General features: G+C 44.1%; 2 protein-coding genes across 2 annotated transcripts; one reads left to right on the top strand and one right to left on the bottom strand.

Moving 5' to 3' along the window:
- Window positions 1–14,541: 14,541 nt before the first annotated feature.
- Window positions 14,542–15,060, bottom strand: CETN1 (centrin 1). The gene has a single exon (XM_068993973.1). The coding sequence runs from the start codon at window positions 15,058–15,060 to the stop codon at window positions 14,542–14,544; it is 519 nt and encodes a 172-aa protein (XP_068850074.1).
- Window positions 15,061–83,323: 68,263 nt separating this feature from the next.
- Window positions 83,324–260,597, top strand: COLEC12 (collectin subfamily member 12). Its single transcript, XM_068993921.1, has 10 exons — window positions 83,324–83,441; window positions 99,901–99,951; window positions 223,621–223,743; window positions 233,101–233,199; window positions 234,336–235,382; window positions 246,940–247,428; window positions 248,285–248,421; window positions 249,608–249,717; window positions 257,982–258,127; window positions 259,699–260,597. The coding sequence occupies exons 1-10, from the start codon at window positions 83,435–83,437 to the stop codon at window positions 259,716–259,718; spliced, it is 2,229 nt and encodes a 742-aa protein (XP_068850022.1). The 5' UTR covers window positions 83,324–83,434; the 3' UTR covers window positions 259,719–260,597.
- The last annotated feature ends 24,764 nt before the right edge of the window (window positions 260,598–285,361 follow it).

Genomic DNA, 285,361 nt, shown 5'->3' with positions numbered 1-285,361 from the left:
CCTACCTGCAGCCTACCTCCTACCCCTGCAGGAGACAGGGGTTTGATCCCTGGGTTGGGAATATCCCCTGGAGAAGGAAATGGCAACCCACTCCAGTATTCTTGCCTGGAAAATTCCATGGACAGAGGAGCCTGGCGGGCTACAGTCCACGGGGTCATAGAGTTGGACATGACTGAGTAACTGGGCACACACACACATTACATACCTAGTACTTCTTTATTTTATAATTGGAAGTTTCTGCCTTTTGATGGTCTTCATCCAATTCCTCCACCCTCAACTTCACCTCTAGTACCCACAAATCTGATCTCTTTTTCTTTGAGCTTGTTTTTAAAGTATATTTGACCTACAATGCTATGTTAGTTTGCAAATCACTGCATAGCGATTTGATATTTCTATATATTACAAAATGATCATCACCACATCATTTAAATTACTTGAAAAAAATCAACTATTTCTAAAGTTTAAAAAAATTGTTTAGGCAACTTAAGTCACTATCACTTGAAAAAACTACAAATAACGAGTTACCTTTTCTTTTCTTTTTTTTTTTTTGCTGTGCTGCATGTGGGATCTTAGTTCCCTGATAGGGGATCAAACTCGCATCCCTTGCTTTAGAAGCATGAAGTCTTAATCAATCCACTACCAGGGAAGTCCCAAGAGTTATCTTTTTTTAAAAAAAATTTTAATTGTTAACTGTGCTGGGCCCTTGTTGCTGCATGCGGGCCTTCTCCGATTTCAGTGAGTGGGGGCTAGTCTCTAGTCGTGGTGCTTGGGCTTCTCGTGGTGGTGACTTCTCTTGCTGAGGAGCACAGGCTCTAGAGCGTGGGCTCAGTGGTTGTGGCCTAGGAACTTAGCTGCTCCACAGCATATGGAATCTTCCTGCAGCAGGGATCGAACCCATGTCCCTGAGAGTCACCTTAACTGAGCATCTTCCACTGCGTCAGCCACCCTATTAGACATTTTACATAGAATTTCATTTAATTCTTTCAGCACTATGATATGAGTATTACCAACTCCACTTTGTAGTTAAATAAAAAGGGTGATTTGCCCAATATCACAGAACGGTGAAGGTAGAGAACGAAAATTCTGTATTATCCAGTTCTTTTTGTTCTTTCCACTATCATCCAGCAATCCCGCTCCTGGGCATGCATGCCCAGTCGTGCCCAGCTCTTTGCAACCCCATGGACTGTAGCTTGCCAGGCTCCTCTGTCCATGGAATTTTTCAGGCAAGAATACTGGAGTGCACTGCCATTTCCTTCTCCAGGGGTTCTTTCCAACCCAGGAATCGAACCTGCATCTCCTGCGTTCCTTGCATTGGCAGGCAGATTATTTACCACTAGCGCCACTACATCACACAATTCCTTTAAAAACAAAACCAAAATAACTGAAAGATGTGTAAAAATACTATTCCAGTGACTTTATTATTTTCCATCTCTCTATATAATTTCATGGGATTTTGCTAATTAAGAATGAAGTTAGGTAAGAAACCTTATACAGCCTTATAAGATCTATGGTGATGCTTTTTTTGTATTGTAGACGTATTTGTACCCTGAGTGCTTGCTAAATGGTACTTGCTAATTCTATTCATTTGCTAATTTGCTCGTACAGCTCCATTTCTGAAAATGTTGCCAAGAGCTCTTAAAAGGGAACAATGGGCATATTTTTAAAGTTTAGTAAAATCAAAACAAGATGGGCACATGCTAAAGATTCACTGGGGATCATTTACATATATGGCATTCTAGAAAAAAAAGAGGAGGTGCTTTTTTAAGTGCAGGAAAAGGAATGCAACCTATTTCTTGTAAGGGCATAGGAGCGGGTCTCATATTCTCACACATGGCTTTGTTTTCAAATTCTTGAAAGTGCAGAAATTCTTTTAATTTAAAGGTGAGCCCATGGAAAATCTGGACCAGCTGTAGAAAGCTGTAGAGGCGTGCAGTGCCATAGTCACTTTTTCTATTCGTGACACCACCCCAGGAGATCTGACCCTCCCACTCAGCACTGTTCTAAATTATCAAAGAGGCACAGCCCTCCCCATTGCGACAAGGGAGATGCTTCCACGGAACTGATAGTCTCATTAACTGCTCCTGCCTAATGGTTGTAAAGTGCAGGGAGGAACTCAGACAGCCCTTGAGATGCGAGGGAGACTCCGGGCTGTCCAAGGAGGAAGGCTCAGAGCGAGTGTGTCTAAACTCAGCCGACTAGATAGTAAGGAAACAGTTGTATCTCAACCCAGTGTCCCGGGGGCCTGGGAGAACATCGCCGTGACTTTCTTCAAGGTCACACAAAGTTTAAGTGATTTTTACTATCCCACATTCCAACGTGTCCTTCTCTAGCGAGTCATTTCTCATGGTGGCTCATCATTCTTTACTTATGGCATCTTTATTAGGTATAAACATCTCAGCTCTCCTAGTAATTGTGCGGCTGACTATTTTTGGAAGTTTCCCACCTCCCTGCCAGGGACTAAGGGAGTTTCATCAGTGTTGAGGGGGGAGTTTGAAAATCCTGTTCTCAAATGAGGCAGGTAAAAAATGGCCTTATTAGGATTCCTGTTTTCAATGTCCAGGGAAAAGTCCCAGGGAGAGAAAAACAGGTAACAGAGACTTGCGTCCTCCCCTGGTGAGATCTGCACATTGAAAGTAGGCTAAGCTAGGGTAATCGGCTTAATCTGGCCATAAATAGTGTGTGCAGCTCTTCATTTCATTACCATCATTAACCAGGGCCCAGCAGGAACATGGATTGAAATCACTGGGCCCCTTCCTCCAATGCTGAATTTACCCAGTTGTGCATAACCCATTTACCCATAAGCTGCCCCAACACTGATACAAGCGTGTCAGAGTGACTCTTTGGCTGCCTGTTTTTTTCCCCAACCATTTTTGCAGGGGAGGCTTGTCTCCTGCCACCTACCTCCGCCTCCTGGCTGTTTTGATAAAGAGAAGAAACATACTGGAATAGCCCAGAAGGTGGCCTGAGTTTTGCTGGCAGCTTCTGAAGCAGCTACCATTGTCTCCATGTCCCTGGGTAAGAACAGAGGGTGGCTTTATTCTGCCCACGCCACAGAGACCATGTGTCTGCGGGGTTTGCCTGACCAGAGAGTGGGTTTCTCTGGATCTCCATTCAGACTCAGACGAATGTCTGCATCGTAAAGGATGCTGTCCCTCACCTGTCACTCACGTGCGTGCACGTGCTGCCCCCTGGAGGCATCTATGCCACTAGCTGGAAATCAGACCTGTTGGCACAGAACTTTACCCTCCCCACCACCACCCTCCCGCCCTCTTCCCGGCCCCAGGCGTGGGAAACCTAACAGGCTCGGGGGGAGGGTGGGGGGAGGGCAGTGGAAAACCACCCGCCTAGGTCTGCAGTGAGCAGAGCCCATCTGGCTCCAGCTAAAGTGTTGTCAGGAAGGAATATGGGCCTACTGTGGTGGAAAGAACATCCCATTTTCCAAAAGAAGCTAGAAATGCAGATTCTTGCATGAAATCTCTGACTTTTCAAACTTGCCCACATAACTCAGTTTAGAAAAGAAAAACAAACAAAAAACTATTCTGGTGGTAGGCCCATGAGTGACATATTCAATGCATTGTGCAAATTAAGAAAAAGAAAAAGGGTAGATAAAGCCGATTGGGGAGAAAAGAAAAAAAGCAGTCAGTCTCATGTGCCAAGTTAAAGGTACTGTGGGCAGCTGCTCCCTGTGCCAGGCGCTGGGTTTAACGAGCAGGTCTTGGCTGGTGTTCAGCCCCCACTCGCCCGCTGGCTGCACTGGCTGAAGGTACACCCTGCACACCTGCAGGCGGCTCCCAGTAGCCAGATTCTGCTGCTGGGCCTGGGGGTGGGGGCCCAGGTTCACACACTCCTGGTGATGCAGGAGGGAGTGATAGAACAGGGAAGCCAACAGACATGGCAAGCCTACCTGAGCTAAGGAGCCAAGAAATTGGAAAATATTTCCCCTACACTGGGTCCCAAACTTCCTCTCAGTGGTGCTGGGGGGTGAATCAAGAAGCAATAGGTGAGGTTTTTTTTTTTTTTTAAATTTTAAAAATTTTATTTGATCTTCCCAAGTGGCACTAGTGGTAAAGAACCTGCTTGCCAATGCACAGGATGTAAGAGACACAGGTTTGATCCTTGAGTCAGGAAGATATTCCCTGGAGAAGGGCATGACAACCCACTCCAATATTCTTGCCTGGAGAATCCCATGGACAGAGGAGCACAGGCGGGCTACACTCCATGATGGAGGGATCGAGAGAGGGGGGAAGCCAACAGAAATGTCAAGCCTGCCCACACTAAGGAGCCATAAAATTAAAAAATATTTCCCTACACTGGGTCCCAAACTTCCTATCAGTGGTCCTAGGAAGGTGAACCAAGAATCAACAGGTGAGTTGATCTTTTTAAATTAAAATGTTTTTATTAATTAGTTTATTTATTGGCCACACAGCACAGCATGTGGGATCTTAGTTTCCCAACCAGGGATCAAACCTGCACCCTCTGTGTTGGAAGTCGGAAGTTTTAGCTGCTGGGCCACCAAGGAAGCCCTGTGTTTATTTCTAACAGCGTCTTTTAGAGGTTATTCCGCTCTATATCTGAGGAAGATGTTCTCATTCATCTACTTTGTCTTTTTGAGTACACTTGATTTATTATTTTTTTTAACATGTTTCCTTTATTGGGTCAGATCCCTTTATAGAAATTTTTCTAACTCTAACAACATCCCGATAAGATGTTGTTTCACAGATTAAGATACTAAGGCTCAGAGAACGAATCCCCCTCTGCCCCCCAACCTCCTCCTGCCAAACCAGCTAGGAATTGGCTCTATGCTGGACTTCAGACTTGATCTGTCTCATTAGGAAGCTATTGCTTCCTAAGACTCTGTACTTCACTGGAGATGCCAAGGGTGTTGCCCTTCCTCCCTAATGGCACCTAATCAAGTTCTGCTGTTATTCAAGCGCATGATGCGTCGGAATCTCCTTCTTGGTGCCTTCTCCCTCCTCCTTTTTATTTCTTAACAAATGCAAGAACAGTTCTTTGACAAAGCAAAGGATACATCTGTGTAGTGTATAACTTTGAAAATAACAACATCACCAGATGTACATATCCCAGTGAGTGTTGTTCTTTCAAAACAGTGGGTTGCCAAGGCGACTAGAGACCTATTCCAGCGATGTTATCCATCAGTCACCACCTTGTCTGTGCTTCTCTTTTGGAAGGACTTTCGAAGCCAGTTTACAAACCATTCAGAGAAATTAGGCTCATCATTTCAGTGGCATTGACAGTTTTAAACGTCAAATGATAATATCCAGCTTTTCAACCACTCTGTCTATCAGATAACTTGAGTTTATTTCCAAAGCTTAAGCCCAGTCTCAGAGGAGTTAGATTTGCCACCTGAGAATCTTCAGAAGAATATGCTGGGAGGAGACACGTACATTGGACTGGACAGGTCCTAACAAGCTGATTAAATTAAGAAATTAGGGTGGTGGGCAGGGTATAAATTTTAAGTCTAGACTTAGGAGTCATAGAGATTGGATTCAAATCTTTGGTTTACTACTAGCTGAGTAACCTTGTGGAGATTACTTAATCTCTTCCTGTCTCTATTTTTGCTTTTGTAAACTGGAGATAATAATTGAACACGTGGAAGCCCCTAGAACAGTGGGTGGTACAGTGTAAGTGCTATTTAAGTGTTGGCTGCTGTTAAAATCAAACCTATCACTTTTTAGCATCAACTTGAATTATAAATGTATCAAGCAAGATCCTAACAGGGCAAACATTTTCTATAAGTATCATCATCTACTGAAGTCACAAAATATTCTTATGTAGGATACATAAATTTGTTCAGTTATTAAAATAAAGATAGACTCTGCCAAGTGTAAAGAGATCAAATTGCCAACATCCACTGGATCATGGAAAAAGCAAAAGAATTCCAGGAAAACATCTATTTCTGCTTTATTGACTATGCCAAAGCCTTTGACTGTGTGGATCACAATAAACTGTGGAAAATTCTGAAAGAGATGGGAATACCAGACCACCTCACCTGCCTCTTGAGAAATCTGTATGCAGGTCAGGAAGCAACAGTTAGAACTGGACATGGAACAACAGACTGGTTCCAAATAGGAAAAGGAGTAGGTCAAGGCTGTATATTGTCACCCTGCTTATTTAAATTCTATGCAGAGTACATCATGAGAAATGCTGGGCTGGAAGAAACACAAGCTGGAATCAAGATTGCCGAGAGAAATCTCAATAACCTCAGATATGCAGATGACACCACCCTTGTGGCAGAAAGTGAAGAGGAACTAAAAAGCCTCTTGATGAAAGTGAAAGGAGAGTGAAAAAGTTGGCTTAAAGCTCAGCATTCAGAAAACGAAGATCATGGCATCTGGTCCCATCACTTCATGGCAAATACATGGGGAAACAGTAGAAACAGTGTCAGACTTTATTTTTGGGGGCTCCAAAATCACTGCAGATGGTGATTGCAGCCATGAAATTAAAAGATGCTTACTCCTTGGAAGGAAAGTTATGACCAACCTAGATAGCATATTCAAAAGCAGAGATATTACTTTGCCAACAAAGATCCATCTAGTGAAGGCTATGGTTTTTCCAGTGGTCATGTATAGATGTAAGAGTTGGACTGTGAAGAAAGCTGAGCACCAAAGAATTGATGCTTTTGAACTGTGGTGCTGGAGAAGACTCTTGAGAGTCGCTTGGACTGCAAGGAGATCCAACCAGTCCATCCTAAAGGAGACCAGTCCTGGGTGTTCATTGGAAGGAATGATGCTAAGGCTGAAACTCCAATACTTTGGCCACCTCATGCAAAGAGTTGACTCATTGGAAAAGACCCTGATGCTGGGAGGGATTGGGGGCAGGAGGAGCAGGGGTCGACAGAGGATGAGATGGCTGGATGGCATCCTCGACTCGATGGACATGAGTTTGGGTGAACTCCGGGAATTGGTGATGGACAGGGAGGCCTGGCATGCTGTGATTCATGGGGTCGCAAAGAGTTGGACACGACTGAGCGACTGAACTGAACTGACCTGAAAGTTTCTCTATCTGAAAACATTCCATTTCAGATGTAATCTGGAAAAAAACCCTGAACACTATGCTGTACTCTTGAAACTAACACAATATCGTAAATCAACTCTACTTCAATAAAAATGAATAGATACCTTCCATTTCATTTTACATCCAAGAAACCCATATGAAAATGGAGATGCCTGGGAAGGCATTGCAACATCAATAGCTTGAAATACATGTGGCATCCTAGCAAAACATCCTGGTAAATATTCCTCCAACCCTAAGCTCTGCACCTTTGCAACAGGAACATAATCTTTGTGCAGTGCAGTCCATTTTGTGCAGCTCTAGTTGTCAAAAAGTCTTCCTGGTACTAAATTTAAATCTCTCTCCCTTACCATTCACTCTCTCTGAAACCCCTCAGAGCCCAGGGGAACAAGTCCTATTTTCTTTGGAGGTCCTACTCTTTGAGAGTATTTTCTTTTCAGGAGCAACAGCCTTAGTTCTTTTATGCCATTTCTCTTAGGATGTGGTTTTGTATCCCCTTACCATATTTATCCCACTGATATCAATAGGCCTTGATTTCTTCAATTCTTTTTTTTTTTAATGTAGTTGTTTGTCTATGCATATATTATCTCTTCTAAGAAAACTTTATTTGGCTATACCACTTAGTTGCAGCATGAGGTAACTTCTATGTGGATCTAGTTCCCTGACCAGGGATTGAACTCAGGCCCCCTGCATTGGGAGCTCGGAGTCTCAACCAATGGACCACCAGGAAAGACCTCTCTTCAGTTCCTTTTAAGATGTAATTCCCAGAAGTGAGCATAATCCTCCAGACCATAGAGATGTCTCCCTCCTCATTAGGTGAATCAGTTTTATGAATGTAACCTGGGAACACATTCATTTTTATCTTAGTTTAGTCCTTATTTTGATAGCATGGTGCCAAAAGAAAAGAACTGATGACCCAGAATCCTATATCCAGTGAAGATATCCTTCAGGATGAAGGATATTCTCAGAGAGGGAAAAAAAGAGAGAATTTGTCATTAGCAGATCTACACTAAAAGTATGGACCTAAATAAACTGATTAAAAGATAGACATTGATAGAGTAGATTGAAAACCAGATGTAGTCTATAAGAAATTCAATCCAAATATAATGGTGTAGGCAAGTTGAAAGTAAAAGGATAGAAAATGATATATATTGCAAACATTAACCAAAGGAAGCAGTAGTGCTAAATTTATATCAGATAAAATAGACTTCAGAGCTCATAAAACTATCAGAGCCTGGGAGAAAGATTATATGATAGTAAAAGAGTCAATCCACTGAGAAGTCACAGCAATCATACATGTCTATGCACCAAACAACAGAGCAGTGAAATATATGAGGCAAAAACTAACAGAGCTGAAAGGAGAAATAGACAGACCCACAATTATAATAGGAGACTTCACTGTCCCTCTCTAAACAAACTGTCAGAATAACTGGACAGAAAATCATCAGGGTTGTAGAAAAACTCAATATCACCAACAACCAAATTAATTATCATTTAAATAATATGCTAAGGGCACTAATGGAAAAAGTGGACATTATGAAAGAACAGATGTGTATGTGAGCAGGGAAATAGAAACCCTAGGAAAGAGTCAAAAGGAAATTCTAGAAATAAGAAACACTGATACAGAAATGAAGAATGCCTTTTTTGGGGGCTCGTTAATACACTTACAGAGCCACAGGAAGAATCAATAAGCTTGAAGATATTCAATAGAAACATCTAAAACTGAAATGTAAAAGGGAGAAAGAATGAAAAAGATCAGAATGTGTAAGAACTGTGGGACAATTACGAAGGGAATAATGTATGTACATATAAAGGGAATACCAAAAGGAAAAGAGAGAGAAAGGAAAGGAAGAAATACTGAAAGTAATAATGACTGAGAACTTCCCAAAATCAATGACAGAAACTACAGGTTCAGGAATCTCAAGCAACACCAAAAATCTGCATATGATTATCAAGCTGTAGAAGTGGTGATCCTTTTGTAATAATATAGAACTATCGAGTCACTATGCGGTACACCTGGAAAAAACAGTGTTGGGCTTCCCTGGTGGCTCAGTGGTAAAGAATCCACCTGTCAAAGCAGGAGACATGGGATCAGTCCCTGAGTTGGGAAGATCCCACATGCTGTGGAGCAACTAAGCCCCTGCCGCACAACTACTGAGCCTGTGCTCTGGAACCTTAGAGGCACAACTACTAAAGCGTGTGTGCCCTAGAGCCCGTGCTGCACAAGAAAAGTCACTACAATGAGAAGCCCGCATGTCACAACCAGAGAGTAGCCCCGACTCCACACAACTAGAGAAAAGACCACACAGCAATGGAGACCCAGCACAGCCCAAAGTAAATAAATGAATAATTTTTTTAAAATGTCATGTTGTAGGTCAACATACTTTAACAAATAAATATACAAATGAATGAATAAATACACAAGTGAATGAATGAAGTACCATACTATGTTACTATAAATGGTAAAATAGGATGCATTTGCATAGACTCTATTTTTGAAACATGCTTTCATTTTTATGAATCTCCTTTACACTTTTAAATATATATATCAGCTGAATACCATGGTATTTTAAATGCTTGCTATTTAGTCTAAAAATGTCCAAGTATTTGTTCATATCTAGTAAACTTAAGTTATGAACCTGGAAAGAAATGGCATGTACCAATGACATTACAATTAAAGTCTTTCATTATCAAATAAAAAAAAAAAAAACTGCAGAAAATCACCAACAAATTCCCCAAATAGGCCAGAGGTGGGTGGGCAAAAGACTTTACTTGTAGGAAAACATGGATGAGAATTACACAGACTTCTCTTTAGAAACCATGCAAGCAAGAAGAAAGTGGAATGAAATATTTAAAGTGCTGAAAGTTAAAAAACAAGCAAACAAACCAAAAACCATCACTAACTTGGAATGGTGGTTTTAGTAAAGTAATCCTTCAGAAAGTGAAAGTGTTAGTCAGTCTTATCCAACTCTTGAGACCCCATGGACTGTAGCCCACCAGGCTCCTCTGTACATGGAATTCTCCAGGCAAGAATACTGGAGTGGGTTGCTATTCCCTTCTCCAGGGGATCTTCCCAACCCAGGGATGGAACCTGGGTCTCCTGCATTACAGACAGATTTTTTACTAACCTAGCCATCAGGCAAGCTCTCAGTCCTTCAGAAGTGGAGGAGAAATGAAGATTTTTCTCAGATAGGCAAAAACTGAAGTTAGTAGACATACCACCAATAGGCCGGCTTTGTAGGAAAGAAGTTCTCCAAGAAAGAACAAAAATGATTTAAGTTATGCCAAAAGGGCAGCGGTCTAGGGGAGGTGTCACCACCATGAGTGACACAGGAAGGTGCAGAGGGGTGGGCAGAACATGGGGACAGTATGCTTGGCACCCAGGTGACACACTTGAATGTCTTTTGGGGCTCCTGTGTTCAATTTTGAGGGCAAGGAGATGTGTGCAGCAGCTAGACCCTAAGACTGGGGGCTCAGACTCCTCAGGGATGAGGAACTGGTTCCTCCCATCAGGCAACTCACCAGGCCACAGAGGTGCTGAGGGTGAGGGGAGTCGAGACTGGGTCATCAGGGAGAGTGATGACCACTGCTTGTGGCCTCGAGACCAGCCACTGTGATAGGGGCTGTAGTTCCTCCCTCCAGATTTCCTTTTGTAAGTTTCCCTCAGGAAGAAAGATCTAAGCGGTGGGAGGCATGAGGCCCTGCCCACACCTCCCTCAGGCCTGTCCCTCAGAACCGAAGTCATCCCCAAGGAGCTGGGAGTCTTGACAGCTAAGAGTTTGCAACTGACTTCTCTTTCCCAGGGACTGACTGCCCTTGACTGAGGACAGCCACCTTGCTCGAGGTCATACTCCCTTTCCTAGGGACAGCTCAGGTCCAGTGACTGTCAATCAGTGACAAATTTTCAAGGCTCAACTTCCTTGTTGCAATTTGGATCATCTGCAGGGTCATCTTTGCTCCAGAGTTCCTCAGGAGATCAGCTGAGACCATTGCTATAACCACATCATAGCTCAATTTCTCCCTCTGCCGGGTCTTAGTTTCTTTTCCCCTCACCCAAGTGATCCAGAGAACACACTAAAATAAACTCTACCTTGGTGGCTCAGATGGTAAAGAATCTGCCTGCAGTGCGGGAGATGTAGGTTCGATCCCTGGGTCGGGAAGACCCCCTCAAGGAGAACATGGCAGCCCACTCCAGTATTCTTGCCTGGAGAATCCCCATAGACAGAGGAGCCTGGCAGACTACAGTCCATTGGGTAGCAAAGAGTCGGAGATGACTGGGCAGCTAAGCACACACAAACCTCAGAGTCGGCTTCCTGTGGAAACCAAACTGCAACAATTTAAAGAGTTGGACCAATCCCATCCTTAATCTTCTCGTCTTAAACACAACTAGGATGCCTTTCGGAAAAAAATCCCTTTACTGTCCTCTGCCCATCTGGGGGGCATTAGCTTTCATGACAGCAATACAAACTTGATACTCTCATATTGTCATCCTTGGCCCAAATGGTCTGTTTTCACCTGTCACATTTAACTTTTGAAAGCAAAGGCTTATCAATGAGCTCCCTGCATAATTTCTTTAAAAAAATATATTTTATTTGGTATGTAGCCAAAGTCTTAGTTCCAGCTCATGGGATCTTTAGATGGGGCATGTGGGATCTAGTTCCCTGACCAGGGATTGAACCCCTGCCCCCTGCATTGGGAGCACAGTCTTAGCCACTGGACCACAGGGAAGTCCCACTCATAGTGTTTAAACAAATATCAGGGCACCCTGAGACTTAAGCCAGTTAATATGTAAAATTATCTATTATAAAGGATAAGGGTACTTTTACCACCAAGGAAGTCCCCCTACACAGTCTCTTTGGTATACTTCCTGCTTCTTTCCTGGGATCATTTGTAGTAACCCAGTGAAAACTACTTTCTTAGTTCTTCCAAACATGTATAGCTGTGTTTACTCATCTGCAAAAAGGTGTTTATAAATTTTCGTTGAATTGGGTTGTTTGTATAAAGACTGACCCAGCCAGACATGTATGACTTACTTCTCTTAAAATTCAAATGTTGGGATTTCCTTGGTGATCCCGTGGGTAAGACTCCACTCCCAATGCAGGGGGCCTGGGTTCCATCCTTGGTCAGGGAACTAGATCTCACATGCTGCAACTAAGACTCAGTGCAGCCAAAATAAGTAAATATTTAAAAAATTCAAATGTCAATGTAGTTGTCTCCCTATCTCCATTTTACCCTCCATCCCCCAGAATATGAGCCTATTGAGAAGCAAGACTAATAATAGTCCATTGAAAGGTTCTTCCTTAGCAGTGAATGGGGCTCAGAAATATTCAGAAATAAGGACCCCCCTTCCTGTGTGTGCTTCCCTCATGGCTCAGATGGTAAAGAATCTGGCTGCAACAACAGAAGACCTGGGTTCGATTCCTGAGTTGGGAGGATCCCCTGAAGATGGGAATGGCTACCCACTCCAGTATTCTTGCCTGGAGAATTCCATGGACAGAGAAGCTTGGTGGGCTACAGTCCATGAGGAGTAGACATGACAAAGAGTCAGACACGACACAGTGACTATGACTACTACTATTCCTACTTCCTGTGTGTGGGATGGACTGTGTCCTTAAGCCGACCCTTGAAGTCCTAGGCTACAGCCTCCACAGTTGACCCCACGGTGTTCGAGCAGCCTGATTACTGGGCTTCGGCCCCAGTTCCTGGTTTTCACTTCTATCCTCTGCTGGGCCGGGAGCCAAGACTGAACCCAGTCCAGCTGGCTGAGACTCTGACCCTTTCTCCTAGTTTCTGCCAACTTTGTTTCTGGTTTTTCTACCTTGATCCATATGTACTTCTTTGGGCCAAGACTCTGGTCAGCAGGATGCCAGGAACTCTTATTTCCCAGAATGCCACACTCCTCCCCTTACCCTCAGACCAGGCCCCACCCACTGATGCTTGACCCAAGCTGAACCTGAATGCCCTCCAACTGCACCTGAATCCACACTAAGACCTTGAACCTGAACTGTTAGCATCTGCAGTCTGGGTGAGTTTCCCTGCCCTGTGCCAGCTACCTCAGCAAAATCCTTTCTCACAGTAAATGCCCACATACCCATCACTTCAGCCAGTCCTGCTGCTCTGACAAATTAGTCCCTGTTAATGAGAATTAAACCCAGAGTAGTAGTTTTCCTGATTACATTAACAGCCCTCTGAAGGGTAAAATTGCTGGCAAAGCAAGTGAAAAATTTTCCTGAATTTCAGCATTTATTTTAATGGGACTTTGTATGAAGGTTTAATTTAGGTTAAGTTGTCACCAAAATATCCTGCTTGTTTTGGTAGTTTCATTGCCTATTATCAAAACATTTGTCCTCCTTCTCAGCAGATTATAGTGTTTTCCCACAATTATTTAACTTCTCTCTAACTTCATATTTGCAGATGTACAAAAGGGTAGGTATCTTATTTCAAAACAAGAAAGGTTTAATTTATAACAGAGGACAAGTAGTATTAACGCAAACACAAGTCACAATGAATAGTTTCTTGGTATTATAACATAAATACTTATATGCCAGACTTTAGGGAATCAGCTATATACCATAGAAGAGATTAAGTACCAAGAAACAAGATGTTCTAAGAATTAAAACGTAGGCAGTGGCTTCTAATAAAGCGGTAATGAAATGACTAAGGTTATAGTATAGTTGGTCTAATAACTGAAACACTATTTATCTTTTCAAAGACAGATAAGTAGTTCAATGTGTATTATACTTTTTTTAACTACTTCCTAAGCTCAGATCTTACATTTGTAAATATTTACACAAAGTCATTAGTTAGCTTAATCTCTTAAAGCAATCATACTTTGCTTGGGCCAATAGTAAATTTTCTTTTTATTCTGTAGCCCAAGAATACATTGTGGCCGCGGATAATCCACAGTAGGTAAGGTACACGCAAACCTGCCTGTGATGAAGCCAGAGGATAATTTAATTTGCACCATTTACCACCAGCCAAAGACAAGTGTATCTTTTGGAGCAATACCTTTTCTGAGCCCATAAGTGTGCACTGTTTTCCTTCAAACCAGTAATTCAGTTAAGTGAGAATCAATGGCTGGATGGCCTGTTGGTGACTTCACCTCATCCTGTGAGAACGACTTGAATATAAGCAATAATACAGGAAGCAAGATAATTTAAGAATACCAAAGAAACAACAAGGGAACCACAATGCTAATTGTCTCAAGAAGCCACCTCGCCTTCAGTTTAAAGGGTGTCCACCAATGCAAGGCAAATGGTGCCTGGAGAGAAGTTTCAGGACCCTTGATTCAACCTAGGTCCGCTCTTGGGAATGAAAACTAAAACTCAACGTTAAAAGCATTTGAAAATTCTATAATTGAGCTAGAGATTTGGAAATAGAACTATCTAGACAAACTGGGGGTAAGAGGAGAGATGGCTCTGGCCTCTCACTCCAGGTTTCACAAATCGAGAAGCAGGGAAGCCAGCCAGTTACTCAATTTCCCTACACGTGCTTGTGGGAGAAGTGGACTCAATAGAGGTTGGTCTTTTTCATGATGCGAAGAAACTCATCCTCGTTCACTTCGCCGTCTCCATCTCGGTCGGCTTCGTCAATCATTTCCTGGAGCTCTTCATCCGTGAGGTTTTCTCCCAACTCTTTGGCCACACGCTTTAGGTTTTTGAAAGAGATCTTCCCGGTCTCGTCGTCATCAAAGAGCCTGAACGCCTTCAGGATTTCTTCCTTGGTGTCTTTCTCAGCCATCTTCTGAGTCATCACAGCCAAGAAGTCGTTGAAGCTGATCTTCCCCGTGCCTTCTTTGTCCACGTCGGCAATCATCCTCTTCATCTCCTCCTTCCTGGGTTCAAAGCCCAGCGCCCTCATGGCCACCTTGAGCTCCTTCACGTCGATGGTGCCGCTGCCGTCGGCATCGAAGAGGTCGAACGCTTCGCGAACTTCTTGCTTTTGCTCTTCAGTGAGTTCGGGCTTAGGCCCCACCTTTCTTTTCTGGCTGGTGGAGGCCACGGCGGGCTTCTTGAAGCCGGAAGCCATCCTGCGGCGACGAAGGCAGTTATTCCTTAACGCTTGTGTTCACCGCGCTGGCGCTCGGGCGCCCCCGCCAGGAACGCGGCCTCGGGGCCTCGGCTCAAGCATTCCCAACTGCGTCCCTTGTGGTACCCAGGGTACCCTGCTCGCTAAGCCCGCCCCATCTGCCAGAGCTGACATACGTTACCGTCACAGTTCCCTCGGTTATTACCCACTTTCCTCGAGCTGAGACCTGAGCCGGCAAGAACTGCCTGTAACCACGTGGTCTCCTCAAACGTGCTGGCACTTGCTCTTTCCAGGCCATTTGTCAGCATTCATAGGACTAGGTTTGTAGGTTTATTTGTAGGTTTTCCCTCTCTCCTTTTCCATACAAATTAAAAAACAAACAAACAAAATACACCAAAAAAAAAAAAAAAAACCGCAAACAAACAAAAAACCACCCACTTGGTCTGAGGGTACATTTAGGATACTCAGGACTGAGTTTGATCCCTTGGCATAAAATGTGCGGGAAGAAAGAGAATGTTAAAAGTCACACCGCAAATTCAAGGCGATGTAAATGGAAAACAGATAACATGGAAAACGTTATGTAGAAAATTTGTAGGGCTTTGTCTCCTGACATTACACTCAACAATAATAAAAACATCACTAGCTTATTTGGCATACGCTGAAATATGAAACGCAATATCTGAATAGAAGACTTACTTTCAGTGTTTCAATTCTAAGCGCTCGGTATAATTGCGCTTGAATAACAGCCATTATTCTATTCAGGAGGCTTTGATTTGGATAGAGGGGAGCAACAAGCCTGCGTTCTGGTATTCTGGTTTTTTTGTTTTTTTTTTTTTTTTTAAGAAACTCTGGCAGCATATTACTCTCACTGTTTGTCATCCAGTCGAGGCTGTGCTGAAACCCACACTCTGCTCAGGCACTGGACACAGGAGGAGGTCATGCAGAGTGTGGTGGGCCTCGAAATTGCCTCCTGAGAACAAAGGGTGAGAGGAAAATGGATGCTTTGCAGGTGAAAAGAAAGCAAATTCATCAAGTAAGCCCGTAAGGGAACTGTGTTTAAAACTGTTCTGTAGGCCTAGGACTCAGTTATTTTTGTCTGATCCAAGTCTGGACATCTTCAGGGTTTCTCAATCACATGAATTTAAAAATGAGTGTTTCTTTCTAAATAATTAGAAACAATTCAAATAAACTATTATTGCTTTTGGTGGTTAAAAAAAGAATTGCTCTGTATTTCTTTAAATGGTTAAAAAAAAAACAGAAAACTGACAATTTTAGCACTTTCTGTTTTAAAAAATCCCTCAGTTTATCACTATTTGATCAGTGATAAGAAAGGGCACTTTCAAGAGTTTTAATTGAAGACTCTTTGTATCTCCAACATCTAGAACAGTGCTTGGCATATAGTAAGTAGAGTAATAAATATTTGCTGAGTTAAATGAATAACATCAATGTTGGGCTTAAAATATTTCTTTAAAAAAAATACTTCTGAATTGTCAAAATGAAACAAACAAAAAACTGCAAAGATTAAATTATGCTAACAGAGTTTTACAAATTGTTTTTTAAATTACTGATCAGATATTGTTTTACATGACATGTTTAGCCAGATCTCACTACCTGCCCCAGTAGATATGTGACACAATGGACAGAGGGCCTGGGTACAGGGTTTCTAAAGGTCAAGGCAAAATACCTGGGGTGTTCCTCCCAATATCCCCACCTCCAGCAGATGTTGTCGCAGGTGGCATCAATTCAAAATAGACTTTGGCAGGAGTAGACACTGCCACTGCTCATCTTCCAACCCTGCAAATCCTCCTACTTTCTTTACCAGGTCCAAAAGCCTGGGATCTTATCCCAAACTTTATTATTTCTGTGACCTTGAGAAAGCCACTTAACCTCCCAGCCTCAGCTGAGACATCCACAAAATAGGCATAATTATAGAGCTTCCTACTAGGTGCCTGTGAGTGTTGAATGAACTACTCCATGGAGAGTTACTATAGGGAGCTACTCCAGGGGCCATCCCAGGCTGGGTGACTATTAGTTGAATGTGAATTCCTCCAAGACCTTGTGCATTTCTTTTGACACCCACTCTTCTGCCCAAATTCAAGCCAAGCTATGATGTGTTGGAAAAAACTGAGGGATAGAAGCTGCTTTATATAGAGCTACATTTGGGCCAAGCTGAGCTCAAAGCAAAACAGTTGTCATAGTTTCCAGATGTGTGGGATCAGCGGTCACAACCAAGGGCCACCAAGAGTTCCCTTCGCAGAAAACAGTGTGCTTGGCCAAAGTCAGCTCTTGGTGGGGAGTTACTTCATGTTCATAGTCAGCAATCTGGTTTTAAAAAAGAAGGGAATCTTTCACTGAGTGTGTGCCTAGCACTGGGCTTCCTTGTCTCATCTGTTGTCTTATTAAATCCTTGAAATCATTTCTCATTTTGCAGAGGAAAAAAAAAGAGGCCTGGGAGGACTTGTCACATATCCAGTAGTGCAATGATGGCTGTGGGATTTAAACCTTGGCTGGTCTGAGTCTGATGCTTAGGCTTCGTTCACCACACCATGCTGCTTCCTCCAAAACTTGAGGTCATTACCAAAATGCAGGATCACTGGGAAGTTATATGATACTGAGTTTCTGCCCTAAGTCAAACAATGATTTAGCATCTTGCCTAGAAAGGTTAACAGGAGTTTGTGGGATATCAGACAGGGTCCCTTTCTGGAGTTTACCTCTGTTCTTCAATTCTGCTTCACCTCGTCCCCTTTGGGTACAAGTTAGTGGGAAGCAGTTTGGGCAAAGTGGTTTTACTTGGCATTGGTCAGAGTCTATATAATGCTTGCGAAAATCAGCTTCAATGTTTTAAAGTCACTTTTCAAAGTCAAAGAAGACCAACCTAGGTGAATGAGATATTCTGGAAAATCAATGGTTAGGAGTGGTTGTGTTCTCTGCTCTCAACATTTTTTGTACCACAGTGTCCTGGATATTATGCTCAGTTGTTGATTATTTAAGATGGGGAGAGGAGGCAAGGTGGTTGTTTAGATCTGGTCACGGAAGATTAGCAGCTAGAAGGTGGGGGGAAAGAGCTGCTGGAATTCCACAGCAGGGTCTGGAGTCAGTTGACAGCAAGAGAAAGGACCCACGCAGCTTGCTTATTCTAATTATTTGGTTTTCCATCTGACTTGCATGGCATGAATAAGGTGAGGCACAAGAGCCTTTTAAAATTTAAGTTGCGCTCAGCAAAGTCAGCAAATTCCAGGTGCCACCCAAGGCAGAAAATATGCATAATAAAATTGCTTTATTGCTGCCTATTTACTTTCCAACAAATGCAGAACAGAAAGAATGCCAATGCTTGATGAGTCTACATAAGCAGGATAACTGTGTGTGTGTAGCGGGGTGGCCCCCAAACCAACAATAACAGAACGAAACTATTTATTCGTGACTACATGGGGCTATTTACGAGAAAGACTCAGCAGCAACTTTTACAATCCCGGTGGTCTCAGAGTGGGAATACAAAGTCCAGTCCAGTGACTCAACCCAGGCCTTTTTGGCAAGCCCAGGAACAGACTTAAAGTGTCCAGCCAAGGGCTACATAATTTCTCATTCCATGAACCCCAGAAATAAAGAACTACTCCTCTCAGATACAAAAGCAGACTGTGTTTCAGAAAAGAATTTACCAGAATCTCATACTGCTTCTCAAACTTTCACCCGGATACTCCTAATAGCAAAGGAAATCTAAAACACTCCCATGAGATCTAGGGGAACATTTGAGAGAAGCCTACATCAAGAATGAAATATCTTTATAATCCTGTGTTTGGTCTTTTTAAAAAGTAAATTTTGCTTTCTGTTTCATTGCACACTTGCTGGTTTTAGTATAGTTTTAAATGACTGATCGTTGAGCAAATTTGATTCCTTTCAAGAAAAAATGCTCTATGCTTATTTGGTGACTTTAAGCATACCCCCAGGGACTAGAATATGGGCTTCTCAGGTGGCTCAGTGGTAAAGAATCCACCTGCCAATGCAGGAGATGCAAGAGACTCAGGTTCAATCCCTATGTTGGAAAGATCCCTTGGAGAAGGAAATGGCTACCCATTCCAGTAGTCTTGTTAGGGGAAGCACACTGATTGAAACCGCCCACCCTGGCCAGGCACCATAGTAACCATTTGCATGAGTTGTCTTATGATAGGAGATCCTGATAAGGAATATGGAACTAATAAGCCACCACCAACTGGAAGAGTTTGGGAAAAGTAAAAAGGAGGCACCGCGTGTCCGTCCACTTCCCAGAATCCCTCTCGCTAGCATCCATCTTGGCTGAGCGATGCGTGTGCCACCAGGAAGGATTCTGAATTAGAATGATTGGCCAAAGACCACCCAGAAACTAATCCCATCACCATAAAACCTGAGACTGTGAGCCACGGGGCAGAGCAGTTCTCCTGGGTTCCCTTACCCTACTGCTCTCCACCCGGGTGCCCTTTCCCAATAAAATCTCTTCCTTTGCCAGCAGATTTGTCTCCTCAGACAACTCATTTCCGAGTGTTAGACAAGAGCCCAGTTTCAGTCCCTGGAAGGGGTCCCCCTTCCTGCAACAGTCTTACCTGGGAAATCCAATGGACAGAGGAGCCTGGTGGGCTACAATTCATGGGTCACAAAGAGCTGGACATGACTAGCAGCCACAGACAGCATAGGGACTAGAATAACCTTGTATGTTTCAGCAAATTCAGATCTATTGTGGAGTTTGAGGTGAAAAACAAAGATGGCCAATGTTCCCTACTCTTCCCCAGCCAAGACCTGCTCTACTTATGCATCATTTGGATTTGGGTGTTGAAGAAGGAAGGAAAAATGAAGGAAAAATGTGAGGAGGAGAAGAAGGAAGATCAATGAATCTCCAGAGCATGTGGAACTTGTGGGCTAAAATGAATTGCATCCATTGAAAGAATGGCTGCCTTCTCTTCCCAGAGGCCACATCAGCCCTACTCAGACACTGTTCTGATGGTAACAAGCTGAGAAAGACACAATCTGTGTTGACATAAACAAAGCAGAACCTCAAAGTGTTTATGATCCAGCAGTTGACCACCCTGTAAGGAGTCTCTGGAGGGCTCCCCCAAGTCCAAGCACACAACAGAAAATGCAGAACCAAGAGGAATGAGAGTGGCTTAGCCAGATTTTTAAAATATCTCATAGACTAAGCTATTAGTTTCTTCTTTGATCCACCTTCTTTCATTATCCAAAGCCCCTGAGACTTCAGCGTCAAAAGCTGACTCTTGTGTTAACTAAGAATTTTCTGCTTACCAGACAGGGAAAGGTCAAAAGCCCACGGGGGTGTTAGTGACACAGAATGAGCCAAGTGGCCTGCATGATTAAGGATGTATTTAGGGATTAGCAGTGACCTGGGGAGTTCATACCCTTTTAAAAAGACCTTGAAATTAAAACAACAACAACAACAAAAAAAAAAACACCCAAAACAAAATAACTGTGCAGGCCCAAGGAAACAGGTCTTGTGAAAAGCAAGTCAGGCAGAACCTGGTGTTTGTCCAGTCCTTGTATCGATCAACTAGTAAGGACACTTCTCAGAGAAAAGGACAGACAGAGGGAAATTTGAAATCTGGCCTCAAGCCTGTTCATGCCTAGCTGCTTTAGCACAGTATCAATATCTTTTTTTTTTAATTGGAGGATAATTACAATGTTGTGTTGGTTTCTGCTGTACAACAATGCAAATCAGCCACAAGTATACACATATCCCCTCTCTCTTAAGCCCCCATCCCACCCACCCCCCTTCCCACCCTTCCAGGTCATCACACAGCACTGGGCTGAGTTCCCTATGCTATACAGCTGCTTCCTGCTAGCTAGCTACTTCACACACAGCATATCAGCGCTGCTCTCTCAACTCGCCCCACCCTCTGCTTCCCCTGCTGTGTCCAGAGTCCGTTCTCTAGTCTCTGTCTCTATCTCTGCCCTGCAAATAGGTTCGCATCACTATCTTTATCCAAGGATGGACCCTGCTATGGGGCCCGCCCACAGGGACAGTGAACTGCAGATAGAGCGATCATCTGGGTGATTCTCTTCCCCTGAGCCCGTGTGGAAGGAGACGCGCCCAGTCTGCCTGTCACATCCCTGTGGCCTTTTCCACCAGCACCCCCTTGGGAATAGAGGACTCACCCCTGTGACTGGCAATAAGGCCGATCCAGGTAGGGTCCTAGAGGCTATTCCTGGGCCCCAAGCTTGGACCCTGAGGAAGCGGAACAGCGGGGACTGTGCCCCTCCTCCACATAGGACACAACTGCCCTGTTACCAGTTCCCCAGAGCTCTGTTCCCCGACTTACTGAGAACTGGAGAAACCAAATGAAAGTGCCAGGAGATGGTACAGAAAGTGTATGCCTTTTAGGAAGAAGGATTTGCATTAACAAAAAAATGTGAGAAGTGGATTTTGACCAAAAGTCACTTTCATGCCTGCAATATAGTGTTATTTATAGTTATTGCTTTATTGGCAAATTTATATTGCCAATAAAACAATATTGGCAACATAGATTATAGTATAGTATTATATATTATGTTATATTGTATTGTATTATATTCAGGCATCGTGCTGAATATACTGCATCTTCTCCCTTATTTATTTATTTATTTTTGGCCTCACCATGCAGCATTTGGGATCCTAACATCCCCACCAGTGACTGAATCCATGGCCCCCTGCAGTAGAAGCAGAGCCTTAACCGCTGAACACACAGGGAGTTTCCTGCAATATACATTTAAAAAGAAGCTTATGAACTGAGTTACAGCGCCACTGTATCTCAAAGTTTAGCAGCTGTGTCAGCAAACAAAACGTTCAAGGAAACCAATAGGTTATGTGAGTCTCTTCTGAAGCAGCCACTAGAAATCCCTTCACCAACAAGTAATCATATTCCCTCTCTCGCCTCTAAATAGGAAAAGGGTGCAGTCAGGACAGAAGGAGATGATGTCCCGTCATCCTTTCTCCAGTTGGCAACTGACCATCCCCATGGAGGTTTCTCATTTAGATGTTGGCAAAAATGTCTACTGAAACTCAGTAAGCTCATCACCCGGAATGCTGGTCCCCCTCCTTTCCTTCAATTTCTATATTTGCATCCACCCAGTCCTTTCCAAATTCCTTTGGTTTCTGGATCATTCTTATCTGAAATCCATGTTCTCTCTCTTTTTTTTCCTTTGGCATAGGTCAGGGTTTCTTTTTCCCTGAGTGTGGTGCATGGGACAAAGCTTAGAATGGAAACACAGTGGTTTACTCATGGTATTGTTTTCACTTACATCTCATAAAAATGTTGGTCTGCCAGGGTGATTTCAAGCTTCAGTGCATAGTGGGAGCCCATAGTTAGTTAATTTGAAAGCTTCACATCCTCTAAGAATCTCATAGAGGCATTTTCAGTAAGATTTTAAGGATAACAGATGGGCATCAGGCAAGGGGAAAAAGTTGGCTCTCATATGTAAACTTCCACTTCAAAGTCATCGATTGAGTCAGGTTGAAAAAGGTGAGGAAGATACATATTTCACTGCAGACCTGTTTTTGTGACCTTATCAAGATTGTGAATATTTAGCTAATCTTAAGAAAGTGATAGACATTATTTAGCTGTCTTTATCATTTAAAACTGTGAACATCCCAAATTCACAACATAGTCAAGATTTAGAGACTAAGACATAAACTCTTTTATGCTTACACATTGTTCAATATAAAGGAAAGAACGCCTTAGAAACCCCGTTCATCAGGATTAATTCAGAATGCACAAAAACAAATACATTTAGCGTGGGGGAACTCCCGGCATTTACAAGGCTGGGGTTAATGGCTAGATAAATGGAATAGGATTAAGAACATATTCTGAAACTATTCTTTATCTTAGTGAACAGAGATGTCTTTCCTCTGTTGTCACTGTACTTCGGCGGGCGCAGCCAAAACAGAAACCCAGGGGTGCAGCTCTAGGGTACATTATAATCTGAAACAAGTTGTCTCAATTATGTCATCGGTCTGTATATACCGGGCGATCCTGCGGCCCAGGTGCGTCTGTGCGATGAGGGGCTTGAGCATAGCCCAGGACCCTGGGTACCGCCTTCCAACGCAAGCCCCGCCCACGATTAGTCACATGACTGCAGGCCTGTTACGTTTCAAGTTCCTATAACACAGGATGGCTAACCTCACAGGGTTGCAGTGGTGATTACATGAGATAATGTGTGTCAAGTGTTTAACACAATGGTCCGCCTAAATGCTCAGGAAATGTCACGCATTATGGTTTACAAAACAGTTTTACGTATACATATACTACCTCGGTTCACTTCTCAAAAAGCCGACGAGGTATGTTTTATTGTTGCCATTTTCTCAGTGAATCACCTGAGGTTAGAGATTCTCAGCCATTTTCCGATTCACACAGAATACTCAGCCCGTCTGCTCAGATAGTCTCTTAACATTTCTCCACCTCCATCCCCCCAACCCACCCCTCTACCCCACCTCATCCTACCCCATCCCCCACCATCCTCATCCCATCTCAGGCCCCACCCTTGTCTTTTGACCACAAGGCAGTTGAGCTACTTATTTTAGAACTTCTAAAAGTCCTGCTGCTGCTGCTGCTGCTGCTGCTAAGTCTCTTCAGTCGTGTCCAACTCTGTGTGACCCCATAGACGGCAGCCCACCAGGCTCCCCTGCCCCTGGGATTCTCCAGGCAAGAACACTGGAGTGGGTTGCCATTTCCTTCTCCAATGCGTGAAAGTGAAAAGTGAAAGTGAAGTCGCTCAGTTGTGTCCAACTCTTCGTGACCCCATGGACTGCAGCCTTCCAGGCTCCTCCACCCATGGGAGTTTCCAGGCAAGAGTACTAGAGTGGGTTGCAATTGCCTTCTCCGTCTAAAAGACCTAAACAACATCAAAGCTTACACTTTCCCTCAATCAAATCTAGCATAATGTGTAAAGCAAGGGCCAAAAAAAAACAAAAACAAAAAACCAAACCCTGGGTTCTAATCCCAGCTCTGCCACTTCCAGGTTGTGCTCCTCTGGTCAAGCTGCCCAGCCCACTATCCTTCTCTCCTTCCTGGTGTGGCACCAACTTCCTCTCATATAGGCCCTTGGAAGGAACCACCGAGTCTTAGTCACTTAATATTCATTAGCTACAAAGTTTAATTATTCAGCCACTGGTAAAGAACCCGCCAGCCCAGGAAGGAGACACCAAAGATGAGGTGTTCGATCCCTGGGTCAGGAAGATCCCTTGGAGGAGGGAAGGGCAACCCACTCCATTATTCTTATCTGGAGAATTCCATGGACAGAGGAGCCTGGTGGGCTATAGTCCATGTGGTCACAAAAAGACCGACTCAACTGAGCGACTAACACAATGCTTTAAATGTAAACAATAACCTAGTTGCTGAATGTCCTGCTCTGTTCAGTCACTAGATTACCAGACAGGTAGGTCCCCCTACAGCCGTAGGACCCAATTCACCCCAGGGGTGGGGGAGCTAGCCCCATCCACTGTCCTGAGAAACAGCAATAGGCATTAGGTAAATAGTCGTTGCTTAGAAGGTTGTCCTGAAGTGGGTTTTTGCAGATAATCTCTTTGTTTCATCAGCACGGCCTGTCTCTTCCAAAAGGTTATCTGCCTCTGGAATTTATCCTTTAAAAATAATCACAAAGAGAAGAAATTGGAAAAAAGTTATTCATGATATTTTTTATCTGAGCCTTAGGGGTGAAACTCTTTCCCCATCAATAACCTACACTTTCAAACATTAAGGATTCCCTCTGGACTATTTTAAGGAGCGGATTTATTAGTTCTATAGCATCTTGTAATCCTGAGGTATTTAAGAAAACTACATTCTTTGGATTCTGAAACTCTGGCTCTTTCCCTGAGCTACTTCAAACAATGCAACTTTCGCTGACGGGGCACTTCGTGGGCCAGCAATGTTGTTGAATTGTAAGTAAATAATCTTGAAACAAATCCGTAGTTGACACACTGTCATAGTATGTTTACTGCTCCAGAGGAGGGATTTATTCTGAGGATATTGAAAAATTCCATTGCTGGTTGGGGGAAGTGACAATTGGGATCACTCATAAATTAAAGTGACTGCCCTCTGTAGCATAGATATGGTCCAAAACATTGAACACACACTAAAATGTCATATGCGAAATAGAACAGCGCTGGATAGAAACAGGTAACGTCGCTAAATAAAAACAGATACTGTAGAAATGACAGATGTTTAACTTGCCAAGTTTGGCTAGAGCTAATGCTGTTCTTCTCCCAGGATTAATAAACATGGGACTTCTAAAGTGAAGCAGAAAAATGAACTTCAAGTGCATCCTGCTTTGGTTTAGCATAGATTTCATGATGTAATAGAGGTTGCTTTTTTTTTTTCCCCCTAAATGGCTTAATATTTAACACGCCTGCTATCTGTTTTCTTGTAAGAAGGGCATTAGTACTGTAACTTTCTAGAAACCAGGACCTGCTCTGCTGTTTCTCCCAGGCCTGGTTCTCTTAGGGGCTGGCCTGGTTTTGCAGATACGGGTGTTGGTGAGAGAAGGCCATTTAATGGGGTGTAGGGACAAAGAGATCAGGATTGCCAAGAGAAATATCAATAACATCAGACTTACAGTTGACACCATACTTATGGCAGAAAGCGAAGAAGAGCTAAAGAGCCTCTTGATGAAAATGAAAGAGGAGAGTGAAAAAGTTTGACTTAAAATTCAACATTCAGAAAACTAAGATCATGGCATCTGGTCCCATCACTTCATGGCAAATAGATGGGGAAACAGTGGAAACAGTGTCAGACTTTATTTTGGGGGCCTCCAAAATCACTGCAGATGATGACTGCAGCCACGAAATTAAAAGACACTTACTCCTTGGAAGAAAAGTTACGACCAACCTACATAGCATATTGAAAACCAGAGACATTACTTTGTCAGCATGGTCTGTCTAGTCAAGGCTATGGTTTTTCCAGTAGTCACGTATGGATGTGAGAGTTGGACTGTAAAGAAAGCTGAGAGCCGAAGAATTGAGGTTTTTTAACTGTGGTGTTGAAAAAGACTCTTGAGAGTCCCTTGGACTGCAAGGAGATCCAACCAGTCCATCCTAAAGGAAATCAGTCCTAAATATTCATCGAAAGGACTGATGTTGAAGCTGAAACTCCAATACTTTGGCCACCTGATGCTAAGAGCTGACTCATTTGAAAAGACCCTGATGCTGGGAAAGATTGAAGGCAGCAGAAGGGAACGACAGAGGATGAGATTGTTGGATGGCATCACTGACTCAATGGACATGAGTTTGAGTAAGCTCTGGGAGTTGGTGATGGACAGGGAAGCCTGGCGTGCTGCAGTCCATTGGGTCGCAAAGAGTCAGACACAACTGAGTGACTGAACTGAACTGAACTGAAATGAGGGACAAAGGCTGAGGAAGGAAGGGTCCTTTATGTCAACAGCAACTTCTCTGGGCTCTTGTTTTTGTTGTTCAGTCACTAAGTCATGGCCCACTCTGCAATCCCATGGGCTGCAGCACGCCAGGCTTCCCTGTCCTTAGCTATCTCCCAGTTCAGTTCAGTTCAGTCACTCAGTCATGTCCAACTCTTTGTGACCCCATGAACCACAGCATGCCAGGCCTCCCTGTCCATCACCAACTCCCTGAGTCCACCCAAACTCATGTCCGTTGAGTCAGTGATGCCATCCAACCATCTCATCCTCTGTCATCCCCTTCTCCTCCTGCCCACAATCTTTCCCAGCATCAGGGTCTTTTCCAATGAGTCAGCTCTTCGCATCAGGTAGCCAAAGTATTGGAGTTTCAGCTTCAACATCTGTCCTTCCAATGAGCACCCAGGACTGATTTCCTTTAGGATGGACTGGTTGGATCTCCTTGCAGTCCAAGCGACTTTCAAGAGTCTTCTCCAACACCACAGTTCAAAAGCATCAATTCTTTGGCACTCAGCTTTTTTTATAGTCCAGCTCACAGCCAGAGTTAGATCAAATTCATGTCTGTTGAGTCAGTGATGCCATCCAACCATCTCATCCTTTGTCTTCCCCTTCTCCTCTTGCCCTCAGTCTTTCCCAACATCAAAGTCTTTTCCAATGAGTCAGCTCTTTGCATCAGGTGATCAAAGTACTGGAGCTTCACTTTCAACATCAGTCCTTCCAGGGAGTATTCAGGGTTGATTTCCTTTAGGATTGACTAGTTTGATCTTCTTCCAGTCCAAGGGACCCTCGAGAGTATTCTCCAGCACCACAGTTCAAAAGCATCAATTCTTTGGTGCTCAGCTTTCTTTATGGCCCAGTTCTCATATCTGTACATGACTCCTGGAAAAACCATAGCTTTGACTATACCGACCTTTGTCAGCAAAATGATGTCTTTGCTTTTTAATATGCTGTCTAAATCTGTTATAGTTTTTCTTCCAAGGAGCAAATGTCTTTTAATTTCATGGCTGCAGTCAGTGTCTGCAGTGATTTTGGAGCCCAAGAGAAAAAAATGTGTCACTGTTTCCACTTTTCCCTTCAGTTCTCTAGGCTAACTCCATCTAAATCCCAGCCACTTGCAATTACAGAAAGTCAAGAACAAAACAAGGATTAAACTACAACATTCCCTTGTGCATATAATAAACTTCCTCTGATACATTTTACAGTCTTTTAAATAGAATATGTGCTTTTTTTTTTTTTTTTTTTGACCAGGCTATGTGGCATCTTAGTTTCCTAGTGAGGGATGGAAGCTCACCCTGCATTGGGACTGTGGAGTCTTTATCATTGGACCACCAGGAAAGTCCCCAGTATGTGCTTTTTGGAGATGATCACTTTACATTTTAATGTAATAATGGCCATAGAGATAGGAGAAAACAATACTTCATTGCTCAACCTTCTGGTCCAAGTCTCACATCTGTACACGACCACTGGAAAAACCATCACTTTGACCGTATGGACCTAGATGTGCATTGTGCGCTATGCTTAGGCACTCAGTCTTGTCCAACTCTTTGCAACCCCATGGACTGTAGCCCACCAGGCTCCTCTGTCCATGGGATTCTCCAGGCAAGAATCCTGGAGTGGGTTGCCATGCCCTCCTCCAGGGGATCTTCCCAAGCCAGTGATTGAAGCCAGGTCTCCCACACTACAGGCAGATTCTTTACCATCTGAGCCACAAGGGAAACCTAAGAATACTGGAGTGGGTACCCATCTCCAGGGGATCTTCCCAACCCACGAATCAAGACATGCATTACCATGGATGAATATTAGAAGCATAATGTTGAAGTAGAAATTCAGAGAAGACTACTTTAGTGTGATTGTATTTAAATGAAAAGTTCACTAAAAGGCAAAACTCACCAATTTATTGTTTAGAGGTTGAAACTTACATATAGTAAATATACATACCCTCACATAGCTAATTAGCCCAAATTTCAGGGTAGAGGGTAACTAGAAGAGACAGTGAGGAAGAGGAAACAATATACTCAAAAACACTTGTAATGAGGAATTCCCTGGTGGCCCAGTGGTTAAGACTCCAAGCTTCCAAAGCTGGGGTGCCCTGGGTTTGAACCCTGGGAGCTACCCCACATCCGAGGTCAGGGGCGGCAGCTGAGAGGAGCGGGTCCACGTCCAAGGAGTGGTGGCTGCGTGGGCACAGGAGGTCCAAGAGGAGCTACTCCACGTTCAAGGTCAGGAGGGGCGGCCGTGAGGAGATACCCCTCATCCAAGATAAGGAGAAGCGGCTGCACTTTGCTGGAGCAGCCGTGAAGAGATACCGTATGTCCAAGGTAAGAGAAACCCAAGCAAGACGGTAGGTGTTGGGAGAGGGCATCAGAGGGCAGACACACTGAAACCATAATCACAGAAAACGAGCCAAGGTGATCACATGGACCACAGCCTTGTCTAACTCAATGAAACTAAGCCATGCCCAAGGGGCAACCCAAGATGGGAGGGTCATGGTGGAGAGGTCTGACAGAATGTGGTCCACTGGAGAAGGAAATGGCAAACCACTTTAATATTCTTGCCTTGAGAACCCCATGAACAGTATGATAAGGTAAAATGATAGGATACTGAAAGGGGAACTCCCCAGGTCAGTAGGTGCCCAACATGCTACTGGAGATCAGCAGAGAAATAATTCTAGAAAGAATGAAGGGATGGAGCCAAAGCAAAAACAATACCCAGTTGTGGATGTGACTGGTGATAGAAGCAAGGTCTGATGCTGTAAAGAGCAATATTGCATAGGAACCTGGAATGTCAGGTCCATGAATCAAGGCAAATTGGAAGTGGTCAAACAGGAGATGGCAAGAGTGAACGTCAACATTCTAGGAATCAGCGAACCAAAATGGACTGGAATGGGTGAATTTAACTCAGATGACCATTATATCTACTACTGCGGGCATGAATCCCTCAGAAGAAATAAAGTAGCCATCATGGTCAACAAAAGAGTCTGAAATACAGTACTGGGATGCAGTCTCAAAAACGACAGAATGATCTCTGTTCGTTTCCAAGGCAAACCATTCAATATCAGAGTAATCCAAGCTTATGCCCCAACCAGTAATGCTGAAGAAGCTGAAGTTGAACGGTTCTATGAAGACCTACAAGACCTTTGAGAACTAACACCCAAAAACGATGTCCTTTTCATTAGAGGGGACTGGAATGCAAAAGTAGGAACTCAAGAAACACTTGGAGTAACAGGCAAATTTGGCCTTGGAATGCGGAATGAAGCAGGGCAATGACTAATAGAGTTTTGCCAAGAAAATGCACTGGTCATAGCAAACACCCTCATCCAACAACACAAGAGAAGACTCTACACATGGACATCCCCAGATGATCAACACCAAAATCAGATTGATTATATTCTTTGCAGCCAAAGATGGAGAAGCTCTATACAGTCAACAAAAACAAGACCAGGAGCTGACTGAGGCTCAGATCATGAACTCCTTATTGCCAAATTCAGACTTAAATTGAAGAAAGTAGGGAAAACCACTAGACCATTCAGGTATGACCTAAATCAAATCCCTTGTGATTATACAGTGGAAGTGAGAAATAGATTTAAGGGACTAGATCTGATAGACAGAGTGCCTGATGAACTATGGAATGAGGTTCATGACATTGTACAGGAGATAGGGATCAAGACCATCCCCATGGAAAAGAAACTCAAACAAGCAAAATGGCTGTCTGGGGAGGCCTTACAAATAGCTGTGAAAAGAAGAGAGGCGAAAAGCAAAGGAGAAAAGGAAAGATATAAGCATCTGAATGCAGAGTTCCAAAGAATAGCGAGAAGAGATAAGAAACCCTTCTTCAGCGATCAATGCAAAGAAATAGAGGAAGACAGCAGAATGGGAAAGACTAGAGATCTCTTCAAGAAAATTAGAGATACCAAGGGAACATTTCATGCAAAGATGGGCTCAATAAAGGACAGAAATGGTATGAACCTAACAGAAGCAGAAGATATTAAGAAGAGGTGGCAAGAATACACAGAAGAACTGTACAGAAAAGATCTACATGACCCAGATAATCATGATGGTGTGATCAGTCACCTAGAGCCAGACATCCTGGAATGTGAAGTCAAGTGGGCTTTAGAAAGCATCACTACAAACAAAGCTAGTGGAGGTGATGGAATCCCAGTTGAGCTGTTTCAAATCCTGAAAGATGATGCTGTGAAAGTGCTGCACACAATATGCCAGCAAGTTTGGAAAACTCAGCAGTGGCCACAGGACTGGAAAAGGTCAGTTTTCATTCCAGTCCCAAAGAAAGGCAATGCCAAAGAGTGCTCAAAGTACCGCACAATTGCACTCATCTCACACGCTAGTAAAGTAATGCTCAAAATTCTCCAAGCCAGGCTTCAGCAATATGTGAACCATGAACTCCCTGATGTTCAAGCTGGTTTTAGAAAAGGCAGAGGAACCAGAGATCAAATTGCCAACATCCGCTGGATCATCAAAAGAGCAAGAGAGTTCCAGAAAAACATCTATTTCTGCTTTATTGTCTATGCCAAAGCCTTTGACTGTGTGGATCACAAGAAACTGTGGAAAATTATTCAAGAGATGGGAATACCAGACCACCTGACTTGCCTCTTGAGAAACCTATATGCAGTTCAGGAAGCAACAGTTAGAACTGGACATGGAACAACAGACTGGTTTCAAATAGGAAAAGGAGTAGGTCAAGGCTGTATATTATCACCCTGCTTATTTAACTTCTATGCAGAGTACATCATGAGAAACGCTGGGCTGGAAGAAGCACAAGCTGGAATCAAGATTGCCAGGAGAAATATCAATAACCTCAGATATGCAGGTGACACCACCCTTATGGCAGAAAGTGAAGAGGAACTAAAAAGCCTCTTGATGAAAGTGAAAGAGGAGAGTGGAAAAGTTAGCTTAAAGTTCAGCATTCAGAAAACGAAGATCATGGCATCTGGTCCCATCACTTCATGGGAAATCGATGGGGAAACAGTGGAAACAGTGTCAGACTTTATTTTTCTGGGCTCCAAAATCACTGCAGATCGCGACTGCAGGCATGAAATTAAAAGACGCTTACTCCTTGAAAAGAAAGTTATGACCAACCTAGGTAGTATATTGAAAAGCAGAGATATTACTTTGCCAACAAAGGTCCATCTAGTCAAGGCTGTGTTTTTTCAGATGGTTATGTATGGATGTGAGAGTTGGACTGTGAAGAAAGCTGAGCACCAAAGAATTGATGCTTTTGAACTGTGGTGTTGGAGAAGACTCTTGAGAGTCGCTTGGACTGCAAGGAGATCCAACCAGTCCATCCTAAAGGAGATCAGTCCTGGGTGCTCATTGGAAGGACAGATGTTGAAGCTGAAACTCCAATACTTTGGCCACCTCATGCGAAGAGCTGACTCATTGGAAAAGACCCTGATGCTGGGAGGGATTGGGGGCAGGAGGAGGAGGGGACGACAGAGGATGAGATGGCTGGATGGCATCACCAACTCGATGGACATGAGTTTGGGTGGACTCAGGGAGTTGGTGATGGACAGGGAGGCCTGGCATGCTGTGATTCATGGGGTCGCAGAGTCGGACACGACTGAGTGACTGAACTGGGGAACTAGGATCTTACATGCCATGCAAACAAATAAATAAATAACATTTTTAATTTTAAAAAAAGGGAGAGGAAAGAGAATTCCTTTGTGGTCCAGTGGCTAGGACTCACTGCTATGGCAGGGAGCACGGATTTGATCCCTGGTTAGGGAACTAAGATCCATGTGCCTGGCCCTGAAAAAAAAACAAAAAGGAATAAATTACAGGGAAACTTGCCAGCTTTTTATTCATGAGCAAGAGTCTAGTTGGCTAGAACACGCACAACCTGGAGGCAGGAAGATCCAGTCATGCAGAGGGGTTGTGAGCAGATGTGAGGCTTTGAAGGGGGCAATGGAGGCTCCTTTGAGCTGCGCAAGAGACTGTTCCCTCTCCTGCTGTTGATGACCTTCAGTCTTGCGGTGGACTTGAGCCAGGAAAAAGTACACGAGCAGATGCAGGGCTGTAGTCACCCTGGTTAGCCGTACCCAGCAGCCATGACCTGCCTGGGGCACATCAGGGAAACGTATTTTGTATATAGTATCAATAGTGTACGTGTGTCAGTATCAATCTCCCAATTATTTTATCCGTTCTATTGTTGATTGACATTAGGGCTGTTCCTAGTGTTTTTCCTCCAAAAAAATGCTCCTAAGAATATAACTGTTCTGGTCTTCAGGGCATATGTTCAAGAATTTCTCCTGAGTGGAATTGCTTATGCATGCATATTCATCCTCACTAGGTAATGCAAAATTGTTTTCTAAAGTAGTGTATCATTTTACATTCCTCCTCTCTTTAAATATTTCCCACCAACACTTGGCCTTGCCTGACTTTTAAATTTTTGTTCTGTGGTCCACTTAATCTTTTTCCTCTGTTAGTAATGAGAGCAAGCTTCTTTTTATATGTTTCCAGGCCATTCGCATTTTCTTGTTTGTAAATGTCTGCCTTCACTTCCTCGGGGTCTCTTTCTTGATGAACGCCAGGAGTTCTTTACCTATTTTGGATACTAAAACTTTATTGGTGCATAGAATGTCTGCCAGGAAGGCTAACAGAATTTCTCCCATCCTTGTAGGCACCTGCCCCCTTCCTTCATCAGGAGTCAGGGTCTCTATCTCCTGCTCTGTGGTCTGAGCTGACTCTGTGTCTTGCTTTGATCAACAGAGAGGGAGAGCAGGGAGGCTGTGTGACCCCTGGGCCTCAGCCTCGAGGCCTTACAGCTTCTGTTTCACCCTCTTGGAAGCCAGATGCCTTGTGAAAAGTCCCAGCTCTCCTGCTGGCGAGAGAGGCCTTGTGGAGAGAGAGGCTCCCGAGGGTGAGAGTCCATGTGGGGAGAGCAGAAGGCCCAGCACCCCCGCCCTCCCGTAGTCTTTCCAGCCGCCTCGGCTCATATGCTGTACATCTGTGTGAGGCTGTCTTGGAGGTTCCAGCCCCCACCAAGCTCCCAGCTGGGTGCCCATGTGACCTCAGCTGATGCCTCTAGAAGCAGAAGAACTGGCCATCTGAGCTCAGCCTGGATTCCTGACCCACAGAATCACGGGCAATAAAATAATTGCTTCCAGCCAGCAAGTTTTGGGATAGTTTGTTATATCACAGATGATAGAAACAATTTACCATACATGTTTCTAAAAGTCTTCTCCCAGCTTCTGGCTTTTTTTTTTGTTTACTCTTTCTCTGTTATCTTTTCACTATCAAAAGTTTTAACTTATAGTAGAGTTGAATTTTCTGAGATTTTATTTTATGGTTAGTGCTTTTAATGTGTTCTTTGAGAGATCTGTTTCTACTTTAGTTATTTTCTACTAAAAGTTTCAAAGTTATATCTTTCACAGTTAAGTTTCTCTTTCTCTCTTCCTCCCTTCCTCCTTCCCTCTTTCTTTCTTGGCTGCCACACGCAGCACGTGGGATCTTAGTTCCACCTCCAGGAATCAAACCCGTACTTCCTGCATCAGAAGCATGGAGTCTTAAAAAAAAAAAAAAAAAGAAGCATGGAGTCTTCACCACTGGATCCCCAGGGAAACTCGTCATGTTTAAGTTTCTTAATCTGTCCTGAATGGGGTAAAACAGGGGTCCATTTGCCTTTTTGTCCGTTTCACCATCATACATGGAATGGTCGTATCAGTTTCCCATGCATGCTGACTCTATAGCTGGACCCTTAATTCTGTTTGGCTGTTGCTATACCTGTATCTCACACAGATGGCACTAGTGGTAAAGAACCTGCCTGTCAGTGCAGGAGACCTAACAGATGCAAGTTCGATCCCTGGGTTGAGAAGATCTCCTGGAGGAGGATATGGCAACCCACTCCAGTATTCTTGCCTGGAGAATCCCATGGAAGGAGGAGCCTGGCTGGCTGCAGTCTGTAGGGTTGCACAGAGTCAGATACGACTGAAATAACTTAGCACGCATGCACAAACTGTATCTCGCTGACTAAATTACTACAGTTTTAGGTAAGTCTTGATCTCTGGTAGGACAAAACCCTTTTATTTTTCATGACTGTCTTGGCCATATTCTTGACTGTTTGGACTTCCTTATAAATTCTAGTTATCGTCTTATTGAATTCCATAATGAATTCTCTTTGAGATTTTGATTCAATTTGCATTGACTCCATAAACTATTTGGGAGGGGGATTTATGTCCTAAATAATCGAGTGTTTAAATCTATAAGCGTCTCTCTCTTTAGTTTTAAGAAAATATTATTTAATGTCTTTTTTTTAAGCTGTATGATTTTCTACATATAAGTCTTGCACATCTCTTGTTGGACTTATTCCAGTATATTTTATTCTTTGTTGCTAGTTTTAATGATATTTTTTCATTTATTTGAATATTCTAACTGGCTGATGAACAGAAATCCAGTTGGCTTGGTGTATTGATTTAATATTTGGGAATCTTAATAACTTATTTTAATTCTAATCATGTGTAAATTTCTTCGGGTCTTCTGTGTACAACTAAATCATCTCTGAATAGCAGTTTTGTTTTCCCCTTTCCAATCCTTATCATTAAAAAAAATCTAATCTGTTGGCAAGGAACTTCAAGTGTTACATGAGATATTTATCTTTTTCATGATTCTAAAAGGTTTACTTTTAATGTTTCATGATTGATTGTACTGTTTCGTGTGTGTGTGTGTACTGTAATCAGATTAAAGATTGGTTAGACATATGCTTTATAATTCTGCATGGTAACTGAATTTTATTCTTTTCCTGCATGTTCGAAGAATGTTTTCCTCTTTTAAACTGTTTAATTACTTGACTTTTAAATATTGAGCCCACTTTAAATTCTTAGAATAAATCTAACCTGATCATAGTATATTGCATTTTTCATATATTACTGGTCACAGTTTGCTATTACCTTGTTTAGGATTTTTGCATCTATGTTCCTAAGTGAGATTACCCAATACTTTTTTTTCATCTTTTGCCCTGGTCAAGTTTGAATGTTAAGGTTAAGCTCTCATCGTAGTATAAGTTTGGGATTAATCTCTCTTTTTCTGTAATCTGAAAATATAAAACTTAGAACTTTAAAATTCTTGAATGTTTGGTAGAACTCAACAGTAAAACAATGTACTTGGTATTTTCTTTGAGGAAAGATTTGGAATTACTTCATTTCCTTGTATGAATTCAATTTCTTTAATGATTCCTTTTATTGCTCAGTTTCTTCAGTGTGTATAGAAATATGATTTTCTATTTCTTCTTGAACCAATTTTGATCTTTTAAGTTTTTGTAGTAACTTTTGCAGCAACACTACAATATTGAAATTTATTGGCGTGAAGTTTATGTAGTATTATTACATAGTATTTCAAATCTCTTCTGCTACTATTGTTATTTCTCCTTTTCTATTCCTAACATTATTTATGAATACCTTACCTTTCTTCTTGGCCAGGATTGCCAGAGATTTGGCAATTTTATTAGCCTTTTCACGTAACCAAGGTTTGGCTTTGTTGATCCTCTTTAGTATCATGCTTCCCCCATGAATTTCTTCTTTCTCTTTTCTGTTTTTCCCCTGCTACTCTCTTTCTTTTTTTTTTTTTTTCTTTTTGATTTCTTAAGCAGCATGCTTAGTTCACAAATTTTCAGCCTTCATTCTGTACTACCGTAAGCATTTAAGGCTATAACATTTTTATATTCCCCTTTAGAATATTTTAATGTTTGATAAGTAGAAATAATTGCTAATATTAGATATTTAAAACTTTTGTTAATGATAAGCAGTCTTTTTTGAGATAGTCAATATCCTTCATCATATTTTAAATTTTTGGCTTAATAGCTTATGCTACAACTACTTGCAAGTCTGGTTCTAAGTTCAGTTTATTTCTATACTTGATGTTAAAGACTATCTTAGCTGAAAATATACCTCACTATATATATACACATACATACACACACAAGAATGAAAAATGTGCATTGTTGGGTTCACTTATACATGATGGCATCCATTCTTTAAGTTCCAGGCACAAATTATGCAAACTCTTTCTTAATATGTGGTTAGGAAATTTCCATCTTCGCTGATCGGCTGATCTGAGGATGTTGCTTTATCTATATTTGACAAATGGTTCAAAAACCACTAACATTCTTCATCTGGAAGAGTTAAAAATAATAATCTTTCCCTAAGTCTAAGCAGGGAGATAAAAGAGTTCTAAGAGCCAAAACACATCTTTTCAGCAAGAAAGTTACATAACCATAGAAAGATTTCTAAACACACTGTGCAGAAGCTATCTTTTCTGTAGGCTTTTATCTTGGACATAAAACATTTTCCTAAGTTTTAGTTCAGCAGAAGCCTCCTACTGCCTTATGGATATTTCATTACATTTCATCTTAATTATAGTTTTTTTTAGTGTCAAAAATCTAGATAGTGAATTATTTTAAAAAGCTTATCTTAATTTATTATCATTATTTATATCTCTTACAGGCAGGTAGAAGAATGCAGAATATGACCATCCACTTTGTTTTCGACCCAGGTGACCTCAGCATTCACTTACATCTCCAGAAAACTGAGGGTTTCATGGTCATTGCCAAGCAGCGAATATGTGGTAGGTTCTCAGTAGGTAATGGTTGGGTGCGTGTATGAATGAATGACCTCTTGTTTGGCTTCCTCTGTAGGCTGTGATTTGAAAGAAGGGACCACTTATTCATTTCTGTTTCCTAAGCATCTAGCACAGTGCCTGCACATCATGAGTGTTAAATATTTTGGGGAAGAAAGGGAAAAAAAAAAAAACAGAAAGGAGAAAAGGAGAGAGAGAGAGAGAGACAATAATTGCATATGTTCTTATCTGGATGTTTCAGTTAAAAGGAATGCTTGATAGATTTGGCCAGTTCAACTTTGACCTAATTTAAAGCCTTTCCATGCTTATTTTTAATGAGAGCAGTCTAAAGAGAGTCTCAGGATGGTGATAACCTCTCTCTATGTGAAAATGTTTTCCCAAGGGCTAGAGGAACGAGTGAATTCTATTTTCATAGGGTCTCAAGGGTACCCCTCATTGCCTCTGGACTGGAAAATATTCTGTTGTCTTTGATATTACTGTTTCGAAGTCTTTTAAAAGATAACAGGCTGGATGACGCTTCTCCTTCCTGTGCCCTGGAAGTCCCTAGAGGGCTTAGATATTGTAATACTCAGAGTTACTCAGAAGGGAAAGTGAATAAAGCCTAGTGCAAAATGCCTGGAAATCTTCAGCTCAGCGTGTTCGCACATAGGATGCACACTCTCCCAAAGACACTTCACCGCATGCCAGGCTGTTTAATCAATGCCTGTGACCAAGTTACATGGTTACCTGCGGTGAGATTTTTAGAAACCAACCCACCATGAGCTCTCACTGTGAAGGTATTTGAATAATTAAAAACATTCCTCTATCAAAGGAGTCTCCTTCTGACAATGGAATCCATAACTTCTGTGGCTTTTCTTTTCAAAACACTTAGATGAAAGAGGTGGTTGTGTTTTGTGCGGCCCCCAACAATGGTTTTAAAATGAGGCCCAGCTTTTTTCAAAACTGTGTGTGATGAGAACCTTAATCGTCAAAGATCAGGGCACTCAGCTTCTTATTGGGATAAGATGTCAAGTCCTCCTTGAGGAGGAATGGATGGCATAACTGGCCTACAGGGGATGTTTGTGTTTTGTTGTTGCTGTTGTTGTAATCTCGATGAGCTGTTTCTGTTTACACAGGAAGTCACCGGACAGGAAATCTCGCAGTAGGCTCCAGGCTTAAATCTCTGAAGATCAGTGAAACAGGAAACAGTGCCCGCACATGCAAGCATCGCATCCTACTCATCGTGGAGGAAGAACAAACAACCTCAAGAAAGGCCCTGAGGTTTAAGACAGGACACATCTGGAGGAGAAGTTCAGGAGTAGGATGTGGTGAAGTCCCAGGGAGGAAAATAACACCCTCTGAGCAATTAAAAAAAAAAAAAAAAAGACAACCCTTACAACAGCAATAGTTTCCAAGATTGAAGCTACTGAAATTCACCCAGACAAATCCAAATGGTCTGAAGCCATGTCAGGATGAAAGGGCCCTGCCGTGGGGTTTAGAGACATTACGGATGAGATTAACAATCCTCTGGTGCCGTCAGAAGAAGCAGGCACCATCTCCATCATGTTTTGTCCCTGAATTGTTACCCACGGTGAAAACTGGATGGTACAGGGAAGAAGGCGTGTTGTCATGGTAACAGAAGGAGATGGTCCTTAGAGAATCTGGAAATGGAAGCGTCCAGCACAACGAGGAATTCTGACGTGTGTAACAGGTGGCTCCGACCACAGAGCAGACTTAGATCCCGCCAGATGAAGAGCTCAGTTTTTGACTGGAATCCTCCACCCTCCAGGCAGACTTACAAGAAAAGGCGGGCCTGGGGCCTGCAGGCCAACTATGACACTCTCTATGGCAAACACATCAGCTATTGTAATTGAGAGATATGTTCCTCGTTCATAAATCAATTTTCTCAAGTTTGGTTCATGTAGACAGTCATTTCCCAGACTCACACACTCCAAATAAACTGATTAGAACAAGGTTTTTAACCAAAAGGAAAATCTGAGGCCCGGCTTCCAGGCCTCCTTGGCCTCATGCCCTCAGCTGCTGCAAAGGCCACAACTGACTGGAAGGGGTTCCGGGCACAGCTATAACTTCAGCCACCTCGAGTGCCCAGGGTGAGACCAAGGGGGCGTATCTTATCTATTTTTATTTTTTTAAAGATTTTTTTGATATGGACAATTTTGAAAGTCTTTATTAAATTTGTTACAATATTAACCCTGTTTTTTTTTTTTTTTTTTTTTTTTTTTTGACTAGGAGGCATGTGGGATCTCAGCTCATGTGGGATCAGGGATTGAACTCACGCCTCTTGCGGTGGAAGGTTAAGTCTTAACCACTGGACCGCCAGGGAAAACTCAAGGGGCATATTTTAAGTCAGTTAGGTTGAGACCCGGTTGATCCCTGGGTTGGAAAGATCCCCTGGAGGAGGAAATGGCAACTCACTCCAGTGTTCTTGCCTGGAGAATCCCTTAAACACAGGAGCCTGGTGGGTTGCCATCCGTGGGATTGGAAAGAATTGGGCGTGACTGAGCATGTTTGCAGCAAGTTTCTTCAGTTTCTACTATATTTTCCACTCTGCCTTTTCTGAGCTTTGCTTTTGGCTTTCGGTTTTAGTACCATGGATGTTCCACCTTCCTTCAGTCAGATTTTCTGCTCACCTTTATGGAGCACTTCCTGTTTATGAAGCCTTTCACATTCATCTCATTTGGCCAACATAACCACCTTGGGATGTAGGTATGGTCATTATTCCCATTTCATGGATGAGAAAAATGAGGCTCAGGGAAGTAAAGTCACCTGCACATGCTTTCCCAGCTCGTAGGCATTGGAACCAGAACCTGAATCCAGACTTTCTGGTCTGTTTTTTGTTGTGATGTGTTAGTTATATCCTTAAATCACTGATAGACACACTTTTTAAAGAAAGTCTTATATTCTTGTGAAAATATCTGAGTTCATAGATGGGTTGTATCTACATACACCGTGTGGGATTCTTCTGTGAGGAAGATATGTCTTTCTCATCCCATTTGTTCATTTATTCAATCATTTATATCAGCATTGACTCATGGTCAATTCTTCATTTGCTGGTACTACGTGAAGCTCCAGGTTCATCTTGTATATTCCCTGCCCAGCCCTGAAACTAGTCTCTCAGGATTCTTGCACCTGTTATTGGAGAATGGTATTTAGAAACCATTGTGTGTTCATTGTTGTTGGGGTGTCATTCTGGGTTCATTCAGCAGACAGAACTAGAGCACACACACAGAGGCAGGTATACTAACTCGCATTTCCATACATGACAATGGGTTATTTGAATATTTTATTTTTTATTTATTTGGCTGCACTGGGCCTGTGGGATCTAGGGATCCGATCTGAGACCCCTGCATTGGGAACATGGAGTCTTAGCCACTGACCCACCAGGAAAGTCCTGATAATTGATTTTTAACAGATAATACACTAAAAATAAAAATACACCAAAAATAAATAGCCCTAAAGAAGAATAATTGGATCATTGGACTGAATTTTCTAAAACATGATACCTAATGTTTCAATTATAGCCACCATTATACACAGTTTTTGTTTAAATCCATCTAGCACACCTAAATATTTCTTGATGTTAAATCAGTAGGTTCCTGTAATTTAAAAAGTGTTGCATTTCTGTATGTGCATTCAAAAAGGGATTAATAACCCATTGAAACTCTTAAAAAGAAGCTACAAATTCTCTTTCCAAGTTTTTAAAAAGTGCAACTATCAGAATTTTTATAGGTGACACACATATTACACTATTTTTGGCAACAGAGGTCTATAATCATGGAAATAGTTTCATACATTCAATTTCACAATGCTTTTTTTCATAGCACAAACTGTATTTAGACAATATTTTCTTTCTCATTCATTGTGTACATATCACCTTTATCATGAAGTGACAGAGTGAAAGTGTTTATTTTTATTTATTTACCTATTTCTTGTTTCTATCGTGGTAAAACATATATAGCATAAAAATTACCATTTTAATCATTTTAGAGTGTATAGGTCAGTGGTAACATTCACACTATCATGCACTCATCACTAGTTTCCATCTCTAGAACATTTCATCTTGCAAACCTGGAAATCTGAACTAACTGAACAACACCCCATTTCCTTCTCCCTCCAGCCCCTAGCCACTACCATTCTACTTCCTGTCGCTATGAATTTGGTTACTTTAAGTAACTCCTATAAATGAAATCATACAGTATTTATCCTTTTTTAACTGACTTAGTTGATTTAGCATAATGTCCTCAAGGTTCATCCATGTTGTATCATGTGTCAGAATTTCCTTCCTTTTTTAAGGCTAAATAATATCCCATTGTGTGTATGTATCACATTTTTTTAACCATTCTTCTGTCTGTGGACATTTGGGTTGTTTCCATTGTTTGGGTTTGGGGAGTAATGTTGCTATGAACACGGGTGTACAGATATCTATTCAAATCCTTGCTTTCCCTTCTTTTAGTGGAATTGCTGAGTCATAAGCTACCGACTAAGTAACTTAGTCGGTAAAGAATCTTCTTGCAATGCAAGGAGGCCAAGGTTCAATCCCTGGGTCTGTAAGATCCCCTGGAGAAGGAAATGGCAACCCACTCTGGTATTCTTGTCCATGGAGACGCCCATGGACAGGGGAGCCTGACAAGCTATAGTCCCTGGGGTCACAAGCATTGGAAACGACTCAGCGACTAAACCACCACCACCATGGTAACTCTGGACTTCCCAGGTGGCACTAGTGCTAAAAAACCCTCCTGCCAATGCAGGAGATGCAAGAGACTCGGGTTCAATACCTGATTAGAAAGATTCCTTGGAGGAGGGAATGGCAACCCACTCGCCTGGAGAATCCCATAGACAGAGGAGCTTGGTGGGCTATAGTCCATGGGATCACAAAGAGTTGGACATAACTAAAGCAACTTAGCATGCAGGCATGGTAACTTGAATGCAGTTTTGTTTTTTTTTTTTAGATTTTCTTGGTCACTTTCCATCTCTCTGCAATCTCATTTTTATAAAATCATCTCAACAAAGACATCTTTAAAACCCTGAAATACACTGCAAGTGAACACAAAAATTCTTTTTGAATGAACAGTGTGTGTGAACTTAAACTGTTGCAATATTCCAAAGGCAGTTTGTTAAGCATTAGGAAATCTTGATTTTTCTTATCTTTGAAATAGAATTTTAATAAAGGCAGAAATCTTATTTTTTTTTTCCTTCTCACACATCAAAGGACCACAGCTCTAGATGGCAAAGGAGGGAGAGGATGGGTGATGGCCCAAGTTCAGTTTTTTGTTTGTCTGTCCTGCCCTCTCTCCACCTTGGAAAGTTGTCACTAACTACAGTGGGGGGGTTGGCAGACGAGTCCCAGGCCTCCCTCCCCTGAGTGCTCTGCTAACCTCCCAGTTGTCATGACCACCAATCCCATGAATCTCTCGGGTCCCATTAACCCCTTGGCATCCCAGACCCTCAGCCCCAAACAACTTGCTAAGGGTTCATCCGTTTTCTAGTTTTCTCATAAGAAAATAGAGCAGACACCTAAGTCCTTGGGGCACCAGTGTCAGGACTTACAGTGGGAATTTGCTCAGTGAATTTGCCCCTGGGATCAGTCCCCTCCAGTTGGCGCTGATAACCTATTCAATGACTGCTAGTAGCTGTGGATTAATTGATATAAGTAGAAAAGCTCCTGCTGGGACCTACATACAGGACTTTGGCTGGCTCTATGTGTGACAAGACAGTGACAAGCCATTCTCACAGGCTTCTTATGGAACTCATTAGCAGTGGCCCGTGCAGAAGACTGCACAGTCAGAAAGACTCCCCCTGTGGCTGCTGCTCTGGATATGTGTTCAGCTCAAACTCGGAACTGGAGCAGGCTTAGAATTACTCTACTGTCATGCATGTAGGCCTGCTCACACTTCATTTGGAAGGACAGCCATTGTTAGATAGTTTACTATAAGCACACTTATGGGCTTCCCAGGAGGTGCTAGCTGTAAAGAATCTGCCTCTCAATGCAGGAGACGAAGGAGATGCAGGCTCTTATCCCTGGGTGGGGAAGACCCCTTGGAGGAGGAAATGGCAACCCACTTCAGTATTCTTGCCTAGAAAATTCCATGGGCAGAAAATGACATCACTGATTCAATAGACATAAACTTGAGCAAACTCTGGGAGATGGTGAGGGACAGGGAAGCCTGGTGTGTTGCAGTCCATGGGGTACAAAGAGTCGGAAAGGACTTGGCAACTGAAAAAAAAAAAAAACACACTTATTCAACTGTCAGACAATCCATGGACTCATGCTGGATTTCCCTCAAACCCCCTTGGGGCTTTTCCTGTGACAGGTTCCACCAGGACACCTACCGGCACCTTTACCCCCCAAATCAATGCTGACACTCTCCTGGTTGAAAAGAAAAGAATGAATTTTCTCATTTCAACTTACTCATCTGGTGGAACCACCATGCTTACATGCCAATTCAAATATCAAAGAGAAAAAATGGGCCTATGAAAAAGGGGAAGAGAACTGCTTTGTAATTAATTGAGATTAATTAATATTTAATTAATATCAGCACTTCAGTTTTGACCACTAAAATAACACTTGGCCCCACCAGCTGATACTTGGAGCTTTAGCTGAGAATGTAAGCCTTTTTAAAGCAGGAAAGAAAAAGATATTGATGCCAAAAAAAAGTACAAAATAAGTGGAGATCTTAATGTTGCTTTCTGCCATGAATGCTTATCTATGGATTAAATACTGCACTGACTCACAAAAATCTATTTTCAAAACTGCTGTTACCCATGTGGAGATAATTTCCCCAGATGTTTATCTTTTTATTTTTTTAGTTTCTTTTTAATTGAAGGATAACTGCTTTACAGTATTGTGTTCAGTTCAGTTCAGTTGCTCAGTCGGGTCCGACTGTTTGTGACCCCATGAATCACAGCACGCCAGGCCTCCCTGTTCATCACCATCTCCCAGAGTTCACTCAGACTCACGTCCATCGAGTTCGTGATGCCATCCAGCCATCTCATCCTCGGTCATCCCCTTTTCCTCCTGCCCCCAATCCCTCCCAGCATCAGAGTCTTTTCCAATGAGTCAACTCTTCGCATGAGGTGGCCAAAGTATTGGAGTTTCAGCTTTAGTATCATTTCTTCCAAAGAAATCCCAGGGTTGATCTCCTTCAGAATGGACTGGTTGGATCTCCTTGCAACCAAGCATCTCTCAAGAGTCTTCTCCAACACCACAGTTCAAACGCATCAATTCTTCGGCGCTCAGCCTTCTTCACAGTCCAACTCTCACATCCACACATGATCACAGGAAAAACCATAGCCTTGACTAGACGGACCTTAGTCAGCAAAGTAATGTCTCTGCTTTTGAATATGCTACCTAGGTTGGTCATAACTTTTCTTCCAAGGAGTAAGCGTCTTTTAATTTCATGGCTGCAATCACCATTTGCAGTGATTTTGGAGCCCCAAAAAATAAAGTCTGACACTGTTTCCACTGTTTCCCCATCTATTTCCCATGAAGTTATGGGACCGGATGTCATAATCTTCGTTTTCTGAATGCTGAGCTTTAAGCTAACTTTTCCACTCTCCTCTTTCACTTTCATCAAGAGGCTTTTCAGCTCCTCTTCACTTTCTGCCATAAGGGTGATGTCATCTGCATATCTGAGCTTATTGATATTTCTCCCGGCAATCTTGATTCCAGCTTGTGTTTCTTCCAGTCCAGTGTTTCTCATGATGTACTCTGCATAGAAGTTAAATAAGCAGGGTGATAATATATAGCCTTGACATACTCCTTTTCCGATTTGGGACCAGTCTTTTATTCCATGTCCAGTTCTAACTGTTGCTTCCTGACCTACATACAGATTTCTCAAGAGGCAGGTTAGGTGGTCTGGTATTCCCATCTCTTTCAGAATTTTCCTCAGTTTCTTGTGATCCACACAGTCAAAGGCTTTGGCATAGTCAATAAAGCAGAAATAGATCTTTTTCTGGAACTCTCTTGCTCTTTTGATGATCCAGCGGATGTTGGCAATTTGATCTCTGGTTCCTCTGCCTTTTCTAAAACCAGCTCGAACATCAGGGAGTTCATGGTTCACGTATTGCTGAAGCCTGGCTTGGAGAATTTTGAGCATTACTTTACTAGCATGTGAGATGAGTGCAATTGTGTGGTACTTTGAGCATTCTTTGGCATTGCCTTTCTTTGGAATTGGAATGAAAACTGACCTTTTCCAGTCCTGTGGCCACTGCTGAGTTTTCCAAATTGGCTGGCACATTGAGTGCAGCACTTTCACAGCATCATCTTTTAGGATTTGAAATAGCTCAACTAGAATTCCATCACCTCCACTAGCTTTGTTTGTAGTGATGCTTTCTAAGGCCCACTTGACTTCACATTCCAAGATGTCTGGCTCTAGATTAGTGATCACATCATCATGATTATCTGTGTTGCAAAGATCTTTTTTGTACAGTTCTTCCGTGTATTCTTGCCACCTCTTCTTAATATCTTCTGCTTTTGTTAGGTTCATACCATTTCTGTCCTTTATTGAGCCCATCTTTGCATGAAATGTTCCCTTGGTATCTCTAATTTTCTTGAAGAGATCTCTAGTCTTTCCCATTCTGTTGTTTTCCTCTATTTCTTTGCATTGATCACTGAAGAAGGCTTTCTTATCTCTTCTCGCTATTCTTTGGAACTCTGCATTCAGATGCTTATATCTTTCCTTTTCTCCTTTGCTTTTCACCTCTCTTCTTTTCACAGCTATTTGTAAGGCCTCCTCAGACAGCCATTTTATTTTTTACATTTCTTTTCCATGGGGGTGGTCTTGATCCCTGTCTCCTGTACAATGCCACGAACCTCATTCCATAGTTCCTCAGGCACTCTTTCTATCAGATCTAGGCCCTTAAATCTATTTCTCACTTCCACTGTATAATCATAAGGGATTTGATTTAGGTCATACCTGAATGGTCTAGTGGTTTTCCCTACTTTCTTCAATTTCAGTCTGAATTTGGCAATAAGGGGTTCATGATCTGAGCCTCAGTCAGCTCCTGGTCTTGTTTTTGTTGACTGTATAGAGCTTCTCCAATTTTGGCTGCATAGAATATAATCAATCTGATTTTGGTGTTGACCATCGGGTGATGTTCATGTGTAGAGTCTTCTCTTGTGTTGTTGGTAGAGGGTGTTTGCTATGACCAGTGCATTTTCTTGGCAAAACTCTATTAGTCTTTGCCCTGCTTCATTCCGCATTTCAAGGCCAAATTTGCCTGTTACTCCAGGTGTTTCTTGACTTCCTACTTTTGCATTCCAGTCCCCTAGAATGAAAAGGACATCTTTTTTGGGTGTTAGTTCTCAAAGGTCTTGTAGGTCTTCATAGAACCGTTCAACTTCAGCTTCTTCAGTGTTACTGGTTGGGGCATAGACTTGGATAACTGTCATATTGAATGGTTTGCCTTGGAGACGAACAGAGATCATTCAGTCGTTTTTGAGATTGCGTCCAAGTACTGCATTTCAGACTCTTTTGTTGACCAGGATGGCTACTCCATTTCTTCTGAGGGATTCCTGCCTGCAGTAGTAGATATAATGGTCATCTGAGTTAAATTCACCCATTCCAGTCCATTTTGGTTCGCTGATTCCTAGAATGTCAATGTTCACCCTTGCCATTTCTTGTTTGACCACTTCCAATTTGCCTTGATTCATGGACCTGACATTCCAGGTTCCTATGCAATATTGCTCTTTACAGCATCAGACCTTGCTTCTATCACCAGTCACATTCACAACTGGGTATTGTTTTTGCTTTGGCTCCATCCCTTCATTCTTTCTGGAGTTATTTCTCCACCGATCTCCAGTAGCATATTGGGCACCTAATGACCTGGGGAGTTCCTCTTTTGGTATCCTATCATTTTACCTTTTCATACTGTTCATGGGGTTCTCAAGGCAAGAATACTGAAGTGGCTTGCCATTCCCTTCTCCAGTGGACCACACTCTGTCAGACCTCTCCACCATGACCCACCCGTCTTGGGTTGCCCCGCAGGCACAGCTTGGTTTCATTGAGTTAGACAAGGCTGTGGTCCTAGTGTGATTAGATTGACTAGTTTTCTGTGAGTATGGTTTCAGTGTGTCTGCCCTCTGATGCCCTCTTGCAACACCTACCATCTTACTTGGGTTTCTCTTACCTTGCGCGTGGGGTATCTCTTCACGGCTGCTCCAGCTAAGCACAGCCACTGCTCCTTACCTTGGATGAGGGGTATCTCCTTACCACCGCCGTTCCTGACCTCGGACGTGGGGTAGCTCCTCTCGGCTGCCGCCCCTGACCTCGGACCTGGGGTAGCTCCTCTCAGCCTCACTTAGTGCGCCGGCTCTCGCAGCCACCTGCCTTTAGTGCTCCAGCTCTCACAGCCACCTGCGCTTTCTTAGTAAACATTAACGTGAATCAGCCATAGGTTCTGAGATGTGCAACCTTGCATAATACAAGGGAAATATTATAGTCACAAACTGACCTTTGGTTCATATATTGGGCCCCGGACACGTGATACATACAAGTAAAAAGCTAGAAGACAGATCATTCTAGGCTGGGGGATAAAGAACAGTTCTGGGGAGGTGTGAAATGGCAACCCACTCCAGTATTCTTGCCTGGACAATCCCAGGGATGGGGGAGCCTGATGGGCTGCCATCTATGGGGTTGCACAGACTCGGACACAACTGAAGCGACTTAGCAGTAGCAGCAGTGACTTGAAAAGTTGGTGAAAGGAGGGTACTGAAGGCTGCAGAGATGGTTTGAGATGTCATGGTACAGAGGATTGAGAGCAGCATCCATGTCTCTCCAGGCTGCCTGGAGTGTTGGGTGTGCAAAAAATTCTGATAAGGGCTGTTGGAACCAAAATGCAGCTGCCCTTGAGTGTGAGGCGAAAGGAGGGTGGGAGCCTGCTGCAGATTTTGAGCAGGGGAGTGAACATGTATTTCTACTTTTTTCTAGGACAAAGGGCCCTGGTTTTATGGTTCCTCTGAAGTTGAGGAAGGAAAGCCAGTCCGACAAGAAGAATCCCAGAAACTTTATACTGGTTTCATGGAGTCAGGCAGAGGCTAGGCAGTGTTCCATGTTGAATTCTAAGAGTGCATTTTGACAAAGTATCATAGATAACATTATCTGCATTTTCTCAATCTACATTTGGAAATCTGCTCTCAGTTCATCTTCCCATCATCATGAAAAGTCAAAGGAACATTGTCAGGTGGGACAGGAGGAGCCAGCCTGTCGCTGTGACCTCCCCCCACATAGGAGATGCTTGTCTTACTGGGTATTATCCACTGATGCTCATTCCTGGGGACACTTGGCTTCCCACTTTCACTACCTGAACACGGCTGAATCTAGTTTGGAACCAAGTGCTCCCAACATCTTGGCACTTAGGCCATTTTAGGGCCCACACATATTTCCCCCAGTTTCAGCTTCAGTAGATCAGAACTCAACCAAAGTTACACAAATGCGTCAAATCATACAGGGAACCATGAAAGCAACACCATTCTCAGACAAAATCGAATGTGTGTCATCACCAACTAGCTTTACCCTTTGATACTCTGGATATAGCAGCTGTCTTCCCAACATCCATTCCCCTTTTTCCTGATATCCACTCCAATTTTAATTTAAATATGTGTGGGTGCTAAGTCGCCTCAATTGTGACTGACTTTCTGTGATCCTATGGACCGTAGCCTGCCAAGCTCCTTGGTCCATGGGATTCTCCAGATAAGAATACTGAAGTGGGTTGCCATGCCCTCCACCAGGAGATCTTCCCAACCCAGGAATCAAACTTGTGTCTCTTACATCTCCTGCTGTGGCAGGCAGGTTCTTTACTGCTAGCGCCACCTGGATATCCACCCACCCATCCCTTAGGGGAAAAGATGAAAGAGCATGAAAGAGCTGGATGTATGGCTTAGCCAATTGCATAATCTCAGCCTCTGGTCAGCATTCCTGGTCGGAGAGTATCACCTAGACCTATCTGGGGTCACAGGAAGTGATGAAAGCTTTGCTGAAGTCTTTGGAGAAGTACTCCTGGAAGAATTGACTGGTGACAACCAAAATGGGAAAGCCAGGAAGAAACTGAACTTTATGGGGAAAAGGTAGTTTTAGGGATGATGACTTTGGCTCAATAAATATCGCGTGCCCACCATGTCCTGGGAACCAAGTTACTGCCCTCAGGACACACAGGCCAGTGGGGAAGCCTGACACATACATAGGTCATGCAATATAAAAAGGTGAGGAAATTCATCACCATGAGCCCAGCGTACTGGAAGAAGATCCATAATTGAAGGGATCAGAGAGGCTTCTGCCTGAGTTACCTGCTGGAATAAGCCTGAAGGTGAGGTTGGGTGGACACTGCAGGCACATGGGGCTGAAGGAGCCAATGCACAAGGTCCTCGGAGAACCCAAAATAGAAGTAAAGATGTTTACAAGGAGAGGCTGGTCCCCAAGCCTTCCTCTGCATGACTGAAGTGAACAGGGAAAGTAGTCATCCTTGGTACTGTGATCAGTATCATCGCCTGGACTATAATAACTCAGATCTTCAAAATGACAGCCTTCTATGTAAGAATCAAATCGCCAGTCTATGTCCGATGCAGGATACAGCATGCTTGGGGCTGGTGCACGGGAATGACCCAGAGAGATGTTATGGGGAGGGAGGTGGGAGGGAGGTTCATGTTTGGGAACGCATGTACACCCGTGGTGGATTCATGTCAATGTATGGCAAAACCAATACAGTATTGTAAAGTAAAATAAAGTAAAAATTGAAGTATAAAAAATAAATGACAGGCTTCTCCTCTAGAGCAGAGTAAGTGGGGGCAGAGGAATCGTTCCTGTTTATTGAGTTCCTGTTATGTGTCAAGTACTGTGTTAGATGTTATATGTATCTTGCCTACTGGATTTGAAAATCATAACAATCTACATTATAAGAAAGATGCATTTGAGATTCTGATAGGTTAAATCAGAGGGCCCTAACCCCCGAGCCCCAGACCAGCACTGGTCCATTGCACAGCGGTGGGAGAGCGAGTGAAGCTTGATCCGTATTCACAGCAGCTCTCCACCTGAGAACCCTACTGTGAACTGCGCATGCCAGGGATCTAGGGGATGTCTCCTTCTGAGATCATCCCAAGACAGTCCCCCCCACCCCCACCATGGAAAAACTGTCTTCCATGAAACCAGTCCCTCATGCCCAAAATGTTGGGGATGGCTGGGTTAAATCATTTTCCTCAGGTCACACAGCTAGTAAGTGGTGGGGCAGGTTTGGGAATCTAGGTCATTCTGGCTCCAAAGAGCAGCTCTACACTTAGTTCTGAAGCTTATGTAGAATCAGCTTGAAACGTCAGTTTGAATGAACCCACTTGGTATTAATTAGAAGAAGAAATTGGCAAATGCAGTTTTAAACGCTTTGAACAATTCTCTGGGGAGCACATTAAATATCTCAAAGCAAAGCAAAAATGTATATTAATAAGAACACAGCCATTCAAAAGGCAATTGTTCGCCATCAGTTCCAAACAGAATAAAAGGAGGGGAATTCAATTTCCCCACTTTTTCATGCCAAGGGCTCAGGCTCCAAGTTTCCCTCACTGCTCTCTCTTCACCTCTTCTCCTTACACGTTATAGCTTCATTCCTTAAGATGTAAGCGGTATTTATAGGAAATGCTGATCACTGCCAACAAGTGAATACTCCCATTAAACACGGTTTAAAACAACCTTCTCTCCAGTTGTTTATAATAACCTCTTGGAAGTTTGAAATTAAAATCTGTCTCCCATCCAGCCTTTTTCCCGCCTCTTATATGACGCCAAACCAAGAACTTGCCCTTGAACATACTTCAATTCCCTGGCCCACCACCCTGACATGCTCTGTAGCTCATTATCTCAATCCCTAAATATTAGTCTTTTCTCTTGTCTTCTCTGGTTTCCTGGACATGATTCAGTCTCCCTGGGTATTTCATTGTTTATGTCAACGAACAAACTCTGTCCCTTCAAGAGACCCCTTCCCCTTGCCTGGCCCCATCATCCCTCAACACCTTCACAACAAAATGTGTGTTGAACTTCTCTTCTTTCACAGGGGGAGACCCTGAAGTTGAGAGAATCCAATCTTTTCATTAAAAAGATAAGGTCCTTGACCATAAATGGGAAGCAAATCCAAAAAGAGGGAATATATGAACATATAGAGGGCTGGTAAAGAATCTGCCTGCCAATGCAGGAGACGTGGGTTCAGTACCTGGGTAGGGAATATCTCCTGGAGGAGAACATGACAACCCACTCCAGTATTCTTGCCTGGAGAATCCCCATGGACAGAGGGGCCTGGCAGGGGTCGTAGAGTCAGACACAACTGAAACAACTTAGCACGCCTGCACATGTATACATAGAGCTGATTCAGTTTCTGTACAGCAGAAACTAACACACTATCGTAAAGCAACTATGCTCCGATTTTTTTTTAATTACCTGAAAAGTAATAAAATAAGAAATCTTCTACTTAAAAAACAAAACAAGACAGAAAGAAGTCTTTGAGACCCAGAGAGTCTACATGATTTACTGAAACTCACACACTTGGGAAGAGGCTGTGTCAAAGCAGGAAGGTAGGACCCTTGGGTTCTAGTTCAAAGCCCTTTTCACTACCCTGCACCTCCCCTCTCCCCCTTCACACCCATCCCAACACCCTGTCAATTTGGGCAGATTTTGTCTGCCCAAAGCTGAGGGCATGTCCATTTTCACTGTTCAAGTGATCAAAGCACAGTGGAGGTCCAGGGGCAGTTGCCAAAGGGGGTTTGTCTCATGGTCCAGATGCCATATGTGTGCTTTTCATCCTGTAACAAGGGCTCCTAAACCCGGGTATCTTCCCGAAGTCCTCCCACTCCAGAGCTGTTCATGGGTGTGTGCCATCCCTCTTCCAAGGATGTTTTAAGGTTTAAGCCAAAACATTTGAGAGAGAGAATTGTAAAGGCAAAGTTGGTGAGGGTGGGTGGGCTGGGCAGGACTTCTAAGGCAGGGCTGGGAATTGCTAAGCTCTGCAGGATCTGGGAGGGATGTGATCAGAAAAGGCTTTGCTTGTTTCCCATTGCCTTCATCGCTCGTCAAATGAACATAGCAGAGCACTGAGGGAAAGGAACCCTAAACGGTAGACATCTCTTAAGCAGAGAGGAGTAGGTCCCACACAAAGCTGCCCTCCTTAGGATCACTCCTATCCTGACCCTTGCCCGGTGTGGGTGTAGTCCTTTATGGGTTTCTATGGCCGGAAATACTAGTAAGTATGCTTTTGAACTGTGGTGTTGGAGAAGACTCTTGAGAGTCCCTTGGATTGCAAAGAGATTCAACCAGTCCATTCTGAAGGAGGTCAGCCCTGGGGTTTCTTTGGAAGGAATGATACTAAAGCTGAAACTCCAGTACTTTGGCCACCTCATGCGAAGAGTTGACTCACTGGAAAAGACTCTGATGCTGGGAGGGATTGGGGACAGGAGGAAAAGGGGATGACAGAGGATGAGATGGCTGGATGGCATCACCGACTCGATGGATGTGGGTTTGGGTGAACTCCGGGAGTTGGTGATGAACAGGGAGGCCTGGCGTGCTGCAATTCATGGGGTCGAAAAGAGTCGGACACAACTGAGCGACTGAACTAAACTGAACTGAACTGGAAAACAGAAGGTGACCTTCTTGACATCCAGAGAGGTGACCTTGGTAAGAGAGGAACAGCCCTAGCACCTGTATTTGGTGCAACAGGGCTGTGGTTACCGTGAGCCAATGCTGGCTGGCTTCAACAGCACGGAGGGTGTGCTTGATTTAATGCTCTGCTGTCACTGCCTTGAAACTCTTACTAATGTTTGAAATGAGTCTCAGTTTATTTTGCATTGGGCCCCATAAATCCTGAAGCTAGCCCAGCTGCTTGCCCTTCCTTCACCCCACTAACTTTCACATGCAATTTCTTCTCTAGACTGGACTGAAGAGATTATCTTCTATTCATTCTTGTTTCCCATCTGTGCTAAGACATGGAAGCAACCTAAATGTCCATCAACAGATGAATGGATAAAGAAGAGGTGACGTGTGTGTGCATGTTGTGTGTGTACGCTCAGTCATGTCCGACTTGCAATCCCATGATCTGTAGCCCACCAGGCTCCTCTGTCCATGGAATTTTCCAGGCAAGAATGCTGGAGTAGGTTGCCGTTCCTTTCTCCAGGGATCTTCTTGACCCAGTGACTGAAACTGCATCTCTCAGTTCTTCTGCATTGGCAGGCAGATATTTTACCACTGCACCTACAAAGCCCCAAAGAAGATGCGGTACATATATACAATGGAATATGGGCTTCCCTGGTGGTGCAGCGGTAGAGAATCTGCCTGCTCCAGAAAGCAGGGTTCGAGCTCTGCTCCAGGAAGATCCCATATGCTGCAGGGCAGCTAATCCTATGTACAATGACTATGGAGCCCACGTGCCACAACCACTGAAGCCTGTGTGTGCCTAAAGCCTATGCTCTGCAACAAGAGAAGCCACCACAATGAGAAGCCTGCACACCACAACTAGAGGGTAGCGCCTGCTTGCCACAACTAGAGAAAGCCCTCATGCAGCAACAAAGACCCAACACAGCCAAAAATGAAAAATAAATAAATCTTTAAAAAAAAACACAATGGAATACTACTCAGCCATAAAAAAGAATGAAATGATGCCATTTGCAGCAACATGGATGGACCTAGAGACTGTCATATACTGAGTGAAGTAAGACAGAGAAAGATAAATATCATGTAATATATAATCACATATGCAGAATCTAAACTACAACACAAGCAAACATATGCACAAAACAGAAACGGACTCACAGACATAGAGAACACACTTATGGTTGCCAAGGGGGAGGGGGGGTGGGGGAGGGTAGGATTGGGAGTTTGGGATTAGCAGATGCAAACTAGTATACCTAGAATGGATAAACAAGGTTTTACTATATAGCACAAGGAACCATATTCTATATCCCATGGTAAATCATAATGGAGAAGAATGTGAAAAAGACTATATACACACACATATACTTGTACAACTGAACCACTTTGCTATGCAGCAGAAATTAACACAACACTGTAAATCAACCATATTTTAATAATTTTTTTAATCTGCTCCTCTATACTTTTTTGTAGTGCTTTCAAACAGGAAATGAGTCATGACAAATGATTTAGATGTAGCTGATGTTTTCAGTGAATAATATGAAAAAGCAAAGGCAACCTTGATTCAACAGCCCAGGATTGGTTAGACAAGATGCAGGCCAAACACACAGTAGACTTCTGTGCAGCTATTAACAAATCCTATTACAGAAATGTATTGGGGGATGTGGAAAACATTCATGATATAGCACTAAGTGGAACAAAAACCAAACAGGGAACGCATAGGCCCCCACACAGCCTCTGGGTTACTTTTGAGTGTCACCAAAACTGTGAATCTCCAGGAAGGGGCCTGTGCCAGGGGCTAGGGGGCAGGGTCTGAACCCAGCAGCTGCTGTCTCTGACTTGTATTTTTCCTTATTTATTGTTGTTTCTGCCCTAGAATGTACCTGTGCTCTTCCTATCCTGAATTCCAGCACAGGATCAAGGATGAAACAGATGAGACCGTAAATCCAGAGCATTACATTAAGAGACTTCGGGCAGGTGTGTCCGATTGGCTCTGGTGCTTACAGGCTAAGTTGGCAAGTGCTGTCTGAGCAAACAGCCCCTTCCCCAGTCATTTTATAGTGCTCATCTCACACGTAAGAGCTTATCACTCAAACCAGATAATTTCTGTTAACATAGATACATTTGCGAGGGCCCAGGAAAACAGTGTGCAAAGCATTTGGTCTAAGACGCCAGAGTTCCAGCCTGGCCTCAATAGCAGATAATCCCAAGGAGGCTGCTCTTCTAGCCTCATCATTTGTATAAATAATAATAGCCACCTGGTCTAATTCTTGGGTCGAGTCCCACAGGAGAAAGTGCTTTGTAAAGTGCAGAACTTTCTAAACATGTAAGGTGTAGCTATCATCAGACAATGGTGAGGAACACCTGGAAGGAAGGAAACTTGGGTTTCTCCTTTCTCTAGCTGTGTCTTAACTGGAGACAACCACTTAAGTTCCTCAGGTTGGTTGACTCAAGGTCAAAGGCAGAGTCTGTCTGGTGGTGGTGGTTTAGTCGCTAAGTCGTGTCCTATTCTTGCTACCCCATGGACTGTAGCCCACCAGGCTCCTCTGTCCATGGGATTTCCCGGGCAAGAATACTGGAGTGAGTTGCCATTTCCTTCACCAAGGGACCTTCCCCACCCAGGGATCAAACTCACGTTTCTGCCTAGATTCTCTCTAAAGATACCGCCAACGTGAAAATTCCATTGTTATGAAAACCACCTTTATGTTTCATTATTGTTTTTAGTTTCTTTTCTATAATGGAAGACTGAGTCCTGAATTTGACTTTGTGAGGCTGTTCTGTGTGAGAGTATCTGTGGGGGTGGGGGGCTGGGGACCCTGAGGGGAGAGGAGAGGAGAGGAGAGGAGGGTGGGAAGGAAGCAGGGCAGGAAAATGGAAAGGGGTCAAGTGATAAGATACTGCCACAGGCACTGCAGGTTGGAAAACAGAAGACCGAGGACTGGAGGCCTCTGTTTATGCTCCCCGAGGAGACAGGAAGCCCAGCACAGGGTGGGTGTCGATGCCCCCATCCCCAGAAGCCCTTCTCTCCTCCCCACCCCACAAGCTGTTCTCTGACTGCTAGTGAACCCACCAGACTTGCCCCACTCCACCCTCAGCTCCACCGAGCTCTGCCTCTGCCACACTAAATGTTCCTCAGACCTGATTTTGGTGTGGTCCTCTGCTTTTTCAATTTCTTCCTCTAAGGGGGAAAACAACGATTCATGTATTTTAGATACAGTGGCTTTGATGAGTGAAGAACCTCTTGGGAATAATTACAGACACATCCACTTGGAATGAGGGACAATTCTCTACCGAAATAGATTTCTTTCTACTGTTCCCAATTAAGATGCTGTCTTCTGGGATCCAGCTTCAAAGCCTGCGTTTTCTCCGCATGGAGGCCAATGGCATCCTGTTATGATTAGTATCTGGACAGTGAAAGACCTGACCCTGTCTAGCCAGGTCCTCCCAGGCAAAGGACAGCAGGGACCAGAGACTGTGCGGTCTGGTCCGGGAGGTCAGACAAACGAGTGCATTTGGCAAAGGCCAACAGTGATGTTATAGCACTCTTTTTCGGCCTGAATTATTCTGGATGGTTAACTTAGCACTTAGCACTCTGCCTTTCCAGGCACATGTTCAGAGAAAGAAAATAAAGTTCCCCAATTAAATTCACAAAATATGTCACTGTTTAAGGGCCCTTTCAAGATTTAAGATGGAGTGAGCTGAACAGCCTAGAACAGCCTCCAGGATCACAGGATGTAAGTGCTGCAGAGACTGTTATTTCGAAAACAAGGATTTGGAGGTCAGAAGGACTGGGTGACTTGCCAAAATCCCTCAAGACCATGGACATAAGTTTGCACAAACTCCAGGAAATAGTTAAGGATAGGGAGGTCTAGCATGTTGCAGTCCATGGGGTCACAAAGAGTGAGACACAACTGAGCAACTGAACAACACAACTCAAGACCAGGCCAGCGAGATGGGACTCTTAGCCCTCCCCGTTTTTTTTTTAACCACATCACAAAGTCTGTTGAGTTAAAAGGAATGTAGAGCCTGAAACATGTCAGAGGTAATGTTATAAAAAGACCTCACCAGATCAACTTGACTGGAGCTTAAATAAAACCTTCAGACACAGACCCTGATTTCCACCCAGATTAGAACAGAGGATGAGATGATTATGTTGCAGGAAGGGTGACCCCTTCCAGGGCCCGAAACTGGCTCTTGTCTAACACTCGGAGATGAATTGTCTTAGGAGCACATGTGCTGACAAAGCAAGAGATATTATTGGGAAAGGGCACCCGAGTGAAGAGAAGTAGGGTAAGGGAAGCCAGGAGAACTGCTCTGCCCCGTGGCTCACAGTCTCGGGTTTTATGATGATGGGATTAGTTTCTGGGTGGTCTTTGGCCAATCATTCTAATTCAGAATCCTTCCTGGTGGCACACACATCGCTCAGCCAAGATGGATGCTAGCGAGAGGGATTCTGGGAAGTGGACGGACACGAGGTGTCTCCTTTTGACCTTTCCCGAACTATTCTGGCTGGTGGTAGCTTATTAGTTCCGTATTCCTTATCAGGATCTCCTGTCATAAAACAGCTCATGCAAATGGTTACTATGGTGCCTGGCCAGGGTGGGCAGTTTCAATCAGTGTGCTTCCCCCAACAACTCCCCCCTGAGAGATTTCATACTCAAGATACTTCTTGGGAATTGGGGCAGAGGTCTCTTTCTTCTGTAACTTCTTCCTGTTGTGCATGGGCGTAGGCCTGCCTAGCAGAGCAGAAGTCTATCTCTACCAGATCTAACTCAAGGTATTTTTTGCCTGAAACCAGCATTCACCCTTGTAATAACAGCAATTTAGTTGGAAACTATTGGCCCCTCTCAGAGATGAGATAGACAAGGGCCAAACAGGAGACCTAACAGGATGGTCATCTCTGGTCCCCGGAAACAGAAAGCAACGTTCGGGGTGAGGGTTGCAGGGTTTGTGACCCTTTTTGATTGGTTGGTTGTGAGGCAACAGAGCTGTGCTCTGGGAATCTTGTGTTCAGTTTGAAGTTACCATCCTCCACCTGGGTGGGGGCTCAAAGACATTGTTGTGCATATTTCTTTGAGTAGGAACCAGGACTCTGTCTGGAGGCTGTACCAACCTTTGATTGTTTCTCCTGTTTCTCTATCCCCTCCCTTCCCTGATTAGTAATTGTTTGAATCCACCCTTTGGAACTCAGGGAAGGTCAAGGAGGCTGAATGAAGCCTGTATCCTACAGACAAGAAATGGAGAGCACAGAACAGATCTCTACCCCAGAGCCCCACAGAATTCTACTCAGTTTTAATTTAGGGAACTAGGCAACTATGACTGTGATAACTTCCTGTCAAAATGGAGCATAGGACTGCCTCAGCTTGGAGTATAGACACTGAATTGGAAGTATTTCTGAGTTCCAAGTTCTAGATCTGAGTCTTGTATAATTAAAATCTCAATCCCTTGGTCTGTCATTTTGGTATAACATACCCAGTTAGAAGTAGTTGGAGGAGTGATAACTGGAATTTTGTAGGCAAAATAAATCTCATTTCTTTTTAGAAGAATAGGCCTGAAACCCAGTCTGGATCTGGCACTTCAGGGAGACTTGTAGCCAGTTGCCTAGTTTTATAAAAAGTAAGGTCGCAGTTACTAGCTTCCAGCAGACATTGTTTTGAGAATGGTGGCATCCAAGCCTGACACGACTCAGAAAACTAAAGTGTTTAGCAACACAAGATCTAATCTGAAAGTACACCCATAGCTTAGTTATTTCCCAGGATATCTGAACCATAGCTACTCTATTTTGACTTTTAATTGTAAACTTTTCCTTAATAGCCAAAGCAGATTTCACCATTAATGATGTTAGTGTTTCTCTAGGTATGAGAAGATGCAAGAATTGGGACTCATAAAATCTTCTCCTGAAAAAATATAACCATCTGAAGGCCTGTTTTGCCAGTTTTTCCCAGAGCAAAGAGTGCCTCATTCCTGGTTTTCACCCTGAACTCCTTTCAGGGGCATTGAGAGTCAGCAGTTGCAGCAGCCATGATTTAATCTTTGTAGATGCAGATGGCGAGTGTCAGTCTTCAGTTGGCAGAGCCCCTTTTTACTCATAAACTTGAGCATGATTTTGAGGGGGGCATTTCATGACCATTTTATCCCATGGTGCTGAGAATGTCCATTCTCAGGCTTGGCAAAGATTTTGTTGACAGGCCACTCAATGTACTGTTACTGGACTAGGCCATAAAACAGTATCCAAAATTCTCTGGACCACCTGTCTTACTAGCTTCTTGGTCCAGGACAATATTCCCTCTTGTTGCTTCTTCCCATATCTAGAGTTACACTGTTTCCATCATCTATCTCATATGGGACTATATACTATTCTATTAGAGGCCTCAGACACACATTTGACAGTGTAAGAAACAGCAATTTGTAAAACAGGTGAAATACAAATAACACAGCCAGCAGTATTAGTAAAGTCACAAGTAAGACTTAAGAGCTTCCATTAGATTTAGCCCAGTATATCTCAGGTCATCCGACTTGGTCTGCTCTGTAGAATCTTTATCTTCCAGGGAAATTATATATTGGTATCGTCTATAAGGCACATAGCCCAGTTTTCTAGTGTTACTAGACTGATTGTCCTTAGTATGATTTAATTGTTTCCAACACAGAGGAGACTTTAAGCCTAAATTACCATAGCCTGGTGTTATCTATATAAATCCATCCCATAATTGTGGGAGATTTTTTCCTCCTTTGCTGAAACTTCTCTTGTTGCTCTGATTGAGCTTGAGTAATAGAAAAAAGCTCAAATTTATGGCCAGAGTCAGAGCAGGCACTATTAATTGGCCTGGTGTGGGGATCCCATCTAGTAATGTCACAGTGACCTGAATATGACTATAACTTTTTTTCTTTAAGTAAAATTTCTCAGGGCCAAACAGTTAGAGTCTTGTAGTAGAGAAATTTACCAAGGTAACCCAGAACTAGACACTGGTAATTGGCCACAAGCCCAACAATTGAATTGATTTCTAAAACCAGCACAGAATCAGGCCTATGATAAAAAAAGCATTTGATTTATATACAAAGGTCTAAGAAGTCAAGAAAACATAAATGATCATACGAATCAGGTCCAGCATCTTGGGCAAGCTGTCTACCTTGGATGTCGTCATCTTCTCATCCTGGTGTAGTGTAGTTTCTCCTGCTTGAGCATCATTTTAAGGTGAGATCAGATCAGCTGTCTTCTCTATAGACCAATCCAGTGTAGGGGCCTTTGGAATTGGGAATTAATCTAAGAGTTAATTTCCCTTCAGTTTCATTGTGCATGAGCTAGTTAAGAGTACCTGATAAAAAAAAGTCCTTCCACCCAGGTTGGAGAAATTATGTCTTTTTCCAGTCCTGGTTGCAGGTCATGAGGCATCTGATCTTCATTCAAAGATAGATTACTGAGATAAGCTTCAGAAACAAACTTAGGGTGTTCTTTAAGAATTCAATTAAATTTTACATTAATATCACATAGCAGCAAAGAACTATCTAAGAGATGAGTCTTATTAGAGGCAGACCTCCATTAACAAACTGGGATTTGACATTTTTTTAAAATATCTTTTTCTTTCTTCATTCTTTTTTTTCCTAAAGTTACCCTCATTTTACCAGGGAAGTCCTTGGTGGCTCAGACGGTAAAGCGTCTGCCTACAATGCGAGAGACCTGGGTTCGATCCCTGGGTCGGGAAGATTCTCTGGAGAAGGAAATGGCAATCCACTTCAGTACTCTTGCCTGGAAACTCCCATGGACAGAGGAGCCTGGTAGGCTACCGTCTATGGGGTCACAAAGAGTCGGACATGACTGAGCAACTTCACTTTCACTTTCACCCTCATTTTTATCAAATAACCAAATTAAGGCTAGTTTGTTTGCAAAATAGGTTTGTTCTCGCTAATTTTGGTCTGATGATTATCACCATAATTGATTATAGACTTTATTTTGCTGAAACATTTATAGAGTCTCAGACTGAACTTTTAAAATAAAACAGGGCTGGGAAACTCACACCAAAGGCTTATCACAGATTTTGCCTAACAAATCTAGGTGAAGTCTTCCCTTTTTAAGGTCTCAAAAATTTCTTGAGATTTTTGTACCCATGAGATAACCTTCCTAACTCATTTGATAAACTTACTGGAAACCTAAGAATTTTCAATTTTTGGAGGAGTCAAATAGAGAGAAAATATAACTGTTTTGTTTATAACGTTTAATTTTACCAAAGTATTGTCATAATTAATTTGAGAGAAAGGTTTTCCCTACTCCCTGAAAACCTAAGAGTCAAACCCGTAATTTTTCAGATAGAAACCATAAAAGTTATAAGTGTATTCGCTGGTTCATTCAGTCCTTTTGTTAACTTCTGTGAAGTCATCAGGTTTTCCATTAGAATACCAGGACATATCAGAATGTTAAGAACTCCATATAATTTCTAGGATATCTGTATTAGTAATTTTACCATACATTATAACATGAGTGGATTTATTACTCATTTGATAATCTTTTTCATGTAATTTAACCAACCAAATAAACACAGTTTAATATCTGTCTTTGGGATGTTTCAAGGGCCCTCTGAAGCACCCCAAAATTAGCTAGAGGTCAAAAGAACTTCAAAAGAATTCAATTTAGGAAGCTTTATCGAAAAAATCAATCAAAAGGGTTTAGAACATCTGGTCAGATTTAGTTGATGGGAGTATCATTTGGCTTATTGATATGTCACAATGGGAGTAAATACCAAGGCTCAAGGTCTAGTGAAAGTCAGCTCCGCCATCTTGGACTTAATTGACTCTAATCAGTTTTCCTTCTGCTGTGTCATTCCTGACACAATCCATTTATCTAACTAATTGTAACCCAATTTTAGATAATCCTGATCATGCATAACTCTTTTTAGTATTTTTCATATTTTTTTTTTTACTGAAAACACACTTCCTACTTTCCTTTAGCAACCAAGAACTAACTTTTATATTAGCATTTTATAGATTGGTGAGCATAAATACCAGTGATAATTTCTAAAACCCTTGCTTTCTTATAACATTTTAGGATGGCACCAAACATTATTCATTTATAGTCCCAAATCTCTTTAGTTTCTCTGTAAAAGGAAATTAGTGTTTAGTAGTAAATGTTTCAAAATCTTATTTTATTTGGAAATGACCTAACTATTCAGTAGACTTCCAACACTTAGCACACTTGGCACAACCCTTAGAAATTTAAGTTATGCCAATCTGGAGAGACTATTTTAGACAGATATTTCTGAAGAATAATTATTCTTAATAGAGCTTATATAAAAGCTCATATCTCATTTACATTTTTTTAAGAAGTTTCTTCACTTGAGGTAATTTCCTTATTGATAAACTTGTAACAGATATAATATTTAACTTATATTAAACCTAGGTACAATGAAAACATTCTACTTAATGTTAACTACTCTAAGACATGTCTATATTAGATAGGTCAACAAACAAACCTTAATATCAGGTATTTAATACTGAATGTTTCCCAGTTCACATGAACCTGGAATTTATTGTTTAATTTATAATTATTTGATTTGTAAGTGCTTACCTTTCTTTAAGCCAAATGAATAGAGCTCATTTACAAATTAATCTCAAAAATATTACCCAGAGGCAAAGACATACCAAGACATATTTAGACAAACACAGTGCAAGATCTAGCTTCATTTTCTAAGATCTAGCTTCATTTTCTGTTTAGTCATGAATTAGATATTACAATATAAAATTTACTAGTTTATAAAAAAAAGTTGAAATAAAAATTTTAAAGTCTTTTCCCCCTTTTCCCTCAGTCTCAGGAGTTAGAGATGGTCTAGATAAGTGTTCCTGAGAGCCCTGGTCTCAAGGCACAGGGAAAGAAAATCAAGTTCTAACAAAATGGCGGCAGGTCTAAACCACATGGTGGCCAGACAAAGCAAAATGGCCATCAAAAATCACAACACAGAACACAGAGTTAAAACACATATAAACCTGGCAGTCCTCATCAGTTCAGTTCAGTTCAGTTGCTCAGTCCTGTCCAACTCTTTGCGACCTCATGAACTGCAGCACGCCAGGCCTCCCTGTCCATCACCAACTCCCAGAGTTCACCCAAACTAACATCCATCGAATCAGTGATGCCATCTAGCCATCTCATCCTATGTCGTTCCCTTTTCCTCCTGCCTCCAATCCCTCCCAGCATCAGAGTCTTTTCCAATGAGTCAACTCATTTCGCATGAGGTGGCCAAAGTACTGGAGTTTCAGCTTTAGCATCAGCCCTTCCAATGAACACCAAGGGGTGATCTCCTTCAGAATGGACTGGTTGGATCTCCTTGCAATCCAAGGGACACTACAGTTCAAACGCATCAATTCTTTGGTGCTTAGCTTTCTTCACAGTCCAACTCTCACATCCATACATGACCACTGGAAAAACCATAGTCTTGACTAGACGGACCTTTGTTGGCAAAGTAATGTCTCTGCTTTTTAATATGCTATCTAGATTGGTCATAACTTTCCTTCCAAGGAGTAAGCATCTTTTAAGTGTCCTCCTCAGACACTCCCTTAAATACAAGAATACAGTCTCTCAGAAAACCTCCTATAGAGACACAGAACTTCAGATCCAAGTACTAACAGCTTCAAAGATTTCAAAGGGAGGAAAGGAAGCCAGGTTGAAAGAAGGAGGAGGAGGCGGGAGAGGCGGGGCGAAAGGGGTGGCCTTACAGACGTCTCCTGCCACCTGTAGATACCCAGGCATTATGGGACTTTACCCTGGGCCTCCAGAGAAGGGAGGACTGGAACTCGGCCCTACCAGAAATCAGACCAGACCAGAACCACAATTTGAGTTCTCTGCCAAAAGGAGGTGATCAGTCTCCAATCCTCAGCTCAGGCTGAGGCCCTTCAACCAGATTCCTGCATCCAGGACTGGGGGACTAGAAAAATGGGGAAGGATAGGAAGGGTTAAGGAGAGGAAAGAGAGAGGGAAGGGGAGAGAGGTCAATAAAGTCTCTTGTTCCTTACCCGGCCGGGGCACCCTGGCTGGTTGTCCACGTCAGGAGACCAGGGACAAAAGGGTTCCAGTGGCAGCAGCTGGGTCTGGTCCATTGGCAGGCAAGCTGGCCCCTGAGTACCCTGAGTGGTCAGGATGTCAGTCTCAGCAAAGAAGAGTCCCCGCCAGTGTCACCATTTGTTGCAGGAAGAGGGACCCCTTCCAGGGCCCGAAACTGGGATCTTGTCTAACACTCAGAGATGAATTATCTGAGAAGACACATGTGCTGACAAAGCAAGAGATTTTACTGGGAAAGGGCACCCAGGTGGAGAGCAGTAGGGTAAGGGAACCCAGGAGAACAGCTCTGCCGCTTGGCTCAGTCTCGGGTTTTATGGTGATGGGATTAGTTTCTGGGTGGTCTTTGGCCAATCATTCTAATTCAGAGTCTTTCCTGGTGGCACACATATCGCTCAGCCAAGATGGATGCTAGCGAGAGGGATTCTGGGAAGTGGACGGACACGCAGTGCCTCCTTTTGACCTTTCCCAAACACTTCCGGTTGGTGGTGGCTTTTAAGTTGCTTATCAGGATCTCCTGTCATAAGACAACTCATGCAAATGGTTACTATGGTGCCTGGCCATGGTGACTGGTTTCAATCAGTGTGCATCCCCTAACAATTAGATAGCGTCACTAACTCAATGGACATGAGTTTGAGCAAATTCCGGGAGATGGTGAAGAACAGGGAAGCCTGGTGTGCTTCAGTCCACGGGGTTTCAAAGAGTTGGATATGACTTAGAGAATGAACAAAAATAAAAGAAACCCATCTTAGGCCTTAGTCTGCTCTGGGCCTTCAGGAATCAAAGAAGGGGTAACTCCTGAGTAAGATAGAAGTGTGGGTGGCTAGGAACAGACCTAGTCATTCTGGATAATCATGGGGGTCACACCTCCTGAGTCAGACAAGTGAGGACTCTATTGCTGCTGTGCTCAATTATGTCCGACTCTTGGTGACCCCAAGGACTGTAGCCCACCAGGCTCCTCTGTCCATGGGATTTCCCAGGCAAGAATACTGGAGTGAGTGGCCATTTCCTCCTCCAGGGGAACTTCCCCACCCAGGGATCAAACCCATGTCTCTTCTGTGTCCTGTATTGGTAGGCGGACTCTTTACCACTGAGCCACCAGGGAACCCGTGGACTCTGCAGAGAGCGATACTGTCAATAATCGTCAACAATCAGAGACTACACATGGTCAGGGCACTCTGTTGGACACACTGGGATAATTCAGCACAGAGAAGGTCATTGAATCAATCAGCTGCTATTCTGGACACAGGCCGTTCAACTGATTACAGAGATGTTCAATTCAGTTCAGTTCAGTTGCTCAGTCGTGTCTGACTCTTTGTGACCCCATGAACTGCAGCACGCCAGGCCTCCCTGTCCATCACCATCTCCCGGAGTTCACTTAGACTCACGTCCATTGAGTCTGTGATGCCATACAGCCATCTCATCCTCTGTCGTCCCCTTCTCCTCCTGCCCCCAATCCCTCCCAGCATCAGAGTTTTTTCCAATGAGTCAACTCTTTGCATGAGGTGGTCAGAGTACTGGAGTTTCAGCTTTAGCATCATTTCTTCCAAAGAAATCCCAGGGCTGATATCCTTCAGAATGGACTGGTTGGATCTCCTTGCAGTCCAAGGGACTCTCAAGAGTCTTCTCCAACACCACAGTTCAAAAGCATCAATTCTTTGGTGCTCAGGTTTCTTCACAGTCCAACTCTCACATCCATACATGACCACTGGAAAAACCATAGCCTTGACTAGACGGACCTTTTTTGGCAAAGTAATGTCTCTGCTTTTCAATATGCTATGTAGATTGTTCATAACTTTTCTTCCAAGGAGATGAGGGGCTTTCAAAAGCATCAGAAAGCCTGATCATCATCAGCAGCTGTCACTTATGGAAAGCTCACTCACTATATTCTCAACACTTCACATGTATCGTCTCATGTCATCCTCACACCAGTTCATATTATTGCCCAGATTTTACACTTGAGGAATATGAGATTAAGAGATGTCGAGCAGCTTGCCTGATGTCACAAGCTGACCAATGGCATGACCAGGATGCGAATCTTGGCTTGCACGACTCCACAGCACAGGCTCTCACCCTGCACAGCTGTGCTGTGTCACAGCTGTGGCACCATCCCCTTTGACCCATGTTTCTACTCATTATGACCTACAGCTGAGGGTCCACAGTGTGCTAAAAGCAGCGTGTCTTGTAGGTACAGCTTGCTGTAGAGTAAGATGCACATTTTACTGCCAACCCAGCTCTAAAGAAACAGATGCTTATAGGTGGGGGATTGCTTTCTGACCATATGGGAAGGAAAGATCTGGTCAATAAATAGTTGTATTTAAAGTAGCAATTTTAACTGCATGCTGCCCACAAGCACGTAGACCCCAGACTGGTTGGAACCAAAGGGTTCAAGATGCTGACTCCCAAATACCTCACCACCAACCAATCAGAAAATAGTCCACAAGCTGATCATGCCCTCTTAATTGCTACAAAACTCCTCACAACCCCCTCCAGGTTGGGACGCACAGTTTTGAGGGCCCTAGCTTGCCGTGGCCCCCTTTGCCTGGCAAAGCACTAATGCTGTTCTTTCCTGCTTCATCCTCCCTAAAAATAAAATAAAATAGCAACGTTATTGAGTTTCTATCTTTATTGAAAGATAGTCAACAGCATAACAAGATGGTAGTTGCATTAATACCTGTGCTTTACTTATTTTGAACGTACCACCTAAAAACCTGTATTCATAGTGCTCAGCAAACAAGATTGCAACCTGCCTCTGTGTGCTCATAGCAAAAAGTCACCAAAATTCAACCAATGGAAAGTCAAATCAATCAATCAAAAATCAAATTTAAAAAATCTAATCAATCAATGGAAGATTCAGAAACCAAATAGATGGTTGCCAGAGGAGATTTCAACTAAATGTACCTCTATTCTTTAAAAGAGGTGAGGAAATAAGATTAAGAATATTTACACATTCCTGAGATAGTCCTTGCTTGGCATGTTTTCCTAAGACCTAGTGCAATTTTGCTTTATCATGAAGATAAATACTGTTGAAGTCGCTCAAAAGTTTTTCAAGTGATTTTTAGCAACAATATATTTTACTACTTTAAAACAATATGAATAAGGAAGCAGAGTGAGAAAGAACTGTTTCTGGGCTTGAAAAATTCAGAAAAATTTCAGACAAAAACATTCCAATGAAAAAGTCTCTCTCCCTCTCCCCACAAACCCCATACAAACACACAAAGATTCTTTTAAATATTTTCAATTTTTTTTTTTTAAGAAATAATGCACATTCAATCAGTGAAATTTATATGACCATCCTCTGGTAAGCTTGTAGTTTTGTAGCTAACATAGAACTAAAATTGCATTCATGGCTAATGATAAAACCAACAAGAATTAAAACTGTATATTTAGAAAAAAAAACTCAGTGCATACATAAAGACCAATAAAGAGCTTTCAATGAATGCCACGATTTTCAGTATCATTTTTGGGAAAAGAACATCTGAGTATTCACTGTGAAGAATCAGACAAGGATCTCAACCATCTTTGAAACCAGTGAAGGGAAAACCATCCAAATAATCCATCATTTGAAGTTCTCCAGTTCTCATCTCTCCCCTTCCTGGCAAGACACCAGGGCACAGTTGCCTGTGGACACTCTACTGGCTTCCCAAGAACCCCAAGGTGAGTCCTGCTGCCCAGACAACTCAGACAGGCTTCATAATGAGCTCTCTGAGGTCGGACGGTCACGAGGTTGAGTTCTGATTCTGACTCTGATCTGCTGTGGGCCCTTAAACTAATAAGTAACAAGTGCGCTCTCAAAGCAGTCAGCAGTGTGGGCTCTTGGTAGGTAAGTCATATTTCCTCTAGGTAGGAGCCTAGAAGGGTGAGTGTTTGATACCTCTTTAAAATCTCCATACAAAACGAAGCACCTTGCTTGGACTGAAAGAACTCTGGCTGCCCTCTGGGCTTGCTGGTGGTAACTATGGACACGGTGTGGGTTGGAACCTGAGTATGGCAAGGAATAGGGCTGGTGAAGGCCATTTTGTCTTAACTGGCCTAAATTACCCGGGGGGTTGTGTTTGCTTTTCCCCTGGAAGACGCTTCATTTCTCTTTCACCCGTTCCCTTTGTAGCTGCTCAGACTTCCCTGACATACCGTTACTAAAGTACAGATTCCCCAACCTGAGTCTTATGTGTGTTTTGTGCCAAACTCTCAGTAGCCTCAATGGTCTGTGAAGAATTAACACTGAGCGGCACCTACCCTCTCCAACCCTTTCTAACCTACTTTTGCTACAAATCTACTGAACATACCTTGATGGGTCCCCTTAAAATCTAAAGAGCTTTCTCATTTACACATGAAGTGAAAGTGTTAGTCGCTCAGTTTGTGACCCCAGGGACTGTAGCCCGCCAGGCTTCTCTGTCCATGGCATTCGCCAGGCAAAGAATACTGGAGTGGGTAGCCATGCCCTCCTCCAGGGGATCTTCTCGACCCAGGGATCAAACCCAGGTCCCCCGCACTGCAGACGGGAGACCTTCTACTGTCTGAACCACCAGGGAAGCCCCATTTACACGTATTTAAAGAAAAAGGCCAAACTCCAGAATAATTTGCACAAACTAATTTTTATTTCCCAATGTCCTTTATATTGAGCTCCATTTTCAAACTATTTCCCTCCTCTAAAGGTAGTTTTTTCTGATCATTCCAGAAGTTATATTTCTGGTAAAATCATTCCATGTTTCGCTTAGATAATGAGACACAAGAAACCCTTGCTTTTGAAGCAGCACAAGATGATTTACGGCCAAAAACGTCCTCCCTTTCCCTGAGATGACTCTTCTCTGTCCTTTAGGTGTGTGGCCCTGCTCAATTGGGTCTGACTCTTTACAACCCCATGGACTGTAGCCCACCAGGTTCCTCTGTCCATGGGATTTCCCAGACAAGAATACTTGAGTGGGTTGCCATTTCCTACTCCAGGAGATCTTCTTGATCCCAGGATCGAACCCATGTCTCCTGCATCTTCTGCATTGTAGGTGGATTCTTTACCCATTGCGCCATCAGGGAAGCCCTGAAAAGCACGTGGAGATACGCAGAGAGTATGAGCTCACTGCAAAAGAAGAGCATTGATGGAATTTGTGAGGAAGCAATATTCAAAAGGGAAGGACTTTTCCATCATTCCAGTGGTTGAGACTCTGCCTTCCAATGCAGGGGATGCAAGTTTGATCCCTGGTTGGGGAACTAAGATCCCACAGGCCATGCAGCCAAAAAAGCCAAAACATAAAACAGAAGCAATACTGTCAAATTCAATACAGACTTTTAAAAAGTCCACATCAAAAAAAAAAAAACTTTAAAAATGAATTAATAAATAAAGGAACCAAGGATGGAGCTAAGTGACCATTGGATCTGGTGGCTTGAGTGGCTCCAGTGGCCTTGGTTATGGCAGGGCCGGCACCACCGTGTGGCAGCAGAGGTGTGACCACATCTGAAGACGGAACACGTTCCAGATGTGGACACCGCAAGTGTAGACGACTTCAAGAGCTCGGCTGTAACGGAAAGAAAATAAATAATTTTCTTTATTTATAGGAAATAGGAAATAAAACAAGTCTAGGAGTATAGGAAAGTAGGAGTACAGAAGTATAGGAAATAAAAGAATAGAATACAAAAACACAGTCCTAACAGATGGGGATGGGAGAGGCGGGGTTTCAGGTGGAAGGGGCCCTGCAGGACAGATAAGATGTCTTTTCCTGCGAGGATGAGGGAAGCGGTGAGGCCAGGTGCTGAGAGAGATAAGTTCCAGAGGACTCTGGGGAAGGAAGGGGAATTGAGGGGCTTCCTGCCAGAGAGCCTCTGATTTTTTGCACAAGAGGAGATGAGCTTATCTGTTCAGAGTGAGAGGGTGGGCATCAAGCAGGGTCCTTGAAAAGATCAGGAGTAGGTGCTGGGAAAAGGGGGAGTATGCTGCCCAGGGTACACACAGGGACACGGGGAGGTCTGTCAGCCACCAGCAGAGCCGGCTGGACGGGGACCCTGGCTTCTGACTTTAGGCATTTTCCTTCCAGCACATTAGGATCTAGGATTCTAATATTTTACAATGATTTCATTAGCCATGTTTTCTTCATGTACTCAGTCAGTTGTGTTCAACCCTTTGCAACTCTTTGGACTGTATCCCGCCAGGCTCCTCTCAAATTCAACAAAAAAAAATCCTGTGAAAAGAAAATATCTTATTTGATAAATTATTTGCACATCTGAGGCTCTTTATTTTTAGGTAAATCTTTTAGAATATTGATGTGCACTATTAAGTGCTGCTGCTGCTGCTAAGTCACTTCAGTCGTGTCCGACTCTGTGCGACCCCAGAGACGGCAGCCCACCAGGCTCCCCCGTCCCTGGGATTCTCCAGGCAAGAACACTGGAGTGGGTTGCCATTTCCTTCTCCAATGCATGAAAGTCAAAAGTGAAAGTGAAGTCGCTCAGTCGTGTCCAACTGCTAGCAACCCCATGGACTGCAACCCACCAGGCTCCTCTGTCCATGGGATTTTCCAGGCAAGAGTACTGGAGTGGGGTGCCATTGCCTTCTCCGATTAAGTGCTAAGAAAGCACATTCAAGGTAGAGAAACATTTAAGTTCACGTATAATGTATTGTTTCAATGAAAAATATAAACAAAGTGGAAATAATTACTGGATTTGACCTTGAATAAAAAATGTAGTGCAAATTATTTATAGCAGTCAAAAACTCCAGTGAAAATAGCTAGCTATTTATGAGAAGTAAAGAGTAAAATAAAATTCTGCCAATCTTGAAATAATATAATATCAACAGACAATATCACATAGGAATAAAGCGATACTGTGAAGCCTCACCAATCATGATATACTTATTTGGAATTTGTAACAATTCTGACAAAAGCTTAGCAGAAGTTTACCTTTTCACCGCTATTAATCAAATTATAGTATAAACAAAATTCATAAAGTTAATGTTTAAATTACTTTAGAGAACAATTTACGTTCAAATATCTTGCGCACACCATACTTAGTAACAATGTGCATGTGAATTGTAAACATTTTAATCTGTCTCTTAAGGTAGTTCTCTTTAGGATCTCTATTTCTGTATGTGTTTGCTCTTAAAAATAAAATTGTGTCTTTAAAGCTACTCCGTCATTCAGATTTTAAATGAATTTTACTAGGCTCCCTACCCAGCCAAATTTTATTTCATATAAAATAATCAACGGAAATTATTTTGCCTTTGTTCAATTTGATCTTCTGTTTTACCTTAAAAAGCAAACTAGAAGATAGCTAATTAATTATGAGAAACAATAACCACAATTTACCGAGCTTCCCCTAAGTGACAAGCTGTGTGTGAGGGATTTTAAAACTTTACCTCTAATCCTTCCCCCTAATATTGCAAGGTAGGTATTATTGTTCATTCTTAAAGTTAAGAGGCTTCCCTAAGGCCCCAAGTATTTCCTGAATCTGGTAAAGAAGATACTGTATACCAAGGGCGAAGCATGGAATCTAGAAAATAGAAAGAACTGCAGTGCATGTCAACTACAGCTCCTGTTATTATCAGAAAGAAGAGACTCCTTGTACAGGTCGGTGAGAATTGATGGACAGATGAAACAGCTTCTCTATTTCAGTTGTATTTGCATATTCATTCATTTAGTCATTTCAACAAACATTTACTGAATGTTTACTAGGTACTGGGAACACCAGTGTGAATATATGGACAAAGGTGTACATTTGAGCTAGTCCAACACTTTAAAAAGTGATCAACTACATATATATGTGTGTGTGTGTATATATACATGTATGAATGTACACGCATATATATATGTACACACACATATATATATAAATCAGTGATCAGCTACAGATATATATATATGTGTTGTTGTTTAGTTGCTAGGTTTGTGTCCGACCTTTTACAACCCCATGGACTATAGCCTGCCAGGTTCCCCTGTCCATGGGATTTCCCAAGCAAGAATACTGGAGTGGGTTGCCATTCCTTTCTCCAGGAGATCTTCCTGACCCAGAGATCGCTGGACCCACATCTCCTGCACTGCAGGCAGATCGTTTACTGCTGAGCCACCAGGGAAGCATATATATATATAAAAACATATATACAAATAGTGATGAGTTACAAGTATTTGTGGACTTCCCAGGTGGCTCAGTGGTAAAGAATCCCCCTGCCAGTGCAGGAGACGCAAGAGACATGACTTCAATCCCTGGGTCGGGAAAGTCTCCTGGAGAAGGGAATGGCAGCCTACTCCAGCATTCTTGCCTGGAAAGTTCCATAGACAGGGGAGCCTGATGGGCTACAGTCCATGGGATAAAGAGCCAGATATGACTGATCATGCACGCACAAGTATATGTATATACAAATATACACAGTGTATACATATATGTATCATGTGTATATATAAACATATATGGACAAACATATATATATATTTGTAGTTGATCACAGTGGGAGTTGGACGTTCAGCCATACATAACCAAAATACATCTGAATGTCCAACTTCCACACTTTCTACATGTTTATTCTATATTCAAATGACACTTACATATATTTATAAGTTTCTTGAGCCAAAAAGATCTTGGAAATTAGTTTAAAACCTTTCATTTTACAGTGAGAATACATAGGCCTCGAGATGTGTTTTTCCCTGTGACGTCCCTGAGTCTCCAAGCTGAGGTTTAGGGTCACATTCCTGTTTTTCTTAGTCTTTTACCTTTCCACTGAAATTAAAAAGATGCTCCAGAACCATCAGTGACCTTGCAGTGAATTAGAAGAACAATTCCAGACTGACTCCTGAACTGTAAAACATGACATGGAATCAAATATTGGCTTTTTTGGTCAAACAGGGGAAGCAGCTCTCAGTCAGAACCTCTTTTCAAAAACCTGAAGTTTATTTAAAAACTAAAGAAATAGAAACACTGACAAAACCCATAAACTTTTAAAGATCAGGATGTTATTACTTTATCCAAAAAAGAAAAAACACCCTTCATGCAAATCTCAAGCATAATCACATTGCAGAGGACGGAGAAAAAACACCTGGTGTTTATTAAGACACCATTAGTCTCTTTATGGGGTCATAACATTTAAGTGGACTAGCTAAGAGCAGCAATGCTTCCTCTGACAAACAAGGTCTATTCTTTGTCAAGCATGGAAAAGAATGTGAAGTGACTCAGATGACCAAGCTGTGGAAGCCAACATCCTTCTCAAAAATCCAGTTCATCCCCCTGCCATCCTCAAAGGCTTGACTCAGAGCATGGGTATCATCCATCCATTGACAGCTAATCTAAGGGGTGTGCCATGCATTTTGCTTTTCCTACTCTGCAGTTCCCTTCATTGTTAATCCCTTTTCCATTTATTCAGTCTTTCATTGAATGCTAATTGCTAGAAGCTGTTGTTCCAAAGATGAATAAGAGAGGGTCCTTCTCTTGAGAAGTTCGTAGTCTGCTGCAATGATTCTCTGAGTTTAGTGAGCACAAAAACCAGTCAAGAGGTGGCAGAGAACAGAAGCAACCAAGCCAGCTTCTCTCTGAAAGTCAGAGTTGGAGGCCTGAGCTGAAGCCCAACCTTCTGCACTTTATGAAAAAGAGGTCGCAGTTGGATCAGGGCGGAGTTGAGAGGATGTGACTTGTGAAACTGCAGGAAAGGGAGAAGCTTCAGGATGACATCCGTATTCTAGCTTAGACAATCAGGCTGTGGGTCGTAGGGAACATAGAAAGGCATGTGCCTTTGTAGAGGTGATTTGGTTTTAGAAAAACTGAGTAGGGACGCTTGTAGGATTTGCAGAAAGAATAAGTAAGAAGGTAGGCAGGTGGAAAGATTAAAACCTTTCATTTTACAGTGAAAATACTTAAGCCTCAAGATGTGGTTTTCCCTGCGACGGCCCCGAGTCTCCAAGCTGAGGCTCAGGGATCATATACCTGTTTTACGCAGTCTTTTAACTTTTCACTGAAATTAAAAAGAGACTCCCAAATCAGTCTCAAGAACCATCAGTGATCTTGCAGTGAATTAGAAAAAATTTCAGACTGATTGTGGAAGAGTTCAGTAGAAATGTCTAACAGGAGAGAGATATGGGTGTCCTCAGCATATAGGTGAATGAAACATATCAATCTCTCCCCTGACATATCTGCGTTAATAAAACTAACTCCTGTGAGCAGAAGTGCCTTGGTTACTCTTTCTCTTTTGTTTTTTGGGCACGCCAGGTGGAGATCTTAATATTCCAACCAGAGATTAAACCCTCTAGTACCTGCTGTGGAAGCGTTTAAGCATAGTGCCCAGAGAGGAGTGTGGACCGAATCCAGAGAGACTAGTGTGGGTCCAGTCACAGTGATCCTTGTAAGCTGAGTTTGAGAACTGGAACATTGGCCTGAGGACAATGTCAAACCACTAAACTGAAATTTGAAGTAGGAGAGTGACAAGATCAGGCTTGCATTTTAGGAGTATTTAGGCTTGTAGGTAGATTCAAGGCAGCAAGATTGGAGTCAGTGAGACCAGGTAGAAGGAGTGAGATCAAATGTTTAGCAGATTAATTTTGGAGGTGGGTGAGGAGATGGTAAATGTGTCTGTGCTTAGTCTCTCGGTCATGTCCGACTCTTTTCGACCTAATGGACTGTAGCCCACCAGGCTCCTTGTTCCATGGGATTCAATTCTCCAGGCAAGAATACTGGAGTGGGTTACCATTTCCTCTTCCAGTAGGCCATTAGGAGAGAGGAATATGGGGAGAATGGAAACAAGTAATGCTTTCTCCAAAATCATCTGAAATAACCATGGAGTCCTCTTGGCTCCAGCTTAAGACTCTTCTGGTGGAAGGGGTGTGAGATTCAGATTTAGCTCTTATCTTCAAATGTTTAAGTAGATTAATTTTGAAGGTGGGAGAGGAGATAGTAAAGGTGTTTAGCAAACATTAGGTGTGTATGGAGAGGGAAGTTGAAAGCATTGGCATCTGATAAGGCAGGTGGTGAGAGGGCAACACTTGGAGGGGGATCACAGAATTCCAGACGGGCTCTTGTGTTCTCCACCTGGGGAATTTGGACCATAAAGAAAGCTGAGTACCAAAGAATGGATGCTTTTGAACTGTGGTGCTGGAGAAGACTCTTGAGAGTCCCTTGGACTGCAAGGAGATCTAACCAGTCCATCCTAAAGGAGATCAGTCCTGGGTGTTCATTGGAAGGACTGATGTTGAAGCTGGAACTCCAATACTTTGGACACCTGCTGTGAAGAACTAACACATTGGAAAAGACCCTGATGCTGGGAAAGATTGAAGGTGGGAGGAGAAGGGACAACAGAGGATGAGATGGTTGGATGGCATCACCAACTCAATGGACAGAAGTTTGAGTAAACTCCAGGAGTTGGCGAAGGACAGGGAGGCCTGGCACAACCTTCGGTCTGTGGGGTTGCAGAGTCGGACACAACTGAGCGTCTGAATTGAACTGAACTGAATCTGGGGAATGTGGGGGAGATAGAGAGAAGCGGACTTTGTGAGATATATTTTGAAGGAAGAAGCAGTGCTTGGTAAGGATGAAAAGTTAAGGGAAAGGGAGGGGAAAGAGTAATGGCTTTTTCATCAGTAAAATGGCAATACTAATTTACATTCCCTCGAACAGTGCAAAAGAGTTCCCTTTTCTCCATACCCTCTCCAGCATTTATTGCTTGTAGATTTTTTGATGATGGCCATTCTGATCAGTGTGAGGTGATATCTCATGGTAGTCTTGATTTACATTTCTCTAGTATGCAATCTCAAAAATGACAGAATGATCTCTGTTCGTTTCCAAGGCAAACCATTCAATATCACAGTAATCCAAACCTATGCCTCAACTAGTAATGCTGAAGAAGCTGAAGTTGAACAGTTTTATGAAGACCTACAAGACCTTTTAGAACTAACACCCAAAAAAGATGTCCTTTTCATTAGAGGGGACTGGAATGCAAAAGTAGAAAGTCAAAAAACACCTGGAGTAATAGGTAAATTTGGCCTTGGAATACCGAATGAAGCAGGGCAAAGACTAATAGAGTTTTGCCAAGAAAATGCACTGGTCATAGCAAACACTCTCTTCCAACAACACAAGAGAAGACTCTACACATGGACATCACCCGATGGTCAACATCGAAATCAGATTGATTATATTCTTTGCAGCCAAAGATGGAGAAGCTCTATACAGTCAGCAAAAACAAGACTGGGAGCTGACTGTGGCTCAGACCATGAACTCCTTATTGCCAAATTCAGAGTTAAATTGAAGAAAGTAGGGAAAACCACTAGACCATTCAGGTATGACCTAAATCAAATCCCTTATGATCATACAGTGGAAATGAGAAATAGATTTAAGGGCCTAGATCTGATAGATAGAGTGCCTGATGAACTATGGATGGAGGTTCATGACATTATACAGGAGACAGGGATCAAGACCATCCCCATGGAAAAGAAATGCAAACAAGCAAAATGGCTGTCTGAGGAGGCCTTACAAATAGCTGTGAAAAGAAGAGAAGTGAAAAGCAAAGGAGAAAAGGAAAGATATAAGCATCTGAATGCAGATTTCCAAAGAATAGCAAGGAGAGATAAAAAAGTCTTCCTTGGCGATCAATGCAAAGAAATAGAAGAAAACAACTGAATGGGAAAGACTAGAGATCTCTTCAAGAAAATTAGAGATGCCAAGGGAACATTTCATGCAAAGATGAGCTCAATAAAGGACAGAAATGGTATGGACCTAACAGAAGCAGAAGATATTAAGAAGAGGTGGCAAGAATACACAGAAGAACTGTACAGAAAAGATCTATGACCCAGATAATGACGATGGTGTGATCACTCACCTAGAGCCAGACATCCTGGAATGTGAAGTCAAGTGGGCCTTAGAAAGCATCACTACGAACAAAGCTAGTGGAGGTGATGGAATTCCAGTTGAGCTGTTTCAAATCCTAAAAGATGATGCTGTGAAAGTGCTGCACTCAATGTGCCAGCCAATTTGGAAAACTCAGCAGTGGCCACAGGACTGGAAAAGGTCAGTTTTCATTCCAACCCCAAAGAAAGGCAATGCCAAAGAATGCTTAAACTACCGCACAATTGCACTCATCTCACATACTAGTAAAGTAATGCTCAAAATTCTCCAAGCCAGGCTTCAGCAATACGTGAATCGTGAACTTCCAGATGTTCAAGCTGGTTTTAGAAAAGGCAGAGGAACCAGAGATTAAGTTGCCAACATCCTCTGGATCATTGAAAAAGCAAGAGAGTTCCAGAAAAACATCTATTTCTGCTTTATTGACTATGCCAAAGCCTTTGACTGTGTGGATCACAAGAAACTGTGGAAAATTCTGAAAGAGATGGGAATACCAGACCACCTGACCTGCCTCTTGAGAAACCTATATGCAGTTCAGGAAGCAACAGTTAGAACTGGACATGGAACAACAGACTGGTCCCAAATAGGAAAAGGAGTACGTCAAGGCTGTATATTGTCACCCTGCTTATTTAACTTCTAGGCAGAGTACATCATGAGAAACGCTGGGCTGGAAGAACACAAGCTGGAATCAAGATTGCTGGGAGAAATATCAATCACCTCAGATATGCAGATGACACCACCCTTATGGCAGAAAGTGAAGAGGAGCTAAAAAGCCTGTTGATGAAAGTGAAAGAGGAGAGTGAAAAAGTTGGCTTAAAGCTCAACATTCAGAAAACGAAGATCATGGCATCTGGTCACATCACTTCATGGGAAATAGATGGGGAAACAGTGGCTGACTTTTTTTTTGTGGGGGCTCCAAAATCACTGCAGATGGTGATTGCAGCCATGAAATTAAAAGACACTTACTCCTTGGAAGGAAAGTTATAACCAAACTAGACAGCATATTCAAAAGCAGAGGCATTAATTTTCCAACAAAGGTCCATCTAGTCAAGGCTCTGGTTTTTCCAGTGATCATGTATGGATGTGAGAGTTGGGCTATAAATAAAGCTGAGCACCGAAGAATTGATGCTTTTGAACTGTGGTGTTGGAGAAGACTCTTGAGAGTCCCTTGGACTGCAAGGAGATCCAACTAGTCCATTCTAAAGGAGATCAGTCCTGGGTGTTCACTGGAAGGACTGATGCTGAAGCTGAAACTCCAATACTTTGGCCACCTGATGCGAAGAGTTGAGTCATTGGAAAAACCCTGATGCTGGGAGGGATTGGGCGCAGGAGGAGAAGGGGAGGACACAGGATGAGATGGCTGGATGGCATCCCCGACTCGATGGACATGAGTTTGAGTGAACTCCAGGAGTTGGTGTTGGCAGGGAGGCCTGGCACGCTGCGATTCATGGAGTCGCAAAGAGTCGGACACGACTGAGGGACTGAACTGAACTGAACTGAGTAATGATGGTGGGAAGGAGATTCAGGAGGGAGGAGACATATGTATACCTATGGCTGAAAAAAATAAACAAGTGAAAACAAAAAGGCAATACTAGCACAAGGCTAGGGTGAGGATGAAGTGGGATGATTCCTGTTCTATGTTAATACAGGTCATGTGACCGCAGGACAGGGCTGCTGCCGCTGGAGCATGGAGGCTGGAGTTCGAGCGTCAACCCTGCAGCCCATTTCCGCTGAGGAATGCAAGGCACCTTCACCAATGTCCTTTCTTACGACAACATCCTTCTCTTCTGGGTTTATCTCTTCTCTCCTGAGCCCCTCCTCAACTCCTCCCAGAGCTCTTGAACACAGAAATCTTTGTCAGTGAATAATCTGCATGTGACCACAACGCTCAGCCCCTGTATCCTCCAGAGTGGGGCTCAGAGGAGGTGCCAGGCTGGGGACCCACCTTTGGGAGTCACCTTCAGTGGCCCAATCAGCTGTTGATGCTGAAGGAGGCAAGAGGCCATCCTGTAGGAGCGTTTCTTAGAACTGTCTCCTAAAGTGTTGCTGAGCTTGCTTTCTCATCAACAGGTCTGTGAGTCCAGTCCACTGTAGCTAACAGGTTTGGATTTTTTTTTTTCCCCAGCCTCATAATTCTTCTGTTAGGGTGTGTGTGTGTGTGTGTGTGTGTGTGTGTGTGGTAAGATACACATAATATGTGTGTGCTTAGTCACTCAGTCCTGTCCAACTTTTTGCGACCACATGGATGGTAGCCCGCCCATGTGATTCTCCAGACAAGAATACTGGAGTGATTAACCATTCCACAACCCAGGGATGGCACCTGGGTCTCCTGCATTGCTGACAGATTCTTAACCATCTGAGCCACCAGGGAAGCCCAAACATAATATAAACTTTACCATTCTAACCCTTTCTAGGTGTTCAGTTCAGTGGCATTAAGTATATCCATGTTATTGCACAACCATCACCACCATCCATCTCCAGAACGGTTAACATCTTCAAAGCTGAAATTCTTTCCCCACTAAACAGTTACTCCCCATTCCCTCCCACAAGCTCCTTCTGGAAACCACCATTCTATCAATCATTCCACCACCACCAATCATATCTCCATGATTCTACTCCTGTGGGCACCTCATACAGGTGGAATCATACAGTATTTGTCCTTTTGTGACTAGCTTATTTCACTTAGAATAATGCCCTCAAGGGCTTCCCTGGTGGCTCAGACAGTAAAGAATCCCTGCAATGTGGGAGACCTGAGTTTGATCCCTGGGTCATGAAGATCCCCTACAGGAGGGCATGGCAACCCACTCCAGTATTCATGCCTGGAGAATCCACATGGATAGAGGAGTCTGGCGGGCTACAGTCCATGGAATCACAAAGAGCTGGACATGACTGAGCAATTAAGCACAAATGCCCTCAAGGTTTATCCATGTGTCAGAATTTCCTTCCTTTTGGGGACTTCTCTGGTGCTCCAGTGGCTAAGACTCCATGCTCCCAATGCAGGGGGCCTAGGTTCAGCCTCTGGTTAGGGATCTAAGATTTCACGCACCACAACTAAACATTCTGCATTGCAAAACTAAGACATGGTGCAGCCAAATAAATAAATATTTTTAAAAAGAATTTCCTTCCTTTTTAAATCTGTAAAATATTTCATTGTCCTTTTATATAGTTCGTGAGGTTCTCCAGCAAGTTTACTGGGGTGGTTTGCCATTCCCTCCTCCAGCGGATCACATTTTGTCTGAACTCTCTGCTATGACCTGTCTTGGGTGACCCTACACAGCATGGTTCATAGTTTCATTGAGTTACGCAAGCTCCTTCACCATGACAAGGCAGTGATCCGTGGTGTTAGAGAAGACTCCTGAGAGTCCCTTGGACAGCAAGGAGATCAAACCATTCAGTCTTAAGGGACATCAACACTGAATACTCGTCAGAAGGACTGATGCTGAAACTGAAATTTTGGTCATCTGATGCGAACAACTGACTCATTGGAAAACTCCCTGATGCTGGGAAAGATTGAGGGCAGAAGGAGAAGAGGGTGTCAGAGGATGAGACGGCTGGATGGCATCACCAATGCAATGGACCTGAACTTGGGCAAACTTTGAGAGATGTTGAGGGACAGGGAGGCCTACCATGCTGCAGTCCATGGGGTCGCAAAGTGTTGGACATAACTGGGCAACTGAACAACAACAATATTCCATTGCTAGCCTGTGTCATATTTATTTTATCCATTCATCCTTTGATGGACACTTTTGTTGCTTCTACATTTTGGCTATTGTGAATAATTCTGCAAGGAACACAGGTGTACAAATATATCCGAGTCGCTGCTTTCAACCCTTTTGGGCATCTATCCAGTTATTGCTGGATCATATGGTAATTCCATGTTTAATTTTTTGAGAAACCACCATGCCATTTTCCACAGTGGCTGTATCACTTTACATTCCTACCACCAATGCACAAGGATTCTAATTTCTCCACATCTTTGCCAATCCTTTTTTCCTGTATTTTGAAAATTTTTAATTTTTTGTAAGTCATCCTAATCTCTTGAGAATTCTGTATGCAGGTCAGGAAGAACTGGACATGGAACAACAGACTGGTTCCAAATAGGAAAAGGAGTACATCAAGGCTACATATTGTCACTCTGCTTATTTAACTTTTTTGTAGAGTACATCATGAGAAATGCTGGGCTGGATGAAGCACAAGCTGGAATCAAGATTGTCGAGAGATCCTCAGATATGTAGATGACACCACCCTTATGGCAGAAAGTGAAGAAGAACTAAAGAGCCTCTTGATGATAGTGAAAGAGCAGAGTGAAAAAGTTGGCTTAAAGCTCAACATTCAGAAAACAAAGATCATGGCATCTGGTCCCATCACTTCATGGGAAATAGATGGGGAAACAGTGGAAACAATGGCAAACTTTATTTTTCTGGGCTCCAAAATCACTGCAGATGGTGATTGCAGCCATGAAATGAAAAGACACTTACTCCTTAGAAGAAAAGTTATGACCAACCTAGACAGCATATACAAAAGCAGAGACATTACTTTTCCAACAAAGGTCCATCTAGTCAAGGCTATAGTTTTTCCAGGAGTCATGTATAAATGTGAGAGTTGGACTATAAAGAAAGCCGAGTGCCAAAGAACTGATGCTTTTGAACTGTGGTGTTGGAGAAGACTCTTGAGAGTCCCTTAGACAGCAAGGAGATCCAACCAGTCCATCCTAAAGAAATCAGTCCTGCATATTCATTGGAAGGACTGATGCTGATGTTGAAACTCCAATACTTTGGCCACCTAATGGGAAGAACTGACTCATTGGAAAAGACCCTGATGCTGGGAAAGATTGAAGGCAGGAGGAGAAGGGGACAACAGAGGATGAGATGGTTGGATGGCATCACTGACTCAATGGACATGAGTTTGAGTAAGCTCTAGGAGTTGGTGATGAACAGGGAGGCCTGGCACGTTGCAGTCCATGGGGTAGCAAAGAGGTGGAGACAACTGAGCTACTGAACTGAACTGAGTGAGTGTGAAGTGGTATCTCACTATAGTTTCAATTTGCATTTCTGTAATGATTAGTGATTGTTGAGCATCATTCCATATGCTTATTGACCATTTGTATATCATCTTTGAAGAAACAGCTACTTGAGTTCTTTGCCCATTTTTTAATTGGTTGTTTGTTTTCTGGTTGTTGACTTGTTGGATTTCTTTACATATTCTGTATACTAACCCCTTTTCAGATACACGGTTGACAAGCATTTTCTCCTATTCTCTGGATTGCCTTTTCACTCTGTAGATAGTATCTGGGATGCACAAAAATTTCAATTTTGATGAAATCCAATTTATCTATTTTTTCTTCTCTTGACTGTGGTTTTGGTAGTGTAGCTATAATTTAGGTTTTTTAAAGGATTTTTCTTTTCATTTCAAATATTGTGGCCAAAAAGAAACTATGATTCAAAGAAAGTGATGGGCTTATTCCATCCGATCATTAGTTATTAATAGTAAGCTCTGGGCTGAGAATCCATATTCTTGGCTCTTCAGGGACTCTCATTGGAAGTACAAAACAAAGCAGGTACCTTGGTGAGAGCTGAAGCAAATCTCTAAAGTAATCTTCAGTTACCCTACAGTTGCATCGACCCCAAATATGAAAAATAAATCTCCAGTTTTGTCTCTTCGTCGGTCGCGTGCAAGTTTTAATCTAATGTTCAAAATAGAAAGCTTCTGGAATGGAGAGTCTGGAATGTGTTCATTTCTGGGCACTGCCTTTTACTAGAGCAGAGATCCCTGTCCAGAATGAATCAATGGGCGGCTTACACCATGTTATCAAGTCCTCAGTTGAGGAAGTCTGCGAAGCTGCAACCACTGTCCGGCCAGAACTGCCTTGCTTTTGGTGAGCTAGCAAGGGAGCGAGTCATCTTTCATTTCATCGTGCTTGAAGACAGTTCCTCTGCTCCCACCCCCGCTGCCCAGCCCCCTCCAACTCCACTCACCACTTAGTTAGGCAGTAAAGCAATAAAGCAATGGGTCTGCTTTGGAGGGTTTCTAAAAGGAAAGATAAACACAGGGGGGCAACTTGATGGGCCACAATGAAAGGAACTCATTATGAAGCCACTCAACAGCTCAGCCTCCTTTCCTAGTAAAACTGGAGTCAACCTGATCATTTCAGGGGCGGTGGGTGGGAGGGGGGCTTCTCCAACCACCGGGAGTGTGGTGGGCTTTTCAGTCTCTCTCTTCTTGAAGGTCTAAGAGCTGTAATCCTGCTCCGAGCTCTGCAGGGAGAGCATCTAATGCTGACTTCGAACTTAGCGTCAGCTCTCCGCAAGTGACAGTGAGCACCGACCCGTGGGCCCCTTCGGGGAATCAATGAGCGGACTTCGAAACTTTGGGCCTCGGGCGTTCTCGCCCCTGTGCGATCCTCTAACGCTCCGCGCCCAGAGCCCTTTGGGGAAGGGACAAGCAAGCCACGCCGTCCCCGTGACGCCGCTGCTCTCAGGCCGCTCGCCCCACACTCTGGGGAGCCCGAGGTCTAAAAACCAGCCCAGCGGCAGCACGTTCTGTGCACCCCGAGGCTGAGCACTTGATCACCCCGGGAGCCGCTTTCCTCGGTCTTCGGCCCGCTTCCAAGCCAACGCGAAAAAGAGGGAACACGGAGAGCGCGGGCGGGGAAGCGGCGGAGCTCGGGGCCGGGGCCGGCCCGCGGGCGGGGCGGGCGCGGGAAGGCGCAAGGGGGGCGTGGGCGCGGCGGCCCGCGCGCCCCGGCGGCCGGGCCAGGGGGAGGGGCGCTGGCGGCGGCGGCGCCTCCCGCCCGGGGTGAGCGGCGCGCGAGGCGGCCCCGCGGCACAGAGCGCCAAGCGGGGAGGCAGGGCTGGAGCACAGACGGCCGACGCGCGGCGCGGCTGCCATGGGCGCGCACTGACCCGCTGCTCAGCGCGGACTTCCTCGGCGGCGCGGAGCTCCCCGGCTGGCGGTGCGTCTCCTCGGTCACCATGAAAGGTAGGGCGGGCTTCGGGGCGCGCGGGAGGGGGCGAGGTGCCAAGTTTCTCTGCGCGGAGACCCGGGGGAGACCCGGTGCTGGATTTGGTGCGCGCATCCTGGGGGGCGCCCCCGGGTCTCGGGAGTCGGATACCGCCGGAGATCTCGGGGTTGGGCATTTGAAGCCAGCAAGTACTGCCCTCCCCACCGTGTCTCAACAAAGTAGTTTGAAGCCCCAAGTCGTTGTTTACGGATTCCAGTTCCCAACTTTTTAATTGAAAAAATACGCCCAGGAGAGTGGAGGCACCATCACTCCCCACCCTCGGGCCCCCTAGTTCGTTCTGCGCCCTGGCGCACGCCCCACTCTCTCCAAGGTCCTTTATCGCTCCCTGCCGTTGCCGCTTCCCCGTCTGAGAAGTCGACGGGTGTTTTCTCCCGGACTCGGGGATGTTCTCGGTGCGCCCTCCCCACATCTGGCAATGATTAGGTGCCCGCGAAGTTCAGCTGGCTCGGGAAGTGCGTTTGGCATCTTTCTCCATTAGCCCCACTGGCTGGAAAATCACCGCCCTCTGTTTCGCGTCCCTTCCATGTGCCCGCCTGCGGAGCTGTGCCCAAGTGTGATCAGGGGCGACACAGTCCCCCGGGAGGTGTCCACCGCAGGCGGGTTTGGGGAAGTGTCAGATGCTATCGCATCTTTTAGCGAGAAGTGCTTCTCAGGGAAGCCGTCTGTTGAGTAGAAAACGAAGATCTGTCAACAGAATCTCGATCTGTATGTGAGATAAATAATCACAGCAGAGGTATCGTTTGGAGATGGGCCGGCGTGGTGTTTACACAAGACTGGAATCCTGGATTTGTGCTAGGATAGGGCTGCCGTCTATGGGGTCACACAGAGTCGGACACGACTGAAGTGACTTAGCAGCAGCAGCAACACGTCCCGGTCCCCGCGCGGGCCGGACCCGAGTGAGGGGACTCGGTTCAAGATGCCATCTGACCGCTAGGACCGAGCTTCCAGCAGCCCGAAAACGCGCAATGCGACCTCTTTGACTTGCAAGCGTTGCTGATCCAGGCGCGCGCCTCGGGAGCCCCACAGACTTGGAAAGTAACTTCTGGCTCTACCTCTGCAAGGCAGATCACGCTAAACAGTTCGGAGAGATAATGTCCTACCAATTAGCTCTCTTTCCAGGGGAGTTCTGTGTCCTTCTCTGGAGACCCTGGGAAGGAAGGGGACAAAACGCCAGGTGGAAAGGGTCCCGCCCCCGGGCCAGAGACACAGAAGACAGGATGCAACGCAAGAGACACACAACTCAAGAGACACAAAAGACAGGATTTCAAAACGCAGCATGTGTGCGTTCCTTCTCTCTACATCTCAGTTTCTCTTCTCTCATTTACATTCTAGGAAAGGCGCACTTTCCTTAGCCAGCACTGATTAAGGGATCTTCCCAGAATGGCAAGAGTTCACCCGGCTAAGTTTTGCTCTGGCGCTCAGTTACCATCATTTTAGCCAGAAGTTAATCTTCTCATTGCTGGTCACTGAGGCCAGGAGGTTTTGAACTTTTGGAAAGATAAGCCAGCTCCTCATTTCATCAGCTCCCATGTGGCTTCCTAAACCCTGAAAATCTAGTTATGCTTTTGACTGGGTCAATGGCTGTTACTGCAGTTTGGGTATTTTTTTCAATGTTAATTCAAATCTGTAATGGAATACATACCTACAGGTTATATGTATGTATGCTGTGTGCTGAGTCACTTTAGTTGTTGTGTCCGACTCTTTTCGACCTCATGGACTATAGCCCACCAGGCTCCTCTGCCCATGGGATTCTCCAGGCAAAAATACTGGAGTAAGGAACCATTCCCTTCTCCAGGGTTTTTTCCTGTCCCAGGGATCGAACTGAGTCTCCTTTGTTATAGGCAGATTCTTTATGGTCAGAATCACCAGGGAAGTGTATATATTATATGTATATATTATGTATATATATATACATTATATGTATATATTATGTGTATATATATATATATATATATATATATATATATATATATATGACTTATACTACATTCTAGACCAGCTAGCACACTGCTTGGAGAAGGCTCATTGCTTATCCTCTGTGGTCTGGGCACTGTCTCAACACCCCACTTACCTTCTGCCCCCATAGGTGAAGGGGACTGAGGGGCTGAATTCCTGGGGAGGCTAGTCACTTTGAAGGCCTCTTTTAAAACGAAATGTTCTGTGAGAGACTTCCTTACCAACAATTGCCATAGAATCTGTGCTTGTCTGGTTTGTGAGGTGGGGAAGGTAGCAGACAGTAATGTTTTTTCAGTACCTACTAAGTGCGCCAGTATGCTCCACCCTCTACAAACACTTCATCAGTGAACCCTCTCAAACACCCTGTAAGATAGGCATTTTAACCCCTACACCATAGATATGGAAACAGTCCAGAAGAAATAGAAACCAGCAACAAGGGGGGTAGTAGGCATCTAAAAACAAGCTTGGCCAGGTTCCCTGTGAGTCTTGGAGAGACCTAGGACACCAGATAGAACCCTTGGACTGGAAGAAAAGTGATTCTCAGATGATTAAGTAGCCAAGGAACTCGAAGCTGGTGCAGCAGCCAGGAAGGGATGGAGCCAAGAAATCAGACACAAGCCTTCTGAAGCCAAGCAGAGTATGTTTTTAGCCAAAAAAAGAAAGTTGCCTTTACCAAGTAGAATTATTTGGACAATTTGTCATAGGTAACCAACACAGAATTTTCCTTGGGTTCGTAATTATGTCATAAAGCAATGAACTCATTATGTTTAAGCCAATGTTGCATTAGTATTTGATTTCTCTAAGTGATAGAAGTCTGTGACAGACCTTGCAAATGCTTAAAATTGAAGTGTTAAACCAAAACATTCTTTAGCCAAATAGAAAATTAGTGGACATCTTAGAAACTACAGAAGTTTATTTGTCAAGGCAAAAATTCAGCTACTATGCAAGTCAGATGCCTTTTCAAGGCACTTATTTGACTTTCTAATTCTGATTTTTAAACTTGGGATATAGCCTTTGTAAAAACCCAGGCCTTTGGAGTCTAATTCCAAGGCTTTGGTGAGCCACAGCACCACCTATCTGTTGCGTTCAGCAAATGTCTGTCTCTTATTTCTTCCTTCTCTAGAGTCCCAAGTAGAAAAATAATGACATCATTATACATTTTCCGAAAGAAAATTACTTGCCCTGTTGCTGGAATACTTTAAGTGTTCCACAGTGATTAAAACATGAAGTTGGTTTTAATTTATTTCTAATTACATTTTCAATTAGCTGTACTGCACCATAAATTTCATGGTTTTTAATATTCACACTCTTTATGAAGGAATCAGACTCCTCTAGAGTTAGGTGTGTCATTAAGAAATCACATTTCTAGTTCTGGAAGTTGGGAGTATTGGTGAATTTTAATGCAGTAGCACTTGTTACTTAAGAGATGGCCTGCTTGCAAATAGAACTACCTTATGACCCAACAATCCCACTGCTGGGCATACACACCGAGGAAACCAGAATTGAAAGAGACACATGTACCCCAATGTTCATCGCAGCACTGTTTATAATAGCCAGGACATGGAAACAACCTAGATGTCCATCAGCAGATGAATGGATAAGAAAGCTGTGCTACATATACACGATGGAGTATTACTCAGCCATTAAAAAGAATACATTTGAATCAGTTCTGATGAGATGGGTGAAACTGGAGCCAATTATACAGAGTGAAGTAAGCCAGAAAGAAAAACACCAATACAGTATACTAACACATATATATGGAATTTAGAAAGAGGGCAATGACGACCCTGTATGCAAGACAGCAAAAAAGACACAGATGTGTATAACAGACTTTTGGACTCAGAGGGAGAGGGAGAGGGTGGGATGATTTGGGAGAATGGCATTGTAACATGTATACTCTCATGTAAGAATCGAATTGCCAGTCTATGTCCGACGCAGGATACATCATGCTTGGGGCTGGTGCACGGTGATGATCCAGAGAGATGTTATGGGGAGGGAGGTGGGAGGGGGGTTCATATTTGGGAATGCATGTACACCCGTGGTGGATTCAAAAAAATAAAAATAAAATAATAATAATAATAAAAAAGAGATGGCCTGCAACAACCACCAGCTCACAGGACCACATTGGTTCAAACCACTGCTCTAATTTAATGCAGGGAGGATGTCAGTGCCATTAAAACATAGTGTCCAACTGCTTATATTTATGCTTTTGTGTGTAAACATTTCTGAAATGGCAATGATACTTTTAAAAGGTGCTAGTAAGCAGTGTATTTCTACTCCCTGTTTTCCCAGACCGGCAGTCTCTTGGCTTTCCAGGTGCCTAAGATGTCTTGTCCTTAACTGGGATAAGCAAACACTTGTGTAGGTTCTGACTGCTTTTAACATTGAAAGAATCATGTTTTCTGCAGGAAAATGGAAACAAAGTGAGGTCTTTTTCCTTTCACTGTTTGGGAATTGAGGCTTGTTTTCCTCTGGAAGACGAATTTGCAACCCAGTTACACTTTTGACTTTTCATTAGTTTGAAGATGCTTGACATTCCTAATCTGAGGTTTAATTATTGCTAAGTATATATCTTCCCAGTGGTCTCCTATGCAATTTTCCCAGATTGTTCCCATCCCCTGACCCTCACCCCCACCGCAACCATGTGGCTTATTCAACAATCATGGTGTGAAAGAGAAAAGCTGGCAGATGATAACTTCTAAGCTTATAGCATAATTCTAATTTTCTGAATTCATGCTTATTTTTATTGAAGCATTATTTCAAAACCGTTGATGCAGCTGCTGCCTAAAGTAAGTTAAATGGCCTTCAAAGTGTTTGTTTTCAAATGAGAAAATAGACATTTAAAATTTAGTGATAGAAAAATGTTATTCCTCGAGCGAACCTATCATGTGAGTGATCTCTTAGGAGGAAGTCTGATTCATGTCTTCCCACTAAGGGAAATAGTGGTTAGGTGCTGGGAGGGCTTTCCAGATGGCACTAGTGGTAAAGAACCTGTCTGCCAATGCAGAAGGCATAAAAGACGCAGGTTCGATCACTGGGTTGGGAAGATTCCCTGGAGAAGGAAATCCATTCCAGTTTTCTTTCCTGAAGACCCCCACGGACAGAGGAGCCTGGCGGGCTATAGTCCACAGGGTCACAAATAGTCGGACACAACTGAAGCAACTTAGCACACACGCACGCACAAGGAGCCCAGAATGGTGGCAGAGTGTAGCCTTTCTCCTTTTGAGGGGCAAATCAGAGTGAAAAGAATCGGGCAGTTGGGGGTCAGGGGACAGTGTTCAAGGGCACTTAGGTGATCATCTGTGAGAAGCGTCTACCCTCACCACGAGTCAGCTGTAACCAGTCTGGTCCTGCCTTTCCGTCTTTTACTCTTATGCCACTCTGAAGGCACAGACTCTCTCAGATTCTGGAATTCCTGCCTATGCCCTGGAGGCAGGGAACTGGGTTGTGAGTGGGAAGATAAATGCTGGGGACTTATTAAAACATTTGTTAAGTCCCTACCATGTGCCACAGTTCATAGATGCTGAGTGAGCAGAGTAGAAGAGGTCCCCTCCTGTCTGGCCTTAGGCCTTAATAACGTGGCATCAAAGGTCTGAAGAAACTGCTGTGCTCTTCAGCCAGTCACTGGAGGAACCTCTCTAGGCTGGAGCTCCTGCAGAGATAAGGCACATTCCAGGGTTGCTGCCCTTTGTAGAATTTATCTGCTGGGAGGTTTTCTTGTGACTGATTGAATGAGTGTGAATGGCTTGCGGAAGTCATTGACTCTGCAAACAGCCCCTGTGCTGTCTTGCTGACAGGTTTGCCTTCAGACAGTGTAGCATTGTCAGAATTGCTTTTCAGGAACAGACTTAACCACCAATGATCAGCAATAATGATGATGATGATAATAACAATAAATAAACACCTTAACAAAGGATAGAAAGGTATTGACATTCCTCATAGAACCTTCACTCTTTACTACTGATAGCGTGGTTTCTAATCACACCAGTCATCCAAAGCTTGGGGAAGGCAACTATTCAATCAAGCAGTAATTTGATTTCTATTTAAGTGAATGATGTTTGAAGGGCCCAAACCAAAATAGTACCCTGAACAGGTCCTGCTGATTGCTTAAGGGACCTTTGTAATTATATAGCAGTGAAAGCAGAAATGAGTAATCCCAAATTAAAATTCCAAAGAGAGTCCAGGAGCTTTCTTAACCCTTGAATTTATCACAGTCCATTGATACTCTTAAAAATTATTAAGGAAAGATGTTTTTCAACATAGGAGATTAAAAATTAATTTATTTATTGGAATTGGACATATTAAATATGACTTATGCTTCCTGAGTCATTTGGGATGAAAATTCTTTGTTTTGTGAAGTCATAAACACTTGCCTAAGAGGTTGGACATTTGACATTCTGCGTGCAAAAACTAACTTGTCATTGGTTTGTGAAAATATCTGCACTTTTGAGGCCTAAGTCACTTAGTTATGACATAGAAATGTTTGGAAAGTAGCTGATATATATATATATATATATATATATATGACATTATTTGAAGGCAAAATATCCAAATTTATATTCTAAATTTATAATCCAAAGTATTAATATATATTGATACTTTAAAATATGCCTATCTCAAAAAATGTAATTATACGTAGTGTTCCCAGGAGTGGAACCTGACGATATCAGTGTGGTGAGGAGTGTGGGCTCTGAAACCAGAGGGCCTGCTGACCACATACATATTCGTTAGCCTCCTGGGCCCCTCAGTTTCCTCATCTGTCAAATGGGGGGATAATAATGACATATACTGGATGCTGTTTTTTTCTATCTTTTGAGGATTATATAGGTTAGTTTAGCTCAGTTGTTTAGAGTGGTGTCTTGCACTTAAGGAGAACTCAAGATATTTTAGGTTTTGGAACACTGTATAATTGTGACTTACTGTTTATTCCAGGCAGGAATGTAATTGCCAATTATGAACCATTTATGTTAAGTTAATCAAGTGATATGGGCTTCCTTGGTGGCTCAGCGGTAAAGAATCTGCCTGCCAATATCCAAGGGGATACCCAAAATATTTAGCAACCCAGGTGACACTCTATTGAGGCTATGGTTCTCACAGATGCCTGCATGAAAGCCACTCCCCTAGAGCAGCGGCCAGTGGAGGGTGGCTGTGGACTCCAGGGGCCAGTGGGCACTGGGTATTTGGTCCCAGGGGTGCCCTCCTCTCCTTCTCCCCCACTGGGCCAGCCATAGTAGGTGGGTAGTGGGACACACAAGACCAACTTGCAGGAATGGTGCTTGCCGACTGGTTTGGAAGCAGTTAAAGATCTTGAGAGCCCGGGGGACCACTCTGTTCTGTTCTAGTGGTGATGACGCTACTAAAGAAGCCAGGGCTCCTTTCTCAGGGTGGAGACAGGACAGGGTGAACGGCAGCGCTGAGCCCAGCTTGTTAAGTTTGCATTCAGCCTTGCCTCTGTCCACGGTCCTTCAACCTGGCTCCCGAAAGTTCCTGAACTTGTTCTGATCAACATGGCATTTGCCAGAAGCTACCCAGTGCAGCCATGAAGGCTGCAAGCCCAGATCTTCTGTGCGGTCGCTCCAGGGTGAACTCTGCGTGCCGGCTCTTTGGACCCGGGGACCTTTTCCGGTCGTCAGTGTCTGTTGGACTGGTGGGCTTTTTTTTTTAGTCTACCTGACTTTTATCTTCCCTACATGTTTCCTGGTTTTGTTTGTTTGATTTTTGTTCTTTCTTTCTTTCTTTTTTTTTGTTTATCAAAGTTAGAGATGCACATAGTTCAGAGAGTCAAAGAACATCTTATTTATTATGAAAAACAGCAATTTCCTGCCCAGCCCACTTCATTTTATCATTTTCCAGTCGCCAGAGGCAACCTCCTGAGAACATTTTTTGCATTTGATTTTGGCATCGGCTTTTCTTTCAGTTCTCTACCGATGCCTAGAAGACAGAATCCCCAAGCTCTGTCGCTTCAAATAACAGCTGTTTATTTGCTCACAACTCTACGATTCAGGCTGGTCTCTGCCTCCTGAGGTGTTGATTGGGCTAGAGCATCCTGGGGAGGCTGGACGGGCCAAGGCCTGGCCGGGCTCTCCCCTCCCCATCAGAGTCTCTCATTCCCCAGGGATCCCCTCTCACCAGGTCACCTCTGGTCCAGCAGGGTGCCTGGATATTTCCCAAGGCAGCCAGCTGCGTAGGGGGTGAGAACAGAAGCTGAAGAGCATGCAGAGGTCTTGGAGAAGACCTAGACCCCAAGGTCACCCACTGCTACTTCTGGCGAATTCCATCGGCCACAGCGAGTCACAAGATCCTCCCAAATTCAAGAGAATGGACGTGAACTTTCATGTGGAGGGATGGAAAGAGATGTTGGCAGTTCTTAATGTGGACAAGCTCCTATAGCCCCATGTCCTTAAGTGACCTGTTTATGGCAGTCTTCATTTTCACTGGGCTTCCCAGGCAGTAAAGACTCCTCTTGCAATGCAGGAGACACAGGTTTGATCCCTGGGTCAGGAAGATCCCGGAGAAGGAAATGACAACCCACTCCAGTATTCTTGCCTGGGAAATCCCATGGACAGAGGAGCCTGGCAGGCTACAGCCCATGGGGTCTCAAAGAGTCATTTTTATTATTTTAATTATTATTGTTATTATTTTGGTTTGGGGCGTTGTATATTGACTTCCGTTTGTAGCAGATGAGGATTTAGTTCTCCTGCCCTTCACCTCCACCTGACTACTGTCACAGATACCTCCTGATGCCCCTCATCATCCCAATATAGTTGTATTACAGTCTGGACTAGATCAATATTTGGGGTTTATATTAATAAGATGTGTGTCTGTGTGTGCTGAGTCGCTTAGTCATGTCCGACTCTTTGCAACGCTACGGACTGTAGCCTGCCAGGCTCCTCTGTCCATGGGATTCTCCAGGCAAGAATACTGGAGTGGTTTGCCATGCCCTCCTCCAGGGGATCTTCCCAACCCAAGGATCGAACACGCGTCTCTTACGTCTCCTACATCTCCTATACGGGCAAGCGAATTCTTCACCACTAACACCACCTGAGTTTCTGTAATATGCCACAGATGTGCTAGCTGCTGAGGGGACAACGTGATAAATGTCCCGTTTTGAGAAGGCTTTCCATCTGCGGGAAGTCAAAACCAGAACAGGAATGTAAGACAGATGGAGATAATTGCTGTCACACTGATACAGAGGGGCTGCAGGGCAAGGAGAGGTAAATTCTAACCACGGGGATATTGCACAACTTGGTCCACAGATTGATTGGAACATATTAATATGGATGACTCAGTTCTCCAAGCCAACTAAACTAAACTTCGCTTGAACTCATGGTACTCTGAAATCAGTGATGCTCAAAGAATGTCAGGAAGAATTCTGTTCTGTTTCAGTGTTCTCCGTCACGAAACCTCTGGCCAGCGTGGCTCTGTGCCAATTACCAAAAAGAGTAAATAAATAAAAATCATATTTTGAAATAGACAAGCAAAAGTCATGTGGCCCGTAGGTATTGCAATAAAAATGCTGTAGTACATCTGTGTCAGCTGAGAAAGTACATGCTTGTAGATATAAATCTTCAATTAAACACATTTTGTTATTTAGGATGTTAAGGTTTCTTCTTCCCTGCAGGCTAACTGCTGTCAGAAGCAGGGATTGAGTTCTGGCCATTGCAGAACTGAGAGGCCTTAAATCTTAACAAAATCCTTGCTCATGTCAAAGTGTAGCAATTGCATGACATAGATTATGTCACAGACAGATTTTGAGAAGTGGCAGGTTGCAAAGGTGACTAGATCCTTGAGAGGGAATATCCTTATTTGAACCCATCACCTCTGCAGGCCCCTGAGACTGCAAAGAAAATCTGGGGGGCTTCCCTGGCCACCCAGAGGTTAAGACTCCAAGTTTCCAATGCAGGCAGTGAGGGTTTGATCCCTGGTTAGGGAACTAAGATCTCACATGCCACAATTGTTGTTCAGTCCCTAAGCTGTGTCTGACTCTTTGTGACCTCATGGACTGCAGCCCACCAGGCTTCCCTGTCCTCTGCTATCTTCCTTAGTTTGCTCAAATTCATGTGCATTGAGTCGGTGATGCCATCCAACTATCTCATCCTCTGCTGCCCCTTCTCCTTGTGCCTTCAGTCTTTCCCAGCATCAAGGTCTTTCCCAATGTGTCACATCAGGTGGCTGAAGTATTGGAGCTTCAGCTTCAGTATCAGTCCTTCCAGTGAATATTTAGGGTTGATTTCCTTTAGGATTGACTAGTTTGATCTCTTTGCCGTCCAAGGGACTCTCAAGAGTCTTCTCCGGCACCACAATTTGAAAGCCATCAATTCACATGTGGCGAGGCATGGCCTAAATAAATAAATAAGATGACTTTTATAAAAGAAAAGAAAATCTGGGCTGCACTTAGCCTGGGTCCACTGAGTCTGAGGAAAGGGTTTTGAGAACAAAATATAACCTTGCACATGAGATCAGGCTGTTTGTCTTCCTCAAACCCATCTGCCAGCCATGTGGGTCCTGTGGTAGCCTTTTGCCCTCTCAGATGCTCAGGCACTGGGGACAGCTGACCTTGCCTCCTCTCTCCTATGGCTTTCATAGTTTGATGTGGGCCATCCACATAGCCACAGGCCCTGGCAGCTCCTGCTTCTTCCTCTTTTTCAATTCCTAAAATGAATCACTCCATCACCAGCCTGAGTCATCTGTTTGGTAGGGACACAGCTGGGGACTCTGACAGGGGCTGTGCACCACCCCCACCATAATGGAATGTCTACCTGCCCAATGTGACCCAGCTTTTAAGGATATGAAAAGTCAACTCTTGTAAATACATCGAATGAAACAGAGTTGAACCATTTCTCTCTCTTTTAGGCATGTCCCAGAGTCTAATAGTTCCAAAACCACAATGAATTTTCAAGAAGGGATATGGTGTACTGTGTTTCCCCCAAACTCTCTTTTTCCTTCCAAAGAACAAATGTTAAGAAAGATTAAGATGTTTCTCCAAGATACCTTCCCTGATAATCCGAATAATTTGTTCTCTGGGTACTTTGTACCCTGAGTATCTCAGATGATTTAGTACCTTTTTGTAGAGTTGAATGAGATAGAGATTTATATTCTTTTAGTGGCTGCTATGGGGCTTCCCAGGTGGCGCTAGTAGTAAAGAACCCTCCTGCCAATGCAGGAGACATGAGACGTGTGGTTTCAATCTCTGGGGTGGGAAGATCCTCTGGAATAGGAAATGGCAACCCACTCCAGTGTGCTTGCCTGGAGAATCCCATGGACAGAGGAGCTTGGCGGGCTACAGTTCATGGGGTCGCAAAAAGTCAGACATGACTGAGTGACTGAGCACATAAGAGTTTCTCATCCTTTACATTGCTGTATGTAAAACAGATAACCAGTGGGAATTTGCTGAGTGATGCAGGGAGCTCAAACCTGGTGCTCTGTGACAACTTAGAATGGTGGGATGGGCTGGGAGGTGGGAAGGAGGTTCAGGAGGGAGGGGCCATATGTATGGCTGATTCATGTTGATGTATGGCAGAAACCAACATGATATTGTAAAGCAATTATTCTCCAATTAAAAATTAAAAGAAATTTAAAAATTTTTAATCAAAAAAAAAAAAAAAGTTTCTCATCCTCTTGGGATGCAGGTTAAGTCGAGCAACAGGACATCCTCTTTAAGTCCTATTAGGGGTCGCCCGTAAAGCCTTTGTTTCCTTGAAATGTTAATGGGTTGTCTTAGGTTAATTTGGAGGCCAGCACTGAATTGCTTTAATAATAGAAGTCTGAGACGTTTGAAGTTCCCAGGGAAATTTCAGGAAGGAGAGAGGAGTCAGGCAGACTAAAAATGCTGCATGGGAAAAAGACCAGAGAGGAAAAAGAAAACAAACAAACAAACTAAATGGTTCAGTTCAGTTCAGTTCAGTCGCTCAGTCGGGTCCGACTCTTTGCGACCCCATGAACTGCAGCACTCCAGGCCTCCCTGTCCATCACCATCTCCCGGAGTTCACTCAGACTCATGTCCATCAAGTCCATGATGCCATCCAGCCATCTCATCCTCGGTCGTCCCTTTCTCCTACTGCCCCCAATCCCTCCCAGCGTCAGAGTCTTTTCCAATGAGTCAGCTCTTCGCATGAGGTGGCCAAAGTACTGGAGTTTCAGCTTCAGCATCATTCCCTCTAAAGAAATCCCAGGGTTGATCTCCTTCAGAATGGACTGGTTGGATCTCCTTGCAGTCCAAGGGACTCTCAAGAGTCTTCTCCAGCACCACAGTTCAAAAGCATCAATTCTTCAGTGCTCAGCCTTCTTCACAGTCCAACTCTCACATCCATACATGACCACAGGAAAAACCACAGCCTTGACTAGATGGACCTTAGTTGGCAAAGTAATGTCCCTGCTTTTGAATATACTATCTAGGTTGGTCATAACTTTTCTTCCAAGGAGTAAGCGTCTTTTAATTTCATGGCTGCAGTCACCATCTGTGGTGATTTTGGAGCCCCCAAAAATAAAGTCTGACACTGTTTCCACTGTTTCCCCGTCTATTTCCCATGAAGTGATGGGACCGGATGCCATGATCTTCGTTTCTGCTGAAAAGATGCTTTGGGGAGAACACTAATTTTTAAGCTGTTTGCTACTGAGAGCACAGCACAAGCTGCTTTTTTGTCTCCGCAGTGAGATTGTCACTGGTGGATCTTTGGCCCACAACCTGTGCATGTGAGTGGATTCTTGTGTGGTCGTGGCTCCACGGTAGAGGGGCTGGAGCTGGCAGGGGAGACTGACGCCTGGGTGGCATTGTTACCTATACTAATGTCCCATCAACTCCACTGGTCTATAAGCACCTATTTAGTGATGGAGTGAATAAGTGTGTGGATTTCTAAGCTGAAGCAGCAGATAATGGTTTCTCTCTCCCTCATTTTTTTTGGCTGTGCCACACGGCATGTGCGATCTTAGTTCCCTGATGAGGGATGGCACCTGCGCCCTCTGCATTGGAAATGTGGAGTCTTAACCTTTGGACTTCCAAGGAAGTCTCCCAAGGGTTTCCCTTTAAGTGACACTAGATCAGACCTCACAGATATCAGTGAGAGAATTACTTAGAAAAGTGGGCACAGGCTAGGGGCTTAATATGTCTTTGGTGAACTAACCAATCACCAAGTCAGTGAGAAAAAGGCTCTCTTCTTCTGGTTGTAAGCACATTCTTCCATCTAGAAAGAACGAAAGCTTTAATCCTTGACAGAAGAAGATGACTTGAATTATGAAACCCAGGATTTCTAGATTCCAAGCAAGTCTCTTCCTTGTTCACTAAATAAGGAAACATGGTAAAACACAGAGATTTCTGACTTCGCCATGGTCTTAGGAGTAGTTCTTCTCTTACACTTTTCATAACAGTGTTTTCATAACACTTCATGACAGATTAGTGTGCTGATGTTCAGCATGTTGTGTGGGATATCTCACACACCTTGGTTTTTCCACAGCATTTCAAGGTTCAGTTATAACTAGGTCCTGCATTCCACTGTTGGCTGAAAAAGATAATCACAGAGGCTTTATTTCCCCACTATGTTTCTTTTTTCTTTGAAAGCCTATCAGCTTCTTGAGGGAAGGGACTACGTCTCACTCATTTCTGTAGCCCCACTGCCTGACAGTTACGGGTCCATAGTGAGCGCTGAGTCAGCACTTTTGAACTGAACTGTATGTGGGTGGAGGGAAGCTAATTGCTGGAGCAGTGGTGGTGACCAGCTCAAGAATAATTAGTTACACAATAGCCAAGACGCAGAAGCAACCTAAATGTCCATTGACAGAAGAATGGATAAAGATGTGGTGTGTGTGTATATGTATTTATATAATGGAATATCACGAAGCCATTAAAAAGAAGGAGATAATGCCATCTGGAACAACATGGATGGACCTAGAGAGTGTCATACTAGGTGAAGTAAGTCAGACAGAAAAGGAAAAATGTCATATGTCATCTCTTATATGTGGAATTTAAAAAGAAATTATACAAATTAACTTAACTTGCAAAACAGAAACGGATTCACAGACTTAGAGAACAAACATGTTTACCGTGGGGAAGGATGGGGGGATGGGATAGTTAGGGAATTGGGGGATTGACATGGACATTCTGCTATAACGGATAACCAATAAGGACCTACCTTATAGCACAAGGAGCTCTGCTTAATGTTATATGGCAACCTGGAAGGGAGGGGAGTTTGGGAGAGAATGGATATATGTATATATATGGCTGAGTCCCTTCGCTTTTCACTTGAAACTATCACAACATTGTTTGTTAATTGGCTATACCCCAACACAAAAAAATTTAAAAGAAGGAAGAGAAGAAAAAGAAGTATTGCTTTAGAGACTTTCCTTGTGGTCCCATGATTAAGACTTCACCTTCCAATGCAGGGGATGTGGGTTTGATCCCTGATCAGGGAGCTAAGATCCCACATATCTTGGGACCAAAATACCAAAACATAAAATAGAAACAGTATTGTGGCAAGTTCAATATAGACTTTAAAAAATTGGAGTGTTTTTATCCTATTGTTCATTGCAGCACTATTGACAATAGCTAGAACATGGAAGCAACCTAGATGTCCATTGACAGATGAATGGATAAAGAAGCTGTGGTACCTATATACAATGGAATATTACTCAGCCATAAAAAGGAATGCGTTCGAGTCAGTTCTGATAAGGTGGATGAACCTAGAACCTATTATACAGAGTGAAGTGAGTCAGAAAGAGAAATATAAATATCATATTCTAACGCACGTATACAGAATCTAGAAAAAATGGTACTGAGGAATTTATTTACAGGGCAGCAGTGGAGAAACAGAAATAGAGAATAGACTTATAGACATGGGGAGAGGGCAGAAGAGGGTGAGATGTATGGAAAGAGTGACATGGAAACTTACATTACCATATGTAAAATAGATAGCCAACAAGAATTTGCTTTATGGCTCAGGAAACTCAAACAGGGGCTCTGTATCAACCTCGAGGGGTGGGATGAGGAGGGAAGTTCAGGAGGGAGGGGATATATGCATACCTGGAGAAGACAATGGCACCCCACTCCACTACTCTTGCCTGGCAAATCCCATGGGCGGGGGAGCCTGGTGGGCTGCAGTCCATGGGGTCGCTAATAGTCGGATACGGCTGAGCAACTTCACTTTCACTTTTCACTTTCATGCATTGGAGAAGGAAGTGGCAACCCACTCCAGTGTTCTTGCCTGGAGAATCCCAGGGACAGCGGAGCCTGGTGGGCTGCCGTCTGTGGGGTCGCACAGAGTCGGACACAACTGAAGCGACTTAGCAGCAGCAGCATGGCTGATTCATGTTGAGGTTTGACAGAAAACAACAAAATTCTGTAAAGCAATTATCCTACAATAAAAAAATAAATTTCAAAAAAAATGGAGTTTTTTTTTTTTAAGTATCCTATAATCAGGTACACCCATACCCGACAGAAGTGTGAAATAAGTTCATTATTAGTGTGATAAGGAATTGCATCATGACCACGTGAGGAGGAGTATTTAGGCTTTTGGTAGAAAGCATGGCTGACACAATAACACCCTTGTTTCCACAGTGGCCCCACCTTTAGGAATCCCCACAGCAAGGAAATCCACTTGCTGGGAAACCATCCATCAGTCCCAGTTATCCATTGGAAGAAGAGTGGGGAAAGATTTGGCTATCCTTGCAGGAATCATGCTGGGCTCCTGAGATGCCACAGTAGGTAGAAGAGGTGACTTCACAGCCTGGCATCTGCACAGGAAGGCCCTAGGCTCAGTTATATGATGATAACTTGACCCTTTTGTCAGTTGATTATTCAGTCATTTATTCACCAAAATCTATTAAGCCCATGCTGTGACAGGGTTTTTCCTAGTAGTTCAAATGATAAAGAATCTGCCTGCAATGTGGGAGACCTGAGTTCGATCCTTGGGTCGGGAAGATCCCTGGAGAAGGGAGTGGGCAACCCACTCCAGTATTCTCATCTGGAGAATTCCACGGGCAGAGGAGCCTGGTGGGCTACCGTCCTTGGGGTTGCAAAGAGTTGGACATGACTGAGTGACTAACACTTCTGTGACAGGCACCATTCTAGATACATGGAATTCATTGATGAAGTCAGTAAAAAAATTTTTGCTCATGGGATGTGTGATAACACACACAGATAAATGAGAATGACATCAGAGAGTGATATTAAAGTAGGACGATTTGACACAGAGTGGCTGAGTGGTAGTCCAGAAAGGCATCTCAGAGGTACCATACCTCCGCTGAGACCGGAATTAGGAGGAGTTGCCTAAAGAGCCGGAGGAACAGCATTCCAGGCTGAGGGGACAGCCAGTGAAGGGACCCTTTGGTCTTTCTCCTGGTGTGCTCCAGGAGTGGGGAGCAGGGTGGGCGAGGGGAGGGTGGAGCAGGTGGAAACGGAAGTTGAGTCCAGCATTTCCGGTCTTACCAGGGTTAACGCTCTGTCTTCTCTTCCCCGTCTCCCCCCCGCAGACGATTTTGCAGAGGAGGAGGAGGTACATTCCTTCGGTTACAAGCGGTTTGGTAAGTTCTAGCAAAGCTTCGTTCCTTCTCTGTGCTCGATCTGGGAAATGGTAATGTGACTGTGGCCGGACCTTTGATGCACAAGAATATGCGTGGCTCTAAGGCCCAGTTCTGGTTGCATGTTGAGTTTCTGTATTAACAAGTAGGTGGTTTGTCACGAAATCGGAGGGTTGTGGGACAGGAGTTGCACCCAGGCGTGGTTGGGGAAGGGATGGGATGCTTAGGCAGCTCGCCGAATACAAACCAGATGGCCTAACAGGCACAACATGGTGGGGACGGTCAATCTGTGACAAGACGGGCGTTTATCTATTTTGAGATTTAGGAGACATCTTTTCCCTTTTTCCTCAAGGCCCATGCTCTTAACTTAGTCGTTGGTAAGGGAGAAGTGAGAGTAAGACTTTCTCCAGAAACCCATCCAAACACCAGTGTGCTATGGTAGGCTGAACAAAGATACCCTCATTCTAAGCCCCAGAGCATGAATGTGACCTTCTGTGGCAGAAAGCATTTTGCAGATGTGATTAAGTCAAGAGATTGAGAAGGGGATGTTATTCTGTATTATCTGGGTGGGCTCTAAATGTAGTCATAGGTATCCTTGTGAAAGGGAGGGAGAGGAAGATTTGACTGTGGAGAGAAGATGGGATGATGGGAACAGAGAGTGGTATGATGAGCACTGCAGAACGAGGAAGGGGCCACAATCCAAGGGATGCACGTGGCCACTAGCTGCTAAAAAAAGGCAAGGAAATAGGTTTTCCATTCAGAGAACTTTGGTGGGAGTGCAGCCCCGCCACCGTCTTGACTTTGGCTGACTGAAGCTCATCTCAGACTTTTGGCCTTTCAAACTAGAAGAGAAGACATCGGTGTTGTTTTAAGTCACCAGGTCTGCGGTGATCTGTCATGGCAGCCTCAGGAAACACATGCTAGCTCCTGGGTTCCTCGGCTGCTGTTCACGGATGGTCTTCTCTCTTTGACCACACTTTTCGGGTTCTGCAGTTTGGCATCGAACTGCCGATGAAAACATGACCAAAGTTCCAGAGACAGTTCAAAGGAACTGAGGTTTTTATATCCAGCGTGTTTCTATGCCTTGGTTGGAGGAAATGAAGAAGAGTAGGGTAAAAAGGAATGAGAGAGAGTGTGTGTCTGTGAGAGAGAGAGAGAGAGAGAGAGAGAGAGAGAATATGAAAGAGAATAAATCTACTTCCTGTTGCTTAAAAACAAAAAATCCTGGCCGGACTTTGATTAACGTTAACATCCTCCAGCTGCTCTGGCTTTCTCACCACTTTAGCATTTTTCCTTCTGGATATGCACTTATGTATTTCTTTCTGGGAATAAAATAGGGTTTAATGTGGGAATGCAGTGGCATGGAGCCCATGGCCCCTCCATTCATGTGCTGACAGAGAGGCTCTGCCCACCATGCGCTCCCCTTCCCCCCACTACTGTTCTTTATCTGCACAATTACATGTTTCAGGATTAGTACCATGTGTCGGGCTGCTTTCCCATCGTGGGTTCATTGGAGGTCATCATAGGAGTGAAGAGGAAACAAGACATGATAAAGGAGAGGAAAAGCAAAACAAAAATTAAAAGTTAGAAATAAGGAGGAAAATAAAACTTATAGAAATAAGGCAGAATAAATATTGACATGCCCGTATATTTTAGAAATCAGTAGATTGCAGATCTCTATGTGGAAATCAGTAGAAACATGAAGAGCCAAGAGAAAAGAGCGACCTGAAGAGAAATTTTATTTAAAATTTAGTGACTCTGTAACTAGCTAGATGGGCAGGGGTTTGATGGATGACGCAAAAGCATTGTAAGTTGCTGAAGGGATTTAATTTACGGTGGTTAAGTGATGTGTGGAAACTGCAAACTGATGACTCAGAGGGGAGACGTGATAACAATGTACAAACACTGGAGAACGAGGGAGACATGGAGAGACTGATACCAAATGGCACTAGTAGAAGAACAGAGGGATGGAATGAAAATGAGAAACTTTGGAATGGACTGCCAGAGAGACATACAGAGTTTGACAGTTCTTGGGTTCAGTCGTTAGGCACAGTGCTGGATATCCAGCATTGGAGTCAAGTAGAATTTGGAAGAGATTTTGCAGTGATTTGTTCAGTTCAGTTCAGTCGCTCAGTCGTGTCCGACTCTTTGTGACCCCATGAATCGCAGCACGCCAGGCCTCCCTGTCCATCACCAACTCCCGGAGTTCACTCAGACTCACATCCATCGAGTCAGTGATGCCATCCAGCCATCTCATCCTCTGTCGTCCCCTTCTCCTCCTGCCCCCAATCCCTCCCAGCATTAGAGTCTTTTCCAATGAGTCAACTCTTTGCATGAGGTGGCCAAAGTACTGGAGCTTCAGCTTTAGCATCATTCCTTCCAAAGAAATCCCAGGGCTGATCTCCTTCAGAATGGACTGGTTGGATCTCCTTGCAGTCCAAGCGACTCTCAAGAGTCTTCTCCAACACCACAGTTCAAAAGCATTTGCATTGGCCTTTAATTTTATAGATAAGGAAGGTGAGGCCCAGGTAGATTAAGTCCTTGCTCAGGCAGGTTAACTGGAGCTGAGTTGGATGCTGGGTCTTTGAACTCTCAGGCTAGCGTAGTTTTGCGGAAGGGCCAACAGTGAAGTTGAGGTTGACCTCTCAACTCCTGTGTTCTGGAAGCATCCCTGCTGTTCTGGAACCCTTAAGTGAGCGAAATACCCAATCTGGCCCCACCAGGGAGACCTTATCACTTTCACAGTGCCTGAAACTCTGCTGCTCCTGCTAAGTCACTTCAGTCGTGTCCGACTCTATGCGACCCCATAGACGGCAGCCCGCCAGGCTCCCCCATCCCTGGGATTCGTCAGGCAAGAACACTGGAGTGGGTTGCCATTTCCTTCTCCAATGCATGAAAGTGAAAAGTGAAAGTGAAGTCGCTCGGTCATGTCTGACTCTTCACGACCCCATGGACTGCAGCCTACCAGGCTCCTCCGTCCATGGGATTCTCCAGGCAGGAGTACTGGAGTGGGGTGCCACTGCTTTCTCCGGCCTGAAACTCTAGACCCGGTTTTATAGACAGTAAATGGGTTTTTGGGCTTCCCAGGTGGCTCAGTGGTAAAGAGCCAGCCTGCTAATGCAGGAAAGGCGGGTTCCATCTGGGGGTCAGGAAGATCCCCTGAAAAAGGCAATGGCAACCTTCTTTAGTATGCTTGCCTAAAAAAATCCAGAGGATAGAGGAGCCTAGCAGGCTACAGTCCATGGGGTAGTTGTTGGACAAAGAGTTGGACACAACTGAGCAGCTAAGCATGCATGGAAATGGGTTTTTAGTTCCTAAGTGGCTGTGGCTGGTCATTGAAAGCAGCAGAACCCAAGAACCCATGCCTTCAGATATGATTCAATTTTAACCATGAAAGGAAGACAAAGTTGGTGAAAGATGGTGAGTGGGAGGTGTCCAGAGACCAGGCGGTCCTGTTGGCCCTGCCCCTACTTACTGTTGTGACTTGGGACCAGACACTTCCACTCTGTGGGTCTCAGATGCTGCATCTGCCCGCTGGGTGGAGTGACACCTGCCACAGTGGTAAATCCACCTCCCAAACCTTTGGTGAGACTAAGAAGGATACTAGATGGACAAGTGCTTTGAACCTGCAGTGCTATGTAATCAAAGATGGTGGTACCACGTGCCTGGGATTTGGGGCTGTCATCACTTTCTGGACGTTTTAATCCAGCTGCTGCAGAATATGGGCTTCCCTGGTGGCTCAGACGGTAAAGAATTTGCCTGCAATGTGGGAGACCTGAGTTCGATCCTTGGGTTGAGAAGATCCTCTGGAAAAGGAAATGACAACCCACTCCAGTATTCTTGCCTGGAGAATCCCATGGCCAGAGGAGCCTGGTAGGCTACAGTCCATGGGGTCACAAAGAGTCAGACACCACTGAGCAACTAAGCACACGCTGCATAATGTGGAAATGTAACAGGTTTGAAATCTCATTCCTGTAAAGACATGTGAAGATGAGCACGGTAGTATCGTTGGCTTTTATTTTTGCAAAAGAGACTGATAACCTAAGCGTGCATGTGTGCTAAGTCACTTCAGTTGTATTTGACTCTGTGCATAAGGGTTAGTTATTGTCTAATTTTGGAGAAGGAAATTGCAACCCACTCCAGTATTCTTGCTTGGAGAATTCCATGGAAAGAGGAGCCTGGAGAGCTACAGTCCATGGGGTCACAAAGAGTCGGATACGACTAAACCACTAACAAACATTGTCTAATTTTAGGTAAGTCTTGTTTGTGTAAATACAGTGGTTAAAACCTGACTTTAGACTGTAGATGAACCAGGGATTAATTATTTGCAGGATGTAGGGGCTACTGTTTTAGCAAATTGTTATCTGGTAGCTTGCTTCCAAAATTATTTATGTATATTTATTCAGAAACATTTGCTACATAAAGATAAGGCTTGTTTACATAATAATATCATACTTTTTCAAATTCAGTACAGAATTATAATAGCAAAATGGGTGATCATCTCCAATAATCTCATATGTGATGGTATTATTTTGGAATGGTCATCCCTTGTCTATTCAAGGATTCATTGTCACATTTTGGTTTCAACCCTGCTTCTGTTTTTCTTCCATATGTCTTCATGTCCTGGTTTGTTAGCCCCTTCCCCAAAGTTCTGGGCAGGTGTCTAGAGAAGAGATTGATTTAAGTCTGATGGGTTTGCCACTTATCTGCTCCTCTGATGAAAGCTCCAATGAGGGGAAACTTTGAAAGGTTAATGAAGTGAGCATTTTCAAATTTTCATCAGGTTCTGTGGGGCAGTGTTTCTTGGCCTCAGTGTGCAGAGCTAATTAATTTGGGATGTAACTATAGTTACAGCTTGGCAGGATTCATTCTCTGGAACATTAGGTACCAGTATATCAGGTTTTATTTTCTATGGCTAGAACATGATATATATTACAATGATATCTTTCTACTTATTTCCCAGTTACTGTTTTCTTCAAAAATATCACATGGAGGCTCTAAAATCTTTAATTAATATAGTTCGCAGAAAAGGAAAGAGAATTTGCTCCTACTCTACAGGAAAAATATGAATTCATAAAATTTGGAATTTTCAGCACGTTGGTCCAAAAATAGCTTCTGAAACCTTCTGATTAGTCATGTGATTAACGCGAGTGCATTCAAGTTTAAAAGTTTTTTTTTCCCATTAAAATGATAGAGTAGGAGGGAAGAAGAATGTCGTTTCAGCTCCAAGGAATAAGTGAATCCCAGTTCCATAGAAATAGAGACGTGGGAAAAGGGGTGAGTTCCTGATCCTGCTTTAACCCACATTAGAAATGATCGTAACAAATCCAGCTCACATTTGTGTATCACTTTCATCTTTTCAAAGAGCGTACTGATGTAGTTTTCCTTCACCAGGACTCCCTGAGGCTAACAGGCCAGGCATCATCTTTCCTATTTAATGGCTGTTTGTCCTCGTCTCTGGAGGCAGCCGGGTGCAATGGTTGGGTGTGTGGATGCTGGAACCAGGTGGGTGGTTCTGGATCTGAGTTTCAACACTCACCAACTGTGTGACCTTGGGCAGATGCTTGTCCAAAGCTGTAAAGTCTGATTCATCACCTGTAAAATTTGGGTTATCACAGGCCAACTCCATCAGGCTGATGTGGAGTTAAATATGCCTCTGGATACAATGGAATAGTACTTAGCCATAAAAAGGCATGAAATTGTGCCATTTGCAGAGATGTGGGTAGGCTAGAGACTGTCTTATAGACCTCAAGAGTGTCATATGGACTGTCATACAAAGTGGAAAAACTTTTCTTTTAAGTTTTTGAAAGAGAAAAACATATTGTATGATATTGCTTATATGTGGAATCTAGAAAAATTGTACAGATGAGCTTATTTGCAAAGCAGAAATAGAGACACAGATGTAGAGAACACTTATGGATACCAAGGGGGAAGTGGCGGATGTGGGATGGATTGGGAGATTGGGACTGACATACATACATTACTGTGTTTAAAATGGGCTTCCTAGGTGTGCTAGTGGTAAGGAAACTGCCTGCCAGTGCAGGGTTGGGAAGATCCCCTGGAGGAGGAAATGGCAACCCACTCCAGTATTCTTGCCTAGAGAATCCCATGGACAGAGGAACCTGGTGGGCCACAGTCCATGGACTCACAGAGTCAGACACGACTGAGCAACTAACACTTTCACTTTTGCCCCTTTTCTGAGCTGGGCATAAGTGGGGCGCCAAGACTGACTTTGTTCCATTGGTTGCATCAGGTTTTCTCCTGTTATCTCTGGAATAGGACCTGGTATAATAATAGGGTTTCAGAAGTTATACTGATAGAGAAGTCAGAGCTGTGTGGTTCCTTCTGCCTTGAATGTCATGACTATGAGCATCTGGGGACAGCTGGAAATATTTGTTGTTTGAAATATTTGTTGTTTGTGTTTGACAAACAAAGCTTTGGCCAAGATGCTTCCTTGGGGCTCAGTTATAGGGAGCATTAATAGATGTGAGAGAAAAGATTGCAAAAATGGCAAACTGAGAAATAGCAATAAGTACAAGGAAGCATATGCTATGGAGAGGAACTCAAGTCTTTCCTAAAAACTAAGTGGAAAAATTCTCAGAGAACTACTGAAAAATTACAGAGGGGTAACAGTCCAAAATGGGTTTGCTGATGGCCCAGTGGCTAAGACTCTGTACTCACAATGCAGGGGCCCCAGGTTTGATCCCTGGTCAGGGAACTAGATCCCATATGTTGTAACTCAGAGTTCACATGCAGCACAGCCAAATAAATCAATTAAAGACAACACCCCCCCCCGCAACCAAACAAAAAGGGGTACCAGTTGCCTTTCCCTAAGTATATTTACCAGACTCTGTTCTTGAATTTTTTCAAGAAGAAGTGAGTTTTGTTTACCCGCAACTTCACAGACCTCCCTCTACCTGTAGTTTCACACAGGCTGGTCTTCCTCTTTTCCTTTCTTTCCTAGGACAATAATTCCAGATGAGCAAGAATATTTTTAACAGTTTAATCTGCACAGGGCAGGCATGTGAGAGCAGCCTGAGAGATCTGTGTAGAATAGAAGAACCCAGGCCCAAGGAAATGGCAACCCACTCCAATACTCTCGCCTGAAGAACCCCACGGACAGAGGAGCCCAGCGGGCCGTAGTCCATGGGGTTGCAAAGAGATGGACACGACTGAAGGGACTTAGCATGCATGCACTGCCCCAGAATGCTTCCCTTACTCTGCTGCTTTTTTTCATCATCACCCCACCCCAACCCACCCTTCAACAAGGTAACAGATGAAACTTCCAATCAGCAGCTCTTGTTAAATCATGGAGCTGTCTTTGCAAGAGGGCTTGAGGCACTGAATGTCTAAAAGGACAGAGGGCCACTTTGGTCTTCTGAAAAATAGCAGCACAGATATACTTAGCCAGCTAGCCAGAAAGAAGTTTGCTTTCTGAAGCACGTGGCGAGTTTCTGCTTTTGGTGGAGAGAAGAAGGTTGCAAGAGTTTACCAAGAAGATGCTGAATTATCTCAGGGAAGCTGCTCAAGATAAACACTTGGCTGCCTCCACTTCTGGTTGTTTGGGCTCGGGGACCAGGCTGCCTGTCTCTGCTCTCCCGGGACTGTTCCCAGAAGCCTGGCTGCATCTTTAGATCTGAAGAAGGCACTGCTTTGAAGTCGTCCACCTCCAGTAAAAAGAAGGGATCTAGCATTCCTCTCAGCACAGACCAGCGGAGTTCACCCCTTTCCCTGATAAGAATGCCAGGAATTTCCATCATTTCCTGTAGGGAATGGCTAAAGGAGCCCAGCATGAGGCTATCCTTTCAACGGCACCTTTTCCAAACATCTCTAAATGGAAAGGGTACAACTGCAGGCAAAGCTCTGACCCTGGCCAGAGATAAGTGATGATCGATGGGAGATGAGCATGGTGTCCCTGCAGGGTTCCTCTTCAAAGCAGTTTGCCTCCCTGAGTGGCAGAGTCTTCTTTATGTGGCTTTGCAAGTCCTGATGGAGTTGATATTTCTGATTTTATAAGAATTTGGAGTCAAATGGCATGTGGAGAAGTGGACACAGCAAAGAGATTCAGAATAATTCACCTGGCCCCTCTCTCCCCCGCCCCTCACTTCCAGGAAATCATCAGGGTTCCTGAGACCTGAGAAAAGTTTTTCTGGCTGTCATTTCTTTTCAATAATCTGAGGTTTCCTAATTTAAAAAAAAAAATTATTTATTTTTTAATTGAAGGATAATTACTTTACCAAATTTTGTTGTTTTCTGTCATACTTCAACATGAATCAGCCATAGGTATGCATATATCCACTCCCTTTTGAACCTCCCTCCCCTGCACCCCCAGGTTGATACAGAGCCCCTGTTTGAGTTTCCTGAGCCATGCAGCAAATTCCCGTTGGCTATCTATTTTACATATGGTAATACTCTCTCCATGCATCTCACCTTCTCCTCCCCTCTCCCCTATTTTTAGGGTTAGAGACGATACTCACAATCTCCCCTGCCAACAATGTTCGCTCAAGTTTCACCTCTTTCCTTCCCATCGAGAACTCCTTGGCGCGTGACTCAGATTTTCTCTGCCTCATCTTTCGTTTTCTGTTTTTAAGTTTATTTCACTTGTTTATTTAGCTGTGTTGGGTCTTAGTTGTGTCATGCGGGATCTTTCGTTGCGGCATGCGGACTCTCCAATTCCAGTGTGCAGGCTCAGTAGCTGCTGCGTGCAGGCTTCATTGCCCCAAAGCATGGGGGAATCTTAATAGTTCCCTGACCAGGATTTGAACCTGCGTCCCTGCGTTGCCAGGCAGATTTTTAACCGCTAGACCGCTAAAGATGTCCCCCTGCTTCATCTGTCTTGCTCATCAGTAAAAATTCATTCAACTTCATATTCCTGCATGCTTATGACTTTTTTTTTCTGTGTTCATGTGAGAGAAATCATCAAGCATCTTTTCTTGCATATGCTTTCTTGAATATGTGTCAGTGGGTTTCCACTCATTAGTTCTTTTAATTCTCCCAGAAATCCTTTGAGAATTACCTGCCAATAAGGAAACTGAGGCTGAGGGGCATTGCCCATGTTCGAGTTCAACTTGACTTCAATCCCACTGTTCTTGCTCACAAGTATGTCCCTTCTCAGAGGATCCCAAGATTTTGGTGGGAAAATACCTGATTGAATCTGCCTGCCAATGCAAGAGATGTGGGTTCGATCCCTGGGTAGAGAAGATTCCTTGGAGGAAGAAATCGCAACACATTCCAGTACTTGCCTGGAGAATCCCATGGACAGAGGAGCCTGGTGGCCTCCAGTCTACGGAGTCACAAAGAGTCAGACAGGACTTACCAACTGAGCACACACATGTCACAATTTTATAAGATGCAGAACTTGAATATTTGAGTGCTGAAATTGTCAACCATTTTAAGTGTAATTCTTTTCTCCCTTTTCTGGTTTTCATTCACTTGTGAATCCTGGTAAGAGGGTGGGAAAAGAGAGGAGAGGGAATCATTTGTTTTTCCTACCACTGGTTGGAAGCTGAAAATAGTTTGCTTTTATTTTTTGGAAAAGTTAAAAAAAAAAATCTGCTCAACCATTTTTCTAAGACAGCATGAAGACATTAGGTTGATTCCAGTGTTTAGTGGCTGGGGGTTGGGTGGGAAAGAGTTACTCCTTTTGGTAGCGACTCCAAGCAACTTAAAACAGATGAACGTTGCAACTTTCCTTGAAAGTTTCAAGTTGTTAATTTGGGAGGTGCCCTGGGAAAGGGAAAGATGCCCTAGAGATTTTGATGGAAGACTGCGATCCTCAGCAAAGTTGTGGATTAGTGTGACTTTTTTCTCTCTCACCTTCCTTCCTGGTATCCTTGGTGTTCAGGACAGTGGCCAGTTAGGAAGCAAGGCTTTGTGCCTTCCCAACAAGTGGAAACCTCACTTTGCTCATCTGTGAAATGGGAATGACAAGAATACCTTCTGGATTGCAAAACCTATAAATCACATACACGTGGGGTCAGGTGAGTGGCAGGTCTGCCGTTACTGCTGAGCACCCTCAGGCCTCTTGCTCTTTTCTCCCTCTCCAGCTTCCATGGTCTTGCATAGCCTCCGCTCCCCTTTGTGTGCCGTCTGCCTAGTCGCTCAGTCATGTCCCACTCTTTGCGACCCCATTGACTATAACCCTCGCAGCTCCTCTCTCCGTGGGGATTCTCCGGGCAGGAATGCTGGAGTCCGTTGCCATGCCTTTCTCCAGAGAATCTTCCCAACCCAGGGATTGAATCCAGGTCTCCCACATTGCAGGCAAATTCTTTACCATCCATCTGAGGAAGCCCAAGAATCCTGGAACAGGTAGCCTATCCCTTCTCCAGGATTAGCAATCCCTTCTCCAGGGGTTCTTCCCGACCCAGGAATCAAACCGGGGTCTCCTGCACTGCAGGCGGATTCTTTACCAGCTGAGCTACCAGGGAAGGTCTCCATTTTCTGATCGTCCCATCGACCCTCCCTCTATTGAAATCTGATAGTTACCAAGGGGAAAAGACTGGGGGAGGGATAAATTGGAGGATTGGAATTGACATATACACACTACTGTATATGAAATAGATAATAAACTGCTGTGTAGCACAGGGAACACTGCTCAATATAATGACCTATGTGGGAATAGAATCTTAAAAAGTGGATATATGTGTGTATATATATATAACTGGATCACTTTGCTGTATGGTAAAAACTCATATAGCATTGTAAACAAACTCTACGCCAATAAAAACTAACTTTAAAAATTAAAATACAGAGCCTGTCCGAGGGGAAACAAAGAAAAGAAATCTTGCTACCCTTACTTCTGCATTCTCTGTCCTGCATGGGGGCCATCTTTTGTTGAGAATATCAAAAGAGTCTGTTTTCTTGCAGGGCTTTTCTTTTCTTTTTTAAATTGAAAGGCTTGGTGGCCGCCAGCAAAGAATATATTTGAAGGAAGGTGGGGCACATAGCGGAGTAGGGTAGGGTGGGGTGGTTAATAGCAACTTTCATGGAAGTAGTGTAGCAGCTTCCTGGCTGAGGGACTGTACCCCAAAGCCAGTGGCCTGGCTCAGCTTCCAGCTTTGCCACTTACCCACTCATGAGACAGCCTCGGGCCAGTTAACCTCCCAAGGCTTCTGTGTGCTTGTCTAAAAGATGGGGGTAATTATCGTATCTGCCTGTCGGGCTATCCTGAGAACTCAAGGAGTTAGAGCAGAACCTTGCTCATGGAAAGATACAAATGGTGCGTCATGAATGGTTATAATGAATGGGACATAAATGGTTACAAGGTGGCTGTGGCCATTCCAGATGAGTGACAGTCTTGGGTTCTTGTGTCTTTTTGGAATCAGGGAAGCTTTCCCAGAAGCCCTTCATAGACCTTCCCTTGTGTGTCACTGGCCAACACTGAGTCAGTCTTTTCATAAATCAGTTACAGACAAAGGGACCGACTGGCTCTGGGTGGCTTGGGCTCATCAGTTGGGTGCAATGTATGATGAGGAATTAAGGAATTAACACTCTGGTCACTGTTATTATGTAGAAATTAATATCCATAATATAGACCATTATAAATACATAATATGTATATTATATTGTAACATGTAATATTGTTATATTTGGGCATCCCTGGTGGCTCAGCGGTTAAGAACCCACCTGCCAATGTAGGAGTCACAAGAGACGAGGGTTAGCTCCTTGGGTTGGGAAGATCCCCTGGAGAAGGAAATGGCAACCCACTCCAGTATTCTTGCCTGGAGAATCCCATGGACAGAGGAACCTGACAGACGTCACAAAAGAATCAGATCAGGACTTTGTGACTAAAAAATAACAAGCTGTTATGTTTGGAATTTAATATTAAATTATTCAATGAATGCTTAATTATTAAATAATATAAGTTTAACCTGATCCATCCTTATTTATAATTTGTTCCACTTATAAAATTATTATGTTTTATGTAACACATTGAAAATTCAGTTTATTCACAAAATAGCCGTAAGTTTCCTTTAATGATTTGGAATTTTGTTATAAATGGAGTTGCCAGGTGCTGAACTCTCAAGTACCAAGAGTTCTTAGTTTTTGACCGTTTATAAAAAAGAGAAAGTTTCAAAAGACAGGAGATCAGTATGATAGAGAAGGAAATGAATAAATGAGTGAACAAAAGTTACTTTGCTTTCTGGGAACTTAACCTTCTCAGTAGTGTTCAGCAGATTTGGAAGAAACTTTTTTTTTTTTTTTTTTGAAGAGGAACTTGAAAAAAGAAAAAAAAAAAAAAGGAGAAAGTCCCAAATCTCAGTGAGTACAACTCTTACCACAGGAAGCATTGTGAAATTGGTCTTCTGTTCTGAGTCATAACTATAAACATTTTCTGCTTCTTCTGATATTTCATTTTTATCCTTTTATAAGTTTTAGAAAACTGACATTTGGCCCTGATTGAAACAGTCTCCTCTTTTATAACTGGGCTGGTTTTTCTTCATTGGTATAAATATTTCCATACACAGATCAATTTCTTTCACATACTGCAAAAGATAAAGGATTTTAGACTTGTCAGGAAAACAGGAGAATGGAACTAGAGCTCTCCAAAAGTTCTGGCAAATATCCAGGCTACATTCTTATTCCAGATGCCTAAAGATGCCCTCTCTTTGCTAATATTTGAAATAATCTTTCTAACATGTCCTTTTTGTTCCATGAAGCAGGGAAATGCTTTGGTAAAATCATTGCTGACATTTTCAATTTTGAATCTTCAATCGAAGCTCAAGCATTCAAAGCCGTATAAATGAGAGAGAGCCATATTCTTTCCCTTTAGGTTTTATTTTGTACATGTAAAAGGACGTCCTTGTGGTATCTCACATTTAATACTTGATGGGAGCCACTTGACAAGGAGCTTCAAGGTATATTGATTGCTCCGCCTCACGTTTTACATAAAGTCTGCTGTTGACTCACTTTTGGAAACAATTGAGAAGAAACTGAAATGCTTCACAGAGTGAGAAGCACTCACTGGTGCCACCTGTGTGCCATGAACTGGGGCGCAAAGATAAATAAACAAGGTCTCTGCTCTTGAACCTTTCTGTTCTTTATCACCAACATTTATAATTCATTAAAAAAAAAATTCTGGAAAACAATAGATATGAAAGTCACTATGTAAACAAATTTTTCTCCTAAAAATGTTTATACTAGGAATGGCCCAGTTGCTAAGCCTCATCAAAGGCTCCTCCAAAAAGCATCATAAAGTAGTTATAGAACAGAGGGCTGCTACTTTATGATGGAATTGATGTAAAATGGGGTGTCACCGATTTACCTATAAACGCTGCAGGGGACATGGAAAAAGAGAGTAAAACAGGTGGGGAACAGGGCTGGGAGGGGGAAAGCCACTAGCCCAGGGAAAAGGTGAGTGACGCATGGATGGAATCTAGGGAAGAGATTCAAGCAGGGAATGCTGGCCTTAAGCAGTGCCCCCTTTCTGGGAAATGTTTGCAGTTTGGGAGATTTGCTAAGAAACTTAAGTGAGCAAGACTCCTTGGAAAACATCATTCTCAGTCAAAGGGGAATGAAAGTGATGTGACATTTATTAACCACCCATACTGTGCTGGGCATCACGCACAGTAAAGAAGGAAGACGTGACCTTTTCCCTTTGGGAATTTTCAAGTGTAATGAAAAGCAGACAGTTTTCAACAAGAGTGTTGGCATAAAAGAAAAGTATCAGCCATCCCTAGGCATTGCTTCCTCTCCTACCCATGGAATTTCCAAAGCACAATAGAGGATACCACGTGCCAGATGGAGTGCCAGCCGCCTTGGCTTTCTGCTGATCTAAGTTCAGTAATTGGCAAGACTTCAGTGGTTTCCGGATGAGCTTGGGGGTACTCCTTCATACCCGCCCCTCCCATCCGTACACAGGAAGAAGGCGTACATGGATGGAGTCCCTGTCCTCTGCCCCCCAGAAAAGGTTCACGACGAGGTGTGAGAACCTGTTTGGTATAAGCCTGTGAGAGTAGGTTGGAAAGTAATTTCCCTCTCCAGATGGTGTTCATGCCATGGACCCAGTTGTTACCAGACTGCGGCCATGTGAATCTGCTCTGCGTATTAACTGCAGCTCTATGTGTTTAAAACATAATTCAGAAAGTGTGGAGTAAAATAACTTGGTTTAGCTTCTTTCACTATTTGTTCCACTTTTTGGGGGGGGAGGCTGCACTGCGTTTCATGTGGCGATCTTGGTTCCCCAACCAGGAGTGGAACCCACCCTGCCCCTACAGTGGAAGCACTGAGTCTTAACCACTGGATTGCCAGACAAGTCCCATATGTGTTCCCCTTTTGATGGACCAAAATGTACCTCCTATAAACAGTGACTAAGGATCAGAGAGCCTGAGTGACCTTCAACATGTAAATTTCTGCCACTAAATCTTCATTTGCTTGATACGGGAAGAAGGATAACAAAAATACGCAAGTGAGAGGGCACCTTGAAGATTAATTAATGGAAGTGAAATGCTTAGCACAATGCCTGACCCTTAGAAGCTGTTCCATAAGTGCATATCAGTGAAAGAGAGCCAGATTTTTTTGAAAAGTGAGTTCAGTACTTCTCTTGAACTCCTTTTGCTCTCTGTTTACACACACACATGGACACACATCTGTATATGCTCTGTGTGTGTGCTCGTGTGTATCCATCACTGGGTATTTGATGAGTTCTGAACTCGAAGCATGGACATCAGTACTGCAGTCTTTCCTGCAGTTAACTAACTGTGAATTTTGCAAAATGATGTAAACTTTCTGGCTCTCAAATAAGCTCTTTTAAAAGGAAGAAGGTTTTGAAGTAGGTGATTTCAAAGACTTCTTTAGGCCTTATCGTGTTATGGGTTTGCATCTGTAATGGGATCCAAGACTCTTTTCTGCTACTACATGTGATTTTTAAAAAAAATATATATATATATTATTTTTCACCGTTCCTTTTACGTACTCCAACAGTTCAGGATAAGTATCTTGATGTCCTCATTTCAGGGGCTTTCCTGGTTGTTGAGCAGTAAAGAATCTCCCTGCCAGTGCAGGAGACCTAAGAGATAGGGGTTCGATCCCTAGGTCGGGAAGATCAACCCGAGTGGCACAGCAACCCACTCCAGTGTTCTTGCCTGGAGAATCCCATGGACAGAGGAGCCCGGCAGGCTGCAGTCCATGGGGTCACAAAGAGACGGATGCAACTTAGTGACTAAACAACGAAAACAACAGCCCTCATTTCAGATATATTTCCCCCAGGTATCTGATACAAAATTTAGCAAAATTGGCAGATGGAAAACTATCTTCTCTTCTCATTAGTTTTGTTCCTTATAACAGTGATCTCATGATTATTGGGGTTGCCATTTGGTTGTATGTTCCTTTCATGTAGCTTTAGATGTATTGAAGCATTTTCTAGGCTTGAGTGTTTTGAACTCAGTTTATTCTAGATTTCTACACTCAAAAAGGGAAGATTCTATTCCCTCCAAGCTTCATAAAATCAGTGGGTAATTATTCAAATACATGTGTCTGCAAATTTAATAAGGAGCATAATGTTTCCATTAATAATCCCCAAGAAAAATTGGCAGTTTCTCCCAATTCAGTGATCTGTTTATACTTATCATAGTATGAAATTTTTCATTGTGCTTCTTATATTAATGAAAGACATATTGAATGGGAACATAAATCTACTAGGTATCAACAAATGAAAAGCATCTCTTTAGCCATGTCCCTTATTGGGAAGAAGGCCTACCAGGAGCTGTGACTTTCTCACTTTTTTGGGTTACTGATGAAGTATTAGAATATACCACCCCCAAAAAAAGAAAAAAAAAAAGAGCAAGAGAGAGAGTACCAGGTGGTCTTGTGTGTCTTGGGGCTTTTTTCCTTCTTCTAAGATAATGTTTATATGAAGTGGGAGCATGTATATTTAAAAAGCCTGTGAGCTAGACTTTTTCCCCTGCTGGGAAATTATTAGGTCGGTTCTGTATTTTACAGGTTCTCTGCCTGTAAAATAGTTAACCTCTCTTTGAAAATTCAAATGAAGTTAAAAGACACTTGCTCCTTGGAAAGAAAGCTATGACAAACCCAAACAGCATATTAAAAAGCAAAGACATCACTTTGCTGACAAAGGTCTGCATAGTCAAAGCTATGGTTTTTCCAGTAGTCACATATGGATGTGAGAGTTGGACCACAAAGAAGGCTGAGTGCCAAAAAATTAATGCCTTTGAATTGTGGTGCTGAAGACTCTTGAGAGTCCCTTGGACAGCAAGGAAATCAAACCAGTCAATCTTAAAGGAAATCAATCCTGAATATTCGTTGGAAGGACTGAAGCTGAAGCTCCAATACTTTGGCCACCTGATGTGAAGAGCCAGCTCAGTGGAAAAGATCCTGATGCTGGGAAAGATTGAAGGCAGGAGGAGAAGAAGATGGCAGAAGATGAGACTGTTAGATAGCATCACTGACTTAGTGGACATGAATTGGAACAAACTCTGGGAGATAGTGAAGGACAGGGAAGCCTGGCATGCTACAGTTCATGGAATTGCAAGAAATTGGACACTACTTAATGACTTAGCAAAAACAACAGCATTTAAATAAAGGAAAGAAGAAAGGAAGGAAGAATATTGCATTTTTTTTCCTGTTTATGATTGCAAACAACTAGAAATGGTAGATTTAGATAAATTTAGTCTTTTTTTTTTTTCCACCTGCTAGGCACGTGTGTGGATTTAGGTACATAGCTGGTGACTTGAAAGATTTGGGGTTCCTGGGGCTGAAAGAAGGAAAAACCACAGGGCGAGAGAGAGAGAAAGCTGGCTGGAGATGGGGGTTCAGGCAATTGGATTTAGTTCTCAAAAACTGAATCACAAGAAGGGAGTGAGCAAATCCTTGCATCCCTATCGTTTCTTACCTTTCAAAGATGTCTTTTTTCCTTATCATGGTGTAAGTTCAGCAGAGAAAAAGATAGTGTCTGTTTTGTTCATCACTGACTTAGGACGGGCCTCAGCTCCACAAGTATTTGAGAAAGGAAGAGTAATATGCTTTGGTGCTTAGACCGTGTGTTTTACTCAGCGGTTTTTCTTAAATCTTACAGAAGCTCATGACCTGGTGGGTTATGTCCCTGATGGTGCCTGTGTGTGCACCAAGAACATTTTCCAGAGTTGAATTCTGGGGAGGCAGAGGTGTGGACCCCACATCCAGCAGCCAGTCATGCAGAGACTGAAAGCCAGGACAGGTGCATGGAGGGGATTAGGGCTGAGAGGAGGAAGACCAACTAGAGCTGACACTGGGTGGTGGTCGGGGGGGGGTCTCATAGGAGGAGACACTGACCTGAGTCTACCTGAGGGGCCCACATCCTTGTTTGCTTCTTCAGAAAGGCCCTGGGAAAGTTCTTTGGCTTCATCTGAATTTCTTCTGTGCTTACATCGAGTTAAGATCACAGAGCTCTTGTGAAGTACAGATACGTACACTTGGCCGTTGTAGAGAGGAAGATGGTAGACTCACAGTACGATGGGTCACAAGATGATTTTTGGTTTTGCAGAACATATAAAAGTAATGTTTACCCTACACTGTAGTCTGTTCAGTGTGTGATAGCATTATGTCTAAAAAGAAAAACCATGATACATACCTTAACTTAGAAATATTGCTAAAAAATGCTAACCATCATCTGACAATGCAGGATGCCACAATTACCAATTGGGGAGCGTGCACAGACACACACACACGCGCAAAAGCAAGGTACGCCTGGCAGGAGATGCAGGTTTGATCCCTGGGTTGGCAAGATCCCCTGGAGAAGGAAATGGCAACCCACTCTAGTATTCTTGCTTGCAAAATTCCATGCATAGAGGGGCCTGGCAGGCTACAGTCCATGGGGTTGCAAAGAGTCAGACATGACTGAGCAACTCAGCATGCCTGAAGGATTCAGAATAGTAAGTCATGGTCTCTGCTGTCAGGATGACACGGTCAAGTGAAGAGGACAAGAAGTTGCACTCACATGAAACAATAGTGAACAGTCCCAGCTGGTATATCCTAGAGGTTTGTGCCAAAGATGAGTCCAGACCAGGCGAAATCAGGAAAGGAAAATGAAAATCATTGCTGTGGTCTGGGGTTCTGGGTGAAGAGAGGCAGAAATTAGCTCAGGGATGTGCCTGTGGGGATGGGCAGAAAAGGTCTCCAGGCAGGGAAAGAGGAAACCTTCCTGCCCAGAGCTGGGGTGGCTTGTTGGAGGGTGGGGTGGAAGATGGGCCAGACTGAAAACTAGGGAGAAGAATTTAAATTTGATCCGATTAAAAGTAATTGGTCTTGGACTTCCCTGGTGGCTGGCTGGTAAAGAATCCTGCCAACACAGAAGACACGGGTTCAATTCCTGGTCCATGAAGATCCCGCATGTCACGGAGCCACTAAGCCTGTGTTCCTCAACTATCGGGCCTGTGCCCTAGAGACTGAGAGCCACAACTACTGAAGCCCACGCACCACAGAGCCAGTGCTCTGCTACAAGAGAAGCCGCCACAATGAGAAGCCTGCGCACCGCAACTGGACAGTTAGCCCTTGTTTGTCATAACTAGAGAAAAGCCTGGGGAGCAACAAATAAAAAATTGTAAAAAATAGTAAAAACAAATAAAGTGATCCGTCTCAAAGTGTTTTAACAGAACCATCTGAGTAAGAGAAGAAGTATGGAGTGCGACCGACGTGCTGTTATTACCTAGTTTTACACAAAAAGAGGAAAAAGTGGAATTTACGAGGGAGGGGGAGTGAGCTAATACTGTGCTCCTGACGTGGGAATGAAGTGAGAGAGTTGCTGTGATCTGTGACTCTGGGACGTCTCTGACTCTTACCTGGTCACTGATAGCCTCTGCCACTGAGTTCAAAGGTTAGCAAGGGAGGAAGCAGCCACAGCTCAGGCGAGTTCCGGCCCCGCTGGGCACTCACCGTGTTTATGACACGGGCCACCGCCACCTTTCATTGCCTTGAGACTATTAGGCAACCAGTTATTTTTCTTGGTGCATGTGTGGTTTGTTCCTTTTCCGATTTTATTAGGTCTTTGGATTTGGCTGGCCATTGCTAGACATCTTGAATGCAACCGTGTATCAGCAGGCATAGTTCATAGGCACTTTTTCACAAAGCAGCTGCTGCCAGTGTGTTGTTAGGGATCTTTGATTTGGGGGGAAATTTAACAACAACAAACCAAGTCTGAAAGCAGACGTTGTGAAAGAAGTATGAGATGAAAAGTCGGTGAGGATTGTCCTCTGCCAAGGATAAGCAAATCCCTTTTTGGAAGAGATGATGCTGAAAGCCGGCCCTGAGGTTGGAAGCTCATTTGGGGAAGCAAGTCCGGGAAAGGGAAGTGGTGAGTGAGGGGAGCCGACCCCAGGCCCTGGGAAGACTGTGGGGTTTCAAGGCTAAGGGCGGGGGGCTCTCAGTTGGAGCCAGTGCTTCAGAATGTGCCAACCTTGCTCCACATCCCACCTCTTCACCTCATCCTCCCCAAAGTGCAGAGATGGAAAGAACTGGCTTTTCCATTGTTGCTGGGAGGGCTTAAATCTGAGACATTACACTTGACTCCTTTTAACACACTTTAAGTAGCTCAGTCATGTCTGACTCTTTGTGACCCCATGAACTATACAGTCCATGGAATTTTCCAGGCCAGAATACTGGAGTGAGTAGCCATTTCCTTCTGCAGGGGAATCTTCCCAACCCAGCGATCAAACCCAGGTCTCTCGCATTGAAGGCAGATTCTTTACCGTCTGAGCCACCAGGGAATCCCTTCCTTCCCAGGTGGCCCAAGTGGTAAAGAACTGGCCTGCTAATGCAGGAGACATAAGAGATGGGGGTCAATCCCTGAATCAGGAAGATCCCCTGGAGGAGGGCATGGCAGCCCACTCCAGTGTTCTTGCCTGGAGAATCCCATGGACAGAGGAGCCAGGTGGGCTACAGTCCATGAGGTTGCAAAGAGTCTGATGTGACTGAAGTGATTTAGCATGCCTCTTAACAAAGTCTGACTGAGGAGAAATTAACTTGAGGCTGTTAATAAAAGAAACAGACTGGCTTCCACATCCCAACCATTGCTTCTGTTGGGAGAATGCTTCTCTATCCATAGTCCCGTGGTCACGTGCTCCGTCTCATCTGGGAACTTGCTGATAAGTTGCATGTGGTTTGGAGGGGCCACAGCCACCAGGCAGCAGTGCTTATTCGATGCTTTCTTTGAACAACAGCTTTACTGAGACAGAGTGCACATATTGTACATCCACTGGTTTGAAGTCTACAGTTCTGTCATCTTTAGCATATTCACAGCTGTACAGTCGTTGTCACAATTTTGGAACATTTTCATCCCTCCACAGCGAAACCTTGTACCCATTAGCTGTCAATCTCCGTTTCTTCCAAACCCTCCTCCCCAAAATCCCTCAGCAACCACTAAGCTTCTTTCTGACTCTGTGGATTTTCCTGCTCTGGACAGTTCATATCAATGGAATCAAAAATATAGGGTCTTCTGCAGGCGGCCTGCTTCACTCAGCACAGCGTCTTCGGGGTTCATCCATGGCATAGCATGAGTCACTTACCCGTTCCTTCTTATATTCTACGCACCTTTCGTTTATCTATTCATCAGCGAGTAGGCGTTGTTGGGTTGTTTCGACTTTCTGGCTATTATGACTCAGGCAGCAATGCTTCTTTGATATTTCCTTTTGCTAGTAGTTTTATTGAGACAAGAGTGTACCTATCATATAATCCACTGGTACAGTCTGGCTACTGTGAATCATAGTGAACTGTCATGTACTGGTTTTTGTGTGGACATACGTGTTCACTTCTCTTGGGTGCTGCCTAGGAGAAGAATTGCCAAGTCACGTGTCTCCCTATGTTTACCTTTTGGGGTTCTGCTAGACTACTTTCCAAAGTGGCTGCATCACTCCATTACTGAGTATTTCCATTTTTTGTCCCCAAAGAGAAAAAATTAGCTCGAGTTATTTTGCCATCCTAGAGGGATGATATGTAGTAAAAAGGAATAGAATTGAAATGACTTTGGGAGTGGTTTTAGATGTGGTATCATTTACATCTCAACATTTGTACATTTTAATACACTTCAGTTTTCTTCTATGTGGAAAAGATGGTCTGGTTTACATTTCTCTTCCCCCCCCCCCTTTTTTTTTCTTTTTTAAAGAAATACATTTATTTCCTTGGTCGCCATGGGTCTTAGTTGTGATACGTGGGATCATCCTTGTGTTCATGTGAAGTCTTTCCTTGCAGCACGTGAACTCTCTAGTTGTGGTTCAAGGGCTTAGTTGCTCCACAGGATGTGGGCTCCTCGTTCCGTGACCAGGCTTGAACCCGCATCCCCTGCGTTGGAAGGTGCATACTTAACCACTGGACCACCAGAAGTGCACTCCCCCTTTTCCTAAGTCCCTGTTTAAGTGAGTGAGGGGCAAGCATCGCTGTGCGCAGGTGGCCAGCATAGCAGCCCAGAGCTGTATGTGGCTACTGAACTCTTGAAAATGTGGCTGATTCAAACTGAGATACACTGTCACCCTGAACTCCTCCCAGTCTTGGAAGATGTAATATGAAAGAAAGAATGTAAAATATCTCACAATAATTTTTGTTATATTATATATAGGTATCAAGATGATAGTATTTGGGGTCTATTGGGTTAAATAAAATTTAAAAATAAATTTTTTTAAAAAACCTCACCTGTTTCTTTTTACTTTTTTTGAAATCGGAGGATAATTGCTTTACAATGTTGCGTTGGTTTCTGCTGTACAACAACGTGAATCAGCCACAAGTATACACATGTCCCCTCCCTCTTAAGCCTCCATCCCACCCCCCATCCCACCTTCCAGGTCGTCACAGAGCACTGAGCTGAGCTCCCTGTGTCGTACAGCAGCTTCCCACGAGCTGTCTGTTTCACACACAGTAGAGTATATATGAGTACTACTCTGCCAGTTCGTCCCATCCTCTTCTTCCCCTGCTGTGTCCACAAATTCTTTCTCTATGTCTGAGTCCCTGTTCCTGCCCTGCAAATAGGTTCATCAGTACCATTTTTCTAGATTCCATATATATGTGTTAATATACATTTGTTTTTCTTTTTACGTTTTTAATGAGGCTATTAGAAATTTTTTAATGACTCATGTGACTTGCATTTCTGTTGGACAGTGCTGTTATATACTATTTTCAAGGCTTGTTTTTGAACTACTGGAAAAGAAAAACAGGTCATCTAAATATCCTTTGGATAAACTCAGATGATTATTAGCAAATCTTCCTATCACTTTTTTATCACCAAGAATCTGTTCTTTGAGTTAGAACAGCAAATCAAATGAGCGCCAGTCAGCTTTTAGCGATAGGGCTTTAACTGACCAACCAGCCAGCCTTCCTTAAAAGTGAATCCATCCCTACCCAACAAAATAAGACAAAACCCTGATGAACGTCATGGCCATGATAATTGAATACAGCTCCTTGCCTGACCCTCCCACTCCTGATCTGGCCTGAGTTGCTGCCCCTCTCTGTTATGTAACCTGGTGGATGTTCCAGACTGAAAAAGAGAAGGAGATGGGACACACGGTGACAAGCGATGGGGAAGATGCTGGGTAGGTCGATCACAAGTCGTCCTTCAGCTAACGTGTGAACATCACTTAACCCTAAATAGAGAGGGTCAGATGGGGGCTTCTCACCTGCCTCTTGTCGGAAGATCAATATTCAGATTACCAGGAAAGTTATGTGAAAAGTATAACCTCCTTGGCAACCCTCTTATGTAAAACACACATATGTGCTGGTGTTTCTAATCTCAAGTATCTGGACATAAGGTTACCCCTAGTGGTTTCATGATTCGAAACAGAACAGACCTGTGTTTTGGCAGCTTCCCCAGGTAACATAATTTAGCTGGACTCCAGACCTCAAGACAGATAAATTCCTGAATTCCACTCCAATAGGAAGAAAATTCCTTCCCCTTTGGCTGAAACTTTCGCTGATGCATAAAATGAAACTTGGGGTGGGAGCGGATTCAGAAGGTGAGACAAAGTCCATAAAACCTTAGGGCATAGAGTGAATGAGACAAAGTCCATAAAACCTTAGGACATAGAGTGAATGAAGAAATATGATCTCTCTTGTGGCCCATCCCAAGTGATGGTGGAAGAAGAAGAAGAATAAAAAGAGGTCGGACCAGCCAGGACTTTATTTCTGGATGACAGCAGAGGGACTCCACGTGTGTTTAAATGATGTCTCTTGTCAAAAACATTCTTTATTGATGTTGCTTACTTGAGCTCACGGCCAGATCAGAATAACTGAGTTCATTTTCTTCTTCTTTCTCTTGACGAGTTCTTAAGGGAAGGAATCAGCAGGCTAATCAGTTATCACTCAGCACTTGCTCGTTTTAAAGGAAGAACCTCAGGGCAGTCCCCCTGGGAAGTACTGAGAGGTCATTATGGTTTATTGAAAAACAAGATCAGTAAGAGAGAGATAAAATCGTATAAATGAATTCGTGTGTCAGACACATGTGTTGTGTAGGGTTCCCAGGTTGATTTCGGGGCCAACCTTATGAGCAATGATCCTCTTTTGAGAAGGCCCTGAGCATCCTGTTTTTCTCCTGTGCTCTCCTACCTTATAGTTGAGACGCATGGGCAAATCGGGAAATTCTATCCAGCCTGACTTCATGTCCACCATGAAGCTTCTGGAAGGTGGAGAAAGGAGTAGAGAAAAGCATTCTGGCATATGCACAATACTTGCCACCCTGGGTGTGCAGAGAGAGCTGATCTGGGGCCTCCTCACATGGACCTGGCTTTAGCCGAGTTTTTTTGTTCTTCAGTCACTAAGTCATGTCCGGCTCTCTGCAACCCCATGGGCTGCAGCACACCAGGCTTCCTTGTCCTTCACTATCTCCCTGAGTTTGCCCAAACTCATGTCCATTGAGTCAGTGATGCCATCCAACCATCTCATCCTCTGTTGCCCCCTTCTCCTGCCCTCAATCTTTTCTAGCATCAAGGTCTTTACCAGTGAGTCAGTTCTTAGAATCAGGCGGCCAGAGTATTGGAGCTTCCGTTTCAGCATCAGTCTTTCCAATGAATATTCAAGGTTGATTTCCTTTAGGATTGACTGGTTTGATCTCCTTGCAGTCCAAGGGACTCTCAAGAGTCTTCTGCAGCACCACTGCTTGCAGTTTTAGATAGATAGAACTATCTAAATGCCCCTAATGTCTCCTCTACTCAGGTTTTACATACATATCTCTTCAGTCCTGCAAGCTCTCCCAGTGAGAAAAGCTGTCTGATTTAGGATTTCACTCATAATCTTGCTTAGCACATATGCACCAGACACTGTGCATGCTCAGTCTTTGAAGTGATCATTCGTTCAAAAGTAGACCTTTGGGACTTCCCTGGTGGTCCATGCTCCCAAGGCAGGGGGCCTGAGCTGGATCCCTGGTTGGGCAACACCACATGCCACAACTAAAAAGCCCATTTGCTGCAACAAGATCCAGCAAGCCTCAACTAAGACCCAGAGCAGCACCCCGCCCCCCGCCCCAAAAGGAGACCTTTGTCATAGAGCCCTGCCTAACCCAAAGGAAGGACACACAGCACACGACTTATGAGACTTAGGACAGCTCGGTGGGACAGAGGCTGTTTCTTTGGCGTATCCTAGAGGGAATTCTCGAAGAACCATCCTGTCTCAAACCAGTCCAAGCTCCTCACAGAGTCTGGGTGATCCAGCTCTGTCCACTAGCTAATTAGATGGCAGGTAAGAAGGCGTCGAGGACCCAGTGTGCGAAGTGGGAATTCCATCCGGTGCAGTGATGGAGCAGAGAGGAAATTGGGAGCAAAGGCTTCACCCAGGAAAGGGAAACCTCAGGAACCTGTCTGGGATCATAAATTCTGCTGGTCGAGAGCTTACACAGAAAAAGTCTAAAAATAAGTAGGGTGTTTTTAACAGGTGGGACTGGCCAGCAATGGTCCAGGCCACGTTGTTGGTCATCCTCAGCTCCTAGGCCAGGACTGCCACCTGTTCACTGAAGCTGAGACTGGCCTTTGGAAAGAGGGGCTGTGTGGTCAGGAGCCTGATGCCCAGGGCGAGGGCAGAGGGCCGACCTGGGTCATTCAGGCAGCCTCTCCTTCTCTCCCCTTCCCTGCCCATCCTCATGTCCCCCCAGTTGTTTGGATAAACCTGGAAACTCAGATGGAGAAAGGCGAATTGCCCTAAATTACCAGAGATCTCTCTGTGTGCTCAAACACGGGGCTGAATTCAGTAGAGTTGAAATGATCGTTGGTTTCTTAGCATGAGAAACAAAAATACATCCTCAGGGGGATGTTTCAAGGATAGCTAGGAAATTAGTGATGGAGTTTTTGGTCCTGACATAGTCCTCCCTGAGAGCATTCTTAAAAATGACTGATTGAACAGATAAGAAAACTTTATTGTTGCTTAGTTGCTCAGTCGTGGCCGACTCTCTGAGACCCCATCGACTGTAGCCTGCCAGGCTCCTCTGTCCATGGGATTTCCCAGATAAGAATACTGCAGTGAGTTGCCATTTCCTTCTCCAGGGGATCTTCCCAACCCAGGGATCAAACCTGCATCTCCTGCGTGGCAGGCAGGTTCTTTACAGCTGAGCCACCAGGGAAGTCCTAAGAAAACTTAGAACAGTAAGATAGGCGCAAATGGACACCCCTCCCCAGAAGATCACCAATAAGCTGAACCTTGTTCCCTTTTCCCAACTCTTGGGCTTGAGATTTATCTCAGCCACAGTCTCCCCTGGTCTGAACTCGTTTCTGGCAGGTCCAGCCTGGTTCCTTTTGCCCCAAAGAAGATGCAGTGCCTCTGGCTGACCACCTCTTTATGCAGTCTTCGATGTATTTATGTAGCTTGGAAGAATTTTAAGAGATAAATTTACTGTAACTTTTGAAAAACGACCCATATCCTGCCAGTAAGACATGCCATCCCCTTAATCATATGCTCGAAACGGTCAAGGATCCCGTTTCTGTTGGCAGTGATGTTTCCAGATGCCGAGTGAAGAAAGCTTTTTTTCTCCTCTCCTGGTGTAGAGTGCTGAGAGGAGCAAAAGGAGGAAGCAGCTGAGAAGGCCGGGGATTGGAGGGACTAAGAGTTCTTGAGAGTCCCTTGGACAGCAAGCAGATCAAATCAGTCAATCCTAAAGAAAATCAGTCCTGAGTATTCATTAGAAGGACTGGTGCTGAAGCTGAAGCTCCAATACTCTGGCCACCTGATTCAAAGAACTGACTCATTGGAAAAGACCCTGATGGTGGGAAAGATTGAAGGCAGGAGGAGAAGGGGGCGACAGAGGATGAGATGGTTGGATGGCATCCCTAACTCAATGGGCATGAGTTTGAGCAAACTCTGGGAGATAGTGAAGCACAGGGAAGCCTGGCATGCTGAAGTCCTTGGGGTCGCAAAGAGTTGGACAAGACAGCGACTAAACAACAACAACACCTTACATTAAGTAAATAAATCATGCACTTGGCAGGCGTCCATTTCTGGACAGCTCAGCAAACTTCATCGAAGGATTCGCAGATAGGAACAGCTGCCCCACCTTTATTCCAGAGGTGAGGAACTCAGATGGACAGAACTCGGTCCACTTGCTGACCATATACGCTTTGCTTAAATACTGTGCTTGCCTCCATTGGCCAGAGCATGTGACATAGCCATTCTTCAAGGCAGGGTTTAAAAACATCTGCAGCCTAGAAATCAGCAGAGTTCCCCAGGGAGGGTGTTAAATCCAGAGTGTGCTGATCTGTTTCCTGTCTTTGTTATGATTTCTTCACTGTAACTGAATATCCCCAGGCGCTCCAGTGACGGGTACCCGGGTGCAGCTGTGTCAGCAGGCCAAGGACTGTTGGCTCTCGGGGCTCCGAGCGTGTATACCCAGCCAGCTTCCCTAATCCCAGGCAGACCTATTAATTTACAGGGTAAGCCGCTCCTGGTCTGCAGATCAGCGGGTCTCGCTGTGCAGTCCCTGCTGTTAAATATAATCTAATTAAGGCTCATTAGGAGGAAGAGCCGTCACCGAGCGGGACTGATCCTTACCAAGAGAAAACTCGCACAGACACCAGCAAACCACCATCCTCACAAAATGCCGGTGGGTATGCAACCAGAAGGGGCTTCCCTGGTGGCTTAGCTGTAAAGAATCTGCCTGCCAATGCAGGAGGCGCGGGTTCGATCCCTGGCTTGGGAAGATCCCCTGGAGAAGGAAATGGCAACCCACTCCAGTATCCTTGTCTGGAAAATCCCATGGACAGAGGAGCCTGGCAGGCTACAGTCCATGCAGTTGCAGAGAGGTGGACACAACTGAGCAACTGAACAACAACGACATACTACCAGGCGCAGTGAAATATCTCAGAACCCGAGGGCCTTTCCAAGCTCATCCCTGGAGAAGCAGTAGGCGGGCCCTCTCAGGGTTGTGCCTTATGTGGGCATGGTGTTTGCTAACCACCTGTACTTTATTTTTACTTTCTGCCTAGGAAATTGATCTTGCCCCCTCCCAATAGCCTTTGATCCTCAGGTGCAATCCCTCCAGACTCAAAAGGGTGAATTACCGAGGGATGACCACTGCCCACAGCCCATAACCCGGTCAGAAGCTGCTCTCTGTTAGACGAGAAAATGTGCCTCTTTGGAAATCTTGAAGATTATACAGTTTATTCTCAAAACACGGCTTTGGCTGCCAGCGGGTTTCCAGTAAGCCGTGAGAGCGTTTAGCCCAGAATGGGTTTGTGGCCGTCTTGAGCAGAGGTGTGTGGAGGCCCCCATTCCCTAGTAACTCAGAAGTCACGCTGCTGTTTCCGGCGCTGAGGGGTGAGCCCGGCCAACTCTGAGTAGCTCTCCAGAGGAGGTTTCTGGGCAGCGCGTCTCCGTGTGCAGAAGGTTTCCGCTGTGTGGGCCTGACTCAGAGAGCAAGTTGCTCACGGAATATGATTGGTCCAAACCCCTGGTGCTTCCTAATCAGTGAGGGGTGAGCGTTTTCTAGGAAGGGTGGATGGAGAACTCAGCTGTGTGCAGGATGGAAGCCATGTAGCACAACGCCAGCCATGTAGTTCTGCACTGGAAATTCAGACCACGCGCAGCTACGGAGAGTTCTGATGGGTGTGAGTGCAGTCATACCCACCTCTATGAGATGGGGTAAATGTGGGCTTCCCAGGTGGCTCAGTGGTAAAGAATCCGTCTGCCAATGCAGGAGAAACAGGTTTGATACCTAGGTTGGGACAATGCCCTGGAAAAGGAAATGGCAACCCACTCCAGTATTCTTGCCTGGAAAATTCCAGGGACAGAGGAGCCTGGCAGGCTTCAGTACATGAGCTCGAAAAGAGTTGGACATGACTGAGTGACTGAGCGCACACACACACGAATGTGGGAGTCAGATGGTTTTTCTCAGTTCTGCAGCTACATTCAACTCAGAGAAACAGTAAAATGCTCTGTAGAATGCATTGCAAGGCCCTCTGAAACCAGCCAGGTTTCAGCCACGTGCTCTGTAATCCCACCTGAGGGCTAACACACACTCTGATTTCACACCCTGCTCGGCTGTGCCTGATACACTTAAGTCTTGAGTCACTTAAAAAACATCGTGCTATTTTTATAACATTATCCCATCACCGTGCCTTTCATTTCTGTTTATCTTCCAGCAGGGCTTTCCACTTTAGCTGTCACGCCATTGTGGGATGGGACATAGTGATTTTTCACACCATTTCTGTCTGGCTCACAGGCGTGGTCTGAACAGTGATATGTGTGCTCTGCGATCATAAAAGGGTCCCCTGCTGGTGTGGGGAGAGGGGTGCTTGGACATCAGTGTGACCAGGAACATCAGCCACTTGGTGGCTCAGTGGTAAAGAATCTGCCTGCCAATGTAGGAGACCCAGGATTGATCCCCAGTCTGGGGAGATCCCACATGTTGCAGAGCAACTAAGCCCGTGCACCACAACCACTGAGTCTGTGCTCTAGAGCCCCGGAGCCACAAATACTGAGCCCACGTGCTGCAGTTACTAAAACCCACACGCTCTAGAGCCCGTGCTTTGCAACAAGAGAAACCACCGCAGTGAGAAGCCCTCGCGCTGCAACTAGAGAAAAGTCCCTCACAGCCATGAAAACCCAGCATGGCCAAAAATAAATAAACAAAAGTATATTTAAAAAAAAGAATATCAGGGATCATCAAGGATGATTCCAACCGATGTGTAGCCTTCATTCTCTTTGAAAATCAAACTCAAAATTCTGATTCTGGGAAGTCCTTTCTGGCCAGTCTCAATGACTCAACATTTATTTATTCAGGCATTGAATGAATTTAGGTGTTTATTAAATGTCTGTCATACGCCAGACTCTGCTGTAGACTCTGGGACTCCAGTGCAGAGCAAGATAGAGAGTGCCTGTCATCAGGCAGCCAGGGGAGCTAGATAATTAGCTAATAAAAATAATTTAACTAGCAATAGGTGCGGTGGAGAAACACCAGGATGGAGGACTAGTATGTGGTGGCGATATATGGTATTCTGGATAGGGTAATTAAGGAAGGCTTCTCGGAGGAAGTGACACTGGAACAACAGAGTGATGGAGGTTGTGGTTTGTGGAAAGCCTTATAGCCAGAAGTGGAAACACCTGGAGTGTACAAGGAACAGTTCCTTAGCATAAGGAGCAGAACTAAACCAGATGTTTAGGGGAGATGGAGGAAGTGAGCTTAAGCAACGGGGTCATGGCTAGAATATATTAAGACCTGGGGTCCATGGGGAGGGCTTTGGGGTCCATGGAAAGCCTCTGGGTTCAAGTAGAGAAGATGCTGTGACTTACATCTCATTGTGTAAGCCACTCTGACTCCTCCATGGGAAGGTGAGTGTGGGGCACAGAGGATGGAGAGGCAGGTATGAAGGCAGGAGGCTTGGAGGGGGTCATGTCAGTAGACTGGATTGGGGTGGGTGTTTTGGCCTGGAATGGAGAGAGATGGTGGAGGTGGTGGGAAGTGATGGGATTAGAGGTGTGTTTTAGAGACTTGCTGATGTGGGTGGAAGGGGAAGGGCGAGGTTGAGGATGTTTAGGTGTTTGGCTCAGCATCTTGGTGAACAGTAGTGTGTTTATTGGCATTGGAGCCTAAGGAAAGGAGCAGGTTTGGAATTTTGTCCTAAATTTGTCAATTTTGAGATGCTTGTCATACTTCCAGGGAGATATATAGTTGCATGAGTCTGGAGCTCAGTGGAGAAGTTGTGGCTGTGGATAGAAATTGAGATCTTCAGCATTAAGTCAGGGGATGAGGGGCAATTGTGTAAGAAGAGTGTAGATAGGGAAGATGGGTGCTAAGGAATGGTCCTCGGTATTAAAGGTTGAGAAGAGGAGGAAGAACTAAGTGTTCTGTTTTTCGAAGTTCAGTGAAAGAAAGTGAAAGTGTTAGTCACTCAGTTGTGTCCGTCTCTCTGCAGCCCCATGAACGGGAGCCCGCCAGGCTCCTCTGTCCATGAAATTCTCCAGGCAAGAATACTGAAGTGGGTTGCCATTTCCTTCTCCAGGGAATCTTCCCAATCCAGGAATCGAACTGAGTCTCCCACATTGCAGGCAGATCCTTTACCTTCTGAACCATACCCAAAGTGCTGACACCTAAACTGCCCACACCAGTTTCTCACTCCCAGACTCTCACTCCGTGCTCTTCCTGTGTGTTGGGGGCTGCTGCTGCTGCTGAGTCACTTTAGTCTATCCAACTCTGTGCGACCCCATAGGCGGCAGCCCACCAGGCTCCCCCGTCCCTGGGATTCTCCAGGCAAGAGTACTGGAGTGAGGTGCCGTTGCCTTCTCCCTGTGTTGGGGGCAGGTCCTAACTTCCTTCTCCTCCTTCTTCCTCATTTGCCTTTATTTTTTTTAACCATGCCACTGCAGGTGGGATTTTAGTTCCCTAACCAGGGATTGAACCCATACCCCGTGCAGTAGTAGCATGGAGTCCTAACCACTGGACTGTCAGGGAAGTCCCCTCATCTTTCTGCTTTTCCTCTTTCTCCTCACTCTCTCCCCGCTCCCTCTCTATCCTCCTTCCCCTCTTGATTGATTCCCAAATGCTAGTGTTCCTCCGTCTGGCCAGGAGCAGACCTTGCTCTGGCCTCTCCTGCACTTTCCAGTCCTTGCTGATCCCCAGAGCAAGCCCAGTGATGCTGATCATGTGTCAGTAATTCAGAATTCTTGCTGGCTAAATCCACTTGCCTCCCCTAAGTAGGGGGAATTGGACTTGTGGCCGAGGAAGAACAAAAACAAACCAGCAGTCCCCAGAGACCTTTTTTGTTGTCCAGAAGTTTTTCTGTGTATCAGGGGATGGATTTGGCAGTGTGCAACAAAGAATAACCCCAGTTTCCTGCTGGGTTTTAGGATGATGTCTTTTGGTTACATTCTTTCCACTTGTCGAATGTTAGCTTCAAATTCTCATGGGTTAGGACTTCTGACGACTGGTCCCCAAGTGACACTGTTTCGTGGCGCAAAGACAGCGTTCTCCCCTCCCTCCCCCGAAGCCAGGCACTCCCATTGGAAGCCCTGAGGTGTTTGTGGGGTAACAGGAACAGATGTGAAGTTCCACAAAGACACATGAGGCAGAACAAGGTATTGGCAGGACACAGAATTAAAGAAATAAACTTGCAAGTCAGTCCTGGAGATCCAATCTTTGGTTCTCACTGTGGGTTGGGGCAAGTTTTGGTTTTGTTAGAGGTGATATCAGCTGATCTTCACTCCCACAGAACCCTGCCAGAGCCAACACCTGGAAACGTAAGATTTATTCCAAGATTCGCAAGAAATGTTTTTTTAGGATGGTAACAGGAGGAGGAGGGGGGTTCTGTAGAGGCAGTTCCTGGAAGTAGCAAACAGAGCCTTAAGCCAATAAACAGTGATTCTTGAGAGTCTCTTGGCTGCAAGGAGATCAAACCCGTCAATCCTAAAGGAAGTCAACGCTGAATATTCATTGAAAGGATTGATGCTGAAACTGAAGCTCCAGCGCTTTGGCCACCTGATGCAAAGCGCCGACTCACTGTGAAAGAGCCTGATGCGAGGAAAAATTGAAGGCAAAAGGAGAAGGGGGCAACAGAGGATGAGATGGTTGGATGGCATCAACGACTCAAGGGACATGAGTTTGAGCAAACTCAGGGAGATAGTGAAGGACAGGGAAGCCTGGTGTGCTGTAGTCCATGGGGTCCCAAAGAGTCAGACATGGCTTAGCAACTGAACAACAACAACCTCCATCTTCTCTTTGAACTCCACAGAATTTTGGACAATAATTATGAAGTTCCTGCCAGAGGGGTGGGGATTGGGCTGCCCATATTTTATGAAAAATATAGAGAGAAGAGAAAATTTATATTTCAAGTTAATTTGATTTTGCATAGCAGAGTCTGGGCCTAAGCACTCATTCACCACTTACCCATTGAGGGAAGTCAGTCTGTTTACACTGTGTCTTAAGTCAAGGGTCCTTTACACAAAGTTTGCCAAACCAAGTTCCACTACAGCAGTGTTCTGCCAACACAAAGATGATTGGATCAAGCTCTTTGTGAGCATTTATTTGCTGAATGGAATCAGTCATGTTTTATCTAGACAACCCCAGTCTCCCCGATTCATCTTGGAAGCTCTGTTGTGTTTATCCTGTGATGATGACAAAGTGGTTAAAAAGAAGATTACTCCACAAAGTAATATATTCAAGAGAAACAAAAGGTATGTATACAGACAGGCTTCAGAGAAAGTCAAACTTTGTGACCACCGTTTGGATATTTGAAAGCAGCATAAATATTATTTTCCAGTCACAGTAGTGCTGCATTCCACCCTGAGCTTTTTTTTTTTAAGTTTATTTTTTAAATTGAAGGATAATTGCTTTACAGAATCGTGTTGGTTTCTGCCAAACATCAACATGAATCAGCCATAGGTATACATTTGTACCCTCCCTCTTGAACATACTTCCTGCCTTCCTCCCCATCCCACCCCCTAGGTTGTCACAGAGCCCCAGTTTGAGTTCCCTGAGTCATACAACAAATTTCCATTGGCTGTCTATTTTACATATGGTAATGTAAGTTTCCGTGTTACTCTGTCCATACATCCCACCCTTTCCTTCCTCCTCCGCCCTTTGTCCATAAGTCTGTTGTCTATGTCTGGATAGATGAATGGATAAAGAAGCTGTGGTTACATATATACAGTGGAATGTTGAAAGTGGAAGTGAAGTCACTCAGTCGTGTACGATTCTTTGAGACCCCGTGGACTGTAGCCCACCAGGCTCCTCCATCCATGGAATTTTCTAGGCAAGAGTACTGGAGTGGGTTGCCATTTCCTTCTCCAACAATGGAATATTACCCAGCTATAAAAAAGGAATGCATTTGAATTGGTTCTAATGAGCTAAAATGAACCTAGAGCCTATTACACTGAGTGAAGTAAGTCAGAAAGAGAAAAACAAATACTGTTTACTAACGCATATATATGGAACCTAGAGAGATGGTACTGATGGAGTTATTTGCAAGGCAGCAATGGAGACACCCTGACCTTTTAAGATACATATTTTCATGCACAATATCCCCCAAAGTCAGATTCCCCACCCCCACCCCATCACAGTGTACCTAGACTGCTGACTATTTTCGAAAAGAGTTCTAGAAATATTTGATAATGATCAGAAATGAAGGTTGGAGTTTTTTCTCTCTGTGTGATTACACTAGTGATGTATTTTGCTAGAGGAAAAAAACTGCGATCCGGAGCTTTATACTTAGTGAAATCAGAGACAAGGGAACCTGGGTTTGGTGTTACTTGTCTGTTTCCTACATATTAGTAAGAAATTGCTTCTAGTTTGTCCAGCATATGTGTTGGGGTGAATTTTGCAACAGGAGAAACTGGAGTTACTCTCCTCCCACTTTTGACATTTCCTCAGAAGGTTAAACATGGATTTTCATATGACCCATCTATTCCACTTCTAGGTATGAAATGAAAACACGTGTCCATATGAAATTTGCCCATGAATGTCCGAAGCAGCATTATTCATAATAGCCAAAAACCTAGAAACAACTCAAATGTTATCAACTGAGGAATGGATCAGTAACATATAAAATGGGATATTATTCAGCTATAAAAAGGAAGTACTGGTACCTGCTTCAACATGGATGAATGCACCTTGAGTGTATTTTGCTAAATCAAAGACACAAAAGAGTTATTCTGATAGGAAACATCAGAATAGGCAAGTCTATAGAGAGGGAAAGTAGATTAATGGTTGCTAGGCAGTTAACAGGAGCAAGAGAACTGCTGTCGGGTTGTTGATTCTTTTTGGGATAATGAAGACATTCCCAAATTTATTCTGGTGATAGTCACACAATTCTGTGAATATACTGAAAGTCATTAAATTGAACACTTTAAATGAATGAATCATGTGGTATGTGAATATATCTCAATAAAGCTGTTGTGTTTAAAAAAAGATACATATCAGTCCATCACTATCAGAATTTCCATAAACAAGAATACTTAGCAGGACTTCCCTGGTGGTCCAGTTGTTAAGATTTTGCTTTCCAGTGCTGGGGTTGCGGGTTCGATCCCTGATCAGGGAGGTAAGTTCCTGCATGCCTCTCAGTCAAAAAAAAAAAAAAAAAAAAACACCCAAAACAAAAGCATAAAATAGAAGCAGTATTGTAACAAATTCAATAAAGACTTCAACAACAACAAAAAAGAACAATTGGCGCTCAGGTGAATAAGATCTCACAGTATAATGAGAACAACATCTGCACGTTAAGAGGAGCAAGGTTGAGGAACGGTAGCTCTATTGTGAGAGACTGATAATGGTTTTTCCAGGGTGCTCTGAAATGTGCACTGAATGGAATTTGCTGACATGGACTTGGTCACAATGAAAAAGTATTGCCCCGGTCAGGTTTGATTACTTTATTATATGTTCACCTCAGAGTGCAAACATCCTGTGAGAAGACCATTTTCAAGTGGAAGAAACAAACTGTAAATGTCATACAAGGAGGGCAGTGTCTCAGATTTGACCTCTGTTGTAAAATAAAACTTAAGGAAAAGTATCTTAACAAATAAAAATAGCTTAAACTGATCAAGTAGAAACAAAACAGGACGAATCAAGAGGGAGGATTTTCCTGGATCTGGCAGAACTTTGTCAAATCTCACACACCGCTCAAGAGAACTGTGGTCGCCGTGGGTTTGGGGCCCAGTGAGATGATTTCAGTATGGTTTCTTTCTTTCTTCTTCTTTTTTTAAAATTAATAACATTTTAGCTGTGCTGCACCATGTGGGATGTTAGTTCCCCAACCAGGGATCGAACTCTCACCCCCTATGGTGGAAGTGCAAAGTCTTAACCTCTGGACCACCAGGGAAGTCCCAGGATATGGTTTCTGACAACTCTAAATTTCTTGCTTTAAGACAGTATGGAAATATCATGTGTCTATCTTGTTTGCATATAAATACATATTTTTCAAATAAAGGTTGTTTTCACATTGAGCAGAAGTTTTCTTGTCTTTCATAGCTATGCTTACATTTTAACCTTTTCTTTGCCCTCTCTCTTTCATCTTCTGACCCCAAACCCTGCCCTATGCCCTAAAGGAACAAAGGAATATCCTTCTAAAAATTGTTGAGTGTTGGGACTAGAAGCCACTTCTGGAAATACCATGTCTCAAAAATAAATTAATTTCATATCAAAACTGCTTATTATGTTTTACACTGAAATGTACATATGAGCTTATTATAGTTTCTGTCCGCATGACTGTATTAACTGTACAGATGGTATGTTATTTTCAGGTGTGGCTTCAATGATGTCAGCTTTTGCCACAGACTTTCCATGGAACTAGTCCTTAGCTAGGGATTCTTCTAGATTCTGCCTCATTGATCTCCAAAGTGATAGATGTGAGAATAGTCTTCAGAGGTGATCCTTGGAAAATTGCCCCTTGATCATGTCAGCACAGGAAAAGTCTCCTATTGTAGCATTCTGTGAGAATGTGCCAGGTGCCTAGCACTTCAGAGTGAAGCCCCACTGTAAGGACCCTGATTAATTTGATCTAATTCAGCATTTCCCAGAATCGTCTGTAATTGTGAATCATGTACCTGATATGTACAACGGAGATAGTAAAATCTGTGGTATGTAGCTCAAATACCTTCTGTAGCTCAAAAAAATTCTGAAAGAATCCAGTGCATTAACATATGTGAAAGTGCATGCTAAGTCACTTTAGTCATGTCCAACTCTTTGTGACCCTAATGACCGTATCTCACCAGGCTCCCCTGTCCATGAGATTCTCCAGGCAAGAATCCTGGAGTGGGTTGCCACACCCTCCTCCAGGGGATCTTCCCGACCTAGGGGTCAAACCCACGTCTCCTGTGTCTTCTGCATGGCAGGCAGATTCTTTACCACTAGCGCCACCTGGGAAGCCCCTATGTGAAAGTACGTTTATGTAAAACTATTTACATGCAATGTATTCATCCTGTTTTCAATTGTTACTGCACATACTGTTCTCCAGATAGATGGTATGTGAATTATATCTTAATAAAGATTGTTAGGTGGGCTTCCCAGGTGGCTCAGTGGTAAAGAATCCACCTGCAATGCAGGAGACATGGGTTGGATCCCTGGGTCAGGAAGATCCCCTAGAGAAGGAAATGGGAACCCACACCAGGATTCTTGCCTGGAAAATCCCATGGATGGAGGAGCTTGGTGGGCTACAATCCATGGGATTGCAAAAGAATCAGTCATGACTTAGCAATTGAACAACAACAGCAGCAGCAACAACAAAGGTTGTTAGGTAGGTAGATAGATGATAGATAGACACGTAAATAAAATTAGATGGGGAAAAGAATTAATGCTTCTGGAGATAGTGAGCTTCAGAAAATCTGAATTGCTGTGGCTATTAGTGTGGTTCTCTTTTCTGGGTTTTCTCTCCCTTGCTTGCCTAGGTGTCCCTTTCATTCATTCGTTCACTCCTTCATTTATTTGACAAATACATGTTAAGCAAAGAAGAGAATTACCATTTTGACTGATCTAGGCATACGGAGAGGGAATATAAAGAAAATTAAAAATCTCTTAAGTTGTTCATGGTTTTAAGGAAAAGACAGACATGGAAACAAATATTTATACGTACAAATACTGGGGTGCAGATGATTTCTCAGAGCAAGGACACTGTCAGAGGAAGGAAGAGAGGTTTGAGTAGGGTCTTGACAAGGTTTCCTGGAGAGGTAAGCAATATTCAAGGCAGCCGGTTCCTACGCACCATTGTTAGTCCTGCTTCCTTTATTTATTGTTCCTTCCTGCCAGTTGCACCTGACTTCCCATAATCATGGCCTCGTCCCCTAACTGCAGGTCTATTCTTCCTTCTTCCATGGCTAATCAGAGAGATGCAGTGAAAATTTGTAACTGTGGGGTGATTGGGGCTTTGTGGAATGAGAACTTTTGATCTTCCCTTGTATGCCTTCTTTTTAAATAAAGTGCAGCTAAACTTGATATATAACCCTTCAAAGTATTGGAAGTAAAATGACAAATGTTCACTGAAGATTTTAATAGAGTTAAAATTAATAAATAGTTGGCAGAAATATAGAGTATATTAAAATTTGAATGAATTTTAGCTCCATGATAGAGTACCACTTTATATTGGAGGTTAAGCTATTAGCTTAGAAGGAAGGAGTTAGGAAAAGTAAATGATTAATGCATCTCTCTACCCAGGTTGTAATAGCAGGCGGTCTGAGCTGGCACTCTGACTTTACATCTGAAATCACTCATGTCTACCTTTTTATATCCAATAGTATCTGTATGGCCAAATTAATCCCTTTGTTGCATTTATTTAAGAACACGGCTTTTACCTTACAATCTAGCACATAAATCACCTTACCCCTTTCATAATTTTTTAAAAAGTTAAACTCAAGATATATCCAAGAGTTCAAAGCTGAATTATAATTGACTGTATATATGTAACATATGTATATAAACTGTACATTTCTAAAAAATGTATTTCTTTAGAAATATGTGTAGGATGTAGGATGACAGGTCGAGGCTTTACATTTTACTTTTCTTAGTCTATTTTATCAGTTGCCAGAGAAACTTTAGGGATTTTTTTCTGATACCCAATCTGTAGGTCAAACAGTCCATTAAATAAATTAATAGATGCAAAAGAGCGTAGAAGAGTGTTTGGCACCTGGGGAGGGCTCAGTTGATGCAAATATGTGTCATTGTTCTTATTTCTCCAAAGACATGTGACTCAAATGCCATCGTCACGTGAAGTATCCCCATCTGGGTTGACTCAAGCCACTTATTCAAATCAGAATACAACTTTTAGCCTCAGAATCATTTCCTGTTCTTTCTAATTGTGCTGGGGAATATAGGAATGAGGGAGAACCCTACCCGCTCTCAGCTCAGCAGACATCAGCCAGTTCCTCATTCCATGTGCACACACACACCAGGGATGTAGCCCAAACCAGCTTGAGCGTAGAGGAGAGAAGAGGCTCCGGAAATAGATTTGAAAAAAAAAAAAAAGATCCAGTTTAAATGGAGAGTCCTGGGACAGGTCAACATGGGCAGGGGAAAGAATTTTAGAGAAAGGAAAATGGTGCAGGTGGCCACCCCGAAGCTAATTTAACTCGGGTCATCTCTGATCTCTTCCAGCTGTGAACATGTGCCTTGTGGCCCAGTGGCCCAGCTGTTCTCCTTTGCTCTTTATGTTGCATGGCCCATGAAATTAAAACAGGATTGGAATTTAATTCCAGGTCTTTCACAGTCATATCATTGATATTAAATGGAGCTATTCTTTGAAAATATTCAGTCCTAGTAAGCGAGGTCCTGCTATGGATCCAGTCAGCCCGCTTCTTGTTCAGTCACTAAGTTGTGTCCTACTGTTTGTGACCCCATGGACTGCAGCACACCAGGTTTCACTGTCCATTGAGTCGGTGATGCCATCTAACTATCCCTCTGCCGCCCCCTTCTCCTCCTGCCCTCAATCTTTCCCAGCATCAGGATCTTTTCCAGTGAGTCAGCTCTTTGCATCAAGTGGCCAAAGTTTTGGTGCTTCAGCTTCATCATCAGTCCTTCCAATGAATATTCAGGGTTGATTTCCTTTAGGATTTTCTGGTTTGATCTCCTTGTAATCCAAGGGATTCTCAAGAGTCTTCTCCAGCACCACAATTCAAAAGTATAGTAAAAAAAAACAGCCATGTGACTTCGCTGACAAAGGTTTGTATAGTCAGAGCTATGGTTTTTTCCAGTAGATGAGAAAGACCTTATTTCTCTGGCTATTCCCCGGGCACTACAGGGCCTTTTTGAGCAGAATTTTAATCATTAAGTTGGGTTTTTCACGCAGTCAAGGAACTTGACCAAGAAGCAATGTTATGACAGAGAGTTGATGGCTAACTGGAGAAACAGTCTGGCTGACATACTCTGCATGTTAGTCACGGATTCTGACTTAAATTCTCTCCAGAGACAAGACAGACACATGGAAGACCAAAGGGGAAAGGTGAACAGTTATTAAGAATATCTGATGGCCAGAAACACAATCACAGTCTTTGGTGAACTTTTGCTGCAAGTAGAGTCTAGATTTCAGGCCAAATTTCTGTTGTGTGTTATCAGAAACAAGTGAAAGGTTCCAGGAAATTCTTCAGGCTGACCCGTCAAGATAATAGTCCTTCTATTTCAACACTTTTTGCATTTTGAAGAAAAATGAGTTTCTTTAACTTATGTGTAGGTTACTCAATATAATGTGATATCCAGATTTTGGATGTCCAAGGAATTTTTTTTAAGTAGGTAAACTTTTGAATGCTTTTACTCTGGATATTCAGAAAAAGCCAATGTATAAAAGGAAACTTTAAAAATATGTCAGCCATGTATATAGCAAAGAATCTAACTTCTCATCTTTTTCCTAATTAGAAGTTCAGCTCAATTACATTTTAGTGAACATTAATAGAGCTTATTTATTATGTTGGAGAGAATGTACTGGCTGCTAAAATCTTTAGGAAACTCAGACTCTAGCTAGGGAAATATAAGTGAAGAGAATTATAATATCAGGAATAAGTCAAACACCGAAAAGCTTCTAGTGGGGATCAGGAAAGTCAATGAGAAGATAGGCCAGGATGAGAGATTGACACTCCAAATTAAGCAAATGGTGTGAGCTTTGGCTTGGAGGAGGGACTGGGTGGTGTACTCCTGGGAATGGCAAATGGTTTGGCTCAGTTGCGGGGGATGTGTTGATGACTCTAATGAGACATGGAGCAGAAAAAAATGGTTTAGGCCAAATCAGTGGAGTGCAGTGGGGATGATGTTTGCATTAAAAGCCATCATAAGGAGTCTATGAGGAAAACAAGCCATCATGTGATTACAGGGAAGAGTGAGCTTTAGATGGGAGCTTTGGGGAGATAATTTTGATGGCAGTCTGAGGAGGGAAGTGATTGGAGAGAAGAGTGATCTGAGATAAGGATTTGAATTGAAGAGTCTGTTGTGTTGCGCTTGGTAGGAGGTGGTGGCAGCCTAAAGCTCATCAGGACAGTGACAAAGACCTGGCCTGAGGAAGAGTGGCCAACGGGGAAGAATGGGCCTGAGGTGGCTGCTCAGACAGTATGGAAATGTGGGTGATAGACACACAGATACTACCCACACCTAGTGCATAACTGAAGATAGAAGCAAAATGTTACCCCGGTTATGGAGATTTGTTATGAAATTATCAAGTACTGCATTATCTTTCTGGATCATTGTCAGCCATTATTGGTTTATGTATTTTTCAATGTCTGCAATTGAAAATATTATATATCTTCTTTTACTACTTGCATTTTCACAAATGCTTTTACCTCCTTAACAGTTGCTGACATGTTCTTTTAAATGGTATTTTGTTAGCATAGAATGCATATATTCTAATAATTCCTGTCCCTTTTTCTCAACCAATGAGAAGGGCGTAAGGACTGATGGATAATATTTTAGTAGTGTTATATTATTAGTAATAAGAAGCATGGCCTCATATGTGTGTAATGACTCACTCATGGGGTGTGAGTGTGATGTTTGTGGTAGGTTTTGCCGAGTCTTAACCCTCCTCCTTTCCTTCTCTCTTCCTTCAGCCTGTGGTTTTCACCGCTCCTTTTACAGTAGGAGTGTCCACATACTCTGGTGCTTCTTTTGCTGTGTTTTATAAACTCCTGCTGTCATTTTTGGGCTTCCCTCATGGCTTAGCTGGTAAAGAATCCGCCTGCAATAAGGAAGACCTGGGTTCGATCCCTGGGTTGGGAAGATTCCCTGGAGAGGGGAATAGCTATCCATTCTAGTATTCTGGCCTGGAGAATCCCATGGACTGTATAGTCCATGAGTCGCAAAGAATCAGACACAACTGAGTGACTGTCACTCACTGTCATTTTTATTGCTGATGATAACCTGATTTTAGTACTTAATTGTTTCCATGTAGATTTCAGAACTAACTCTTCAGTGTAAATGTCGGCACTTAACGTAATTATCTGGTACTGAATATATATTTGTTAGTAAATGAATGACTACATTAATGAAATTAATGAATGGGCATAATGAAATTTCAGTTCCCTATGGATCCAGTTACTTTCTATTGGGAGTGTGCTTGCATGCTTAGTCACTTAATTGTGTCTGACCCTTTGGACTGTAGCCCTCCAGGCTCCTCTGTCCATGGGATTTTTCAGGCAAGAATAGTGGAATGGTTTGCCATTTCCTTCCACAGGGGATCTTCCCAACCCAGGGATCAAACCAGAGTCTCCTGTGTCTCTTGCATTGCAGGCAGATTCCTTACCCTCTGAGCCATCAGGGGTTCCCCTATTGGGAGGATGAAAGTAATCAATAAACAATACACCTGCAATGCCAGGCAGTGATGAAAGCTGTGAATTAAAACAGGGGCAGTAAGGACTAGAGAGTAAAGGCGAGATTAGATAGGTGGGGAATCTCCCAGAGGTTGTACCGCTTCTGCCTCCTAGGCTCTGCTCTGAGATTTCATTCATTTACACAAGCCTGGAGTTAGACATTCAGATCCACGTCTACCATCACAAGTACTACTTCCCTTTCCCTCTTGCATGCTCTCTGCTAGCTTGTGTGGGTAAATAATTGCATGAGAAAAGAGCTTGCCTTGTTTACTATCAAATCAGCCAAGTATAGGGATTATCTGTGTGTGGTACACATTGTTCCAACAATAGTTTAAATATTTTGCAATCTGCATCATTACCGCAGGGGAGACAAAGTGCTTTCATTAAGAAAACACACACACACACACACACACACACACAGCAGATGGTTAACTGACAGCGTCTTGACATGAGCAAATTTTTAGTCTCAAATTCTGTGACTTGACAATCTCAGGGATTTTCCTTCTTATTGTTTGGGGAAAATCACTCCTCACTGCATTTTAATGAGCTAAAAGTCTCACTTGTATATTAATAATATTCACTTTGACTTGTTTAAAAAATTAGGAATATCCCCCAAAAGGGTTTTTTTCTGACCTTTTATATTTTTTAAGTAACATATTCCATCTGGTTAAAAGATATCTTAAAAAAAATTTTTTTAACTGTGTTTCCCCTAGTAAATGTTATATTTGTTCCGTAGAAAATTTGCTCTGGGGCAAGTTCATTTTGGTCAGATGTAATATAATCCAAATGGAGAAAAATATTAATGAAATCTTAATGGAAAGCCATTATATTTATATGTAGTTTAGTGTCTTAATTATTATCCTTACAAATTAAATTGGTTTATAATTTTTAATTTAAGTCAAAAAAGTTTTTAGTTACCTAATTAAATGCAATGCTGCTTCATTTGGGGACTAATACTTTATTTAAAGTAATTATTTTTTAATGAGCTCCTGTGGACATGCATGTATATGTGTCAAATGGATATAATTTCTAATCAATTACTTTTTTAGCCATAATAGATTGTTGAGCAATCTATGGTGTGTTTGATCCATTTGATTCAGTAATTCAGTGAGTAACTTGAAATAACCAATTACTTAGCAATAGTTCTAACAAAAATATCCCATTTCTCTATTGTCTGAAAATGGGAGATACTAGAGAATTATGTGGAAAGCAGCCTTCTTTGGCATCACTTAACGTGTCCTGGAGAAATATGAAAGGTATGGATTTTTATTGCTTGTAATATTTTTTTAGTTTTGGAATTCAAGACCACCCCATCTCACCCTAAAATGTAAATAAACTCAATAGGAGGAGAGACCTTCTCTGTTTTCATTCAGTGTATAGGACAGGCATAACCCATGGTAAACATTCAATTGATATTTGTTGGAAAAATCTCTTCAAGTAGCACCTCTATGGGAGCAAATAAGAGTGGGTATAGAATTGTGGGTTTTGAAAAGATGATCTGTGTGCATGATCAGTTGCTTCAGTTGTGTCTGACTCTTTGCAGCCCTGTGGACTGTAGCCCACCAGGCTCCTCTGTCCATGGGATTCTCTAGGCAAGAATACTGGAGTGGATTGCCATTTCCTCCTCCAGGGTTCTGAACCCATGTCTCCTGCACTAGCAAGTGGATTCTTTGCCTGCTGAGCCACCTACCTGCTCAGTGTGTTAACTGTTGTTAAAACATAATTATTTTAAAAGATAAAAGTCATGGTCTCATACAAATATCAAATGAGCATGTGTCAAGGATTTATTTAAGTCGATAACTGATGAATCAATAAGATGTTACAACCAGTTTGAAGGAGAATCAAAGGATCAGTACCTAGGCAACCAGGGATGCTGAAGTGGCTTGGCTTAAGAGATGTGAAACTGGCTCCTTCCACAGGGAGAAGGAAAGCAATTGCACTTCCAGGGGGCAAAACACAATTGTGAGTGTGTGGGCAAGAATCATTCACTCTCAGTTACTTATGATTAATGAGTTATAAAACAACTCAAAGACCACAAAACATACAAAGTCCTTATAGAATTGGATAACTCGAAACAGAGAACTGGGCAGTGTTCATTCATCCTTCTGATGCATTTCAAAATCTTTCACAATGATTTCCTACCCAGTTTTTATTATTGCTTATTTGCATCCTAGGAATGTTTTGAGGACCGATAAAATCACATGAAAAGTTGTAACTATGATGTATTTTGCAAATACTAGTAGTTATAGTGCAAAAGAGAGGTGAGGTAGACCTTTTCTTTAAATGTTTGGCTGTGCTGGGTCTTCGTTGCTTTTACTGGGTCTTCGTTGCTTTTGCTGGGTCTTCGTTGCTTTTGCTTGGTCTTTGTCTAGCTGCAGAAAGCAGAGGCGCTCTCTAGTTGTGGTGTTCAGGCCTCTCTTGGGGTGGTTTCTCTTGTTGCGGAGCACAGGCTCTAGGGCATGTGGGCTCCACAGCTGCAGCTTCTGGGCTCTAGCGCACAGGCTCAGTAGGTGTAGCACATGGGTTCAGTTGCTCCCTTGGCATGTGGAATCTTCCCGGACCAGCGATCGAACCTGCATCCCCTGCATTGGCAGGAGGATTCTTCTCCACTGACCCACCAGGGAAGTCCGTAGACTTGCCTTTGAGACCTACCTCTGACACTTTCTTTAAGTGTTTTTTAAATTGAGTTATAATCAATGTATAATATTATATGGGTTCTGCTATTTAAATATGACCATTAGCAAGTCACTTTGTGGCTTTGTGCGTTTGTTTTTCTTAGCTGTAAGTCAGTACATAAGATTTACTGCAGAAGGTTACTGTGAAGATAGGATGAGGTGGTATGTGGCAAAATAAAAAATGCTGTACCAAGATGAGACATGATTGTATTATTGCTCTCAGTTTAGATTTTGGCTCATTTTTCTTTAAGGAGAGGCTATAGGATAAGAGATGGAGTGATGAGTTCTCAGACTCTCCTGGCCATTATTACTGCAAGTTGTAAATCACACGGAGAAGGCTTTAACTCAGTCACAGTGATTTACAGCACTGCTGTGAACCCAAAAGCGCTTCTCCAATAGTCACCCACAGGTCCTGAGGGCCCTAGAGAGAAGCTAGGAGTGCCAGGAATGGTAATGCTGATGACCGTGGGGCCCTGTGTCCCTCCTGAACCCCGTAAGGGCTGTATTTCACTCTCCCCAACCCCTCCCCCAGCGCTGTCATCCCAGAGTCTCCCCTAGTCGTCGTGTAAAAGAAGACTCTGTTCAGCCGGCGTGTGGAGACTCTCAGGAATTTGCGGGAATTGGGAAGGAAAATCTTTGGCCCAGCACTGTCCTCTCCTGGCCCAGTTCTGGGTTTTGTAACTGAGAAGGGATGAGGAGGGTTTGGAGTGAGGCCAGGACCTGACACGGAATGCACTGAAGGAGATGAACGAGTCCTGAGGGGGAGGCACTGGGACCGTTGGCCTGGAGAGGAGCGGGCGGGGGTGTGACCCTGAGTGTGGACAGAGCTTTCTAGAAGCCAGCTCTCCTCCCCCAGGGCTGGGACGGGACGAGAGAACTGCAGCAGCAGCTCAAGGGTTATGATTGTGGAGACCAGAGACCCTTCTGCCTGTGGTGGTGACTGCTGCCAACACATGTATGAAGGCTGTACTCAATTGCTCTTCAGAGATTTCGTAGAACAAGAACGGGTCTCTCTTAATTGAGAGCATTGCAGATCATGTTCCCCTAGAGAAAGAAGCCTGGTTCAGATTTAAGGAAGGAAAAAACTAGACACCTTGCTTGTCTGCCCTTGTTGAGTAGGAGTTAGGGGGTGAGGGGAACCTGAGCCTCTGAGCTGGCCTCCAGTTCACCACCCGCCATGCCCTGTGCCCCGGGAGGTGACCCTGCACACCCTGCTTGTCCGTCACAGCTCACCTGTCACAGCTAAAAGATGCTGGTTGACTGACTTCCTCTCCTCGAGGGCAGAGCCTTAGTTTTCATCGCAGTGTCCCCAGCGCCTGGCTGTTGCGTGTGTGTGTGCTATATACGCTTAGTCATTCAGTCGTGTCTAACTCTTTTACGACCCCATGGACTGTCACGCACCAGGCTTCTCTCTCTATCCATGGGATTTCCCAGGCAAGAATACTGGAGTGGGTTGCCATTTCCTTCTCCATGGGATCTTCCTGACCCAGGGATCAAACCCGGGTCTCCTGCATTGCAGGTGAATTCTTTACCGTCTGAGCCGCCAGGGCAGACCCTGGCAGGTAGTTAGGGCTTGACAAATACTTGTTGAATGAGAGCATTGATGAGTGCCTCCTTGACGGGCTGAGATTAGGTCAACAGAGACCTCAAGGCCAGAGGCACTGACTGGAACCCCATTTGAAAGCAGGTTGAGCTTTGGATTTCAGCTCTGACAAACTGTTCACTGTTAAATAGTAGGGAAGCCTGGCTCCAGATTTCAGCATTCGTAGTGAGACTATTTTCAGCTTTCTCAGAGACAGCATCTGTAAATAATCAGGCAGAGTCTTTTATAAAACAACATCGAAAAACCTCAAAGACTATTCTGAGGCTGCAGCATTGAAACAGGATTTTTTAACCCATCGGGAGGCCAAGATCAACATGGAGCTTCCTGCACATAAAAGCTTGGAATTTCATAGCAGCGTGGGGGCAAAAGCTGAGATCGCCTGTCCCCCTATCTAAATTACACACTGCTTAGCATTCGTGTGAGCAGAGGGCTGGGGTGGAGACAGGCCTGTAGTTATGGCCTTCCCTCCTCCGGAGATACGGCGTCCATGGTGATGGTGGCAGGGAGTCACCAGCCTGGCTGGACTGAGGGAAGGCAGAAGGTCACTTGTAGGTCATCCCATGATTCAAGCATTCATTGTCGTTTATGACTGGGCTTTCACTCTCCTCAGGGAAATGATCAGGGATGTTTGTTGTATGCTGTTTTCTCTCACTAGAAGATGCTGTTCTTAAAACGGAGTTTAGGGGCAGCCATAAAAGCCCAGCTATAGCACATTCCAAACTCACTTTCTTTTCCCTTCCCAATCGGAGGAAAGGAGCGAGAGGCTGTCTTCAGGTACGTCAAGAGGGAAAAGCTGACGTCAAAGCTTGACATCGAATGAAGTCCTCAGCCTCTCAACCCACATCACCATCTCCAGGGCCCTTCTTCCACCACCCCTGAACCAGGGCGCACGTCGACCTGATCTGACTAAACCGACCTCAGTTATAAACAAAGGAAAAACACAGTGCCCCCAAACCACCCTTACGTCAGGCCAGCCAGTGAGCATGTTTGCGACGTGACAGCTGCCCAGTATCTCAAGTTTCCTGAGAAAGTCACTCAAAGCTCTTCTGGGAAGACACCCACTGGTCCTGAATCACCCTGTCTTGTTACCTGCGGAGGCCAACATTTGAACAACTATCATTATAACGCTTGGTCATTGTTGTTGTTCAGCAACAACAGAAAGTAGCGTGCCAGACTTCCCTGTCCTCCACTATCTCCCTGAGTTTGCTCAAACTCATGTCCATTGAGTCAGTGGTACCATCCAACCATCTCATCCTCTTCTCAGCTATCATTATAACACTTGGTTGTTATGTAATTAAAAAAATATACAATCAAAAGGGTTATTGAGGTTATTTTCTTAAAAAGTGAGAATTTTATTTGGAAAAATAGTTGATATATTCATTTTAATCCTGTGTAGTCTGGACTGGTGGGCTTCCCTGGTGGCTCAGTGGTAAAAAAAATCTGCCTGCAGTGCATGAGACCCGGGTTTAATTCTTGGGTTGGGAAGATGCCCTGGAGGAGGGCATGGCAACCCACTCCAGTATTCTTGCCTGGAGAATTCTGTGGACAGAGGAGCCTGGCGGGCTGCAGTCCATAGGATCGCACAGAGTCAGACACGACTGAAGCAACTAAGCAGCAGCAGCAGTCTGGACTGAAGGGTAAGGGCACATTTTCAGTTTTGTACTCCTGGTTAGCACAGTGCCTGGAAGATGGTCTAAATCCAAGAAATATTTTTTGAATGAATGGAGTGAAAAGAATATTTACAGAACAAAAGCCTCTGGGCTGGCTGGCTGTGAGTCCAGTGGTGTCTTCCTTCTGCAAACTCTGGAAAATGTGTATAAACAAAAAGATCAGAGTGGGAATTTTAAAAGAACGTTTAGTATAATTTTCAGTAATTTCTCCTTTTAACTTCATGAGTACCATATCTAAATTGTGTATGAATACACATACACCCCAACCCTCCCATGTGTATATGCTTGAAATATAACATATATAAGTCACTGCAGTCATGTCCAACTCTGTGCAACCCCACAGACAGCAGCCCACCAGGCTCCTCTGTCCCTGGGATTCTCCAGGCAAGAACACTGGAGTGGGTTGCCATTTCCTTCTCCAATGCATGAAAGTGAAATGAAAGTGAAGTCACTCAGTGGTGTCTGACTCTTTGAGACCCCATGGACTGTAGCCTACCAGGCTTCTCTGTCCATGGCACTTTCCAGGCAAGAGTGCTAGAGTGGGGTGCCATTGTCTGCATCAGATCTTAGCTGCATCATGCGGGATCTTTTGTTGCAGCATATGGAATCTCTAGTTGCGGCGTGTAGGCTTAGTTGCTCTGTGGCATGTGGGATCTTAGTTCCCCAACCAGTGAGCAAACCTGTGTCCTGGCATTGCAAGGCAGGTTCTTAACCACTGGACCACCAGGGAAGTCCCTATGCATTTTCAAAGTTATAGAAAATAAAGATAAACCCATCTGCAACACATTCCTGGAGTACAATGGGAGGGAGTATATTTGGAAAAGATAGGGGGAGTGTTCATATTTTTACCTTAAATATTTATCATTGGTTGAAACCTTATCTTGAGCATTTGTTTTTCTCCAATTTATAACGTATGGTGTTACCTGTAGCAAGTATTCAGTCAAGGGACTTCCTTTATTGTCCAGTGGTTAAGAATCTGCCTTGCAATGCAGAGGACTTGGGTTCAATCTCTGGCCGGAGAACTAAGCTGGTGTGCTGGAACTGCTGGAGCCCAAATGACTCTACTAAGACCTGATGCAGCTAAATAAATAAATATTAAAAAATAGTCAACATTAAATACGTACATAGGTCAATCAGTCAGTAGGATGGACATGAGTTTGCGGAAACTCCAGAAGATAGGGAAGGGCAGGGAAGCCTGGCATGCTGCACTCCATGGGATCGTAAAGAATCAGACATGACTAAGCGACTAAATAACTTGACTTTCTATGAGTTAGGGGCAGGATGAGGATAAAGAAATTGAGCTGGATATCCAGAGAAAGAGAACATCATCGAGCTCTGTTGCTGGAAGTAGCCAGCAGAAATAAGGGAATAGGGATTTCCTTGATAGTCCAGTGGTTAAGAATCCACCTTTCAATGCAGGGGACATTGGTTCGATCCCTGGTTAGGGAACATAGATCCCACATGCCATAGGACAGCTAAGCCCCTGAGCCACAACTATTGAGCCTGTGTGCTAAAGAGCCTGTGCTCTGTAACAAGAGAAGCCCGTGCACCACAACAAAGACCCAGGGCAGCCCAAAAAAACAAGGGGGGGGGGATGGGGTTGCCATTGCTAAATTGCATGTCTTCCATTTTTAAAAACAAAACTGCCCCAAATTAGCTACCTAACTGTTACTGGAAAATAGCAGAGCTTTATGTATAGTAACATAGTATTACACAAAATCATTGGTATTCCCATGGGTTTGTCTACTGCCTACACAAAAGCCAGTGGCCTGGCAAGAAAGGCCACCAAGCCTGGCGACCTGCTCACTTGACCGGGTTGAACACACATAGCGATCAGAATGGCCTTAGCCATGTTCAGGCTGTTGCTGGTTTCCAGGTCATCTGCAGGACTAGCGAAACCATCCTGGGAGGGAGGCCACAGTCCAGCAGCTCAACCACCAGTCATTTGTCTAAAGTGACCAGAAAGGCCTGTCTTAAAACTTGATGTCCAAGATTTGACATGATGAATGAGAGCTTTTAACCCCAGTCTAGCTGACATGACCCAAATGCAAGAACCCTTTCCTGACCCCTCATCTAGGACATGAGCTGGTGCTTTGTAAAAATGCTTGAATGCAGCTTGGAGTTTCTTTGAAGAAGCTGATAGAAAGATCCTAATGGCAAGAATGTCTGGATAAAACTACCATCAGCCAGCGATTGCGGTAATCACTTCAGGGTTTTAAGTGAAGAAAGTGCTGCTCAGTGTCTGTCTGGGTGGCAGAGTCCTTCTAAATGTGGTGACAGCTGGGCCTTACTCCTGCTGTGGAGTAGGTGATTTAAGCTACTGACTTCCTAAATTAAAGGTGCAAAAAGGCAGACATATAATTCTTTTAATTACACCTCCAGATTCTCCTGCATTCCTTCATAGGCTTCATGTTTGCCTCCTGCTTCATCCACCTGCCAGCAGGAGATGAGCAATGGTGAAGGCAGAGGATCCGGAAAAGGATAAAAGACCTGAATTATTTCGCTTTCCCTGTAGCCTTTCTCAGAAAAATTAAGGTACCTTGTTTGGAAGTTTAGAAAATACGAAATCTGCTTTTCTGCTGATACCAGAGAATAGCAAACCCCTTCAAGGTAGAAGTGAGTCATACCTTTCTGCATTTTTCATCATCTGCCCTCTGTTAACATGGGGGCTATTAGTAACACATATTTAGTTCATATCACCAGGTGAGCAGGTTCGATTGTATCTTATGTTTCCGTTAAAGTGTATGTTTATTACCTTAATACGTGGCTTTTATAACTCAGCATTAAAGACATGCTTCGTTTTTCAGAACATACATAGCCCTGTGCAATTTAAAGCTCTGTGCACAGCAATTTAAATATTTTACTTAAAAGAGTGAATTGAAGAGTGCTTATAAAGCTCTGTAACATTTTTTCCTGTTAGATTACAAGAGAAACTGAATTTTGTTTGTTTTTGGCTGCTCCACACAGCATGTGGGATCTTAGTTCTCCAACCAGGGATTGAAGCTGCATCTCTTGCACTGGAAGGGAAAAGTCTTCACCACTGGATCACCAGAGAAGTCCCAAGGGGAACTGAATTTTGAAATAAAGCAACTGAGTTTTGGGCTTCCCAGGTTGTAAAGAATTGGCCTGCCAATGAAGGAGACACAGGAGACGTGAGTTCAATCCCTAGGTCGACTCCTTGGAAAAGACCCTAATGCTGGGAAAGATGGAAGGCTGCAGGGGAAAGGGGTGACAGAGGATGAAATGGTTGGATGGCATCATCAGCTCAATGAACATGAGTCTGAGCAAACTCCAAGAGATAGTGAAATACAGGGGAGCCTGGCATGCTACAGTCCATCGGGTCGCAGAATCAGACACAACTTAGTGACTAAACCACAACTGAGTTTCCTCTCTTCTCCTCCCTCTCACCTTCTCTCCCATTTGGAAGGAGATATTAACATGACTTATTCTCCCTTCATGGTGCAGGGTTTCTGGGTTGGTTTCCTGACCACTATGAGACATGCTGACCATCTGCCCTCCGAGACCAGGCGTTAAGACACTGATACACCAGTCAAGGTGTCGTGAGGTCTGGCAGCAGAGAAGACCCTCTCCGTAATCCCATGGCCCTCACCCACCCCAACTCCCATGAGCTACACTTGACTTCAGCTGTGTCTTTGATCCCGTAACCCTTTGAATGATGCTTTAAGAATGTCTGTGCTGTGGTAAAATAAGGCCACCACCTTTCCTGGGGTTTCCCAGGGAGAGGCAAGGCAGGACAGGGTAAATGATTTAGGATTAGCTAGTTTTTGTTGTCGTTGTTTAAAAAGTGAAAGTGAAAGTCACTCAGTTGTGTCGACTCTTTGGGATCCTGTGGACTATACAGTCCATGGAATTCTCCAGGCCAGAATACTGGAGTGGGTAGCCTTTCCCTTCTCCAGGGGATCTTGCTAACCCAGGGTTCGAACCCAAGTCTTCCACATTGCAGGCAGATTCCTTACCACCTGAGCCATTGTTTAACATTTGTCTATTTATTTTGGCTGAGGTGGGACTGTGTTGCAGCTCACAGGATCATTGTGGCAAGCGGACTTCTTAGTTTCAGCATGCGTGTGGGATCTCGTTCCCTGCTGCTGCTGCTGCTGCTCCTGCTAAGTCACTTCAGTCATGTCCCACTCTGCGCGACCCCAGAGACGGCAGCCCACCAGACTCCCCCATCCCTGGGATTCTCCAGGCAAGAACACTGGAGTGGGTTGCCATTTCCTTCTCCAATGCATGAAAGTGAAAAGTGAAAGTGAAGTTGCTCAGTCGTGTCCGACTCTTAGCGACCCCATGAACTGCAGCCTACCAGGCTCCTCTGTCCATGAGATTTTCCAGGCAAGAGTACTGGAGTGGGTTGCCATTGCCTTCTCCCCTAGCATTAGCTAGTTAAATAATTTTTGAAGGGCTTTGGACTATAGGGTGTTCTCAGTTGTGTAGAACCTGGCCCCGGGATGACTACAGAAGAAGAATATTGCCTCCCGGGGTGGACAGACCAGACCGAGGAGCTGTGGCTCTGGATTCATTTGGTTGTCAAAGACCTGCTTCAGGCTAGGTCCTCTGCCATCTCTATGGATTGTCTGGTTCCTAGAGGGGGTAGTCCTTCTCCAGCTGGAAAGATTTAAGATATCAAAACATCAGAAGACACAGAAAATTAAAAATACATTCAATACAAATGAGTTTAACATATTTGAATCTTTTTTAGTCACCTCTTGGGGAGTTGCACGATCGTTTGCCAAATATGTTCTAGAAGTAATTTGTCTTTGGTGGTACATGATTTTGAAGGCATGGGACAGTACTTACACACTCTTTAAGTTATCATCAAATGAGAAGTTTAAACTCTGCTGGGAGACAGTGATGGGGGCGGGGATTCAGAACACCCTTCTCTTCACCCCAAAACTTTCTGAGGACTCTTTACAGATTTTTAGACTTTTTCTCTTTCTGTTGTATTTCTGCAAAAGAGATTAAGCCTATGTAGATTTTGTTGCTTGACAAAACTTAATGAGGCTTTCCCCCTTGTCGGTATTCTTGGAAATACTGAGGAATCACTCCAGTTTGCCATAATTTCTCAGACACCTACTGGCGGCTAGCCATCGGAAACTGTTTTCCCGTTCTGAGAGTGAAGCAACTCTGGGGCTGAAATTTCACTTTCGTGACACACACTTTCGTAAATGGTCATCACATATTATTTCATGTTTAGATGACTTTTTAGTTATCTATCCCTGTGAAACAAACTGCTCTCAAACTTCGTGACTTAGTTATCCTTCATATATTTCTGATCCTGTGAGTCAGGAATTTAGACCAGACAGCAGGTATAGGTCCCCTCCATGCCGCCATCCTGGGATCTCAGCTGGGGTGATGGGAATGACCAAGAATTGCGCTCCCTCCTCATATGACCTCCCTTGGGGAGCAGCTTGAACTTCCTCACAGAATGGCGGCCTCAGAGGAGTCAGACTTCTAATATACTGGCTCAGGGCTCCAAAAACAAGTCTTTTAAGTGTCAGAGAGTGGAAGCTGATACTCTCTTAAGGCTTAGCCTGGAAATTGGCATAGCAGGCAGTTTCCTTGCTGCCATATTCTGATGGTTAAGTTTTCACAGAGACACCCTGTAGACCCAAGGAGAGGGGCATAAATTTGAGTGAAGTAAGACAGAAGGAGAAATATCATGTGACATCCCTTATATGCAGAATCTAAAAAGAAATGATACAGATGAACTTATTTATGAAACACAGACTCAGAGCATGAACTTAAGGTTGCTAGTAGGGGAAGACTGGAGGGAAGAGATAGTTAGGGAGTTTGGGATTGACTGTACACATTGCTATATTTAAAATGGATGACCAATAAGGACCTACAGAGGAGCACAGGGAACGCTACTCAATGTTATATGGCAGACTGGATGGGAGGGGAGTTTGGGGAGAATGGATCCATGTATATGTAAGACCGAGTCTCTTTGCTGTCCACCTAAAACTATCACAACATTGTTAGCCAGCTATACTTTGATATAAAATAAAAAGTTTTTTTTTTTAAATAAGCACTGTGATGTCCCCGTCTCTGATCCCGACGCCCCCATCCCAGTTTCCTTGGGTTTAGGTGGCTCAGAGCCACACACATAAGACCTGGTTGTCTAGGGCAGCAACATCATTTTCAGGGTGGAAAATGGGAGGTCTCAGAAGACTGAATAACCCAGAGTGGCTAGAGAAAGGCAAAAAGACAAGGGGAGCACCAGCATCTTTAGAGAACACTAATTGTAGACAGTTTCAGCTTGTCTCCAGGAAGAACTAATGCTGTTACGATTTCTGCTGATGCATGTGAAATCAGTTGCTATAGCAATGAACCAGTGTTTCTTGGAACTTGCTGACAGCAACAGGCCTTAGGAATGAAATCTCTCCCCTGTTAATCGTGCTTCTGAGGCTCATAGTAATGAATCTGGCTCCACCATTTCAGCACTGCTACCACATCCACGTCCTACCATCACCTCCCCCTGGCTGGACGGTAGGGCAAGGCTCTACTCACCTCACTTGATAGACACTCTGACAGTGGCCCTCGGAACATGGCTCATATGTGGTCATGCACCGGGGAAGGGGAGCCAGGCTGATGGAGAGAAGGACAAGGGCAGGAGTTTGGAATCAGAGTTTGAACCTATATCAGTGAATATTTGGGTAGATCCAATATCTCATATGGGCTTCCCAAGTGGCACAAGTGATAAAGAACCTGCCTGCCAATGCAGGTGACTTAAGAGATGTAGGTCCAGTTCCTGGACTGAGAAGATCCCCTGGAGAAGGAAATGGCAACCCACTCCAGTATTCTTCCCTGGGAAATCCCACGGACAGAGGAGCCTAGTGGGCTCCAGTTCATGGGGTCACAAAGAGTCGGACGTGACTGAAGTGACTTAGCACAAAGGAATATCTCATATACGTCTATAAATGGCACAGAGAGACTAGGAAATAAATTGAGTTTGGTTCAACTTGAAGCAACATTAAGAAATACTTCCCACGCTTCCCTGGTGGTCCAGTGGCTTAGAATCTGTGCTTCCAGTGCAGAGGCCCTGGTTCAATCCCTAGTTAGGAAACTAGATCTCATATGTTGCAACTACGAGTTTGCATGCTGCAGCTAAGATCCTTTGTGCTCCTACTGAAAGGTTGTTGTTGAACCACACAAAGATGCCGGGATCCTTGGCCTCCAGAGGAGAAGAATTCAATCCGGGGCCAGAGACGAGGCTTGATCGCTCAGAGCTTTTGTGTAATAAAGTTTTATTAAAGTATAAAAGAGATAGAGAAAGCTTCTGACATAGACATCAGAAGAGGTTAGAAAGAGTACCCCCTTGCTAGTGTTAGCAATGGAGTTATATACTCTCCAATGAGTCCAAAGAACGTCTGGAGGTTGTAAAGACCTCACCAGACCTAACTCCCATAATTTACATTTTAAGATAACAGAATTAGCCAGAAGGTTTAATCCAGAGACTGTCCTCTGGCAGGATACATTATTGTTATATAATCTTAGGGAATGTAGAGGAAAAAAAGTCTGTCCTTTCTTCCTCCTTGAGAATTCCAGACCCTTCTCTCCTTGGGGACCCCTAGACTTCTTATCAACCTGCCTAGGAAATGACTCTCTCACTGCAAAGACCCAGTGCAGCTGAATAAATAATTAAAAAAAAAAAAATTCAGTGGGGCTTCTCTGGTGGCTCAGTAGTAGAGAGTCCGCTTGCCAATCAGGGGACATAGGTTCAGTCCCTGATTCGGGAAGATCCTACATGCCTCGGAGCAACTAAATCCGCCTGCTGCAACTACTGAAGCCTGCGAGCCCTAGAGCCTGTGCTCTGCAACAAAAGAAGTCACCACCAAGAGAAGCCTGTGCACTGCAACTAGAAAATAGCCCGAGCAACAGCAGAGACCCAGCACAGCCAAAAATAAATAAGATTTTTTAAAAAGTTATTTAGGGTGAGACAGGTGTTCTAGCTTTAATGTTGCTGCTGCTAAGTCACTTCAGTCGTGTCCGACTCTGTGCGACCCCACAGACGGCAGCCCACCAGGCTCCTCCGTCCCTGGGATTCTCCAGGCAAGAACACTGGAGTGGGTTGCCATTTCCTTCTCCAATGCATGAAAGTGAAAAGGGAAAGTAAAGTCACTCAGTCGTGTCCGACTCTGAGCGACCCCATGGACTGCAGCCTACCAGGCTCCTCTGTCCATGGGATTTTCCAGGCAAGAGTACTGGAGTGGGGTGCCGTTGCCTTCTCCGAACTTTAATGTTATTATTAGTTTAAAAAACTTTAAGTACAGAGACCTATCAGAGTTTGACCTTCCCTAGAGCTGATGTTTTCCCATGACCCAAACCCCAACCCCCACCAATAGAAAAGAGAGGCCATGAACAGTGTCCCTGCAGTGTAAGGAAGCAAAGCCAGGCAGTGAGGAGTCCCAAAGCCTTGCTACCTCCCTGCTCATTAAGAGCACATCCCTACCACAAAGAAGGCACAGGAGACATGGCAGTGAGTGGTGGGATTTCTCTAGGACACAGTAGCGAGACGTTTAATCAAAGTGTTGAGGGAGCAGTTTGAGAGACCAATAACCTGCAAATATCATGGCAGTCACTCTCCATTTACTCTCCTTTCAGCCTCTGAGCGGGTTTATCTTTCTTTTCTTTTTTTCCTCCACATCAGATAATCCCCTAAACCCCACTCCTGTTTCATGTTTCAGCCACCTTCTATAACCAGTGAGTGATAAGCACCTCACTCCATTTTCCTGGCTGGCCTTTGCTAGTTTCCATCAGCTCTTGGTTTTTTGAGGAAACCATTCACAAACTGAATTGTTTGTGGGTCCACACCTGTAACATATCAGGTTCGAATTTTGATCTGTTAGATCTTTATGTTTTCCTTTAAGAAAAGGAAAACCTAAGAACTAGAGAATCCAGAAAAAGGTTTAAATGTCCTCTCTCCACCCTATAAATACTTCACCCACATCTAGCTTGTTGATAACTCATTTGAGGGCAGTGAAATTCAGTAGCCTGACCAGGAACCAGTGCTTTTGACTATCATTTCTCATTTATTTTTTTCCATTCCAGCTTACTATAAGCCTAACATATTCAACACCAGAGTAGCTGAAGAAAGACAGACGTGAATTATGTAATTAGGTTCATATGTCACTGTGACAGGCAACTGAATAAATCTCCATGTTATTGCACGTGTAGCCAGAAAAACTCTATTTATTCCATGTTTCTTAGTTTCTGAAGAGCCAGTTCCTTTTCTCAGGTCACACATAACCTGCTTGCCAGTGCCTTGTTGAATCTTCTAGAAGTTTAAATCCAAATACCTTCAAATTTCAAAGAGGTCATGAGATAAAACAGCCCAGTGTACAGACAGGACAAGAAAGGCGACTTTTACAAATGAGTCATTTGAGTAGGTATCTCTTGTAGGGGATACAGGGATTAGTATAAAAGAGCTGAACAGATCATTGGAATTCCATTAGCCACAAAAATAAGAGCATGTTTTTATGTAGCATGAATGGATGCTGCAGAGGTCTGGAGCCAGGATGGTCAGGAATTGAGCCTAACTTTGGGTCTGGAGAGTGGCATCCCATCCAGGATGGAGTTAGCTTTGTGAGGATTAAGGTTCATCTTGTCCCTAGATCCAGGAGAACAGACTATCACAACAATATGGGGAAAAGGAGGCAGTGACTGAAGATAGAAAATCTAGGGACTTCCTTGGATTTCTGGTGGTTAAGAATCTGCCTTCCAGTGCAGGGATGCAGGTTCAGTCCCTGGTAGGGGAACTAAGATCCCACATGCCATGAGGCAACTAAGCTCACGCACTGCAACTACTGAGCCCCTATGTCCAGACCCTGTGGGCCACAACTAGACAGTTCATGCACTGCAAGGAAAGACCCACATGACGCAACCAAGGCCTGATGCAATCAAATCAATACTTTTAAAAAAGAAAACAGAAACTTACAGTTACCAAAGGGGAAAAGGCTAGGGCAGGAGGATTTGGGATTAGCAAATACACACTACTATATATAAAGTAGATAACCAACAGGGACCTACTATATAGCATCAGTTTAGTTCAGTTCAGTCGCTCAGTCGTGTCCAACTCTTTGCGACCCCATGAATCGCAGCACGCCAGGCCTCCCTGACCATCACCAACTCCTGGAGTTCACCCAAACTCATGTGCATTGAGTTGGTGATGCCATCCAGCCATCTCATCCTCTGTCGTCCCCTTCTCCTCCTGCCCCCCAATCCCTCCCAGCATCAGGGTCTTTTCCAATGAGTCAACTCTTTGCATCAGGTGGCCAAAGTATTGGAATTTCAATTTAGCATCAGTCTTTCCAATGAACACCCAGGACTGATCTTTAGAATGGACTGGTTGGACCTCCTTGCAGTCCAAGGGACTCTCAAGAGTCTTCTCCAACACCACACTTCAAAAGCATCAATTCTTCGGCACTCAGCTTTCTTCACAGTCCAACTCTCACATCCATACATGACCACAGGAAAAACCATAGCCTTGACTAAATGGACCTTTGTTGGCAAAGTAATGTCTCTGCTTTTAATATGCTATCTAGGTTGGTCATAACTTTCCTTCCAAGGAGTAAGCGTCTTTTAATTTCATGGCTGCAGTCACCATCTGCAGTGATTTGGGAGCCCAAAAAAATAAAGTCTGACACTGTTTCCACTGTTTCCCCATCTATTTCCCATGAAGTGATGGGACCAGATGCCATGATCTTCGTTTTCTGAATGTTGAGCTTTAAGCTAACTTTTTCACTCTCCTCTTTCACTTTCATCAAGAGGCTTTTTAGTTCCTCTTCACTTTTCTGCCATAAGGGTGGTATCATCTGCATATCTGAGGTTATTGATATTTCTCCCGGCAATCTTGATTCCAGCTTGTGCTACTTCCAGCCCAGCGTTTCTCATGATGTACTCTGCATATAAGTTAAGTAAGCGGGGTGACAATATACAGCCTTGATGTACTCCTCTTCCTGTTTGGAACCAGTCTATTGTTCCATGTCCGGTTCTAACTGTTGCTTCCTGACCTGCATACAGATTTCTCAAGAGGCAGGTCAGGTGGTTTGGTATTCCCATCTCTTTCAGAATTTTCCACAGTTTCTTGTGATCCACACAGTCAAAGGCTTTGGCATAGTCAATAAAGCAGAAATAGATGTTTTTCTGGAACTGTCTTCCTTTTTCAATGATCCAGCGGATGTTGGCAATTTGATCTCTGGTTCCTCTGCCTTTTCTAAAACCAGCTTGAACATCTGGAAATTCACGATTCACATATTGCTAAAGCCTGGCTTGGAGAATTTTGAGCATTACTTTACTAGCATGTGAGATGAGTGCAATTGTGTGGTACTTTGAGCATTCTTTGGCATTGCCTTTCTTTGGAATTGGAATGAAAACTGACCTTTTCCAGTCCTGTGGCCACTGCTGAGTTTTCCAAATTTGCTGGCATATTGAGTGCAGCACTTCCACAGCATCATCTTTTAGGATTTGAAACAGCTCAACTGGAATTCCATCACCTCCCCTAGCTTTGTTCATAGTGATGCTTTCTAAGGCCCACTTGACTTCACATTCCAGGATGTCTGACTCTAGGTGAGTGATCACACCATCATGATTATATGGGTTGTAAAGCTCTTTTTTTGTACAGTTTGTACAGTTCTGTGTATTCTTGCCACCTCTTCTTAATATCTTCTGCTTCTGTTAGGTCCATACCATTTCTGTCCTTTATCGAGGCCATCTTTGCATGAAATGTTCCCTTGGTATCTCTAATTTTCTTGACGAGATCTTTAGTCTTTCCCATTCTGTTGTTTTCCTCTATTTCTTTGCATTGATCACTGAGGAAGGCTTTCTTAACTCTCCTTGGTATTCTTTGGAACTCTGCATTCAAATGGGAATATCTTTCCTTTGCTTTTCGCCTCTCTTCTTTTCACAGCTATTTGTAAGGCCTCCTCAGACAGCCATTTTGGTTTCTTGCATTTCTTTTCCATGGGGATGGTCTTGATCCCTGTCTCCTATGCAACGTCGTGAACCTCCGTCCATAGTTCATCAGGCACACTATCTATCAGATCTAGTCCCTTAAATCTATTTCTCACTTCTACTGTATAATCATAAGGGATTTGACTTAGGTCATACCTGAATGGTCTAGTGGTTTTCCCTACTTTCTTCAATTTAAGTCTGAATTTGGCAGTAAGGACTTCATGATCTGAGCCACAGTCAGCTCCTGGTCTTGTTTTTGTTGACTGTATAGAGCTTCTCCATCTTTGACTGCTATTCACTATCTTATAATAACCTATAATGGAAAAGAATCTGAAAAAGAAAACGTGTGTGTGTGTAGCTAAATCACTTTGCTGTTTACCTGAAACATTGTAAACTAACTGTACTTCAATTCAGAAAAAAAAATTGTTGCATGTGTCAATACTTCATTCCTTTTTCTTGGTGGGTAGCATTTCAGGTCCCCCACTCAGCCTCTGTGGACACTTGAGGGGTGGTATCTTGTTCATTATTCTCATAGTAGTAGTGTTAGTCGTTCAGTTGTGTCTGACCATTGATGACCCCATGGAGTGTATGTAGCCCCCCAGACTCCTCTATCTGTGGAATTCTCCAGGCAAGAATACTAAAGTGGGTTGTCATTTCCTTCTCCAGGGGATATTCCCAGCCCAGGGACTGAACCTGGGTCTTCCACGTTGCAGACAGATTCTTTACCGTCTGAGCCACCAGGGAAGTCATAGCTGATTACTAAACCTCAGTCCTGCTTTTCATGTGGGTGGTTTCCTCTGATACCACAAGGGAGGTGGCCTCCTTATCACTCGATAGTGGTGACAGTCCTGACTCTCCAGTGGTCATGTTGTGACACCACCCCAGTGACGTCTTGGGGGACCTGACCGGGTAGAAGTCTAGGCTCCCCACCAGGGCTTTGCTGGCATGGGTAGATATGGGGGCCACCAGATTTTTTGAGCGTGGTGTTTGGCTGGGGTGCAGCTTTTATTAGTTAAATGTCTGCTGTCTTGCTAGGCTACCCCTTTCCTTGGGAGAGCAGGCTCTTGTTGGGGGCACCTTTCTCATCTGTGCCCTTTGGTGTTGCCAGGTTGCTTGCTTCAACACTAAACATGGGGTGCCTGAAACAAAAATAAGAACGACTCTCCACAATGTTGTTCTGTGGGTCCTGAGAGTCCTAGCTGGTCTGTCTTCTGTTCTCCGCCTTTCAGAGTCTTCTTAAGTTTGTTTTAAATCTAACATCCAGGGTTTTAGTTATACTTAACAGGAGAGATGGGGAGGAGTGTGTCTACTTCATCTTCTTGCAAGCAGAAGTCCTAAGGTTTAATTTTTATCAGCTTGGTTTTTCCAGGCTCAGTATTTTATGAACATGCGGTGTTACTTAACAAACCAGAAGGGCACCAAACCACCTGCAGGAAACATTTGTTTCTAGGATTTACGTAAGAAGAAAAGTGCCTACCACGTGCTTGGCACTTTACGCATCATTTCACTTAATCCTCAGAATAACGCCACAGGGAGGATATTATTAACCCCGACTTACCGAGGTGAGATCTGAGGTTCAGAGAAATTAAGTAACTTGTTCCAGATCACACAGCTAGTAGTTAGCAGAGCCAGAATTTGGGGCCAGTTTTGCCCACACTTTTCTCCCACCACAGTCAGCTTTCGAGCTCACTGGCATGGAGATGATCTTTCTTGCTTCTTTTGTACACTTATGCTTAGTAAATCCCATGTTAGCTGCAAGGGAAAAAAAGTGAAAGTCACTCAGTCGTGTCCAGCTCTTTGTGACTGCATGAACTATACAGTCCATGGAATTCTCCAGGCCAGAATACTGGAATGCGTAGCCATTCTCTTCTCCAAGGATGTTAGGTGAAACCTGTTCAGATATGTTATGTGTGTAAATTGCATAAACATGAAGGAGTCCTATACTTTGTTGTTCAGTTGTGTCCAACTCTTTATGACCCCATGGACTGCAGCGTGCCAGGCTCCTCTGCCTTCCACTGTCTCCCGGAGTTTGCTCAAATTCATGTCCATTGAGTTGGTGATGCTATCTAACCATCTTATCCTTTGCCACCTCCTTCTCCTGCCCTCAATCTTTCCCAGCATCAGGGTCTTTTCCAATAAGTTGACTCTTTGCATCAGGTGGCCAAGTATTGGAACTTCAGCTTCAGCATCAGTCCTTCCAATGAATACTCAGGGTTGATGTCCTTTAGGATTGACTGATTTGATCTCCTTGCAGTCCAAGGGACTTGCAAGAGTCTTCTCTACCACCACAATTCAAAAGCATCAATTCTTCGGCTCTCAACCTTCTTTATGGTCCAATGCTCACATCTGTACTGACTTCTGGGAAAACCATAGCTTTGACTATATGGACCTTTGTCAGCGAAGTGCTGTCGCTACTTTTTAATACACTGTCTAAAAGCTTGTCATAGTTTTCCTATGCTTATAGAAGGTAATTAATAAATACCAATAGGATCAAATTAGTGAGATTCTGCAAGGCTAACGTAATCCAGTATTGCTATATCAAGTGTGCCCATGGTGTAATAGATTCCAGAAGCAAATAAATATCTACAGAATCATAAGTCTAGCAACTCATGGGTACTCTTTACAAGAATGTTTGCATTTTGGGGGTGAATGAGCCTCTTTTTAGAACCTGAAATATTTGTCTGCATGTAGAATATCCAGATAATATTTTTCAGTTGTGAAAAATCATTGATTTTGTTTAAGCTTAGTAATAAGCTTGGAGAAGGCAATGGCAACCCACTCCAGTACTCTTGCCTGGAGAATCCCATGGATGGAGGAGCCTGGTGGGCTGCAGTCCATGGGGTCACTAGGAGTCGGACACGACTGAGAGACTTCACTTTCACTTTTCACTTTCATGCATTGGGGAGGGAAATGGCAGCCCACTACCGTATTCTTGCCTGGAGAATTCCAGGGATGGGGGAGCCTGTTGGGCTGCCGTCTCTGAGGTCACACAGAGTTGGACACGACTGAGGTGACTTAGCAGCAGCAGTAATAAGCTGGTCATAATTATGGAACACAATCCTTTCTGAGTCAGGCATTTCAACTCCTACTTTAGTGTGAAAGAAGTTGTGGTAAAATTCTTTCCTAAGGAGTTCTGTACACATTATGAGTTTAGATGTATTTTCTGTCTGCTGAAATTTAACTTACATAACCTCAAAATCTCTTTCCTTCTTTTCTCCTTTCCCCATTTTTTCCTTTTTCTCAATATTTGGCAATACTTGAATTCCTTGGAGAGTTTCAACTCTGAGACAGCTATGGATAATTTAAGTTTAATCCTGTTCAAAATCCACATTCAGAATCTTTTATTTCTCTTTCTGTTTGTGAATTACGGGAGTTTCTAGTACGAGATAGTGATTGAAAAGAAAGACTGCTAATGGAAGTACAGTATGTGATGCATTATTTATTTATTGAAAATATAGATGGTATTACATATGTGATACAAATGTCTCTATTTCTCAGATTTTAATAAGACTTGATTCTTACAGAGTTACTGGAAAAGACTAACATTTGCTGGGATCTATAAGGGGCCAGGCACTGCGTGGACTTTTTAATAGCGTCTCAGTGGTCGTTATTCCTACTTTACCAATTAGGAAACTGAAGTCTAAGAGGTTTACATCTGGTGTAATAGAATTGGAATTGACAAGTCTTTCAGAACCTAAGGCCTGTGCTCCTTCTAAGACACTTCCCTCATGCCATGCTGGAAAACCCTCTTAAGCCAAAAAGCAAGGAATTAACCTCTTGCATTCTGAAGAAGACTTATTTAAAAATTCATTTCCTAGGTTAGCACCAGCCACTCGACTCCTCCTGTTGGTCAGTTGTCTAGCTGTCTGATTTATTCCTTCTTTCTAGTCCAGGGCTTCACAGTTCTGACCACACATCAGACTCATCTGGAAAACTTAAAAAAAAAAAAAATGTTAGGCTCCACACCACCAAGATTCTGATAATCAGCCCACGGTGGGGACCAGACAGCTGTATGTGTATATGGATGGCAGGTGGACGCTTTACCTTCTGAGTCACCAGGGACCAGCATTTAAAGCCCTCAGATGACCCTGATACACGCAGTCTCTTCCCTCCCTCGAACTGCTGACGTCATTCCCTGCGATGGTTAGTTAGCTTTACGTGTCAACTTGACTGCGCCCAGATATTGGTCAAGCACTATTCTGCATGTGTCTGGGAGGGGTTTCTGGATGGGATTAACATTTAAATCTAACTAAAGAAGATGGCCCTCTACTGTGGGTGGACCTCACTCAGTCCTTTGAAGACTGACCAGAGCGGAAAGGCTGACCCTCCTGTCAACAGGTCCTTCTGTCTGACTGCCTTAAACTGGGACATTGGTCTCCTCCTGCCTTCAGACTTGAGCTGAAACACTGCTCTTGTTGGGTCTCGAGTCCACTGACTTTCAGACGGAAAACTTACACCGTTGGTTCTCCTGGTTTTTAGGCCTTAAGATTCAGACTAACCCATCCACATGAGCTTCTCTGGTAGCGCAGAGGATGCAGAATCTGCCCATAATGCCGAGACCCAGCTTTGATCCCTGGGTCGGGAAGATCCTTTGGGGAAGGAAATGACAACCCACTCCAGTATTCTTGCCTGGAGAATCCCATGGTTAGAGGAGCCTGGAGGGTTACCGTTCATGAAGTTGCAAAGAGTCGGACACAATTGAGTGACTGACAACCCATCCGCTATCCTGGGTCTCCAGCTCGCCAACCAGAGGTCTTGGGGCTTCTCAGCCTCCACCACCGCATAAAGCGATTCCTATGCATCCTGTTGATTCTGTTTCCCTGGAGAACCCTGCCTAACATATTCCTTTCTTTTCTTTTTTTTTAAATGTCACTTATTTATTTGCTGCACCTGGTCTTTGTTGCTGCACTCGGGCTATTCTCTAGTTGCGATGCCTGGGCTTCTCATTGCGGTGGCTCCTCTTGCTGCAGAGCGCATGCTGTAGGGTGCGCAGGGCTCTGTAATTGTGGTTCATGGGCTTTCTGCTCCTCTGCATGTGGGATCTTCCCGGACCAGGGGTCGAACCCGTGTCCCCTGCATTGCAAGGTGGATTCTTTACCAGTGGACCACCAGGAAGGTCCTAACACACACCTTTCTAAGATTTCTAGACATCTTTCTGTGTCTGAGCTTTTTCATACTTTAGGTCCCTGGAGACATCACAAGGCAAAGCACTTCTGAAATGGGGTTTGGATGGATACCCCTCAGATGACTGTGGTCCCATCACAGGAAGGGCAGCCTGGGGAGCGCAGGCAGCTTAATATTAGGTGCCCACTGTCAACTCACATCATCTAGTCACCCCTTGGGGGATCTGGAGTCAGTCTGCTCAAGGTTCTGAACAGAGGATAAAGCTGAACTTGGGGTCTGGAGCCGAGTATTGAGTGAGGAGGTGATTACCCGAAGAGACTAGAGAAAATTGAAGCAGAGAGAGCTGCAAGCAGGTTCTAGAGAGCCCCGAGGGCCAGACCAGTCTCAGGGAGCCAGAGAGGAGGTCAAAGTCAAAGGCTCAGAAGCCCAGCAGAGCTAGCCAGGATGGGATGGGGTGAAAGGGAGAAGGTGACCAGAAGTCCCCACTGTTGCATTCTGTACCTCATTCCTGGGGCTACCCACCATGTGGCCATGAATGGGTCAGCCTGGTTGAAAGGTCTTTGTAGTGGTGGCAGATTTTTCCTTCAGTTTATGCATCCCTATCCTTAGCCCCACTTTAAATCAATATGTGGCTCCATCCTGTCTTTTGAAAATTTTGTTTTATTCAGGAACACAAGTTCATGGCTTGGTCAAAAGAAGCCTTGGTTTACAACACCATAATCCAGTTCCCCATAAATTTCTATCACACTGATAATATCTTTAAACATATGAAGTGGTGCTTTGAGATTCTATATTGTTAGAGTAAGTTTTAATTCATTTTAATGTCTTGTAAATAGCAGGCAGAGGAATGGTATTCTTGTTTCATCATTTGTTTGTTTGGTATTTTTTTTTTTTTGCTATGTTTTTCCAGGCTTTGAAAACAATCACTAATAAACAAACACAGCCACAGGAATTATTCCAGTTCAAGGGAATAAACAGATTTCAAGGGATCAAAAGAAGTCACCGAAGTTCAGCTAACAGTGCTTTTGTTACTATTGGGTTGGCCAGAAATTTCATCTGAGTTTTTTTAACTTTTTGGCCAACCCGATATATTACACTAACACTTCGGTGCTTCCTTGTTTAAAGATGAAGACATGAGAGTTTCCATTTCATACATAATCTTCACATGGTTTTGCTATTCTCATATTTTAAAAATAAACCAACTAGAAATACATTTGGGAAAAAAGGAAGATGAACTGGGATGGATCTTAAAGTTCTTCTAATTCCAGAGCAACAAAAGACAACCTCTTCCCCCACCCCCGACTTTTTAAAGTATCATAGGTATGTGAGAATGACAGGTGAGCCAAGCTGGTGCCATATTTACCTAGCTTCAGGTAAATTAGAAGGTTGCCCAAGAACCTGGTAAAATTGGCTGTGGAGACAGTTATGGGTATTTTGGATTCTAAAGGATAACTCTTCTCTTACTTTTGCCCCAACTGGATAATTCCCTTAGCTCTTCACTCTGGTTAGCTAATGGAAATGCGACTGTCATCGTCAACTTCATTTATCTTTTGGATAGAGATTTCCAAAAGAGATTAGATGGATGGATGTGTTTTCAGTTAAAGCTGTCTTTTCAGAAGTCTGGACAGTAAAGCATCACTGAACATAAAACAAATACTGACCACAAAACGCTCGTTGCTTGATATGCTGTTCTTTAGTGCCTCTAGGCAAGTGTGAATAGTGTTAGCACACCTAGTGTTCTGCGCACTCAAGGGTAGGGCAGATAGGTGCTGCTAATCTGGATTTTCCCGCTCTGGTCATCAGAATCTAGTTGCCTGTGTCCACATCTGTTTATAACAGCCCTGAAAGGTTTCTCCCCGCCATGGTCTGTAGGTGGACAACAAAGGGATTCCTTGGGAGTGATTGAAATCACACTCTGTGATAAGTAAAGGCCTTATACAATTTGCCATTCATGTGTAGATACAACAAACCACACAGAAGATAAAGTGGGGTTTGCGATTAGTTACACTTGGTCACCCTTAGCCAGTGGCTCTGGTCCACACTGAGTCCTTTCTATCACGATTGCATCGTCTTTGGTCTAGTTTGTACTTAACTTTCCAAAGGTCTGTCTTAAACTAGTCACACACAGCTCTCAGTGTTTGTTTCTTAAAGCCTAGGAATCAAGTCTGTCCAAGTTCCTCTCAGTAGGATTAGCATGCTTCTGAGTGCTAAGACTATAGATGCCAAGTGGAAAACAAAAAAAAAAACAAAAAACCCTTTTGAAGAACAAAGTAATTTAACCCTTGAAGGAGAAGTGAATGCAGGTGGCTCACTGTCAGCACCCAGGGACACCATAAGACACTGCCTGTTAAGCCCTTGAACGCTTCCCCAAAATGGTCACTAAGGCCTTGGCTGCTTAGTTACTTTGTGCCCAATTTATATGTGTCTTTTGTGCATGTGCCTGACCCTCCAACAGGCTCCCAAACAGAGACCTAAAAGCGATCAACAAGCTTTCATGGCTGCCCGGGGTGGAGCGGTGGGGTTGTTACATCAGCTATGGAGACAGCCCTAATTCAACTACTGAGACCCTTATTATGTGAAGGCTAAACGTTTCACAAGGCAGGACTTCCCTGGATCCTTTAGATCCCTGCCGGATTTCTCTTAGATCTTTTATTTTTTTAAAAATTTGTTTGGCTGTGTTGGGTTATAGTTATGGCATGTAGGACCTTTTAGCTGTGGCATGTGAACTCTTAGCTATGGCATGTGAAGTCTAGTTCTCTGACTGGGGATGGAACTCCCACACTAGGAGTGTGGAGTCTTAGCCACTGGACCACCAGGGAAGTCCCTAGCATATTCTCTTGAGATATTTCTTAGAGAATCTCTGAGGAGACAATAGCTGAACTTTATAAACCAGAACATGGGATGCCAAGAGAATGCATTGTGAGTCTAAGGTCAGCCCTGGCCCTTCCCTTGGCATCTGGAGACTTTTAGTTGCTGACATCACAGAACACTGAGGACAGGTCTTTGGTGACAATTAGAAAGTGCCTTTTCTGTTGGTAATAATTGTGCTTTCATGAGCAACTAAGGAGTCAAGAACTATTTCACTTTTTGAAAACCTGATCTATTTCCCCTGGAATAAGGCTTGAATCCCAGTAAGGAAAGTGTTAGAGTTAGTCGCTAAGTCATGTCTGGCTCTTTGTGACCCCATGGACTGTACTCTGACAGTCAATGGGATTTTTCAGGCAAGAATACTGGAGTGGGTTGCCATGCCCTCCTCCAGAGGATCTTCCCAACCCAGGGATTGAAACTGCATCTCCTGCTTTGCAGGCAGACTGTTTACCATCTGAGCAACCAGGGAAGTCCATTCCTGCAAGGAAGCCAAAAGCAATTGGATTGCTTTGACTGACAGAATTGTTGGAGATTTTACAGAGGAATTATTGAAAAACCAGGCAATATGAGCAGATGAAATATGAAATATGAGCAGAAAATATGAACGATCTGAAGCAAATTAGAACATTTGATTTCACTCATTTGTAACTATTTTTTAAAATTATTTATTTAGTTAAAAAATTTTTTTTGGTTGCAGCACCGTGGCATGCCAGAGTTTAGTTCCCCAACCAGGGATCAGTCCTGCACCTCCTGCAGTGGAGGCATGGAGTCTTAACCCCTGGACCCCCAGAGAAGTCCCTGAACAGCTACTCAAAAATACCTAAATACTGGGACTCGCCTGGCGGTCCAGTGGTTAAGAATCCACCTTGCAATGCTGGGGAATGCAGGTTCGATCCCTGTTCCGGGAACTAAGATTCTACATGCCTCGGGGCAACTAAGCCCAGACACCGCAACTGAAGAAGCGGACGTGGTAAACTGAAGAGCCCATGCGAGCCAAAAAAAAAAAAACCTAAATACTAGGGAGGTTGACAGCTACCTGGATGCAGATAGTATCACCGAGAGCTTATGCAGTTCCTAGGTGAAAATTGCTGGGTGGAGATCACAAGACATCCGAGTGCAAGAAGGTCTGTGTCCCATTAGAGGCTCTAATGAGATCCGTGTCCCCATGTAGATAAGTCCCAAGGAAATAAAATTCCATGAACTAATCTCATGTTGGTTTCACTAGGGATAAAGAATGCATCTTAACAAAATAAGGAAGGACAGTTTATTTTTCAGGAAGCTGTAACCATATGTTCCCAGATGCTGCCTTGCTCCAAACCTCAGGGAAAGGAGGGTTTAAGCTACTTATTTTGAAAAAAAAATCCATACTCAAATGATTATTTCTTAGAACAGGACAACAAGTCCTCCAAAAGAGTAAATGTCACCAGAACAATAATAAATAATGACACACAGTCAGGCACATCTCACGTTGCACAAGCAACAGCCACGTGCTCAGGCATTTCTGCAGTGATTGAAGACACATCTGGAGAGTTGTAAACATCCATCACAGATCTGAGGGTGCATCTCAGGATTTCAGGACCGCAGTGGGCTGGTTGTTGACCATTAGTGACAATCCAAGTATTCCCGAAATCTCGGTAGGACTTCTCCGGGTTTGCACGACACAGCTGAAATACTACTCAGTGTAAGAAAGGACCTGGGGGTGAAATAACCCTTCAGGAAGCCTAATAAAGAAGAAAGGAAATGTGCCATTTAAAGCCAAAATTGCTTTCCTGAAGCATGGTCAAATCATATGTGAAATACAATGGCCTCTCCCTGCCAGGGGAGTAATCGCTCATTTCCCCTCACGCCCTGGACCCTTGTTTCCTCTAAGTTTTATGGCATGTTTAAGCCAACATTATAGGTCCTTCCAAGTGCATGAACTTATGACAGACCAAAAGGATCCATTTAGCCTATAAACTGCTGAATGCACAACTGGCGTGATTTAGACTAAGTCTCTCTGCTTTGAGGGCACATGAACCTATCATTATCCAGCATGCAGAGATGATCCAGATTAGAACTTATCTGGGTCTTTTCCACCTTCTGTAGCAGTGGTCCCCAGCCTTTCTGGCACCAGAGATCAGTTTTGTGGAAGACAGTTTTTCCATGGACTGGGGAGGTGGGGGATGGTTTTCGTGCATTACATTTACCGTAATGTAATTTACTGTACTTTATTTCTGTTATTATTACAGCAGCTACACCTCAGATCATCAGGGATCAGATCCCAGAGGTTGGGAACCTCTGTTCTAGATGTCCACTCTCTCCAGCCTTTTTTTTGGCCAATCTCATTCCTCCCAGTACTACTGGCAGACCTGAAGTAGGGACACAGATGGAGATGAAGAGGGTTCTCTATTTATACTAAAAGAGAGCAGCAAGTCCTTGCTGAAACCATGTCAGGAGTTTCTATAGACTCTGAATATGTAGAACTTCCCTGGTGGCTCGTTGGTAAAGAATTCACCTGCAATGCAGCAGACCCAGATTCAATCCCTGGGTTGGGGAAGATATCCTGGAGCAGGAGATGGCAACCTACTCCGTATTCTTGTCTGGAGAATTCCATGGACACAGGAGCCTGGTGGGCTACAGTCTGTGGGCCGCGGACTACAGTCCATGACTTAGTTAGACATGACACCATCACCACTGCAGCTGCCACTCTGACATACCCTTTAACTAGGGCTGTCTGAGAACCGAGCCAGACAGGGGTCTGTCCTAGGTTGGGTTCAGTTCAGTTCAGTTCAGTTGCTCAGTCGTGTCCGACTCTTTTTGATCCCATGGACTGCAGCATGCCAGGCCTCCCTGTCTATCACCAACTCCCAGAGTTTACCCAAACTCATATCCATTGAGTTGGTGATGCCATCCAGCGATCTCATCCTCTGTTCTCCCCTTCTCCTCCTGCCCTCAATCTTTCCCAGCATCAGGGTCTTTTTAAATGAGTCATCTCTTCACATCAGGTGGCCAAAGTATTGGAGTTTCAGCTTCAACATCAGTCCTTCCAATGAACACTCAGGACTGATCTCCTTTAGGATGGACCGGTTGGATCTCCATGCAGTCCAGGGGACTCTCAAGAGTCTTCTCCAACACCATAGTTCAAAAGCATCAATTCTCTGGCGCTCAGCTTTCTTTATAGTCCAACTCTCACATCCATACATGACCACTGGAAAAACCATAGCCTTGACTAGACGGACCTTTGTTGGCAAAGTAATGTCTCTGCTGTCTAGGTTGGTCATAACTTTCCTTCTAGGGAGTAAGCGTCTTAATTTCATGGCTGCAGTCACCATCTGGAGTGATTATGGAGCCCCCCAAAATAAAGTTTGCCACTGTTTCCCCATCTATTTCCCATGAAGTGATAGGACCAGATGCCATGATCATAGTTTTCTGAATGTTGAGCTTTAAGCCAACTTTTTCACTCTCCTCTTTCACTTTCATCAAGAGGCTCTTTAGTTCTGCTTCACTTTCTGCCATAAGGATGGTGTCATCTGCGTATCTAGATTGGGTTAGTCCCAAGTAAACTGTGAAGCAGATGACAATTAATTTCACACCACTCACATATCTGTCCCAGGCTGGGGCAGGGGGCCTTGCTCCTTCTCAACACCTGGCATCTGCCTGGATTGAAAACCTCCACTTAATGGACAACTGGTAAGAGCACAAAGCCCAGTTTCACCCCTCAGCACCTGTCTTTTAACCAGGGTTAAAACTCAAGCCAACAACCTGCCTGAGAGACTTGGAGAAAGCTTCAGATGAAGGTGGGTACCATGTGTGTTCCGTTCCTTTGTGTCTCCCCCAGGGTCTGACCCTTCAGAGGAATTCAGTAAATATTTGCTAAATGGATGAATAAATAAGTGAATGACATGACCGGGGGTGGCAGAGCACTGCCTGCTCTTGGAGCTGGTTTGGCAAGAAAGGACTCTAGCTTCTAGCTACAGCAGCCGGGGGATGGAGGAGAAGGAGCCTCCTGGCCCCCACTTCACCGCCACGCACACCCACCCGGTCTCTAGTGCTGGGGATCCCATCTTCCCACCCCCACCCCAAGCCATCTGAAGTTCACTCTGTCAGTAGCATCTTAAGCTCTGCCTGAGACCAGCAGGGTAGAAAACATCCCCGACCTTAGAACCCTGTGGTGCATTTTCCAGCATGGCATTTTGGGTTTGGGTTCTTGTGTGCCATTTTGGGGTTGTTGTGTTTGATTGGTTTTGCTTTCTATAAACAGTGCCTGGAGCTGCTGATGTGAAGTAGCCCAGTTTCTATGGGTGGCCCTGAGATGCCTGGCATTATTTGGACCGACTCTGTTGTCTTAAATTGGTAACAAGATCAGAGGGATCTGGATATGTTAAGTTAGGTTTCAGGTCTGGATACTGCATCGAGGCTGGAATTTGAGTCTTTCCTTCTTGTCTTATTTAAGTCCCCGAGTATATAAATGCATCCAAGTAGAGAGAAAAGAGGCAGCACTCGGATGAGGGCAAAGCCATCGGCTTACACATCTCCCCACCCCACCCCAGAAAATGTGGAGGTTTCCCCATCTCTGTTCCTATCTTTGATTGGCATCAATGTCACTGTTGCTTTTTGTATAATTCATGACTTCTGTGAATTTCTTTGTGGACGCCACTAAGCCAAATAGTTTAGTGTATAAGCTAACTGAGGGTCAGCTTATGGTTAACTGGGGCTTCCCTGGTGGCTCAGATGGTAAAGACTCTACCTGAAGTGAAGGAGACCCAGGTTTGATTCCAGGGTTGGGAAGATCCCCTAGAGAAGGGGATGGCAACCCACTCCAGTATTCTTGCCTGGAGAATCCCATGAACAGAGGAGCCTGGTGGCACAGTCTGTGAGGTAGCAAAGAGTGACATGACTGAGCAACTAACCTTCACTTCACTTTCAACTAGTTCCTCTAATTCTTCCCCAGCTCGAACCTTCCTTTCCCATCCGTGAGGTCTTCCCATGGCTGATCTTGCTTCAGGCAGCTACCTGGCCCCCAGGTTCCTTCCTGCATCAGGACCACTGAGTGAGGCAGAGCTGCTCCCACTCTCCGAAGGAGCCTGGGTGGGGCGCCCTGGTTATTTTCAAGCATTAAAGAAAAGTCTTCACAGGCAACAGAGAAGAAACTTGCTGATCTTGGGGTTTTAGCATAGAAGTGGGTGGAAAAGGAATTTGCTGCTTGTTCTTTCATCTTCACGGTAGTTGCTTGTCTTGGATAAAGTAGCAACATTCCTCTAAAACTAGAAATTGCGACCCTTGAGATGGAATGTGTCTATTTTTTCAAACCCAGAAGAGTCTGACAAAATCAGTTTACTGGAGGTGTGAAGACTGTAGATACAGCTGTTACTGGAAGAGAGGAGGTATGGGCCAATGGGTGGAGGAACAGCAGGCACGCTCCAGTGCCTCGTGGTTCCCATGCTTCCCTGATATTCTGTGGAGGAAAGACGTATAGGGGGAGGAAACCCATTTTGGGGTTTTTTAACCTAAAAAGTTAGGTTGTATACCTTAATGCTTTCATATTGTGGTGCTGGAGAAGACTCTTGAGAGACCCCTGGATTGCAAGGAGATCAAGTCAGTCAATCTTAAAGGACATCAACCCTGACTATTCAATGGAAGGATTGATGCTAAAGCTGAAGCTCCAATACTTTGGTCAGCTGATTCGAAGACTGACTCATTGGAAAAGACCCTGATGCTGGGAAAGATTGACGGCAGGAGGAGAAGGGGACAGCAGAGGATGAGATGATTATATGGCGTCACTGACTCAATGGACATGAATTTGAACAAACTCCAGGAGACGGTGGAGCCTGGCATACTGCACTCTGGAGTTGCAAAGAGCTGGACAACAGCAATAACGTACCTTACCTGCTTCCCTTTTGGAGGCATTTGAGACATTTGGACATGTTCAGTAGCTTCCCCTCCCTTGTTGGAAAGGGTGCTAAATCAGAAATGATGTAGATGTGGAATCAACTGTGAAAGGAGCAGTTTTCTGGCAGCCCCCAAACTCTCTGTTTTTTTCCTGACATGGTATTCACCCTGAGTGAATGATTGGACTAGTCTTTAATCTTTTCGGAAAATTTTTTTTTTCTGTAATTGACATATAGTTGATTTACAATCTTGTGTTTATTTACTTTAAAATTTGTGTCTATGCCCTGCAGCATGCAGGATCCTAGTTCCCCCATCAGGGATCAATCCCACATCCCCTTCATTGGAAGGTGGAGTCTTAACCATTGGACCACCAGGGAAGTCCCCAGTCTTTAGTCTTTTTTCTCCAAGTTTTCCAGTTCAAAGGCAGAGAGTGTTCTGTGCCTAGTTAAATGGATTTACCAGTTGTATTATCTAGTTTTTAACCTTCACAAAATGGATACTTGACTTGAAAAGACTCCTATAAAGGAATCGGAGATTAGAGATAACACTCTAATGATACAGTTCCCAAGAAAACCAAACAAAAATGGTGGAAGTAGCCCTCCTGCTGAACCCACTGCAGAATGTTTGCCAACCATACATCAAGGTCGCAGTGTTACAAAGTAGAAACAGTGGCAGTCTAATTTGATTTGCCAAGAAGTTGGCCAGAAAACCACCAAAACTGTGAAAATGTCACTGGGAATCTGGATGAAAATTTACATGTATAATTATTTTGTGTTTCAGTTGTTCTGTTATGTCTAACTTTCTTTGAATAAATCTCAAAGTCTATTTTGTGCCTTGAACTGTTAAATCACCAACTCCGGGATTAGTAATGGACAGGGAGGCCTGGCATGCTGCAGTCCATGGGGTCACAAAGTGTCAGACATGACTGAGCGACTGAACTGAACTGAACTGTTAAATAATGACAGTAGCCTGTGTAGATAATGTACATGTTAACAAACAAAGAACAGGAGAAAATGGGACTTCCTTGGTGGTCCGGTGGCTAAGACTCTACACTCTCAATGCCAGGGGCCTGAGTTCGATCCCTGGTCAGGAAACTAGATCCTATGTGTCGCGACTGGAAGATCCTGCATGCCATAATGAAGACTGAAAATCTTTTGTGCTGTAACTAAGACCTGGCACACCCAAACAGATAAATATTTTTTTTAAGTATTTTAAAAAGTAAGGAATAGGGGGATATATGTTCAAAATGAGTAGAACCCATTGCTCTAGGAAATGGCATCTCCTGAGATGGCTGGTTAAAGGCTGGTGGCATGTCCAAAGGTAGAAGTGGCCTCAGAGGACAGGCCTGCCTGCAAACGAAGTGTGAGGGATGATGGAGGCCACTGGTAAAAAGTACAGGGCGGGGAGGACATTCTGCAGAGACCAGGAGGATGGGAAATCGTCCACATTTCCAGAGATACGAAGAATTAAGGAAGGACCCGAGGAAAATGGATCCCATCTCACCAAAAGAACAGTTCTGTCTAGGAGGTGGGTCTAAAGCAAAATGAATACTTCCAGGTCCCCTGGCCACACAGAGACCCATTGATTCTCAAACAATTCAAGGCAGCCTCTCTGTGCAGAGGTCTAGCCTTCAGGGATCCCAGACTAGGGTACATGTTGATTCGAACCTTTGGCCTCTTGCCTTTAATCATACTGGTATGTGTGGCCTGTTCTAGTTAAGGCAAGCACACTTTAGGGTTTCTCTGGAGGCTCAGATGGTAAAGATGAGCAAACTTTAAAATGTCCGTCACTTTTCAAGATTTCTGGAAAGAAAATGCTGATGATCTCCTGCCAGTGTTGCCACATTCCTTTGTGCAGGTTTTGCCTTGCAGAAAGGCTCTCAGAAGGGCTGAGCTGCCTGAAGGGGGCACATTTTTATACCTCATGCAAAGTCACCTATGTGGACCCGCCATGGCCATGACCTTGCTGTGACTTTTTTTGCCTAATAGAGCTGAAATTGGAGGAAAAAAAAAGATCCAGCAGACAAAACACTAAGTCTGATGAATTTCCCCTTTCCAACAGGAGTGTGGCTTGGGGTACGAGTGTGCCCAGTCATGTCTCTTTTCTAACCCCAGGAACTCGACTGCAGCCTGCCAGGCTCCTCTGTCCATGGGATTTCCCAGGCAAGAATTCTGGTGTGGGTTGCCATTCCCTTCTCCAGGGCATCTTCCCGACCCAGGGATTGAACCTGCATCTCCTGTGTGGCAGGCGGATTCTTTACCACAGGGGAAGCCCATGGCTTGGGGTAGGCTCTGATAAAGTAGGTTCACAGGGCACTCACTTTCAGGGTTGTTATGGAGGTCCCTTGAAATAGGATTAGGTAGTGGAGAGAAATGCAGGTGAAATATATGCTGTAGTCACCAAGCTCTATCCAAGAGTCTACATGGATTCAGAAAAAGAAAGCACATCGATTCTGTTTTGTGAGCAAGACTTTTGTTTCTAAACTTTTTACTTTATACTGGAGTATAGCTGGTTAACAATGTTGTGATGGTTTCAGGTGAACAGCGAAGGGACTCAGCCACACATATACGAGTATCCATTCTCCCCCAAACTCCCCTCCCATCCAGCCTGCCACCTAACATTGAGCATTGAGCAGAGTTCCCTGTGCTATACAGTAGGTCCTTGTTGGTTATCCATTTTATGATGAAGACTTTTGGAGGGATTGCACAAACACTGTTGATTTCCAGAAACTAACAACCCACATTTTCCCATTCATTGCGTGCGGACTGTCTTTCCCAAACACATTTTCTTTGGGGTCCTTACCAAAGAAGGACAAAGAGTTCATCGCCACTCCAGCTGGAAAGTGACAGAAGAGTTCAGTGGAGGCTGGAGTGGATGTCACCTCCATTTGCAAAGCTGATGGTAAAGTCTTCAAACCAAGCAGCTTGACAGCTTCGGACCAGCGCCTTGGCCATGGGCTTCGGGTTGCAGAGGGCCTGTAAATAGCACCTTAATGGCTGGTGCCTCATCAGGAATAAACATGTGATTTGAGTTTTCCAAATGAGTCAGACGCACGTCGCGAGATAAATGCTGATCGCAAGCAGATGTGACGTGTGTGTTTCAAGAGGGACGAGCAGAGGGGGATTGTGTCTTGGCATGTTCCACACTCGAGATGATGGACTGACACTTCATGGAGTCTGGTGCTCTAACAAGAAACATGGGGTGGTGAGTGATCCCCCCGCAAGCACTTTTTTCTTTCCGTAAGAGGAATCTACATTTTAAGACTTCAATGTAAACGTGTTCTGTCTCCAATTTGTCGGCTGACTCCAATCGCCTCGGAACTTATATAAACTCTAGGTGAGTAATTTCCCCAAGTACGGTGCCCCCTTGGAATGTGTGTGCTGTGAACTCAGATTAAACTTTTAACCTCACATTTTTCTGGGAAGGATTATTATCCCTGTTTTTATTGTTTTTAAAAAAAGGGAATCAGAGACTAAAATGTCTAGTGCTCTTTCTGAGGCTGAGTTGATACACCTCACCCAAGCCTGTCCTTTGCGCTGTGTATGCCCAGAGACTGGGGACACTTAGCTCCCTAAGCTCGAGATGAGAGAATCTAGCGTGCCTGAGTTGAGACTCTACCCCTGCCTTCCTGTGACACACCCAACTGAATTGTGAACTGTTTGTAGGACCCTCTGCCATCCCCACTCAACTACAGAAGCCCCAGGTGTCTTTCTGCTCATGTACACCACATCCTGTTGCCAGGTGATATACAGAACATGTTCGTCAGCAGAGCGGGTGGTCTGGGTCTTAGGTTTCTGCTGTGTTCCTCCATGTTTGGCTTTCCTGCACCTCATCTCCTTCTTCCAGCAATTGGGTCAATGCTAGGCTCTCCAAGAGTGTTTGCTGGACCATCCCAAATGCCAAGCTTGAAGGTACCACCTCTCTTTGCAACCTTAGTCCCTTTACTCTTTATCACTCTCTGGGTCTGTCAGCTAAATCTATTAGCCCTTTAATACAAGGGTTTTTTTGGACTGCATTGGCATCAAAGTGGAAACAAATGGACTGGCTTATTCTCCCAGGAGCTTCTGGTTATTTGTACTTCGGTTTTTGTTGGGTGACTGCCACGAGGCAGCTAGTATGGTGTCTCGGGAGGAACGGTGGGCAGGGAGCCCAGTATTGGTTCTGCTGCCTTGGTCTGTGTGGCCTTGGTCAAGTCAGTGTGTCTGATGGGGCCTCAGCTTGTCCATTTGTCAGTTGGAGGTCTTGGATTCAATTGTCTTCCTGTTGAAACAGTAATAATCCCCTTAGTTTTACCGTCAGGTTTCAAAGGAAAGCAAACCCCAAAGCAAGAGGCAAAAATGGGAAACCTTCAAGGTGGAGAGTAAATGCTTGTTGTATCTCTGTACAAGGCCCTTTTACTATGGCGCGAGACAGCATTCCGCTCAGGCCACTGTGATGTGCTTTCGTGTTGTATTTTATCATCCTGTGGATATTCTGGATTCTTGAGCAAACAAGAAACACACTTTGCTGGCCCTGGAAGAGCCAGGGAGCCTGGAGAAGCATCGTTTCCATTCCAGTGTTTGGAAAACGGATTGACTCATTGGTTTCTGGTGTTAACTTTCCTCCAGACTCATATGCATAGCCAGTTCCCCCTCCCCAGGCTCCCTGCTTCCCCAGGCTGCCTCCCACCCCCGACTTCCCTGGTCCCTCCTCTCCTCTGGCCTGTGAAATCACGAAACAGAATCAGCTGCACTTTTTTCTGTTTCTGGCTTCCTGTGATTGCTTTTCTTGTGTTGGCCTCATCCATGGTAAATAGCTGGAACTGACCAAGTATCAAATGCCACAGGCAGAAGCTGAGTTAGGGGTGGGGGAGCATCCAAGTACTGCAGTCTCTGGAAGAGAGTCTGGGGGCTGGGGTCTGCTCTGAGGACTCATATCCTGTGCTCCGAAAGACAGCATCAGCCGCATCTGTGCCTCCAGCCATCACGCCACGAAGCCCACGTGCACAGGTTGAGATACATTTTATTATCAATCTTCGTAACAAGCATCACAAGGTCCCACATGCTGGTGTTGGAACAGGAGCACCCGCTTATTCCTTAATTTTACAAACAGTTGTGGAGCACCTGTTGTGTATCTGGAACTGTATTCAGGCACTGGAGATACAAAGATGAGTACAAATAGCCTTGCCTTCCAGGGCTTTCTGCTCTCTCAAAGGACAGAGAGCTACCCTGCTGGCTCAGCGGTAAAGAATCTGCCTGCAATGCAGGAGACCCGAGTTCTGTCCCTGGGTCAGGAAGATCCACTGGAGGAGGGCATGGCAACGCACTCTAGTGTTCTTGCCTGGAGAATCCCATGGACAGAGGAGCCTGGAAGGCTACAATCCATGGGATTGCAAACAGCTGGACATGGCTGAGCAACTAACACTTTCATAGGACAGAGAGGTGTACCTGGTCTACTGTATAATGGGTGTGCTACGCTGCTGGTGTGGATGAAAAGCTGTACAGGAGCAGAGATGGGAATTCTGCATTCTGCCAGGATTTCGCTTGACTAAGAGACAGGATTTTGCTTGACTAATGATGGAGAGCTACCCAGATGGTTCAGTGGATTAAAAATCTGCCTGCAATGCAGGAGACATAGGAGACACAGCTTCAATCCCTGGGTCGGAAAGATCCCCTGAAGAAGGAAATGGCAACCCACTCCAGCATTTCTTGCCTGAAAAATCCCGTAGACAGAGGAGCCTGGCGGGCTACAGTCCATGAGGTCACAAAGAGGCAGACACAGCTGAGTGACTAAGCACAAGAGACAGACAGAGGGTATTCCAGGCGGAGAACCTGCATAGACAGGTGTAGAACAATGTGACACAGCAAGCATAGTGAAGGCGTGATGTGGATCAGAGCGACTGACGCAGAGATTCCGGGAAGAAAGTGGCCAAAGACAAGGCTGAAAAGGCAGATTGGGGTCAATGCACATTTGCTCTCAAAAAGATTCAGGGGAGCTCATCCAAATGCACCTTCCATAGAGAAGAAATTAAAGTGAGGAAAAGGTAAGGGATGAAAAACAAGACCATGAACAGTTAGTTCATATAAGCGTACATATGGTTAGTTGTTCAGTTCAGTCGCTCAGTCGTGTCCGACTCTTTGCGACCTCATGAATCGCAGCATGCCAGGCCTCCCTGTTCATCACTAACTCCTGGAGTTCACTTTAACTCACGTCCATTGAGTCAGTGATGCCATCCAGCCATCTCATCCTCTGTCGTCCCCTTCTCCTGCCCCCAGTCCCTCCCAGCATCAGAGTCTTTTCCAATGAGTCAACTCTTACACATGAGGTGGCCAAAGTACTGGAGTTTCAGCTTTAGCATCATTAGGAGTGGGACAAAAACTTGACTCTGAGCTTCCTAGATGCCAAAGCAAAAAGGGAAATGTGCACTTTGCTGCACCCATGGAACAAAGCCAGTTGCTCAAAATAAACAGGCTTTTGCTAGAACTAAGAGCCAAGGGAAATTTCTGCATTGAGTCTCATCAAAGGCTCAGTGTGTGGATACGGTGGAAATATCTTCCCTGTACTAGCAATTTTTATAGGACTGTTTCTTGTAATGTCCTTTGATGCAAGCCAATGGCATGCTGCCAAAGTGTAATTCAGTAAAATCCGCTGAGCACGGGGCCAGAGCGATTCAGCCTAAGCCTGCAGCTTTTGGATGGTTTGGCTTGGTGTGTGGATACAGTTGAGGGTATTGGGAGAAATTGAAGTTCTTCATATCTTTTAGGCAATCATCCATGCATATTATTTCTTACAACAGGGCTCTTAAAAAGTGTTGGATAGCAGTGAAGTTGAGCTTCCATTCACTGGCAGAGACCTGAAGAACAAAAGAATTTGAACTTCAGGTTATGTAACAAAGAAAAACAACATTTTTCCAAAGATGTTTAATCACGGAAAGAAAGTAATTGGCTATCCGGAACTAATGGTGCAATCCCATGGCTCGGCTCCAGCTGACGTGGAATTAGGGCTGGGTTGCTAAATTGAGTTCCCTGACCTGCTGGCTTGTGTCTTGCTGTGAATCTGGGTTGAAGATGGTGCCATAAAGAGTCTTCACATTACAGAAGTAAAGCTGTAGTTTGACCGTCTTTTGTGATTCTGTTCTTTTCCTTAGCAGCGGAAGTAATTGTGTGAAGCACAAACCTAGGTCTGAGACTTCCCAGGTGGCTGAGTGATAAAAGGATCCGCCTGCTGATGTGGGAGATGCAGGAGATACAGCTTTGATCTCTGGGTCAAGAAGGTCCCCTGGAGAAGGAAATGGCTAGTATTCTTGCCTGGAGAATTCTATGGACAGAGGAGCCTGGCAGGCTGCAGTCCATGGGGTCGCAAAAAGTCAGCCGTGACTGAGCACACATGCGTGTAAACCTAGGTCCAAGAGGCTGGTGTGTGTGTGTTGCTTTGGTCTCAGGCCTATGGCATTCCCCAAATGGGATCAAAGCTAAAAGTGTAAATTTCACCAAACGTAAATCAATCCCACATATTTACACTGCATTGTACAACTTGTAAAATGTATTCCCATCATTCCCATCCCATATATAATTTGAATTGCTTGAAACCCTTGAGCAGGACTGGTATGATTATCCCATCAGACAGATGGGAAAACTGAGGTTTGATCAAATTGGCATGGATGTGGGGGGAGGAGGGGAGAACCAGGATGGTAACCCAGGTCTTAGTTATTTTTCTACCTTCCCAGGCCGAACAGACTTACCCTTTGGCATCAGTGAGTTGTAGGTCATGATAACCATGCTCAGCAGCCACCGGGCTGGAGTAGTGACTGTTGAGAAAAATTCCAAAGACTGTAGATGTGAAAGGCTCCCTGCAATTAACTCAGAAAATCAGCTCCTGAGGCAGGGATGCTAAAGGAGTGCGTGTGTTCATGGAAGGATGAGTATTCCCTAGTTCCTAGACCCCATGCTGCCGCTGCTACGTCACTTCAGTCGTGTCCGACTCTGTGTGACCCCGTAGACGGCAGCCCACCAGGCTCCCCCGTCCCTGGGATTCTCCAGGCAAGAACATTGGAGTGGGTTGCCATTTCCTTCTCCAATGTGTGAAAGTGAAGTCGCTCAGTCATGTCGGACCCTCAGCGACCTCATGGACTGCAGCCTTCCAGGCTCCTCCGTCCGTGGGATTTTCCAGGCAAGAGTACTGGAGTGGGGTGCTATTGCCTTCTCCCCTGGATCCCATACATGGCCCCAAATTGAAGGCAAAAGGAGAAGGGAGTGGCAGAATATAAGATGGTTAGGTAGCATCACGGACTCAACAGACATAAACTTGAGCAAACTCTGGGAAATAGTGGGGGAGAGAGGAGCCTGGCATCCTACTGTCCATGAGATCACAGAGTCAGACATGACTTAGCAACTGAAAAACAACAAATACACTGGCCAGAGACAATCCAAGGATTTGTTCTTTCACCCTTCTGTTTACCAAACATACATCAGTTCAGTTCAGTCGCTCAGTCGTGTCCTGCTCTTTGTGACCCCATGAATCGCAGCACACCAGGCCTCCCTGTCCATCACCAGCTCCTGGAGTTCACTCAGACTCACATCTATCGAGTTGGTGATGCCATCCAGCCATCTCATCCTCTGTCCTCCCCTTCTCCTCCTGCCTCCAGTCCCTCCCAGCATCAGGGTCTTTTCCAATTAGTCAACTTTTTGCATGAGGTGGCCAAAGTATTGGAGTTTCAGCTTCAGCATCAGTTCTTCCAATGAACACCCAGGATTGATCTCCTTTAGGATGGACTGGTTGGATCTCCTTGCCGTCCTAGCGACTCTCAAGAGTCTTCCCCAACACCACAGTTCAAAAGCATCAATTCTTTGGCGCTCAGCTTTCTTCACAGTCCAGCTTTCACATCCATACATTACCACTGGAAAAACCATAGCCTTGACTAGATGGACCTTTGTTGGCAAAGTAATATCTTTGCTTTTTAATATGCTATCTAGGTTGGTCATAACTTTCCTTCCAAGGAGTAAGCATCTTTTAATTTCATGGCTGCAATCACCATCTGCAGTGATTTTGGAGCCCAAAAAAATAAAGTCAGCTACTGCTTCCACTGTTTCCCCATCTATTTCCCATGAAGTGATGGGACCAGATGCCATGATCTTAGTTTTCATACACATTGCTATATATGAGTCTGTGGATGTGTATATTCTCAGTAAATGGAAGAGCAGTTTCACAAATATTGTAGAAACTTTAGTCTTACTTTTTGGTATTCAATGACTAAAGCTCCTCAAAGCTAACTTACTCATTTTAAATATAAGGATGAATTTGAACTTTGTATGTTGTAATGATTACTTTTTGGAATACTCTATCAGGTATTGCCACCTCCTGACTGTTTTCTTCGTTGAACATTTTAAGAGCTAACTTGCGTCTAGTTACTTTGGTGTGCAGTAAAGAATTTGTGGATATAGACTGTTTTCACTTATTTTTCCCTGAAAATACAAAGAAAGAAAGAGCGCTAAGTCGTGTCTGACTCTTGTAATCCACGAACTGCAGCCCGCCAGGGTTCTCTGTCCATGGAATTATCCAGGCAAGAATACTGGAATGGGTTGCCATTTCCTTCTCCAGGGGATCTTCCTGACCCAGGAATGAAACCAGGTCTCCCGCATTGCAGGCTGATGCTTTTCCGACTGAGCTACACGCAGGAGGGGGTAAATTTCAGACACTGATGCTGGTGCTGATACAACACATTAAATTGTAAGCTAATATCCCAAAGGACAGCACCTCCTCCCGATCAACAACACCAGAGAGTCAAAAATCTCAATGTAGCAACAAATATTCCCAATTTATAACCAGGGAGGAGATTCCAAATCTCAGATTGGTACATGCAGACTGGGTAACTCAAGATGTTATATATTCACTGAAAAACTGAGACACTTCTCACAGTTACTTGCCAGAGGTTCCCCAAAGCACCCTATCCCCAAACTGATCAGGGTGAGGTGTTCCAGAATGCTCTTTTCTGTTTTCTGTTAGGGCATACACATTACCACTCACCTCTTTGCATTTGTTACCGACACACATTCCCCTAATGAGAGAATACATCATCTCCTGAGTCTCTTTCAGTTCAAAACTTGAGAGTTCATTGATTCTACAAATAAAAACAGCTGCTCACCAAAGAGCCTGCTTCTCTCCAAACTCCCGAATTTGTTAAAGAGTTTATGTTAATTCGGTGGGATCAAAACCCTTTGACAGCTAACCTCGAGGTTGCCTGGTTTGGGAAACCCACTGTTTGGAATCTGCTTTGCAGTACAACTGGAAATTCAGGTTAAAAAAAGAAAGAAAACAGAGTGAAAGAAGAGAGTGAACCAGGTACCCTGTGGAGACACAGCTGCCACAGCCCATGGCATAGCTACTTCCTGACAAACACCAGTTTGCTGCCCTGGGGCCCGTGTCTGTCCCACCAGTGCAATGCAACTCGTGTCTCCGTGCCTTATGCTACTAAATAGTATCAAAAGCATCAGGAAAGCAGAGCCTTCATCCTTTGTGGAGATTACAATGTGTGCACCCCAGGAATCCTTACCTCTGTTGTCTTTCTAATCTTTAAGCACAGAAAAGAGTCATTTTTGCTGAATCATCCTTAGTGCCAGGAGATAGTTAATGGAATATCTCTGAAAACATCTGAGTCCCAGAGAGTGGTTTTTACTTTGAAAAATTCCAATTCAAAATTCTCATCTTGCTGCTTTTTCAAAAATAGCTCATGGTGGGGGCGACACGGGGGGAGGTACAGGCCATCTCTTATTTCCAAAACAAACCAGGGTGTGGGTAGCAGGACTCACTTCCCTTCCCAGATTTCTGGAGCACCTGAGGCCTGCTCTTGGAAAATGCAGGTGTGACTGGGAGCACGCTTGGGAGCAGGGTTGAACCCTTGCTTGGCAAAGTACTTCTGGATCCTGGAAACTGCCCTAGGTTGAGGTGACATCTAAGAAATAAGTGTCTGGCAGTGTGTTTACTCAGTGTTTTGTTTTTATTTGTGCTTTTAGGGTTAACAGAAAAGAAATCTATTGGGAGCTTATCTTGGCCCATTCACTGAGAAGCCACTCATCAGAAAGCTGTAGAGGAGGTTTGTGGATATCATGGCAGAAAATGAACTTGCATTTGTGGCTTGATCTGCGAGTGTAATTCTGACCGCGAATGAGATTTCCACATCCATTGGCTGGACTTGGGGATTAGCAATTTTTCAGAAGTCAAAACCGTGCCAAGTTTCCAGCTCCATTCTTCAGGCTTGAGTCTGTGGGTGGCACTGAGCAAGTGTGACTCTCTGCAGGAGCAAGGAGGGGAAGGGGAAGATTATTCCAAATTAGTGGAGGAAGACCAGGGATGACTTTATTTGTGACTTGTGGTTGGGTTTAAGAAACTCAAAGTGGGCTTACTGTTACAGTATTTTGGAGAATTTTCGTTTTAGTATCTGTGTTGTTATTGTTTAGTCGCTTATGGACAAAGCCTGCCAGGCTCCTCTGTTCATGGGATTTCCAGGCAAGAATACTGGTGCGGGTTGCCATTTCCTTCTATGGGGGATCTTCCTGACCCAGGGATCAAACTCACGTCCCGGGCATTGGCAGGCAGATTCTTTACCACTGAGTATCCATAGCACTATCTCATTTTTAAAAAATTGGCTGTATAGTATTCTCTAGCATGGTTCTATGTGTGTGTGGGTGTGTGCAAAGTGGATCTTGCTTTTCAATCATTCTTTCCTAGTTCTCCCTAAAGTAAATTCCTTTCCAAAGTTATACTAATTGAAAGTCTATCAGTATAAATGCAAGGATAACAGTAAGCTCATCTTCTCGGTTGGTGATAACCTTAGGGGAGTTGTGGTAAGTTAGTTCATGTTCACACTAAATTGTGAATAATGCCAGCAGGTTACTTTCCTTCTAACACCTGGCTTACACACTGCCCTGGGAAGGGAGTGTTTGCTGTCTGAGAAAGAGGTTCTTGGAACCAAGGAGATTTTGGAAGGAGGGTTCTGTGTGAGGAATTTTTAGTTGCTGGCAAACAAGCGGATGGAAATGGGGGAAAGGATGCTCATGAGAAAGAAGGGCAATGCAGAGAGAGGGGCAGGAGGACTCCAAAGATAAACTTGTACTCGTATTGCAAACGTAGACCAAGCTGACCCTGGTTTGGGGAGAGGAGGTGTATGCTTTCCCAAGTGTTCTTTGCCCCCCCTCCCCCCACCAAAAAAAAAGGGGCAGGGGCAAAGGTAAGCGAGAATTTTATAGGCACAGTCAGTTATGGCAGCTGCTGATGTGTCGACTCCTCTTCAAGTGTCCCTGAAGTCAGATTTTGTGGCAAAAGACAGTTTTAATGTCACATTAATTACTTGGCAGGAATAGCCCATGTCTATAATCGACCGACTTGAGTGGCCACATGTAGTTAATGAAATGACTTAAGCGTATTTAGACTGGGGTTTATGAACTTCGCTGAATGTGTGGTTGGCATTTGGGGAGACCCACAGACATACAAAAACTCTGAAAGACTCTATAAAGAGGCCGGTGGGTAATGCGTGCGCCCACTTGGAAGCCATGTGCGCATGCACAGTAACGGTGGCGCCATGCTAATTAAGACTAATGGCCAAAAAGAGCCATTGCGGATGATCCAATTAGGCTGATGGGAGTTAGAGATTACACAGATAACTCTGATTAAGACATCAATCTAGCTCAATTTTACAAGGCCTCTATTTAAAACGAGGTGGTATTTGACTATAATAAAATAGTATAATAAGTAGTTTACTGGGTCTTACCATTGTGGAAGCTTGAGAGTTACTAACAGCCTTAAAACTTACCATTTAAGCTTGATTCTTTTTGTTTCAAGGACTAATTATGTGGATGGCTTATTACCAAGTTCTTTTTTGTTCCTTATGCCTCCTGCTGTCCAGTTGAGACTGTTTTACAGTTCATTAATCCCTTGACTAGAAGGTAGAGTGGAAGAAGGCAAAACTCACATCCATCTGCCTAGCCCAGATCTGATGAGCTATTATATTTGGTGGAGAAGATACTGAAGCTCTTGGCTAAAGCAGACCGTTGTGTTCCCCGTGGGTTAAATTTTCCTTTGATTTCCCTGGATCCCTGAAGTTGGAGAGTGCTAATAATTAGCTGAACTGATTATTTCTTGGTAGGATAAAATGTCAGTTCTTGGTAGGACTTCTGCTTTATAGGACGTTAATTTTGTCACGTGTAAGGAGAAACACCAATAAACCCAACAAGATAGTGAAGCTTTTAAAAATTACACGTGGTTTGTTCTGTGGTTAGACTCATCAAACTGAACGTTGCTTAACTCTGTAAATACTTTTCAGCAAAGAGTCTGAAATTTCCTGGAGCACATTATTTTTAAGATCTGTGAAAATACATATATGATTGTATCGGAATTAATGGTGCCATGAGAGATTAATCAGTTCTTCATTACGACATAGGAAAACGTCACCAAGACATTGCACTGTAGCATTTGTTGCTGTTAAATCACTGAGTCATGTCTGATTCTTCTGTGACCCCATAGACTATAACGCACTAGGCTGCTCTGTCCATGGGATTTCCCAGGGAAGAATACTGGAGTCGGTTGCCGTTTCCTCCTCTGGGAAATCTTCCTGACCCAGGGGTGGAACCTGCATCTCCTGCATTGGCAGGTGGATTCTTTACCTCTGAGGCACCTGGGAAGCCTGCTTTGTGGTGTAGAAGCCTTCAAACATTTAAAGAAGAGAAATCACAGTGCTTTACTGGTGGGAATTTCCTCATGAGACTTAGACTAGAAGCAGAAGTTTCTCTGCCTCTTGCCATTAAGCATGGATTTGGGGGCATGGAGAGAAAGAGAGGGTGAGGGGATAAAGAAAAGGCAGGATGGATGTAGGGTAAGGGAGTTAGAGAAGGCGAGGTTCGGAAAAAGAAGGAGACTGGCGCTTTACAGGAACAGATCGCCTTTAATGAGGCGACAAGGAGCAGCGGTCAGATTAGTGAGCTGCTGCAGTAACCCACAAAAGAGAAAGTATATACAGGCATATGTGTGGACATCTACTGTCTTAAGAGGGCCTATTCTTCTCCAAGGTTATTCGGAGTAGTTATCTCTTAAATGGCTGGGGCAAGGAATTCTGGAGATCGGCCAGAGGCTGGACTGGCTGGGAGCTGGGTGTTATCATCCTTAATGTCCAGTTATCATTCTTAATGTCCATTTTTTTTCTTCGGAGCTGGGCATTAGCAACCTTAATGTCCTTTTTTTTTTTTTTTTTTTTTTTCCCTTCAGGTGAGAGAGTTCTTAGTTTTGCATAAAATGGTGGAGAGAACCCGGAGGGGAGTTTTAACTCCAGGCTGTTTTGAGCCATGTAACTTTCCTTCATTGGGTACTGGAGCCTCAGTTCCATTTTTATACTTTTAGGAAGGCACCCCTTCTAATTACTGCTACATGATCAATTCCTCAGTGTGCTCTTCAGTTTTGTGTCCTAATACAAGACAATGCCAGCTTAAAGAAGGACATACTTTATCCGTCTTGGAAAAAGAAATAACAAATCATTAAGGCCACAGCTCACAGGGACCCAAGTTTATTAGCAATAAAGGGCAGCTGTACGGACAACTCTACCAATTAATCTGCCAAAAAATGAGCATGTCACTGTTAGAAACCAGGGCTGGGGCACCCGGGGATCTATATAAAGCATAGATACCAGTCTTGAACAACAGGGGCAGCTCCGTGCTACCCACCCTGCAGCAGACAAAGTTCTACATTCTTGTCCAGGAAAACTCCTTTCTATGTGGAGAAGCCCCAGCCTGAGTCAGTACACACCTGGTCTCTTCCCGATGCGCTGGGTCTCTTGAAGGTGCTGGTAGGAACAGAAAACAATTTTGAAAGTTAAATTTGTTGAGCACCTGGGGCATGTTCAGCTATGTTATTTCACTGAATCCTCACCATTATACTGCTAGGGAAATATAGTTGCTCAGTCGTGTCCAACTCTTGACAACCCCATGGACTGTAGCCCACCAGGCTCCTCTGTGGGAGCCTGGAATTTTCCAAGCAAGAATACTGGAGTAGGTTGCCATTTCCATCTCTAGGGGATCTTCCAAACCCAAGGATTAAACCTAGGTCTCCTGAATTGTAGGCAGCTCTTGAGGGATAGTGAAGGATAGGGAAGCCTGGCACACTGCAGTCCATGGGGTCCAAAAGAATTGGATATGACTTAGCAACTGAACAACAACAAGGGAAATATAAGCATCTTAGTGCCCACAGGTGAGGAAACTGAAGCACAGAGCTTCCTAATTCAAGTCTCCCTCATTCCCATATCCATTCTTCTCACACCACAGTTGTATTTCCAGATGAAGCATCAAGAAATGCTTGTTCTGGAGACTTCCCTGATGGTCTGGTGGCTAAGACATCATGCTCTCAGTGAAGGAGGCTCAGGTTTGATCTCTGGTCAGGGAACTACAGCCTGAATGCTGCAACAAAGACTGACGATCCTGTGTGCCATAACTAAGATGCAGCAAGGCAAATAAATCAAATAAATATTTAAAAAGGAAATACATGTTCTAGACCTGGCTGCCATAAATTCACGATGTGACTTTGGGTAAGTTCCATAACTTTACTGAACCTCAGCTTTGCATCTGAAAAATAAGAGGTTACTCTTGTTAAACTAAACATACTCTTACCATACGATTCAACAGTCACACTCTTTGGTATTTACCCAAAGGAGTTAAAAACCATGGTCCACTCAAAAACCTACAGGCGGGTATTTGTATCATTTTTATTCATAGTTTCCAAAAGTTAGAAGCAACCAAGATGTCCTTCAGTAGGTGAATGAATAAATAAACTGTAGCACCAGCAGATGATGGAATACTCTTCAGCACAATAAAGAAATAAACTAAGTCCTTAAAAGACATGGAAAAAAGCTTAAATGCACATAACTAAGTGAAAGAAGCTATCGAGAAAGGGCTATATACTGTATGATTCCAACTCTACGACTTTCTGGAAAAGGCAAAACTATGGAGACAGTGAGAAGATCCATGGTGGCCAGGGGTTGAGGGGAGAGAAAAATGAATAGAGCAGGGGATTTTTAGAGCAGTGAAACTACTCTGTGTGATACCATAATAATGATACAGATGATTATGTGTGTGTACTCTTTGCAACCCCATGGACCATAGCCTGCCAGGCTCCTCTCTCTATGGAATTTCCAGGCAAAAATGCTGGAGTGGGTTGCCAGTTCCTTCTCCAGGAGATCTTCCTGACCCAGGGATTGAACCCATGTCTCCTGCACTACAGGCAGATTCTTTACCGCTGACCCATCAGGGAAGTCCCACAGGTCATTGTACATTTGTCCAAACCCACATAACGTACAGTCCCAAGAATGAACTCAAATGTGAACTACGGACTTTGGGTGATGACCTGTCAATGCAGGTTCATCAGTTGTAACCGATGTACGACTGGTGGGGGTTGTTGAGAGTGGGGAAGACTGTGCATGTAGAGGGGTATACGTGGAAAATCTCTGTCCCTTCCCTTCAGTTTCACTGTGAACTTAAAATTTATCTAAAACATAAAGTCTTCATTAAAAATGATTTAAATGAAAGGAGAGAAACCCAAAGTCGTCTTATTGAAGTGCTTCTCCAACTTTCATGAGCACAAGACTCACCTAAGTATCTTGTTCTGTGCAAATTCTGATTCAGTAGGTCTAGGGAGAAGCCCACGGTTCTGCCTCTAACAAGCTTTGGGTGATGCCAATGCTGCTGATTGAGTGCAGAGGTCGTAGAGCATATCTCTCTGGGATTCGCAGACAGCAACTATGTCTTCCAGTCACTGCTGCAGGCCCATGTTTGGCAGATGCCTTGCATAGTTAGTTCTCAATGATGTTACAGACACTGGGTCTTGTTAGTACAAGTGACTCAAAGAAACACGGGCTAAGGGAAATTTGTAACTTTGACTGATCAGTGATTCTGTAGTTCCCTGAAGCCCCATCCTTCAAAGGCCAAACCAGAGCCTGGCGTTCTCCTCTTCTCCCACCCCACACACACAGCAGATTCCCTGATAATCCTTTCTCCTTGGTGAGCTTCTCCCCACCCCACCCCACCCCCCCCAACTCTATCAATCCACAATTCACACTGATGGATGTGTTCCAAAATGAGGTCAAACTAACCTGGTAAATGCCGCTCAGCACCACCTTACTCTTCCAAAGATTTTTATTTATTTTGCAGAGAAAAATCACATCCTCCCATGCTTCCCAGGTGGTTCAACAATAATCTGCCTGCCAATGTAGGAGACGCTGGAAATCCTGGTTTGATCCCTGGGTCAGGAAAATCCCCTGGAGGAAGGCATGGCAACCCACTCCAATATTCTTTCCTGGAAAATCCCATGGACAGAGGAGCCTGGCGGGCTTCAGTCCATGGGGTCACAAAGAGTCAGACATGATTGAGCATGCATATTGTGTATATTATATATCACATGTATGTTGTGATATTGGAGAAGAAAATGGCAACCCACTCCAGTATTCTTGCCTGGAGAATTCCAGAGACAGAGGAGCCTGGTGGGCTGCCAGCTATGGGGTCACACAGAGTCCGACACAACTGATGCAGCTTAGCAGCAGCAGCAATGTTGTATAAAGTTGTGATGTATAAAGTTTCTTTCTTTACTTTGACTCCCCTCTTTGTTCTGGTAACCAAACAGCACTTGATTAGCCATCTGCAATAGCTCTGTGCATTTTTTCTCTTGTGCAGAGGTAGTTACTACTCTTAGGAATGGTTGCAGAGGCCAGACTTTCATTATCTCTATGGGGAAACATATGTATAAACTCAAGACAAAAATATGGCAGGCGTTCAGAATTTCTTTTGTCTTTTTTTAAATCCCTTTTTAATCCACTTGTTTAGAGTTGGATCTAATTAGAGTACTTCAGAAATAAGGGCTTACTGTGTTGAACCTATAAAGAAGCGGCTACTATTTTTTTAACCTGATCTTTCCTTATAATGCCCGAAAGGACAGCACCATGTATTTTTGTAGGACCGTCAAGGGACAAAGACAGCTCCAAATATTTGACCTAGATAAACAGATTACTATTCATTTCATCTGGAAATATAGGGATAATTAACTTGGACAACCATATAAACAGCAGGGGTCTCCTCTTGAGTGTCCATCTTCTTAAATCAGCGTGGCCACAGTGTGGCCATTCAGCTGCCTCTTACCGCTCTATTTCCCACTGTTGGAATGAACTGTGTGGTATTGTGGAAGGGACTCCTGGGCACTTCAGTCTTCTGGGGTTTATTCCTAAATCCCAGTCCACTCATGTTTATCCATTTGGTAAGTTTTATAATGAGCTTCACAGGTGGCGCTAGTGGAAAAGAATCCACCTGCCAATGCAGGAGACATAAGAGATGAGGGTTCAATTCCTGGGTCCGTATGATCCCCTGGAGGAGGGCATGGCATCCCCACTCCACTATTCTTGCCTGGAGACCCTGATGGACAGAGGAGCCTGGCGGGCTGCAGTCTAAAGAGTTGGACATGACCGAAGCAACTTAGCATGCATGCTTGCAAGGTTTATAACGGATTCATTCACTTGTGTTAATATTTTCCCCTTCACTTTGCAAAAGTTGGTGATTTAGTCTGATATTAGCCATTGAGCCCTTGGAGTCAAAGACACCTGGGATCACAGTGTTATGGCAGACCTGAAGGGTCACCTGTCCTAACCCCTGCTCCATGCCTGATTTTTGTAGAATCTCTGCCCAGTGGGCTTCACCATAGTCTGAGCTCTCACCTGTGCAGGGACAGGTTGTTAGGTAGTCTTTGAAGTGTTCTTCTTACACAAACGTTCTATGGAGTTTAAGCTGAAATCCGTTTCTCTCTGTCTAGTTCATAGCCTTTGATAGCAATGCAGAGAAAACAGAACGGTATCATTTCCTTTTACACCTGACAGGACCTTGGGTATTTTAAGCACCTGACTTGGTGTTCTTTGCAGGTTGTCCTTCTGTCAAAGGTCAGACTCTTCACCATTCTGGTCTCTCCTGTCTGAACAGGCTCCTAACTCAGCAACCTTCCTCAGGTTTGTGGCCCAGAGGTGGTGAAAGTGAAAGTGTTAGTTGCTCAGACATCTCCAACCCTTTATAACCCCATGGATAGTAGCCCAACGGGCTCTTCTATCCATGGAATTCTCCAGGCAAGAGAATGGAGTGGGTAACCATTCCCTTCTCCAGGGGATCTTCCTGACCCAGGGGTCAAACTCGGCTTGCACTGCAGGCAGTCTTTACCGTCTGAGCCACTGAAGAAGTACAGGTTTGCGGCCCCAAACTGGTACCAGGTTGGAATGGGACTGGCCTTCTGGAGCGGCTGCTGTCAACCTTGGCTGCATGTAACAATCACCTGGACAACGCCTGTCTCCCCGCCCCAAATTTGGAGATGCTGACTTCATTGACCTGGGGTTTGCCCTGAGCCCCAAGATTAGTATAAACTTCCAAATGTAGCTGAGATTGAAAACAACTGCTCTGGAGTCTGTACCAACCAGAGGCATTGCTGGCTGCCCAGGCTGAGTGCAGAGAAAGGATGAGGAGGCAGGAGGGTGGTGAGGGTCAAGGAGAGGCTGTAGCCTGTTGTTGAACAGGTGGGTCTCTCCAATAAGCTGAAACTCATACTTGTTTCTTGAGTTTTAGATTTTTCATCCTGAAGTTTCGTACACTGATACAAAACCAGTGTGATCATGACTTAAGTTTCACAGTGAGCTTGCTGAGCTCATGTTTTTGTATTTTATTTGTCATGTTTCTGGCAGATAATTTAATTTCGCTCTCTGGGATGTCATCACAAGACATCTGGGGACATGGGATGCAGGAGGATGTACATCTCCATCCTGAGAGATCACTCCCCTCCCCTACCTCCATTACACCATTTAAATGACACTTGAGCAGCATCATTTGGTGCATGGTGAATTTGCTACACACTTAAATCCCAAGCTGTTTTTATTTCTAAGCCATTACCCCTATCTTATATTTTGGCAATTACACTTTTTTTTCAATTAAAAATTCACCTTTAATACTGATAAAGGCTAGGTGGGAGGATGTGGCTTATGTGTGCTACAGCATCGAGCTGCCCCATCCTGGACTCCAGAATTAGACTTTCCTGTGGGTCTAGAGGCAATACTGGAAGAACCACAGACTTCCCATGTGGGGACTGTCTTATAAAACGTGCAACACTCAGAGGTACCTGATCAGTGGGGTGTCAGTATAAAAATGAGAGTCATGCCCTTTCTACCACACGATAATGCTGAAGTAAGAGAGTCGGACACGACTGAGCGACTGAACTGAACTGATGGAGCCACAGACCAAAAAGCGTGCTCTCTGCAGACACCTCCAAAGACGAATTGCATTTTAAAAGGAGAGAAAAAGAGGAAACTGCAGTGTTGTTGTTCAGTTGCCAAGTCGTGTCTGACTCTTTGCAATCCCATGGACTGCAGCATGCCAGGCTTCCCTGCCCTCCGCTGTCTCCCAGAGTTTGCTGAAACTCATGTCCATCAAGTCAGTGATACCATCCAACCGTCTCATTCTCTGTCACCCCCTTCTCCTCCTGCCCTCAATCTTTCCCAGCATCAGAGGCTTTTCCAATGAGTCAGCTCTTCACATCGAGTGGCCAAAGTATTAGAGCTTCAGCTTCAGCATCAGTCCTTCCAATGAATATTCAGGGTTGATTTCCTTTGGGATGGACTGGTTGGATCTCCATGCTGTCCAAGGGACTCTCAAGAGTCTTCTCCAATACCACAGTTCGAAAACATCAATTCTTCAGCACTCTGCCCTCTTTATTGTCCAGCTCTCACATCTGTACATGAGTACTGGAAAGACCGTAACCTTGACTATATGAACTGTATATTTGACTATACGGAAACGGCAATACATTGACCTAATATGTGCCACATTCATGGTATTCACTGGCAATGTATGGTCTTATTTAACCTATACAATAATCCTGTGATGTGCCCATTTTACAGATGAGGAAAATGGGGACTTAGAGGTACCTGATCAGTGGGGTGTGCACTTGCTAGGTTAGGAAAACCTACTCCCCTGTGATGAGATGCAGAACACTTAGAAGACACTCATCCTGTCTTTGAGCAATTTGCTCTATAAGGTAGTAAGTCAGACCATATGCTTGTGAAACTAATTGATCCTATATTCTTGACCCTGTGCATGAAAAGTAGGAAGAAAAAGGGATTTTTTTCCCCCTGAGTGTGTCTGAATGATTTATATAAGTAGTCCCCAGCTTGAAACAGGCAAGGTGACTTGCAAGGCAGATGTTTGATCATTTAAAGATGTATTTTGCCCTAGAAATAGTATTTTCTCTTCTGGCTATCTCCATTGTCTTTTTAACCTGTGGAATACTGTATATGGTATACTCTCTATGAGTATACTGTGGATTATTGTATTCCTGTCTTCCCCCAGAGTGGCAAAGAGCTTTTTTAGGTCCCTGGAAGATCACAGACCTGTTATGCTCATTAAACATGCCCAATAATGAGTTCTTGACATTCGTAAATCCAGCAAGTATTTTCCTGATGAGAGGTGAACTGTTTTAATGAAGCACAGAACCAGACCTCAGAACTGCAGCACATTCAAGATGCAGGTACTCCTTTCTCATCCTGTCAGTTTCATGCCAAACTTACTGGCATTTAAGGATCATTATGGAGCATTTTGGGCTTCCCTGGTAGCTCAGCTGGTAAAGAATCTGCCTGCAATGCAGGAGACCCCGGTTTGGTCCTGGGTGGGCAAGATCCCCCTGGGTGGGGAAGATCTCCCTTGGGGAGAAAGGAATAGGCTACCCACTCCAATATTCTTGGGCTTCCCTAGTGGCTCAGTTGGGAAAAAATCTTCCTGCAGTGCTGGAGACCTGGGTTTGATCCCTCAGTTGGGAAGATCCCCTGGAGAAGGGCTTGACAACCTATTCCAGCATTCTTGCCTGGAGAATTCCATGGACAGAGGAGTCTGGCGGGTTTCAGTCCATGGGGTCATAAAGGGTCAAACACTACTGAGTGACTAAGCACAGCACAGCACATGGCGCATTTTGGGGCTTCCCAGTGTTGCTAGTGGGAAAGAACCTGCCTGCAATGCAGGAGACAGAAGAGATGGAAGTTTGAAACCTGGGTCAGGAAGAACCCCTGGAGGAGGGCATGGCAACCCTTTCCAGTATTCTTGCCTGGAGAATTCCATGAATGGGAGGAGCCTAGTGGGCAACAGTCCAAAGGGCCGCAAAGAGTCTGACATGACTGAAGTGACTTAAAGCATGCACACATGCATGTAGCATTTTGGAGCAGAATTGTGTCTCAATACAATGGACTGTTTTTAAAAATCCCTTTGCATGTGAATACCCACTTCTGCACTTTTCTGCACATGCTTTGGAATGCAAAGGGTCCCTTCCTGCACTTACCTGCCTTTCTCTGAGGCTGGTTCCACTGGCTTTGACATTTATAAAAGTCTCGACTGCTTACCCAGCAATTTTGACAGTGGGTGGCTCTTTGGGAAAGGGCTAATTAAAAATGGAATTAAAATGGATGGTAATAGTAAATGGCTCTTTAAGTAGAATGACCTGACCGGGGCTATTCTCCCAGGAGGCTGAAAGGGGTCCAGCTGTGAGCCTCTGCACAAGACCTTGAACCTCCATCCCTCTGCTCTCACTCACTCTGATCTGCTCTCCTCTCTCAGCAAAGCATGTAGACTCTGCCTGAGTTGAAAGGTGCTGCCTGTGTATATGAGGTTTCCAAGCACATGAAGCCATGCCTTTCCAGGTTTCAGACTTGATTTCTGATAGACTGCTCATGCCGTTCCATCAATCCAGCCCAACTGGGGCCCTGGTCAGAAAGTTCATGCAGCCTTAGAGATGCAGATGATGGCTATGTATGCATGTGTGTTTGTGTGTGTAACTAAATGTGTATACATGTAGAAGCCATATGAATGCTACAGGAACAGTTGGCAGCATTTGGGACAATTCCTGTGGGCTAGACTCTGGTGACAAAAGGATGGAAAGATACAGTTCTTGTCTCTATTACAGTGAGAGATAATAAAGGTGGCTTTCAAGTGCAGTGGAGTACAGGAGAGGGAACCCTTAGAAGTCAGGCTTCCCAGAGGAGCTAGAGTTTTGGGCTCCCCAGGTGGCTCAGTGGTAAAGAATTCGCCTGCCAATGCAGGAGATGCAGGTTTGATCCCTGAGTCAGGAAGATCCCCAGGAGGAAGAAATGGCAGCCCACTCCAGTATTCTTGCTTGGGAAGTCCCATGGACAGAGGAGCCTAAGCGCTACAGTCCATGGGGTTGCAAAGAGCTGGACAGGACTGAGCACACACGCCCCCACAGAGGGAGAGTGAAATGTGGGTAGGCAAGCAAATTGGGAAAGGCGTTCCAGGCAGAGGGAAGCATGTGTATCACAGGAGCGTGCGACAGTATATGAGATCTGCAAGATGCAAGTGCTCTGATGTCTGAGCCGAGAATGCAGGAAGAAGACAAGACAAAGAGGTGGGTGGGGATCCCACCTGGAAAGCCTTGGGTGCACGCTGTCCTGTTTGTCTTATACTCTAGGCGGTGGGAAGCTTCTGAAAAGTTTCAGGCTGGGGAAAAGACACAGCATGGCTTGTGGGGCATCAAAGCTGGGGCATGTATGCTAAAAATAATCCCAAATCAGAGGGAAGTAGGATTTTTTTTCTTCATCACTGGAAAAGTAAAAATAAAATAAAGCTCTTACCTCGGCGTTGGGGAGATATCTCTGCTTTTCCTCCGGAAGTACAGCTTCATCTTCTCCTCTGTGGTTTGTGTGCTTTCTGAATCTGCTCTCGGAAGGGAAGCTGCCAGTTGGCTCCTGTCCCACCCGCTGTCCCAGGCACGCTTGCGTGTCGGGGTTGATGGATGACCTAGCCCTCGTCTGTCTGACCTCTGCTTCGCCACCTTTGCCTCTGTGTGGACCATCGCGCGTGGAGATTCATGAGCCCCCTTGAGAGCAGACCACTCCTCCTCAATCACTTGTCAGAGGAACTGAGAGGCCGCTACTTAGCGGAACATTAGAAACAGTTTTAGTAGTTTGAACTTTGACCTCAGTGAGTTGTGATCGCTCTCAAGTTGGGTCTTTCTCTTCTGCTCTTTGTTCCTTTTCTTTTTTTCCTTTTTGCTCACTCCACCCCCAACTTTTTTTTCCTTAGCTTTTGTGAAGTTTGTAGGCTGCATGAACCTGGTCAGGAAGAAGTGAGCCCTTCTGCTTGTTGTAGCTTTTTCCTCCTAAGGAAAATCTAGTATTGTGATGAGGGGGTTGAACAAGTCATCCAGCCCTTGTCTCCCAAACCGAGGGAGTTGTTGGAACCATCCTACAAGGTTCCTGCTCAGCACTCACCCAAGAGTGTGCAGGGTGTTACTGACAGTTTAAGTGTAAGGTTCTCGTGGGCACTGGTGGGAAGAAAGAACAGGAAGGAAGAAGCGCAGTAGCTCAGAATGAACAGGACCGCAGAGGAGAATGGGTGAGGGGAGGGGTGCAGGGGGGAGAGAAAGATGAGAATGGAGAGGCTGACAGTCTAGGAGTGGAAGGGAAAAGGGAGAATCAACCGAGAAGAAACACATGGTGTCTGGAGGGGTGTAGAAAAGACAAGATAGGACTTCCCTGAGTGACCCAGTCCCCTGCATTGGCAGGGGACACAGTTTTGACCCCTGGTCCAGGAAGGAAGATCCCACGTGCCTTGGAGCAACTAAGCCCGTGGGCCACAACTATTGAGCCTGTGCTCTGCAACAAGAGAAGCCACCGCAGTGAGAAGTCCACGTACTGCAACTAGATTCGCCCTCGCTCGTACAGCTAGAGAAGGTCTGAGTGCCTCAGCAAAGACCCAGGGCCGCCAAAAGTGAATTTAAAGCTTTTTTTAAAAAGGGCAAGACCAAACAAAAACATGAAAAGATGTTCAACATCACTTATTATCAGAGAAATGCAAATCAAAACCACAATGAGGTACCATCTCATACCAGTCAGAATGGCTGCTATCAAAAAGTCTACAAACAATAAATGCTGGAGAGAGTAGGGAGAAAAAGGAACCCTCTTACACTGTTGGTGGGAATGCACACTAGTACAGCCACTATGGAGAACAGTGTGGAGATCCCTTAAAAAACTGGAAATAGAACTGCCATACGACCTAGCAATCCCACTGCTGGGCATACACACCGAGGAAACCAGAATTGAAAGAGACACGTGTAGCCCAATGTTCACTGCAGCACTGTTTATACTAGCCAGGATATGGAAGCAACCTAGATGTCCATCAGCAGACAAATGGATAAGAAAGCTGTGGTACATATACACAATGGAATATTACTCAGCCATTAAAAAGAATGCATTTGAATCAGTTCTAATGAGGTAGATGAAACTGGAGCCGATTATACAGAGTGAAGTAAGCCAGAAAGAAAAACACCAATACAGTATACTAACGCATATATATGGAATTTAGAAAGATGGTAACGATGACCGTATATGCGAGACAGCAAAAGAGACACAGATGTAAAGAACAGATTTTTGGACTCTGTGGGAGAAGGCAAGGGTGGGATGATTTGAGAGGGTAAAGTTGAAACATGTATATTATCATATGCGAAGCAGGTTGCCAGTCCAGGTTCAATGCATGAGACAGGGTGCTCAGGGCTGGTGCACTGGGATGACCCTGGGGGATGGGATGGGGAGGGACATGGGAGGGGGGTTGTGGATGGGGGACATGTGTGTGCCCATAGCTGATTCATGTTGATGTTTGGCAAAAACCACTACAATATTGTAATTAGCCTCCAATTAAAATAAATAATTTTTTTTAAAAAAGGACAAGACAAATCGGATTCTCTTGACACATCCGCTGGCACTCATAGAGTGGTTCTGTCGAGAGCAGTGCAGACTGCAATGTTGTGGGAGCTGGTCACATCTGACTCTGATGCTAGTTGCCGGGACCTCTGTCAGCTCCTGGAGTTGGGAAACTTAGTGCCCTCATTCTCTCTCCCCAACCAGTCATACCCTGCAGGACTCGGTGCTGCTCAGCCGGCCCAAGGGCCTGCAGCAGTCACTTCAAGCCTTTTGGTTCACTAAATGATGCGCTTGGGGTTTTTACCCAGTTTCACAGGGATGGGAGAATACTCTCTCAGCCCTGGGACTTGTCCTTATGATTATTTTCTTTAAACAGAGTTCAGTTCAGTTCAGTCGCTCAGTCGTGTCCAGCTCTTTGCAACCCCATGGACCACAGTACGCCAGGCCTCCCTGTCCATCATCAACTCCTGGAGTTTACCCAAACTCAATGTCTATTGAGTAGGTGATGCTATCCAACCATCTCATCCTCTGTCGTCCCCTTCTCCTCCTGCCTTCAATCTTTCCCAGCATCAGGGTCTTTTCAAATGAGTCAGCTCTTCGCATCAGGTAGCCAGAGTATTGGAGTTTTCAGCTTCAACATCAGTCCTTCCAATGAACACTCAGGACTGATCTCCTTTAGGATGGACTGGTTGGACCTCCTGGCAGTCCAAGGGACTCTCAAGAGTCAACAGAGGAGCAGCTTAAAACAGCCCTCCGCCCATCCGTTTTCATAACAGTTTTGTTTTATTATTTTTTTTAAATTTTATTTTAATTGGAGGATAATTACTGTACAATATTGTGATGGTTTTTGCCATACATCAGTGTGAACTGGCCATAGGTGTACATGTGTCCCCTCCATCTTGAACTCCCCTTCCCAGCTCACCCTATCCCTCCAGGTTATGATGGATCTTCATACATCAAACTCCCACTGGCTATCTGTTTTACATATGGTCATGTATGTTTCAGTGCTATTCTCTCAAATCATCCCGCCCTCTTCTTCCTATTTTAATTCACGACTGGGGTGTACAGCCCATCTCCTGTGTGACCAGGTGTGGAGCTGGTCACCCTCCAGGTAAAGCACCAGGCAGGGAGAACTGCGAGTCAACAGTGGAAAGTGTGTTGGCTGTGCTGAGATGCTCCACCCACGAGTAATTGCTATGCTGTTTTTTAAACGTCTCTTCAGGATGGGCAGACACTCAGCCAGGAGAGCCATGGGGGTATCCCTGCCTGTTGATGAGTGCTTGTGCCAGGATCTTTATTAAATATTTGAAATATCACCCCTGGATGTGGGGTTCGGGCTGCAGACGTGCGTGATCACAGCTTCTTTGATTGAGCTGGTACTTGGGCTGTGGGATTTTTTTTTTTTTTTGGTTTATTTTTAGTTAAAGGATAATTGCTTTACAATATTGTGTTGGCTTCTGCCGTACATCAACATGAATCAGCCGTGTGCTGTGCTTAGTAGTTCAGTCGTGTCTGACTGTTTGCGACCCCGTGGACTGCAGCCCGCTAGGCTCCTCTGTCCATGGGGATTTTCCAGGCAAGAGTACTGGAGTGGGTTGCCATGACCTCCTCCAGGGGATCTTCCCAACCCAGGGGCTGAACCCAGGTCTCCCTCATTGCAGGTGGATTCTTTCCTGTCTGACTCACCAGGGAAGCCCTAGGCATATACATGTCATCTCCCTCTTGAACCTCCTTCCCACCTCCCACCCCATCCCACCCCTCTTGGTTGTTACAAAAAGTTGCATGAAAGCATATGTAAGATACATAGCCAATGCAAATTTGCTGTGACTCAAAGCACTCAAACTGGAGCCCTCCAGGATGTTTTAACATCTGAATTTAACCTTGGCCCTCTCAGAGGGGAGGGAGTACAGGTCCCACCCACTCACCCTCCTTCCCCACCGCTACTCTGCCAGTTGTGCCCCTTGGAATCCACGCCCCTTGTGCTGTTTACAGGCTTCCGTCTCTTTTTTTTGGAAGGCAAGTGCTCCACATTCAGGCTCTGAATAGACAGAGGATTAAAGGCTTTTGAAATCAAAACTAGGTCTTCAAAGCTGCCAGCGATGGCCAAGGATTTCCCGCCTGGAGCATGGGTCCCAAGCCCAGCCCAGCCCGAAGCTCCCAGATGCCACAGGAGGCCCATTTCCTTCATGCCCCGGGGTCTGTGCTGTCTAAGGGTCTCAGACTCAAATGCCGCCAAACAGGCATGGCTGGAGGGAGGCAGCTTCTGTGCCCTTGGAGACCCTGCAGGGTATGGGGTGTGCATCCCTTACCTGGGATTCTCCAGCATGTGCTGTCGGTCTGGCCTCTGAGCGTGCTGCATGCAGGTCTGATTCTGAGTCACATGGGTTCTTTCTGAGTTTGGGTCACTGGCCTGAATGATGAGCATCAGACCCGTGGACTCACATGTGCCAAGCGTGCCCTGTGCTATTTGCTCCCCGGCCATCTGGAAGCCATTAGCGTTGGGACGGTTGCAGTCGTTTACTGTGTTCTCGTGTTGCGAGAGGCACAGCCTGGCAAGCCCCTGGTCCTAGGAACCAGGGGCCCTTGGCTTTCTGTCAGAGTTCCAGCATCAACCCCAGTGCAGCCCTGCCCTGCAGGCCGCCATCCAGTCCCCTTCTCTCCCTTCCCTTTCCTCCCGTCTTGGACCCTAAGAGCAGTGACTCTTATAGGGGGAACCTGGCCTCTGTCTTCATTCCACTTCTTGACCGCTTTGCAGTTTTGAAGGGAAAGGGGTGCAGATAAGTCACTTTTTAAAGAGCCCCTAGTAGGGAACTTCCCTCGTGGCCCAGTGGCTAAGACTCCATGCTCCCAGTGCAGGGGGTCAGGGTTCGACCCCTGGTGAGGGAACTAGATCCTGCATGCTGCAACTGAAGATCCCACAACTAAGACCTGGTGAAACAAACAAACAAACAAATATATATGATGTTTTTAAAAAGCCCCCAGGAAAGGAGTTGCATTTCACATTGTATAGGTTTCATAAAATGAATACCTCAGGAGGGTCCTCAGAAGAAATCAGGACTCAAGACTGTAGCCACTTAAAGTCATGCTAATTTTACTCCTAGTTTTTTAGGGAATCTCCGTACTGTCTTCCATGGTTGCTGTATCAATTTACATTCCCACCAACAATCCCACTACTAGCATATACCCTGAGGAAACCAAAATTGAAAAAGACATATGTACCCCAACATTCATTGCAGCACTATTTACAATAGATAGGACATGGAAGCAACCTAGACGTCCACCAACAGATAAATGGATAAAGATGCTGTGGTACATATATACAATGGAATATTACTCAGCCATAAAAAAGAGTACACTTGAGTCAGTTCTAATGAGGTGGATGAACCTAGAGCCCCTTATACAGAGTGAAGTAAGTCAGAAAGAGAAAAACAAATATCGTATATTAACGCGTATATATGGAATCTAGAAAGATGGTACAGATGAACCTATTTACAGAGTTGGACACGACTGAAGCGACTTAGCAGCAGCATCAGCAGTGGAGACAGAGACGTAGAGAACAGACTATGGCCATGGGCAGTGTTGGAAGGGAGGAAGCAGACGGTGGGACAAGTGGAGAGAGTAGCATGGAAACATATGCACTACAGAATATAAAATAGATAGCCAATGGGAATTTGTTGTATGACTCAGAGAACTCAAACCAATGCTTTGCAACAACCTAGAGGAGTGGGAAAGGGTGGGATGTGGGAGGGAGGTTCAAGAGGAAGGGGATATATGTATACCTGTGACTGATTCATGTTGCTGTATGGCAGAAGCCAACACAATATTTTAAATCTATTATCCTCCCATTAAAAATTGGAGGATAATTGCTTTATTATTATTAAATAAATTTATTTAAAAAATAATAAAGTCATGCTAATAACTGCATCGTAATAATAGCTGCCTGTGTACTTGGCAATGTGCTCGGAGCTGCATTTGCCTCACGCTAATTCTAGTAATAGCCCTGTGGACAGGGACACCGAGTTTCAGAGTTAAGCAGCTGGAGGTGTTTGCAGCTTCAAAGCCCACACCCTCTCTGCATTTGGAAGTTCATGCCCCGTTTAGGCCCAGGTGGGGTGGAAGCCCGGGGCGGACAGAGGAGCAGAGAAGGAACACACATCTGCAGTTCACGCTAGATAGTCCAGTCGTGAGTTTTTCTAAGGAAGCAAAATGATCTTTTGAAAGGAAACTCACGCAGTCTGTCTGCTCTTGCCAACTCCACTCCAGTACAACCTGCCAAAAACAGCCGAACCTTGTTTTGGGTATGAAAGCAGCTGTTATAATAAACTCCTCTACTCTGCCTCTCTTTCCTGTTATGGTGGAATGACTGTTTAAAGTAAATGTCTCCAATACTCGGATTTTCTGGGGTCATGAAAACATTTTTTAATTGGCAGGCTCTGCTAAATTTTTTGGTCAAGTTAGGAAGTAAACAGAATGCCACACGCCATTTCAGATCCATGCAGTAGAAATGTTTCTGAATTCTGCAGACCTGGTCCCCTAATCCCCACCCACTTGGGCTGGAGCTTTCTTGGGCTTGGAGCTTATTCCAGAATGAATGGATTTCTGCGCTTTCTTCTGTCCCAGGACTTCCAAAGCAGAACAAGGGAAGTGAGTGCAGAAAACATACAGTCAGATGGGTTTGAATCCTGGTTCTGCCAACCACTAGTGTATGACCTCAAGGTTACACTGAGCCCCAACTTTTTATTTCTGTAAGATGGATATTATAGGGACTTCCCTGGTGGTCCAGTGGTTAAGGCTTCACCTTCCAATCCAGGGGGTCCAGGTCCAATCCCTGCTCAGGGAGCTAAGATCCCACATGCCTCAAAGCCAAAAAACTAGAACATAAACAACAGAAGCAATATTGTAACAAATTCAATAAAGACTTAAAAATATTTTTAATAAAAAATTTAAAAATGCATATTATAGTACCAACTACTCATTAGGTTTGTATGGAGTTTAAAAGAAAAATAAAATAATAGCAAATATTTACATAATTCTTATTATATGCTCTGTGCTTTTCAGGTGTTTTATGTGTCTTTCATTTAATCTCCTCAACAACCCTGTTTGGTATCCCCTGTGCTGGTCATATTCTAGTCATACAGTAGAGAGTACAGCTCACAAAATCTCTGTGTACATGAAACTTACATTCTTGTTGGGGGGGCAAAAGATAAGTAAATCAGATTGTTGTTATTGTTGTTCATTTGTTCATTCGCTCAGTGATATCCGAGTCTTTGTGACCCCATGGACTGTAGCACTCCAGGCTTCCCTGTCCTTCACTGTCCCCCAGAGCTTGCTCAAACTCATGTCCATTGAGTCAACGATGCCATCCAACCATCTCATCCTCTGTTGACCTCTTCTCCTCCTGCCCTCAATCTTTCCCAGCATCAGGGTCTTTTTCCAGCGAGTCAGCTCTTCGCATCAGGTGGCCAAAGTATTTGAGTTTCAGCTTCAGTATCAGTCCTTCCAGTGAACCTTCAGGGTTGGTTTCCTTTAGGATTGACTGGTTTGATCTCCTTGCTGTCCAAGGAACTCTTAAGAGTCTTCTCCAGCACCACAGTTTGAAGGCATCAGTTCTTCAGTGCTCGGCCTTCTTTATGGTCTAACTCTCACATCAGTAAATCAGATAGTGTGTTAAATGGTGAGAAGTGCTCTAGAGAAAAATAAAATAAGAAAGGGAGATGGGGAGTTGCAATTTTCAAAAGGTTAATCAGGAAAAACCTCTCTAACAAAGTGATGGTTGAGTAAAGACCTGTAAAAAGTAAGAAAGGAAGCGAGAGAGAGCTGCGGGTTATCTAAGGGACAGAGTCCTAGGCTGAGGAAACAGTAAATGCAAAGGCCCTGGGGCCATGTGTCTGGTATGTTCCAGGTGCAGTGTGGCTGGAGTGGGAGTGAGCTGCAGAGTAGCCGAGGTCAGAGAGGGAAGGTTTGGAGAGAAGATGGGCCTTGTGGGCTCTTCATCTCAGTGAGGTGAGAAACTACTAGAAGAACTTGAGCAGAGGGGAGACGTGATCATGATGAAGTCAGATGTGTAGAAAGAACTCTTCTGATTCATTCATTACAGCTGCTGCTCCTGCTGTTGGTTCCCACGAGGACAGCTGCCAACTGTTTGAGACTGTTTAAGTAGGACATTTCTTAACAGGACATCTGGCCCTCCACTGTCCATGATGTACTTGCTGATTTTCGACAACAGATGAACTTTGCCCAACTCCTCTTGTATCCACATCCAGCCTCCTCCTCTCTTCTGGATGATTCTGTCCTTTGCTATCTCTCTGCATTGGGTTGTCTTGATGATGCTACTTAAGTGGCTGCATAGACAACTGTGGTCTATACTTGTGATTCGTATGTTGTTTTGTTGAGTTAGTTATTGGGATCAGGGACTTGCAAGTAAATATTGCTTGGGCTGCACAATCAAGAGAATCAACAGAGAGGAAAGGTGAGAGAGGATTTTTCAATGGAATTGCCCCTCCATCCTATTCCATGGGGGATAGAAGTGTGTTTGTATGACCGACAACTTACCAACACCGATGCATTCTTGTGGGAAAGGACTATAACATCCTTATGCATCCCCTGAGAGGTCAAGCATCACTAGTTCTGTGCCCCATGTCTGTGAGTAGCACCTGGAGCCCATGGATCTCTTGAAATCATGTCCAAATGGATGTCTGTGCACATTTTTGTGGGGCTAGGTCATAGTGTTCATGTTGCTTGTTCATCAAATGACTTTGTCACAATTGTAGGCCGTATTTGCAACATGGTATAACCTGTATGCAAGCATGTGAAAATGTACACATGTGATAAAGGGGTTTAAAGGGAACTTTTCGTTCCCTAAATATTAAGAATCTGTAAAATCTGTATTTGACAAATATTGCTTATAGTGTTCCCAAGATAGAAGGATAAATTATGGTCCCTGAGAAGATGTCTTTTCAAGGACCTCAAGGTGTACCATCACTCAAGGTCTGTTTTGCCTCCTTGCTCAGTGACTAAGTCTCCAGGAAATCACTCTCTGTATTAGATCATTTGTTCTCATATGTTCTTCATTGCCTTTGAAACACCTCCAATTCTAGCAATGCTTTACATGAGCCAAGTGGTTTGAAACAGCAGCCTAGGCCTGAGGTATTTGGAAGACCACCCTCCCAATCCCCCTGGGTCCTTGGCAGAGCAGGGCCCACACACTAGACAAGGTCCAGGCTCCGAAAGGGAGCTACTTTGCTTAGTATGGTGGTAGAAATATGCATTCCTAGTCACGTGGCCATGCGCTGGCCTCTTCTGCAGTTGGAGGCAAGGCATGCACCTGGTGTGTCTGTTGTCTGATGCTCCCCTGTGCATGTGCTGTGAAGCACACTGGGCGGAGATGATGGGGGTGGGGTGGAGGCGGGAATAGGGGGGCATTCCTGGGCACTAGAGTTCTACCATGGTAATCAGTTCCTCCCAGTTCAGGGAAGCCCTCAAGGGCTTCTTAGCTGGGACTTAAGGAAGTCAACAAAAGGATTGTCGAGAATGACTGATCCCATGCCCTGGAATGCAAAGCCTGCACAGTTGGTGGTACTTAATTATATACAATAAACTAGGAAGGACATACAGTGGGTTTTGATATCAGGTTCCAGTTGCTCCTCACTAAGGACCTGGTAGAAACCCTTCATCAGTGTGGCTAAGGAAATGGTCCCAGTCTTGTCTGACTCCGGCTGTATGTCCACACTGCCTCCCCGCACCTTTGCTATCGCTGGGTGTCTGCTCCTCCTGTCTCGCCTGGAAGCATCTGCAGACCCCCTTCCTGATCACTGTGGAAGGGTAAAGGTGACTGTCAGAAGCATGCAGAGGAATTCCACGTTTTTCATCAAGATGGGAAGTTAAGAGGAGGAAACCGATGAAAAGCGCCCTGGCTACGGATCGAGCTTTTGTGCCCATCCACCACCACCGCCAACGGGTTTTGTCCTCATCACAGGGGAGACGTGGTCTGGGCTCCTCTCTGACTTGAATGAACCATTCAGAGGTAAACTGAGGCATATGAAGAATGTTAAGAGTTTATTTGAACAAAAACCCATTCTACTCTGGGGGCATCAAACCAGAAGTGGTTGAGAGCATCTGTCTGGCAGGAGCTGTGGCAGGACTTACAAGGAAAAGGTGCAGATGCAAAGACAGAAAGTTGTTGATCTGCCCTAGCTTAAAGCCTGAAAAGGGAATGTGATTGGTCACTAAGTCATGTCCAACTCTTTGTGACCCTATGGACAGCAGCCCGCCAGGCTCCTCTGTCCATGGGATTCTCCAGGCAAGAATACTGGAGTGGGTTGCCATTCCCTTCTCCAGGGGATCTCCCCAACCCAGGGATCGAACCCAGGTTTCCCACACTGCAGGCAGATTCTTTACCACTGAGTCACCTGGGAAGGTGTGCAGGTGTAAAACCTTAATATTGGAAGCAGGTTGGCCATTTGGTAAATAAGAATCCCCGCATTTTGACAGTGGATCTTAGATTGGCACTCATTTCTCTGCCTGCCATGCTGGTTTGATTTTGACCTAGATGTCATATAATAATTTACATGACTATTGTGCAGATACTCATTTCATGTTCTAGTTTGCTTGTCCTTCACTCTCTAGAAACCACTTTTTATCATTAACAGAAATAATCTTTATCACCTCTGTGCCCCAGTGAGCAAATCGTAGACACTCCACCTCAGGGTTTCCCGGCTTGTTGGGACAAGAATGACTTGATGGTAGGAACCTTCCTTACAGTCTGTGAAAGCCTGTCGTTGCTTACTTTCATTTCCCTGTGGCCACAGCTCTCCCTGTTCTAGTCTTTCTTTTTTTGTTGCTGTTCAGTTGCTAAGTCATGTCCGACTCTTTGTGACCCCGTGGGCTGTAGCACACCAGGCTTCCCTGTCCTTCACTACCTCCTGGAGCTTGTTCAAACTCATGTCCATTGAGTCGGTGATGCCATCTAACCATCTCATCCTCAGTCACCCCCTTTTCCTCCTACCCTCAGTCTTTCCCAGCATCAGAATCTTTTCCAGTAAGTCAGTTCTTCACATCAGGTGGCCAAAGTATTTGAGCTTCAGCTTCAGCATCAGTCCTCCCAATGAATTTTCAGGGTCGATTTCCTTTAGGATTGACTGGTTTGATCCCTTACTATCCAAGGGACTCTCAAGAGTCTTCTCCAGCACCGCAGTTTGAAAGCATTAGTTCTTTGGTGCTAAGCTTTCTTTGGTCCGACTCTCACATCTGTACATGATTAATGGAAAGACCATAGCTTTGACTATACCGCCTCAGACAACCTATTCTGTCTAGATAATCACAAGCCTTTGCTCTTTTCTTAAAAAAATGTCTTGTCTCCATCCCCTACTCTGTGATCCTTCCCATCCTCCCCTGGGCCTGTGCAGCAGAAGCCATTAAAAGAAGGGGCCTTCTCAGAGCCCCAGGGTCCACCTGGAGCCCTTGACTTTTCCAACTCCATTTGGATAAACATTTCTCTTCAGTGCTTTGTGCCCCGTTGGGATGTGTGTCTGGGAAGTAAGCAGGAGTAGAAACAGATAGATCTTCCCACCAAGCTCAAAGTTGGGAAGATTAACTCCTATGTAACAGTCCTATGGATAAAAATTAGTAAAAATGCAATCATACAGTCATTTGGCTGCACTGTCTACCCTAATAAATTAGTACGTCTAATTTTATAAGCACTGTCATAACTGTGGCTGTGAGTGGGATTTTTCCTCTTCCTTACTAGGTGTTGTTTATTAGGTGTTGTTTCCCCTAAGTGCTGTATAAAGGGACAGATTGTTTCAGGGCAACCAGTTGGTTGTATTTACAGGTGGCTGGCTGTCTTTACTAGTTCTGCAGCTGTAACACAACTGCTTTCCAGCAGGAAGGAGCATCACAAAGGAGCTGGAGCTATGCAGTCCAGACTTCATCTGATTCCACACTTAGCAATGGATGTTTTGTGAATCACTGAATCCTTCTTTATCAGTTCCTCTCCAAGGCCACACATAACATGAAGTCAATGAAATAGTGCTGTCTTTGTGCTCATGAGATGATACTGCTGGCCTGTCATCAGTAGGACCTGAGGTTCAAGTGGCTTTTCCAACAGTAAGATTGGGAAGGAAGAGCAATGCTCAGGCCTCATTCTAGAAGGTGGCTGGGGGCATCCTTGGTCTGCCAGTAAAGCCCATCCCTGCATCACATAGTGAAGTAGTGAAAGTAAAAGTCTATCAGTCACGTCCAACTCTTTATGACCCCGTGGACTGCAGCCCACCAGGTTCCTCTATCCATGGAATTCTCCAAACAAGAATACTCCCTTGGCAGCCATTCCCTTCTCCAGGGGATCTTCCTGACCCAGGGATTGAACCTGGGTCTGTTAAATTACAGACAGATTCTTTACCAACTGAGCCACCAGGAAAGCCCATATCACTCTGTATAGTGGCTGCTAAAGACAACAACATCTTCTTAACCAACAGGGACTGCTTTATAGTAAGAGATTTTATTTTATTTTATTTTTTATCTCCTAAAGATAGAAACTTTTTAAAAAAGTGTTTATTTTTTAAAACTGTTGGTTTTTAAAATAGAATTCAAACAAGATTTACAAATTGTTATTTGGTTGATACATTTCTTAAATCTCTTTTGATCAGGACACACCTTATTTATTTATTTTTTTAATATAAATTTATTTATTTTAATTGGAGGCTAATTACTTTACAATATTGTATTGGTTTTGCTATACATTGTCTTGAATACACCACAGGTGTACATGTGTTCCCCATCCTGAACCCCCCCACCTCCCTCCCGATCCCATCCCTCTGGGTCATCCCAGTGCACCAGCCCCAAGCATCCTGTATCATGCATTGAACCTGGACTGGTGATTCATTTCACATATGGTAATATACATGTTTCAATGCCATTCTCCCAAATCATCCCACCCTCGCCCTCTCCCACAGAGTCCAAAAGACTGTTCTATACGTCTGTGTCTCTTTTGCTGTCTTGCATACAGGGTTATTGTCTCCATCTTTCTAAATTCCATATATATGCCTTATTATACTGTATTGGTATTTTTCTTCCTGGCCTATTTCACTCTGTATAATCGGCTCCAGTTTCATCCACCTTCTTAGAACTGATTCACATGTATTCTTTTTAATGGCTGAGTAATATTCCATTGTGTATATGTACCACAGCTTTCTTATCCATTCGTCTGCTGATGGACATCTAGGTTGCTTCCACATCCTGGCTATTATAAACAATGTTGTGATGAACATTGGGGTACATGTGTCTCTTTCAATTCTGGTTTCCTCGGTGTGTATGCCCAGCAGTGGGATTGCTGGGTCATAAGGCAGTTCTATTTGCAATTTTTTAAGGAATCTCCACACTGTTCTCCATTGTGGCTGTACTAGTTTGCATTCCCACCAATAGTGTAAGAGGGTTCCCTTTTCTCCACACCCTCTCCAGCATTTACTGCTTGTAGAGTTTTGGATCACAGCCATTCTGACTGGTGTGAAATGGTACCTCATTGTGGTTTTGATTTGCATTTCTCTGATAATGAGTGATGTTGAGCATCTTTTTATGTGTTTGTTAGCCATCTGTATGTCTTCTTTGGAGAAATGTCTGTTTAGTTATTTGGCCCATTTTTTGATTGGGTCATTTATTTTTCTGGAATTGAGCTGCAGGAGTTGCTTGTATATTTTTGAGATTAGTTGTTTGTCAGTTGCTTCATTTGCTATTATTTTCTCCCATTCTGAAGGCTGTCTTTCACCTTGCTTATAGATTCCTTTGTTGTGCAGAAGCTTTTAAGTTTAATTAGGTCCCATTTGTTTATTTTTGCTTTTATTTCCAATATTCTGGGAGGTGGGTCATAGAGGATCCTGCTGTGATTTATGTCGGAGAGTGTTTTGCCTATGTTCTCTAAGAGTTTTATAGTTTCTGGTCTTACGTTTAGATCTTTAATCCATTTTGAGTTTATTTTTGTGTATGGTGTTAAAAAGTGTTCTAGTTTCATTCTTTTACAAGTGGTTGACCAGTTTTCCCAGCACCACTTGTTAAGAAGATTATCTTTTCTCCATTGTATATTCTTGCCTCCTTTGTCAAAGATAAGGTGTCCATACGTACATGGATTTTAAAGAATAATTTAAAGAATAATAAGCAATGAACCCACACTATATTCTAAACTATATACAGGTTTCTGGGAGTTTATGTAAACCGATAGGTGCTACATATTAGAAATAAAATATTTGAATGACTCCCTGGTGGGTAATCCTGCTATTAATTCTAAATTCCACCTTCACTGGAGTACTGGGGAAAATCCTGAGCTGGATGCAGATTGGACATTGCTGTGAGAAACTTGTCCAAAGCCTCTTCTTCTTTCAGTCTGTTTTTAACCAATTTACAGCCCTAATTAAGAGTGTTGGGCCATTTGGGCAATAAAATTCATTTCTTTGAGCATGAAATACAATTAAATGATTTTATCCTAAGCACTACATACTGTCGTTCAGTTGTGTCCGACTCTTTACGACCCCATGGACTACAGCCCACCAGCCTCTTCTGTCCATGGAATTCTCCAGGCAAGAATACTGGAGTGGGTTGCCTTTTCCTCCTCCAGGGGATCTTCCTGACCCAGGGATTGAACCCGAGTCTCCAGCTTTGGCAGGCGCTTTCTTTCCTACTGAGCCATCTGTAAAATGTGAGGAGATACAAGCAGTTAGAGTAAGCTGGCTCCAGCACAGCCCTGAGAAATGATGGGAAATCATGAATTTGATTTTTGCTTTAGAAATGCTTTTTAAAAAGCATCTCTACTGTCTGAAGAAAGTCACTGTGTGTGTGTGCCTACTCAGTCACTCTGTCATGTCCCACTCTTTGCGACTCCATGGACTATAGCCCCCAGGCTCTTCTGTCCATGAGTGTATGTGTGTGTATACATATACATACATGTCCTTATCCATCTTTTCATCTAGTTGTTTCAGTTTTAAACAGATTTCTAAATTTAACACTCATTTATGAACTGTTTACAAAGGCATGGCAGTGTTAATAAGCATGTACTTTCCCACTTTACATTTACTTGTAATTGGTTGCATGCCTTCTGACTTTCTAGTGCAGTGATTTTCCACTTTTATTTTCCAGTTTCTTTCCTTTGACTGCTACACCCAGGGCTGAATGCCCCATACAAAGATATCTTCCTCTGTTTGTCCTTTGTCCATTTTTAATCACAAATGTGAATACCAAGCTGGTGAACAGATGCTCTTCACCAAATCTGGGGACCACACCCCCCTCACAACTCATCCCGTGGTCTGTACAATAGATCCTTCTCATTTTCCTCATTACTTATTTTTTACCAGCTTTCCCCTACCGCCCTGCATCTGGGTCATTTCAAATCCATCGACTTCTCTTCAAGGTTCTGAACAGAGATTGCCTTCCTCACGGAACAGATAATTCCTTTAAAACGCCAACAGTAAAAATCTGTCTCTCTGTCTTGGCTCAGTTCAGTTCAGTCGCTCAGTCGTGTCCGACTCTTTGCGACTCCATGAATTGTAGCACACCAGGCCTCCCTGTCGATCACCAACTCCCAGAGTTCACCCAAACTCATGTGCATCGAGTCAGTGATGCCATCCAGCCATCTCATCCTCTGTCGTCCCCTTCTCCTCCTGCCCCCAGTCCCTCCCAGCATCAGGGTCTTTTCCAATGAGTCAACTCTTTGTCTTGGCTCACTTTTCCCTTAATTCAAGTGTCCTCAGCTCTCGTCTTCACTTGAAGAAAGTGGAAAACATATTCATACAGAAATGAAGAGTATGTGTCGGGCTGATTGGTATTTTCACTGACACTAAGGTCCTTTTATTTTTTTCTTCATCAAAGCAGTAGTTTTGTTGGTTTGAAAAAAAAAGAATCAAGTAGGTCTGTGAGAGAAGCATAGATTGTCTTTTTTATTTTTTTCCAGCACCTGCTCTGAAGCATAATTTCCACATGCCCCAACACTGCTTCAGTGATAAACAACAAACACACTATCATTAACTGAGACTTAACTGAGACTTGCCCGCTCAGCGCAGCTGCCCCCAAATGACACTGTAAAAGCAAGCACGCTCAAGGCAAGTGTTGGGCTGTGAGTTTGCTTTCTCACCTCTGTTCTGTTGGTTTTAGTTCTGTGAGAGCTGAGGGATGCCAGACACAGCCTTGCAAGCCAGAAGGGTCTATAGATCTGCATTTCTTTGGTTAGTAAATCCCACTTCACCGCCCTCCCCTCCAGGGGTGAAAAAGAAATGCTTGCTCTGGAGCCCAGGGTTCCTGCTTGTTTGGTTGGAAGGTGTCCTGTGTGTCTGTATTTTGACCCTTAACTGAATGCCTCTCCTAGGACATCTACACCCTGGCCTCCAGGACACCGAGCTCGGCGCATCCCTTGTCACACAGGAAGCTGGCCACAAAGTGGGGGAGAAGAGTGTGAAAGCCTCATACATGATGCTATTGCCAGTCACGTGACTGGGGCCAGCTGAGGGGTGACGGCACGTGTGTCCATGGTGGGCTCTACGCTCCAGGCTCATGTATGTGAATCTGAAGGGCGTATAGGGGGTACAGAAGGCATTTGGTTTGTTCAGAGAAAGGCAAAAGCAGCCCTCACCTTCCCTGGTGGTTCAGACCACCAGAATTTGCTTGCAGGGCGGGAGACCCCGGCTCTATCCCAGGGTTGGGAAGATCCCCTGGAGGAAGAAATGGCAATCCACTCCAGTATTCTTGCCTGGAAAATTCCATGGACAGAGGAGCCTGGCGGGCTACAGTCCATGGAGTCGAAAAGAGCCGGATACGACTCAGCAACTAACACACATACACACCCGAGTGGTAGCCAAGATGATGGCATTTGAATTATTTGAAAACCACACAAATGAACCTAATAGATTTTCATCTTGTGACTTTCAGAAGAACCGAGGGGGTTCAGGGCTTGGGGGAGGCTCGTTAGGAAAAGATTCATCCAGGAAGAAACTTGTGAGGAAGGTTTTTTTAAGAAGGCGGCATTTGGTAAGAGAAGAGTGTTGCAGGGAGACAGAAGGCCAGTCTTAGGATGTGGAAAGGAAACAGGCAGACCCTGAGGGTGTGCTGTGAGCACCCAGCCAGACACTCCATGCTGCTTCCAGCTTGTGCTCAGATCTTCCTCCCTGAAGCCTTCTCTGACCACCTGTTTCCACTGCCATCCACCTGCTCTCCACACACCCTCTGTCCATTTCTTGCTTTCCCTGGAGAAGGAAATGGCAGCCCACTCCAGTATTCTTGCCTGGGAAATACCATGAACAGAGGAGCCTGGTGGGCTACGGTCCATGGGGTCACAAAAGAGTCAGACACAACTTAGCAACTAAACAACAACAGCTGCTGCTGCTGCTGCTGCTGCTAAGTCGCTTCAGTTGTGTCCGACTCTGTGCGATCCCATAGACAAGAGCCCACCAGGCTCTGCCATCCCTGGGATTCTCCAGGCAAGAGCACTGGAGTGGGCTGCCATTGCAGTGTTGTTAAAATATCCTCCCACTCTCGTGTAAGTTCTATAAGGACAGAGATTGTCATCTGTTTTGTTCACCGTGATACCCAGTGCGTGGTATAGACTAAATGCTACATCCTTGCTTCTTGAATAAATAGGATATAGTAAGAAAGAAGTATGGTGGGCTGTGTTTTGGGATTTAAAGAACTTAGGCGGAGAATTCAGAGACCTGAGTCTTGAAGCCAGGGCCAGCCTGGGAGGGCGGTCAGGTTCACCGAGCTGCAATTCCCTCACTAGTAAGATGGACACTGGCTGAGTCGACCACTGACCTCTTCTGGACTGTGCGGGTCTAAGGACCTGCATGGTCAGAGGATGCTAGCAGTGAGCATCTGGAAATCTACTCCAAACCACCTGGAGCTGTTAGTGTGGCAGTGGATTTCTGAGCCACGGGGTCAAGCTGGTGTTTGTAAAAAGAATTGGATTTTTCTGAAGTTCTCCAAGTAGGTTTTTTCAAAAAGGGGGGTTAGGAGGCTAGATATTAATTTTTTAATCACTGTATTTATTTATTTTACTTTTTGGCTGTGCAGGATCTTCATGCTGTACAGGCTTTTCTCTAGTTGCAACGAGTGGTGGCTAGTCTTCATTGTGGTGCGCGGGCTTCAGCAGTTGCAGCTCCCAGGCTCCAGAGCACATGCTTAGTGGTTGTGGCACACAAGCTTAGTTGCTCCGCAGCATGTGGCACCTTCCTGGACCAGGGATTGAACCTGTGTCTCCTGCATTGGCAGGCAGATTCTTTACCAGGGAGCCACTAGGGAAACCCGCTTGATACATTAACTTTTTATTACCACTTAAGAAAGCCTTATTTCACTTCCTTCCTTTCCACTAACTTATCTGACCCAACTCTTGCAGCCTTGAACCACCAGCAACTATTTGGGTCCGTAGATGGGTTAGCCATTGACTTTTAAGGCTTCTATTTCAGTGAACTAGAACTTTAGAAGAAAACTCAACAGGGGCAACCAACTTTTGGTTTCAAGCTCAAGGCTCTGCATGCCTCATAGTTTACCTTGAAATTACTGAGTATAAATCTACCTTCTCAGGGACTTCCCTGGTGATCCAGTGTCTAAGACTTTGTGCTCCCAATGTAGGGGACCCAGGTTCGATCCCTGGTCGGGGAACTAGATTCCACATGCCACAGCTAAGAGTTGACTAAACATCCCGCATGCTGTAACTAAAGATCCTATGTGCCGCAACTAAGGCCCAGCACATGCAAATAAATAAATAAAAATATTTTTAAAAAAATAAAATTATATTCTCTTCCCAGGCCACTCCATTCCAGAAATTTCACCACCACTGGGGGACGATTTCTCTGAGGGGCCAACAGACCTTACCAGCCAAAGCTCTAAGCCAGTCCTGACCCCTCCAAGAGATAATGAGGATTTATTTAGAGTGGAATAAACATGCTGCTCAAGTATGTCACCATAGAATAGGAAGAGAAATTATAGCCTGTAGAAACCTCAGGCCTGTAATGGTTAACTTGCTGGAGACCAAGTTTTCCTGCTCGTTCCTGTTGTTGTTGTTCAGTGGCTCATCATGTCCAGCTCTTTGTGACCCCATGGACTGCAGCACGCCGGGTTTCTCTGTCCTTCACTATCTCCCAGAGTTTGCTCAGACTCATGTCCATTGAGTCAGTGATGCCATCCAACCATCTCATTCCCTGTTTCTTCATTTCTGAGAAAGGCTCATCTCTCAGTATTTGAAAGGATGTTTCTATAGCCCTGGATTTCAACAGAACATTCCACAAGTGTAACCTGTTTGCCTCCTCCGATTTATCTCTTTAGGCATACTTCACTTGGCTTTGTTTTGCTTTCACCTCTGGAGGTCAGCAACCTTGGAGGAGCAACCTGTGATCACTTGGGTTTAGGTCCCAGCTCAGCCACTTACTGGCCTAGGTACTCAACCTCACTGACCCCCACTTTCCTAAAAATCTATAAATTGCGATCAGAAGTCCTGCTTGGCAAGGTTATTAAAGGGCGTGGTTTCCCTGGTGGCTCAGTGGTAAAAGAATCTGCCTCCCAATGCAGGAGCCGCGGGTTTGATCCAGGGATCAAGAAGATCCCTTGGAGGAGGAAATGGCAACCCACTCCAGTATTCTTGCCTGGAGAATCCCATGGACAGAGGAGCCTGGCGGGCTACAGTCCATGTGGGTCACAGAGTTGGACACGATTCAACAACAAAGTAGCTGGGCAGGGGTACGTGGCACACATCGGGTCCTCTAGACTGGCCACCATCCTTAGCAATTCCTCTTCACGTTTGCTGCAAGAGCAAACTCTCATCCACTAAGCAAATATCTCGTGGCTTTCCTCCAAATACCTGTGCAGTCCAAGTGTCCAGCTCAATTATACGGCAGAGTCTTAAGGGCCCAAGCTGGAGCCGAATTTTCATGCGTCCTTTTAATTAAAAGATTGAATGCCTGATCACAGAAGGACATTGTTTGGTGATGCTGATAATGAAGTAGTCAGGGCTGCTGAAGTGTATCATTAGGAGGGCTGACAATAAATTCCATGCCCATGGAATGAAATGAACAGGAAGAGGGCCAGGAGGAAGCGGCCAGTGCGAGAGGCAGATGTAAGAGACGTGATGGATGAACTGCCCCCCGGGGTGAGGATTCCTCTCCTCAGAACTGAAGGCATTTGTTTACAGTTCATATAATAAAGGATTTCTTATTATAAAACTACAAGGAGAAAGTAATGGCATTCTTTTGAAACACTATACATCCTGGCAGACATTGTATGTTCTGAGTAGCATCATTATCTAGCTTTTGGCTTTAACAATTCTTTTTTTAGCAGACAAGGTATACATTATAAATTTTAAACAAATAATGCATGTATACTTTTTACATTAAAACCAAAACAGAACTGGCTTCCATTTATATACATATATGCATGCTTAGTCGCTTCAGTCACATCTGACTCTTTGCAACCCCATGAACCATAGCCCACCAGGCTCCTCTGTCCATAGGATTTCCAACCAAGAATACTGGAGTGGTTAGCCACTTCTCCTCCAGGGATCTTCCCGACCCAGGATTTGAACCAGTGTCTTTTGTGCCTCCTGCATTGCAGGGGGATTCTTTACTGCTGAATCAATGGGGAAGCCCCATGCATATACATGAAAAAATATTAATGAAAGAAACTATACATTTAGTAAATGTACAGAATATTAATATAAGCTCAGGAGGAATGCGGAAGATTTCAAATTCATAAAACTCATGTAAATTATTTTTCTGATTTGAATATACCTTTATGAATATTGAGATGTGGTGAGGCTTTATTTATTTTGCACAGAAAGTTATTTTGTTTTTAATTCTCGTCCTCCTGTTATCATGATTACCTGCATTGTTTAAGAAACGGCATAGTAAGGTGTCCATGTGTTTGCTCAGTCATTTCTACTCTTTGCAACCCCATGGACTGTAGCCCACCAGACTCCTCTGTCCATGGAATTTTCCAGGCAAGAATACTGGAGGGGGTTGCCATTCCCTTCTCTAGGAGATCTTCCCCGCCCAGTATGGAATCCAGGTCTGCATTGCAGGAGGATTTTTTACCATCTGAGCCACCAGGGAAGCCCCTAGTAAGGTTTCCAGGGATTTGTATTTTGGAAACTAAATACTCATTAATAATTTTTTTTTAAAAAAAATGCTAGCTAAACCCATATCCCATCATTTAGTAAATAGTCTTTATAATAAGGAAAAACTAATTGTTCAAGGGATAAAATGTTTTATGTATTTAACTTCTATTCTAGTGATATTGCCCAACATCCAAGTAACTAACTAGGATGTTAACTCTTACCGTTTTGTTGCTTTTCATGGCATTTTAATCATAGGGCTGAATTTGAATCATCAGTTTTACTGTTAGGGCCAAATCATTCTCATGGGTTTATGGGAATATATGCCACCAGGAAGTAGATTAATAGCTATAAAAAAACCACATGGAAAGGTTACTGCAAAACTCAGATTAAAACAAAAAAAAAACTCAGATCAAAACCTGTGGTTTTCTGAATTTGCCATCTACCAGCTTTCTGAAGCTTCTCTGTGGTAACATGATCTTTATGGCAACACCACTGAGCTCTGGACGCTTATGGTCATTAAAACAGCTGGGAAGTGCCCTGCATTCGTCCGCAGCACCAGCCTTCCCATAGGGAGGAAGGCCGCTTGCTGATCAGTACGCGTCCGTGTTAACAGAGAGCCCTCCTTTGGTAATGGTCGAAAAATATGATAGTGAAAGAGACTCTTGTTTTCCAAAAAAATTAGAGAAACAGACTAGATTGGGGCTGAGGCCACAGAACTTGGGAGGGCTCTTTATGGAGAACTGCAGCAGAAAGGAATTCTCTTTGCTGGTCAATTTTTCTGGCCTTCTGCACCATCATTTCCCGCAGCGTTTCAGTGTATCCTCTCCAACCAGCTAAGTACCCCATGATTGGCAGCCCCATCAACCCCCATCTTCTCACTTTAAACAAATGTGTTGTTGGAAATAAGGGTGAATCAGGGAACTTGGAGTTTGTGGACTGGGGACCAAGTTGTCAGCCTATTCTGAACTTCCGTGGAATCCTCAAGGAGTTAGCCAGAGGGATTCTGACTTCCTTTGGCTTCCCCAATGTTTTTTGTGTAATACAGCCTTGGAGACTGGAAGATGCATTCAGAACAGGAGCCTAGAATCCAATTCAGTGGGGCTAGAGCAAGGCGGGTAGCCTGAGGGAGGGCACGGATCCTGTAGACACGTTCTGTCTGTGGGCTGCTGAATTGCAGATGTGCTATTTGGGTCAGGCTCTGTAATAAGCTGGCTCTCTCGGTGGTGAGGGACACAGAAGTTTCACTTCCTGAGCTAGAATCTCTTCTCCACAGCCTCGCCTCGATCCATTCCCTGCCCTTCCTACCCGCCCCTCACAGTGGGAATTAAGTCCCCCATCTCTGGAAAGTAATGCTAAGAAAACAAACACTACAAAGGCTGGTAACAGGGGGATATCTCTCTTGAATGTTTTCTGTGACCATCTAGGTCCAAGGAGGAGGGGGTCCCCCAGCTCCGTGAGCCAGCGGGGTCTCTTTGTAGTAGGCATACGTATGTTTGGCCAGATGTCCTCCCAGCGGAGGGCAGAGAGGGAAAGATAAAACAGAATTCTTATGAAAAATAAGTCTTGGGAGGGAGAAAAAACAAGACAGAGAAAGTGTGTCAAGTGGGACGGGAGGTGCCATCTGATGTTGATTAAATGCTAATAGAGTCAGCAAGGAGAAATGCATGTCACAAGGAAGTGACCCTGCTCTTCGGCATGTGGGCCAGTGACAGCTGTCTGGGAGCAGAGCTGTCAGACCAAGATATCCAGGGATAAACCCAGAGCCGGCTGGCATGGCAATCAGGGGAGGGAAGGACCCCTACACCAGGAATCAGGATGCGTTCTTTCTGATTCCGCTGTACCTGGCCTTACTCTCCCCATCAGTAACAGGATGATGCTTGACCAGGTGACCTCTAGGCAACCCTATAACCCCAGATTCTGTTATCTACTGTCATCTCCCTTCTGACCAAATCTTCTAAGGCTCTTCTAATGGAGTATAAGAAATTGCCCTGGAGAGATGTGAGAAGTTCACCCCCCACCCCCCGCCAGGGTCCTAAAACCCAGAAGGAATGCAACCTCACATCAGCCATGAAAGTGTCATCTAGTCTTTCCACTGCAGCCTGGGGTCTCCTCTCCTGTGTTTTACAGTTGCCACCAAAGCGTGTTAACTGTTTTCTGAACATGAGATGCAGCAGGTCTGTGGGTCTGCCTGTGCTTTTGTTGTTGTCCAGTCGCCAAGTCATGTCTGATTCTTCACGACCCCATGGACTGCAGGACGACAAGCTTCCCTGTCCCTCACCATCTCCCTGAGTTTGCAAAAGTTCATGTCCATTGAATCGGTGTTGCCATCCAACCATCTCATCCTCTGCCACCCCCTTCTCCTTCTGCCTTCAATCTTTCCCAGCATCAGGGTCTTTTCCAATAAGTCAGCTCTCTGCATCAGGTAGCTAAAGTTACTAGAGCATCAACTTCAGCATCAGTCCTTCTGATGAATATTCAGGGTTGATTTCCTTCTACCTGTTCTTCTCCCCTCCCAATTCCAAAAAATATTTTCACTCTGCATGCGTGCTGTCACTTCAGTTGTGTCCGACTCTTTGGGACCCCATGGACTGTAGCCCGCCAGGCTCCGCTGTCCCTGGGATTCTCCAGGCAAGAATAAAGGAGTGGGTTGCCATGCCCTTCTCTAGGAGATCTTCTTGACCTAGGGATCGAACCCATCTCCTGCACTGGCAGGCACATTTTTTACCACGAGTGCCACCTGGGAAGCCTGCATATAAGAGGACTTTGTTTCATTTTAAACTTTCAAGATTACAGAGAGTTTAAGAGCAGATGAATGTGTTTGTGTGTGTGTTCGTCCTTTAGTTAAGAGTGAACCGTTGAAAGTTTTCTTTTTTTTTTTCTTTCTGGCACCTTCATGAGGTCAGCAGTGTTTTGTTACAGGGTGAGGCTGGATTCCAGTGGGAATGGAAGAAGATTCTTCCACTGAGATGAGAAGATCTCACACTAGGACGGGGGCTGTGGAAATGGATAAGAAAGCTTGACCAGAGAGACACTGGCACCGTGATGTAGGGGAGATATCATGGTGTTTGGAGTCTGACAGACCCCGGTTTAAATCCTAGCTATGTTGTCTGTGGGATGTCATTTCAGCTCTTGCTCCCTACTTGAAGGGTGATTACGTGAAGTCCCTAGATCAGAGTCTGGCATGGTGTAGGCAGTAAAGTCAAAGTGTTAGTTGCTCAGTTGTGTCTAACTCTTTGTGACCCCATGGACCCCATGGACCACCAGGCTCCTCTGTCCATGGGATTCTCCAGGCAGGAATACTGGAACAGGTTGCCAGTAAGTGAACATCAATAAACTGTAGATGAGATGATCATGACAAAAATATCTATAGGAAGATTAAAAATATCTGGTGGTTGATTGAATTAGAGAATAATTATAAGAGAAGACTTCAAGATGTCTGAGTTTGAGTACCTGAAGGATTGGGATGGTGGTAGTATTTAGGGATGGAAATAAGTAAGTTGGGTGGAAGTTGGAGATCTGGCTTGGCAGGACTGGTACCAATGTTAGTTTTGGACACAGGAGGTGGCACTGAAACATCCAGGTGGTGATGGAAGAAGGAGGATGGGAAGGAAAGGAGAAAAAGAAGTGAGAAAAACACGATACTGAGAAGCTGGTTAGCTCTAGGTCTGTTTGATCAATGAGTCTCATTTTACAGATTCACCTTCAAGGGACTGGTTAACCAAAGGTTGAGCCAGCACGACCATCTCCTAAAACAAACCTTAGCGCCTCAAATTGTGTTCCTCCAGTGAAGCATCTCCTAGACCTAGTTAGAAATGCAGAGTCTTAGCTCCTACCTCAGACCTACTGAATCAGATCTGCATTTCTACATGACCTGTGAGCACTTTTTGAAAAGCACTGTTCTAACGCATGGCGGCCAGACCTGCAGCATCACAGCCCCTGGGGACTTGTTGGAAGTTCAGATTCTCAGGTGCCTTCTCAGACTTCCTGAATTAGAAAGGCTGTGTTTTAACGAGCCCTTCAAGTGAAGCAAGTGGGATGGGATGGTGGTAGTATTGAGGGATGGAAATAAGAAAGTTGAAGAATCACTGCTCTAAGCCATGAATCACTGCTCTAAGCCATGGAAGGGAGAGCTTGAACCCCCCACCCCTTGGGTGTATAACCCAGAACACCGGAGGGATTGGTTAAACCCGGGAAGTTAAATTTGAGGCATTGTTCTATGCTGTTTCTCTCATCATTTTGCATTAAACACAGCTGAAGGACTCTTTTCACTGAAGAAGGGCACTAGGCATAAAATTACAAACCAAAGGGGAGGAACTTCAGCTGTGGCTTAATCTTCACAACTTATCCATCAAAAGTTATTGAGCACAATTCTAGGAGATCAGTCCTTTATGTGCTATTGCTCCTGGGGGACTCTATTAGTGAGATGCACATGGGAAAACCAGTCAGGGCAAGGAGGACTGTCCTGACATGCCTTACAGTGTGATTTTCGCATTAAAGTGTCCAGAGCCTATGTCTTCTGTGTTTCTAATAAAACTATGGCAAGTTCCCTTTTTATGGGTTAGTTTCTGGAGTCCCTTGCAGAAGTGATGGTGGTTTACCACTTAGACTAGAGTGTTTTTCAAACAGTTCAACTGTGAGCAATAAAAATTTACCTCTTCTCATCAGAAATGTCTGGTTTTTCTGGTTGTTCCCTAGTTGTTATTCATTATCACTGTGATAAATAAGGGTCGGTGTCTGTTTCCTGCATATATGTAATGTACAAAAGTGGTTATATATTGAGCATTTTAATCCTAAAATTACCTATATTTTCTGCTATAGTAAGTTATAGTACATTATTAAGTTATATAGTACATTATAGCCAGTGGCATGCTGGTAAACCAATCTGGGATGCGTGAGGGCATCATGTATAGTGTTTGCAAATTTCCATGGTGTAAATAGTCCCTCCAGGGTTGATTTCAAGCTGCCAACAATTTAACAACCAACTCTCCAAATTCCTACAAATTTGACAAGTGACTCTTGAAAACAGTAGGAATTAACTCAAGCACCCCACTGAAACAAACGTCAAGGGAAAAGTCACTTTTTTTTTTTGGTTAGCTGTGTTTGAATTACTGTTGGTTCCACAATGGCCGAAACAGGTAGATGTGGGTGTTTTACGTCTTTTGTCATATAGAGATCTTATGATAATGGAATGTGATTTGGAAACTGTTCTATGAAACAAAGTTCTGTGCTATTTTCAAGTGGTTAAATATGTTTATAATAACATAATGGCAATATTTAAGTTGGGTTACATGTGTTGCTCAAGCGGTGAGTACGTTTGATTTTAAAATACCACTCAACCTATAGAAAGGCATATGTGAAAACTATATTCTTATAGTATTTAAACCAAAATGCAAAAATTTAATTCTGAAATGGTGTTTGTGGTTACTGTGGTTAAGATATGCCTTTTCTTACAGGTATTCAAGAAGGAACACAATGTACCAAATGTAAAAATAACTGGGCACTGAAGCTTTCTATCATACTACTATACATTTTATGTGCCTTGCTTACCATCACAGTAGCCATTTTGGGATACAAAGGTAAGTACTGTTTTCTTTTTCCTTCTAAAAAGCAAGTTTCCTGTCGTTCATTTACGCCTGAAAACACAAGTACATTTGCAGGCATGAAGTAGTTCATTAACACAATTCAGATGCAAAACTTAAACCTCCGAAGCTCCATCTTTCTGTCTTGAGCTTCTTATAGCTGTGGAATCTGAAAGGATAGAAGGAGCAATTCCTCTTGAGTCATCTCAACCATAATCATGGTCCTTTTATGAGTTGTAATTTTTTTCCCTCTTTATTGCTTTTTCCTACTTATTTCCAGATACTCCCTCTTCCTCTGCCTTTTTTCATCTTATCTTTAAGAGGCCCCACAGAAACCCTGGAGTCAGCACACAGGAAAACTCTATTGACAGAGGGTAAGACCTCCAGAGACACGACTTACGTCACCCGAGGACTGGCCTTATAATTCCCTTTTTTTCTCTTCAGCGCATTTACTGTGGTCACTGCTGTTTATCTAGCTCCAGAAAAACACTGCCCTGTAGAAATGAAACACAGAGCTGGCACCACCATGTCAGCTGTACTTTACAGCTTATCAGATATTCTTTGAACGTGTCTGGTTTAAGGTTGGTGCAGGATTTTTGCCTGAATCCCCCAGACTTGCAGATAAAGTGGGTTGGTTCGCCCCACCCTGACAGGCATTCCAGACACCACAGGTGAAGGTGTCCTGATTCAGAATCATGAACTATGTAAACCCTTTTATAGAAAACAGCCACGGAAGCCTCACAGAGACACGTGAAACAGACGTGTCGTCTGGTTTCAGCGAGAGAGGCAGACATGGGGTCTGCTCATCTTCACCCTGACAGGTTAAGAGTGGAGAATTCCACAAGTCCCCATCTCTGTTCCCTGCCCCGACGATTGACCTGGGGACAGAAAGATGCTAAGTGAATTCCCTCCAACTTGTAACTCCTCCCACTATTCTCCCAGGATTTAGTGGCTTCCTGAGACAACAGTGTACTGGAATGAGAATGGTCCCTGTTCAGTTCTTGAGTCCACCATTTGAAGAGCAGTTGCTAGTGTTTATTAAGTGCTCGTTGACGGGCCAGGAATTACGCTAAGTCCTTGCGTGGCTGTGTAACCTGGGTATGAATTGTAACCTCTCAGTGTTACTGACTTTTTACTTTCTAAAATGACAGTAATGGTGCCATTCTTCAAGGTGCTTGTGATGAGCAAAGATGATATAACTGAGCCACCTGTTCTGAGGTTGGGCCCAGTACAGCGGCAAAATCTCTCTCTTCCTTGTTGTTGTTTAGTTGCTAAGTCGTGTTGAACTCTTTGCAACCCCGTGGACTACAGCACGCCAGGCTCCCCTGTCCTTCACTGTCTCCCAGAGTTTGCTCAAACTTATGTCTGTTGAGTTGATGATGCCATCTAACCATCTCATCCTCTGCCCCCCTCTTCTGCTTTCGCCTTCAGTCATTCCCAGCATCAGTGTCTTTTCCAATGAGTTGGCTCTTCACATCAGGTGGCCAAAGTATTGGAGCTTCAGCTTCAGCATTAGTCCTTCCAGTGAATATTCAGGGTTGATTTCCTTTAGGATTGACTGGTTGAATCTCCTTGCAGTCCAAGAGACTCTCTCTTCCTTTCTTCTTCATAACTGTGTTTTTACAGTTCTAGCCATGAGAATGGCAAAACATATTAAAAATAATACAGTCGAGGCTTATGGAGTCCACTTCTAAACCTATTTCCATGGAAAATTGTATGTGTTCCCATAGTGTGTTGACTGCTGAACTTGGGCAGGTGGAAATATGGAAAATTACCAGGCCATTTTATCCAGTTGCAATGAGTTAATCTCACCCAGGATTAACAGAGCAAGTGTTAAGAAAGGCTATTAAATCATGGCGAAGGCTGAACAGGGGAAGGCGGGGGAGGAAACCTAATGGGGAAAAGGAGGGTGTTTTATGTCCTAGGTAATTCGGCCTGGCTACCTTCCTTTACTAGGTTATTGAGGTCATTACTCACTTCTCCACAACTTTTCCTAGTGAACTCAAATAAAGGAGAGGCTTGAAATCAAACTGTCATTTAACTGGTATCTGTAAGGCTGGGCACTATGTGATGTCACGAAAGTAAACAGAGATGAGAAAGGTTTGAAGAAATACCTCTATGTGGTATTTTGTCATTTTTACCTCTGGGGGAAAAAAAAAGTCTAGACTCTTTAATTATACAGATAGATCCAAAGGAGGGGGATTTTTTTGTTTGTTTTTAAAGTACAGGTATTTCCTCTGTTTTTATGAGAATGGAAAGGCCTCGGCTCTGGCCTGTTTGTGGGGGTCCATTTGCCTGGAACACATTTTCCCTCTTCTCCACCTTTTTCTCATGACTTGCTCTTCCTTCTTTCCCATCATGTCTCCCTCAGACACGTGTCCTGCCAGCAGTCCCTGAGAGCTGAGTTGGGTGCCCACCTGCTGGTCCCCGTGGCGTTATTTTTCACTCTAGACCCTGTTGCACTATATCATTACTGCCAGTGGGTCTGTCCCACCACCCAAACTGTAAGCTCCAAAAAGACAAGAGGCTATCTTTTGTTTATTAAATCTCCTACTAGCACGTGGCTCATAGTACATAATTGGGACCCAATAAAGTGTACTGAGTGAATTAATGAGAAGATGGATGGATGGTTGAATTGTAAATTATGACTGACTTCTATAAAGGCAATCAATCAATACTCAGTGACCGCTAAGGCAATTGCTGTGACTCAGGGCCCTCCCTGAAAGCTTAAAATCCCAAAGATTGCTTGGCCTGCTCTGGGTGTATCTCACCAGGATAAAGGAGGATGAGATTGAGAGGGTGAGACAAATCAGAGGCAAGACCATGTCCTTATTCGTCTTTCTCTACTCCAAGGCCCCATCACTCAGGCGTCTTCTGACAAAAAGAAGATAATACAACATGAAGTTTTTGTCTTTAAACACAGCCTTGATGAACTTAAATCCTGATATTTTCCAGATGTGTTTTCTCTTTACTTTGAACAGTGATTCCTCTTTCTTGTTGATAAGATTCCGGTAAGAATCAACATGGTAAGAGGCAGAAAGATAAGTTCTTCCTTCACACACATCCCTTTGAAGTCTGGAGAAACACACTCAACTTTAAAATAAAAAGGAAGAAACGAAAAAAGAATATTCAGCGAAGGAAGAGGTTTCTCTGAAGGAAAAGTTGGAAGGAAATAAAATAGAAACTCTGTTATTTATCAGAGTTTGTAAAGGCATCACCATAGTTTTTTCTTCAAAACTGTTCTTTGTGTGTGTGTGTGTGTGTGCGTGTGTGTGTGTGTGTGTGTGTGTGTATGTTAGTCACTCGGTCATATCTGACTCTTTGTGACCCTGTGGACTGTGGCCCAGAAGGCACCTCTGTGTATGGAATTCTCCAGGCAAGAATACTGGAGTGGGTTGCCATTCCCTTCTCCAGGGGATCTTCCCGACCCAGAGATCGAACCCAGATCTCCTACATTGCAGGTGGACTCTTTACTGTCTGAGCCACCAGGGAAGCCCCAACTGTTCTTTAGTTCTCTTTTTATGTCACTTATGCAGATACAAGTTAGGATATAACTTAAGTTCCTTCCAGAGAATTTGCTGAACAAGTCAGAGAACTGCTGAGTCACCCAGACAGGTCAGGTCAGCACACTAGTGGTGACTATGGGACATGTCAGCCACTTTACAAAAAGCCCATTCTTGGACGGTTACAGCTTGGTGCACCCTCTGTCCTGGACTATTTATCATCCAGGCTGAAGCCACCTTCTAAGTTATGGGTTATTTTTTCTCTGGAACATTCCCTGAACAGGAAAATCTTATTTTGTGGTCCTACCCAGCAGGATGCTACCTTAAGGGATTTCAGATAAAGAAGAAAGACAGACATCTGAATCTTTCTCAGTGAGAACCTCCTCTAATACAACATTCCTAGTCACAGATATCTGCCTTGCTGCTCAGTTCTGCAGGGTAGCATTACAGCTGGGTAAGCAAGCTTTCAAATGAGCATCAGACCACACTGTGTAGGTGTTGTTAGAATCAAGGATAACACCTTCTCACCAGACAGTATTTTTGTAATGAAACCTGAAATAGTGTTCAAGGTAGAAATGTCTTTATTACATCCCAGGGGAATGTACCTGGTATTAATGGGAAGTCCCAGATACCAATGAAGGGTTGTGTTTCCTACAGTCAAACTGATAGACATCATCCTGAGGACCAGGCAGGACTCTCTTTTTCTTTCCTGTCCTGGAGGCTCGGTCATGAGCTATGTCTCTGGACCCTCCACGTCCATGTTTGCCCCAAACATGACAAGTACTTGGTGGACCTCTAAGAATGATGAATATAAAAGAAAGATAAAGAAGACATAGTCCTGGGACTTCCCTGGTCATCCAGTGGTTAAGAATCTAAGAGTAGACCAACACAAGGGACTCAGGTTCAATCCCTGGTCAGGGAGCTAAGATCACATGTGCTGTGGAGCAAATGAGCCTACGCAACTCAACTAGGGAGAAGCCGCGTGCTGCAACAAAGAACCCACGTGCCACAGCTAAGACCCAACCCAGCCATAAAAATAAATATTAAAAATAGAAAGACTAGCAGACCATGAGTTGGTCCTCTCAACAAGAAAAAAGACACAATTCTCCTCCTCAAGGGATTTTTCTTGGAAGAAACCACATTTAGGAAAAAGAACTACTCCATGAGAGGTGGAGTGGAATTACAGAGTAAACATGGATGTTGGAGTTAGATCTCCGGGCCTGGAATCTCACTTAGTCTCTTATAAGCTGTGTGACTCTAAGGAAGTTACTGGACATCTCTGGGCCTCAGGTTTTTTCATGTGTGAAATAGCAGTCATAAGGATTAACCGCAATGATGATGTGATACACTTTGGAAAGAGTGAGGCCATCTGTAGGGGCTGATTTTATCGCCATTCGGATACAGAGTCCTGTTGGTGTGGAATCGGATCATCAGGGAAGGCTTCGCACAATGGGCCAGTGAGATTCAGAGTGGACCTTAAAGAATGGCTGGAATCAAGACAAGGGAGGAAGAGGTTAGTGGCCCAGATCAAGGGCTTTTATAGGGCTTCCCTAGTGGTCCAGTGGTTAAGAATCTGCCTGCCAGTGCAGGGGACGCAGGCTCAAGCCCTGGTCCGGGAAGTCCCACATGCAGTGAAGCAACTATGCCTGTGTGCCACAAGCACTGAGCCTGTGATCTAGCGCCATGCTCCACACAAGAAAAGCCACCACAGTGAGAAACCCAGCTGCCGCAACTGGAGAAAGCCACGAGCAGCAACCAAGACCCAGTGTAGCCAAGAGTAAATAAGTCTTAAAAAACACTGGAGGGGACATATGTATATCTATGGCTGGTTCATGTTGCTGTATGGTAGAAACCAATACAATGTTATAAAGCAATTATCCTTCAATTTAAAATAATTTTTAAAAACCAAGCACTTTTATAGAAAAGGTGTTATTGTTGGATTATCCTAGAGAATTGAGCTTTTGGGGTACTTGAAGAGGGGCAATGTTTCATATATATGACACCTAAAGTAATACTTTGAAGATAAAAGTCTGTCAAGGAACACTTTCTAATAAAGGGGACCAGGTTAAAAAACAGACTGCTTGGACCCTTCTGTGCTCCTTCTCTGTTTTCCTCATGTGAGAACAATCTACACACCGAGGTCTCCCTCCGAAGACGGGGAGTTTCTAGGCTCAGAGAGGATGTCTGCCACTATTTTCGTGACTGAGGATTTGTGCTAATGAGTTAAGAGTAAAAACTGGTGAAAATGCTGTGTGTTTTTACAGTAAGTGTTACTTCTGGTCTCCATCAGTCTAGCATTTTTAAGCAGTCCCTGAAGTTTGCAGCTTTATATCCAAATCCTATTTTCAAACACAGATACACCGCCTTGGTGCCTACAACCAGTTCATTAGCCCTCGTGGGCGAGGCAAAGAGTTTTCTAGCACCAAACAGAAACCTAACGGATTTTTTAAGTGAATGTATTTATTCCTTTTACTCTATACAAACCTGAATGATCTGTCTATGACAGTTCTGGGTTTTTAAAAAGTAAAATGGAAGACAAATTAGAGAGGGTTGAAAATGACTGCCTGTCAGCATATTCAGAGGTTTCTCTGGCTTCCAGGAAAAAGGGGCAGGACTCAAGGTCCCTGTGTGTGGTTTGAGGACAGACTGAGGCTTGTGTTTTGATTTGAGAATCAAAACTGAACCTAAACTTGTAAACATTCCATGTTTTATTTTTTTAAAGGGTAGCTTTGCTAAAATGCAGATGAAACATTTTGTTCTTTGGAGTTTCTAGGAATAACCATGCCTGTCAGACAACCCTCAGATTATTTTAACTGTATCTCTGGGTCTATATGGTAATTTTTTGAAAAAAAAAAAAAAAAGATAATTATTCAACTAAATGCCATGCTCATTGCTGATGCCAAGCCCTCCCTGGGTTGGTTTGTATGTTTGTTTGCATAACCTCTAGCTCAGTTGATTCTTTTTCCACAGGCCTCGGCAGCCAGCAGGCAGATTCTTGTTTATTTAAATAAACAACGTAATGAATAAATCTGTGATGGATACCTACTACGTGCCACACACTGAGCTAAGAGCTGGGGATAAAACCAGCACCAATTTTCCTGCCCTAAGGGATACTGGGGACTTCCCAGGTGGCGCTAGTGGTAAAGAACCCGCCTGCCAAAGCAGACCTAAGAGACTTGGGTTCAATGCCCGGATTGAGCAGATCCCCAGGAGGAGGGCATGGCAACCCACTCCAGTATTCTTGCCTGGAGAATCCCATGCACAGAGGAGCCTGGCGGACTACAGTCCATAAGGTCGCAGAGAGTCAGACACAACTGAAGTGACATAGCACACACGCACGCAAGGGGTCTTGAAGTAGCGAAACCATGACAACACCGTGATGGGAGTCCTGTGATCAGGAGAGAGACCCCAGCAAGATAAACTTCAGCATAGGTTTCTTACAGGATGTGACCAGCTGAGTCTTGAAGAGCAGGGAGGGCTTAGCTTGGGGAAGAAGCCTGGGAAGAACATTCTAGGTGGGGAGAAGCATGCATGGAAAGGCTTGGGGGAGAAAGTGATGCAAGCCACACATTTCATTATGACTGAACTGGAGAAGCCTGGGGAAGAGCACAACCAGCTTCTCCAGGGAAGGTGCCGGGAGCCCTGGGGCTGGTTCAATTTAGGTCACACATCTGCTCCTTGACGAGAGCTCCAAGAATCTTCTCACGTGGTCCTGCATGGCTGGAAGGCTTGCTGAATAAAATAGACTGGATCCATTGGCCTACAAGTAATATATAAACCATAGCCATGCTTTAAAAAATGAGTCATCATTTTTTCAAAAGCTGTCGATACCAAGAGGGACAGTCAGCCTTGATCTCAAGCTGCTGGAGGTTGGATTTCATGGGAGTCACTTCTGGAGAGAGACACTCTTATTTGACATGCTATTCTTTATTTTTCACTTTGTATACTTTATTTGTTTCTACATTTTTAGTGGAGATATTTGACTGACAATATTATATTAGTTTTGATGTTGAACATAGTTGATTCAATATTTTTACAGATTATATTCCATTTAAAGTTATTACAAAATAATGGTTATATTTCCCTGTGCTATACAGTATATCCTTGTTTTTTATTTTATTCATAATTTGTATCCCTTAATCTCCTACCCCTCTTGTCCCTCCCCTCTTCCAACTGGTAACCACTAGTTTGTTCTCTGTATTTCTGAGTCTGTTTCTGTTTTGTTATATATACTATATTAGCTTGTTTTATTTTTTAGATTCCACATATAAGTGACATTATACAGTATTCATCTTTCTTTGTCTGACTTATTTCACTAAACACAATACCCGCCAGGCCCTTCCATGTTGTCGCAAATGGCAGAATTTCACTCTTGTTTATGACTGAGTGATATTTCCTTCTGTACGTGTGCACCACATCTTCTTGACCCGTTCTTCCACTGATGGGCACTTAGTTGATTCCTTATCTTGGCTATTGCAAATATTGCTGCTATGAACATTGACGTGCCTATATCTTGTCAAATTAGTGTTTTCATTTTCTTCAGGTACATACCCAGATGTGGAATTGCTGGCTCATGTGGTAGCTCTGTTTTTAGTTTTTTTAAAGAAGCTCCTTATTGTTCTCCATAGTGGCTATACTAATTTACACTTTCACCAATAGTGTACTAGGGTTCCCTTTTCTCCACATCCTCACTAACATTTGTTATCTGTAGACTTTCTGACCAGTGTGAGAAATTGTGGTTCTGACATTATGGTTTTGACTTGTGTTTCTCTGGTGATGTGGAACATTTTTTCACTTACCTGTTGGCCATCTGTATATCTTTTTTGGGAAAATGTCTATTCAGGTCTTCTGCCCATTTTTAAAATTGGCTTGATTTTTGATATTGAGTTGTATAAGCTATTTATATATCTTGGATATGAACCCCTATGAATCATATCATTTGCAAGTATCTTCTCTCATTCAGTAGGTTATCTTCTCATTTTGTCAGTGGTTTCCTTTTCTGTGCTAAAGTTTTTGAATTTAATTAGGTTCTATTTGTTTATTTTTGCTTTTTCTTCCTTTGCCTTAGGAGACAGTTCCTAGACATTTTAGAATGATAAATTTATAACCATAGAGAATTAATTCTTCTGAGAATGAATAAGAACAGTGGCTTTCATTTAACACTGCATCACTAACTTTTCCAGTAATATACAGTCAGGAAAATGCTGGGGGAAAAGTCTTCTTGGGAAATTATTATTATTTGGAAACCCACTTAGGCATCTTCTTGTGAACTGTTAAAGATTCACATGTCACTAAGGAGAAGCAGATTGTCAGGCCTTCGTGGTGAACTCAGGACAGAAAGTGGCAAATACCCTTGACTTTGCATCTCTTTTACTAGGATTTTATGTATAAACTTGACCTAGATGTTCTTTGCTGTGGAATCTCCTTGCAGATAAGTGAGTCACACTTGCCAAGAATGGCAGGGAGTCTGAGTGACACAATTTTGTAAATAAATTACAATGTTATTCTTCCACCAATGGAAATTAATATAAATGATAATACAGGTTGAGGACTTTTATAATACAAAAAAATTTAGGGAGTTCTAAACTATTTCTAGAGTCCCCAAGGCACTACATAATCATGAGAACAGCTAAGAACCTAGAGTTCTCAACCGACCAAACTGCCATTGGGATTTGCAACAAGTACGTTATTTATTTTCCTAAAAGAACGGCTTTTCCCCTAGATTTGATTTCATTTATACTTTTTGTTTTATTCTGTTTCCTTTATTCTGTCATGAAATGATCTCTTGTTGAAACTGAAAGATAAAATGTGAGCAGGTATGTGCATTAATCCATTGATTTCCAAATCTTAGTTGTAGAGAAAATGGACAATGTTACAGGTGGCATGGAGACATCTCGCCAAACCTATGATGACAAGCTCACAGCAGTGGAAAGCGACCTGAAAAAATTAGGTAATCTGCAGTGAGAGTGAACTATGAAGTTGAATCCCTGTTAACTCAGCAGTCCCTAACCTTCTTGGTACCAGACACTGATTTCATGGAAAACAGTTTTTCCACTGACCAGGGGTGGGTGGGAGGATGGTTTGGGGATGATTCAAGTGCATTACATTTACTGTGCACTTTATTTCTATTCTTATTACATCAGCTCCACCTCAGGTCTTCAGACATTACATCCCAGAGGTGGGGGACAGCTGCCCTAACTCAACTCTATGTAAATAACCAGTTTTTTTTTTTTTTAAGAATGACATGGTTCTAAACTCACATTCACCCAGAAAGACCTTAAACTTTCATGTTGTGTGTTAATCTTTCATCATGATTTAATTCAAAAGCTTTAAAATTTTAAAATTAAGGACCAATTTTGAAGTTGAATCCCCTCCCCCAAAAAAATACTATTGTGTACCAAATAAAATCTGAAGATCAATCCTGATGGAAAAAAAATCACAGATTCCCTTTATCAAAAGCTCTTTTATAAAATGCTTGGTAAATTCTTATTTGAAATATTTTAAACTGCACAATGAAGAAGGCAATGGCACCCCACTCCAGTACTCTTGCATGGAAAATCCCATGGATGGAGGAGCCTGGTAGGCTGCAGTCCATGGGGGTCGCTAAGAGTCAGACACGACTGAAGCGACTTAGCAGCAGCAACGGCAGCAGCAAACTGCACAAAATAATTGTAGAAATTAACTTTAAGAAATAGAAAATTCCAGCCTATTTTATCCTGTGATTTTTTTCCCCCAATTTTTAAAAGAATAATTTTGGTGAACTTAACAAATAGAAGGTTATTGCCTTCTTGTCATCCTTCCTAGTGCTCTAGAAACAAGTAAATTCCCCCTCCTTCCATGAGAAAAGTGTTCACCCAAGTTAATCTGTGCTGGTATTCTGCACCCTTTCCAATTCCTGAGGACCCAGGTTTAACAGAGATGTAGATTTTACTAATGCATGCAGTGAGCACATCACACAAGTTTTCTGTCCGAAACAGAGCACATTCCAGTTAGGAATAAAACTCTGTTTTATTCTTGGGAATCTGTGACCTCACTTGAACACGTCTCCATCCCACCAACCTGAGTAACACATGTGTCTGATTCCAGGGGACCAAACGGGAAAGAAAGCGCTCAGCACCAACTCAGAACTCTCCACCTTCAGGTCGGACATCCTGGATCTCCGTCAGCAACTTCGTGAGATCACGGAAAAGACCAGCAAGAACAAAGATACGCTGGAGAAGCTGCAGGCAAGTGGGGATGCACTGGTGGACCGGCAGAGTCAACTGAAGGAAACTTTGGAGAATAACTCCTTCCTCATCACCACTGTCAACAAAACCCTGCAGGCCTATAACGGCTACGTCACGAATCTTCAGCAGGACACGAGCGTGCTGCAGGGCAACCTGCAGAGCCAAATGTACTCTCACAACGTGGTCATCATGAACCTCAACAACCTGAACCTAACACAGGTGCAGCAGAGGAACCTCATCACGAATCTGCAGCGCTCTGTGGATGACACGAGCCAGGCGATCCAGCGCATCAAGAACGACTTCCAGAACCTACAGCAGGTCTTCCTTCAGGCCAAGAAGGACACGGATTGGCTGAAGGAGAAGGTGCAGAGCCTGCAGACGCTGGCTGCCAATAACTCCGCCTTGGCCAAAGCCAACAACGACACCCTGGAGGACATGAACAGCCAGCTCAGCTCCTTCACAGGGCAGATGGACAATATCACCACAGCCTCCCAAGCCAACGAGCAGAACCTGAAGGACCTGCAGGATGTGCACAGGGATGCAGAGAACAGAACGGCGGCCAAATTCAGCCAGCTCGAGGAGCGCTTCCAGCTCTTTGAGTCAGACATTGTGAACATCATCAGCAATATCAGCTACACAGCCCACTACCTGCGGACGCTGACCAGCAACCTGAACGAAGTCAGGACCACGTGCACGGACACGCTGACCAAACACACGGACGATCTGACCTCCCTGAACAACACGCTGGCCAACATCCGTTTGGATTCTGTTTCTCTCAGGATGCAGCAAGATTTGATGAGGTCGAGGTTGGACACGGAAGTGGCCAACTTGTCAGTGATTATGGAGGAAATGAAGCTGGTGGACTCCAAGCATGGTCAGCTCATCAAGAATTTTACCATCCTGCAAGGTAAGTGGAAATTCTGAACTTACGTTGTTATCTATGATTGTAGAACAAATGACCCTAAAGCTCGACAGTTTAAAACAATAAGCCTGTATTACTGTGTAGTTCCTGAGGGTCAGGGATTCGGGAGTAGCTTAGTGTAAGTCGGTGGTTTGGGCTCAGTATCTCTCATGAGGTTGTAGTTAAGATGATAGCTGGAACAATAGTCTTCTTATTTATCTATTTTTGGTTGTGCTGGGGCAGGGAGGTCTTTGTTGCTGCTCACAGGCTTTCTCTAGCTGCGGCAAGTAGGGGCTCCTCTCGTTGCAGTGCACGGGCTTCTCAGTGCAGTGGCTTCTCTTGTTGCAGAGCATGGGCACCAGGTGCTTGGGGGCTTCGGTAGTTATGGCACCTGGGTCTAGTTGCCCCAAAGAATGTGGACTCTTCCTGGAACAGGGATGGAACTCATGTCCCCAGAATTAACCACTGGACCACCAGGGAAGCCCTGGGGCTGTAGTCTTCTGAAGCTTTAATTGGGGCTGAGGAGCTGCTTCCAAGATGGCTCATTCATATGGCTCTTGGGCTTGTTGGTTATTGGCAGGTGGCCTTGATTCCTCATCATGTGAAATTGCTTGAGTGTCCTCACAGCAGGGCAGCTGGCTGCCTCCAGAGCAAATGATCCAAGAGAAACAGAAAGAAGGAAGCCAAGATGTCTTTAGCCTCAAAAGTCACATACCATCATTCCACCATATCCTCTCCTTTAGACACAAGTCACTAAGTCCATCTCACACACAAAGGGGAGGGGAATTAAGTTCTATTTCTTGAAGGGAAATAGAAGGGAAGCATAACTAAGAATTTGTGGACAGTGCTTAAAAGTGTTCCATTAAATGTTTGTGAATGAAAGACTGGTTAATTTGGAATTTTTCAGTGCCTAGCTATTTCAATGCCATTACAAATTGGGCTCCTTTGGAAGAAAGGTTCAATCTCCTAGATCATGGAGTGACCATTAAGAGATTGCTATTTCCAAGTGCCACGAACAGTGGATGATTGGCCATCACAGTAACTGTCAGGCCACAGAGGAGGGAAATGATGTGACTTACATATAAAATCTGAGTTTTACTCCAAACCAGGGCATCCATATAAACTGAAAGTCCTTGGACCAGATTAGATCATTTTTGAGCCTTCAGGAAAGCAATAATCATCAGAATGACTTCACTAAGAAGAAAGCCAATGGATTTCATTTTATTTCCTGACAGTAACAGAGATAGTATATTGTTTAAACTAGGAGAATGAAAAATAGCATATCTGGACTTCAGCGAGGCTCCTGGCAGTGATACCCTTCAGAACAAGGTGGAGCAATCAGTGCTGGATGAATGATCAGTTAGATGGGTTTATTGGTCGTATTCATTTGCATAGCAAATTACTAAAAACTCAGCACTTACAGCTCCCATTTCTCATCTCACAGTTTCTGTGGTCAGGAATCTGGGCACAGCATAGGTGTATCCTTTGCTTAAGGTCTTGCCCAGGTACAGGCTCAGTGAGGGGCTGTGGTTTCATCAGAGTCTTGACTAGGGAAAGCCTCATTTCCACACTCCTTCAGGTTCTTGGCAGAATCCATCTGTTGGCAATCTGGATGGTAAGATGGGCTGTCAGGTCCTAAAGGTCACCTCAGCCCCTTGCCATGTGGCCATCTCAAACCATTGCAGCTTCTTTACACCCAGCAAGGGAGTCTCTCACTCCAGCCTGCAAAGATAGAGTCTTATATAATGGAACCTAGTCAAGGGAATGACATCCCATCACCTTTACCATATACAGTTGGTCAGAAGCAAGTTACAGTTTCCATGCTTAAGGGGAAAGGATTATACAAGGGCATGAGTCACTGAGAGTCACCCTTGGGTGTGACTGCCATGCTAGTTGAATGAATATAAAGAGTGATAGTTAAATGAGGCCCTCTGAGCCTGGAAGCAGAGCTGAGTGGCAGATGGCAGGGACCGCTCAACAGCTTTGCCAGGACTAGCATGAGGACGTGGATGACGGCCAATACTTGTGTGATGTGAAACTGTGTATACTAACTAACAGGTCAGAGAATGTTGATCCAAAATGATCTGCAGAGGCTGGAACAGTAAAGAGATGCCAACAAAATGAAATAGATGGGGGAGACATGAAAATCCCCACTTGTAGATAGAGAAGACCAAATACAAATGTTGATGGGGTGGCTGGTGGGCATGACTTTCAGAAGAAGTGTGCATGAAAAGTGTGGGGCATTTTAGTAGACTGTAAAGCAACTCAATGTGTCTGCCAGGGAAGCTCATGTGATCTTTTGCTGTATTAATAAAAATATGATATCCAAAATGAGGGAGGTGATACTCCCTCCTTTTAGCATGGCAAAACCACTCCCCAAGGATAGTGTGTATGTTGGGAAGCCTGATCAACAGGGGATGCTCACAGACCAGCACGCTCAGAAAAATAGGACCAGGGTGAGTGATGGGGTCTAGAAATCATGTGCTGTGAAGAAGGATCGAAGAACCTGGAATTTTAACCTATAGGAGAGACTGCTTAGTGGGGAATAAGGCAGCTGTTTATAACTATTCAAAAGGCTGTCATGTGGAAGAGATTTTAAATGACATCTGAGGCACTCCAGAGGATGAAACAAAGACTAGTGGGTACTCATTAAAGGAAAATGTTTTAGTGTTTATATAGTGTTCCTTATAAAAATTGCTGTTGCTTGAAAATATAATGGGTTCTGTGAACCGTACATGTGCCCCAGCTATAGAGGGGCTGGACAATGCCTGTCAGGGGTACTGTAGGTGAGAGTCATACTCTGAATAAAGAGTGGGCTTTCACACAGCCAGACAGTTCTTCAGTGTTTGATTTATTTATTACCTATATTTATTATTTATTTCTTTTCCCCTATTCCTTCTCAACTGAAATTCAGAATGAGGGGAAATCTCAGCAGACTTGCAATCTCATAAAATAAGTGCTTTCTAATTGTCTCTTAAAGTTGTAATACCCTCAACAATCCTAACATGGTATTCTGGATATTTTCTAGCTATAAATGTCTTTGGAGATGTCATTTCCTTGGAGAAGGGGGGCTACAGTCCATGGGGTTGTAAAGAGTTGGCCACGACTTAGCGACCAGACAACAACAATAAATGACAATAAATAGATTAACAATATCCAGATTCAGATATTTATTAACAATAAATAGATTCAGAGCCTGGCTTTAAATGAATTAATGTTTCCGTTCTGATTATTTTTATCAACTGAAGTTAAGTATGAGTGTAATGAGGGCTTTTCATGAATTACCCCTGTGACACCCACTCTGTAAAGCAGGTGCTCAAAAACTCATTGCCAGTTATACATAAGGAAACTAAGCCTTCTAGGGGTTTAAAGAACTTGCTTAAATTTACAGAAATGATAAGTAGCTAAATGGGATCTGAGCCCAGACTGTCTGGTGCAAAGCCTGTGATGCAAACCCCACAGATAATCACAGAGAATGCATGCCCTTCCTCCTGGCCACCCCAGGGGAGCCTATGAGGCCAAGGAGATGGGATTTCACTCTAAATGTGAGGGGGAGTTTTAAGGAAGGTGGTGACATGACCTGATTTATATTTTTGAAAGGTCATCCTGGATGCTGGGGGAAGAACAGATAACCAGGAAGTGATCCTGGAGGCAGTGTTCCAGTGAGGGGTGACAGACCCATTGTGGGTGACTTGGGATGGATGGTAGCAGCATGCATGACCAAAGTGGGTCTTCTCAGTCAGGAGGAATTCTGGAGAGAGAATCAAGGGTAGCCCTGCCCTTCCCCAGATGATAGCCCTGACTGGCCTTCTGTGACCGTGCCTGCAGGGTGAGGAACACATGGGCTGGAGGGGCTGTGAATGTTCAGAGCCCACCCAGATCCCTTTTTGATCACATTTGGTGTGCAAGACCCTGGATTTCTCTCTCCAAAGTGTCCCAAGCCCAAAGGGTACATTGATGGAGTGGAGTGCTGTGGGCAGAAACTGGACACGGGATCAGGCCAGCTTTGAGGAGCTGGACAAGGCTCATGGATGGATCAGACATGAGCAGGGCGGAGGAATGGGCATCTCCTAAGTGTTTAGCTTGAGCAACAAGGTGGATGCTGGGAAAGATTGAGGCCAGGAGGAGAAGAGGGCAATAGAGGATGAGATGGTTGGATGGCATCACCGACTCAATGGACATGAGTTTGAGCAAACTCAAGGAGATATTGGAGGACAGGGAAGCCTGGCGTGCCGAAGTCCATGGGGTTGCAAAGAGTCAGAGATGACTGAGCAACTGAACAACCACAACAAAATTGAATCCTGTCAACAATGATCTCTACCTCCATAAACCCCAGAACCTTATGAAAGGCTTTTATTGTTGTTGTTGCAGATAATGTAACATTTTTTAATCCTAATTTGGCACATGGAAGACTTCATACTTCATAAAACACACCCTTAGGTAGCAAGTTCACCTCACACCCTAAGCTACTGCTACAATACATGCAGGTGTAAGTCGCATCCTCCTAGTACAACCAGACAATTCCCTGCACCTGCTCTTCTGGGAGGACCGTGAGGTTTAGTGATGAGAACGAGAGCCGTAGAGCCGGAGAGCCCTGGAGATGAGTACCAAGTATCTGTCCACCTATTACAGTTATAAGGACTTAATGAGATAATGTAAATAAAACAGGGCAGTGCCTGGCAGAGGCTTAGCTAATATTCATACCCAAGTGTGAGTATGTTCAGTTCCTGTCCAAGTTTTTCCCTCTGCTGTAGCCCCAGCCAGTACATCACCATGGAAGACAACATTCGTGCCCACAAAGAACACAGTTGTACAGACGCAGGCTTTAAGGTTGACAGGAGTTCAGAAGTTCTTACTGCTGGCTTCCCGGTGCCCAGCCCTGGAGAGGAATCAGACTGGCTGCTGCCACTCTCTGACTTTCCCTCATTTTTGATCCATGTTATCTATTTGGTTTTGGCTCTACTCTAGTTACGGTGTGCGGGCTTCTCATTGCAGTGACTTCTCTTGTTGCAGCACCCAGACTCTAGGATGAGTGGGCTCAGTAGTTGTAGCACATAGGCTTAATTGCTCAGAGGTGTGTGGGATGTCCCCAGATCAGGGATCGAACCCATGTCCCCTGCAGTTGGCAGGTGGATTTTTAACCACTGGACCACCAGGGAAATCCTGATCCACGTTTATTGAGTGTAGGCATTCGAAGGCGTTGAAGCACACCGTGGCCAGTTGGTGAGAAACAGTGGCTTAAATATATCCTCCTCTGTGGACAAAGAGCTTCCATGGCTTTCCAGATGTCTGACTATCTTGAACATGAGGTCAAGAACCAAATTATTCTTTAAAATGTTTGCCAAATATCCTGTCTTAAATTTCCTTTTTATTTGTATATGCCTTTTCACCTAAGCCCTGCAGAATGACTTTTTCATATGTGGGTGTTAAATAAATGTGATTCATTTCACTGCGTGAGAAGAAAAATATGTCAGATGATATTACTATTTTTCTGTATCTTCCAGCCTGACCACTTGTGGTTCTAAAATAAAAGTCTCCACGATGTTGAGTGGCAGTAAGAATTAAAGTGTTTTCTCTATTTTCCGTTAGGCACAAGCAATTTTTTTTGGAAAACAAGTTGTAAAGTTATTTCAGGGGTAGGATACGGGGCTTGGCCCTTAAAGCCTGCAGCTTGGTGGCCAAAGCAGCAACAGCACAGTATTTAAAGTCTCCTATCCTCTTTAAGATGTTTGTTTAAAGGATTCTAGTGTTTAAAGCTCCTGGCTCTGGAGCCTAGAAGCCTGGGGAGGAGGTTTTGCTGACAGTGCAAACACAGCTGTTCTGAGTTCTGGTCTTGGTCATATACAGGCATTCCTGGAGCCTTCATTTGACAGCTTTACCAGCAACATGGTATCCTGGCATTTCAGAATCCCAAGCCAGGGGAGCTCCCTGGTGGTTCAGTGGTTAGGGCTCCACACTTCATTGCACGGGACACGGGTTCAATCCCTGGTCAGGGAACTAAGATCCCACAAGCCACATGGCAAAAAAAAAAAAATCCCAAGCTAGGCAGCCAACCACGTGGCCTCGTTTTCTGTTCTGTACAGGACATCATGTCTGCCCCACATGTAACGTCACCATTTTCTCAACTCTGAATTCAAGGTATTGCATGGGCTCATGAATACTGTCTTCTCATTTATTTCAGAGTTTTCACTTTTAAGGCACTATCAGTGGCTTATATTTTATTTCATTTTACTTTGACTTTAACAGCTGCCCCCACCAAAAAAAAAGAAAAGATTCAAGTAATACCTAAAATCCTAGGATCATCCAGATGCCAAAAGCTATACTGGCATCCCAGGTCCTTGAGGAAGATATACCCCTAGCATTAGTGATCAGCTTTGTAGGGGGATCCAGTCCTAACTTTTGAAATGGTTTTAGCTCTTTTTCTTAGTGATTTTTAGAAAGAAAGAAATAGCAAATATCTAGGTCTTAAGGAGCAAGCAAAGTATTGTCTTAATGAGACAAGTATATGAATGAATGAATCCCCAAGGACAGGGCATACAGAGTACATTTTCCCATAGCCCAGTGTTTGAAGGCAGAGTTCCAGCCTCCGGCTCTAGCTCTGTGATATTTTCCCAAGGCTGGGACAGCTGTGGATGAAGACGTGGGTCCTAGCAGTGTGCCTGCTAGGAGTTTATCCACAGCCATGGATATAAAACATTATATTAAACTTTTCAATATAACAGAGAACATATTTGTTTTTTTAATTGGAGGATAATTGCTTTACAAAGTTGTATCGGTTGCCCCTTTTGAGCCTCCCTCCTACCCCCACCCCGGCTCTCTAGGTTGTCACAGACTGCTGGGCTGGGCTCCCTGTGTTATAAAGCAGCTTCCCACTAGCTATGTATTTTACACATGGTAATTTATATATTTCAGTACTACTCTTTCAATTCATCCCACCCTCTCCTTTCCCAACTCTGTCTGTTCTCCACATCTGTATCTCTCTTTCTTCCCTGCAAATAGGTTCATCAGGACCCTAGACTCCATAGGTAAGGGTTGATATATGATATTTGTTTTTCTCTGACTTACTTCACTCTGTATAACAGGCCCTAGGTTCATCTACCTCAGTTCAACTGACTCAAATTCATTCCTTTTTATGGTTGAGTAATATTTCATCATATATATATACCACAACTTCTTTATGCATTCATCAGTTGATAGACATTTAGGTTGCTTCTAGGTCCTGGCTATCATAAACAGTGCTGCAGTGAACATTGGGATACATGTGTCTCTTTGGATATGCAGATAATCTATTTGTGATGGATATAGTGCTTCATATGAAAAATTCAGTTTTTATCCTAATCCAGCTAGGAAATCCATCACAAGTAGGATTTTAGACTTTATCCAAGGCAAAAACTTGCATCTCCTCCCAATATTTTATTCCCTTCCTTCTCAACATCTGGAAATTAGTATCAGTTGGTATTTTGTGTTGACTGTGAGGTCTGCATTTTTATGGCATTTTAAAAATAAGCCATAAAAAATTTAAAAAAAGAAAATAAAATAAGCCATGATTCTTTGTGGAGGGAGTGAGGATATTCAAGTGTAGCTTAGGTTCAGAGAGAAATAGCCAAACACCATATATTACCTGACCCCAGAAAGAAAGAAGATTCATGAAAAGCTGTCACCCCAGGTAAAGGAGTCTTGGATTCATGTCAGGAGGGGAAGAGAGAATCGTATGTCTTTGGAATTCTGTTGGCAACCAGAGGAGGGTGTTCTGGAAGAAATACAACTCTCTGCCACATGGGTCTGTCGGAACATTCAGAACAGGAAGACAGGCCCTGGAATGGGCACCATTTCCTGGCCATGGGTGGACTCATTTCCCATAACTTGCGAGTACAGCACCAACCCGCCATGAATGATAGAGTGACACTGGTTATTGGCAAATCCATAGAGAGAATAAAGAACTTCTAAAGCACTTGAATTTCCCGACAGATCTTCCTCATTATTTTGATTTCTTAAGGTCAAACATAGAACATGAACAAAACCGAAGTAGTTGTGTGTGTGTGGTGGGGGGGGAACTACTTTTATTTTTGCCCTTATTTCAAATAAATCAGATTTCTGTTTGTTTTGGCCTATTGTCAGAATCGTTCCACTAGAACCTTCCATCATGCTGCGTGCTTTACAGAGGAACATACAGGCCACCTTCCCCACTAATACTCTCTTAAGGCATTTTTTCTCAACTACACAAAGGAGCTAAGTTACCTTTTCGAAGGTGAAGGTGAAGTCACTCAGTCGTGTCCAACTCTTTGCGACCCCATGGACTGTAACCTACTAGGCTTCTCCGTCCATAGGATTCTCCAGGCAAGAATACTGGAGTGGATTGCCATTTCCTTCTCCAGGGCATCTTCCCGACCCAGGGATCGAACCCGGGTCTCCCGCATTGGAGGCAGACGCTTTAACCTCTGAGCTACCCTTTTTAAAGGAGATCCATCTTGCAGTAAAAACTCACCCTCTGTCTTTCCTAAATGGGTAGGCTGTTTAATGAGTCTCCTCAGGTTAAACAGGAAAAAAAAAATCAAATTATGGATATAAGATCACAGGATCGGTTCAGAAGTATGAATAGAGTTGGGAAGATATCTCCCCATGGCCAGTCTTACTGGCAGCCAGGGTCAACCTGATACATAGATTGAGTGGAGGTGGCTTCTTAGAATGAGGTAAAGGTCACCAGGCAGGACACTGTCACCCTAGAATCCCTCCCTTCTAGTCTCTGCTGGACCCAAAATGTTAGCACTAATGCAACAGGCTTTCTTTTTTTATATACATAAAAATACTTATTTATTTATCTTTGGCTGGGCTGGGTCTTTGTTGCCGCGAGGGCTTTCTCTAGTTGGGGCAAGCAAGGGCCACCCTTCCTTGCTGTGTGCAGGCTTCTCATTGCAGTGGCTTCTCGTGTGCTCTAGGGCACGTGGGCTCAGTAGCTGCAGTTCCCAGGCTCTAGAGCACGGGCTCAGTAGTTGTGATGCGTGGGCTGAGTTGCGCCTCAGCGTGTGGGCTCTTCCTGGACCAGGGACTGAATCTGTGCCCGCCACATTAGCAGGTGGATTCGTTACCACCAGGGAAGCCTGCGGGGTTTTTGACCCATGAGGCACATTGATTTGAGAAACACTTGCTAGATAATGACTGTGGCCTGTAATCTAGCTACTAGATGGGGAAGGGTCCTCGAAGAAGAACAAGGACTAAACATCACAGAAGGAGGGAAAACTTCCACCTGGAGTGACCTGGGAGGATTACATGGGGGGTGAGCAGGAATTTTCCAGATGGCTGTGGGCAGAGGGAATTCTGAGAGAAGAAATTTGCACAGGTGCAGAGGAGGATGAATCAACACACGTGAGACCAGGTCCTGGAAGCCTTGACACCAGAGGACCAAGAGGGTATCCTGGAGCAAGTGGGGTCCCGAGCTGAGTGCAAGGAAGACAGATGTGCGAAAGACGCAGAGTGAGATGCATGGAGAGGGATCAGGTAGGAAGGGCAGTTGAGAGGTAACCGTAAAAATCTACCAGAAAGACAGAGGGGATGGGGGAGAGAGGAAGAGAGAACCCCGGCGCTAGGATGGTGATGAGACGGCTGTGATGGTGCAGTGGGATAAGAGATGACGGGAGGAGGGCATGAACAGCAGAGGTGACGAGGTCAGTGTAGACACGCCAGGTTGGAGATGCTGGTTGGACATCCCAGAGAAAATGGACCACCCACGAATGGGATGGAGATGAGGCCCCAGAGGCCTGGAGAGCTGATGGTAGGGAGGAGTCAACAGGAGCAGATGGACAAAAGTCAGTAAGATGGATTCAGGAAGAAGGTGTTTCACCCTGAAGTCTCTGACTTTTGGCGCAGATAACCCTAAAAGGAACACACTGAAGCCAGCGCTAGCCCTAGTGCGTGCTAGTTTGGCATAAACTCACTTACAGCTCCGTAGAGGGTCCGGCCTGAAAGTCCAGGGGCAGTGTCATGGGTAGGCTCAAGGGAGCAAAGCTGAGCCCAGGACCTAGGCTTCTGCAGAGGAAGGGCAGAGATGGAGGGCTGGCCGTGGCTGTGGCTGATATGTGGATGCAGTGATGTCCACCAGGGCCTGGGGTGAGAGGGAACAGAGGTGGGAAAGGCTGCTTCACCATTCTGTCCTGACCAGCCAGTGGGGAGGTGTGCTGGTGAAGGGGGACAGGCAAAACTGAGCGTGGGAGCCCCGCCAATCCTGCCTCTCCCCTGCACTTCCATCCTCCCAGCCTCCAAGGCTCTGGGCTTCCATCCAGAGAATGGGTGCGGAGCTCTTACGCTTATTCCTGTAGAATAGCGAGATCTCAGATGCCCTAAGATTCCAGGCAGCGGACTATTTGAGCACAGTGTCCTCCATGATGTGTTCATTTCAACACGAGAAGCCCTGAATTCCTGCCCCAGCTCCTCCCCCTGATGGTAACTGGACGTGTCTTACTCCCATGGGTGTGCTATGTCAGTCACTCAGTCGCTCAGTTGTGTCTGATTCTGCGATCCCACGTTAAGTGAACCGCCTTTTGGAGCAAAGAGAGATGAGCAAGTATTTGCTTCCCTTCCCCCAACTCCCTCCCTGCCTTTTTAAGGGGGAACTGCTTTTTCCTCCTTTGGAAAACGATTTTTTTTTTCCTCCCTTGCCAGTGAGATGCTGCACCTGTTTCTTTCTCTAGTCTACCTTCCCTGTGTGCTGTGCTTAGTCGCTAAGTTGTGTCTGATTCTTTGCAACTCCATGGACTGTAGCCCACCAGGCTCCTCTGTCTACGGGGATTCTCCAGGCAAGAATACTGGAGTGGGTTGCCATGCCCGCCTCCAGGGGAATCTTCCCAACCCAGGGATCAAACCCAGGTCTCCTGCATGGCAGGTGGATTTTTACAGTCTGAGCCACCAGGGAAGCCCAAACCCTATTTGCATTATTAGACGCAGTTGATGCACCGTTTGCATCACTGGGAAAAATGAAACTGGCCCTCCTCAGCTGGCCCTGAGAGCACCCCCAACAGAGATCTCCCGTCCCGGTGATCTGGTCCACAGTGAGGCCCGGCCCTGAGGACCTCCGTGTTCCCGCAGCACCATTGGAGGGACGGGAGCACCACAGGGGAGGACCAGAGAGGAGAGGCCCGGCTGGCGCAATGGGGGAATCACAGGACAGTCTCTCAACACTCTGTGGCATCTCTTTAGTCCAATTCAACCCCTTACCCCACACCTTACATGGTGCTTGTCATGCAACAGGTAGTTAATAAATATTTATCAAATCGATGGAATGAGGAGGAAATAAGAGAGAGGTCATCTCAAGGAAATGCAACCCACTCCAGTATTCTTGCCTGGAGAATCCCATGGACAGAGGAGCCTGGTGGGCTACAGTCCTTGGGGTTGCAAAGACTCAAACATGACTGAGCGCACACGCACACACACACAGACACAGACAGACACACAGACACACATATAGCGATCCTAACCCACACAGCCTTCCTGCTGTGAAAAAAAGGTCCCAGATGACCAGAGGTGTCCCAGATTTCATGCTTATGCCTTTTGTCTTCTTTTTATGTTTCAGGTCCTCCTGGCCCCAGGGGTCCAAAAGGTGACCGAGGACAGCAGGGACCCCCAGGCCCCACTGGCAACAAGGGGCAGAAAGGAGAGAAGGGGGAGCCGGGCCCGCCTGGCCCAGCTGGTGAGAGGGGCCCAATCGGGCCGGTTGGCCCCCCTGGAGAGCGCGGCAGCAAAGGCTCCAAAGGCCTGCAAGGCTCCAAAGGCTCCCGAGGGTCTCCTGGGAAGCCTGGCCCCCAGGGCCCCAGCGGGGACCCAGGCCCCCCCGGCCCGCCGGGCAAGGATGGACTCCCAGGCCCTCAGGGTCCCCCCGGCTTCCAGGGACTGCAGGGCACTGTTGGGGAGCCTGGGGTGCCTGGGCCACGGGGGCTGCCAGGCCTCCCTGGGATGCCAGGCATGCCAGGTATCAAGGGTCCCCCTGGTCCCCCGGGCCCCTCAGGGGCAGCAGTGCCCCTGGCCCTTAAGACCGAGCCGACCACAGCACCTGAGGACAACGGTGAGTCTGAGCCCCTCACACCCGGGATGGGGGTGCTCCCCGTGTTTACCTCACACACCCAATCTTATTAGCAGTGAAGGCATCACACAGGGTGGGCTTCCGCCCCTGCTGCTCGCCTAGCCCCTCACTAGGCAGCATCCTTCAGGCACATGTGTTTATCCCTAAACAGCATCAGCTCCTCTAGCGCTCATTTATCATTAGCTAAGTCAGGTCCTCAGGGACAAACTGGTCCCAGACGTTGAATTCAGGAAAATCTGAGGCTGGCCACCCCAGAGCCGTCCCTGTCTTCATTCTCTGCCTTTCACCTGGGGATGGTCAACCCTTAGTTAATGTGCAGATGGAACTTTCTGTTCCTGAAGCCAGCTCGCGTTTCTTTTTGAGAAGGTATTATGGCACCTTCTCATCCTTTGATAATGAAAGCTTTGGGTTTGCAACCAAGCCTGTCTTTCTCCCCTTGGACCCACAGCTGATTCTGCTTGGTTTCCTGCAGTCCCCCTTCGTTGCATTTTCCTGTGAGCCTAGCTCTCCCAAGCCTCTTGTTTACAGGTTCTGTGTGATCCCGGGCTGATGGGGACCACCTGAGCCTGTGCTGCTTGTTATTTCTGTGTCTGTTACTTCTGTCATTGTGAAGACTAATCCAGACACAAAGGCCCGCTTAAGTGGTTTTAACCACCATGTGTCCTGCAGGCCACCTACTTCCTGGGACTGGTCTTGGCCCCTAGAATGTTCAGGAACATCAGTCACAGACTCAGCATACGGGCAGTGGGGAAGCCGGGCTGCAGCTATGCCTCCTAAAGGCATAGTGTTTTCAGCGTGTGTGTGTTTCCATCGGCATTTTTAAACTTTCCATTCCTAGGCTGCCTGCCTTACTGGAAGAACTTCACAGACAAATGCTACTATTTTTCGACTGAGAGAGACTTTTTTGAGGATGCAAAACTTTTCTGCGAAAGAATGTCTTCACATCTCGTTTTCATAAACACAGGAGAGGAGCAGGTACGTGTGTGGCATTCTTAGGGTTGGAGAAAACTGTAATTTAAGGATCGCTGACATCTGGAAAGTGCATGCTTATTCAAAGATACCATAAATTCATAGTCACAGAAACACCGAGGGCCACATGATTGAGATTTGGGCTTTATCCAGGGACAGAAAGCATTCACGGCATGGGGGTTGGGTCGTGCTAGCACCTGGAAGCTCTTGCTTTATCAAGCCTGGAGCTGTATGGCTTTTCCCGGAAAGAGCGGGAAGCCTGCAGGTCGGTACAAGTCTCCTATGGAGAGGCAGAGAGCCCTGAGCACTGGAGGGGTGGGGCCGAATACCAGGGTCCAGACATGTGGCCTTAACAGGGTCAGGAAGGGCATATATGGTCCTGGGACAAAGCCCACACATAATAACCACTCATTTGGTTCCTAATGTGTGCCAGGCATTTTCTCCTATAAACCTAACCACACCCCAGGAGCCTGTGGGTAATATTATCCCCATCTTACAGACAGGAAAACTGAGGCCCCACAAAATTTGAATGATTAATATATGAGACAAATAAATGCAGAGCTGAGACTGAAACTGAGGTCCATCTAGCAATAACACCAGTGCTTTCTCTTTAATGCCGCACTGTCACAGGGGCCTCCTTTCTTTCCCCTGCATGTCTCCGGCAGATAGGACCCTGAAAACGGATGCTTCTGCAGTAATTGACTGGAAATGAGCATCCATAAGACAGGGGTCAGGCGCCTGGGCCTGACCCCAGCTCAACCACTTTTCACCTTTATTAGGCTGGTGGTTGTAATGGCTCAAAGACATGTTACGTGTGACACGCTGGACATGGGACCCGATCAAGAGGAAGGGCTTGATAGTGCCGTGGCAGTTACTATTGTTAGAACATCGGAGGGAGGGGTTGTGGGAGGGGTGGAGCCTGGTGGGATTCATGAGTGATCTGGATAGTTTAGGAGTATTGCTTATAAACTTGTAAGAGGAAAATATATCAAAGACTGCCCTGCACCCCCACCCCACTACCACCAAAAAAAACCCCAGGGCAAAACAAGTGCAATAAAAAGAGGATAGCAAAATAGAGCACAAGTTATGACAGGCATCCTCTCCGAAAGTGTCCCTCATTTCTAAATACTGAAAGTCCCCCAAACATCTGTTCAAGAAATAGTAACGCACCATCTATGATTTTATTTTCCAGCAATGGATCAAAAAGCAGATGGTGGCGAAAGAGAACTACTGGATTGGCCTCACGGACTTGGAGCGGGAGAATGAATGGAGGTGGCTGGATGGGACATTTCCGGAGTACAAGTGAGTCTCAGAAACGTCCAGGTTGCTGGGCAGGCTCTCACTGGTCTGTTTCTTCCTGAACGACCTTGTGTCCAACACAATCCTCGCACTCAGCCTCTGGGTACCAGCTGCGTGTTTATTTCCATGGAGGGAAATCAATATGGGGTAAAAGTCAGGTTTTTTCCTCTTCTTGCAGAGTGAATTTTTCTTCATTTCTACCATGAAAAACAGAAAAACAAACAAAAATACAGACTCATAAAACTGCCCAGGGTGGTAGGGAGAGAGATGGCAAAGTGTGCTCTTTAAGTGCTGCCGCAAAAGCCAAGGAACCCCGGCTCCCCCAGCTAGGTCGAGCTCCCCAGATGTGTTTCCAACATGGGCAGGGCGCTCCCTTCACGATGATACTGTTGGTGTCCCAGCCCTCGCTGGGCTTCTGGCCAGAGTGTGGGGATGAACTACGAGTTGATGACTCTCCTACACATAGAAAGTTCAAGTGTACCACGAACGAAGGCCCTTGTGGGACGACCATCTCCCACAGGTTTGAAGGGTCCCCGTAAGTCCAGTGTGATCTAGTTCTATAAAGGCAGCAACAGAGAACAGAAGAAGTTCATAGAACCTTCTCAGAGCTCCCAGGGGTACAGAAATGTCCATGAGCCTCACTGGACCCTGGTGCCTACTCCTGTCCTAATCCCACCCCAGGGTCTGAAGAGGATGAAATTGCGCCCATTTCAGTTTCACCTCTTCATCCTCCTCTTGCTTTGCCTCTAGCAGATGCAGAAATGTGAAACTGTGGAACACACACTGTACCAAATAGGGCAGAATTTATAAAAACCCACCAGAGGAGACATGTCTTACAGAGGCTCAAGCAGGCATGTGGGCATCTTGGCTTCAGGACTGTGTCCTGAGCTGGAGTAGCCGCAGCATCCTTGGAACCTGGAGAGGAGAAGTTGAGGGTGTTTCAGGTCCAGGACAATGTCACAGGCATCATGGCGGGAGCAGTTGTGGTCAAGGACAGGAAGATGGGCTCGAGGGGTGGAGGGGTGAGGTAGAGTTTCTGTGTGTATGTGCGCGTGCCTGTGTGTGTGTGGGTAGACAGCCTTCTTTATGCTTTTAAATCCTCTATGTGAAAAGCATGATTAGAGGATATAGATGGGAAACCAGAGTAAGGCCATTTCTTTTAAAGGATTTTTTTTTAAGTATTTATTTATTTGGCTGCATCAGGTCTTAGTTGCATCATGTGGGCTCAGTAGCTAGTGGGCTTAGTTGTTCCATGCCTTGTGGAATCTTAGTTCCCCGACTAGGGATCAAACCCACAGTCCCTGCATTGCAAGGTGGATTCTTACCCACTGGACCACTAGGGAATCAACCACCCAGGCCATTTGTTTTAGAATAGCAACCGAACATTGAGGTGGAACATTTGAAGATCTGGGGTTAGCGCCAAAGGTGAGCCTCAGACTGCCCCCAGGACAAATGGATATCTCTTTCCTGGCTCAGCAGACAGCCAGTCTGCTCCCTGTACACCCATCCTCGGTGGGAGGAAGCTACACCACATCCTGGCCCTCGGAAACGTGGCTGACACCCAAGGAAGTTATCCATCACGGCAAGGATACGCTTCAGGAGACTCAAAGCAGTTGTGAGAGTTGTCATCTACAACCAGAGCGGTGGAGGGACTTCCCTGGTGGTCCAGTGGCTACCACACTGTACTCCGAATGCAGGGGACCTGGGTCCAATCCCTGGTCAGGGAACTAGATCCCACGTGCTTACAACTAAGAGTTCACATGTACTGCAACTAAAAGATAAGAACAAAACAAAGATCTGGTACAAATAAAGAAACAAAAGATTCCACATACCTCAGTTAAAACCCGATTCAGTCGAATAAACAGATAAATAATTTTTTTAAATAAAAAAGTCAGAGCAGTGGAAGTGGGGAGGGGAGGCCACAGTTAAAACCTGATGCAAAGAAATAGATAAATTTTAAAAAATAAATAAAATCAGAGCTGTGGAAGTTGGGACAGAAGGCAGAGAATACTAAGGGAAAGATGAATGTGTCACTTTGACAGTCAAGAGTATGGATGATTTTTTTAAAGGAGTCAGTGGGGAGCTAAAAAAAATAATAACTTCAGTCTCCTCATTTCTCACGGTCATGAAAAAAAAAGGTCTGGGTTAGACTTACTTAGAAATTCAATCTGAAGCCCTCCTCTAAGGACAAACTGGGTTGGCCCACGTGGTATGGATTGAGCAGGGACAGTAGCACCCCTGCCAGCTCTCCCAGGGTGGAATTTTCTCCTGTCTCCCAGGCTCCAGCAGGAAGTACTGATTGGGATGACAGCCCAGCCTTGATACCTGGGATAGGAAAGAATCACATCACCTGACACCCTCGGGGAGCTCTGTTCCCAGCCACAACTGCACAGCACCCCAGCCAGGGCCCAGGCTCTGCTTCTTGTTTTCCACCCAAAGGAACACACAGACATGTAAAAATCCCTGGGATCAGATTTTAAAAGCAAGAATAAATTAGGCAGACATATTATGAGGCCTCAATAGCCGAAGGCTAATTGAACTTGCCATATAATAATAAACGCGCCACAGACAAGACAAAGAGCCAGTGCAGCAAGGGAAGGGAGCATCTGCCCTGGAGTTCACCAGGTCTGGGTTCCAGGCCTTCAACCAGCACTCAGCAGCTACGTGACCCTGTGTAAGTTACCCAGCCATGTGAACCTCCATGCCCTCATCTAGAAGTGAAGATTACAGAGGCACCGACATCGGTATTGTAAACATTATATGAGATGATACATATCAAGCACCAATGACAGTGAGCCCACGGGAAGTGCTCAAGAAATGCTATCTGCTAGTATTTGTATTATTACTCCTATTACTTGTCTAAGGCAGAATGCCGAAGAATTGATGCCTTGGAACTGTGGTGCTGGAGAAAACTCCTGAAAGTCTCTTGGACAGCAAGGCAATCGAACCAGTCAATCCTAAAGGAAATAAGCCCTGAATTCTCATTGGAAGGACTGATGCTGAAGCTGAAGCTCCAGTATTTTGGTCATCTGATGCAAACAGTCAACACACTGGAAAAATCCCTGATACTGGGAAAGATTGAGGGCAGAAGGAGAAGAGGGCGTCAGAGGATGAGATGGCTGGGTGGCATCACCAATGCAATGGACATGAATTTGGGCAAACCAGGAGATAGTGAAGGACAGGGAGGCCTGGCATGCTGCAGTCCATGGGGTCACAAAGAGTCGGACACAGCTGGGACTGAACAACAACTCCTGTTGTCGTCCCCATCATCATTTTCATGTTGATCAGTTGCTAAGTTGTGACCCTATAGACTGTAGCTTGCCAGGCTTCTCTGTCCATGGGATTTCCCAGCACAGGGTACCCAACACAGGTACCTCCCCATGTACTCAGACTCACCTGCACCCTCCTTCTCTTTGCTTCTGTGGCCTCCATGCCCGGTCCATCACTTCCCTTTCCCCTGCCGTACACAGTGGTTTCTGGACCTGGCCCCTCCCCATGCCTCACCCAGGTTACAGAAGAAATCAGTCTCCCTACTTTGCTCTTGCCTTTTCTCCCCTTCTGAAATTGTTTCAGGCTGTTGGGGGTACTATTAAGGAGGAAATAGAAAAGGGATGAAAGGCTCTCTCCTCTGTCTCTTGCCCCTACTTGAATTTTTATACTGAGAGCTAGTTGAGGAAGATGGTGCTGGAGTAACCAGACAAAAAGCAACAGTGACATGGATTGGATGCTGAAAGTTTAAGGTACATGTGGACTTGAACAAAGGTTTATTTCCAGCAAAACATACAATCTGACTCGCTGTGTCTCAGGATGGTACCTAGGAACAGGTTTCCAAGTGCTTTGGGTCCACCCACCAAAGTACTTCCAAGAGAAAGACTGGAGAGCTGACACGTGTTGCCGAGATTTTATTTGCCAACTAAGGACATGGGTTTTAAAAATCACCCATTGGGACTTGCCCAGCGGTTCAGTGGTCAAGACTTCTAGTACAGGGGGCATGGATTTAATCCCTGGTTGAGGAGCTAAGCTCCCACATGCCAGAATGCAGCCAAAAAGACAAAAATCGCCTATCAACAAATCTCAGCACAAAACAACAAAAACAAAATCAAAAAAGACAGTTGGCCACCACCCATACATACACACAAGAGTTGTCCTCATTTTTCTCTTTTCACAACAGACCTGTGAAACTTCATTCTTGACCAGCTGATACCAGTCCCCTGGCTGGACACTGGGATCTGATGGCCCACGGTCTCATGATAACATTCAGTGAATTATCCTGGAGTATCCACCATGGCCCAGCCCCTGTGCCAGCCTGGAAAATCTTTTCTAGAGTTTTGGGCACAGTCTGAGTGAGAGATACTGTTCCACTCATGTAAAAATAGTCTGATTTGCAGGACCCTGTCACAATTAAGAAGACAGACACCTTGACCCTAAATGTGCATATGGTGAAGAGAAGGGCTTCAAATGAGCTTTCAATGCTCTCTTCTCAGTAATTAATAGAACCAAGTAGACAGAAAAACCAAGAGGAACATAGCAGACACTATCAACTAAACTTCCCCGGTGGCTCAGTTGGTACAGAATTGCCTGCAATACTGGAGACCACCTATAATCAGGGGACCCGGGTTTGATCCTTGGGTTCGATCCCCGGGTCGGGAAGATCCCCTGGCAAAGGAAATGGCAACCCACTCCATTTCTTGCCTGAGAAATCCTGTGGACCAAAGGAGCCTGTCAGGCTACAGTCTATGGGGTTGCAAGAGTCGGACATGACTTAGGGACTAAACCAACCAACCAATCAACTAACTTGATTTCACTGATATTTATGGAACCTTTCACCCAACAACACATTCTTTTCAGGTGCATATGGTACATTCACCAAGATCATCAAACAAATGCTGGGTCATCAAAAAAGTCTCCAAAAATTAAAAAGCACTGGAAGAGAAACTTTGGCTTCATCTTATGCCATAATCACTCTTCATGCGACTCTGGCTTTGGCCACTAGAGAGAAACCTCTATAGTGGGAGAAAATTCAATCGCAAAGAAATGCTTCTTGCTACTAAGATTTTCCTGTCTTGAGGCCAGGCTCTTACCAGAAGAATTTTCTCAGCCATGAAGCCTCCATCAATCTTGCGGTTGATGAGAAAGTACTAAGTTGTGTGGTTGGGAGGGGCTGATTGCCAAGCTTGAAAGTTTGTGTTCTACTCCGTGAGGATAAACCCAGAACAGGGAGGGTGGGGATGGGGAGGGGGTGCTTCACACCCACCAGCTGAGATGCTTCATGATTCCAGCTCCTGGAAGAGTGAGTCTAGGTGCTTTGGTAGTCCCCCGTGTACTCAGAATACACTGTCCAAGTACATAACGCGTGTTGCTATCCAACCACTTCTGCAACTCGTGTGTTAAAATATGGGATTCAAGAATTCGGCACCCAGGCTTCAGCCATTTCTCTTTCCAGAATCTATCTGTGGAGTGAGGTTTAGGCACTATTTAAGCTGGAATTCTTCTCCAGAACATATACATTCTGTTTCTCTGACCATATACAAGACAAACTACCCCTGCAGCCTGGCTTCAAGCTACTCCATCTCCCACCCTTGCTGGTCTCACCTGGGTCACTCCACTCACAGCCACATCCTACCCTTAGTCCTGAAGGATTACTTCAAACACCACATTGAAGAATTTCCATGACCTGGATAAAACAAATGGAGAACGGTGATAAAAATGATCTCCTTCCATTATCAATTTGTTCTCTTTCGTCTCATCTGTCCATCCCCTTTTTTTTTTTTTTGGCCATGCCACGCCAGTTGTGGGATCTTAGTTCCCCAACCAGGGGTCAAACCCATGCTCATAGCAATGAAAACAGGGTCTTAATCACTGAATTGCCAGAGAACTCCCTGTAAGCCCCTTTTACCTACTGAAAAGGGCAAGGAAATGCAAGGGGAAAATACTAAACAGATCGTCTATCAGAATTCCTATTTATGCAACTTTCCAATTAACTGTGAGATAAAAAATATCAAATGTCCCATCATTAATGCATCCAGAATAACAGTCTCAAATCTGGTAAGCAAAATAGGAAGGGAACCCCCTCATATAACTGTAGAAATGAAGCAAGTGTACATCCACGCCACCAAACTGCCTGGGCACCGTGGCCATTTCTAGGAAGGTCTGTCAAGGTAAGAGAGAAACACACCAAAAAAGCTTACATAAAAGTTTCCTTCCAACGTCACCTTTTCTTGGCATCACAGTCTGAGGTCTGTAACTGCTTTGTTTCTTGCCTAGGATGCAAGTTCTACGAGGACTGGCAGTCTGTTCTCTACAGCACTCGTGTTGCCATCAGCTAGCTGTAGCCCTTGCCTGCAGTAGACACTCTGTGGAATGAATGAGCAAATGAATGACTATTTCTGACTCTTCCACCTAAGTACCATCCCATTTATACTCATTGCTTGATGGTTTCCTCTAAAATATCTCTTCATCTCTAGATTTATCTAAGTGAGGTCATTTAAAAAAACCATTTGTTGAGTCATTTATTCGGCTGTGGCAGGTCTTAGTTGTGTCATGTGGGATCTTTCGGTGTGGTTCACACACAGACTCTCTAGTTGTGGTGCATGGAGTCTCCAGCCGTGGCGTGCGGGCTCAGTAGTTGTGGCACGCAGACTTAGTTGCTCTGCAGCATGTGGGATCTTTGTTCCCTAACTAGGGATCGAACCCACATCCTCTGCATTGCAAGGCAGATTCTTAGCCACTGGATCACCAAAGAAGTCCCTCACTTTTCATTTTCTTAAAAAAAAAAAAAAATCCCTAAATATACAGTTGGTGCAGGGGAGTCAATTCGACCTCATTTTCCCATCCTTTGACTGTAAATTTTGACTCCTCTTTTCCCACTGCCCTGATTTTTGCTGGTCTTGTCGTCATAAGATGGAGGGCAATTTGGTCTTTATCCTTGGGTGACCCTGGTAAGAACCTGGCTTCAAAATAGGAAAATCTTAGTAGTGAGACGTGCTTCTTTACTGTAGAACTTTCTTTGGCCTTCAGAGTCTGTACAGTGGAAGATTTCTCTCTAGTGGCCAAAGCCACTGCCACTCTGATAGAAACAGGGAGTGTGGACCAGAGTGAGCGATTACGGAGTCAGATGCTGCTGCTTGGGAAATGAGTCATCGTTTACGGGAAGCACCTCCTGCTGCAGATGTTCTCTTCAGACCCTCCGCACGAGGCAAACTTGTCCTCTCAGGAGGTGACCACAGGCTTCTGTTCAAGGACTTGGCTCTTAAAGAAAATGTAGCCTTTCGAGTTTTGACTCGTGGAAGCACATCTAGTTGATCGCTTAGAAAGAGAGGCAGGAACAGTGAACCCTGACGAGGGGGTGCTGGGAGCATCAGCAGACAAGTTAACAAGCCCCAAGTTGAGCTCATCTTAAAGACAACTTGTTTTGAAGAATCTCTCTCCCAAAAAAGGCAGTGAAATGTATGAGTCATTTTCAGTAAGATTAAATTACTATTTCTTTCTGAAGCAATTAGCTATCTGCAGCTTAGCCAGAAAACCATAACCAAGTGTTCATAGGGTCTTCTAAGTGTATATCAACGTTCTCTCCATTTTAAATATAGTAGTGTGTATATGACCTTTCCAAAGTCCCTAAATCCCCTTCCCCCTCAGCAGCCATAAAGTTCATTTGGTAAGTCTGTGGATACAAGAGTATGTATGGCTGAGTCCCTTTGCTGTTTACCTGAAACCACCACAACATTGTTAATCGGCTATATCCCAATACAAAATGAAAGGTTTAAAGTTTTTTAAAAAAAGGGGAGGGGTGTCTCTCTCTCTGCCTGACTCTGACTTGTTAGAGACAAGATTTCAGAATGTACAAAGATTTCCTCTGAGTTCTCATAAGTGTGTGCATGTTTGTGTGAAGGTATATCATCCTCAGAATGTATATATTCACACTCAAGCCCAGAAGTCACCATTCCAGTACACATTAGAAAGCTGCCATTCATCGAGCTGTGTTGAAGACAGATTTACTTCCTCAGCAATGTGATGAAGCAGCTCCGTGAGCTGACTCTACTGTGGCCAAGATAACAAGCCTGCAGAGAGAGGCTGTGTCACACGCTCCTCTGTGAAACAGCTGCTGCTTATTCAGAATCAGAGCGTGTGCAGGTTTTTAAACAGCGCGTTTTCATTCTGGGACGCGTGACAGGCCTTGGTTTTGTTTTTTACATTTCTCTGCTGCTCTTGGGTCGAGCAAACGTCTGCGTGACTTTGCAAATAACACTCGCTTTCTGTTTTCTTAAAAGAAATTGGAAAGCTGGACAGCCAGATAACTGGGGTCATGGCCACGGGCCTGGAGAAGATTGTGCTGGACTGATTAATTTGGGGCAGTGGAATGATTTCCAGTGTGAAGACATGAATCACTTCATCTGCGAGAAAGACAGGGAGAGAGGTAAGCGGTGGAAGGGATTTAAGAGAGCATTGCAGAGCTTATATCTTATTAAAGGGCAAGAGGTGAGTATAAGGGCTCTGAAAGTAGGTTCTGCAACTGGATTCCAGTCCTGATTCTGCCACTTAGTATCTCGGCAAGCTATTAACCTCAGGGAAATAATAATAGTAATCCTCTTAATGGGGTTTTTGTGAGGTCTTAAGTAAGTTAATATATGTGCCTAATGTAGAGGAAGTACTCAGTAAATTTTAGACTAATGGGTGGGCCTAGGTCATTACCTTATAATATTGTCAGGCAGTTGTTCTTTATCATATGGCACCAATGTCATATGTCTTTTCATATAACAAACTATCAGAGAAATTGGGAAAACAATACCACTTGCAATTGCATCAAAAAGATAAAATACCTAGGAATAAATTTAACCAAGGAGGTGAAAGACCTATACACTGGAAACTATAAGACATTCATGAAAGGTATTGAAGAAGGCCCAAATAAATGGAAACATATTCTGTGCTCACAGATTGGAAGAGTATTGTTAAAATGTCCATTCTACCCAAAGAAATCTACAGATTCAGTGGAATTTCTATAAGAACTCCAGTGTCATTTTCCACAGAAATAGAGAAAACAATCCTAAAACTTGTATGGAACCACAAAAGACCCTAAATAGCCAAAGTAATCTTGAGAAAGAAGAACAAAGCTGGACATATACTCCCTGATTTCAAAATATATTGCAGAGCTATAGTAATCAGAACAGTGTGGTAGTGACATAAAAATAACACATATCTCTATCAGTGAAAGATAATAGAGAGCACAGAAATAAACCCATGCACATATGGTCAATCAATTTATGACAAAGGAGCCAAGAATATACAATAGGAAAAGACAATCTCCTTGATAAACGCTGCTGCAAAAACTGGACAGCTACATGCAAGAGAGTGAAACCAGACCATTCTCTTAACCTTACACAAAATAAGCTCAAAATGGATAAATGACTCAAATGTAAGATTTGAAACCATTAAATTTCCAGAAGAAAGCATAGGCAATAATCTCTTTGACAGTGATCTTGGTAATGATTTTTTGGATCTGAAAACAAAGGAAAAAATAAACAAGTGTAATTACATCAAGGGGCTTCCCCGATGGCTCAGTGGGTAAAGAATCTGCCTGCAATGCAGGAGACACAGGAGACACTGGTTTGATCCCTGGGTCAGGAAGATCCCCTGGAGTAGGAAATAGCAACCCACTCCAGTATTCTTGCCTGGAGAATCCCATGGACAAAGGAGTCTGGCGGGCTGCAGTCCATGGGGTCGCAAAGAGTCAGACACAATTGAGCACAATAGCACTACTACATTTGGGATTTGAATTGAGACTAGGATGCCCCAGAATAGGCTCCTTTGAAGTGAATTTTACCTTTTATTGAATCTGAATAAGAACTTCGAGGCATTTATTTGAAAAAATAATTATTGAATGATGTATTTGGAATGTTTTCTTTAAAAACACACACTCCTTTTTCTGAATTGTCCATTAACATTGTTCTTTAAGAAGAACTAACACCCATTCTTTTTCCTCTCTTTTAGAATCAGCAATTACATTATAATGGACCATGATATCATAATAGGAGCAAACTGTCGACAGACAGTTCTCGAAAGCAAAAGATACTTCTTTCTGATTGCATCACCTTCTCATTAGATTGAGGGGGAACGCACTGAAGACCAATTACTGAAAACATTGAAAGCCCGTATTCTCTACCATCTGCCTTGCTCAAGGACAAAGTTTGGAACAAAAGTGTTCCCCTAGTGTGATACATGGATTGTCAGTAAGCAAATGGACTGAATCACATAGATTTTTCTCAGCCAATAACCATACAGTTATGCAAATCATATCTTCCAGAGTATGGAATGCTCCAGTCAAAAAAAAGATTATCATTGGTTGTTGAGCTTTAGGAAGAACTGAAAACATACACCGTGTAAACGGTACCTTACATTTCTATTGATAAAATCCCAAATGTAGGAAAAATATGCAGACATACAGATATATAGGCCAACTCTTAGTAACAATATGAAATATACTTAAAGAGCTTTTAAAACTTTGTATTTTTGTACAAAATGTTTGCCTTTTTACAATTTTTTTCTTTTTATTTTTGTCATTTTACCGATATAGTACATGAAGCCAAAGAAAACAATAATGGTACTAATAAAAACTCATAGGGTTTCTTGTCAGATTTAATTCTACACAGTGGCAAAGAAATTTTTTCAGTTGTGGTTGAAAAAAATAATTAAATATATGTGTGTATGTATATTTTAATGTATCATTTTCTCAGAGGAGTCAATCACTTGAAATGTCTAGAAATGGCCCTGCAGATTTTGCCAGTGGAGGTCAAGCCTGAACATGTATGTGGCTCAGTCAAGTGGGCTATGCCTCCAGCCCATCACCAGCCAACACCCTTGCTGTGTGTCTGCCAGGGTCAGAGAAATGGTCAACTCAGGATGTGCTTTTACTTCATTTTGGCGGAGTCGGGGGTGGTGGAGAGGCATCTGTTGGGAAGGGTGGACTTGTATCTGGCTTTTAATAGAAGGTCCTGTTTTGTGGCTGAAACATGAATACACTTGGTTTCAGGCCCATACCAGGGCAGATATTAAATGTCATGAAAGTATGACATCATATCAGCCAGAGGTAGAGATGCTAAGATGGGGACAGCTCTATGCTACCTGGAAATCTTATGTTTTCTGAAGTTAGATTTCAAAAACACAGAATTCCAACGCACATGCATGATGAAATGCAAGAACACAACCTTGGCCACTGTGTTGAACTCTTGCAAAGAACCTTTTGTCAGAGCCCATCTGCCTTCTACTCTTTAACTTGCCATGGAGAAGTCTAACATGCAATGTGCTGAAATCAGGCCTAAATGTAACTGATGCTCAAAGGTAAGATTTCCACCCACCAGATTCCCTTCCCAGGACCTCCCCAGCCATGCTGCTACCTACCCCACGTACAATGGTAAAAGAATAAAGACAGAGTTTGACTTTCACGCCTGCAGCCGTGTGGACTGTGTTGTCTCGCCCTGGTCACCGTTTATGCTGTCTCTGCAGCCCAGGAGTGGCCATCTCCTCAGCACCTGGATGCCCTGCTATCCTGTCCATGGGGTCTGGTCAGACTGGCAGGACCTGCCGTCATCTGGGCCCTGGACCCTGGTACCTCTTCAGGCTCAAGACCGTCTATAGACTAAACTCTGTCCTCATTTTCATCCTCTTCTGGTTTCTTAGGTGTCAGTTAAGATCATGTTCAGATGCAACTTGAACTTAAGCGTCTGATGCCATCATCAGAAGAGAATGTTGCTGATTCCCACAGCTGAAGGTGTTCCTCTCCTGGCCCTTATACCTTACCCAGGGTTTATCATCTCTCAGGCTTCAATCAGATGTTCTCATGTCATCCTCCCAACAGCCCTAAGAAGTGGGGCTTCCTACTTACTCTCCCCATTTTATAGAGGGAGGCACTCAGGGAGGTGACATCATTTCCTGGGTCATATCATCACCAAGGAGTGAGGCAGGATTCAGACTTGAGCTTTGAAAATGTTCTAGGGGACTTGGTGGTCCAGTGGTTAAGACTCTGCACTTTCAGTGCAGGTGGGGAAGGGTTTGATCCCTGGTCAGGGAACTAAGATCCCACATGCCAGCCATGGTGTTACATAGATAAGTAAAATTTTTTAAATGTTCAAAAATTTTTAAAATGTTCCTTCTTTCAGAAGCAAGGTCCTTCTTAATAACAGAGTAAAATCAGATGAAAATCACACATTACCAGATGCCTCATGTACTGCTCTATATATTTAGCTATTTATATACCAGGTTTCTATTCACCTACTCACCACTGATGCTCTTCTGGGAGGAGAGTTTTGGTAAAATGTCATGAGGTTTTCAGGCTATGAGAAGTTATGAGTTGCAATGAGAAGATGGAAAGTTTTTATTTTTGTCCCCATCCCTCAGCATGTGGGATCTTACTTCCCCAACTAGGGATCGAACCCCCGCTCCCTGCAATGGCAGCTAGTCTTAACCACTGGAACTCCAGAGAAGTCCCTGTTTTTCTTTTTAAATGTCTCTTGAAGAATGCACAACCAGAAAGAACAAAATCCTTTCTTTTCCTCTTCTGCAATCAATGTTCACCTTTGATCAATTCTTCCGATATCCATCCGAGTTTAGCACTTAAGAGTTTAAAGCAGACAACAAATAGTACAACCTGCTCTCATTTAAAAAAAAAACCAGATGCTGAAGGAAGTAGAAAGGTACGTCAGTCATACATCCTGCCATAAATCAGGTAACAATGCTAAAGCAAGTGTATTTTGCCTCAAAACCGATTGATCTCTTCTTGAAAAAGTATGTTAACTCATTCATGGCTCAATAATAAGTCTAATAATAATAGCAAAAATTAAATATATTTAGCACTTTCACATACATTATCTCTTCTAATCTTGGTGCAAAACCTTTCCCTCTACTTTAGGAATGAGGACGCTGAGGCGAATTTGAAGACTTGCTCATTGCCCACATCCCAGTCATGCAAATCTGATCAGGCTCGTCATTCTTATGTTCCCTAAATCTATGTCCATCCTAACCCTTATCCCCAACTTAAAATCTTCTGAGTTGCCTGCAGGACATACATGCAGGGGCCCTCGGGACCAGGTCCTCAGCTGTACCTCCAGCCTCCCCTCTGCTGTACCCTCCTGCTCCCTTGCCTTGAGCTGGAACAGCCTTACAAGCCACCTGCAAAGTTCCTCTGTGCTCCTTCTTACTTTTTACTGTGCTCCTTCTTAGAAATCCAAACTCTTACCTGGATTTCCATTCTCTGCTTCTTTAAGATTCAGCTCAAGCATCGCTTCTAGCCTGAATCCTTTCCCAGCAAATGCATCCTGAAGCTGAGACTTCCCTTCATGTCAAGTACTACCCACACGTGCTCCAGGTACTATGAAAGAAAAACCCTTTCATGGCGTTAGACCATCTACAGATTGGCCAAGAGGCCCAAACATCGCTGAATTAAGAAGAGAAGGGTGAATGGAGCCAGTCAGCCACAAAATCTTAAGAGAACTGAAGAATGGGAGACGCCAATCAAGAGAAATGAAGGCATTTGTGTTGATAGTCGGTTATTATACATCTACTATATTGGACATATGTGTAATATATCTATTAGGAATGGAAGACTGAGTGAAGAGAATCAACTGGCAAAAGAGATTCATTCTACATACCGACATATGGCCCTGAGTCAGGGAAAAACTTTCGAAACCTTTTCTGAATTACAGTGTAAGGAAATATCTCTTTTCTGTTATGCTCAACAGTTTTAGAAGTATAGGTGAACTCTGGCCATCTCTTTAAGAGGGGATTTTTCTATACAGTAACTTCATTTTCCTGGAAAGCATCCTTTAATGGCACAGCATCACACTTATTTTATAAATCACAAAGCAGATGTAGAGATTTTGCTCCACTCATTCATCCTTCTTCTCTTCCTAGATACCCTTGTCAAATAAATATTAATAGCATGCCCACGTTACACAGGTAGCCAAGAGTCCAAGGAAAAGCAGGCTTAAGATTTAAGCCTTAAACCAACTTAAAATCTCCAGATGCAGAGCTCCTGGTTTTCACATTTTTCAATGAATGAGTTTATGAATGAATTATCTCAGTTCAGTCCTTCCTGCCACAGCCAGGGCGATGGCCCAGCCTCCAGCCTTCCTCCGAGGACTTATGAGCCCTGAGTTTGTAAAACAGGGATCACCCGTGCAACTTGGGCAGGAGTCAGCTGCCAATGAGGAAGCTCCCGCCAACAACTCATCCAGAAGGTCATTAAATAGGCTTAACCAAAGGAGCTTGCTTTAGTCCTCTTGGCCAGGGATGGAGAATTGTCCTTTGGCCAGTCTTCCAACCACTGGTGCCAGAGTTTGCTGTCTTCTTTAATCATCGCTTATTGCCATGACCCACTAAATCATGCCTGCAAGCTGCAAGGAATTATAAGATTGTTAAAACCAGTTCCTGTGCCTGAGAGCAGAGGAGCCTGGCCAGGCCTGACACAAACCAGCACAACTGCAGAGTAGCTGTAATAACACCTCACGACTCCTAGGAACTTGGCATGTCCTGTCTCCAACCACTGTGCAAGGGAACTAACTGAAAATCAGACAGGTTAAATAGTTTCCTAAGAACTGGGATTTGAACCCACCGCCACCTAGCTCCCATAGTCACCTTCCTGAGAGTCTGGGCTTTCTATGTTGTATTCTGTTCTTTGCCACAAGAAATAATTCAAATCACCAAGTCTCTCTCACAGAAGCAGGGAGATAATGGATGAATCCTGATTTGAGCTCTTTACATGAAAGTTCTGCACCAGGGACTTCCCCGGTGGTCCAGTGGCTAAGACTCCACTCTCCCAATGCAGGGGGCCCGGGTTCAATCCCTTGTCGGGGAACTAGATCCCACAGGCTGCAACTAAGAGTTCACGTGATGCAACTAAAGTCCCGTGTACCGCAGTTAAGACCTGGCACAGCCAAATAAACAAAAGTACTAGATCAATCGCTTTGTTATCTGAGCAAAGAAGCAAAAGTCCACTTGGCTCCCATACCATGGATGTCCAAAGAGGTCCAAAATTGGAGAAACCACCCTAGATGCCAGAGTAACTAGACCTCTCACAGAGTTCTCTGATATAAATTAGTGTCAAATGAAAAGAGCCAAACAGACCCAGGTTTGACTCCTGCTGTCTACCTCCTTGTTATAAGACATACTCACACAAGTGTCAAACAGCTTTCTTCCCTTGTCTCTTTCTTTCCCACCAGGCCTTCTGCTCTTGGACAGAACCAGCATTGGACTTGGGAGGAAAAGGCACACACAGAAGCCTGATGCTGTGGGAAATCCTGCTCACACAGACAGAAAGCAAGAAAGAGTCTCCAATGGACTTGCTAACATGTTATTATAAAGAACACGTTTATAGATTTATTAGATTATAAATCTATAATCCTGCCACCATTCCCCCCAAAATATCCACCATGATGTTCATAGATAGTAAAATGAGTGGTTTTTCTCTTGCTTACTCAGCATATACAGAGGTCATACGCCTATGTGCTGCAGACACACACTACCCTGCTTTTGATGGTAATAATAATTTGCTTCTAAGTAACTATTTGCTATGCCTCCACTGGGGCTTCCCTGCTAGCTCAGCTGGTAAAGAATCCACCTGCAATGCAGGAGACCCCAGTTCGACTCCTGCGTCAGGATGACCCCCTGGAGAAGGGATAGGCTACCCACTCCTGTATTCTTGGGCTTCCCTCGTGGCTCAGCTGGTAAAGAATCTGCCTGCAATGTGGGAGATCTGTGTTTGATCCGTGGATTGGGAAGATCCCCTGGAGGAGGGCCTGGCAACCCACTCCAGTATTCTTGCCTGGAGAATTCCCACAGACAGAGGAGCCTGACAGGCTACAATCCATGGGGTTACAAAGAGTCGGACACAACTGAGCGACTGAGCACATGCCTCCATTCAGACAATACTTTATGAAAACAAGCTGTTTTTACTCGAAAGATACGGTTTGGGGTCCATTTCATAAAATAGTCAGGATTTCAGGCCCACAAGATGCCATCTAATCAACAGTCTGCAAAGAAATAATCCGAATGTCACATATTTCAACCCCACACCTACCACCTTGGTACACTTGGTGAACTATACCAAGGGGCTTGGATCAACAGGCATGAGGAATAATGATCAGTACCTTCATACAAACCTTGGCATTCCTCAGATGAAAAAAGGGACTAAAAAGATTACATGATGGCTAGATAGATGGAAAGAAATAAGGGAAAAGGGAGGGAGGAACATAGATGCATAGCTAGATACACTGATGCGTAGAATGCGAGAGAAAAAGGAAGATGGAAGATCAGCTAAGAGAAAGCTGTTACCATTTTTTCTTTCTTTTTAATCCCAGAACCCATTTGAAAGAGTTCTGTCAGTGGAAAAAGCACTGCCTTAAAGTCCACTGAAGTCCTCCACCTTCCCCCATCCGCCCCTGATGACACCTTGGGAGCAGCCAGATCCACGGCACACACGCGTCTGAGGGGATGACCAAATCATCTGCCCAGGATCGCCTGTGCTCACTTTTCCACTCTGCGGCTCCAGCATTTGGAAATCCCAGAGCCCAGAATCGCCTTTTCCTGTTTTCGTTTTCCATCGCCTGCACTGTGTGTTTCCACAGTCTGCAGTGAGGACTGGCAGCTGGGTCAACCGGCCCTGGCATCGGGGGTTGCTGCTTCCCTCCCGCTTTGGAAACAGTTTTCCTCCCTCTGTGATTTAGCTCAATGACACACACCCTGAAACAACCACACCTTGTGAGACCAGGAGCCAGCAAGTTACCCAACACCAGGTGGGGATGAACCTCCCCAGGAGCAGATCTGCCAGGGGCAGGCAGACCCCCACGGGAAGGTGCTGGGCACCTCTGAATAGCAGGCAAGGCTGATCTCTCTGAACATTTGCATGAACTCCAGATTCCCATCCTTTCTGGTCTAGCCTGGTCTGGGCTTCCCAGACGAGGCATGGTGCTAGTGGTAAAGAACCCGCCTGCCAGCGCAGGAGACATAAGAGACATGGGTTCGATCCCTGGGTCAGAAAGATCCCCCTGGAGGAGGAAATGACAACCCAGTCCAGTATTCTTGCCTGGAGAATCCCATGGACAGAGGAGCCTGGCGAGGTACAATCCATAGGGTCACAAAGAGTTGGACGTGACTGAAGCCATTAGTACACAGTGGTCTAGCCCCATTGCTATTTTTGAGAAATAATCTACTTAGTGTTACAGATTATATAAGAAAATATCACCTCCCTTAAGAAAATAAGCCAATCCCCAAGTACTTGAAGGATAATGTCCCAGACCACACAGCCTGACGTGTCCCTAAGCGTCACATTCTCCTGGGGTCTCCCGGGTCCCTGCTGTCATCACAGCAGGAGGGGGACACTGCTCTGTCAACACCCACACCCGAGCACCTACCTCCCTTTCCGTCTCTAGGTTAGAAGCTCTGAAGAAGGCTTTAGTCAAGGCTAGAGCACAACAAAAGATAAACAGTCACAGAGAGCATCCAGATGCTAGACAAGCAGAGCTTGCCAGCCAGGGAAGTCTCACCTGGACTGCTTGCCTTGCTCCAGGGTGCCACCTGACATCACCTTGAAAGCCCTCTGTCGAGAACCTTTTGGGCATCCAGCCCCCTGAAGTGCCCCTCTCTTGGACATCTGTCTCTGGTTATTCACATGACACAGATCTCAGCCTGCAGACAAGATCCAGTCTCTCCTTTCAGGGTTGGCACCAGAATAACCAAATCTCAATAATAAAAATCCAAAGCCACTACTGTAAGAGACAAGGAGGGACAGGGAGGGAGACAAGCCTTAGTAGAAAGGCTGGAAGGTGAGACTTTACCCAAAGGAATGTGATCTCCAAAGGCCACGTGCTACACGTTAACCCACAAATGTTCCATGAGAGTCCTCAACACTTCTCAAATGTGAATTAAATTGAGCACCTTTACTGCACAGGTGGCTCAGATGGTAAAACGTCTGTATACAACGTGAGACACCTGGGTTCGATCCCTGGGTTGGGAAGATTCTCTGGAGAAGGAAATGGCAACCCACTCCAGTACTCTTGCCTTGAAAATCCCACGGACGGAGGAGCTTGGGGCAGGCTACTATCCATGGGATCGCAAAGAATTGGGCACGACTGAGTGACTTCACTTTCACTTTCACTGCCCAGGCAATTATTCATTCATTCATTCACCAAAGATTCACATGGTCAATCTCTATGGCTTCCTTACTATGTTCTAGATCTCGTATTAGGTATTAGGAACTAGGAATCTTTTTTTCTTAATACGGGATTCTCTATATATTTTTCTGTAACTCATTTTTAATATAACTTTATTTATTTATTTGGGGGAATCTTAGTTATGGGGAGGAACCTGGGGATAAGAGGATAAAGCACATATTTTTATCAGGCTAGTGCCAAAAGCAAATTTTATGCTAGTTTAATCATGTGGACAAAAGGCCAGGACAATGAAGAGGTCTTCTTCGACTACAACAACAGGGTGTGAAAAGCTGCCAGGTGAGTGAGGCAGTAACTGTGGATGCTTTCACAACACCTGGAGAAAGTGCTAAACCCTAGCTGTGACTTCAAGGTCATTTATTGCTTACTTGTTTACTGTCCTTCTGAGTATTTCAGTCTCTTCAAACATGCCACCAAAATTCTAGCAAACGAGAATGGGTGAGAGATATAGGAGTTGAGAATCAGTGAGCCAGGCCGTCAAAATGTCAAAACTAAGAGCAAGTAAAGAAGCTGGGAACAGAATGAAAGACGAATAAGATTTCTGACACTAGCTGCAAAGCCTCTGCTTTGGGCGTTGGGCTTCTAGGCGTTAATGCTCTAGTGGTAACCAACCTGCCTGCCAATGCAGGAAACATAAGAAATGTGGGTTTGATCCCCTGGGTCAGGAAGACCCTCCAGAGGAGGGCATGGCAAACCACTCCAGTACTCTAACTTGGAGAATCCCATGGTCAGAAGAGCCTGGTGGGCTACAGACCACAGTGTCGCAAAGAGTTAGACACGACTGAAGCCATGTAGCACGCACGCACTAGGCAAAAACATCTCTAAGTCCTTCCAGGCCTAAGATTATGTCTCAAGAAGACAGCCCATTTGTTGGAGAATTTATGTCCCACCAACTGATCCCAGGAGAGAGAAAGGAAGGGGTGGAGGGAAAGTAATTTTCATGGAGCTATATCACGCTTGTTGTTTATTTGGGTCATTTTTGGGGATAAAGTACATGGGATCACTTAAAAACTAAATTCATTTGGTCCCTTTCAAACACATTCAGCTGGCTTACGTGTGGAGCAATAAAGTGCGAAAGTGACATAGCATCCAAATTGCAGCCATGTGTGACTTGGCTTTTTTATTTGGGGGGAAAGAAAATGGTTAAGCCTGAAGGATTGTGTTTCTCTCTTGTCACTCTGACTCTGAGTAAATAATGAGTTCCTGCTGGTGACACACTGGCTTGGGGAGGCGGGCGCAGAGGGGGTTTGGTGCACTTCCAAAGCTGTGTGTGAGTCTTCACCACAAGACCCTGATTCTGGGGGAGGAACAGTGGGTGAACCACGCTGCACAGAGGCTGGGTGAGCCACATGTTAATGTACAGACCTTCCCTGAGAGACCCCAGCACTCTCAAATGTGAATTAACTTGAGTTCCTTTACTGCAGAGCTCAGGGCACAGTTATTCATTCAGACAATCGTCAAAGATTCATATGGTCAACCTCTGTGGCCAACTTACTACATTCTAGATCCTGTACTAGAAGCTGCGAATCTTTTTCCTTTTGAAACACTCATGGATCCTCTCTACGTTTTTCTATAACTCATTTGTAAATATAATTTTACTTATTTATTTTCGGCTGTGCTGGGTCTTTGTCACTGTCACTTTTCTCTAGCATGGTGAGCAGAGGGCTACTCTCTAGTTGAAGGGTGCAGGCTTCTCATTGTTGCGGAGCCCAGGCTCTAGGGCTCACAGGCTTCAGGACATGCAGCACATGGGCTCAGCAGTTGTGGGTCCCAGTCTCTAGAGCACAGGTTCAATGGTTGTGGCACACTCACTTAGTTGGGATCTTCCTGGACTGAAGATTGAACCTGTGTCTCCTGAATTGGCAGGCAGATTCTTTACCACTGAACCACCAGGGAAGCCCTGGGAATCTTTCTTGAGTTGCCTGGAAAGCAGATCCCAAGATAAAGGCCTCATCTACCTCCCCCATCAACCATTCTAGATGTCACTCACCCTTAGCCACTGGAGGCTACCAGCCTGATGGACTGACCTAGAACCTGAGCCCTGAGTCCTTAGCTGCTTTGGCCTCATCAAGCCATAGCTGTTGAAGCTGCCCACTTACTGTTATCCCTGGCAAGAAAGAACCAAGAGACACCCATGCAAGCTCTCTGGGTTCCAGTCAACTCCTCCATACTTCCACTGTGTAAGAGCAATCCTACTCCTCTTGGTAATTAGGGTCAATTTTGTCCACCAAGGGAATAATTCTTTTCTTTGTCAGTTCTTTCACTGACATGAGGAGCCTCAAATGACCTCATGCAGTCACAGCTTCAAGTTGAATTGCTGCCTGGTGTTCCCCTTGTGGAAACCAGAACCTTTAAAGTGGTGGAGTCTACAGTTGCAAGCTTGATAAGCAGCAATCCTGAGAGGATCCACACCAATTTCTACTTTTTGGTTCTTGTCCCTGTGAATTCCAGTTTTCAGAAACAGCACTATAGCCTCTGAGTTAGTGCATATAATGTCACCCTGGAGGATAGCGCTGTAACCTTACAGGTTATTGGCCCAAGGCTAGAACCCTAGCTGAGCCTTCAATAGTCCTTCCACCATCCCATTAGACTAGCTACTTCTGATTGATCGGATATCTGGGGAGACTAGTGGATCTCATGGTCATGTGCCCATTGCCACAATGTTGTGCAAGCTGCCATTTTTAATAGATCAGGAGTTCTGGAGGCCCTTGGTTGATAGTATTTATAGAGACATGTGGGTAAGGTAGGAACCAATTCTGGTAAGGACAGAGTGATGTCCTTGTGACGGGCGCAATGAAGGACAGAAAAGGTATGGACCTGACAGAAGCAGAAGATATTAAGAAGAGATGACAAGAATACACAGAACTATAAAAAAAGATCTTCATGACCCAGATAATCACAATGGTGTGATCACTCACCTAGAGCCAGACATCCTGGAATGCGAAGTCAAGTGGGCCTTAGGAAGGATCACAATGAACAAAGATAGTGAAGGTGATGGAATTCCAGTTGAGCTATTTCAAATCCTGAAAGATGATGCTGTGAAAGTGCTGCACTCAGTATGCCAGCAAATTTGGAAAACTCAGCAGTGGCCACAGGACTGGGAAAGGTTGGTTTTCATTCCAATCCCAAAGAAAGGCAATGCTAAAGAATGCTCAAACTACCGCACAATTGCACTCATCTCACATGCTAGTAAAGTAATGCTCAAAATTCTCCAAGCCAGGCCTCAACAGTATGTGAACCATGAACTTCCAGATGTTCAAGCTGGATTTAGAAAAGGCAGAGGAACCAGAGATCAAATTGCCAACATCCATTGGATCATTGAGAAAGCAAGAGAGTTCCAGAAAAATATCTATTTCTGCTTTATTGACTATACCAAAAGCTTTGACTGTGTGGACCACAACAAACTGGAAAATTCTGAAAGAGATAGGAATACCAGACCACCTGACCTGCCTCTTGAGAAACCTGTATGCAGGTCAGGAAGCAACTGTTAGAACTGGACATGGAACAACAGACTGGTTCCAAATAGGGAAAGGAGTACATCCAGGCTGTATACTGTCACCCTGCTTATTTAACTTATATGCAGAGTACATCAAGAGAAACACTGAGTTGGATGAAGCACAAGTTGCAATCAAAATTGCTGGGAGAAATATTAATAACCTCAGATATGCAAATAACACCACCCTTATAACAGAAAGTGAAGAAGAACTAAAGAGCCTCTTGATGAAAGTGAAAGAGGAGAGTGAAAAAGCTGGCTTAAAACTCAACATTCAGAAAACGAAGATCACGGCATCTGGTCCCACTGCTTCATGGCAAATAGATGGGGAAACAGCGGAAACAATGACAGACTTTATTTTGGGGGGCTCAAAAATCACTGCAGATGGTGACTGAAGCCAAGAAATTAAAAGATGCTTGCTCCTTGGAAGAAAAGTTATGACCAACCTAGACAGCATATTAAAATGCAGAGACATTACTTTGCTAACAAAGGTCCATTTAGTCAAAGCTATGGTTTTTCAGTAGTCATGTACGGATGTGAGAGCTGGACTATAAAGAAAGCTGAGCACCAAAGAATTGATGCTTTTGAACTGTGGTGTTAGAGAAGACTCTTGAGAGTCCCTTGGACTGCAAGGAGATCAAACCAGTCCATCCTAAAGCAAATTAGTCTTGAATATTCATTAGAAGGACTGATGTTGAAGCTGAAACTCCAAACTTTGGCCACCTGATGCGAAGAACTGACTCACTGAAAAATACCCTGATGTTGAGAAAGATTGAAGGCAGGAGGAGAAGGGATGACAGAAGATGAGATGGTTGGATGGCATCACTGACTCAATGGACATGAATTTGAGTAAACTCCGGGAGTTGGCAATAAACAGGGAGGCCTGGCATGCTGCAGTCCATGGGGTCGCAAAGAGTCGGACATGACTGAGCAACGGAACTGAAGGACAGATTGAAATTGAAATCATTTGGCCACCAAGTGGATGGTCTGGTCTCCCCAGGGTTCACTGTATATCTACATCCACAAGATGAGACATCTTATGTACTTTGTGGCTGAAAGCTACCTCTCAGGTGGGGGTTCTCTAGTGGACATTAGTGTGAGATACGAAGATACACACACTCTGTGCCCACAACCATAAGTTCAGACTCATGCCTCTTCCCCAGATTTCCTTACCAAGCCCTCTGGGTTCCAGTCAACTCCTCCAGGCTTTCACTATGCTGGAGCAACCCTACTCCTTCCAATTTGGTTCCTTCTGGGGCCTGACCAAGCAGATTCACCCTTGTCCAAGAATTCGTATCAACCTGTATCTCAGGCTGCTTTTCCTTTATAAAACGAGCCTTTATAAGGCCCCTCTGAGTGGAGCTACAACATGGCCCAGCTCCAGTCAGCACCAAGATCGTATGATCTTTCTCTCCACTGTTCTGGTAATGGATAGTAGGTGGCTGGTTAACTTTCCCACTGTGGTAGGTTCAGGGCAGAGATGTGAAACGAATGAGGCTCTTTAGCGGTAACGTCTGTGCTTTTCCTTGGTGCCCCGTCCTGCCAAACCAGGGAGTCGTGCTGGGCTAGAGAATACATAGATTATCCCATAAAGTCTTCACCCAGTGGGTGGTCACTATTACTCTAGTGACTGCTAGAACATGACACCCTCTACAGAGCAAGTCAGAAAAATATCTGTGTGCCAACTCCTACTCTGTCCAGTTTTAGAGGGCACACTTGATGCTGTGGCTGTTATTACTGGTTTGAATGCCACTGCTATAGAAAAATGAAAAGAACCACAACTTGGTTTGGGCCAATCCTGGTTCACAAATTGTGTTCCAGCAGCTGAGCGACTGGCATTTCTAGGAGAATCAAAAAATTAAGAATCTGCAAGAGGTCTGCCTTGTGCTGATTTTTCCAGGGACTTAGAAGTTAACTGGATGCTTCAAAGTATTGAGTGACTAATTTTCCATCCTTTTTTCTCAGATCTCACACGGTAAGCATTTATTTCCTGAAAACCTGCCAAAAGAGTCTTTTTTTTCAGAGTTCCAATAGTATTTTAAAATATAAAATGAAGTCCTGATAGCAAAAATGATCAATGTAGACCCTTGAATCTACCCACAGCAACTTAAGAAGTATTGCCTTCTTTTTGGTTTCAGGTTTGGGGAGTTTAAAAGAGAGACAGAAAGAAAGAGAAATTTTCAAAAGTTTCTGAAGTGCTTATTTTCTTCTGACATTCAGGCTTGTTTATTGGATAAGAATGGTTGATCCAGGACAGTTGGCATCTGCAGGTAAAAATTTGCCTACGATTTGTTTTTAGTTGTGTTACTGAGCCTTCCAAGCCAAGGTTGCAGGTTGGCAGTGCCCTGAAGGAGGGAGAGAACTGGATAGCACCCATGCCTCCCATTAGGGAGGCCTCCAGACAGAGCCTGGAGCAGGACTGTGCTGGGACTGACCCAAGCCAGGCCTTCCTGTGCTGCCCAGAATCAGAGCAGCACCCTCAAAACCAATCTTCACTCGTGCCCACTGTGGATAGAACAGTCTCAGAGCATTTACAGGTTTGCTAAATGGGTGATTGTACTCTGTCAAACCCATAGTTTAGGTTGGAAGTTGGTGATCAAATCCTACAGGAACTACCCGCTGGCTTTCCTATTTAGTGGAGGCATAGGCCTTTCATTCTAGAAAGTGCTGATTGATAGGAAGGCATATTGTCTCAAGAAACAGATGTACAGTTAACCTGGAATTTTACAACATCTTCCCCAAATACAATAAACCTTGTTTTCAATGAAACTGGTAAAGTGCCTTGTGTATTATGAAATTATTTTGATGAGTAAGTCAGATTATTTATGGACTGTTGGAAGACCAATCTCTCCCTGTACAAACTGCCGATGGATCATTTGGGAAAGGAGCCAAAGGGTCAGGAAGAGCTCTTTATCACGCTAATGCACAAAGACACACAAAGCATGACCCAGATATAAAAAGGGGCCAGCACACTGCTAGCAGATGCCATTCATGGCTGAGCCGAGGAGATTGCCTGGAAGCTCTGACAACAAAGAAAATGATGGAGGAGAAAGGAGGGGCGGGAAACACTCCCCAGGGAGAAACACAATAGGGAGATCAGGAGGATCTGGGCAGGGTCTAGCCTCAGTAGAAAAACAAGATATAAAAGGACCCCGTGGGGAACTTCTCTGGTGGTCTAGTGGCTGGCACTCTGAGCTCCCAATGCAGGGGCCCCAGGTTCAATCCCTGGTCAGAGAACTGTATCCCACCTGCCACAACTAAGCATTTTTATGCTGCAATTAAAAATTCCATGGGCTGCAATGAAGACCCAGTGCAGCCAAATAAATAAATTAAAAATATTTTTTTAAAAAAAAGGAGCCCATTTTTCTAGTTTCTTCCCCATCCTCTCCCTCCTGAAGGTTTGAATCCAACTAGGCAACATATTTGATTGCAACTATCTACCCCTTCCATGCATTCCATCATGGTTAGAGTTATATTAATTTGGATAACACTAGCTGCTATCATAAACAGCCCCTCAAAAAATATATAATGGCTCAAGGACCATAAACGTTTCTTTCTTTCCCATAATTTAGCATAAAGGAGATATTGTTCGGCAGCTCTCTTCCACAAGGCGATTTAGGAACCCAGGCTGCAAACATGTGACTGTGTCATTTCCTAGGGCCCTCTTCTGCACTGAGACACTAAAAGGGAAACAAGTATGAAGAGGGCACTTAAAACCCCTTGCTTCTTAAAACTCTAGTTTGACTTCTCACTAACCATTGGTTAGAACCTCACTGCATTGTAGGTGCTTGCTTGCAAGGGTGGAAGAAATATAGTGTATGCAGCTGTCTGCCCAAAGAAAAAAATGGATATTTTTGATGAATGGCTAACCATCTGCTTGGAAGCAGGTAAACCTTTTATCTATTTTTGCAGGAATGCCTTCTGCTGTGCATTGTAGGGTTGAAGTGAAGTGAAGTGAGGTTGCTCAGTCGTGTCTGACTCTTTGCGACCCCATGGACTGTATAGCCCACCAGGCTCCTCGGTCCATGGGATTTTCCAGGCATGAATACTGGAGTGGGTTGCCATTTCCTTCTCCAGGGGATCTTCCTGACCCAGGGATCGAACCCAGGTCTCCCACATTGTAGACAGACACTTTACCATCTGAGCCACCGGGGAAGTCTTAAAACCCATCAAAAACATTGTAGGATTAGTAGCAAGCAAACATTAGTGAAACAAGGGGTGTCTGAGTGACTGCTGAGATTCAGTCAGTTCAGTTCAGTTGCTCAGTCGTGTCCGACTCTTTGCAACCCCATGGATCGCAGCATGCCAGGCCTCCCTGTCCATCACCAACTCCTGGAGTTCACTCAGACTCACATCCATCGAGTCAGTGATGCCATTCAGCCATCTCATGCTCTGTCGTCCCCTTCTCCTCCTGCCCCCAATCCCTCCCAGCAGCAGAGTCTTTTCCAATGAGTCAACTCTTCACATGAGGTGGCCAAAGTGCTGGAGTTTCAGCTTTAGCATCATTCCTTCCAAAGAAATCCCAGGGCTGATCTCCTTCAGAATGGACTGGTTGGTGCTGAGATTAGAGTAACAGTAACTTTCAGTAGGTCTGAGCCAGAGTCTTCATCTGTAAAAGTACACAAAACTTTGAGGATCAAATAAAACAAGGTGTAAATAACTTACAAAGGTGCACATGTAAGCTCTCAGTACATTTATAGTTATTATTACTCTGATCTCAGTTGTCTCTTATTAATGTCATTTGGAAGTTTTGCTGCTATTTAATTCATATATTTGCTTTTAGTCCTGTAGTTACATAAACGTCATATACATGAGATGTTTATATTTAGTTTTATGTTTGTTCACTTAAGAGACATAAAATAATTTTAATCATCACAAGGGATCTGAGGAAATGTTATCCTTTTTTAAAAAGGGGTTTATTCATTTAAATTTGGGAAATCTTATAGCAGAATCAGGCTTGATGCTATTCACATCACAGCCTCCCCACTTAACCACCAGTTTATTCAGTCTTTGCTGGTCCCTACCTCCCCCTCTGTGAAATGGGCACAAAACTAACACATCACAGTCACTGTGCTGGGAATTGAGATAATGCATGTGACAGACTTGTCTAACACTTAACATATCCCCAGTAAATACAAATTCCCTTTCCTGTCTCATAATATTTTCAAATTGAGTGAAAGAAATTACTTGAAATGCAAAACTAACAAGGTCATGTCTTTAAAGAATTCCTCCCTTTTAAGAAAATGGAATCATAATTTGCCTGGACATTTCCAGAGTCTCATCAGCTAGAATACTGATCGAGATGCAATAATAAAAAAAAAAAAAGAGGAAGAAGCCCCTGCAAAATAGGAAAGGCAATGGTCATATTACAAATGTATGTGAAAGTCTAGCTCCCTGTTTTTGAGAAAGAAATGAAAATGAAAGAAAAGTAATGTTGGAGATACAATCCCTTGAGGTTTCCACATAGCACGCTCAGAATAGCAGTAAGCTACCTGATGGAAAGGATTTTAAGAAAGGAGCATTGCTTCTCCTGGTTTGCCCATTCTGAGCACCCAAGTCCTTCCTGCAGTTCAGGTGGGAGTTGTTTTCCTTCACTTTGAAAGCCTTTTTGGTTCCTATATTTGCAAAGGCTCAGAGTTCATTTCAGGTCTAACCTTCAATACAGCCGCCCATTTTATTTGTTCACCCGGGTAATATTTTTCTATTCTGTTAGTCCTGCAGCTCCATCTGGGTGCTCCCTCTTGAAACTTCAGTTACTGCTCAATCAGTACTCTCCCAGTGATTATATCCCAGGGTCAAAGGAGATGGACTTATTTTATTCCCTATTTTGAACACACTTCATTGTTGGGGTTCAGGCTAAAAATGGATTTCCACACATTCTTTTCTGCAGGACCAGAGCAATGGTTCTTGCGGCATGACATTCATTAGCAGTCACCTCCCAAATCCTCTCACACATACACGTTGAGAAAAACTACTCTGTGACTCAGAGTGGGGGCCATGAATACAGTTGAACACATCAGGAAGGGTCAGCCACGGTAGTGATGACTAATCACTGAATCTTACACAAGAAGGATCAGATCAGTTAGAGCAGGAGAGAGAGGCATTCTGGAAGAGGCAAAAATGTATGCAAAAGTTATTAGACACAAAAGGAACTGAGAGTAGCTTAGTCTGGCTGCAAAGTATGTGGTTAGAAGGCGAGGCAAAATAAAAGAAAAACAACGTATAATTATGACTCTGGAGTCAAATACACTCAAACTCAAATTCTACTCCTGTAAAGAATTCTTGAAATTCTCTGAGTCTTGGTTTTCTCATTTGTGTAGATTTCTTAAAAAATAAGGAATCAATGAGCTCATGTACATAAAGCATAAAAAAATGATGGCAAAAGAAACCAATGTATGCTTAGCATATGGTAACTTATTATGAACATAAATATGTGTGTGCTCAGTCGCTCAGTGGTGTCTGACTCTTTGCAACCCCATGGACTGTAGCCCACCAGGTTCCTCTGTCCACGGGATTCTCTAGGCAAGAAATACAGGAGTGGGTAGCCATTTCTTCCTCCAGGGAATCTTCCTGACCCAGGATTGAACATGCATCTCCTGGGTTGGCAGGCAGATTCTGACCACTGAGCCACCAGGGAAGCCCAAATATGAATATATCAATATATGAAGCTGATGGGTTGGGCATGGACATACTATGAATAGTTTTGAACGTGGCACTTAATCCAATGAGGTCTTGAAAGCTATTTGGAGCCACTGAAGGACTGGACTGGTCAGATTTCTGTTTTCATTAAGGCAGATACTCAAGTAAAAGGCAGTGTGCTAATCACTGTGGGACACGTTTGAATACAAATACTATCTTCGACTCCCAGTCTCCGCTTCACTGCCATCAACTGCTGAGGATTTAGTGTGGGTCCGGTGCTAACTTCAAAACAGGAAACTCTTCCCTACTTTCCATTTACAAAGTGGGAGGAAGGAAGACAGAGTTGGGCAAAGAAAGATTGTAGTGGAAAGTCTAACCAGAACCAGCCTAGCCCCAAGGGCAAAGTGCTTCATTTTCCTCCAAGAGTTATGAATAAAAATAGCACATGCTACAGTGAAGGTCACAAAACCTCATGAAATAGTCATGACTTAGTAATTCCCCTTGATGTAGGTCTTTTTCATTTCTTTTTGAAATTGACATACACAGCTATTAGAGGAACTCCTTAAGAGAAAAAACACCAACAAAGTCCAGCTGAGTCTTCCTGACTCCTGCAGCCTGGATGGACCTGTCAAGTTGCTCAAAATTAAGGAAAAGGAAGTGTTCTAACACAGCATAAAACGTACATACGTACCATTTTTTCTGTAGTAATAATTGACTTACAATTTGCATTGACTAAAGAAGTTAAAGGTCAGTACCAGAATGCACTTCAGATAGAAATACATCTAAATACAAAAATTTCTCGTCTCTTCCCTTTTAGAGGAGATATTTCCGTGCAAATGCTGACCTCTTGTGGTAAGAACCAGTTACTTCAAAGAGGGTATCATTCCAAAGGAATTTAAGATAATTTGTGTTACCATAGATAACAGAGTTTTGCCAAGAGTCCACAGGTCATAGAAAACACCCTCTTCCAACAAAACAAGCGATGACTGGATACATGGACATCATGAGATGGCTAATACCGAAACCAGATTGATTATATTCTTTGCAGTCACAGATGGAGAAGCTATAAACAGTCAGTAAAAACAAAACCAAGAGCTGACAGTGGCTCAGATCATTAACTCCTTATTGCAAAACACAGACTTAAACTGAAGAAAGTAGGGAAAACCACTAGGCCCTTTAGGATGACTAAATCAAACCCCTTACCGTACAAGTGACATAGATTCAGGGGATTAGATCTGATAGGCAGAGTGACTATGGACGGAGGTTTGTGACATTGTACATGAAGTGGTGATCAAAACCATACCCAAGGAAAAGAAATATAAAAAGGCAAAACGGTTGTCTAAGGAGGCCTTACAAATAGCTGAGAAAAGAAGAGAAGTGATAGGCAAAGGAGAAAAGAAAAGATTTACCTATCTGAATACAGAGTTCCAAAGAGATAAAAAAAGGAGAGATTAAAAAAAAACCTTCCTCAGTGATCAGTGCGAAGAAACAGAGGAAAAGAATAGAATGGGAAAGAGATCTCTTCAAGAAAATTAGAGATACCAAGGAAACATTTCATGCAAAAATGGGCACAATAAAGGACAGAAACAGCATGGACCTAAAAGAAGCAGAAGATATTAAGAAGAGGTGGCAAGAATACACAGAACTGTACAAAAAAGATTGTCACGACCCAGATAATCACGATGGTGTGATCACTCACCTAGAGCCAGACATCCTGGAATGAGAAGTCAAGTGGGCCTTAGGAAGCATCACTATGCACAAAGCTAGCAGAGGTGATGGAATTCCAGTTGAGCTATTTCAAATTCTGAAAGATGATGCTGTGAAAGTGCTGCACTCAATATGCCAGCAAATTTGGAAAACTCAGCAGCAGCCACAGGACTGGAAAAGGTCAGTTTTCATTCCAATCCCAAAGAAAGGCAATGCTAAAGAATGCTCAAACTACCGCACAATTGCACTCATCTCACATGCTAGTAAAGTGACGCTCAAAATTCTCCAAGCCAGGCTTCAGCAATATGTGAACCTTGAATGTCCAGATGTTCAAGCTGGTTTTAGAAAAGGCAGAGGAACCAGAGATCAAATTGCCAACATCCACTGGATCATCGAAAAAGCAAGAGCGTTCCAGAAAAAGATCTATTTCTGCTTTATTGACTATGCTAAAGCCTTTGACCGTGTGGATCACAATAAACTGGAAAATTCTTAAAGAGATGGGAATACCAGACCACCTGACCTGCCTCTTAAGAAACCTATATACAGGTCAGGAAACAACAGTTAGAACTGGACATGGAACAACAGAATGGTTCCAAATAGGAAAAGGAGTATGTCAAGGCTGTATATTGTCACCCTGCTTATTTAATTTCTATGCAGAGTACATCATGAAAAACACTGGGCTGGAAGAAGCACAAGCTGGAATCAAGATTGCTGGGAGAAATATCAATAACTCAGATATGCAAATGACACCACCCTTATGTCAGAAAATGAAGAACTAAAGAGCCTCTTAATGAAAGTGAAAGAGGAAGTGAAAAAGTTGACTTAAAGCTCAACATTCAGAAAACTAAGATCATGCCATCTGGTCCCATCACTTCATGGCAAATAGATAGGGAAACAGTGGAAACAGTGTCAGATTTTATTTTTCTGGGCTCCAAAATCACTGCAGATGGTGAGTGCAGCCATGAAATTAAAAGATGCTTACTCCTTGGAAGGAAAGTTATGACCAACCTAGACAGCATATTTAAAAGCAGACATTATTTTGTCAACAAAGGTCTGTCTAGTCAAGGCGATAGTTTTCCAGTTGTCATGTATGGATGTGAGAGTTGGACTATAAAGAAGGCTGAGCACTGAAGAATTGATGCTTTTGAAGTGTGGTGTTGGAGAAGACTCTTGAGAGTCCCTTGGACTGCAAGGAGATCTAACCAGTCCATCCTAAAGGAGATCAGTCCTGGGTGTTCATTGGAAGGACTGATGTTGAAGCTGAATCTCCAATACTTTGGCCACTTGATGCGAAGAGCTGACTCATTTGAAAAGACCCTGATGCTGGGAAAGATTGAGGGCAGAAGGGGGACAACAGAGGATAAGATGGTTGGATGGCATCACTGACTCAATGGACATGGGTTTGGGTGGACTCCGGGAGTTGGTGATGGACAGGGAGGCCAGGCATGCTGAGGTTCATGGGGTCACAAAGAGTCAGACACAACTGAGCGACTCAACTGAACAATGAAGGAGACCTGGGTTCAATAAGTAAAACATGATCACTTCAACAAAAGAGATTTATTCACACTGCAACAAATACATTTAGCTCTTTCATTTTCTCTGCCTTAAAAACTCAGCAAATGAATATTTTAAAATTTATTCAGCAATTCATTGATTGACACTTTATGTTTCCAATTCTGTGGCATTACCAGCAGTACCAAAATAAAATACGTGCACATGTCTCTTTGTATGCACGTATAAAAAATCCTTTTGCGTTTATACCTAGAGTAGAATTACGGGATTGAAGGGTATTACATCTTCAACCTTACTAAAATGCCAAATCATTTCCAAAATGGTTGCAACAGATTCCATCAGCTGAGTACAGGTGCCCAACCTCCTCACCAACATGCATTAAACTTATAAGCTCATGCCAATCTCATAGATGAGAAAACAATATCACAGTATTGTATTATGCATTTCCCTGATTGCTCAGGAAGCTAAGCATCCTTTCATATTTCCCCTCTGTATGAATTTCCTGTTTATGTCTTCTGCCATTTTAACTTCAGTTGGTTTTTAAAAGTGTATGCTGCTGCTGCTGCTATGTCACTTCAGTCGTGTCTGACTCTGTGCGACCCCATAGACGGCAGCCCACCAGGCTCCACCATCCCTGGGATTCTCCAGGCAAGAACACTGGAGTGGGTTGCCATTTCCTTCTCCGATGCATGAAAGTGAAAAGTGAAAGTAAAGTTGCTCAGTTGTATCCGACTCTTCGTGACAGCATGGACTGCATCCTACTAGGCTCCTCCATCATGGGATCTGCCAGGCAAGAGTACTGGAGTGGGTTGCCATTGCCTTCTTCGTTAAAAGTGTATAGTGTGAGGTAAACATTTGATTTCATTCCTCTGCGCATGGATGTCCAGTATCCCCAATGCCGTTTTTTTTTTTCTTTCGCTACACCATGTGGCAAAAGGGATCCTAGTTTCCCACCCAGGAATCAAACCTGCATCTCCTGCATTGGAAGTGTGGAGTCTTAACCACTGGACCACCAAAGAAGTCCTCCCAACATCATTTATTGAAGAGACTATCCTATTCCCATTGTGTGTTCTGAGCACTCTTATTGAAGATATGTTGGCCGTATATAAATATAAAATATATGACCATATATTTATTTGGGGGCTCTCCATTCTGTTCCATTGGTCTACACATCTGTTCTTATGCCAGCACCATATTATTTTGATTACTGTAGTTTGTAATTTTTTTTTTAAATCAGGAAGTGATACTTTCAGTTTTATCCTTTCTCAAGACTGCTTTGGCTATTTGAAGTTTTATACAGTTATGTACTAACTGTTTATACAATTGTGCACTAACATAGGAGGAAAAAGAGGTGCCCAATTAAAGAGTTTATGCATTATTGGATGTCTGCCTTTGGAATGGTATTATTACATATGTAGAAAATTTATGCTATAAATGACAATATGATCCTCACCCTTCTCTAATTATAAGGAATAATTTATGAGACATTAACTAGGTCCATAGCTTTGTAAAGATTTATGGGTTAAGATTCAAGAAAAATGCAAGCTTTGGGATTAAAGTTAGCGGTTCAAATTCCAAACAGCTTTCTCTAGACATATGACCCAGGACAGACAAGCCTGTTATGTACAATGTCATGCTAAGGAGGAGGAATAATACAAGAAAAGTGTCTGGCTCATAGGAGGTACTCAATAAAACTCGACTATTACTTACAGACACTGTAACAGTATAAAGAACTCAAAAATCCTAATCAAAACCCATGGGTAGTCTCATTTGGCCAATTACCTCTATCAGGAACCCTATCTCTTTGAGTTTGCTTCCTCATGTGTAAAATGAGCATAATAGCTGTGTTACTCACCTTAAAATATCATTTAGAGGATCAAATGTCTTACACATTAAGTGCTTGGGAATTATAAGGCATTTCAACCATCTAAATGCTAAAACATTTCTCTGGTAGTGATTTTTGATGAGTATCTTTTAAAATTGCATTGCCTACTTCCTTGTCTTATTGCCAGCTCCTCAAAACAGCAATTAATCTAAATCATTTTGTCCATTCAAATGAATAGTTACTATTCATTCAAGAAATACTGTCCACTGCCTATAGAGAGCACAAGTGCACAGCAAATGTCTGATTTAAAAAATCCCACAATTCTAAGTTTTTGGCTAATTTAAATTCTAGACTTTGATGGATGCATCAACTAACTCAAGCTCTTCTCCCGTTTGGATTTTTATTATATATATATATATATATATATATATATATATATATATATATATATAATTTACCTCTTGTGTAAATTTTATTTACTTTGCAAAGAGAGATAAGAAAGCCTTCCTCAGCGATCAGTGCAAAGAAATAGAGGAAGACAGCAGAATGGGAAAGACTAGAGATCTCTTCAAGAAAATTAGAGATACCAAGGAAACATTTCATGCAGAGATGGGTTCGATAAAGGACAGAAATGGTATGGACCTAACAGAAGCAGAAGATATTAAGAAGAGGTGGCAAGAATACACAGAAGAACTGTACAAAAAAGATCGTCATGACCCAGATAATCACGATGGTGTGATCACTCACCTAGAGCCATACATCCTGGAATGTGAAGTCAAGTGGGCCTTAGGAAGCATCACTATGCACAAAGGTAGTGGAGGTGATAGAACTCCAGTTGAGCTATTTCAAATTCTGAAAGATGATGCTGTGAAAGTGCTGCACTCAGTATGCCAGCAAATTTGGAAAACTCAGCAGTGGCCACAAAACTGGGAAAAGGTCAGTTTTCATTCCAATCCCAAAGAAAGGCAATGCCAAAGAATGCTCAAACTACCACACAATTGCACTCATCTCACACGCTAGTAAAGTAATGCTCAAAATTCTCCAAGCCAGGCTTCAGCAATACATGAACTGTGAACTTCCAGATGTTCAAGCTGGATTTAGAAAAGGCAGAGGAACCAGAGATCAAATTGCCAACATCTACTGGATCATCGAAAAAGCAAGAGCGTTCCAGAAAAAGATCTATTTCTGCTTTATTGACTATGCCAAAGCCTTTGACTGTCTGGATCACAAAAACTGTGGAAAATTCTGAGAGAGATGGGAATACCAGACCACCTGACCTGCCTCTTGAGAAATCTATATGCAGGTCAGGAAGCAACAGTTAGAACTGGACATGGAACAACAGACTGGTTCCAAATCGGAAAAGGAGCATGTCAAGGCTGTATATTGTCACCCTGCTTATTCAATTTCTATGCAGAGTACATCATGAGAAACGCTGGGCTGGAAGAAGCACAAGCTGGAATCAAGATTGCTGGGAGAAATATCAATAACCTCAGATATGCAGATGACACCACCCTTATGGCAGAAAGTGCAGAGGAACTAAAAAGCCTGTTGATGAAAGTGAAAGAGGAGAGTGAAAAAGTTGGCTTAAAGCTCAACATTCAGAAAACTAAGATCATGGCATCTGGTCCCATCACTTCATGGGAAACAGATGGGGAAACAGTGTCAGACTTTATTTTTTGGGGCTCCAAAATCAGTGCAGATGGTGACTGCAGCCATGAAATTAAAAGACACTTACTCTTTGGAAGGAAAGTTATGACCAACCTAGACAGCATATTAAAAAGCAGAGACATTACTTTGCCAACAAAGGTCCGTCTAGTTAAGGCTATATTTTTTTCCAGTGGTCATGTATGGATGTAAGAGTTGGACTGTGAAGAAAGCTGAGTACCAAAGAATTGATGCTTTTGAAGTGTGGTGTTGGAGAAGACTCTTGAGAGTCCCTTGGACTGCAAGGAGATCCAACCAGTCCATTCTAAAGGAGATCAGTTCTGGGTGTTCATTGGAAGGAATGATGCTGAAGCTGAAACTCCAATACTTTAGCCACCTCATGCGAAGAGTTGACTCACTGAAAAAGACCCTGATGCTGGGAGGGATTGGGGGCAGGAGGAAAAGGCGACAACAGAAGATGAGATGGCTGGATGGCATCACCGACTCCATGGACATGAGTTTGGGTAAACTCCGGGAGTTGGTGATGGACAGGGAGGCCTGGCGTGCTGGGATTCATGGGGTCGCAAAGAGTTGGACACGACTGAGCGAATGAAC

The sequence above is a fragment of the Capricornis sumatraensis genome, chromosome 21, assembly GCF_032405125.1.
Source record: "Capricornis sumatraensis isolate serow.1 chromosome 21, serow.2, whole genome shotgun sequence".
NCBI classification, from domain to species: domain Eukaryota; kingdom Metazoa; phylum Chordata; class Mammalia; order Artiodactyla; family Bovidae; genus Capricornis; species Capricornis sumatraensis.
The sequence above is the reverse complement of the archived record's forward strand: the minus strand, read 5'-3'. Positions and strand labels throughout refer to the sequence as shown.

Coding starts and splice junctions, on each gene's coding strand:
- CETN1 (XM_068993973.1), bottom strand. CDS start 15,060: ATGGCTTCCGGCTTCAAGAAGCCCGCCGTGGCCTCCACCAGCCAGAAA.
- COLEC12 (XM_068993921.1), top strand. Junction 99,952..223,620: donor CTTCGGTTACAAGCGGTTTG/GTAAGTTCTAGC, acceptor CTTTTCTTACAG/GTATTCAAGAAGGAACACAA. Junction 233,200..234,335: donor AAGCGACCTGAAAAAATTAG/GTAATCTGCAGT, acceptor GTCTGATTCCAG/GGGACCAAACGGGAAAGAAA.